This window comes from Vanellus vanellus, assembly GCF_965231255.1.
Source record: "Vanellus vanellus genome assembly, chromosome: 9".
Taxonomy (NCBI): Eukaryota; Metazoa; Chordata; class Aves; order Charadriiformes; family Charadriidae; genus Vanellus; species Vanellus vanellus.
Genome location: NC_138914.1, coordinates 15,098,839 through 15,387,196, shown reverse-complemented (window position 1 = coordinate 15,387,196; position 288,358 = coordinate 15,098,839). Strand labels below are relative to the sequence as shown.

Sequence of the window (288,358 nt, the reverse complement as noted above, 5' to 3'; positions counted from 1 at the left end):
AAAATATTCTTTCAAGTACATGATTTCACAGTGACTTTGCATAGGTACTGGATCAGCAGTGTTGTTTAGGACTAACTTTTTATGTTGCTAATTGCAGCCTCATAGTTACTGCCACATTTTTTCCCTTACGTAAGGGGATATTAAGTTTGCTACACTATATAGATTTACACACTGCAGACCAAGCAAGTTTTGCTGTCAGTTGTTTCACTCTACATGCATTCTTTATGTAGGCAATGTCATTAATATCAAAATACATAAAGTGTGCTTATGGGTATGCATTTGATTGCATTGTAAGTAATACCTATATAGAGTAACTCCTCTATGGCCACTAATAGATTTCTCCAAGTTTAAATCAGAGGACAAGTTAAGTCATAAACAACTTATCCATATATAACTGGTTACAAGTGGATAGTGTAAACTAATTTGAATTTGATAGCCTATTACTTGAAATTGTATCAAGACAATTGACTATCTAACAGTAAAGTAATGTTTAAGAGTTAAGGAACATTTCCCCTCTAGAGTGCTGTCAGATTTCATCTTTATGTGGATGTAAACCCAGATCTGAAAATCAGCTGAAGGTATTTATGAAGATAGAATTTATGTACATTGATATAAAGATGCAAATTTGACTGTGCACATGTCTAAGGTAAATTCTGATTAATTAGTTGCACAGAATTTAGGAGGAGTCAATGGAGAAAACTATGTTACGATATAGTCTTGTTATTTCAGAAATAATTCACATAGAGAAAGAAAATCTGCCTCTGCTTAGTAAATTTAGTAGAGATATAGTCTAGCCTAACAGCAAGAGCTGATATTTTATATTCTTTCTGTTGCTCTATTTTACAAAATTTCTTGCAAGTCAATTAGTTTCCAAGGCTTTTCTTTTTAACTAAAGCAGTAAGTTGATTTATTTTTTCCTGCCACAGTGGTATCTAAATTGTCATGACAAGAATAAGTCAGTGTGTCATTGTGAATGCACTTGTATTCCTAATGAAGCTTATATTGCAAGCCAAGGATTTTGTACAATCTTTCAGGTTATTTATATAATGGAGTGGAGTGGTCAAATTCTTATGATGATGTTCTGGATTGGTCCTGTTCTAGTGAAGTGTAAGTGATTTTTGCAACGTTTGAGACTGACTTGCACATTTTTCCTCAGTAGCTGTATTAAAAACCTCCAATGGCATACTTCAACTTTGATTGTTGTGTCTTAATCTTGGAAACATGAATAGTAAACATACTATGCCAGGGCTTCAGTCAGCATTTTGTAGATTAAATAAAAGCTTAACTATAGTAACTTTCTGGGTGGGATTTGTACTGATGCAAAAATCTCCGTTTTTCATAATACTGACTTCCAGGAAGTAACATTATTGGTGACAAGATGCATTGCTTTCCATTAAACGAAGATTTAACATGCAGTTATATCCCTCTGTTGTCAAAGTGTATTGCAATTCCCTTAATTTTAATCATATTAGCCAGATAACCTCAGAGGAAGTTACTGTACTTGGGAATGGTGACAACTTATTTTTGCAACAATCAAAGACTGACCATTAGAAGAAGAAAATGCGTACCATGGTAGCTGGCTGTTTAGTGCCCCGCGTTGTAGCCACATGACAATGTGTAGCACTTTGCAGAGCTGTGGTTATGGTAATGATCAGAATTCACATACCAGCACAACCATTATCATGGGTACTGATATGTACCTTCACGGGCCTCATTAGTTTATTTTATGATAAACACCATGTAAAAAAATGCGTCATAACTACATTATGGTTAAATTTGTATTTTATAAGGTTTGTAGATTTTTCTGGGGTAAAGCAGACTTTTGAATTATGTAACTCCTGTGATAAAGATGCATGTATAACTAGAAAAAAAATCTATGCTTAATTGATAATGAAGGAATAAATACTACTAATGCCAAGTGTGTTAAAGAGCTGCTTTTTTTTTTTTTCTAAAATGTGGACTTACATCTGCAGTATTTTTAGAAAGAACAGGCACGCTGGGGGGCTCTGGGTACTGTGTAAGACTTCCTAAGACAACTGTGACTACTGACAGACAGTGCTGCAAAAGCTTAAGCTCCAACTATATGAAGAGAATCTCCAAAAATTGCAAGTGTGCTTTCGGACAGCACTGTAAAAGGAAAACCTAGTTCTAGAGAGGGCAATCAAAGTACATGATGGATAAGACATACAAATACCTAAGAATGAGACGCAAAACTAACAGGTCTTTCAGGACCAGTGCCTCCTTGTTGAAACATCGGTATTTCACACTAAGTGCTCTGAAAAACAGGGGTTTCTATAGCTGTTAATCCCTTTTCACTGCTTAGAATGTTGGATTGCTTAATTGCGTGAGAAAAATAAATCTATTTAGGCTGCTCTTCAGAACTTCAATGCAGGACTTCACAAACAAAAACTCTACTTCCTGGCAAGAGAAGGGAGGTATAAGAGGAAAAAAACCTTATGTCCCTTCCTGGTGTTAGTTAAATCCCTGACCTTTAACTAAACCCCGAGTTTAACCCTCCGATAGGGTTATGTGGTACGACAGGCTTTAACACAGCAATAACACAAGCTTTGCAGCCCTACGTTTTACAGTTCCTGATCTGTTCACACTAAGCATTTAAAATACTATTGCCATAACTTTCAGATAGTTTATATTCCAGTAGATATGTAGAATGGGATCACCAATACTTACATTTTGGGGTTCTCCCCATTTTCTTCAGGGGGTGAGGGGGGGGAATGCTGGTGTTCCTTAATATACAGAGGAGAGAAAATCCCAAAAGAAAAAAGCTGCTGCGTAAGACAATCTTATCCATGTCAATGTTCCCTTTAAAACATAGAACTAATGGTTATGTACAGTTGAGGTTGTATGTTCCTGTGAAGTTTTCCTGTCCATAAAGATCATATTCCTTGTATAGTATATAGTCTTTCAAGCAATTTGGCAGTGGGAGGAAGGTCATGAAGACAGGACAGCGGAGACGCAACCGGCCCATGCATTCCCGTATTTTCAGGCGACAAAGGTGCTTCAGGGAGCGAGGATTTGCTAGAAATGAGAAGGTGAGATTGATGTTAATAAGCTATTTATTAAATTTTGTTCAATTTATTTATTCAATACTCTGCTACCTTTCAAAAGCTTTGTTCCCAATTTTGCTGCATATTGATTCTGTGAATAGACAGAAAAAAATGAATGTGGCTGTCCCTGGACAACCAGACCTGTCAGGATGTAGCCTTTTTATCTCAGCCTGTGCATCTCTGTTACATTTGTGATCATTTGCAGCTAAATTGACAGATTTTGTTTCTGTCAAATTGGCTAAATATAAGTTAATGGTAGTTTTAGTAGTAAAGTTTGGGGAATGTACCTAATAACTGCTGCCAGTTTTTTGTCAACCCGAAGAAGCTACAAAAAGTAGAATTTGAGTCACTACTTCTTAATCTATGTACAAGCAAAAAGGACATAGAATTAATCTAGACTAGAATTAAATCACTCACTCAGTGAACAATAATGATTTATTAGATTTGTTCTATCAACTTGAGGCGGGGGAAAAGCTTTTCTTCCCTTGAAGAGGATTGTGTTGTCTACATTGTAACTGACATTCCCAAGTGCTCTACATAAATTGTGCAGTTACTGTCTAGCAGAGTTCTGAGAGAAACTTAGTTTAAATCCTACTTAGACTGATTTTTAAGATGTCTCTTACTGTCAACACATAACTTTTGGCCTAACAAGGGTCAAGAAAAGCACCAGTCTGAGGTAAAGGAAATGAAAACTAAAATACCACTATGAAAAAAGGCCCCAGTGCCCAAACAGCTTGCTTGTCATTTCAAATGTAAATATCAGATGCTTACTTAAAATCGAGTTGATGTCTGGCCAGAGTTCCTGTTCTTTGAGAACTGCTTCTAGCTTCCAGCAGATATTAATGTGATCGACATAATCCAACATTACTCGCACCACTTTCCCAGAGAGATGCTTCAACCATGACAAGGTTATCACTTCACAGAACTGACGGAAACAAAATGTTTAATAGGATAACATTCAATACTCCTATAAATGACTTCCACCTCTGCAGGACAAGAGCAATTAAGTAACTTCAGCAGAATTCCAGGAAGAATGAGTGTTCTGTTAATCAGGGGAACTTCAAGGGTTGTCACAGCTTGTATTAAACCTCACTAGTAGAATCTGAAAATCTGTGAGATAGTTATTTTGTACTAGATCCAAAAATGAACTTAAGTAGCTGTATACTTGGTAACTAAGTACTTAAAAAGAAGTGCTGCCACTCCCTACGTGGAATTTAGCTTTGTGTCCCAGCATGCTGAACAGAGGGACCAGTCCAGTGCATGCCACACCCCCTTATCTTCAGGTTAAAGAAGGGTCTGTTACGTTCCCATGGACTTTGCAAACTGCAAAACAATGGCGCTGATGGGTATCTCTAGGAACCTCTTTAGGTCAGTCCAGGTTTATTAATGTTTGCTCAGTGCTCATCACACCAGCTCCAGGGGTCCTTACAACAGCCTTCCAGTATTGGTGTTATGATACAAGACAACCTAGCCAGCCGGCCTGCAAGTCCCTGCTTTCACGGCATGGATAAGACTGCCCTGGAGAGCCAATTCTGTAGTGATCATTAGCACATCATTAGCTATATTTTCACAATTGAAAAATATTTTTTATAATTTGCTGTCATGAACCAGCCCTCATGGCAACATCAATTTAATTTTAAAGCCTTCCCTATTCCTATCTTTATGTGTAAACTGTCTTACAGTTTCAAAACCTGCCTTTTTTGACACTGCACTAAGTACATTTTCATTTAGTTTTAGAAAGGATACTGGCAGTAAAACATCCCACGAAGCCATCTGATATACTTACCATTGTATCTTTAATAACAGTAGAAGTCCATCCATCGGTCACATACTGGGAATGTGAACTCTTTCCCCGAGGGCAATCAAAGCAGCGGTGCACATCATACCCATAGTTCATCAGCATTCTTAACATGACTTCATCTTTCAGAGCATACTGTAGAGCTGATGGAAAATGTGTTGTATTCACTCTGCAGAAGTAATTGACATTAGCCCCATGTCGGAGCAGTAGATTCATTAACTCATAGTTGCCCAATCTCAAGGCTATTTGGAGACAGTTAATGGGATCTTGGTTTGGCAGGGCTCCAGCATTCAACAGCAACTGTGTTGAACAGATATCCCCATTGGAAACAGCAAAGTACAGTGCTGATTTCCGGTGGTCATCATAACCTTTGCGAACTCTTTGATCCAGCATGAAATTGGCATCAAACCCAGATTTGAGGAGGAACTCAAGGCACTGAGGATGTGCTCCTGCTGCTGCTGAGTGAACTGGACTTATCCCACTTTCTTTAATGGCATCAAAATTAGTAACTGGAACTAAACTTTTTAGGGCTCTGAAACATTAAAAAAAGAAGAATCTCAGAATCTTAAACATACCAGTTCACCTAGCTCAAACTTTGAATTTCTCTGTGTTGCTGGGCTTCAGAATTCATCATGACTGTATACCAAATTAGTACCATGGCATGCTCTACCTCTGCATCAACTTTAATTGCTAACAATTGTTTGCCAGCAACAGATACTGACTTTACACCTAACACACATAAAAAATTATTCTGTTATACTGTTATTCATTAACAACCCCATTCCTTACTAGAGGAATAGTCATTCCTTCTCAACAGAATTTTTTCCTGAATGTCAAGAGCACAGTGTTATTGCTTAACCTGTAGGAATTAGGGAATTAAGATAATACAATATATTATAACATGAATAGATCTAATATATAATTTAATACATAAATACATTTAAGTTTAAATATAATTAGTTAATATGTTAATATTTTATATATAAGAACTAAGAATTCTCAGATTCTTAACCACAATGCAACATTCCTAGTATTGAAGAATTGTTTCTCACTTATTGATTGTGATTTCACGGAATCACGGAATTTTCAGAGTTGGAAGGGACCTCTAGAGATCATCTAGTCCAACTCCCCTGCTAAAGCAGGGTTGCCCAGAGCACATTACTCAGGACTGCATCCGGGTGGGTCTTGAAAATCTCCAGAGAAGGGGACTCCACAACCTCCCTGGGCAGCCTGTTCCAGTGCTCTGTCACCCTCACCCTAAAGAAGTTTTTCCGTGTATTTGAACGGAACTTCCTGTGTTCTAACTTGTGCCCGTTGCCCCTCGTCCTGTCACTGGGAATCAGGAAAAGAGCCTGGCTCCATCCTCCTTCAACCCACCCTTGAGATACTTGTACACCGTAATAAGGTCTCCCCTCAGCCTTCTCTTCTCCAGGCTAAAGAGTCCCAGCTCTCTCAGCCTTTCCTCATAAGGCAGATGCTCCAAGCCCTTAATCATCTTAGTTGCCCTTTGCTGGACTCGCTCCAGCAGTTCCCTGTCCCTCTTGAACTGGGGAGCCCAAAACTGGACACAGTATTCCAGTTGTGGCCTCACCAGTGCAGAGTAGAGGAGGAGAATGCCCTCCCTTGACCTACTGGCCACACTCTTCTCTATGCAGCCCAGGATTCCATCGGCCTTTTTGGCAACAAGGGCACATTATTGGGTCATGGATAATTTACTGTCTACCACGACCCCCAGATCCTTCTCCTCCGAGCTACTTCCCAGCAGGTCCACCCCTAACCTATACTGGTGCCTAGCATTCTTCCTCCCCAGGTGCAGGACCCTGCACTTGCTCCTGTTGAACCTCATTAGGTTCTTCTCTGCCCACCTCTCCAGCCTGTCCAGGTCATGCTGGATGGCAGTGCGGTGCTCTGTAGTGTCAGCCACCCCTCCCAGTTTGGTATCATCGGCGAACTTGCTGAGGATACACTCTGTCCCCTCATCCAGGTCATTAATAAATATATTGAACAAGACTGGACCAAATATTGACCCCTGGGGGACACCGCTGGTTACAGGCCTCCAACTAGACTCTGTGCCACTGATTACAACCCTCTGAGTTCTGTCACACAGCCAGCTCTCAATCCACCTCACTGTCACCTCATCTAGCCCACACTTCCTCAGCTTCCTAATGAGGATGTTATGGGAGACAGTGTCAAAAGCCTTGCTAAAGTCAAGGTAGATGACATCCACAACTTTCCCCTCATCCAGTCAACCAGTTATAACATCATAGAAAGCTATCAGATTGGTCAAGCATGATTTACCCTTGGTAAATCCATGTTGACCACTTCCAATAACTTCCTGTTCCTCAACGTGTTTGGAGATGACATCCAGAAAGAGTTGCTCCATTACCTTCCCAGGGACAGAGGTGAGACTAACTGGCCTGTAGTTCCCTGGGTCCTCCTTCTTGCCTTTTTTGAAGATTGGAGTGATGTCAGCCTTCCTCCAGTCCTCTGGCATCTCTCCTGCTCCCCATGACCTTTCAAAGACGATGGAGAGTGGTCTAGCAATAACATCCGCCAGCTCTCTCAGCACTCGCGGGTGCATCCTGTCAGGGCCCATGGACTTCTAGATGTCCAGCTTGGCCAAGTGGTCTCTGACCTGGTCCTCCTCAACTGAGGGAAAATCTTCATCTCTCCAGACCTTCTCCCTTGCCTCCAGGGCATGGGATTCATGAGGGACAGCTTTAGCAGTGAAGACCAAAGAAAAGAAGGCATTCAGTAACTCTGCCTTCTCTGTCTTCCACCACAAGGGCACCCGTCTCATTCATCAGTGGGCCTACACTTTCCCTAGTCTTCCTTTTTCTATTGATATACTGAAAGAATCTCTTCTTACTGTCTTTACCTGCAGTGGACAAGCTGAGTTCTGATTGAGCTTTGGCCCTTCTCATTTTCCCCCTGCATAGCTTCGTTATATCTTGGTAATCCTCATAAGTTGCCAACCCCCTTTTCCAGAGAATGTAAGCTTTCCTTTTGTTCCTGAGGTCTAGCCAAAGCTCTCTTTTTAGCCAGGCTGGTCTTCTTCCTTGTCAGCTTGTTTTTCAGGACATGGGGATGGCCTTCTCCTGTGCTTCTAAGAGTACCTGCTTGAAGTATGCCCAACCTTCCTGGGCACCTTTGCCCTTCAAAACTGCCTCCCAAGGGACACTCTCGACCATGCTCCTAAACAGGCTAAAGTCTGCCCTTCAGAAGTCCAAGGCAGCAGTTCTGCTGGCTCCCCGCCTTGCTTCACCAAGAATTGAAAATTCTACCATTTTGTGATCACTAGCATAAATTTAGCATAAATATCTTCCAGTGACCTTCCTATCTTTAAAATAGGGATAACTCTTATCTCCTAAGTCTATTTAATTATTTAGTAAGTTTACCTTCCCGTGATGGGGTGGAGATGAGCCATATACAAAGAGAGTGAGGACGTCCCAAGAACCTCAGCATCAGACTGGACAGTTACTACTTGTGACAAGTGGGGAAATGCTATAGGAATTAGTATGTTCATCCTAAAATGATGAAGATTTTAACCTGACTGGTCTTTTACATTCAGACACAGAAAACTCACATTTACACAGTCAAAAAGAATTCCATCTATAAAACTACAGATCAGTCGCCTGCTTTGAATAAGGTAGAATTAGCAAAATTAATATTTCTGGTGTCATCGTTACTTGTTTTTTAAGCATATTAACTCACAGAAAGTGTCCTCTATATGCAGCTCTGTGGATTGGCAAATGACCCGAGTGCTTTGGTACATTGGCATCAGCCCCATATTCTAGTAAAAGACTCAGAGAATCTGGATTTCCTCCTCCTGCTGCTTCAAATAATACAGAAGCACAATCCAGTGCCTGTGAAAGAACATCTGCACCTGGAAAGAAGCATCAAGGATTTTCACAGTAGTCACTGTAAATATCCAGCAGTAATTATATCTCCAGCCCTCCAGTGACGTGGTATTGTTGATAATATTCTGCACCAAATAAAACCACTATAGGCATAAACCTTCCTGTTGGATCCTTGATCCTGGGAACAAGAACATCTGAATTGCTTTGAACACTATTACACAGCAAGACTTGATGCTAGAACTGGGCAAGCAAGGGGTTTGGTTCTTGTTCATACAAACAATTGTTTTTTGGCTTACGTACAATGCATTTCAGTTCTTCTACTTTACAAAGCCCAGTCAGATATAACTGCAAATATGCGAGAACCCAGTATCAAAGCAGTTCATACAATCCAGTTCTAGTGCTGCTGAGCCATCATATAAAATCCCCCACCATAAATGTCTTGTCAGGCCTTCCCTAAGGTGACCTGTCTACATGGGAAAACAATATTGCATTGAAAAACAATTACATCTACTCACTAAAATATCGATACATTATTTTAATATTATTAAAATGTAGTCTTTATCAGGCCTTTACTTAACTACATCACAACAATCCTCTTGGGGCAGATAGCATTTAATTTTCTTTAGTAAGGAAAATTACTTCTGCTGCTATTTCTGAAGGTGTATCTTAAAATAACTAGTTTTAATCCAATCACAGAACTTTCAAAAGACTAATAAAAATGTGTATGAATAGGCTAACTACTTTAGAGAGAATATATATTTGTGCATGCATGTGTGTCTACACATACACTCACACTCTCTCACTCTTACAACATGAAATTTAGATACTAGGAATTCTTTAGATGAACCTCAACTCATGAGATTTGGGAGTCAAATTCTTCAAATAAATTAAGACAACATCTAAAAATAAAAACAAAATACCTCCTGCAACGTGTCAGCTTTGCTTGCAGTTTTGCAAAGCATTCACTGATGCTGCTATACAGTTTGCTACAAGTAATCTCTAAAAATATACTTTGTATATGTTTGGATGCATTAACCCTCCAGGCTGTATACTCAGTAACATGGTAACAGTTCATTTCCTTTCACTTCAGTAATGCAAATTCTTACCTACTACCAAGCTAAGACGAATTTTTTACCTCTGCATTTAGGAATAATTTTCTCCACTGGAAAGAGGATTCACTTTATCCCATTTGGGCTTTACACATTTCAGTACTAACACATGGCTTACAATTTCTACTCCCTTGAAGAACACCACCACTGAACCTACACATTACTAAATCAATCGACTGAGTTGTAAACCAGAACCACAGAATAGCCGAGGTTGGAAAGGACCTCTGGAGGTCATCCAGTCCAACCCTGAGCTCAAGCAGGGTCAGCTACAGCAGGTTTCCCAGGACACCATCCAGTCAGGTTTTTAGTATCTCCCAGGATGAAGACTCCACAACTTCTCCGAGTGACCTGTTTCAATGTTCAACCACCGTACAGAAAAAAAGTTTTCTTACGTTCAGAATCACAGAATCACAGAATTATCAGAGTTGGAAGGGACCTCTAGAGATCATCTAGTCCAACTCCCCTGCTAAAGCAGGATTGCCCAGAGCACATTACTCAGGACTGCATCCAGGCGGGTCTTGAAAATCTCCAGAGAAGGGGACTCCACAACCTCCCTGGGCAGCCTGTTCCAGTGCTCTGTCACCCTCACCGTAAAGAAGTGTTTCTGTGTATTTGAACGGAACTTCCTGTGTTCTAACTTGTGCCCATATTCAGGCAGAATTTTCTAGGTTTCAGCTGGTGCCCATTGCTTCTTGTCCTGTTATTGGGCACCACTGAGAAGAATCTGGCTGTATCTCCTTTACACCATCCCATCAGATATTTATAACACTGGCGAGACAGACACCACCTCCCCCACCCCCACCCCCACCAAGCCTTCACTTTCTATAACATCCTATATAATAAAGTCTCACCTTTTTGCAATAAGAGCTCCATAATTTCTGTATGTCCAACCTGTGCAGCCAGTGCTAGAGGTGTGAGCCCATAACCACTGCGAGGGTCAGGATCTGCTCCAGAACGAAGGAGAAGCTTCACCAGATCCTTCCTGCCTAGTCTGGCTGCCTCATGTAAAGCAGTCCTCTTGTGGACACACTGCAAATTCACTTTTGCACCAGAAGTTAACAACAAGGAGGCAATCTCATACGAATCCTGTTTAACTGCTGTAAGACAATAAGTGAAGTATCAGCCAGAATATTATTCAACACTATTCCAGGCCCTCTAGCTTGTTATGTGGCTGCCCAGGAAAGCTCAAGCTGTTCCTGGCAGTGCTATTTATACACTATGTCACACTACACTGAAAGGTTTAACTTATCAACAAGTCTGTTCTTTGTTTCCAGGATAACATTAACTATACAAATGCATAATTTTATGGTAATCTCTTTTTTCTCTGTCTAATTGTATTTGGTAATGCAACAGAATGCAACTTTCCCTGCCACTAGATGGAGATCATGTACAGGGAGTTGGTGTGGTCAGGAGTTGGCCTGCTCAGAGACCTCTATTTAATCTTCATAAGCAGTTACCATAATATGAAACAAAGTTTAAAATGACTGTGTCATATGCCTTCTTAGCTTAATAAGCCTGATCTGTTAAGTCAGGAAGGATCTTAAAAAGGTAATTTGCATTGGCTCCAGTGAATGGAATGAACAGGCAACACCTTTCCCTCCTTCTCTCTTTGATCTTCCAGGCTGTGCAGGGTGTCCCTTCACCGAGACAGATTAGGCAGAGAAGCTTCATGTGCCACAGCTGCTCGAAACACCATTGACAGTGTGCTATAACTTGTGATGTCCAATTATCTGTAACCTATATGTCTGCTTTAGATAAATCCCATACATCCCTTTCATGGGGGATGGTACATTTTAATATAGTACACTTCAAAAGTACCTGGGAATTATCTGCATCTTTTCTAAGCAGGTGGCCCTGACTAGAAGCTTTAGTCATTTCAAAAGGATGGTCCTACAGTTAGGTAGACTTTTTCTTCTTCCTTTAATGATAGTTTTGAAAAAATATTTCCAATATGGAAAAACTTACAGGTCGGTCCAAGAAAGTTACAGTGCTCCTTTAAAACTCAGAGATAAGGAGAACACGCTTTGCTTTTTTTGTCTAGGACTCAGTAAGAATAACAGCATCATAGCCCAAATTGGGGGAAGCAAATGAAATCAACATAGTACATTTTTGAAAAACATCTTGGCAAAATATTAGGACTAGTTCTTTATAAATCAAGTAAAGTTCTTGTGCATGATCAAATGAAAACGGCATTCACACTAAGAGTGATACTAGGTATGGGACCTTCTTCTTCAATCAAAAAAAATCAAAGAGAAGTGAACCAAGAATTTAGGCCTGGCTAGCTTCTTCACTTGTCATACTTGGATTAATTCTAACAACCTCTGAAGGGGGACTAACACTGTTTTATGCTCTACATAATGCAGATAAATCAGGCTGCTTTGCTATAATTTTTGAAAATCAAAACCAATTACCATGGTTTTTGGAGAAAGAGGAGCTGATGCAATGAAAGAGAATATGAATGTTTTATGCCTACAGACATGAAGAACACTAATAAGCATGAAGAAGCAGGAGGACCTGGTTATCTGGCACCACTGCATAAATGATGCCAAGCAAAGCAGAGGAAGACGCTCTGGTACTTCATGGCGAAATCTTTTTGATTCTTTAAGGAAAAAGATGTGTGTTCAACCTGAACCTCAAACTCTTTGCAAGTGAGGGATGGAAAATGGGAGGCATCAGTAGACCAACAAGGATAATACTTTAATTAATAAATAATGCTAAGAACTTTGTTGTGACAGTCCCTAACTTGGGACTGTCAGCTCATTTAAAGCTTTGATATTGTCTCAGGAAACAAACAGGGACAAACACATTCAATACTGAGATTAATATTTTTTGCTCCTTATAGCAAAATATTTTAGATATTGATTTGAAGTCACATCTGTCAAATTGAAGCTTTAAATGTGTAATTAACCTCACTTCATTCCCTTGCCTCTCCACCCCTAAATAAAGTATTCACCTATAACTAAAGGAGAATCTCCTTCTTCATTCTTAACATTGGGATTGCAGCCATTGAGCAGGAGAAAGCGGACATTGTCTACAAAGCAACTTCTTACTGCCACCAAGAGAGGTGTTTCCCCTTTTAGAGTGGTCTGTTCCCATGTAATGGCACGGGAGGCTGAAATACAGAAAAGCAGAATACATTTGAAGCTGGATCATTCATCAAACCTGACTTCGTAAAACTTTTTGGTGGAAAACCACAAGGACTCCATACCTTTCAAAGTTATTTCAAGGATGTTCTTATTTAGCTGTGCTGCAGCTTCATGCACAGGAAGCCAGCCTTGCTGATCTGCTTCTTCAAAAGCAGAACTGTGCCTCACCAACTTCATCAAAGGCTCTTCTTGGCCTGTGATATTTTAAGACACACTCATATCCCATTACTCATCATAAAACAAAATTCAGACAACTAATATACTGAGTGCCATTTATCCCATCAGTGTATCTAGAATAAACAACTTGCTTTGTCAAAGTAATTTTTTCTCAGAGGGTGGTTTACATGACTGGAACAATCAATGATTGACATTGATTCACAAAGCATTTTGAATTATACATTGAAAAAACTTACTTATAATGAATATGACTAAAATATTTCAAATATAATCCTCTCTTATGAGCAATAGTGCATGGAAATCTAAGGTATAAATGAACAGGTGTTCTAGCGAAACTGTAGGAAAAATATTTAGGTTGGCAAAAGTAAAATGAAGCGGATTTAACAGGATGAGACCTATCTCATTATTCCCGCTTTTACTAACAATCTTACTGGAACTTTAATCAACACAGATGTTTATGTTTTCAGTTTTATATCTCATCAAGAAACAGCAAAACTTTCTTGGCTGGAAAGCCTGTGTTAAGTAGAAGTCTGGTTTCTGCTCATGTTTTTTATCCTGTCATTCCTGGGAGAAGGCATTCTGTCCTTCTGTTACCTACAACTACAGGGTGAGGGAACAAACCACTCTCAATCCCTGCTGCTGAAGTTCTCCTACATATGGAAAAATCATTAATTCATAAGGCCAGAAAGCAAGTGTAACAAGTTTAGGCACATTCTTCATAGTATATGGAACATACATAGCATTTGCTTTTCCAGAAAAGGCTTGGTTTCTTGATTCCTACTCCAATAAATATCTCTATAACTACTTACTATGACACGTATAAAGACTGGACTGAAAGTTTCCCACTGCCAGACAACTGTCCCAACAATGATACTACTTACGCTTGTTGTTTATTTATCTCCGTAACCCAGTATATAAATTGATTATACCACAAGCAGTAGAAGTTTCAGAAGAGCAGACTAAGAGCATCTCATATAGAAATACACTCAATTTTGGCAGTTAAGGAACAATTCTGGAACACTCTTCAGGTAGAGAAGGGATTTTCATCTGGGTATCTTACAAAGTGAAATGCTTTTAGGAAGTATTAATTGACTGAGGGCCTTGCCATCCTGTTTATTTTACAAGAAAAGCCTGGCATTGTCCCCTAATTCCCGGAGATGAAGCAATGGAATATGAGAGGAGTGACATTTGAACTCACCCTACTACCATGTTCCTATCCAATAAGTTAGCTTTTGGGTGTCCCATTTTTAGTTGCCTTACTCCTCCCAAGACTACATAAAGAAAAACTGCATTTAAATCAGGTAATCAAACACCTAAAATGTAGGCACTGCTTAACAATGCAATATCCAAGTGATTCCTAGGGGTATAGGCTTTGAGCAGTGAATTTGTACTTAACTGTCCGAATTGCTGCAATTATCTTTTCATGTTCTTCACTTGCAATATATGGGAAACTGCATAAACAGAACAAAAATAAAATGAGAAGTAAAAGTTAATATGAAGTTCGGGATATAATTATACCTTAATTTAAATTCTCAAGCCTAGCCTACATGTCAGATTTCTGTAAGTTACATAGCTTTTGTGAGAATTTAACACAATAAAACACTTCTTTTTGTTGGTCTTCCCCTGCCACTATAAATATTGGATTTTTCACATAAAGCCCAACAATTAAATACTAAAATGAGGGAAAGCCCCCATACATTTTTACATCAGATACTTATCTTGTTCATAAAGCCTTGTACTCATTTAGATACTGATGTAAAACATCACCTGAAAGTTTCATACATTTCATATTTTCGAGAAAATAGGTATACTTTTTCAGGGAGAACTCAGAACAAGGAGCTACAGGTGGTTTCCAATAACCATGAGACAAGGTCAGAACAATACAACATACAGAGTGACAAAGGAAAATAAGGTTACAACATGCTTATAAGAATGCCAGGAAAACCCCCAATATAGAAGTAATAACTAACTACCTTTCATCCTCTGTTGCACGGCCACTTGTTTCAATTTTATGGCTATCTTGTAAGCTTTCCTGAATAGCTTGTTGTGTAGGGATTTCGTCATCAGAATCATCATCAAACATATATGTAGAATTATACATGCCAAATCACCACAACTTGGATCACTTTTTTTGTAGGGAAACACTGCTTTTTAATTGGAAGTAGATATTAAATCTTCAGGTTAAATCTGGAGTAATAGAAATAGCAATCACTGTTTAAGTTTCAAGAGAAATGAAACAGTTTAAAATAAATGAATCGGAACCTCTCCATCTCAAGCTCCAGCCTTCTTCCAAGTATTTAAGTTTGCACTGCAAAGAGTATTTAGAACAGAGTAAAGGTTTTCTATTCCACTAGCACGTGCTAGCTTTTATCTCTGTTCCGCAGACTGAACATACAGAATAGCTACTTGTTCTGACATTGCTTATTAGAAAGCAACAAAAATTAGCAAAACTTAGCTTTCAAGTAAATAGTTGTTCCCTGTTAAGTCTTTTAGACACTCAAATATCATCACAATTGTGCTCCAATGTTCCCTTAGCAGGAAAACAGATATTCAGTAAGACTTGGGATGTTTTTTCAGTTTGTTCACAGAGGGCCTGGAAGTGAAGGGCAAGTGAAGGACATGAATTTTTTATAATAGCTTTTGTTCAAATTGTTTCAACAAAGATACTGTTAGGGCCATATCTTGTAGTCAGGAAAGTATTGTAGATTTGTGCTATTATGTGCATCAGCCTTACAACCACAAGAACAACAAACTCCATGCTTGAAAAAAGACCAACTTTACCACGTTATGTACGTAATCTGCAGCCATTTAGAACAGATAAACTTACCATTCTGCATTCTTCACCTATGCATGCCTGTTTTTTTCTAATACTTGTAAGGGATATATATAAAATACCGCAACAGTATATATCCAAATACAGGCAGAAATAAAAACCACTGATGTAACCACAATGGAGTAAAAAAAAAACAAACCAAAACAAAACAAACCAAAAAGCAACCAAAAATGCAAACAAACAAAACCACAACCCAAAACTTAAGAATAGCATTAATTAAAAAAAAAAAAAATTGCCAAATTGAATGGCTTCAATTAAAAATATTTTTACCCTTTTAAGATTGTATTACAAACAATGCAGCATATAAATAAATCCTTTTGATGCTATTTGTTAAAGTCCAGATGTTAAAATTTAAGAAGAAATCATAAATAATTATAAGTGATCAAGGCAATCATTAAATAGTATAAGGTGTGTAGAGGTACACTGTTATATGTGTAAGCAGTCACACTGTTCTTTTGCATATTCAGCTACATGCTAATATAGATTAAAATCACAGGAGTTCTGTTAGGCTCAAACCTCTCATCTGTTTTACCTTATCAAAACTTCCACTTCTGTCTTTCAAGACAGTTGGCCTGAAAAAAACCAACCAAAAATACAGGGCAAAGTAAAAAAAATGAATAAGTAAAACTGAAAGCAAATACATAAATTAGCAAAATGAATGAGCACAGCAAAACAAAAGCAGCTGTCAACATGCCACTTACAAAGTTTGGAATAATTCTAGAAACATTTTGAAGTTGAGGAGCAGTAATTCATAGCAAACCTGCATCATTTAATTTATTACCCAATCCACCTAATGTGTGATTGTGAGGCTCTGCTCTGTAATCGCACATGTAGCAAAAAAGAGAAATACATTAACAAAATATACAGACAAGTAACTGTTAGTATTCAATTATACTTATAGTACAATGAGCATATAAACATTTTAAATCTAGATTATTTCTCTTTTTTTGTAAGAAGATTACTGCTTTTCCTATGAACTGAGAAAAATATACTGGTTTTCCTCACCTTCTGAAAGAGGGAAGACCTCACACTTTGAAGAGGTGATTATTAAGTTGAAAGTGATATTTTCAGGATTGAAAATGATCTCTGTAGAGGCTATGTCCATTAATAGCTCTCTATAAATACCCGATCATAAGATACTCTGGGACTTTCTCCATGTTTCTTTCATATAGGTTAGTTATGTTTAATAATCTGACCTGACAAATGGTGTCAGCAAAAGGAGGAATTAAAAGTCCAGTTTCTTTGTAAAAATACTCTTGCTAAAAGTTTTTGGAATGAGAATTTGAGAACTAAAAGTAGTAACTATTACATTATGGAAAGAAAATTCTTTAGTGCTTTCCTAAGAGAGTAAACAGAAGATACTGTTAGGAGCTTACTTAAGAGAGTACAACAGTGTAAAAAGAAAAACTAAAAACAATACAAGTAAACATAAACAAGCAAATAAAATAAAAAACTCTATAAAAAATTACTGTGTTTCTGATTGCTTAATCACAATTCACATATTAATATAAATATAAAAGAAAACAAAAGATAAACATATAGAGCCTTAAAAGGGAAAAGAAGTTTCAGAAAGATAAACCTATGCTGAAAACTTACGCCAGTGTAACACACAATAAACAGGGAAATGAAGGACATAGATGCCTAGTTATAATAGTAACAACAGAGTGGAGTGAGACTTTCATGTGCTTAATTTACTACTACTGTATTTTATGGAAGGATGCTTACAAAGAAATGATGATGGCTATGTCTGAACGCAAGGCAGAAATAGTCCTTTGCTAGTGGAGATCTAGGAAGAATGCTTGCTCAATTTTTTTTTTTTTTTTTAGTGCAGAATCAGCAGAGTTGAAACTGGACTGCTTCTCTGGAGCAATAACGAAACATAACATTTTATGGCAGGTCATCATAAGGGAGACTATCATTTATTCATCACAGAAACTAATTGGAAAAAACTCCTTACAAAATCAGAATATCTGAATTAAATCCTGAAAAGATGAATTTGTTGAAGAAGGAAAGCATCAGAATTACCTACTATAGGTAGTTAAATGATTTCTCATACTGCAGTCTTCAGTGTTGCTATGACAGAACATAGGCTACGTATAAATCCAGATTGAAATCCCCAAACTTACTACCTACTAGCTTTCCATTCACATGATTCAGCACTCTTAATACTTCAAGTTCATTAACTGTAATGTTTCTCTAAAAGTGCCGACTGTTTTCATTTTCCATTAACATATATTTTATGATATTCCAGTAATGCATAAAATTGATGTTTACAAATTAATAATATCACCAAAATCTAAAATCCTAGGTGTATCTTTTATAGATTGTAAAGACGATAATACTAATACATACTTATTTAAGACACAATATTGAGGATCAGAAAATATTTGAATGCCTCTTTTAATATAAAAAAGTCAGATGTTTCTTTTACACAGTATGTTCCACTTCCTCTGTAAGCCAACAAAAAGAACAGGATCTTGTGAAGTCTGTTTCTGATCTGTCCAAAGCTAGTCATCCAGCTGGCAGAGCAACGCAACACCTCGTTTGATCCAGTGTTGAACTGGTTTATCCGTGTTAAGTGTCAAAGCAATGACGAAGTTAGTAGAATGTCCAGTAGTAGATAGGATTCCTTTACGCTCGCTTGTCTTGTAGAGTGGGCAAACATATGCATCAGATTTCTTTATGTCCGATTTTGCAGCTTCAAAAAAAAACCCCAAATAATGTATTACATTCTAAGTAAAGGCTAAGTAAAAATGCAAAATTGTTGTGTGAGTAAGATAATAAAACTATCTGGTATTTTTTTTTCTCTTTTCTTGTGTAGCTTGTTTTGTTTTCAAACCCAACTAATTTAACTGCAATTTGTTTTCAGGACCCAGTGCCTCTACCAGCTTTGTAACCATTCAAAGACACATTAAAATCTGAATAGTTACATAGTTAAAGCATAGTTTATACACGAACTTTTACCAGCTCCACAAAATTCTGGTCCAGCAGCCACAGAACATAACTGCAATTCAAGTCACCTGTGATCCAAGGACAACTCTGCAGGAACTCTTTGTATGCCTAGACTGCTCACATGCAACTTGTGCCAATTCTAAAATCATGCATGCCTGAACAGATTTGCCCAACCTCAAGTAAAAGGCACAGGCAGAAAAAGTGGAAACTTTGTAAGACTGCCTATTAGGTAATACCATCTTGGCTGCAAGAGTTGCAGGAGAAAGTCCTGCTTAAGTGAATAAATAAAAACAGGGATTTATTTCTCCTGATCAAAGAAAGCAGGAGTTATGGAAAATATCGTACTAGTATGACAGACAACTAGCATAGTAGCTAAAAATAACCTGGGCAAACCTTGCTAAATCATGTGAGGTAAAATACTGAGTCTCTGTAAGTCAAGTGAAAGATCTCCTCAACTTAAGTAAAGCCAGGAATTCAAGCACCATGTGCTTTCCTACCCAAATTAACTTTTGGTTGAAAAATAGATTGGACAGCACCTAAAGATGTTTATAAAAACATAATTTAACTAGTCCTTTCATCTAATCCATAATTATAAACATCTGTGGGGAGAGGGACAGTCCTATTGCTCAGGTGAGATGAGACTGAGTCAAGCTAGCAGGCCCAATTTTATTGTAAAAGTCATAGGTCAGATGCACATGAATTCTGTGCACATTTGGGTACTCTGGTGAGGGTAGGAGCATTTAACTTCTTTAAAAAAGGAATTCATTGTACCAATTTCTTGTTGAATAGCTCACACTTCAAAGAAATTATACTCACTTGGCTTTATCCAAATGATTGGCATCATATCAAAGAGCAATTTGGGATACTGCTCAGCTAACATTCCCCTGGTGAGAGAAAGCAACAAAGTAATTATTGGTGACTTTCCGTTAAACCGAAGAGGGTTTGGTATGTGTGTTTTGGTTGTTACTTGCTTGAGGTGTTTTTTTTGTTTTCTTCCCCATTTTCCATGCATGAAAGAGCATTTCATTTGGTGTGTTATTTCAATAATATGAAAAGTATCAATTAAAATATTTAAACAAATCCTGTTTGAGCACCTAAGAAAGCTTTCCAGAACCACAGCAAAACATTTTGTTACTGACTTGGTCCTGTCCCAGCGAGCTCCATCTAAAAATAATCCGTGGATATAAACACCATCTTCTGGTGCAGAATCAGCAGTATCCTGAGGAATAACCTACAAGAAATAAATGTTCCACTTTATTAAACTTTCATAGCTGTTTGCTTTTTAAGGTACTATACCAACAGCCAATTTTCAGAAAATACATCCAAAAGGAGAATAATGTAGTAATACCTTCCTTTCAGTATTACTTTTATACAAAACTATAACGATGGCAGATTTCTGTGGTTTTGTTAATTACCTTTATTGTAGGTTATAAGATAAGGCTTTGATCACACAGATAAATATGTACTCTCTAGGCTGTTTTCTTGAGTGGAGGTCCAGGTACAATGACAGAACTACTTTTCATGTACTCTTTTATGTATGTTATTTAAAATGCCTATCTTACCAAAGAATTAAACCCGTGACTTCAAATTGCAGAGAGTTAGTTGCAAAATGAACCTTCCAGTCAGGATTTACTTACTACATCTCACTGCAACATCAGGACTCAGATTAATAAAATACATATTTATAATTTTTCTCTACCTGAAATTCATATCCCAGAAGGTCAATAGGGATCCTGTGCTTCCGAGCATAGTTTTGCATAGCTCCAGTTAAGAAAGCTTGAGTAAAATAGAATCCTGACAGCCAAAAAACTGTGGGCTTCCCTAATTCATACCAATTCTGGAAAGAGGAAAATGACACAGTCAATAATCAGAAAGAGACAAATCCCATATTGTTTGACCATTTTCTACGTAACTATACTCAGAAAATCTAGGTGAAGTCTATCACTCCTTTCCCAATATTCCTTTAACATAAAGGACAAATTAAATGAAAAAGTAGATTAAATAATTGGTCACAGTGCCTCTTGTACGTTACCTGTAAAAATTTCAGCCTTTCCAGAAAATCTATAATATAGCTCCCTAATGGTTTTAGGCTTGGGTATGAACGTTTTGCCCAATTCTCAGGAACTTTTCCAATAAGTAGACTCCCAGATAGAGCCTCCAGTTGAGCATCCATAACAACCAGTCCTTTAATGGCTTTCTTCAGGTTAATTAGCGTAATACGAATAGTTCGGGTTAAACTAGAATTAAAAAATAAAAGTAAATTTTCACACATGTGGAATGATTTGTAAGACACAACATCCTCACTGGAAAAAAAAGAAAAAACTTGATTATGGAACCATCCATAGAACTTGTATAGCTGTTATACAGCTGAGTAATTAGCCATGTCTGTAAAGTCATGGACTTGAGCACTAGTGCTAACTTATTTAAGACTAGAAACAGTTTAATAAATTATTCTGTTATCTCTGATATATTCTGTATTGTTAGGTAAGAGGATGAATTTGGAATTACAAACTTATACACCTTATACTAGATGAAGGGAAAAAGTATAGATTACAAAAGAAGAGGTGGGTAGGTTCTGCAACAAAGGAAAACTTGGAGGCTGAAGGCCAGAGGGCATTACTGAAAGTCTGGGAGAAAATGAAGTGGAAGACATGAAGAGACAAATAGAAAAGAAGGAGGACAGAGAAAAACAGGAAAAAAAGAATGGAGGAGCAGGCGAAGATAAGAAAGAAAATTAGGAAACAGAGTCAGAAGAGAGACTACAGATCCAAAGAAAAAAATTAAAGTGATTATACGTTTGTAGTCCTAGGACAATAATTGTGAAAATAAGATACAGGAAGAAAGGCATCAGAAAAGGGAGGAAAAAAAGGGAAAATTTAAAACAGAAGTGTATGAGATAATAAAGAAATAAACAGAAATACTTCCGACTATCAAGGAAAAGGTTTCATAAACTATGTTCGTGTATTACAGTTTCTAACGCCTTTGCCCTACAGGTCAGAAATATGAAGAAAATAAAACATAAACAAAGATAAATATGGTGAAAGAGAAAGTGAAGTTAAAAAAAAAGGAACATAAATATATTGTTCACATTTTCCAAGCGCATCCTCAGACTCCCTTCTTCTATCACATATTTTTCTCTTTCAGTTCATTTTGCCACTAGATCATTTTTTCCTGTCATCTATCTTACATTCTGTCTTCCCACAAGGAGTAACTGTGCTTGGACTGCAGATATCACTGCAGACAATTAGAAGGGAAATAAATAAATAAATAAAATATTTCACACAACACAGGGTTAAGTGTTTGGTTCGCAGGAAAGCTTTTTCTGTAAATGGAATTACTTCGGTTCCATTTAATAAAATATGACACTCTTACTTGTTAAATCTTTCCATTTCTTGCACCAGCACAGTGTTCATACTTTCTTCATATCTCATAGGATATTTACTCAAGCAGCCTTCAATGTCAAAATCATTTGGAAGCTGTAAATGACAACATATTTGGAAATCATTGCACATATCTTAATACATCAGTATTATATTAAAAATATGCAGATGTGAAAAACTGCAGAGTAATAAATACCATTAAACCTTCTGCTGAGTATTTTACCAATAGTCTTTAGCAGTTTAATCCAATCTTTTTTTTTTCCAAAAACCACCTAGAATTTTTCATACCATGAAAAGTTATGAATACGTTTCATTATTAATTTTAAGCTTGTTCACGTGAATGAATCAACTGTTCTTCCAAGTTGTGTTTGCTCTTTTCTCTCTCTGTTTCCTACCTCCTACCTATTTGTTACTTTCATATTGCACTAAATTCCTCCCAGGAGGTTTTTCTTCCCACACATAATCAATTTGACATTGAAGATTCTAGTTAAAGAATTTCTGCTTTGTTAAAAGATAAATTGGAGTCACTGGTCTAACACAATACCTTGCTGAGAATATCATCTGCAATTTCATAAAGAGCGCTGTCACCACCTCCAGAAGTTCCCTGAGTGCCTCCTCCTTGTGTTAAAAGCAGAGATTCAAAGAGCATCTTAGTTTGCTGAAGATCTTTTGAAATATCCACATTTTCATGCAAACCAAATACTTCCGGGTGCTGACTAAAGGGAAGACCCTAAGACAAAATAAACAATAAACATCTACATGAGATAAAGCAGCATGCTAGGAATTAGATCCAAGTCTTCTTTAAGAAGCTGAGTGAAAAACTACCAGTGATTTCAACTGAAGGTGGGTCAGGACCTTAATAGTAGGTATTTGCAGACAGTATTACTGGTGCAAGAGCCACCATCTCACTTTCCTTGGAAATGGCTTTCTGTATTATTGATTAACTATGTTAGGTCCTCCTGCCTACTTACGAATTCCCTCTCCCTCTCAGAAACATTCTAGATTATGGCAGGGTTCATACAAAGATGTTAGGCAAGAAGCCAAGCACGCAGTTGAATATGCTGCAAAACTGTTTTTAATGCAGAGAAGCCTTTAAGGATTGCTTTTTAGTGCATTATCATTATAATAGTGCAAAACCTCGTTGCTACTTTTTACCTTAATAAACTCAATGTAGTCCTCATATGTGCCTTTTGGCGGAGCATAATATTTGCCGCTGGGAGAAAAAGTGTAACGAGGATTTTCAATTATATCTGGATTATAGAAGTCATCCAGCATTGTCAGCAGTAAACGTCTGTCCCAGTCATCTGTCACTCGACCTCCGTAGTTGCACTCACCAGTTAGGTAAGATACAGCTTCAAAAGGGACATGGCTGTATTCATTTATGAATAACTGAAACAGCAGACATGAGTAATTCTAGAGACGTGAAATATCTGCAGAACAACAGTGCAACCTACAGACTAAAGTGTTGGAAGCTACAGTGCATGCAAAACTACAGTTTATGGAGTTTTCTCCCTAAGAGTTGGAAATTCAAAATCTGAAATATTTTTTTCAGGTAAAATTACTGTTTAAAATAAAGAGGAGTTAATAGTAAAAGCTTCTTAGGAATATCCAAATTAGTAAGTAATCCAAGTCATTCTTGAACTATTTACAAAAGGATAGTTTTTTCCAGTCTAAACTTTCTAGACAGACACTTTTCTGTGTCATAAAATGTACATTTCACATAATTTTTCTTCCAATCTTCAGAACCTTCTGGTCTCTTTCATTAACTTCTTGATAACTTTTCCTACTGTTCAGCCTCAACTTCTGTAATTCACAATTTTAGCTCTCTTGACTTTTCTATGCAGGGCCTGCAGAAGACTTAAGGTCAAGCAGTGTTCAACATTTCATTTTAGGGAAGGAGAATAGCCTGAGGCTCTGTTTAACTAACAGTAAATATCCAAAAAAAATTTCCTCGTCCTAACCACAAAACCCACCACAACAGGTGACTGTCATTGACATGGTGTTACTTAAAGCACAGCGAGCTCTTATGTATGACAATTTTAACTCCTATGATACTCATATACACTCATTCTGTATGCCTGTATGAATCTAAATTTAATGAAGAATATTTTTTTATTTTATTTCATTTGTAATTTTGAAAATATTTATAATATGCTTGACATTCCTTGCCTTTGTAGCTGAACTGAAGTAATGATAATCTATGATGTAACTTTTGATGTAACTTCAGTGTATCGCTCCTTTTTGACTATCAGCTCAATCCTATGCTTGGCAAGATCAGAGTTAAAGGTAGCAATAGATGATTTTACCTGCAGCTGTCTGATACTAATTCGCAAGTCTGATTCATTAAACCCATAGGGTATATTCCAACCAAGAGGCCCAAATTTTCTTCTCTCCTGAACAAGAGCATGGAAAAAACAAACTCCAAAGAGCAGTTTCTCCCATACCTTTGAGAAAAACAAAACAAAAACGTATTATTAACTAGCCTATACACTTGTGCTAGACTGTAACTTACAGAGACAACATATAATTTGATTACCTCTCTACATCTAGGGTACAAATACAGGCAACTATTAAGTATGCTGCAGTTATTTGACTTGGGAACAAATATGCACATAGTTGCCACACACGCAAGCATATTGAGCTAGTTCTTCAAGTACCATTACACAAGATTTTTCTCTTCTTCCATGTAAAGGGAAGTTGACTCCACAGGAATTTAAACAGCACCAGATATTTATTTTTAAGGCTCATTAGACAAACATAAAATACAGATGTATTGTTTAATATAAGTCCTTATATGCACCCATTTACACCTATGAATACTGATTATCATACTCTGAGTAATCATAATTATCATATCTCTGAGTAATCCCACTGTTTCTTCCCTTCCTTCACAGGTAATGATTAGCTAAGTGGTTCATTATTTGTCAGTAAGACATATGGGCATTGCAGTACTGGTCCCTGGGAGCAAGAAAAGATCTTCTCAACGCTTACAATCTCGATAATGATAGGTATGCCCTCCTAATCAATGTTCAGAGTTTGAGTACTTTGTGTAATATGTATGTGTAATACATATGTAATTTAATAAAGCCTAAGAAACCATTTCAAATATTGCCACATGAAATTACCTGGCAGAGTAATCCTCAACTAATCATCTTTATAATTTCAAAACCTAAACTCACAACCACAGTGAAAAATTTTAGCTTATAATATTAAATGGACAGAATCAGTATATCTGTTGATAAAAAAAAAAAAAAAAAAAAGGAATAACACTCTCAACAGATGGGCACATTACCAGCTCCTTTTCAGGGCATCCAGAAAAGAATGCAGGATCAGAAATAGGATCAGAAAGAAATGACTGAAGTAGGTTTAACCGGAGACCAGTAGGAGGTTCATTAGTCATCTTCACTCCATTCTGCAGAATGGTTACCGGAAACTAGAAATAAAAACCATCAATACTGCATTCAGAAAGTGTGGAATAGATGCTATATTGTCATAACAATGTATTATTACTCTGTGTTTGTTATATAAACAATTATCTGTAAGAAATAAAGTTTTAAACATCAACAGCTTTAAAAAAAATCTGAAATGCATCAAGAAAGTAAGACCTTGCTGTAAACTAAAAACCTATATTTTAAAATGTTTTCTTGGCATTCAACACCTTATAAATAAAATGCAAAATCAAATTTTTGATTTTTTGTAAAACAAAACCTCAGTGGCAGCATAAAAACTTCTTAATTACATATGCTGGCAATATCCAGTTCCATTCACTAGTACACAAAATATCACACATCACAACATCAAAATATTACAAAGGAAGCTTGGTATTACTATGTTTATGATTATTTTTTTAAATGTCCTTTCTTGATTAAATTTTAAACATTTCCTAAAAAATGTCATCTACTTTTCCTTTCCCCAATACAGAATATTTGGCAATGCATGTACCTTTGGTGAAGGGTAACTAGTAAGCCAAAGTCTGAAGACTGGATGACATCTTTCACTGTTAAATTCTTCACATATTTTCTCCAGCATTGGCATCCATGAGACAGCTAAATGACAATTTTGTAAACAAACCCAGGTTCCTTCTTCCATTCCTTTCTGAATAATTTCTGTAGCTATAGGTCCTTGTCCTTGTCCTAATGAGATGGACTGAAACTTATTCCCAACCATCTCTTTGTCATTTGCAAATTTCAGGAGGCCTTGAATAGAAAGCATTAAGATTTTAGCATTTCATCATTAAAAAGAATAATTATGTCAGGAAAAAAATATTTTAAAATGTTTCTTACTATTTTGTTAAAATATACGTACAACAAGATGGTATAGCTTTTACATAAAGTGTAATATTTACTCAGTTTAAAATATCATTCCCATTTTTAGGGACCACAGAATTTTACTAGTGTGACATGGTGTACTCCACTCTACTTGCACAAAGTGCAAAATAATCCTCATTGTGTATCGAAGGGGAAATTCAGGTCCCTAACATGAAAAGCTGTACCACGCTTTTGTTTTCTCTTTCTATGTGTACTTACTAGACATGGGATCTGCTCCTGGAGACAGCACAAATATTAAAGGGATTGTAGAATTTGAATCTAAGTAACTTTTTGTTAGATCAAAAGGTGGTGGCTCTACAAATTTCTTCCCCAGTTTATCAGTTACAAATGTTGTTATAGCTGGACCAATCTGGTAAACAGAGTAAATATAAACCATTAACACAAATTAAATGTAACTGCATATTTGACAGCATATTTTATGTATCATAAATTAGTTAAATTCCTGATCCTACAGAAACCTCTCTGCTTTACACAGATTTGAGACTGGTCTTGATGAATGCTTCAGAAGCAATGGTTTCACTTCTGGATGACATCCTCCTGCTTTTTTCTTTTTTTTTTTTTTCTTACAAGAGGAATAATAATGCCTTTAGAAAATAAGAAAACCCATACTTCACATAAAGCATATTAAATTATGCTAAGACTTTAATTCAGGCTTTACCTGATGTGGAAGACCAGCACATTCCCCCTTAGTAAATATTAATGTAATTATTTTCTAATTAATTCTAAGAAGCAATTGCAATATGTAATTTAAATTCTAACATTGAAAGTACATATAATACAACTTGCTAAGTGTACCAAAGGCACTATGTGTTAAAAGTTCGCCGTAGCTGCTCAAATCAACACATTTGATCTCTCTTTGCCTTGGAACCCTTTGTATGAAAGCCCATGGTATTACATACTCTGTGTATTTCTTCAAGTGAATACATCTCACACTCGAGTACATTAGGTCCATCAGCAAACAGACTAAACATGAATAAGCACTTGAAGAAAACTAAAACAATGAGTATACTCTGAAAGATGCATTAAACCACGTCAGACAAAAGATCTTAGCTGATACTTGTGGCGTTTGTATTGCTCAATTGAAAAATAAGTATAGCATTTCTTTTCTTAATAAAATATGATGAAGAAAAGATTAGTTATTGTAGCAACCAGTGTAAACTATGCTATAAGACACGGAACAGTGTACAAACACTTGATAAGAGGTCATTTTACCTTGTCTGGTCTTAAGCACCGAAGAATTATGATCTTTTGTAATTCATTTAGTGTAGTATTAAATTGTTCTGGTAACGGAAATCTTTGTGGCTCTTTGCTGTCATAAATTTTTTGCCATTCACCTATATTTTCAGAGATGTGACTCCTAGAGAAAAAAAGCAGTTACAATTACTGTAAATACCTGGAGTCTGTTCTTTGATGTTTATCAAAAGCCAATTACATTGTATTGTCATACAAGCCACTCCACATCTACATCAGCAAATAATCCTACAGTTTAGCTTCTCCATGCTGAAGAGTGAAAAATCTTTTCCCACCACACTATTGCAGACATACAAGACTCCACCTGAAAGGTTCCAAGTTGATGGCAAATTCTGCCTATTCCTCTAGTCAGCACTGCCTGGACCTTCATAGGCCTGAGTGAACTTTCTGCATCTCATATTTCAGGAAATTCCTACTCTTTAACTGAAGAAAGTCACCCAGAAATTCAACCAGGGAAAAAAAATATTATTTTCCTTCACAACATGCAGAGTACATCCTCTGCAATGGGACAATACTCAGACTATTTAAATGCTGGATCATCATCCACATTGCTACTAAAACTCCAAGGGGCAGAAACACAAAACCAGCCCCAAATAATTTCCTCTAACACAACAGCGTTTCTGCAGTCAGATCCAAATCCTCCAAGCATTCAGGTTCTGTCAGCTCTTTATATGCAAGACTTGTACGGCCTTGCTGGCTCCAGAATTTATTGTTAAATTCTATTTAAATCCAGGGTGAAATACTCCTGATTTCAGGAGGTTAATTTTGCTAGAAAAATTCCTCCCCAGCACTGCAGTGGAATTTTGCTACATATACTTCCTTTGGCCTCCATTGACCCCCTTGAAACACTGTTTCTCTACCATGGAGACATTCCAAAAGAAAAATTTCTTTATGGAATACCTTAAATAATTTAGGGAAATAGTTTAATTAAATAATATTATAATTATAGCGATCTGACTGTTTTACTTATTTAAGGGAAGCAAACCTCAAAGAGGGCTTGTTTTACCATGTTGGCATTCTGGCACTCGTTAGGAAAACGTATAGGAAACATTTCTTTCAGCATGTTCCAGATATTTTGGTCAAAACCAATTAAGGCTAATTCACATCAACATTTTACTATACCTCAGTCCTTTCAAAGCCGGGATTTCACTTGCACGACATAATTCATCCCAGCTCTTATCTGGTAGCCAAGATGGATCTGGATTCTTGTACTTATTCTTGAGACCCACACCCCCAGTTAGTAAGAACATAAACTCTTGCTGTTCTATTTCATTTTTAGCCCTATATTTAAAAAATGGATAATATTCAGTTATTGAGGTACAACTTTACATCATATAAAGAGCTGTTCAAAATTAATTACACTTCACTGCCATTTAGTAATACTTCTACTGCAGTAACAGCTGAGATCAGATCTCAGTATTCTACACGGTTAAAAAACTGTATGGTAAAAATGACTGATTAAGACTACAGTAAGGGTTTCAAGAGGTAAATGGTATATATCTGCTTATTTGTTTTTATAAAGTGCAATTATTCCTGATTTTTAAAGGCTTTATGGAATATAATGGGTTCTGGGAATACAGCAGCCCTACAAATTGGCCCAGGAATGGTCCATATACAGATGTGTACACATTGTAATTATGCAATTGTGTACATTATGGTCACAATAGTGTTATTTTGAACTTATGTTTCCTTTCACAATATATTCACACAAAATTAAAAAAAACTTGGAAGACAAAACTAAAAAGCCAGTGGAAGAGAAAAGACTGCAACAGAGATCTCATGATGTATGCAAAAGGACAAAAGAAAAAGAAGAGAGAAAATGAAAAATAGACAAAAGCCTAGAAGTTGTTGGGATAGCACATTACTGTCTCAGATTTCTTTCTAAAACGTTTTCTTAAATAATAGCAATTGTTTTTGACATAAGGATGCTATGTACCACTACCCAGGTCTTTTAAAGGGAGTCAAAGATGTACTATTGACAAAACCATTGATTTAAATGAGCACAGGAACATTTTTTTATAATGTGTCCAGTAGTAGTGATACATACACTCACATACTCCTTCACTTGTAAATATTATCAGTATTAGAAAACCCCAAACATTCATGCCCTTACTCCAAAGGCATTATTACAAATATGCACAAGAACATGCTATCTCATCAATACCTTTTTCCATAAGAAAAATCATTAGTTTCTGTTATTATGAGACTTTACAATAATGAGCTTACATGAGAAGACTACAACATAGCAGAAACGAGAAGAGCAGCTTGTCCTTTTCAAACAGTGAACGACACACATTGCAATACAAATTGTATGTGAAGTGGTCATTTAGATATCGAAGTCGCTTCTCCAAAATTTTGGATTTGTTACTAAAAAGAAAAGAAGTGAGAAACAGACTTCAAATTGAGTAACTTAAAGTCTTAAATCAGTTAAGAAATTTAAATCTATTTAGGGTTGCGGAAGATTTATATTACACCCGCATGCTCCACAAGGGACTTAGATGCCCATTTTCCCAAAATTTCAATTACACTCAGTGTTTTACAGCTCTTTCAAAAGTCCCAAGTGAAATAATGAACTGAAATCAATTTGCCACAGTTAAGTGGTAGCACTCAGTGTTCATAATGAAGTCCAGTTCAGAACCAGACCTCACCCTTCCTATAAGTCACGTTCTTAAAAATACTTAAATAAAGCACATGCTTACAGTTCGTGATTTGCTCAAACAGTAACTAAAAAGAGCATTTTCTTCATTAACAAATCATATTTTGTTTCAAAAGTCTGCTTTTAAGGAGGGATAAGAGGTAAATGGTTTCAAATTGGGGAGAACTGTTCATAAGAAGAGAATGAAAACACTTTATTTTACACCAGAAAGACTGTATTTACCTGTCATGAATAGAGTTGATGAAGAGGTTAACAAACCAACTAAGGGAGTACTGGTACATGGGATCAATGTTTGCTAAGTCTGCAATACTAAAGAACAGCACTGATGAATGCTTTGCAATAGCTCGATAGCCTTCTCGAGATTCAGCTATTTTAAGTTCCGTTTTCTCTGCAATCTAAATATCAATAGCAGTGGATAAAGGAAAGCTTTCAATGTTCTTTGTAAAAAAAATATTATTACTTAATAACACTATTAAAATAGTTCTCTAGAGCACTTTATAACACCATAGTAAGACAACTTTTATGTTCCAAAAGGCACAATCACAGTAGGTAATGACTACACTAGGTAAAGTGAGTACTTGCCCCTAACATAGTACTGCCTGATCTACTTACCTATACTACAGGATGCAATAGTCAAAATAAAGGACAAAGGAGGCGCAACAGTTTTGTTGCAACATTTAGCATCAAAAGTATCAGTCTTTGCAGTATTCAAAAATATTACTAATTTCAGATTGGTTATGTATTTAAGCTCTACTTTTTCTACTGTAAATCAGCTTTATACAAAACAATACTCTGAATATAAAAAGATTTTTCACAATATGACCATCAGACAAATTCTGAGATTACATTTGATGGGCATCAACAAGTAGCAGTAAGGCCAATATCAGTTTAAAGAAAACACTAATATTTGATTAATGTTAAGTCTATAGTAATCAAAAAAAAATTTAAATCTTTATTATCTTACCAATGTTATTTAGCTCTCATTGACTTGAGCTGATATTTTATGCATTAAGTACAACAAAAGAATCTGGACTTGCATACCTATACTAGTGACTCAGATTATTAATGTCTACCTGAATATTTTTGTTGTTTTAAAAAATCAGTTCTTACCTTTATCTTAATATATTACCTTAACTTCAGAATTTATTACTTTTCACTCGGTCCTTATAGATAGATACACATTTTTTAATGCATTTTAAATTAAAGACTGAATAAACAGTGAAGATTCCAGAATGGATCCAATTATTTCTCTTCACATTTCACAAGCATAGAATTTCCTCCTTATGCTTTGCATCTAATTCGCAGTCCTTCTGCTAGCTGCGAATTTTGACATTTAATTTCTATGTATTGTTAAGGAAAGCACACACGCACATTCCTTACCTGTTGTTTTTTAGTGATCTCATTAGCTGTTATTTTAGCAGAATCCAAGACCTTGATAGCAGTCTCGTCTTCCAGAATATTCCCTTCAGACGAATGTAAGGTTTCTAAAATTTTCTTCTCAATTTCTTTTAGATGCTTTTTATTGGCTGCAGACTGAAGGATGAGAGCATTTCTTTCCTCTTCTAGTTCTGGTCTAATGAAGAAAAATACATACAACAAAAACAGTCAATGTTCATCTTCCACTGACTGTAAAGGAAGGCCATGAAGATGACTCCCTCTTCCTACATTAAATATATGTGAATATTCTCTTCCATTTAAATAGGTTGTTACTGTTCAGCTATATTTATAATTCTGAGTATAGATTTCTTTGCATAACTTCAGTTCAGTATTTGGAAATGATGGTCTAAACTTTAACATCTCAGCATTTTGCAACTGTCAGTGCATCCTAGCTTTCCTTTATGACATCCCTGCTGCCCGAAAAATCACCATGTGATATGCAGAATAAGTTTACTGCTGGAAGCAATTTTTTATCCCAATTGCATAGACATTTCCATACAACCCAGATACTACTTCTCTGTCTCTGTGAGGGTTCAGATAAGACCCATAATCAGTTTCAGAGGTACTGTGCAGTTATTTCATACAAAATTAAAACTAAATCTTCATAATTCTGCATCCTTGGCTGGCAGCTCAGTCACACTGCAAAAATCACAATAATGATTTAAACTTCAAATAATATTTACATAGTTTTCTAACATTCAAGGAATATTTCAGGAGAGAAGTGCCATGAAAAACCAACGATTTTACATCTGCTATTTAAATTAACTTGTGGACACTTACCTCACAGTAAACATGACAATCTGTTTCTCTAACAAACTTTTTAGAGATGAAAACTAAAAAAACATCTTCTTCCCCCTCTTCCCCCCAGCTGTTACTGAGCAACATTTACATCATGTAACTTTAATTTTACTGTACAATAAACTAATCTCTTATTTCCTTGGAATTACACCATAAAAAAAATTAAATAGCTATTTACCATAAAGAGAGACTTACCTCTCTTTTGCTACGACAATACCTAGCAATTGGTCTTCAAGTCCCTCTGGTGTTATCATAAAATTGAGTAAAGAAACTTTTGCAGCAAGTTCAGGCATATAATGTGGATTTCTCAGTTTTGTGGTAATAAAAAATTTGAAATCACTGGAATACTCAATAATGGTCTCACCAAGCCTGATACACTCCACGCCTCCTTAAGTTAAGATGAGAAATGTTAAGAAAACCGTTATCTACTTCAATTACTTAGAGAAAAAAAAATACTTTTGTGATTAAATAAAAGCAAATTTCTTGTCAATGACAAATTTCCTGAAAAGTATAAATAAATAAATCTGATCCTCTGAAAAATTCTCACAGACTTCAGTGAGGCCACGTTTTACTCTTAGCAGATGAAACAGAGTCAGTCCAATTACTACCATACTTTCAATGTGCATATACAGTACTGGAGATGGTAACAGAGAGCCGTGGAATTACTCTCAAATATGATATTCTTACAGACTATTCTTTCCTTGAATTACCTGTCTGAAATAGGAAACTAAAAAAAAAAAAAAAGTGTTTGAGCTTTTCTTTTCTTTTCTTTTCTTTTCTTTTCTTTTCTTTTCTTTTCTTTTCTTTTTTAAAAAAAAACAACTATGAATGTGAAAACCAGTAAAGATAAGCTATGCAAGAAGGAAGGAAAATATATTTGTGTTTATCTGCATTTTCCTGTGTTTTTCCAGGAGGAAAAGAAAGAAAAGTTGAAAAACCAAATTCATAGATACTTAGCAAGTTTCAAAGAAACACAGGAAAACTGTGCCTTAAGCAAAATGCCTAGACAGCTTTTCTTGATTTGTGCAAAATTTAGTAAATATTAGTACTAGACTAAAACATATGAAAATGAACAAGCAAAACATAATTTCATTGAGACTCTTCCCTTTGCAGAGTCAAGTGTCTTCAATTAGTCTCCTATAGTGACATGGTGAAGGTTTTCACATAGAACCACTATCTTAAAGTACTTAGAACTTACTAAGTACTTACCACTACTAAGTACTTACCACTATTTTGAAGTACTTCAGTATTTACTAAAATATAAAATAAAACTTCAGGCTGTTGTAAAGCTAGCTTCCTCTTACCACAGGCAGCAGTAAACCACGGGCAGAATAATAAAGACTATGATACTACCTGAGAGTTTTCTTAAGACAAACATTAATGTAATCTACTTCAGGGTTCAAAATTAATTTAGCTGTACCTTGTTTAAAAGTCTGTTTAAGTAGCAGAGGTTCAAGTGATGGGTCTAGTTCTTCTCCAACATTTTCTAGCAGAAGTGGAGTGCCAAACTGAATGCAGTTCTCCAGGGTTCTCATATAATCTGTGTCACTGATCTTGATAACATTCAGGCGGTTTTCCTTCTCAAAATTCTTGATCCATTTATTTGCTTGACCTTGAGGATCAATCATTAATGGCCTAGAACATACCAGACAGTTTTCTCAGTGCTTGCAGGAGTTTTTTAAAATTTTAAACTATTATTAAAAAATATTTCTGTGTCAGGCTGTCAAGGAAAAAGTGATACAATTTTGATTCTGTTATTCTAAGAGATCAGTGAAAAATTAAGGTATAGGCATTTTATCATAATTTGAAAAGTAATACCAAAAATAGCTTTAAGAGTTGCAAAAAAATACACCACACTGCAGAATTCTTGTAGAATCTTGTTCTGCCTCTCCCCTGCAATTCTAATTATTTCATAGAAACATAGAATCATAGAATGGTTTAGGTTGGAAAGGACCTTGAAGATCATCGAGTTCCAACCCCCCTGCCATAGGCAGGGACACCTCCCACTAAACCAGGTTGCCCAAGGCCACGTCCAGCCTGGCCTTGAACACCTCCAGGGATGGGGCCTCAACAACCTCTCTGGGCAACCTGTTCCAGTGCCTTACCACCCTCAAAGGGAAAAACTTCTTCCTAATGTTCAATCTGAACCTGCCCTCTTCCAGTTTAAAGCCATTCCCCCTTGTCCTATTGCTACATGCCCTAGTAAAAAGTCCTTCTCCAGCTCTCCTGTAGGCCCCCTTTAGGTACTGGAAGGCCACAATAAGATCTCCCCGGAGCCTTCTCTTCTCCAGGCTGAACAGCCCCAACTCTTTCAGCCTCTCCTCATAGGAGAGGTGCTCCAGCGCTCGGATCATCCTTGTAGCTCTCCTCTGGACAGGCTCCAGCAGGTCTACGTCCTTCTTATGTTGGAGCTGGAGCTGGATGCAGTACTCCAGGTGGGGTCTCTCCAGAGTGGAGTAGAGGGGCAGAATCACCTCCTTCGACCTGCTGGCCACACTTCTTTTGATGCAGCCTAAGATAACGGTTGGCTTCTGGGCTGCGATCGCACACTGCTGGCTCATGTTGAGCTTCTTGTCAATCAGCACCCCCAGGTCCTTCTCCTCAGGGCTGCTCTCCAGCCATTCCCTGCCGAGCCTGTATTTGTGCTTGGGATTGTCCTGATCCAGATGTAGGACCTTGCACTTGGCCTTGTTGAACTGCATGAGGTTTGCACGGGCCCACTTCTCCAGTCTGTCCAGGTCCCTCTGGATGGCATCCCCCCCTCCAGTGTGTCTACCTCACCAAACAGCTTGGTATCATTGGCAAACTTGCTGAGGGTGCACTCAATCCCACTGTTGTCCATGTCACCGACAAAGATGTTGAAGAGCGCTGGTCCCAGTACCGACCCCTGAGGAACGCCACTCATCACTGCTCTCCCTTTGAACATTGTGCTGTTGATAGCAACTCTTTGAGTGCAACCGTCCAGCCAGTTCTTTATCCACCGAGTGGTCCATTTATCGAATCCATGTCTCTTCTATTAAGAGACCAGGATATCGTGTGGGACAGTGTCAATCACTTTGCACAAATCCAAGTAGATGACATCAGTTGGTCTTCCCTTGTCCACTGCCACTGTAACCCCTTCGTAGAAGGCCACCAAATTTGTCAGCCATGCTGGCTGTCACCAATCACCTCCTTGTTTTCAATGTGCCTCAGCAGAGTTTCCAGGAGGATCTGCTCCATGATCTTGCCAGGCACAGAGGTGAGACTGACTGGCCTGTAGTTCCCTGGGTCTTCCTTATTTCCCTTTTTGAAAATAGGGGTTATGTTTCCCCTTTTCCAGTCAGCAAGAACTTTGCCAGACCGCCACGATTTCTCAAATATGATGGCTAGTGGCTTAGTGACCTCATCTGCTAGCTCCCTCAGGACCCACAGGTGTATGTCATCAGGTCCCATGGACTTGTGCATCTTCAGATTCCTCAGGTGGTCTCGTACTTGATCTTCACCTACAGTGGGCATTTCTCCATTTTCCCAGTCCTTGTTTTTGCATTCTGTGTCATGGGCAGTGTGGCTGCAGTCCTTGCCAGTGAAGACTGAGGCAAAAAAGTCATTGAGTACCTCAGCTCTGTCTCTATCCCAGGTAACCAGTTCTTGCATTTCCTTCCAGAGAGGGCCCACAGTTTCCCTAGTCTTTCTTTTCTCGCTGACATACTTAAAGAAGGATTTTTTGTTTGTTTTAATGTCCCTGGCCAGATTTAGTTCTATCTGGGCTTTAGCTTGTCTAACCCGATCCCTGGCTGCTTGAACTATTCCTCTGTATACCTCCCAGGCTACCCACCCCTGTTTCCACTCTCTATAGGCCTCCTTTTTCCTTTTAATCATGTCCAGATGTCCAGGAGCCCCTTGATCATCCATGCAGGCCTCCTGGCTTTTCTGCCTGCCTTCCCCTTTGTAGGGATGCATTGCTCCTAAGCTTGGAGGAGGTGATCCTTGAATATTAACCAACTTTCTTGGATCCCCCTTTCTTCCAGCGCTTCATCCCATGGCACCATACCAAGCAGATTCTTCAAGAGGCCAAAGTCAGCTCTTCCAAGGTCAAGGGTGGTCAGCCTGCTGCGCACCTTTCTTGCTGCCTCGAGGATCTCAAACTCGACCATTTCATGGTCACTACAGCCCAGGCTACCCTTGAGTTTGACACTGTCTACCAGCCCCTCCTTGTTGGTAAGAACAAGATCCAGCATAGCTCCTCTCCTCGTTGGCTCCTCAACCACTCGGAGAAGGAAGTTGTCCTCAATGCCATCCAAGAACCTCCTGGATTGCCTATGCCTGGCTGTGTTACCCTTCCAACAGATGTTGGGGTGGTTGAAGTCACCCATGAGAACCAGGGTCTGTGGGCTTCATCCACTCGGTCTTCTTGGTTGGGTGGGCTGTAGCAGACTCCCACTGTAATGTCCCCTGCTCCCGATTTCCCTTTAATCCTGACCCATAGGCTCTCAGTTGGCTCTTTATCCATCCCTACGCTGAGCTCCATGCATTCTAGCTGTTCCTTCACCTATCAGGCAACACTGCCTCCTTGTTTCCCTTGCCTGCCTCTCCTGAAGAGCCTGTAGCCTTCCATGGCAACACTCCAGTCATAGGAGTCATCCCACCAAGTTTCTACAATGCCAATGAGATTTAGAATTTATATATTTTCACAAATTTTGAGTTCTTTCTCATATATTTTTTCACTTAAAAAATAAAAGTCAAGAATTAGTTGCAATTTAAATCTGACATGTTGGTATATCAGCTAGTATAAGACTGGCAATGTAAGTGGGGCAGGGAAATGTGACACTATTTTCATTTTGTTCAACAGATTTGCAACCCTGTGTACTTCCTGATTCCATCTATATGTATGTATTTTAATAAGTCAGGCATGAATAATATCAAACACCTCCTGTAACTGCACCCTCAGAGAACAACACAACATTCTAAAAATGGAATTACACACTGTAATCTGAATATAATCTGACTATACTATGAAGACTAATTCTTAAGAGAACATAGATCACAAGAACATCACTAGAAGGTTTTATAATGTTGTATTTCTACTGAGTGCAGATTATTTGCAGACACCTATCACAAGTTTTCATATAATGTAATAGATACCATCCTTGAAATAAAATTCCAGTTGGTATATAAAAAAAAAGTTGTTAAAGGTCCTAGTAGAATCCTTTATATAGACGTGAGTTACACACACAATAAACACCTATAAACCAAAAATGTCATTGGATAGCCTTATAACTGTAAGAACCTGAAGTGGACTGTGGTATATCTGGACCCTGCAATTTACATATCCTGAATCTTGTCATTAAACATGTAAAGAATGAGGATTTCTGCAGTTCTAAAATTGAATCTTACAAATATTTCATTAGCTAGTAATAGGATAAGGTACAATATTAAAAAAAAAAAAAAAAACAAACAACAAAACAAAACCAAAACCAAACCACTTTATCCAAGAGCATTGCATCTCCTGAAAGGAAAGCTTTCAAGTAACTACATACACAAATCTCTAAAGTGTTATTCCTCTTAAATTTCACAGGAGCTGGGTATAAAGATTCCACTCCTGCTCTCAATTACATTATCTCTAGACGTTTAGTTTGCTTTTTTTTAAAAATGAAAACTTGTTTGGATTTTAAAAGTAAACATTTTTGTCACCTACCAACGCCTTGAATTGTCAACAATGACCCCATTGTCTACAGAAAATACATCAGTTGGCAAACCAGCAATATTCCAGGCTCTTATTTTTATTGGGTCACCAAGAATCTTACTCAAAGAGAAATTCTCAGAACAAGGGATATTTTTCTCCTGGAAAAATAAGAAAAGAAAAGAAAACCCCATTTATCTTTATTCCATGTTTCTTTACATCTTTTATTAAATGCCACTTCAAAGCAACTATGTGCATTTCCTTTTAAGAGTTTGAAATAGGTCAAGTACAACCAATGAGGAGAGGTGCCATGACGGACCTTATTCTCACCAACAAGGAGGGGCTGGTGGGGAACATGAAGCTTAAGGGCAGCTTTGGCTGCAGCGACTGTGAGATGGTGGAGTTCAAGATCCTTAGGGTGGCAAGGAGGGTGCACAGTAAGCTTGCTACCCCAGACTTCAGGAAAGCAGACTGTGGCCTCTTCAGGGGTCTGCTTGAAGAGGACCATGGGATAAATCCCTGGAGGGAAGAAGGACCCAAGAAAGCCAGCTAATATTCAAGGACCACCTCCTTCAAGCTCAGGAGTGATGCATCCCAACAAAGAGGAAGCTGGGCAAAAATGCTAGGTGGCCTGTGTGGATGAACAAGGAGCTCCTGGAGATCCTCAAACAGAAAAAGGAAGCTTAGAGAGGGTGGACCCAAGGACAGGTAGCCTGGGACGAATACAGAGAAACTGTCCGAGCAGCCAGGGATCAGGTTAGGAAAGGTAAAGCCCACATAGAATAAAATCTAGCCTGAAACATCAAGGGCAACTTGAAAAGCTTCTGTAGGTATGCTGGTGACAAAAGGAAGCCTAGGGAAAACATGGGCCATCTCCAGAAGGAAACGAGAGACCTGGTCACCTGGGACATGGGCAAGGCTGAAGTACGCAGCGACTGACTTTCTTGGTCTTCACCAACAACTGCTCCAGCCACACCGCCCCAGTAGCAGAAGACAAAGCAGAAGGAACTGGCGGATGAAGTTGCTAAGCCACTATCCATCATATTTGAGAAGTTGTGGCTGACTGGAAGTTCCTGCTGACCGGAAAAGGGGAAACATAACCCCCATTTTTAAAAAGGGAAAAAAAAGAAGACCCAGGGAACTACAGGCCAGTCAGTCTCACCTCTGTGCCTGGCAAGATCATGGAGCAGATCCTCCTGGAAACTCTGCTAAGTAACATGGAAAAGAAGGAGGTGAACATAGCTTTACTAAGGGCAAATTGTGGTTGATAAAATCAGTGGCCTTCTATAATGGTATTACAGCATTGATGGATAAGGGAAGAGCAACAGATGTCATTTACCTCGACTTGTGCAAAGTGACATTGTCCCATGTGACATTCTTGTCTCTAAATTGGTGAGACACAGATTTGATGGCTGGACCACTCGGTGAATAAGGAACTGGCTGGATGGTTGCACTCAAAGAGTTGCTATCAACAGCACAATGTTCAAGTGGAGAGCAGTGATGAGTGGCGTTCCTCAGGGGTCGGTACTGGGACCAGCGCTCTTCAACATCTTTGTTGGTGACATGGGATTGAGTGCACCCTCAGCAAGTTTGCTGATGACACCAGGCTGTGTGGTGCTCTCAACACACTGGAAGGGAATGAATGCCATCCAGAGGGACCTGGACAGACTGAAGAGGTGGGCCCGTGCAAACCTCATGCAGTTCAACAAGGCCAAGTGCAAGGTCCTACATCTGGATCAGGACAATCCCAAGCACAAATACAGGCTGGGTGGAGCATGGATTGAGAGCAGCCCTGAGGAGAAGGACTTGGGGGTGCTGGTGGATGAGAAGCTCAACATGAACCGGCAATGTGCACTCGCATCCCAGAAAACAAACTGCATTCTGGGTGCATCTAAAGAAGTGTGGCCAGCAGGTCAAAGGAAGTGATTCTGCCCCTCTACTCCACTCTGGAGAGACCCCACCTGGAGTACTGCATCCAGCTCCAGCTCCAACATAAAAAGGACATAGACCTGCTGGAGCCTGTCCAGAGGAGACCACTAAGATGATCAGAGGGTTGGAGCACCTCTCCTATGAGGACAGGCTGTGAGAGTTGGGGTTGTTCAGCCTGGAGAAGACATGGGTCTGGGGAGACCTTATAGCAGCCTTCCAGCACTTAAAGGGGAGCTACAGAAAAGGTGGGGAGGGACTCTTTATCAGCGAGTGAAGTTATAAGACAAGGGGTAGCAGTTTTAAACTGAAAGACGGTACATTTAGATCAGATATTAGGAAGAAATTCTTTACTCTGAGGGTACTGAGACACTGGCACAGGTTCCCCAGAGAAATAATGGATGCCCCATCCCTGGAGGTGTTCAAGGCCAGGTTGGATGGGGCTTTGAGCAACCTGGTCTAGTGGAAGCTGGCCCTGGCCATGGCAGGGGGGGTTGGAAGTAGATGATCTTTTAGGTCCCTTCCAACTCTAACCATTCTATAAGTAAAAATCCTAGGAAAAATAAAATCATAGGTTCAATAGCTAACTATATTTCCCCACTGAATATTTACTCTCTCTCCAAATTTTGTAGGATTTTTCTATTTTTTTGTACATTCTAAATGTGGGGGGTTTTTTGCTACATAAAGTTATAACAATGCATTACCTTAAGAAAAATCAACCAGTTGGAAATCATCTAATGACTATATCTTCCATTAACTCAATACAGTAATCCAATACTGATTTGTTACTGTTTAATGTTACAATCACAATCAGTGACTTCAAATCCCTTGGTTTATGAATTATGGCATTAGTATAAGTACGTTGGAACCCTCCCTTTACAAACAGCATTATCAATCATTTAATTAACATATAAATATGTGCCAGTGTAAGTTATTACAGATTTTTTTTACAACACACAACTGTATTTTAAAGTTAATTCTTTCATTTAAAGGTAAAGAGAAAATTCTGAGACTTTATTTAATCAATAATTAAGCCTTACAAAGTCAATGATGTGCTCTTGTTTGTGCTATGCTACTTTAAGTCTAGAGTAAATTCAGTGATTTAATTAAATTCAAATTTACAGAATATTGGATCAGCAGAATTTATCCCATTGATCTTAATGACTTTATTAGGCTAATATTAAACAAATGATGTGATTTTTGAGGCCTTTTGCAGTAGTCTAAAAAAAAAGCAAACACTTATTTATATCTAATACGACCTAACCTTGCACAGTTTGCTCCAGTCTTTGGTACATTCTTGTCGAAATCCAGCAGTAAAAGCTCCCAGATATGCTATCACACCAGCTGATACCAGAACATCTCCTGTCAAATTATCATATATGTCTTGAAGATCATTTGCAGCATTATTCCATCTATGACAAGCAGAAAATACAGGAAAAAAAATGGTGCTGAAACATCCACATTAATGATATTGACAATAAAAATCAACCTTTTTTGTTGTTGTTTATCTTAACTTCAGGTGGAGAATAAGGACACTGTGTTTATGTATTTTATTCTCACAGGGTGCTGGGCCACCTTGTCTAGACCATGCTTTTGCCAAGAAAGGTTGGACCAGATGATCCTTGAGGTCCCTTCCAACCTGGTATTCTATGATATAATTCTCATTTTGAAGACTTTCTCTACAATTCTCCTTCAATGTCGCTGCCCATATTTTTATACTACAAACAATTAGGAATCTTTTACTCTTCAGTAGTACAGCCCTCAGACAGAGATACAACATTAAAAGCTCAGAGAATTGAAGTTTGAATTCTATTTCTACAATGGCTGTTACATCTGACATTTGAACTTTAACCTGACCTTGATTTCTCTCCACCAAGGCCTCCAATCAACTTCTCTGCTCGTTCTAGTTTTTTAGCACACAGATCAACCTGGAATTCTAAACGAGCCTTTTCTTCAGTTTTCTCAGTGAAGGTTCGTTCTAAAGCAGCCAAACGATTTTCAACTGCTGCAAGTTCTTCTCTCTTCTGATTCAAGAGTGTCAGTGTCTCTGCTAAGGAGTGCTGTGCCTCTCTCAAACGATCTTTCTTGGGTGCAACCACCTATTCAATTACAACCAAGACACAAATAATTAAAGTGCATTTTTGTAACTTTATTATTTAATACAATGCTTAGAGTGAATATGCCAAGCAAAGAAAAGATTTCATAGCACTGAGGGACTAGGATCAAAACCTTACCTTTGCAACCCTGTCATACACCTCCATTGCCATAATCCATTTGCATAAACCCTCTGCTGCCGAGGAAGCTTTAGCCACCTTTTGTGGATCAAACTCAGGATTAGTCAAGTATTCAGCCCGAATCTTCTGCATGATAGCGGCCTGGATAACAAAAGCATTACAGCTTATCAAAGTCACAGCTGACACTTTAAAATTACACAGATTGACTGCCATTTCTCTACACAATGAAACAGTAAAGAACTACTCAGTAATAATTGTGGTAGAAACCACTGCTCATTTGTTTCTTTTGATTTTCCTACCGTGCTTTGTGGTTTTTTCCTGTTTTCATCCTAATCCTATCCTTATCCTTTATAATCATGCGTTTGCTATGTCTTCCATGAGGCAGCTACTTAAGTGCTAAGAGCATTATGGTCCTGAAAAAAACCTTAATTTATGCTGTCCCTTGTGCATAACATGCAAATTTCATTATTTAGTGTCTTTTCTCAAGACACAGCTGTTTGGGATCATTATAAAAATGTATTTCTACTAATGTAAAAAAAAAAATCTAAATTAATTACATTGCTTGTGCCTACTTTTGGGAACCAGTTTTAAAAAGGGCAAAGCATATTCAGTTTCCAGTGAAATGGGCAAACAGCAAGAATCACACTCTTGGATAGCGAGATCACTGGGGAAGATGGTAATATTTTAAATAAATTTATATAACTAGTATATTTCTGTGTTTATTATATATCTTCTAGTATAGTTAACAAAATATTACCCATTTTGTCAGCATTCACTCAATCAAAATAATACAATTAGAAATAGCCACTAAGAAGAACACCGATGTGAGCAGTTGTTTAAAAAGAGAAAAAAGTTTATAATACCAAGTAATTTATTTAGAAAAACTAGCACAAAAAAAGGTACAGAACACTTGGACAGGAATCAAATGTTCACTGGTTCTGAAAAAAAAAAAAAAAACAAACCACCTAACCAAAGTCCAAAACAGAATACATGAAATGAGGCTAAACGGACCCAGGTTCAGAAGAAACAGGAGACCACTTAAAGTAGACTTCCGGAATGCTTTGTAAAAAGATCCTGTAGATACAGAAAGTTTTCATGGGCTTAAAAGGACTAGAGACATTACAGAAGAGAGATCCACTGAAAGCTACTGAACACACAGAAACTACATCTAGCTTTGGAAGTCCTTAATTTAAAGTGCCGGCGGCTGGAAGAATATTTGGATAAATTATTATATATACTGTTCCTGCTCCTTCCAAAGCACCTCCTTATGGCCATTTTTGGACACAGGATAATGGACAGGACAGTCTATTTACTCTGATACAGTTTTGTATGTGTTATTTTTACCTTTTGATGAGATACTACCTATAAATTGTGAAGTTAGCAACATTTGTGCACAGAAGGACATTTCATTCAAATAGAAGACAGGCTGTATAGAAGCCTTAGAAATTCCAAAGTGGAATTCTAAAGCCTTCTGAAATGTCACTTACAAGGGTCCCCCTGAAGAAGTTTGACTCACTTGCCATGACCATACTTATCCTACAAAGATACCCTATCATCTCGTAAAGATCCTTGGTCAGAACAGAAGTTGACTAACTTGAGACAAATGGGGCCTCTGATATAGTATTTTCTAATTTTAGTTTTTTCACCTGCAAGAAAATGTCTACATGGTAAAAACCACTGAAAAATTAGACAGAAGCCTTACTGGAATATTGTCCTTGTCATACTCTTTCAAATCCTTTAAGAAATTCATGTCACCAAGCAGTTTCTTGCTCGGAGCCCAGAAATCCAAAATCTACAAAACACAGTAGGAAATATCTTTTCAAGCTTTAAAATAAACACACAAACAAGAAGTGACAGATCCCTCTTAATTAAAACTAATGCATATCTAATGATGACCCTTTATCTCCTTGAAATGTCAATACAGGAGAAAGACCATCAGATCAAACATTTCCCCCAACCCATAAATAAAGCCAAAAACTGAACCATGTCTCAGGGAAGAGTTACGTATTCTTTTATCAAGTCAAGCAAACTAAATGTGTTCTCTTTGCACATTACAAAACTTAGAAAATTTGGAATTCTGAAAGTTTTCAGTAAAATGATGGATGGAAGCTGAAAGTACTTTTGTGGACATAGGTGATCTGGTTTATTGAATGAGTGCTCTATGGTGAGAAGAACATGAATTATAGTTTTATTTTAAACTATTGTCTGCCATTGTACCTTGCCTCCAGTCCCTGAAGGATCCGCAGTCTTTTCAGGTTTTATGTCTTTCATGACACAGACAGCAGCCATGACAAGTTTGACACCAGATGGAGGATTTTTCATTGATTTGACAATTGAGATATCAGAAGGCTAAAATAAAAATCACATTTAAAAGAATTATGACAAATGTTATGCTTTTCTCACCACTAAGATAAATGAATTAACTGAAAAAAGGGGGAATTATAACACCATTACGAATGAACATAATAATGGAGGACTTTCAGAAGGGATAATACAGTGTTAGCAACACAGTTAACACCATCCATCAGTGTATCCTACGCAGGGGAAATTAGAATGAAATAAATACTAGTAATTGTAAACTAACGTTTAATTAAAATTATGTTTGAAGAAGTCCACATCAAAATATTTTTGATACACTTCCATAAGTGTCATACTTCACAACTGCCTCCTACTGTACTAAACTTCCGCAGGACTTTCTCAACAATACTGATTTCAGATCATGTGTTAAGCCATAACACGGACAAAACCTTTAAACCAAAGATCCAGATAATTCTTAACCATAAACAAATGCCATGTTACACACTGGCAGTCAACAATAACTTAGCTGAAAGAGGATAAATTTCCTGATACCACTGCTGGTAATCTCAGGTTTTGGTTACTTTTCCCACAAGTGGGCTTTCTCGCAAATAAACAATTTTTTAAACGCATCCATACACACACTTTGTATTCTGAGTACACAAAGAGGAAATACACTGAACAATGACTGTACAGGTCCTCTCCTTTGCCAAAACTGAGGAAATATAACACTTTTAAAATCCTTTTCGTCTAAGTGCATTCTTTCCCAAATATATGGAAGAGTTTCATCGTGTTAACTCTTTCAAATGCTGAAATTTAGATCAGCTTGCCTTCAAAGTGTTAAGAGCATCAAGTGCGGCTTCCAGGGCTGGGATTGCCTCTGCTAGATCACTCTCACATTCATTTTTCAATGTCTGAGCTTCTTCAGCTTTTCCTGTAGCAATTTCTTCATCTACTTTTACAGTTTTTCTTTTTTGTTCTACTTCTGCAGATTCTATTTCTATAGTCTAGAGAAAAACACATGGGTGAGCTTTCTACTGAGCAGTGAAACTGAAATTACCTAGTATTGTACTTATGGAATACTGTAAAATAAAAAAGAAAATCAAAGTATTTCAACATTTTCATATATTTTCAATTTACTTCAGGGAAAAACTTGTTTCTTAGCATAATGCAACATCATCATGGAGCTTTAACAGTAGGTAAACTGCATGAAATCAGATTACTGTCAATAAAAGCTATTTAAAATATGTTTGTAGTTGAGGAGAGACAAGAAACTCTTCATGTTTGTGCATCAGGCTGTAACTAAAAAATGACTAGTTTTTATAGTGAGTTTTCATAGCTTCATAGTCTATAACATTGACTACTGAAATTTATTTTCTTTTCAGTAATGAGTCAAGCCTTCATCCAAGTAGTCCCCTTTCTGTTCTACAGAAGCAACATCTAGTTTTCTTAAGGGTTTGTAAGAGTAGGTAGAAGAGTTATCACTGTATCTGTAAAGACACTTACAAAACAGAAGCAAGTGCATAAAACATCAATCAAATCCTGCTTTTTTGTGATGCAACAGTAACATAGTAGATAATTGTATTTTTGCAAGTCAGAATTTTCAAAACCACCTAAGAGATTGGTTCCTAAATACCACTAAATTTCTATGAATTTAATCATTTTTAGGATCCTTTTAAAAAAATCAAGTGTATCTTTCCTGTTCATGCAAAGACAGACTGTGCAAAACTGTTCTTGTTTAATTCATATGCTGAAGAACTATTTGTGGGTTTTGCAATGTTTGTGAATGACCTTGGGAAACCAGGTCTAACCACTATTAGCATGAAAGCTCCTCTAACATCCTCTGTCATGGAGCTTAAGCAATAACAGTATATCCAGAGTCTGTATCTTACATAAAAAATACAATTTTCTTCCAGTTCTAAGAATATAAGCATAAATAGTGGCAAGTTTCACAATACTGCAAACCCCAGTAAACAAGAAGTGAGCTCAAAAACCTGAACTCAACTCTCATTTTCTGAAAGTCACATATCAACAACCTTATACAGGCATATTCTTTAGAACCTGCCTACAATCAGTTGAGATACTGAAGTAGAAGTACATTGTACGATTAAGATTCCTCATTCAAAGCTATTTATTACAAAGGTGAAATTATGGATCCCAAGCATACACATGCCTACATTAAAAACCACCAAGTTGTATTTGTATAACTCTACCTTCATCATGTTTGCATTATCCAATTTAGCCTCTTCCAGTTTGGGCTGCAGTTGAACTAGCTCTTGTTTCATTTCACCAACCTATGCACATGCAAAAGAATCAGGTAGGGCCAAGTACAATTTCCAACAATTTCTATAATACCTGGATTTTACCTAATGACTAATTTATTCATAGAAGGAAATTCAGTTTCATATCAAAACACTTCAGAGACTTATTTTTATCTCATATGTACAATCTCTAGTTTTAAGAACTACGTTCACTTATAGGCACCTGTTAACCATTTTAAAAAGGGAAGCTCTGTTCATATATTGCTTAGTAATACATGCTTAGAGATCCGTGGCCTCTAGCACAACTGCTATGACTGTAGGAAAGAATAGGCAAAATACATTTCTTACAGTTTTACTGTTGAAGGTTGAGCTAAACGAGGTCTGAAGTAATGCTTTTTGACTGACTTCTCCAATAAAAGACCTGCTTTTGCCAAACACTTTGCATTTTCAGTTCCATTTTTGTCCTAACTCACCTGTGATTCAGCAAAAGCTAGTTTATCTAGTCCATTCACATATTTCTTCTTGGCTTTCATTACAGTGTCTCGTTTCTGAGTAAGAAGTTTCCGAAACGCAGCAATAAGTTCAAGATAAGAAGTGGGAGTAACATAATTATGGCGTCCCAGACTTTGCAAGAACCTATAAAAAAAAAAAAAAAAATAGTTTAGCTATTTAGTTTAACTACTGTTAGCAAAGTCATGTAACTGACAAATAATAGGAGTAAACAATTTTGACAATTTCATATAATATTTTTATGCAGGTAGATAATATGCATTAACTTTTAATACAGAAATGAGTAGCACTGAAACTCAATCACCTACTATTTTGTTTTTTACTTCTAAAAATTCAACTTTTGCATTCTCTGTTGCTCAATTTACTACTTTCAACAGCATAATCTTTTCCCTCTTAGTATTTCTATAAATTAATGAATTGTTTTCCAAAGAAACAGACTGACCTTACAGAGAGTGACAAAACTGAAGTATGAAAGTATTTACAGATAGGCACAACTTCCTGACGCTCACTATCTGTGAGCTGAAGTGTTTCTAAGAACTTATTAGCGACACGTTCAAGGGCATCTTCAGGCCACGGCTGCGGGAGAAGTCAGGAGAAAAGGATTTGTAAAATTCAGCTGTTAGCAGTCTTCATACTTTAAAAACAGTTTTTACCATTCAAAACATTAGAATGAGACACACTAGTCTCAAATATTTCTCAAGAACAATGAACTGATATAAGGGTTAGATGAGACAGCAAGGTCACTACTCATGCAGTCTTTTCTGGCAAATCCTGGTTGATCTAGTTAAAAGCTACATATTGCCACTCTATCCAAAAATTTCTGTGTCTATGTCATCCTTCAGCAGAAAAATTAATTGACATCAGTACCAGGTCAAGCTATAGAGCTAACTGCACTTTATGGAGAGTAACACCACTTACATCAAGGATCATTAACTACAGTAATTTTCCAAGTTGCGTTCTGGTATAAAATATCTACAGATAAATAGGACTTGTATTTGCTACTCATTCCCATGACCTGCTTAACAGGCAGCAGAAATTATGATCATTTTGCAATCACATTGAAATGGTTTCTCTAGTCCTATAAAACATATACGTTATGTGATAAAATGACAAATTACCATCACCAAGACTATCCACTACTTCAGAAATGTAAAATTTGTAGCAACAGAATTTAACTTTATTTGTATAAATACTGAGATCACACACCAAAAAGCTCCCAAAATATTACAAGAAATGCCCATGCTGTTTTAAAATTTTGAAAAAAATGGAGTAATTTTGTACAGAAGACATGAAAATACAGATTGTTAGAAAACTGAAATTTTTTTGAGGAAACAATAAATATATTTTCACTTACCTGGAACCAATCAATAGTACAGCAGTTTATGAGTGAGGGAAACTGTCTCAGACGATTGCGGAAAGCATCTCCAATTGGGCTGAATGCCACTACAATATGGAGATTTTCTTTGCAGCAGTTCACAAAGAATGCAAACAAGGCCAAGGGACTGAGTTCTTCATGTTTATTGCCAGCTTGAACTATTGCACGAACACCCTTAGGAATAATACATAGGGTAAAAACTGTTATATAATTTTTCACTAAGCACTTCTGAAGTCCTATAACACACCTGTTAATGATAGCATCACCACGAAATAAATTTTATATTGATAAATGTAACAGGTAGAATAAACTACACAAACAGAACAAGTAGTAAATACTATTTAAGAATAGGATTACAATATTTATCTGTGACCCTGACAAGTCATTCTAGAAATGCTGCTGCCTTGAGCAAATGAGAATACAACTGAACAAAAATTAAAAATCCATTCCAAGATGAGTTCTAGATAGAGAAGATACATTAAGATGAGACAGGGTTAAGACACACTCTGAAAAAAAAAAATAATCAAAATTCATAATTAGCTCCCTCAAGAAATAAAGAACCAAAGCCTTCTAATGATATATACAACTATCAGGCTTAATTACAAGCATTCTTCAGCCACTTAAAAATTTAGGGGATACAAACAGATGAGGCTAATTGCTACTCTCATTACACAAAAGCGAACGTTTTTATCATCTACGCTTTAAGTGCCATATAAGTTCCCTAAACAACATTTCAAGACATGAACTTAAGAACTTTTTCAGCTTTAATATTACACTAAAATATACTGTATTTACCTAATTGGAGAGGAACATTTAAGTTTCAAATATCAAAACATATTTTATTTGTTCATTTGCCAAAACCAATAATCTCTCAAAACAAGAAGAAACCTCTAGATTTGAAACTAAAGACTACTTCATAAAAGTATTATCTTCAATTAATTAGCAATCCATGAAACACTGACTATAAACCCCTAAACCTCAAATTATTCTTCCACAAAAGCATGTATACTTTACATAAACCCACAATTAAACTTAAAATAAAATAAATTAAAATACTTTTTTGAAAAAAATCAGTTTAGTGACAATAGAGTAAAAATGGAAATATTTTCATGGATCAGATTTAAATGAGTAAAAACCAACTTTGCTCCAGTTGGCATATTATGGATAGCTACCAAGTTCTAGCATATACCAAGTGAATATGTTCATACAAACTGTAAAATCATAGAAGAGCCACATTATGTTAATAGAGTTATTATTTTATACCTGGCAAGAATGAAACAGTAATAGAGACAGGTGATTAGAATTATAATTTAACTTCTTTGTAAAATACATGGAATGCAGGTGTCAACATGCTCCATAACAAGCTCAAGAAAAAAAATAAATACAGTAACATTTATCAAGTGATACAGCTATTTCAATAAAGAACACTTGTTTACCCACTAAGAACCACTTTGAATGTCAACTAGAAGCAGACTTCAGTAATTTATTAATAAACATACCACAGAGATATGAAGACAGCACAGCATACAGTTCCAAATATTGTTAGCTAACATTAAGCTTCCAACTTGATGTATACAAAGATTGATGACTCTCCCTCCCAACTGGAGATTGCTATTTTGAAAATCCAAGCCTGATCTTAGAATGTTTTTTTTTTTAAATTGCTCAAGTACATTGCATATTTACTTCTAGGCCTGAATTCATGGAGCACCCTTCCCCAACTTCTCTCTGCGAAGAAATGTCAAGACTATAAAATTCTGTCTAACAATGCTCTAGTGCCCGAGACAACAAGAGTCTATTGACAAAGGCAGGCTGTGTTTTCTCAAAAAATGTCTTTGTCCTTAACTGATCAATGAAAACATTATGATGTACATTGCTCTTCTGCACAATACACTGCAAAAAGTAACTATGGCCATGGGATATTTGTGAATAATCAATCAAAATTCCCTGTGAGCACAACTTAATGTGTTTGTGAATAGAATGCCAGGTCAGAATTGAAGCTAGGAGTAGGCATAAGCTACTCCATAAGTCTACTAATAACTGGCTGATTTATATAAGGTCTCAAAAAAAGTCACAAAATTAAGTGCATATACCCAAAACCACACTTCACACTGAACTCACAAAATAGCTTAAAAGGGAGGTGACATTAAAGAGAATTTCTGAAGATACCTCTAGAATTTCTTGTTTTTCATCTGCTGGAAAAAGATTGGGTATCTCCCCAGTGTTGAGGACACTGTCAACATCTTCTAAAAAGCTTTCTTCTTTAATTTGTGCATCTGTGATTATAAATACAGTTTTCAAGCCTTTTACACCTGCATTCTTCAGAAGACTCTAAAAATGCAAGACAGTTAAAATATTGTATATTCCAAAACATCCTTCCTCAAAATTAAGTCAAAATGCAGACAGGTTATTAATACTCACTTTCAGATCTTCTCTCCACTCATTTGTACCATAGGTCTTAGAAATCTCTGGTTGAAAGACACACATTTTTGCCATGAATGCTGCTAGACGAGTCAAAGACTGACGTCCACTTCCTCCCATTCCAACCAACAAAGCATTACCCCCTGGCTGCTTCAGAATACGGCTTATACGAGACAAATGTTCCAACATATACCTATATTTGAAATGTGCTGATTACCAGAATGGCAGAAATACATATGCATTTGTGCACCTATAAATCTGTGAAACAAGTATAGAAGTAGTGGGGAAGAGGAAGAAGGGTAGTGGGTATGCACCACAGAGCCTGCCAGCTCTTCAAACTCTCAGCATAACTGTATATACAGGTACTCACAAATCCAGGTTGTCAAAATCACCTAGACTAAAATAAGCTGCTATTAGAAGTGTTTAAACTAACCCTAATCACCTTCACAAAGCATCTATGTGCCAAGTTACACTGGCAAACATGAAAAGGCAGTAATCTCTAGCAACAGGAATTGTGACCTCCTAATCTGTCTCAGTTGTAGCTCTGCCTGATCTCAAGTTAAGGTAACAATAGCAGCCTGCAGAGTCTGAAATTTTACAGATTTAGCTGCAGCACCAGGTTGGGTACATGCCCTGAAGTGGGGCATGGCTGTGCTGCATAATAACAGAGGGCTACAGTTGTGCTATATCTTGCTCTGCACCTCACAACCTTAGAATCGTTGTCCTTGGTGAAATGAAAGTCCAGTGGCTACTGGCAAAACTGACACCCACCTTCACCAGTAACAGACGCCCAGCAGAAGTAGAGCACCCACCTGATTCGGAGCACAATGTTTCTATAACAACCAAAGAATATATTCAAAGCCCCTTAGGAGAAAAACCTATCATTTTTTACTTTCGGATAGAAAAAGCAGGGGTATAAGAGAAAAATCAGTTCACTTCGATCCAAAAAGGCGTAACACTATAAACACTTTTGTGGATGCATAAAGAGGAGACAGACAAAACACAGGACATAAAATTTGATATAATGAATTATCAACTACTGCTTAAACCTCTTAATAATACAGATCATATGCACCTGAAAACTACAAGGTTCATTCTTGTTTTGTGTGTTTGATTATATTCATCCAGACACTGCTCCACAACATCACCAAACAGCTGAAGGCTTGGAATTTCAACATAAAGTCTTTCATCTCCCTCAAGTTCTGGGATCATGTAGTCACCAAAAAACAAACTTCTCATGTTTTCTTCCGTTACCTATGGTAAATATTCAACAAATTATGAAGTCAAGTTTAATATTTAATGAACATATTAATTAAAGGAATTTTAGAAAACAAAGGAGAATTTAGACAAATACTTGAGACATGAGAACAATCACTCAAATATTCTGACTCTCAGACAGCACCCAACTCAAAATTTTCCATTTCCCATAGTAAACAATACACTCATTCTTAATTTGTTCTTGGAACACATTTGGCTCAAATAGCTGTTAACAGTCTCATAATCATGACCTTCAGATTACACCAAATTTATACAGATACATGTTTAGCAATTTTCAATGTATTATGAAATGAACAACTAGGACCACAAAATTATTTCTTTCATACATCAATGTAATTACAAAGGAAGAAAAAAAGAAAAACAGAAAAAAGCAAGACAAGGCATACAGTATAACACGGTTATATGTTTTAAATAGTAAAATTTCAAAACAATTACAGAATGCTGTTTACCACGCAGTAACTCAGTCACAAGCTAAATTTAAAAAGGGTATGTCTCCTTATCCTGTAAATCAGGTCTCTGGAAGTCCATTTAAGAGTATTCATAGTTGTATTTCTCCTTGCAGGTACTGTACTATGTGCAGATCTCAGCTACTTTTGTGGTAGTGATTTATAAATTACTCCGTCTATTTTTGTTATGTTATCTCCCATTGCCCAAAGATGCAGTACATGCTGCTACATCTCCAAGAAAACATGTGACAGAATTTTTTTTAAAAGTTGGTCTGCTCACCTACTGATTAATTGGATGCTTAATTTCTATGTGCAGACATCTAGAAGCTTAATAAATACTATGCCTGATAAATTAAATTTCATAAGATATAAATACTCAGGGGGTTTTGGGTAAATCTCAAAAAAATGTTGCACAATTTTTTTAATTGAATAAGAAACAAGTTTTTGTTTCACAAAATTCTTTTATGAAAAAGTAGTAAGTTTACCCACATTTTAACAGAAATATTTTTTGAAAAGGACATTTACGTACAACAGTATAATTCTTCCAAACATTTTTACTCTTTTTTTTTTTCAAAGAAGCCATTTTTTCCAAATTAAACTCAAATTTTCAAGCACATTTAATCCAAAATTTCACCTGTGATTGAGAAAATTTCTAGTCTTAAATTTATAATGAAAGCAATTATTTTGCAGCAGGTTAAACGTGATACTTACAGGTGTGTTTTCGTGCTTCAAGTGTGCAAAAACTGAATCAAATGCTTCTTTGAAATGTTCTTTCACAATATCTTTCATTAAATTGAACAACCAGGCTCTGTCATTGTCTTCCACTAGACGGTCATAAAAGACACGAAATACCTCATGTACAAAGAGACGAATCATTACATTTTTGCTTTCAACTGATTTTCTCTTAATGAGCAAGCAGCCATGGATAACACGTGAAAAGTCACGCAGGTTGAATATATAATGAGATTTTGCTGGTGTGGGCAAAAGATTTTTGATGGCTTTCTTATACACCTTAAGATAATAACAACAAAAAGAACAAAATCAACAAATTAGTAACAACAATTATATTATTATAATAAATCTTAAATGTCTTCTAAAATTGTAATCCTGCAAGAAAGACACTTCACACTTAATAAATCCTAATAATGTCTAAAGATCTCAAAGTCTTCTGAATATATCAGATGCACCTCATGCAGTTCTGTAACATACATGTACTACTAACCTAACTGCAAATCAGAAAAGTAATTGTAGCAAGTCTAAAGAAATCTGTTGTAGGACCAGGAATAGCACTTGGATCTCTTGACTTCCTTTAGCTATATCATATCGTCCCTCAAGTGATTCAAGGATTGAATGATATGTAATGGTAACTTCCTAGATTTTCACTTGTTTAAATCTAATTGTTTGCTTATCTACAAATTACTCAAAAATAGAAAGAATCAATAAAAATGCTGAAGGAATACACAGATCAAGAAAAGTGTCTTTTCACTATGTTTTGCTCTAATCTGGAATGCATCAGCTGTTGTTAGCTCATGCTGTATGACAGAAATAGTGTCCTTTCTCATTGCATTGAACATAAATAACATGCTGAACTGGATGCTGACAGAGTAAGCTTTTAATCTGTCTCTATACTCATAGGTCAAGACAATTATCAAACATCAACCTGCTAAAGAAAATGTACAGTAAAATCAAGTGTTACAGGCTTGACTATAACCATGATACTGAGTACACATTTCACCTGTTGTCCCATGTCCAAAGCCAATTCAAAAGCCCTGTTCCTCTATTATACTTTAATCCTAGAAGTTGGAGGGTATTGCTTACCAGGATGAAAATTCATGTTAGAACAGATTCTCTAGCAGGCAAATATGCAAGAATATAACAGTATAAACAAAAATTTGATGCAGTCTGATGAGAAACACCTGCATGACTGTATTAAAAGACAACACTGAAATTGGTCTAAGATGTATCCCGACAGAACTGAATGTTTCAAATATGTACTCAAATGCATTCAAATCACTAGTAGCTGCTACTATTATTTTCTGTTTAAAGAAGCAAAATTTGCAAATTTCTTGTGAATTACTTTTTTGTTTGGTTTGGAAGGATTAATTTAACCTACAAAAAGATTTCTAGGGGCAGTAGTCAGCCTTGTGATTCATACATTGAATGTATTATCTAACAATATTTCTGAAATACCAGCTCTGCAAGTCCTTGGAATGAGATGGATTCAGTCTTGAATATGTCCCTGGGTATAAAGCAGAACTAGTGGAAAATTCTGCGAAAGGACTCAGTTCTGCAGCAGAAGTCAGACACATCCCCTGAGAAACTTCAGCCATTTGATATTGCCTTTGAAGCTGATCAGATTTTGTCAGAATTTTTCATTAGCTACCTAATGCATTTCCACGATGAACACAGCGTAGGCAATAGATTTGCTCATACCACTAATGATTTCTGCTACATAATAAGCCAGCAGAGCTACACTTAGACATCATGTCTATAACTTAATGCCTCTTCGCAAAAATATCATGAATTGCCATTCCTTTTTTTATATGTATAGTACATTGCAAGTGTGATACTTTCTAAACTCTGTAACATGGAATTTCACAAACCATTAGGAAATTCCATAGAGCTGGGCCTAATGGCTTTCAGACCCACAACATTTCTATGATGTCTTTTGTACTGGAGTCAGAGTCAAAGGTGCATGTCCACGTTGGCTTCACTAGCCTGCTGTGATGTACCCATATTTAACATAAAAACTGGGAGAGGAAGGAGGAAAGTGGAAAGGGTGATTTCTTCATTCTTACTCTCTCTAAGAATGAATTCTGGAAGCATTGCAATTGATATTTTCGTTGTCTTTGAGTGCGACAGCTTCCCATGCTTGTCTGACCCCAAAAAGATTCCAGTCTCATCTACTTGACGTTATGTGGACAGGTACCACAGAGTCCCACGCTAACACAAATTCAAAGACAATTTTCCTAGAATAAGGAGGTTACTGCAACAATAAAACTAAGACAATTTTCTCAAAGCAGATGAGGCTGTATTTTAAAAATAATAAGAAAAAAAATTAAAATCTCTATGTCACCAATTAAATTATTAGAGAGCCAGTGAAACTTTACTGAACAAATTAAAGTAAACTTCCATTGAGGTATTTGCCTCTTACCTCTAAAGTGGCAGTGACAATTTGATTTCCAATTGTGAAGAACTCAGAAGAAAATTCACTAGTCCGTAGGTAGAAAGCTACTATGGTAGAGAAGATGCGGACCATTGTTTCATCACTAAAAGAATTAATAGCACAAATGCTGAAGTGTCGCAAAAATCGAGGAGTAACAGGGTTCCTCCCACCACCTGGAGGCCCCATAGCAGCAAGTAACTGTACATCAACAAGCGTAATTTTAGATGTGTCCTTTAAATCATACCTTCAAAATAAATTGCAATGTGACATTTAGAAAGTTACAGATATAACACATTTGTTACAGCTTAGATGCATCTACATTACAGAGAACTCTCTGCATGCGTAACTTATGTACATAAAAATATTATATATTACTTACTATATTTTTAATATATATTTATATATATTAAAAAAACACACATAAAAACCCCCCATCAAAACCCCAAGAACAACTAGTCTTATAACTATGGCCCAGTTAGTCTCAACATATCACGCTGGCCTGAAAGAAAGTTTATTTGTTTAAACTGGGTTATATAAGACCTGACATGAAATTTTGGGACAGGTATTTAAAGCTGCAACGTGGCAAGATATATAATCTCTATTCAAAAGCAACAGATACTTGAGCCTGGAATCACAAGAGTAACAGTATCTGAGAAGTGCTTGGAACCACAGAATAATTCAGGCTGGAAGGGATCTCAAGAGACCACCTGTTCCAATCTTCCAATCTAAGCAGAGCCAAAAACCTCAAAAGCAGGGAAGAGCTTTAGCTTATTTTTCTTCATGCCTAGTACCAGATCTGATTTCATTGTTATTTTTAAAAATTATTTTGAAATGTTTTTTAAAAAAATAATTGTCATCTTGGATGACAGTAAAAACCCATGCAATGAGTAAAATCAAAAGTTTTATATAATTACATATATATGTATGTATAAACCTGCCAATTGACTCTGAGGAGGAAGAGAAAGGAAAGAAACAAGGAACCGAACCTTCTAAAACACCCCAAATCTGATGAACAACTTCTAAATTGAAAAGTCACTTAAAAAGCAACACAGAAGTTGCTTCAACTTTAAATAATATGTTTTTGTATAAACAAAAGAAATCTTAACATTTACAAAGCACTTTAAAAAAGTTTTGAAAGTAAAATTCAAGTGAACAAATAATTATAACAGGAAATGCAGCAACAAAAAAGTTTCAATTGTATTTCAAATAATTACCAAAATCCATGGTCAAAGAACTGTCTTAAAAGTTCTATAGGAGGCTGTGCACCATACTTCTCCAAAGCAGGCATATTCATATCATCTACAAAAATAACGCACTTTTTTCCCATTGGAGGGCCAAAGACTCCTTTGCGCCTCTTGTCCAGCCGGGTCATAATAATGTTCTATAAAGCAGACATGAATGTTCAAAACATTAAATATTCATTTATGTTATCTTTTTGAAACATAAGCTATCTGTTTTACTAACCTGGGTCTGATTGGCACTGGTTTGAGCTGAAAAATTAATGAAGAAAGGAAAGTAGCGCTCATTTTCCAAGTTGTTCATTAACTTGTCCTTGACGTACACAGATTTCCCAGTACCTGTTGGTCCCACTAAAAGCAGCTGTCTTCACAAAGAAAGAAATAAAGCATACAGACTACAGAAATCTAACAAACTATAAACTAATTGCAATTAGAAGTCAAAAGTTTTACTAACTTGCCCTGTTTGTTCTACCTCTAAAAAAGTTACATGCCTTAAGAAGAAACTAAAATGTTTTAACATATTCATATAACCCTCTCATAATTTTAATTCATTTCCACCAACAAGACAAAGGGGACAAAGAGAAAGAGATATTTCTCATTCCTTCATTCTACCAGCTTTGGAGTATGTATGAACAATACATGGGAGTTAAATTTCTTCTGATAGGTCTTGCAGTAGTTTAAACTTCATAAAACTTTCAGCCTTGGAATTTAACCTCTTATACCATAGCAAATATCACTGATGTTGATATGAGTAATCAGAGAAAAAAAAAATATTAATTACCAAAGAAGAAAGAGGGTACATAATGGGCTATCATAACAGCATCATCAGAACAAGCATACCAAAACTGGATTATAATAAGGCTTCATAAAAAAAAAACAAAACCAGATTTATAGGCAACAAATTGCACTGCTTGTAGTAAATGGCTATTTTTAACAGGCCAAGTAAACTTTGGGGGCTTGATAAAAACAATGAAGTCAATGGAAAGACTAAGAAATATTTCTACACAGGACCAATATTTCAGAAGTTTGCACTGAACTGAAGTAACTTACTTTCCATGGGTAATGAACAGCTCAATCAAATAGGTATATCGGACTGTATCCATAGTTGGGACTATAATATCTTGAATCTTCACGTTTTTATCACTGTAATTAATATTTTTAATAAATCCATTCCAATGAACCCAACATCCTCTACCTTTCAGCTAGAAAGAAATACAGATGTAAAATAGAATGGTGTTACTTCTAGACATATGGAAGGTTTTCTCTACTATTTCACTTTTGAAAAATGAAAATAATGATTCCTAATAAAATAATGAATATTAAATGTTTCAGAATTTCATATATTTAGTTTTCTTTATCTCACTCATAAAGTGTTAATGTACATGCCTAAGCTTAGACTCCTTTCTTTTCTTAAAGATTTTGTTCAGCCAAAACCAAAGAAAAACATACAAAAACCCGACAGAAAAACATATGCAAAAATTAAAAAGTGTAATTATAGTCTAAATTTCTAATGGATACTATAAACAAAATTGTAATATAAGCAATGTGCCTATGGGCTCAATATCCTGCTTTCCTTCTAGACAGTCCACATCTTTCCTTCTACACAAAACCAGGTTTGAGTCCATCAGCTTAGCTTTAGCTACAGAATAACTATAATGTGGCAACACTACTATAACTGGTATGTACATCTTGGTATTTTCTAAAGAAAAAAAAATTGGTCAGCATCTTAGTATTTAAAAAACAAAAAGAAATGAAAAATGTACTATGGTATTTAATCCAACACCAACACTCTACAACATCCAACAAGATTTGCAATGTTAAAATACCCATCTAGCTGTCTTTTCCTTCCATTCAGACTGTGAGAAGCTACTTCAGTCAATGCAGAAGCAATCAATCATACCTCATACATGTAGTCATAGACCAAGCCTTTCTCTTCAAAGGGACACTCCCATTTTCCCACGCTCATTGGTGCAGGATTTATTCCAGATTTCCCTGCTAAAGTTTCCCTCAAGAAATTATCAAAAATTATCCTGCTGTCACTATCACAAGTTCCACCAATGGACCAGATTGTGGCAAAAGCAAAGCAACCCTGCAAGGGCAAAAAGACAAGCAACTGTCTAAAAAGTTAACATCTTATATGAACCTTGTACAGTCTGATTAACAAACATAATTCTGAAAAATACCATTAAGCAGATAGGTGTTACAAGTTACCCTTGAATAACCCCGGTCTAAGGAGATTTAGAAACCTGAATAAAGACAGAGCAAACAAAAAACCTTATTCAAGGATATAAATATATGACAAAAAAAATGAAGGCCACTGACTAAAGCATTATGTCACATGACAAAGTTAAATCACGTGGTCTCAGGGATGGCGAACCAGGATCTAGGAATTTTCAAATTCTATTTTAAATAAACACTTTAAAACTCTGTTTTCTTCAGTTTTTCATAAGAACAGCCATATAAGGTCATACAGAGCATCCAACTAATATAACTCTCAGAAAACACTCTCCCCAAAGAAAATTTGCTCAAACAAGCCTATCAGTATTACATGAACACTTATTTCTTTCAAGGAAATAAGACACTTTGCTTTAGCTAGTTATTTGGTTAGTTAAAAAGCACATGTAACAAAAACACTATTTATCCCCGTTAACTGGAAAAATAGAAAAATATTTAAACATATTTGTTACTTGTAAGACTTGTGTCTCATTTGGGCACCTCCAAAGTTTCTGGGGAGGGAGCAAGGAGGTAGTGAAATTGTTTCGCATGTCCCTTACCCCAAATTAAAGTTGTTTTGATTAGTCCAATAATTTTTGGAGACTGGCATATGCAGAAACAGATATACATTTTTCTACAAGTTAAAAGAACCAACCATAATCCATGCACGGATGTTTCTGTTGGTGGGATCTTCTTGCACAGCTTGACAAATCAACATTTCAAAAAGCCGTGTAAGAGATACTACAACATTGGTATCGCTTGTAGGTACCAGTTCCTAAGAGACATAAAAGGATGAGTATTATACTTTATGTGTTCAGTTAGTTTATCTTTTGGAGTTAAAATACCAAAATAATTAGATAATTAGCTAATTCTGAACAAGTATTTGAAAGCAAGGTTTACACTGATTTTTATTCAAAATATCATTTGCCCTCCTCCATCCTTGAAATGACAAGACATTTAGCTTGTTAAACCATGTTCACAGCTACCGTATGACCACTACAATCATACATCTTAAAACAAAAAAAAACCCACAGAAGTAACTACAGCAATACAGGGCCAATAGCTTAAGCACTATATCACACAGTTTGCAACACATACATTTTCTCTAACACTTAAAAAAAGTACTTCCCCGTTCAACATGACGTCTTTAAAGAAAAAAAAAAAAAAATCTACAAAATTCTCTTGCGAAGACCTTCCACTCAATGCTTTAAATACTTGCTTTACTTCTGAAAAGAACAAGGTGAAAACTATGATCAACTTACAATACAATTCTTACCTAACATTCTCATTTTAACTTTCCAAACTGGACCCCAGAATTGCCCTTCTCAAAACAACAGGAAGCTGCTGCATATTCATTCTAATTGTGCTTGTCATGAGAGAATAGTCCCTCCCTACCAATGGTAATAGAATGGAAATGGCCACCTAGCTACTGCAGGAAAAAAAAAAAGGCAAAAACCACCTTGCACCGTTTCTGACGGAGTCTTAATGCTGGTGGTATTAACCAGTCAAAAAGTCCCTGTAGAAGATCTTGATGTCCCTTTAAGTTAAGAGGTTCAGGCAGTTTACTCAACCAAGAGGTAACAAGTGGTCTCCAGCCCAGTTGAGAAGGTTCCAAATAAATCATGCCACAACGACTGACTGTAGCAGGCTAAGGAAAAAATGTAAACTCATTTTATTATACATTCAATATACTGAACTTTGGTTTATATTTTCATTACATACAAAACTTACTGATGCCTGCGAAAGATCCATTGTCTCAAAAATAAGACTCATCTGAAGGGACATTTGGATGATTTCCCCACTCATCAAACAAAGCTTTAATAATTAAAAAAAAAAAAATCACAAGCAAGATTAGAAAAAAAAAATCATTTGTAAACTACGCTTCCTATCACAGGAGAGTTCTATATGAAAATCAGCAAAACCAAGTATAACCAAAGGTAAGGTCAACCACATAAAATGTTTAATCACTTGGAGCAATAACTATTTTTTTCAAGCTTTAGCAAAATTCTTCACTTAAACCATAGTACTCCACATTATCCTACCAGTATGTTCATTACAGGTAATTATTATCATTATCTTAATTAATATCATTATCTTGTGTCTGACAGGACAAAGAAAAGACAGTAAGCAGAAAGGAAAAAGGATATTAGCTGCTATTGTTGCTAATACTGAAGCATTCCAGCCAGAGACCCAAGATTCCTACTCATTAAAATAAAAGTCCAGTTTGAGTACTTTGACACACTATCATCCAGAATTTGAAATTTCATCTCTAATTTTTATATTCACTTTGAGATCTGTAAGGCCCATTTTCAAAAGTGCTGTGTGGTTACAACTGTCACTTCAGAAGTCATGAATTTTGAAAATACAACCCTTTGTGTCTTGGGATTGTCTTTAAATGTAAGTGCCTAAGTTTGTGCAAGTTTTGAAACGGTGAAATTTGCATTAAATATAATTAAATGTCATTCTTTAAAGTTTAATTATTTATGTTACAAACTGACAATATGATATTAAGGAAATACTATACATTTAATCTCTTACAGCAATAAGTTCATCCTGTGATTATGATTCCAATAAAGTAAAAAAGCCCCAAAACAACAAAAAAAAACCCCAACCCAACCCAAACCAACCAAAACAAAACAGCTTACAACTTGTTACCAAAGCCACCATGCACTTGCTCTTTTCAAATGCCAGGCACTACTGTGGTTTTGTATGTAGAAGACTATTTTCAAAGCATCACTTTTTTTTATTTAGGCATTTATTTCCACACACCTTTTTGTTGTCATCCAGAACGGTGTTCATGCTTTCTATCCACAGAGTATCAATTGGGCCATCAAAGATAACCCATTTGCGTTCAGGAGTCTCAGATAATGCAAATTCTCTGAAAGTATTAGCAATTATACCATCTGTCCACTAGAGGGGGAGAACGTAGGAATGAAAAGTAAGACATAGTAATATACATAGTTCAATTTAAACCACAAGTAACAGAGAAACCTTCAATTTCCTTTTCATTATTCCTCTCTTTTAATTATTTTTCTCTTGCTCTGCAGAGAGCAGAAGATAACTTCGCCGTTTCACTTCTTCATATTGTTTATTCTCCAAACCTAAGCTTCCCACTTGGGGACCCATGAGTTCCTAAGTTTTTCTAGACAGCTTTTGCATTACTTTGATTATGCTGGTTAGCGATAGACAGAGAAATTAATACAGTTAAGTTTGGTATGATTTCCTAGCGTGGATGCAGCTATATTAGTACAGTGACCCTCAGCACGGTATTGCTTTTTTTGCGTGCTTAAACCTACATAACTGCATACACACTTGGTACTGCATTTTTTTTATATAGACACTAATTTAAAACAAGGCATAAAAGTATTAGTTAAGATAAAACTTACAATTTTGTTCTTATCTGTGTTTAAAATCATAACATTATTAATTCAACAGCTTACTATCCAGAATAATGGGATGTCTGATATACACAGGAAAAGAAGAAAAAAAAAAAAAGCACAAGAAATACTACAAAGCAGAAAGACAGACAGGATTATTAGTTCCTAGTCTTGAACCCATACTGGTATGTTTGCTTCTTTTTTTTTTAAAAAAAAAAAACAAGCCGTAATTTAATGTATAGCATAGCCCTATAAACACTGTCTGGAGTCCAGAGAACAGATGAATAAGTGCTATCTGGAATTGGGACTTCAAACACCAGAAACAAGAGCCTTGTAAACTGCCTTTCCTGCCCCTGAAAACAACTGTGAATGATACCATGAGTTAACCTGAAGTTAGAATATACCAGAACATGTTAGAACACAAGTGCACTCATACAAACCCCATGAAAGCCACAGCAGGTAAGAGACAAAGAAACAGATAAAGGTGGGCAATTACTATACACTATTTTTAAAATATACATTACCTCATGGGATACTGTATCAAACTGCCCAAAAAGCTGACCCATAGTGATTGATTTTGGATTCACAGTTCTAAAAATTACTTTTTCTTCTTCACCATAACCATGCTCTTTCATAAGAGACAGTGTATCTGCCAACACATGTAGAATTTTGGTTTTCCCAGAAAAAGATTCCCCTACCAGCATAAAGCTGTTAGATGGAAAAAAAAAAAAATGCTATTAATAAATTTGTCTTGCAATTTAGACTTTTAAAGACCACATGAAGGCCAACAGCATCATTCATATGCTTAAAGCTAATTTTCACTCAATTTTTGAAAAGCAGAGTAAGTAAATCTGGTTTGTATACATGAAACATCATTTAGGCAAAACCAGTTTATTTGCACATGCAAATCGGATTGCACAGCCACTGTATGCAAGTTTGCCTCTAAAATATAGATTTACTACCACACTAGTTCATTTATTTGCTGAATCAAAGATTACTGTCTAATTTCTTTTCAGTCTAGACAGAGTTTATAACAAAGTTCTGGAAGAACACAGACAGTAGGAGCATGTACTATAGAACCCCCCACCCAAAAAAATAAAATCAAACTATCTTTGCCCACATTTCAAAATAACTTTTTTAGTCACCCAGCAGCGGGATGTGACTATAATATCACACTGAAAAGATTAAAGAGCTGAACATTAACAATCATATGAATAATGTTATATTGCATATATTTACTCCACACAGTTGCTACTCATTAATAAAAGCTAGGAATAAAATGGCAGAGATCTGATAACTAATATTTTAATATAAACAAACTTTTAGTCTTAAGTCTTCAACATACTGATATCCGCGCCTAAAATCATTACAATGGTGAGGCTACTTTGGATAGCAAGAGTAGTACAATTCCTCAGACATACATTTACAAGAACTTTGGTACATGTAAAAGTGGTATTGGTGACCAACTGTACAAATAGAACTGTACAAATAGAAACGTTTTGCCATCCTGGGACAAGACCTAGCAGGGCTCATCTATAGGGCTTTAAACTAGGTTTGAAGGGGGATGGGGATGAAACCAGGATTACAAAAGTGGTGCCTAGGAGAAGCGTACCAGTGCTTCTGGGTAACAGTGTTAGCAGGGTCTTGCAGCCTGTCCCAGTGATGGTGGGGGATGGTGAATTGTGTGACAGCAAAGACATGAGGGGTAGTGATAATTTGGTAGCTACAGTAGTGTCTGAGTATGATCAGGTGAGAATTAGGGCTTGTCCCAAGAAAGTGGCAGGGCAATTAGCCCAGCTGAAGTGCATCTATACTAATGCACGCAGCATGGGAAATAAACAGGAGGAGCTGGAGGCCATTGTACAGCAAGGAAACTATGATATAGTCGCCATCACAGAAACGTGGTGGGAGGACATACACAGGTGGAGTGCTGTAATTGATGGCTACCAACTCTTCAAAAAGGATAGGTAAGGAAGGAGAGGTGGTGGGGTGGCCCTCTATGTTAGGGGCAGTTTTGAATGTCTGGAACTTAACAGTGTGGATGACAGTGTTGAGTGTGTATGGTTAAGAATTAAGGGGAAGGCCAATAAGACAGACATCATGATGGGAGTTTGTTATAGACCTCCTAATCAGGATGTAGAAGTTGATGAAGTATTCTATAAGCAGCTGGCAGAGGTCTCACAATCATCTGCCCTTATTCTTGTGGTGGACTTCAGCTTCCCAGACGTCTGCTGGAAATACTATGCAGAAGAGAGGGAACAGTCATGGAGGTTCCTGGAGTGTGTGGAAGACAACTTCCTAACACAGCGGGTGAAGGAACCAACTAGGGGAAGTGCCCTTCTGGACATACTGTTTGTTAACAGAGAAGGTCTTGTGGGGGATGTAAAGGTTGGAGGTCGCCTTGGGCAGAGTGATCACGAAATGATAGAATTTTCAATTCTTGATCAAGTAAGGTGGGGAGCCAGCAGAACTGCCACCTTGGATTTCCGAAGGGCAGACTTTAGCCTGTTTAGGAGCATGGTCGAGAGTGTCCCTTGGGAGGCAGTTTTGAAGACCAAAGGTGCCCAGGAAGGCTGGGCATACTTCAAGCAGGTGCTCTTAAAAGCGCAGGAGAAGGCCATCCCCATGTCTCGAAAAACGAGCAGACGGGGAAGATGACCAGCCTGGCTAAATAGAGAACTCTGGCTGGACCTCAGGAACAAAAGGAAAGTTTACATTCTCTGGAAAAGGGGGTTGGCAACTTATGAGGACTATCAAGATATAACAAAGCTATGTAGGGGGAAAATGAGAAGGGCCAAAGCTCAATCAGAACTCAGCTTGTCCACTGCAGTTAAAGACAATAAGAAGAGATTCTTTCAGTATATCAATAGAAAAAGGAAGACTAGGGAAAATGTAGGCTCACTGGTGAATGAGACAGGTGCCCTAATGGTGGAAGACACAGAGAAGGCAGAGTTACTGAATGCCTTCTTTTCTTTGGTCTTCACTGCTAAAGCTGTCCCTCATGAATCCCATGCCCTGGAGGCAAGGGGGAAGGTCTGGAGAGAGGAAGATTTTCCCTCAGTTGAGGAGGACCGTGTCAGAGACCACTTGGCCAAGCTGGACATTCACAAGTCCATGGGCCCTGATGGCATGCATTCGCGAGTGCTGAGAGAGCTGGCAGATGTTATTGCTAGACCATTCTCCATCGTCTTTTGAATGGTCATGGAGAACAGGAGAGGTGCCTGAGGACTGGAGGAAGGCTGACATCACTCCGATCTTCAAAAAAGGCAAGAAGGAGGACCCAGGGAACTACAGACCAGTTAGTCTCACCTCTGTCCCTGGGAAGGTAATGGAGCGACTCATTCTGGATGTCATCTCCAAACACGTTGAGGAACAGGAAGTTATTGGAAGTGGTCAACATGGATTTACCAAGGGTAGATCGTGCTTGACCAATCTGATAGCTTTCTATGATGCAAGGCTTTTGACACTGTCTCCCACGACATCCTCCTTAGGAAGCTGAGGAAGTATGGGCTAGATGAGGTGACAGTGAGGTGGATTGAGAGCTGGCTGCGGGACAGAATTCAGAGGGCTGTGATCAGTGGCACAGAGTCTAGTTGGAGGCCTGTAACCAGTGGTGTCCCCCAGGGGTCAATACTCGGTCCAATTTTGTTTAATATATTCATTAATGACCTGGATGAGGGGACAGAGTGTATCCTCAGCAAGTTTGCTGATGATACCAAACTGGGTGGGGTGGCTGACATCCCAGAGGGCCGTGCTGCCATCCAGAGTGACCTGGACAGGCTGGAGAGGTGGGCAGAGAAGAACCTAATGAGGTTCAACAAGAGCAAGTGCAGGGTCCTGCACCTGGGGAGGAAGAATGCTAGGCACCAGTATAGGTTAGGGGCGGACCTGCTGGGAAGTAGCTGGGAGGAGAAGGATCTGGGGGTCGTGGTAAACAGTAAATTATCCATGGCCCAGCAATGTGCCCTTGTTGCCAAGAAGGCCAATGGAATCCTGGGCTGCATAGGGAAGAGTGTGGCCAGTAGGTCAAGGGAGGGCATTCTCCTCCTCTACTCTGCACTGGTGAGGCCACAACTGGAATACTGTGTCCAGTTCTGGGCTCCCCAGTTCAAGAGGGACAGGGAACTGCTGGAGCGAGTCCAGCAAAGGGCAACTAAGATGATTAAGGGCTTGGAGCATCTGCCTTATGAGGAAAGGCTGAGAGAGCTGGGACTCTTTAGCCTGGAGAAGAGAAGGCTGAGGGGAGACCTTATTATGGCGTACAAGTATCTCAAGGGTGGGTTGAAGGAGGATGGAGCCAGGCTCTTTTCAATGGTTCCAAGTGACAGGACGAGGGGTAATGGGCACAAGTTAGAACACAAGAAGTTCCGTTCAAATACACGGAAAAACTTCTTTACGGTGAGGGTGACAGAGCACTGGCACAGGCTGCCCAGGGAGGTTGTGGAGTCCCCTTCTCTGGAGATTCTCAAGACCCGCCTGGATGCAGTCCTGAGTAATGTGCTCTAGGCAATCCTGCTTTAGGAGGGGAGTTGGACTAGATGATCTCTAGAGGTCCCTTCCAACTCTGAAAATTCTGTGATTCTGTGATCCTTAAGACCCTTTATATTTGATATAAATAACCACTAAGGTATAAGCGAAAATTACAACAAATACTGGTTCTGAAACAGTAATAAGAATCTTACCCATGTCTAACAATCATCATTTCATATGTCTGTATCATTTTCTCTATAAAAGCTTTTACAGGTTGGACATTGTGTCGAATGCAACATTCGCTGGCACACTCCAGAAAATCCTAAAATCAAAACAGATCATAATCTTATCATTGCTACAATTTAAACTACTTAGGCTACAGTAGAACAGTTTGTGCTCATCAATAAGGGTTTCAAATTACTTAATAACTGAAACACTATTAATCCGAACATACAAAACATCACTGGAAAAAAAATCACTTATGTACTTCACATACTAGAACAGGAGTTAGTTACAATTTTTATCTTGAGGAGAAAGTATATCACCATCAGGAAACCAACAGTGCTTTAGAACAATATACTTTTAACAAGATTCTACTGTTTACTGGAAATTTTTAAAAAGTTAATCCATTTTGTCTTTTCCAACATCCTCATCTTCTTCCCAACCATCCTCCTACAAAGGAGCTACGCTTTAAAGAAAATACAAACACTAAGCTTTATCTCACTTAATTATGTCCAAAAATTAGGAAAGAATTCAGCAAAAGACCCTAACATTTGGTAAATCTAGAGGTAAATTTCCGATCTGTAGGATGCCTTACACAACCTTTCTGGATGTAAGGGAACTCAGATGTGGATTATAGTCAGAACAGATACATGAATTTTCTTTGGTACTAAGTTTCACTTAAAACATTCAGCAGTTTTCTTTATCTTGCAATAACTCACAAATTACTGTATTAATTACACTTGGTTAAAAACAAAGCACTACAAACCACAATGTCTTGCCAAACCACCACAAAGCACAATGATTACAACCAAAAAAAAATTACAAGTGTGCTTACATTGTAGTCTGCATCGGGAAGCTTGATTCCAGGAAATAAATCACTAGTTATACCCATGAACAGAGGTATATCATGTGACAAAAATTTGGGCTCATTCACATCCTTAATTGATCTAAGAAGCTAGAGGAAACAAACACACATCTTATGTTCTTATTAAAAATACTGAATAAAGTGTTCAGCAATTATAATAATCTAATATGTAATAAAAACTAATTAATTAAATGGTGTCTTTGATAAGCAGTTAAGCACAACCGTGCGATCATCAGCCTTCAGAACTCAGAACTGAGTGCATCTGTAAAATTCCTTAAGAATTATTCCCTCAGGAACTCACCAATATATCTTCGTCTTCCATGGGAAATTTCAGTTTTAGATTCCCAGCAGCCACCAACACAGCTTTAACTGCTCGCATACCATAGTCATAGTGATACTGAGAGGAAAGCTGTTCTGAACAAAGCCTGTAGGTCATTACTATCTTCACTGACAGTGACTTAGCATTCAAAAATCCGTATGAATAGAGTGAAATTTCTGCTATCAGAGCATAGTTAGGAACCATCATGGCTACTGTTCGGAAAAGAACCTGAAATACATTCCCAAAGAAACATCTTTAAATAATTAATTGAGGAATGGAAAGTTATTCAGAACTTTTGCAGGTGATGGATCAGTATTCATCCCATCAAAGCATTTCTAACTGAAGACAGTAGCAGCATTTTAAATTAAGTAACGCTTAGTATGATTAAGTAAGCTGTGGATCATTTAAAACAGTTACACTGGAAGGCAGTGGCCTGCAGAACATTTGGGAGCCGATGAAATAGAAGAAACATAAATGTTTGCAGCTTATGACTCAATAGGAAGCTAACGTAAGTAAGCTGCCATCAAGATCTATCTCAATGTACAGCCACTGCAGAAAAGACACTGTCTCTCCCAGCTCTTTTCCCTCATCGCTGTCTCAAGAATGCAGTTAGCCCCTTACACTGGTACATCCAACACAGCAGTAAGCTACTGAAGGTGTTGTACATGGCAAGTGAGAGAATGCACTTCCTTTCTTTAAGTAACCTGCAGTTGGTATACTCATCATGCTGCATTAACTGCTTTAAGTTGACGTTCACAGTATAGTTCCTACTGAGGCAACTTGCTCTGGCCCAATAGCTCTGTGCAACGTTGAGTCTTAAGGAACAGAGGCTGTTCCAAAAGACTCCAGATTACTTAAAGCCAAGCATCCTCAATGAAACAGCTAATCTAGTCAAAACAATCATATCAAAGATTTTATTTAATCAGGTAATCTAAGCAAATTCATTATATGTACTAAGTGTAGTTCGCTGATACCTCTTTTAAATAGGACTACAATAAATGCAATGTAAAAATACTTAAAGCATTTTTTCCAACATAGCCCTCCATCTTAAAAAAGTTAGCATCCAAATCTTTTATCTACCCACAGCCTGACACTTCCAGTTCACTTGCTACAGCATTACAACCTTTGGCCTGGAAAAATAATCATGAAAAACACTAACAGACATAAGAAAATTTAAAAAAAAAAAAATCTAATTCCTTCAAAAAGAACAGAGTACTTAGGAGGGAAAAAGAAAAAAAGAAAAAAGAGGCTTAGTATGTGTAAATTGCATAACAAGTATATGTTTATATTCCACGTGGTACAGTCTGAATTAATACCAGCAATACACATCAATACACATGTCCCTCTTTTTTTTTTTTTTTTTTTTTTTTTTTTTTTTAAATTCTTTCCTAAGCAGAAGCATGTATTTTACTATTTTACCTTTAGATTATCTGGAAGTTCAGAACGTCCTGCGTAACCTGGATTCATAGTAATAGCTACAAAACAGTTGGGGTTAAGCTTCAGCTCAGTTCCTTCAAAAATAAATGTTTCTAGCTTTATCTGTATGGCTCTCTGGATGCAAAGGATCTGCTGTGCCACAACAGACAGTACTTCCAGCTCAATGCGATTGAATTCATCAAAACACGCCCATGCACCTGATGAAGCCAAACCCTTGAAAAACTGCAGATGAAGAAAGACAGCAATAACATCGCTAACAGAATCTTAGAAGATTCAAAAGAAACTAAGAGCATTATGTTGGAAGTTTAATTACATGAAAGATACAATTACGATAATAATATCTAAGCCTGTTTAGAGCAAAGATCAGTGATGTACTGAAGAAGAAAGTCTTTTCTTGGTTTTAGAGAAAGCTAAATCAGAAGATCCTGATCCTATGAACTCTTGTTTCTTTAATGTTTTAATTAGCAACTTAATAGGATTTTGTAAAGCAGAGAAAATTAAACATATGTAGAGACCAGTACATAGTGTCCAAGGGTAGCAGACCACAGGTGCCACATTTACTTAAGTGTGTCTGCAAAGTGAACCTACAATTTTCATCCTAAAAAAAATAAAATACAAAATAAATTTATTTTCTATTTACCTTTCCCATTGCCAGGTAATCGAGTCCATCAGAGCAGTTGAAGACAACACACTGAACAGCAAGAGCTTTAGCCAAATCTTTGGTGGTCTCTGTTTTACCTGTCCCTGCTGGACCCTCTGGGGCACCACCAAGGTTTAAATAAAAGGCTCCAATCTGAGAAACAAAAATAGTTTATGGAAATTATTAGTATTTCATTCATATGAAATTATTCCAAATGGAAATGTTAAATGAATTGCACTGGATAGTTTCATTCAGTCATTGTATCTAACATAAAAATTGTGGTTATACTAATTAAAAAATAATCTGAAATTTACTTACAGCTTGGAAATATATACAAGAGAATGGAATTTTGACCCTAACAGAAACCTTAGTTTTATTATCATCATGACCATGATTAGTTACTCAAAATTTCTTGGCCCCGATCTTTCAGTTCTTTCTTAGATACATCTTTCAAATTCAATTTGATGCAATTAGTTGGTTACTACTCTTTTCTATCTGTTTCTCCTTTAATATACTTTTTTCCTCTTTTCTTTTTCTTTCCCACACTGTCCCCCTTTGTTGCATGTGTATTTCACTGACCATTCCATATTGTCTCTCTTATATTCCATCGAAGTAGGAGGAAAATCTGACAAAAAAAAAAAGTTGCAGACTCTAAACAAATCTCAGATGTATTTGGTTTCCAATCCACAGTTACAGGGCCACATTTATATCGACAAGCACTGGGAACACTGTATTAAGACTTTGGTGGGCTAAGGACGAGACTCCCATTTGCTAGAGTGCCCGGCTTCCAACTGCTTTGCTCAAAGATTCAGGGTCTGTGAGCCTAAAAAAATAAACAGACTACCAGCTGCAACACTCTCTCACACCAATGTACCTTGATGTTTTGACAAATAGGTATCAAGCATCAGCTACAAGCATACCATAAAAATTTAAGCTAGGAAGAGGGCAAAAAAGTATCTTCAGATGCACCAGCCAGGTATTTTCAGACCTTTTTTTTACTTAAACCGTACAGAGTTTGTGATTAAGTCTCCACAGCATGAAAATTACCATCTTAGAACAAGAGGAGGATGGGTGCCTAGTAAAACTTGAAACCATACTCCAGCCAAATAAACTGCAGTAAATGATAGTCAGAAAAGTGATACCTGAAATTATTTTGGTAACTTTCAGTTGTCAGGTTAGTTGAGGATAGACCAATACAATAATAAAGACCTCTAACAAGAGCAGGGATACTAAAAAGTTGCCAAACTTTTTTACTAGTCTTAGGAACAACACGATCACAACTGGATCCTTCTCCACTTTATTTGGAAACCACAGAACATCAGAAAAGGATTTTGTGTTCTTGTAATCTAGACAGCAATAAAAATATTGGGTGTTTTTTCTGTTTGTATTTTAAAAATCACATCCACAACAGAACAATCCACTAATGTTTCAGTCGAGTTGATGAGCTGTCCAGATTTGTTGTTATAAGTCAGTTTTGTGTTCAATATTCCATAGAAATTACAGTCTTTGAAAACTGCGTTTTAACAGAAATATCAGAGTCTGACAGCAACTGCAAGCCCTAAAGGTACGTTTGTAATGAACAGTGTAAGAAATACTATACTACAGTAAATACAGTATTTAGTAGCACTGGTGGAAGATCATACCAAGGTGCGGTAACACCTGTCTGTAAGAGGAGTAATGACAAGGCGTGGTGAGTTTCCAAGGTATTCATAGGCATATTTCACATTGCAATTAATGATGCAGACACGAACATCCTCAAGTTCCCAATAATATCGTAGTTGTGCAAGCCACTGAAAGTCTGTTTCACTCTGCACGCCTGAAAGACAGAATTGAAAGCAATCATAAAAGACATTTTGGATAACTGGATTTTCTATTAGGTTTAAATTTAAACATCTTTGAAATCTTTAATGTTGATGCTCACATCCAAACACTTACATATATATCTTAATACTGTTGTGTTTTAGGCAGCAGAATCAGATTGGCTAACTATTTTTAATTAACTATGTATTAAGACACATCTGAAGAAAAATGTTTTAAAAGATAATTACCACTTTCAATCATTTCCATGAGGACATCTCTAGCATGAACATCAATAGTAACCAAGGCACCCAGCGTAGTCCTTGTTTGCTTTGACAGTTTTCCTCTTACCAGCTCTACAATATCATTAAGTTGAAGCTGAAGTGTATCATAATAATCCTTTAACCCCTAGGAGAAAAAAGGTAATTATGAAACTGATTATAAGACAGTTTCAAGTGTTCCAGACTTCATGTTGACTAAATGTCTTAATGGAGATGGCTTATTAAGCCATTCTTTTATACTGTCATGTTTTTGCATCAAGTTCTGTCTCATTCACAGTTATATATTTATGTTGCAAAGCTAAGTTTTAATCTATGCTTGCTCTAAACAAGAATATTCAAGCACCTGAATCAAAGGTATAAATCACTGTACATAAATTCATGTATATCAAACTCATACGCTGATCCTTTTTCAAATTCTATTTTGACTGTAGAATAATATTTGATTAAGCAAAATACATTAGCTGAAATGAAAAATTAATAAAGATTTTTAAAAAAGATTATGTATTACAAAGTACCTCTGGTCCGTTACAAAGAACCTCATGTACCTCACTTGTCCAGAACATTTGAGACACACACAATACTACTTGTCCAGGCCACTCCAGAACCCATCTTTTTCTCTCTGTCTCTAGATATGCCTGAAAGAGTTAAATACATTATACAAATACAGTGTCAGTGCATCTACATCACAATGTAATACAGATGCATTTATTATTTCCTATTTTTAAAGTCCAAACTAACTTTTAAATGCTCTTTTCCCCTTAGATTTGCAATTGTTATCAAATAATTTTAAAGATTCTTGCAATTATCTTTCCATATTACATAAATATGCACAACTTGCTAACTTCATACACAGAAACATTTTCTGGCTAATGATTTTCTTTTAGGAGGGAGCAAGCATATTACAAGTGTTGTATTTCTAACTTGTAATTAAATAAAAGAACCTGAATAACTTATTTACATCAGGTGACATATCCTATAAACACAGTATTTCTGCCAAGCTTTTAAAAGAATTTATATCCAGTGTTACAGGAAAGTGACCTGACTCTTATTCAAGTTAAACTCTTACTTGTCTCACTGGCCTATAAATACAAGTCATGTTAACTTGGTCCTTGCTCCATAACTTCATCAACTCTTGTGTTCAAGAAGAATTTTAGGAAGTCAAGAGATAGCCTAAAATAAAGAAAGGTCTACTCGTGTCACAGTTATTAAATTATTACAAAACCCATACCATTCTTGATCTAGCAATAACATCACGTACACTCTTCAGCATACTATCTTCTACTTGAATTAACCACTTCTCCACTGCACCTCGAGCTTCAGAAGTAGAAATGGTTGAAGTCAGTTCTACTCGCTCGCCTTCAGAACTATACATTGCTGTAATATCCAAATTGGGAAGGAAATGTAGCTTAGCAATGCCTTCAAAACACTTCTTCAAGTGAGGCTGAACTCTTAGAGGATCCTTAGTCTCTGACAGGATCTCCAACATTTCATCATTAGACAAGAAAAAGAAGCTAAAATTTTTAGAAAAAAGAAAAAGCCAACTGTATTATCAAGCTACATTATAAGCCGACCTTGTTCATAACAAAATAAGCATTCAGAATCTTTGCTTTTTTAAATAGCAACAACTTATCATACCGGGGAAAGAAGAGACGTTTTTTCTCAAGATAAGCATTAAGCCCTTTCATGATTTTGTCAAGAAGCTCATTACAGTTCTGAAGCTTCTCCAATAACCCTATTAAGGAAGTAGCAACAAGAACCTGTAACAAGACACGCATGCAAACTTTGAGTTATAAATAAGATACTTCAAACAGTAGAAGTTATTCAAATAATGTACATGTCTTTGTTCCAAGAAAGCCTAGACAACTGATGCAGTAGTTCATTGTATATATTCTGAAAACAAAATAACTGACCAAAAAAAAAAGCAGCTACTTTTTCTTTTTACTACTGTATATTTTCCTTACCTTTGGGTCTTTGGCACAATACTTCATAATATCTCTCCAGTATCTATCCACAGTCTGAAAGAGACACCCCTCTTCTGGCATCTGTTGCATAATATCCTCAGAAGAAAAAATGGGTTCCAAATAAAGCCACTGTGCTTGCACTTTCAGCCATTCATCAATAATCTCCTGAGTTTGAATTAAGCGATTTTCCCATTCCTTAATAAATATTTAAAGAATGTTACCTTAATATTTCCAAACAAATTATGTTAGAGAGAATAAATACAGGAAAGGTAGACACTGCGGTACTGTAGTTTCCAAGGAGAAAATAAAAATGGCTAGCAGTAAACAAAATAAAAGAAAAATATTTAGGTGTATTTAGGTTCTCCACTTATACAGCTGGCCAAAGGAGTTCAGAAAGTTCAACTTACCTGGAAATTAATTTTCCAAAATGCAGTTACCACTTTAGTGCTATGAGCTTTTAACAACTTACCCATTTAGTAACACCCGGGAGGCTACCAGTGACAAATTCTGTTTCATATGCCCACAGCAAGGAGCTCTTGGTTTGCAGCTGAATTACAGAAGAGACAAGAATACCAGAAAGGCCACACTAGATCACAGGAGAGATCCAGCCAGCCCAGTATCCTGTCCCTAAAGTGGGCAATAGCAGATACCTCTGGAAGAGGCTGGCGAGGCTGCCTTTAAAGCGTAAATGGTACCTATATTCACTGAGCCTGCTTGAACCTGACGATTTCCTACATAAAGCAACAAAGCAATTTCACCAGCTTCTCTCCTGTCAATAGTCCTGGTGTTAGCACCACAAAGACTACCCTAGCCCTGAAAATACAAAAGGTGTAAAGTGATCCCATCGTTGCTCTAAGGTCTGATTAAAAAACCTTTTCCCAGCCCTCAAGAAGTTTCCTTGCCCAGATGAAAACACTATAGTTCAAAATTTGAGTCCAAAACTCAAGGATTGAATCACTAGATGTTCTTATTAATAATAATAAAAACATAATTTCCAGTTATTAAGGAGCAAGGTTAAAGACACTAGCGGAAATAGTGATTTTGCAAAATATGTGAAAAAATAATCACATTCTTTTGGTTGCACTTGAATCTGAACAGAAGAGGGAATTCCAACACAGAAATTATGTAAGTAGGACTTCTATAAACTCAAAAGAACCTTGCTGAAAAATCCATGAAAGCATTTCATTAACAAGTCAAACAATAAAGCTGGTCTACAATTGGCAGACTCTTGCATTATAGTTATCCTGCAAATAAAAATATTTTTTTTAAAAAATGTACTCATCATACCCTGATTTCTTTGTCAAATGGTTTAATGAAAGGTGATCCTCTCATTGTCTGAGTTTTCGTAATCTGATCATCGAGAACAGCCTGAATCTCATCCACTGCAGACAGAATATGAATACCAGTCTCACGATACACACTTGTATTGAAGGAAATTGAACCCCAGGTCTCCATCATGGCATGCATTGCTTTCTCTAAGGAAAATTCCTAGTTTAAAAAGAAAATAGTTTTATTTTAGTCACTGCATTATTTTTTTCCAGCTCACTAATTCAATATATAAGTTTATCTAGCTAAATAAGCTTTTTCGCTCTAACAGCTTAAATTAACTTATTATTTTTCTTAGTGTATCGTTTTTCAGTGCACAAAACAGTACACTTGGGGAATACTAATGATGTAACATGAGATACAAATGTTTACACACTCACTGTTATCGTCTAATGGGCCAAAGTCTCACCAAATCTCTTTCTTGCATAAGGGCAAAGACAAAAAAAATATCTAGTAAGCCATAAAAGCCATCACTAAGAGACCTGATGCTGTATTTGTCACCATCAAATCTCTATGCTTACCTTGCTTGCACCTACACTTATAGCTTCAAACTCTTCCAAATAAGGGGCTAGATTCTGCTTTAAAACTTTTCTCAGGGTAGTTCCAGAGTTTGGTGTTAAATCATATCCTACTATATTTGACATCTGCTCCCAATGACGAGTTCTCATGCCAGGGTTACAAAAGATAGTCACAGTGGGAATATTCTCCTAATTGAGGAAAAACATTTTAAGGTAAAAATTGTGATGTGCATTATTTCTTAACTTTTTAATCACCTTTGATGTGCATTTAAAATTCTGCTGCAGTAGCGGATGACATGAAAATCTTCTCTGAAAAGCATAGATGGATCCATTCAGTTATCCATCCCATTTCTAAACAATTATAGTAGATTACTTGTATTGGGTTTGTGTGGCAAGGTTTTGGTAGTGGGGGGGCTGCAGGGGTGGCTTCTGTGAGAAGCTGCTAGAAGCTTCCCCTGTGTCTGATAGGGCAAATAGCCCGCTCCAAAACGGACCCTCTGCTGGCCAAGATTGTAGCACCTCTGGGATAACATATTCAAGAATGGGAAAAAGTTACCGTGCAACAGCAATTGCAGCCAGAGAAAGGAGCGAGAATATGTAAGAGAAATAATTCTTCAGACACCAAAGTCAGTGAAGAAGGAAGGGGAAGAGGAGCAAAGATTCCCCTGCAGCCCATGGTGAACACCATGGTGAGGCAGGCTGTCCCCCTGCAGCCCATGGAGGCTAACAGTGGAGCAGATACCCACCTGCAGCCCACAGAGGGCCCCACACTGGAGCAGGTGGATGCGCCTGAAGAAGGCTGTGACCCTGTGGGAAGCCTGCACTGGAGCTGGCTCCTGGCAGGACCTGTGGCCCCATGGAGGGACAAACCCATGCTGGAGCAGGTTTGCTGGCAGGACTTGTGACCCTGTGGGGGACCCACATTGGAGCAGTCCATGAAGAACTGCAGCCTGTGGGAAGGACTCTTGTTGGAGAAGTTTGTGGAGGACTGTCTCCTGTGGGAGGGACCCCACACTGGAGCAGGGGAAGTGTGAGGAGTCCTCCCTAAGGAGGAAGGAGTGGCAGAGACAATGTGTGATGAACTGACTGCAGCCTCATTCCCTGTCCCCCCTGCACCACTAGTGGGGGAGGATGTAGAGAAATCAGGAGTAAAGTTCAGCCCAGTAAGAAGGGAGGGGTGGGGGAAAGGTGTTTTAAGATTCATTTTTATCTTCTCATTACCCTACTCTGATCTGATTGGTAATAAATTAAACTAATTTCCCCAAGTTGAGTCTGTTTTGCCCACGATGGTAATTGGTGAATGATCTCTCCCTGTCCTTATCTCGACTCACGAGCCTTTTGTTATATTTTCTCTCCCCTGTCCAGCTGAGGAGGGGAGTGATTGACTGGCTTTGGTGGGCATCTGGCATCCAGCCAAGGTCAACTCACCACATTACTGAAGAAGAAATAGAAAACTATTACACACAGTCTTAGCAGAAAAGAGAAAAGGAACAATTTTTCAGCTATATTATGTTAAATTTTGGCTTCCGTTAACATAACACGTAGTGCCATTTCAAAATTCCCAACTACGTCCTTAAATGTTTCTCTGCATCCAAAAATTACTTTCCTTCTGTATGTTTCCATTCTCTAACATTCACATTCCTAAAACTACAAAGACATGCAAAATCAAATTTTATTAAAACAAATGGGAAAATACAATTTGGTGATTGGTGATTCAGAGCACACTCTCTGTAATAATAGGAGTCTCTGACACTGCATCATCTACCTGTACTAAGTGCTGAATTTAGGATTTGTTCCTGAGCATCAAATATTAATATCCTTAGCCTTTACTTACCTTGAAGTCTTTAATCTGCTCCAGAACTGAAGAACACATTGTAAGAGTTGGATTTGCCTTTGTTTCTTCTTCTGTCTTTTCTTCTACAGTTCTGTGTTGCGATGTATTTTTCAACTCCTGTTGAATTTTCTTCTGCTTTTGTTGGAACAGTCTTGACGCTTTGTATATATCTCTAAAAAACTCATCAACCTCAGCCTCCACGCTTTCCCTATTTAGTTCCAAAAAGGTACCATCCATCCATCTGAGAAAACCCACAAAGTTAGAAAACAGAATAACAAACAAAAAGTTATTTAAATTAGAGCAAAACTCTTGTTACCAATTATTGTCATTCTATGCAAAATTCTAAGGCACAGCTAAAGGTAGCTTGATCACACTCTTCTGTGTATTTGTGTAATTCTCAGTCACATACTGAAAGTAACTGCATGGATTGAGAAATATTTAAGTTAAGCTCTGGACAGAGATCAACATATGACATCAAGATATACTAGGCGTTTGTATTTTCAAAAAACCCCATACTTTCTAGCCATATCATGTTATAACTTCCAAAAAGTGCAGGAACTGGTAAACAATCTCACTTAATTTAGGCTCAGACATACTACAGTTTTTGTGATAGGATCTAGCCACCAGATAGCAATGTAATCATTTGAGCACACCTACATGGTATTTTGGACAGCCATTAGGTTAAAAATCATTTTCATTATATACAGATTGTGAGTTTTCTAAATTGAACTTCTTCCTTTTCTGGTTTACACAATGGCTCAAAACTAACCAAATTTTTTCTTCCTAATACCTTTCTTTCACAGAGTTTGTCTTATAAACTTCACCAGCATGACCGATACAGTTAGAACCTCGTATGCAATATACTCCTTTGCATTATATTAAAAAAGTAAATAAACTGACTTATTTTCTAGCTGAATTAAAAATAAGCCTGATATGTAAGTTATATTACTATTATACTTGAATTGCTAATAATAAATAAATAAGTGTTTATAAGAAAACAAATCCATATTCTACACTATAAATACTTAAAGGGAGGGTGCCAGGGGATGGGAACAGTCTTTTTTCAGTGGTGCACAGTAATAGGACAAGAGGTAACGGGCACAAACTTGAACATAGGAAGTTCTATTTAAACATGAGGAGGAACTTCTTTACTTTGAGGGTGGCAGTGGACTGGCACAGGCTGCCCAGAGAGGTGGGGGAGTCTCCCACTCTGGAAACATTCAAAATTGGCCTAGATGCCATCCTGTGTGACCTGCTCTAGGTGAACCTTCTCTGGCAGAGCGGTTGGATTAGACGATGTCCAGAGGTCCCTTCCAACCCTGACCATACCATGATTCTGTGATCTGACATGAATAAAAAAGCATAAGCATTTTTCCCTGCTCTCTCTCGTATAGCTTCAAGAGCTGAATTACCTTTTTTCTGCCCGTTGCCATTTCAGTATAAGATGAAAGAGTTTCTGATATGGTTCAATCTCAACTTTTAAGTTGTTCAGGAGTGGGAAGTCGCTCGGTTTCCATTCGAGCAGAGTCTCTTCTTTATTAATAAGAGCTACTGTTTCATCAGCCTCCTGTATGCGTTTCTGTAACACTCTCAGGTCAGCCACATACTGAAATGAAATAATTGTATGTCTTGAGAGATAACAAAGTTATGCTCTGAATAGCTATCAAAATAAGATATCAAAATATAATAGGCCTTCACATTTATTAAAATTTTAGAAAGCATGAGTTAAAAGCTCTTCTTCTTATCCTTGAGTACCAGATTAACACTAAGAAAAAGAAAGTTGGTTTTATCATTACTGAAATTAAGAGCATAAAACCATTTTCAAAATGTTTCAGCTTTAAAATCCACTGTTCCAAGAGGCAGGCATACACGTTTTTATGTACCTGACATATCATAAGGGCAACTGGGATTTATTAGTTTGGTATTTCTGTTTTGTGCTTAGAAATGTTTTGTTTTAAAAAACAAAATTACCAAGCATAATTGTGATATCCTCCAATTAAAGCGCAAGACATGCTCTGGTGATTATAAAATACTTCTAGAAAACTGCAACGTTTTGGAGCCAGTGGTCTGCTCTTCATTAGCAGAAAAATGAAGTTTTGAGGTTCATAGAAAAATAAAAACCAAAAACAAATAAATTAAATTGCTACCAATCATTCTTTCTAACCTGCCATTTTTTCCTACAGTTCCTTAATATATTAGAAACGGGGAAGGAAATTCTGATCTCACTGAAGTTATATGCAAATAATATCACTGGGGCCAGAATTCCATGCTTTATATAGACCAGAGTAAAAAAATCATTCACTTTATATATCTCTTTTATCTCAGCCCTTGCCGAGATTACCATTCAGCTAATTTAAGTACAACTTTATAGCAAACTTTCCTTTAAGTGAAGTGTTATTGCCAATGTAATAGAAATAAAGGGGCAGGGGGTATGCAGGGGTCATTTTATGAGTTTGTTCCTTGTGGCAAGAGGGATAATAAACATTTTAGTTCACATTTGCTAAAATAACTGATTACTTTCAATTCTAAGTTTCTTCCATGACCCGTGTGTATTAAACACACAAAACATTTCTACCCATTTTATACTAAATGTTAATCATACCTGTTGCATGCAATCCAGTTCTGAGTATTCTTCAAACTCCGTCACAGAACGCGTCAGCTTGTCTAATTCCACCATCAGTTTCTCACATTTATGTATTAGTTCTTGCTCTCCTTTACTTTTAGACTGTTCAATCAGCTACAAAACAATCGATTTATTTTTTTAATGGTAAAAAAGCAATGCAAAAGTGGTTGTAAGTCTTTCAATTATTAACATACATAGTACCATCTAAATTAAATACTTAGCACAAACAGAAAAGAAACAATACAGATAAGTATCTGTTGGATAGACTGCTTGGGAGACTGCTATGTTTTAAGTAAGAAAATACTTTGGACATACCCCTTAGTATCTAAATAAGTCTTATGGAAAGAGAAACCCTCAACTGTGATATTTAGAAGAGATTGATATTTTTATTTTAAAAAATGTTAATTCTTAAACATTTTTAGAATAAATTATTAAATCTATGCTAAATTACTATACAGAGGCAAGAGAACACCAAAAGGCTTGACTTACTGTATCATAGCCACAGAGAAAGAATGCTAGCAAGATGAATACAAACAAGTGGAAGAAAAGAAAGTAATCTACAGTAACACAGAGAAAATGAATATTGCATATTTTCTATTTATGATTGCTTCCTAAAACCCACAATTTCCATTGTTCTTTTATTGACAGAACAAAACATAATTTTAATTAAAGGACTTCCTGTCCAGACCACTAATTCACATTTTCAGTCCCAGTCAACTGCAGTGTAGTGAATTTTCACCTTCCTATGAATTACCTAGTACTAACCACAAACAAATTAAGACAATAAGACTTGCTGAAGGTTTTAAGTTACAGTGACAATTTTCAAATTACTCCACAAAAAGCCCTCTTGATCTAAAAATCTGGAAATACATGATTCATGCATGTCTAAATATGGTTCATGTTCTATGTGTATATACATTTAGCCTGCCAAGGAAATAAACAGCTCAGGTAAAGTGAAAAGTCTAACAAGGCAAAATATACCATGAACAACAAAAATGCTCTTACATCATCGTGCTCATCAAAAATAGGGTTAATCTTCTTTGGCCATAACAGAACTGCTGCATTCAGTGCAATGTCTTCAGGAGCAAATAAAAAAGCATCTAAGAAGTAATTCATTTGCCGATAACACTCCTATAAAAAGAGATTTCACAAAACTTTGGGTATCATAGATATGTTTAAATATAGGGTAGGACAATATTATCTATAAAGATAAAATAGAAGTCTACATTTCCCAGACATTTCAGAATTCAGAGCTACTTCAGCCAACTGAATATTCAAAATACATATGAAAAGTTATTCAAATCCCTGCCCCACTCATGAGTTTATTTCTTTAAATATGACTCTTGCAGCCTGTAAGTCTACATGCAAAATTCCTAATATTATTAAAAATATAAGAAATATAAATTTTGCAAAATAAACGTGTTATATTTACAGACCTATTACCAAAACAGATAATCTGATATGTATAATCATAACATATAGCAAAGAGCTTCTTATCCAGTAATATTTTTGGCTGGCCCACACCTTACTTAATTTTTCAATTTTATCCTCTGAGCACACACAAAGTACTACTGCTAATGTAACATCATCTATATTCTGTTCAAATAGTAAATTGGTTTTTGTGTGTTGAAAGTCATGACTTTTTACACATAAAATTCTCTTTACACTTGCGTGTTACATTTTAACAAATACCTTTTTAAGCAGCTCTGAAGTAAGTCTAGGTATAAACAATAAACTGAGTGTTTTACATTCTGCTATGATTTATTAAAAGCTGCATTTCCTCACTGACATGGAGAACACATGGGAATGGGTATTAAGAAGGAAAGGCATATGGCAAAAAAAGAGCTGGACTTCCCACTTCTGTCTGAAGTAACACTGAGGGTACAGTTTATTCATACATGCAGCATGATCAGACAAAAGTCTCTGCACTCCACAATGAATTCTGTGTCTGTATACGCCACCATGTTCAGTAAAAGATTAAGAATTAAAGAATAGTCATTTACCTTGATCCTTAACAACAGGTCCTGAATACCTTTGGTTTTGACATTCTTTATGTAAGCTCTTGTTTCCACCATTTCCTCTGTTGTCTCAGGAACTTTTAATGCACGTTCCTTAATTGCTTCAAATTCCCTGCATATCCTATCAATTTATGTAACATAAAATATCAAAATTTTAAGATTTTAGTGTGATTGGCTTCAAGCTCAGCTTTAATGGAGTTAGAACTTCAAATTACCTCTTTAAGTATTACCCTTGCACAAACTCCATTACTTTATGAAACTAAATAGGGAATATGATCAAGTCAGTCTAAAAAGACACTATTTATTAACTTGCAATAATTGATTTGTTTGAATTTTGGGGTATTCTTTTACAATAAATGCTTCAATTACTTTTGGTAAGTACATAAACTTAAGCACAGTATCATTAGCATACACACAAGCACTTTCCTAGTAAATATTCTGTCATTTTGGCAATGTAGAACTTTGGCACTATAGAACTTAACTATAATTGTTCATTTTAACCAAACAATTTAATATGACTTCACTTATGCTTTAATCCATAGCTGCAAATCAACCATTAAAATCTATCAGTATAATTATCTGTCATTATGAAAACCTAGAGATATCTGTCATATAGTAAGAGAGTCTTGCTAATCTTTCCTTTGACGGTGCAATAGTACTGTCTTTCACACTTAAAAAGCCAGAACAGTAATGAAGACCTTTGATCTTTTCTCTCCTCCATTATCCAAGTCTATTAGTAAGTTCCCCTACTATTTTTTTAATTTAAAACAGAGGAAAAAAATACATCAGCTGGTGCAACTGGCATGAGATCATTAGTGAGCCAAGAGTCTCCATTAAACAGGAGTATGGTATACCTGCATTTTTTCTACACCTTTCTACTATGCATTTAACATATATAGCATTCGCAAGCAGAAAATTCTACTTACTTTTCATTTTCCTCTCTGTGATTTGCAACTATTCTGTCCATTAGCATTTTTGCAAAGGTGTTTGCATTACTAGCCAAACCCTGGTTTAAATCCTCACAACTCAAACAGATCATAGGGAAATGAGCCACCTCTGGTAAACTCAAGATTTCCTTCTTGAGGGTGAAGAATTCATCTATGAACTTCAGAAAAACATCAGATTTTACACTTCTGAGCTGTTACTGTTACTTGGCTACATGAATAAGTTTTACACATATTAATAAATAAAAATAAATAATACATAAAAAATAAAATAAATAAAATAAATATAAATAAAATAAATATTTTTTTCTATTTGCCACAGACTTTTAGGGAAAAAAACTAGTTATGTTGTAGATTTGTAGGCAGTCAAAATAATTTCTAGCTAAAAGCTAAGCACACATTATCCTCTGTTCCCTTTTTATTATTGCTGTGTGTATAGTAAAAATTCTATATAAAATATAGAATTAAAACTTACAGCAGTATATTCATCAAAACTGTGCTCTTCTGCTTCAAATCTTTCTATCCGTGCCTGTGCAGTTCCATCTACAAGCCAGCCGTACCTTTCAACTACAATTCAATAATATTATATTAATATTATTATAACGCATACACTGTACAGTAAGTTCCTTGTTTCAAAGAAGTAACACAGTTATTTAAACTCTATTCTATCACTCACCGTAGTTTTCAAAATATTCCTTTGGACCTTCTAAGTTGTCTCTGATAGATTTTTTCAGTGTAGATGTGGCCCATACGATGACATGATTAGGAAGCTCAGCGTCCAGAGTTGTAGTGCCTCCCATTAGCCATGAACGGACTGTCTGGATGTTCTAACAGAAGTGCCAGTTCTGGTTATTTAAATTTAAGAAAGCAGTGCAGGGATACATATATTTTAAAAGTAAGTTGCAATCTGCAGAAGACACTGTATCAGAAAAGTACGAGACCCTAATTGTGACCACAGCCAGGTGCCTCATGCACACCTAGAACAACTCTTCTGATTCAAAAAGTTTAACAGGAAATGTGTAAAATGGACAAAACATTAATTACCTAATTTACATAAAATTAAATTCTATCCTATGTGCAAGCACACAAAACTAAATCCAAAACACTTCTCTGAAAGTACCATCATGTACGATTAAAGGCCAATACTCAATCCACAGGGATACATCTAGAGCCCCCAGAACGGCTCTTTTCTGGAGTCACAGATTGCTTCCTAAAACATAAACCTTTAGAAGTTGTACATATTAGTTGTTAGGGACTTGAGGCTTTTATTTTTCTTAAAAAGAAAAGGAATATCAACTCTGATTTTCCTTGTCTTTCTCTGGGGATCTTAATTATTAATGCAAGTTTATAGTAAATCATCACACATACAGCTAAGGTGTTAATTATATTTCTATTATATTCTAGCTAGTTTTCTTTCTGGGCAAATTTTCAGCTTAACTTCTATTTAATGAACAAGCAGACAATTAATGTGTAGAAATACACACAGATTTGCAGATTAAACCAGCAGAATATAACAATCAGTAGCATGTGTACCAATTTTTTTTTACAAACACAGAGTAACAAAATGAGTTTCAGAGCCTGGTGTTCTGCTGAGCATCAAGATTCATGTTGTGACCTGCAGAATGCTCATGGAAAACAAATACCTCAAGTTGCATTGACTACCATGGTAATGGGAAGCAGAGTGTCCTAAATTACTAATATTTTCATGTACTGAGCAATTTAGCATTTAAATATTCAGATAAAGATAAAAGCACACCTGCAGAGTCTGTCCTATACGATTTACTATAAACAGAATTGCTTCTTCTAGGTCTTGGAAACTTGGATAAAACTCCATTTTCTTTTCATCAAGAGTCAATTCCATCTTAAATAAAGGTAGACAATTTCTGTCTTCAGGATCAAAAAGTTTCACAAAAGCTTCAACCGTTCTTCTCAATAATTCTTTCAGCTAGGTAATAACATATAACACCTATTAGTTGAAAGAACAGAAAGCCTCATCCCACTTTCCCTTCATTCAGTAAGCCAGGACTTCCATTCATTTTAGTACTTTTTGGGCTGATTCATGGATAACTGAAGTAGTGTGAATTTTTCTAATAACTTCAGTGGGTATTAGTCCCAATCCTTAAAGGATGCAAACTAATGAACAAGTAAACAAACATTTCAGAAAAGCCCAGGCATTTATTTCTGCTACAAATGTAGGTCTGTTACTAATACATGCTTTAAGTATAAATGAAATATCTGGAATGCATTTTCCTCTGACTTTTTTTTTTAATATAACAATGATTTGAGTAGACTATTATTCCATTATTTTTCTATAAAGTAAATAAAGGTTTAATCCTAAAAATTACTGCCTTCTCGAACTGCTGAACACATATATTCCCACTGATTATTATATTCTTAAATAGAACAATGTAAACAAGAGATGCTTTAAGTTAAATGGAAGTTTAAGGATTTTTAATTTTCAGTAAACTAAAAAATTTGAAAAACAATTGTCTCAGATGGCTAACAGATTAATTAACAGATTAAACAGGCCCCATATCATATAATGTGCTGACTCATTAAAATTACCTAAATTTCACATTAAGTTATCACAGAGAGGAAAGATTTTTACCTGATTAGACATAAGCATAGCCACACAGTTATAAAAAGAGTCAACCTGATCCAACTTTACACCTTTCAATGCCTCCTTCTGAGTAAAGAGACCAATAACTTTCTGATACCATGTATTTAATATCTTCTCTTGTGCTTTAGAACATCTTAGAGAGACATCAGTCTTTAAAGATTCACAGTCAACTGGCCCTTTCAATCTAGAAAAGAAAGTTACAGGCAACTTCATTAACAAAATTAAAACCCTCATGGAGTAAAGTGACAGTAATCTATACCGTATTACAAACCCATTCTTTTTTAGCAGAAAGCACAATGGGAACCTAAGCATCACTTCTGTAGACTTAAATGAGGAAAAAAATACCCCAAACCCCCAGGAAATAAAGAACAGTTACCAGGAAAAAAAAGAGGAAAAAGATAGCGAAAATTATCTTTTTGAAAATTATGAAAATGAAAAATTCCAAGATTAAAAATCAGCAAGAAATCTCATTTTTAGGGTTACTGTAGAATTCCCTACAGATAATAATACTACTATAAGTCAGTTTTTCAAATGCTACTTCAACCAGACTCCCATGGGGATCACGGCATTAAAATTAAATAAATAATGAGGAGACCCTTACGGAATTAAAGGCAAAACATAAATCAAAAGGGCTGATACTACCATTAATTTAAGCACCAGTAAAATATTTATATGTAACAGAGAAGTTATAATGTGTCATAACACAAAGTGACCTACTCAAAGAACATTAAATGACACATTGAATAAATTTGTTGTATAAAAACCCTACAATAAATAATAGAATTGAACAAAATCTTCTTTATCAGCTTCAAAAACCTATACGGGTTAATCACTCACCAAAACAGTCTTTACCTGGAACTTGAGAAATCCACTATAAGAAAGTTAGAGAATGCTGCATAACCAAAATCCAGTAGAGCTTTCATTGTGGGGTGGAGAACATGCAAGCTGGAAAGGATTTGATTTTTTGCTTGGATAAAACTGTTATGCCATGGTCTAGAAAAATCCAGGCCTCTGAAAAAAAAAAAAACCACAACAAAACAAACGAGCAAAGAAAGTGAAGAGATCAAGCAATACTTGAATAAAATATCCTTACATATAAAAAGTAGTATTAAAAAGCTTATTCCCTAACATGAACAGTTATTTAAGTGCCACACACATATCCTCAATATGATGCAGTGGAAGCCATAAAGATACTCTGCCTGATCTACCATGTTTTATACTCCAGTGTATTTTCAGATCACCTGCTTTTCCTGAAGCTCTTTCATTGTAAACTTCTAAATTCATCAAGTGCTAACACAAAGTATTTATCATCAATATTTAGATGACACACATTCTGATGCTTCAGGAATTTGTACATTTCAGATAATTATATTCTGTCTGCTTGAATTCCTCTTCTATTCTGGCAGAGCATAATACAAGGTTTCACCTCGTAACACCAATGTCATATGAAACCTTGGCATTACGTGCAGTTTTAGCATGTTAAAGTACTGTACAATGCTGCTGTCTGCCAGTAAACTGCCCTGTTCACGCACACTTCATTCCAGAAGTCACTGCAATATGACTTTAGTGTCTGGGCACTCAGAGCCAGAAGCCTTATTTACTCTATGTAACTGTAATAATAATAAAACACTGTCAGTGCTAAAACTTTGTAAAGCATTCAGATATAAGATACTCAAATGTAAGACCCTCTGCAGAGAGAAAAAAATGTCTCATTAAGGGACTCCAGAATTAATATTGTGCCATAACTCCATTCATGCAGCTCAAGGAGAATTTCACTCATGCAACTGTGTTTTGCCAGTGGGTTATTTGCTAACTTAATCCACTCACAGAGGTGATAAAGGCAAAGGTGCCTCCTCTTCATCTTCAAGTCCTTTCACGTCTGGTTTAATAAGAATATTTCGCACTAGAAAAAAAAATATTATTAGAAGAAAATTAAGCCATATTCAACAGGCACTGTACTTCCTCATTCTTTCTTCAGGTTGAACCAAGCACATAAAGGTAAATGTATCATCCGAGTCTTCATAACACATTCTCCCCAAAGTAACTCAAAATCATAGCTTTTGCTAAATATCTATACAGATTCAGGTGGCTTAATTCCAATTCTGTCCCCTATTCACAAAGGTTTTCAGGTAGACTAGTGTTTAAATATTTAAGTACTTTCTTAAGTAATTTCTTCACTGAGAGGATGGTCAGTCACTGGAACAGGCTCCCCAGGGAAGTGGTCAGGGCATCAAACCTGTCAGAGTTCAAGGAGCATCTGGACAATATTCTTAGTCATATGGTTTAGTTTTAGGTAGCCCTGCAAGGAGCAGGTAGTTGGACTTGATGGTCCTTATATATCCCTTCCAACTTCAGATATTCTATGATTCTAGTATTTATGGCAATTTTGTTTAATATAATTATAGTGGGATACTATAATTATCCCACTGATAACATTACAAAGATGTTAGTCCCATGTTAAATTGTGTGGGTTTTTTTAATCTGCGTTTTTAAAAAGATCAGCCATCCACCAAAATATTGACAAAATTTGGCTTGATTTCAGATCCTATAAATGTAAATTAAAAAGACACTAATACATGATTGCAAGGGAATACACAAAAAGAGAAATCAGTGGTTAATTACAAAGATCATGCCTGGCTGAAAGAACAATCTAGAAAAATTATTTTCAGAGGGAGAACATGAAACAACTTACAATATATACAGACGCATATTAATATATTAATATTTGTACTGCATAGTTTCTAGTACTTACCCACACATCTTCTCATGCTCATTTCATAATCCCTTATTATCTCCCCTAAAAGCTCTTCAGCTAGCAGCTGTCTATCTTTGCCTTCCATGAGCGACTGTGGCACCAACGTGAGCATGGACATTAGCCACTGCTGCTGAATGGGAACCACTGGATTACTTTGCACACACTTCTTCATAAAGAGATAGTTTGTCTGAAAGGACAATTTTGTCAGAGGTCTAATAATTGGCTATGTAAATACTTTTGCGTTAGGCTTGACAATCAAGTCTCTTTTTATTCACCATTTCTTATACTTAAGGACATGTGACATAATCTAACCTTTTCAGTATTCATTAACTAGTACACTAAAAGCTACTATGTGGTTGGTAAAATGGTCTCCCTGACTCAATGCTTAAATATAAAATATTGAACTTTTTAGTATGGCATTGTCCTTGGTTCTCCGCTGAAGTTTATGACTGACAATAAAACAGTCAAGGTTCCTGTTAATTGTCCTTTGGACAAACGTTTATCTGGCAAAAAGTATGCACAAATGGAGGGGGTACAGGGGGCAAACAAATAGGTATTTATGCTTTTGAGTGATAGCTTTGTTATAAAACAAAAAGGGATCTGAATGTCTATAGTCTTCAGAGTGAGTTTACCTAATATCAGCTAGGAAAAGTAGATGTTCCCTTAAGGTACTTAATATAAATATTTCAATACTAATTTGAGTTTAAAGTGGCTCTCAGACATAAAGTCTTATTTTAAAAGCCATACACAAATTCCAGGACTTGTAAATGTTCTTCAAATCAGGTGAACAGTGTCAAAGACTACTTTTTGTACAGGCTAAAGTATAAACTATAACCTCAACTGAAAAAATCCTGAAGCCTATTGAATTTTTTCTAAGTAATAATCTTTAACTAAGGTTTAGCACAAAACTTAAACTACTGATGGACATACTTTCTGTAACAGAAAAATACTTTCCTTCTATTGGACTACAAGAAAAGATTCCTATTTTGCTTCCTATTCCATTTTTCCTGCAACAAGACTACTGAAAAAGCTTTTCATGTTTAACCACCATTAATTCTACATAACATACTCAACCCTTGTGAATAGAGATCATTCACTCTTCCACTCTAAAAAAGCAGAAGGAAGAATTTAACTCACTCTTTGTTGGTTTTGCTCACTGTTCATCTGTATAAAAAGGAACAGAAAATTGTAATGTATAAAAACAAACAAACAAAAAATCAGGAATATAAAATTTAACAAGTATTATTCCTAAATAAAGGCTTTATTATGTAAATATACAAGTATCAATTTCAGTGGGACTGCTTGAGCACATAAATACATTTATGAATAAATAAGAATTGAGATAAGTATCTTTAAGTAAATACTAAGAACTAAGAGGCATAAATGCTCCAATAACAAACAACAAAACAGGAAACTTAAAATATTAAAGAAATGTTTTCTCACAGTGGAAGGCAGTTCTGGGATAGGAGGTACAGGATCTCTGTGATATTTTTCTTCCATGGATACATGATAGACTTTTAAAGCTCGATCAATTCTGAAGTAAAACACACAGTCAGAAACACAGAAAAACTACAAATAATATATTAAAAATAATGCTATCATTTTAATTGAAGAAACCTGTTTTTTCATGTTTACCAACTCTTTGATCACTAAAAGCTAAGGCTGCCTTTGCATACTCTGTCTTCTTTTACATATAAGAGCCACATTTGTCTTGACCACAATCACAATATATACATGCCTTAATTCACCTCATCCAATTGCCCAGTGCTCCTGTTAGGATTATATCTTACTTCTCCTCAACCAACTACAACAGGTTTTGTCGAACTGTATTATGAAAAAAAAAAAAAAAAAGAAAAAAGTGCAGAACAAAACTCCTAAAGCTGTTTAAGATCAGCTCTTTTTTATTGCCTGTGGTTATAAATTGCTATATAACTATCAGAAAACTTTTAATGGTTAATGTTGGCATGTCCTGCTGACCTTACACATTAAAACATTCCAGTCCATCCTTCTGGGATACACTCTGTACGTATCTTGCAAAGAGTATTTCAGCCTTATCTCAATATAACTCAGCTGAAAAATCCCAAGTGGAAGTTAGACTGCCAATTTCAAGTATACACTCAAATCATTACTTCATGGGACCTCTTTTAAAAGACAGTTCCCTTTGTACAAAAATGTGAGTGAACCAACGTTCCAGCAGAATATTCAGTTTGTCAGATGGTTGGTCGGCAGCCATGTAAGTTATGGTTGGTTAGCAGCACAGTAAGTTATCACTACAGCATAGTTGACATTTTCAACATACCTAACATCTACATTCTAAAAATTATACTCAACTGCTGCAGGTATCATTGAAAAGTCGGGATTTACTGTCCAAGAGCTAAAATTAAAAAGACTTCTTGTTTGTTAGATTTGTATTAATACTTTAAAGGCTATTATAAAAGAAGGGAAACATCTTTCTCTGCTTTTAACTTCTATATAGGTTAAATTCTTTTTATAACTGATTGTTGCTACCATTATTAAAAAAAAAAAAAAAAAAAAAAGAGAAGAAGAAAGAGAAAACACAACTTCCTTCCCCCATTTATCTTTGGTACAAATCAGATTCCCTTCTGTGCAGACGTCGATCCTGCAACTTAGTTTTATACCACTGCCTAGCTCAAATGAAGCCAACAATTTCGGACATATACAAGTATCTTTCGAGAAAAAATAACCTGTAATACTTGGCCACTTAAAAATTCAGCCACTGAAGTGGAACATCAATTGCATAGGCATTACTTGAGTAACTGGTTACCATCACCAAATCTAGCCACAGCAAATGGAATCACTAAAAACCCACACCAACAAATATAAAACTATTGATCTCAGTGACAATACTTAAAATGAGTTAAATTGGGACTGTACGTAGGTCTTTAATTTCCATCTCTTCTTCTGAAGGCCAAAACGATTTTTTCCTGTGCTTTTTAATCCTATCACTAGATTTTCTTACATTTTAATCTTTTACATGAGAATACAAGTAGACATAAATTTCATAATACTACTACAAACAATACAACCTTAGCCGCAACAATCCTCATGTTTATGCCAAGATAATTAAAATGTCTAGGGTTTCTTCAGTAAGTTCCTAAAAATAATGCAGGTATTTCAGCAACACATTTGTATCAAAATAATAAGACCTTTTCCTATTGTCTTTCCTCCTTTGCAAATTAAAATCTTGAAAGACAATTTAATGTGAATTTACCAACCATATTAGCAGCTGTGCTTCTCTAGCAGTGACAGGGATCACTAAGCTTAGCAGCAAGTGCATTAAGATAGTGACAAAGAAGCCTGTTAGAAGTAGACCCACATTTGGATCATTCCTACAAAAGTCAGCAAGTAGCCCAGACTTTGATTCTCTTTGAAAAAGGTTTTCATAAAGAGAAAGGATTTTTTTTCAGTCTGTCATAAACAGCATTAAAAATGTGAAGGTCACTTTCTTCTCACAACCCACCCCAATAAGCATACCTCAAGCAGATTTTGGGTGCAGTAAAAGAAAAAACATTAAAGATTCCATCAAATGTTCTTCTATTATTAATGATTTTAGGAGGAGAATGTTCAGCACTGCAACAGCGACATCAAAACCCGCTAAACCTCTAAACAGTGACATCAAAACCCTGACCCTGCTCAGGCAGGGAGGTTGGACTAGATGATGTCCAGAGGTCCCTTCCAACCCTGACCATTCTGTGATTCTGTAAGGTTAACAAACACCATTATTATTTCTTAGATGTCAAATGTGCAATGTTGTCATTGAAATGATAGAAACATTTATTGAATTACATGAAACTCACAGTAACTGATTAAGCATCTTTTGCTGTTCGTTGCATCTTCGGTATGTCAATAGTTTATTCTGTAATGGTGACATATCAGACATGACTGATGAAGGTAAAACAACGGGAAGAAACAAAGTTCTCAGTGTCTTTTTGTTGGAAGGTGCTCCATCTGAATGCTCCATCTAAAACCATAACAAAAACAAGATTCTAGAATACAATTAATTCTGTCCAGAAAGCAGTTTAACAGATGCATGTGTTAAGTTGAATTTACATAAGTTGTAAAATGAGGTAGTCTCAGGGATTTCCACAATCTAAGTAAATGTTTAACTTTCAGAAAACAGAAAAATAGTGTGCATGCTAAAATTGCAAAGTCCAACAGAAAGTGCATACATATAAAGTCTACGATAATAAAAAAAAAAGGTACGGTTCTACTAACTCAAGATTAGCACATTGCATAAAAGTAAAGTTCTAATACAAATCTCTTTTAAGTGCTAATCTACCAGCTGTACACAGCACAGAAGACACCAGAAAATCAGCCTATTAAATCCCCCAGCAGACTGCACCCAGCTGGCCCTGGTGGAGGCACATTTCCTGTTCTGATGGGGCCTGAGACAGCATTGCTGTTCCTGGGGTGTCAGTAGGTGACCACCTTTTTGTCTGGTCACTAAAAAAAAGTTACTGCCTCATTAAGACCACCCATAATAGATAACATGGAACAAATTCAGACAAGGGTGGCCTCTGAAGTTCTGAGGGAAAAAAAAAAATGCCCAAAAGTATCCTTTATATTGGTATTAATGCAAAGATAAAGCTGCAGCAAATTTTCAAATACAAGATCCTAGAATTCTACTGAAGTGAAAGGCAGTCTTTAAATGAATAGAAACAAAATCATAATTACATCAACTTGACTTATAGCTTCCCCACAATGTCAAACAAATGAGAGCAAAATCTATGAGAAAGTTATTATTTAGATACTATATCACTGTCTCTCTTTAGAGACAAAAAATGCAGGATATTATAAAAAAATGCATTTCTATAAAACCAGCACCCTATTCTTGTTTTCATGTGTCTCAAGGAAAAAAAGAATTAAGCTTATTTTCTACCTGCAAAGTAGTCATTAAAAGCTCTGCTCCATTCGTGGAAAGGTTAAGAAACTACATGATCATCTTGTAAAAAGCACTGTAAAACTGCAGAATATTCAGAAATAATTTTGTGACGCCGAAAGTCTTGTGGTGAGCTTAGCAGGCTGTTTGAGAACTCTATCTTGCATATAAACATATATTCCATCAATAGACCCTAGTGATAGTGTTTTATGTATTTACCTAAGGCAGAGCAGAGCACAATTTTATTTCAACTGCCTGCCTCAAAATGTTTATCTGAGCTATCAGAACACGTGCCTCTGTAAATACAAAGCAGCTGCTTGACAGTACTTTATTTAAGCTGCAGCATCTCTGGGCTCTCTAGATAATATTCACTTATAGTATACCAAGGTGTACATCTTCAGAAGCAAGGCCAAACTGGGCAAAGACTAAACTCAGATTACTAAAACGAAAGAGGCAGGCAAGGTGTTAATGTCGCTGAGGGGATGTGGCTAAACCCTGCCGTTTGGATGCAGATTCCCAACAAAAATTTGGTGGGGTGGATATGTGATTCAAGATAAGCAAGTGGGAGTTTTGATTGTGACGACAGTTGTGGGTAGTTGGGCTGTGCAACAGTTAAGTGGAGACAGGTATGGGTTTGAAATAGGAATTCTAGTTTGGGGGCGGGGTGAAAATGTGAAGCAGATAATTGGGTAACCACGGTTAAAGACACCTAGCAACCAAAGTCTGAAAATTGCCTCATATAAAGACAGAAAACTAGAAAAAAAAAAAAAAAGAAAGAAAAAAAAAAGAAGGAAAAAAAGAAAGAAAATAAAACCCAAACAAAACCCCTGCTGCGTTACTGGGCTCAGATTCACTAAAAGATTATCTTTCTGTAGCAGCTTAAGTCTTGCCTGGGGCTGAGCATGGCTATCCCAAAAGACTGACAGAATCACAGAATCACAGAATTTTCAGAGTTGGAAGGGACCTCTAGAGATCATCTAGTCCAACTCCCCTGCTAAAGCAGGATTGCCTAGAGCACATTACTCAGGACTGCATCCAGGCGGGTCTTGAAAATCTCCAGAGAAGGGGACTCCACAACCTCCCTGGGCAGCCTGTGCCAGTGCTCTGTCACCCTCACCGTAAAGAAGTTTTTCCGTATATTTGAACGGAACTTCTTGTGTTCTAACTGGTGCCCATTACCCCTCGTCCTGTCACTTGGAACCATTGAAAAGAGCCTGGCTCCATCCTCCTTCATCCCACCCTTGAGATACTCGTACACCATAATAAGGTCTCCCCTCAGCCTTCTCTTCTCCAGGCTAGAGAGTCCCAGCTCTCTCAGCCTTTCCTCATAAGGCAGATGCTCCAAGCCCTTTATCATCTTAGTTGCCCTTTGCTGGACTCGCTCCAGCAGTTCCCTGTCCCTCTTGAACTGGGGAGCCCAAAACTGGACACAGTATTCCAGTTGTGGCCTCACCAGTGCAGAGTAGAGGAGGAGAATGCCCTCCCTCGACCTAATGGCTACACTCTTCCCTATGCAGCCCAGGATTCCATTGGCCTTTTTGGCGACAAGGGCACATTGCTGGCTCATGGATAATTTACTGTCTACCACGACCCCCGGATCCTTCTCCTCCGAGCTACTTCCCAGCAGGTCCGCCCCAACCTATACTGGTGCCTAGCATTCTTCCTCCCCAGGTGCAGGACCCTGCACTTGCTCTTGTTGAACCTCATTAGGTTCTTCTCTGCCCAGCTCTCCAGCCTGTCCAGGTCACACTGGATGGCAGCACGGCCCTCTGGGGTGTCAGCCACCCCACCCAGTTTGGTATCATCGGCAAACTTGCTGAGGATACACTCTGTCCCCTCATCCAGGTCATTAATGAATATATTAAACAAAATTGGACCGAGTATTGACCCCTGGGGGACACCACTGGTTACAGGCCTTCAACTAGACTCTGTGCCACTGTTCACAACCCTCTGAGTTCTGTCACACAGCCAACTCTCAATCCACCTCACTGTCACCTCACGGTGACGGTAGGGTTCCCCTGGAAACACGATGCACAAACTCACAACGGCATTTCAACAGGTTTTCACAGGGAAGCAGAAAGCCAAAGCTACCTCCTAAATTAGTGAAATGTCCTAGAAATTAATTAAAACGGGGTGTGGTGGAAGCATCAAAAGAAATAAAGCTCAGCTAAGGTGAGCCGTGACAATATTACGTTTCCCTGGCGCTCCCTCAGCCCAGGAGGGCCCTGCCGGTGTGGAGGGGGGTGGCTGCCACCGCCCCAGCCCCGCGGAGGACCACCCCGCCGCCCACGTTGCCCTCACCTCTCCCGCTGCCGCAGTCCTGGATGGGGGCCCGCCGGGCAGGACGGCGGCGCGGAGGCGACTCAGGACAACAGCGCGGTTGCCACGGCGCCGAGGGCTGGCGGCGGCGGAAGGGGCGAGGCACGGGTCCCTTCCCTCGGGAGAGCGGGTCCCCGCGGTGGCTGTCCCGGGACAGCCCTGCCCACCCGCAGCACAAGTGCCCTCCGCCTTCCCTGGCGCCATTTCCAACGCCGGGGACACTCCGCGGCTCAAGGCCACCTCAGCACCCCAAACTCGGGCCCGCAACACCGGGGCATCAGCCAGCGCCCTTGTTCAGCTCCCTGCGGACCCGGTAGTTTCACGGCCGGAGCTGGAACCGCGTCTCCCCAGCCCTCAGAGCCGGCTTCTCCCTTGAAAACGAAGGAGCGTGGTGCCCCGGTAAGGGAGCCGCCTCCGCCCAGAGCCCTGCCGGTAACGAGGGCCACCTGCCCGAAGCGCAACGCTCCTTCAACGCCTGTCTATTCACAGAAAGCATGTTTGTTCCACTGTGTATTATACAGGCTACTAATATACTCTTGTGAATAAAAAAAAAAAAAAAAAGGAAAAAAAAAAAGCATCAGAGACTTGGGGGAAAAAAAATCATCTTACCTTGAATTTGCTAGTCTGCCACAGGGCTTATTAACAGCCCGAGCAGGTCAGCCAGTCTCTGCGCCAGAGTTCTGCCTGCACAAAGCAGATAGAAACCTTCTTGTTCCAGGTCGTAGGAAGAATGCTTAAGAAATTTTAATACCCTCACGCACCAGAGAGCTGTTGCTAAGCTTCCACATTGTGTAAAACGGTAAATAGAAACTTTAAAGACATTCCAGAGATTTACTACCCACTCGGCCACATTTGACAAAAGAGGCGTTTAAAATTCTAATTTCGTATCTGTGTGGGCAGAACCCCGTGCGCACAGACTGCAAAGAACAATAGCTAGAAGGAATTTTAGGTCTGTTTTCCAAAGCCCAGGCACCTCCCTAAGACATTTTAGCAGCCCGGGACTACTCAGTTCGAAGCCTCAATCCAACCCCCTCGTCAGCCAGCCGGGCAGACGCGAAAGCTTTCCTGAGGGGACGGGATTTCGCCGCTGAGGGAAAAGTCCCCGCTGTTTTTCTGGCCAGTCTCACTCACACCGGGCGGGCGGGTTAACCCCCGACCGAGGGGCCGGGAACACCGGCGGCACAGGACCGCGGCCGCGGGGACGGCGTCCTGCCGCGGTGAGGCGCTGGCGGTCCCGCCCGCCTCCTCCGCGCGACGCCTCAGCACAACCCCCGCCCCCACGGGCGCGAGGAGCGGTGGTTCGGCACGCGGCTCCGCCCAGCCGCGCTGAGGAGGCGGCACGCGGCTCGTCGTTTCCGGTAGCGCCCGGGGGAAGCGGCGGCGCTGGCTCCATGTGGCGCCGGCTGCGCTCCGCCCTCCGCAGGCTCCGCCGCTCGCCCGCCGCCCTCCTCGCCGGTGGCGGCCGCCCGCCCGCCGCCATGGAGCGGGCCGTGGTGCGGTGCGTGCCCTCCGAGCCCAAGCTGAGCCTGCGGTTCGTGCTCCCCGACGGCAGCGCCAGGCACATGCAGCGGGACCAGGCGGAGCCGCTGGGCCGGGCGCTGGCCCGCATCGCCACCAACGCCGCCAAGGGCCACGCCAAGGCGGCGAAGAAGAGCAAGAAGGAGCGGGCGGAGGGCGGCCCGCCGGGGGAAGCGGTGGCGGCGCCGGCCGTGCGGCTGTTCTCCCGCGACGGGGAGGCGGTGGCCGAGGAGGTGCCCAACGCGGCGGCCTGGCAGGACGGCGCCGTGCTGCAGATCGGGGAGGCGCAGTACCGCGTGGAGCGCAACCCGCCGGCCCTCACCGAGCTCCGGCTGCCGCGCTCGCTCCTGGCCGGCTTCCCCGTCTGCCCCAAGGTGAGCGCCGAGTTCGCCGCCCCGCAGCACTGCCTCTTCCGCTGGTACCGCGAGCAGCGGCCCGCCGCCGGCGGGGAGGCGGCGGGCGGCGACGGGCCGGCCTGGGTGGAGGCGGCGGGGGCCGAGCGCGTCTTCACGCCCTCCAACGCGCTGGTGGGGCTGCGGCTGAAGCTGCGGTGTACGCCCGGGGACGGGGCGCAGCGCTACGGGCCGCCCCGCGAGGTGGAAAGCAGCGGCCCGGTGGAGGCCGGCCCCGGCGCCTGCACCTTCGACTCCCGGCACCTCTATACCAAGAAGGTCTGCGGCGAGGGCTCCATCCGCGCCGTCTCCTACAACATCCTGGCCGACACCTACGCCCAGACGGAGTTCTCCCGCACCGTGCTCTACCCCTACTGTGCCCCGTACGCCCTGGAGCTCGACTACCGGCAGAACCTGCTGAAGAAGGAGCTGGCAGGCTACAGCGCCGACCTCATCTGCCTGCAAGAGGTGGATAAATCCGTCTTCGTGGACAGCTTGGCTCCAGCCCTAGATGCTTTTGGACTCGAAGGGCTCTTCAAGATTAAGGAGAAGCAGCACGAAGGCCTGGCCACTTTCTACCGCAGGGACAAGTTCAGCCTCCTTAGCCAGCACGACATAGCTTTCAGCGAAGTCCTGCTCTCAGACCCGCTGCACAAGGAGTTGTGTGATAAGCTGGCCAAGTACCCCTTGGTGCAGGAGAAGGTGCTGCAGAGGTCATCTGTGCTGCAGGTACCAGCTTTTACGTGCATTCTTTCGCTTTCCCGTCTCCTCCTTTCCCCCCGACAACACCCCCCCCCCCCGGTCTCCTGGCAGTGGCAGGTGCAGCCAGCATCAAACCACAGGAAGAGGGAGGCAAGGGATTAACAGTCTGAAACACAGACAACACATGTTCTCTGTTAGCTAAGGCAATGAATAGGGCAGAAGAGTGACGTAGGAACAAGAACAAAACATTGAGACTTTACTGAACTGCATATATGGAATTGCCAAAATTTGGTAAAAAAGGCAAAATGATTCTTTGTTTTAAAATGAAGACAGCTGTTGAGATTCTGTGCCAGGTTGTGGCTGATAAGTTTTCCACTACTTACTCTTATATGTTAGAATATGTATTTCAGAAAACTTAAATCTTGTCAATCAGTTCTAAACAAGACTAAGTTAATGTAGCTTGTTTTAATAACGCTACTTTAGAAAGTGACAGTAGGGAGAAAAATAAGGTTGGACAGGTTTGTGAGCTTGTTGATGCCAGTGGGTCTGCCAGCAGAGCTATTTTATAGGTATAAATGTCTAAGATACAGATCTGTGTCAGAATTTCAGAAGCACTCATTAGTAAAAGTTTCCTACTTGTGCGTCGAGTAGGACTAACAAGCTTTCCTTGATAACTGAAGTTACCTCTAAATTTACATTCAATTTAACAGCTATGCTACAGTTTGCTTGCTAAAACCAGAGATGTAGCTCTAGTTCTGTTGCAAAGGTGGGAGGATAGAAAATAATAGTAGTTAAGAATGGTACAGTATTAACAACATCTTATGAAAAAATATGGAATGGATTGAAGGAAAAAATGTGGCCAAACCAGACATTTAGGGACAAAAGAACATTTGTCAAATACCTGGATGTAGTGGTAATATCTTGGCTGATACTCAAACCTTGTATATGAGATAAATAGACTCAACTTAGGAGCTGTAATGTTTGTTAGTTATAATCATCAGATTCTTTGAACTGGATTGATATAAAGGCATAAGGTAACTATTGCATTTTTTTAATATATGATCTTTCTATTTAAGACTTATCAAAGATTGCTTTTTCTCTTGAAGGTTTCAGTTCTTCAGTCTGCAACTGATCCTTCCAGGAAGATTTGTGTAGCTAATACCCACCTATACTGGCACCCAAAAGGTAATTTTGTCATGTTCCTGTGTGTAGGATAACTGGGTTTGTGAAGGTTTTTGTTCTTCCTAGGGTGAATAGATTTCCCCCCGTTCTTTTGCAGCTATGGCCTTTTCTTCTGAACTCAGGGTTTCCTGCCTTGCTTCTTATCTAGATGAATCAAGCCAGGCTGCTAGGTCTGTTTGTGTATTTATTTTCCATAGAGTAAGATTGTTCTAGTCTGCCTGGGAGTCAGCAGAATACAGCTGAAAGCAAGGCAAGTTGTGTTACACACAATTCACCCACAGAGTAGACCATAAAACACAGATAGCTTTGTGTGTCCTTGTGGCTTCCCAATCCTGTTGTACTTGAAGGAGCTATATTGACGTACTGCTAGTTGGGCGACCAGATTGGGCTATAGAAGCTTTTAGAAGAGATTCTCCTCTTTTAGTTTTCTTTTAGTTCTGTGGCTTTCGGGAGCATTATTAGGATGGTTGCCATGAAATGGAAGACTGCTGTCATATGGTTGTTTAAAGTTCAGAGTTCTTGCATGTGCAAGTTTAAAACATTGCCTCTCTAAAACTTGAATAGTCACAAACTTCAAAGGCTTCTTTATTTATGAAAACTATTCTAAAATGTAGTGCACAGAAAATGTGAAATGAGATTGCTGTTTCAGGGATATACATGATATATGTTTAAATGACCAACTTGAAAAATTCTGCCAATGCTACTGTGAAGTATTTAAGGTAACACATTTTTATATTCTTAGGTGGGAACATCCGTCTCATCCAAATCGCTGTAGCCTTGTCTCACATCAAGCACGTAGCATGTGACTTGTATCCTAGTATACCAATCATATTCTGTGGAGACTTCAATAGTATACCATCATCTGGAACTTACAGTTTTATTAGCAGTGGTGGCATTGCTGAAGATCATGAAGACTGGGTCTCCAATGGTGAAGAAGAAAGGTGCAATATGCCTCTAAGCCATCCTTTCAAACTGCTAAGTGCTTGTGGAGAACCTGCTTATACAAACTATGTTGGTGGGTTTCACGGATGTCTGGACTACATTTTCATTGACAAAAATGCTTTAGAGGTTGAACAGGTTATTCCGTTGCCAAGTCATGAAGAAGTAACAACCCATCAGGCTTTGCCAAGTGTTTCGCATCCTTCTGATCATATAGCACTAGTATGTGACTTGAAGTGGAAATAGATCACCTCTTATATGAGGCTTTTGGGGGCATTCAAACAAGAAGCTTAAGTTACCGCTGGGGAACTGAGGTTATACCCTGGTTTGTATGCTACTAAAAGGAAAGTCAGAATGATTACCGAAAAGTTCATGGGTTTAATGGTTCTACTGAATATTATCACACTGTTCAGAATATTTGCATGACAACTTTTCCCTTCCCTTTTTATATCCTAATAGGAAAAATATATTTAAGACAGGGGGTTTTGAAAATTGGATTATCATATACCTTTTTATCAGTGGTTTTAAAGGATTAAGAATTATTTTGTTAAAAAAAGATATATGAATTTAATCTGATTTATAAGACAGTGTACAAACTGAACCCTGCTTAATTCAGAACCAAATGCAGAACCTGAAAACAAGTGGATGTAGTTGATTCAGCCTCACTGTAATTACTGTCGTGACAAGACAATTTTTTAAAAAATAAGTTCAGAAATTGTTTTATTCATTTACCATTACTGTGTCCCAGTTTTTTAGTAAGTGGCATGAACAATATACTTGTACCCACTACCTTCAGAAAAGATGTTCTTTAACTATCAGTGAATAGACTTTCTGTCAATGATATTAAATTCAAAGTTATAATTGATTTGGAAGCATTTTGCTTGCCCAGTTAATATGGGTAATGAGGGTAACTTTAGCACCTGGTAAAATTGGACTACATATGTAGGTAGCATCTACTTCGAACATCTATTCCTTCTGTTGGTCGTAGTCATTGGCAACAAAAGAAATACTAAAGTTTAGGACAGCCAACTCTGGATGGAAGGGAGCTTTTTAACAATATAATGCATTTTCAAATAGGGGGAGATACAGAATAGTTAATGTGGTGCATTAGCTATCTGTGCCTAAATCTTTAAAAAGTCACAAGTGACTTGCAAACCTTTATCACAATTGTTCTATTTTGTTCCTCTATTGCATACAAAGATGACCTGAATTTTTTAGTGTTTGACCTGTGTTTTTTCCTTCTAGAAATAGTCTAGTTTCCCCTATTTTGTAGGAGATAATTTGGATGTGGGGAAATATATTTTATCTGTATCTTCATTGAATGTGTTGGAGGGGTTTGAATCACTTAACAAGCTTCTTTCCTTGCATCATTAGTCCATATGAAGCAAACAGCATTTGAAAACCATTTCACTAGATGTCCTTCTTTCACCTAATAAAGCTCCCCTTTCAATTGTCTATCACTGATGTCAATAGATTTTTTTTTTTTTTTCTATTTACTGGTGTCTTTCATGGCAAAACAAGTCCACCCAGGTTGATAAAGCTGTATACTCTATACTTGCACAACTACTCACCTCCACCACATTCTTGTGGACTGTAGGTTATACTTGGGATTCACTGAACTGTTCATATACTACTAAAAATAGGCACTCGCTTTCAAGTAGCATGTTGTTGAGGGTCGCTGTTCCTGTCTCTTGCCGGACTACCTGCTATACTGTGAAGGGCGGTGCTTTGCAGAAGCTTACAAACATCTGCTCTTTAGCCTTTTCTATGTTATTTAATTTCTAATAAAACTAATATGTTTTTTGTTATTGTAGTATCTGAGCCTCTAATAAGTTGATGCTGATAAACAACTGCACTAGTAAAGCCAACAGGCAGGTTTAGCCTCAGAGGTCATACAAGGCTAAAGAGATGCAAGCCCACAAATCTCAAAACATGTCTCAAACAACATGACATGAGAAGACAAATCTCATGGACCATCCAGAAATTTGTGACCAGCTCTGCACATAACACAGGTAAATGGAAATTAACAAAAGGACTGTTCCACCACTACGTAAGTTTGTAGAAGCCTGTATTACTCAAGATGTCATGTAGATGTCCTTTGCAAGTAGCTTTTATCAGCACCATAAGCAGTTAACCTTCCATTCTGGCTACTTCCTGCTCGTGCCACACCAAGCTAAAATAGGGAAGTTGCCCAGCTAAAAATACAGGGCCTTTAATTTTCTTGACTATATTATTGTTTTAGTGGGTTATTGTATCCTGCGCTGATTCACCATAAAGCCTCTCGTGCCTGGAGAGCAAGATACAGACTTAGAGGTGGGAATAAGTGATCAAGGCCTGGAGCAAGGCATTCACCTACTTAAGCAGATGTCCCACAAACCATAAACACACCACCCCACTGACAGAGCGCTCATTTATTGTAATGTGCTTTCGCAGGTGTATATGTAAACCTTCAGCTTTCAATTTTTGCTAAGACAGCATTTTAGCTAAGCGAAATGGTAGCTAAGGGCCTTTGGATGAAAAATGGAAGCAAAACAAGGAATGTGGCAATATAAGTGGCAATGATTGATGTAAGGTCATTGCAGAGTGAAGGACGGTACTCACCCTGTAGAACTGGACTCAAAATACTTTGGGTGGGTCCTCAATCAGTTACTGTTCTTATATAAGTCTAATCAAAAAGTGTAATTCAGTCTTGCATATGAGTTGAAGGTGATGCCTGTACTCTGCTAGACTACGAAGTTGATAAAAGTATCAAAGTATCAATGATTCATAACTGAACTCCAAGATGCAGGAGTGAGGAGAAAATCTTGCAAACAGAATGGAGGCTGTAAACCTCGCACCTGGGCAAAGAATATTTATTAATTTGGTAAATGAGATAAAGCTTACATCTGAAGATGTAATGTTTGCAAGTGTATGGCGTCTTAAAGGGCAGAAAAAATAATTGGAAGATCTGTTCAAGAAGAAAATCTATTAACACTTTGGAAAAACACCTGGAAAAACACTGACACATTACAGCTGAGTCAAAGACCTTCCACAATTTGCCAGCTCTGAAAAATTTGAGGGAAACACCCCTTAAAAACCAAACTCCACTGAGTAATGCTGGCTTGTAGACTGGCAAGAGAAATGCCTCAGTCACTCAGAATTGTAACATTGCAATTGTGAAGTTTGGAAGTGAAATTATATTACTTACATAGGCTAATGAGCTCCCCTTACAATTTTAAAAAACATTCATTTTCTCCTTTTTAAGTACCTATCCATTACAACCAGGTTATTTTGTCTTATTTTCCAAACCTAAAACATTGACAATCTTTAACTCCTCCATAGTACCAGAAGATGGAGGTGCTCAGAGGAGAGACTTGCCTGGTATTCTGCCTGCATTCCAAGAAACAGCAAGTCCTGCTCCTTCCCTGTACTGCTACTTGGGTCGCTGCTTCCACCTCCTCGCGGACCCAGGCCAGGGAGAGCACAGGAGAGCTGGCACCTGCGAGAATCAAGCAATAAGGGAAAAAACACGGTGCTGGAACAGGCCCAGTGAAATTAGATAACCCTTGCACATGGCGGATAATCCTTTAATATCTTCAGGAGGAAATTCAGCCCCACGAGCTAGTGCTGGAGATTCTCTAGTCCCAAGTATCCCCCATTTAATTAGGAAAATGCAGCATCACAGGCTGACTGCCAACAGCAGCAACGTGCCAGGAACCCGTTTGACATTTCTGGAATGAGAATGCAGCACTAGGGTCTAGGTTAGGAAAAAGTCACAATTCAAAAGAATTGCGATTTTTTGGGGGGGTGAAAAGCAACCCTTATGTACACCTTCGGCCCATATCCCCCATACTCCCAAGCTACATTTACATCTACGTGAGGTAGTATATGGTGCTTCCTACCCCACGTAAGGCAGTATTTAGCTCCCCCTACATATCTGGACCTTGCCCAGCAATTAATTTTCCCTCTCCAAATCACCTCTAGAACCCAGATTTGTAGAAGCCCCATTAGGCTTGTCTCCATTTTATTTCATACACCTAAACTCACATGTGTTCCAGCAATTGGAATGCTCCATGTCCTTCACATCAAAAAACTGGGCAAGGTGCTCTTCGCATCTTTTCAAATGTGTTTGCGTTTGGTTTTTTTGTTGGTGTTTTTTTTTTGTTTGTTTGTTTAATGCTACTTTCCCAGACCAGCCATTAAGGAAAAGGGAAAAAGGAACATCTCACTTCACTTTCTAATCAACTTCCCCATCTCTGACGCAGTAAACGCCAGAGAGACAGCACTGCAGCAGCATCTGCTCTGCCTAGCTCTTGTCTCAGGAGGGAGGGAGGAGTTTCTTCTTTCACACTGGCTCCTGCTGTGGACAAACTTGTCATTCACAAGAACATTACAAGAGCTAAGAGCGCTGAATGACGGGGCCTTCTGGAGATAATAGATACTTGGCTAGTTTTTGGGTTGTTCTGGTTATTGTGAAATGTCGTTTACCTGTGTATTTGATATGTACAAAACCAACCAAGTTCTGCCAGATCCTTCAGACTGGTCTGGCAACTTGGAACTTGTATTCCCGGACCTTGTCCATTGCAGACAAAGGGGTATTAGCCACCCGTGACAGTTAGTACTTGAATTCTTACATATCAGTATTTCTTGTATTACTGCTATTTTTGAAGGGACAAATTCAAGCCTTCAGTAGAATTCATTTATGTAGCACAATAAAGCAAACAATAATGCAAAGTACAATTGAGAGAAGGGGGAAGAAGAAGGAGAAAAATGTTACAAGAGAAGGGGAAAAACAGTCAGCATGCTAAGGAGTTCTTTTAACACCCCAAATTAATAGGTTAGTTGCCTCATTTCTCACATTCCTAGCATCAAAAAAAAAATAATATTCCAAGATTTTCAACTCTCACCCAGTAAGATAAAGAGCCCACAACACTTCAGAGTTTTACTAAAATTTGCATCAGATTCTGTAATAGAGCCTGATATTTTAAATTTTTTTTTTGAACAATGCACAACACATGCAGTACCTAAGCTTTATTCATCGGTCCAACAGCAGCATATTGAATGTCATTTCTTATTCAAGTCCTCTGTCAATACCACTCCTGACAAGGGCAGGAAAGGTGTACTGGGACAAAGTAATGTGCAAAGTTTCATCATATTGCACTCAAATTGCCTTCGCCAAACCTTAATATAAAGATTACTCAGACAAGCAAAGGGCAGCAACCGGGCTCTGAATTCTGATTACTGGCAAAACCCTACACCACTTTTTACGCAAGCCAGGCCATGGTTGTAAGTGCCCTTGTAGCATTCTACTGCCTCCAGTACATTGTTTTACTGGTGTATATTGAGAATAATGAAAACAAACCAAGCAAGTAGAATTGCTTATAACATTTGTTGCTAATTCCTGATGCATTTAGAACCAATTTTTGTTCTGCTTGCAAACAGTTGAAATAAAGTCCATAGAATCTCTACATAACAAGTTCTAGATTATACTGGTCATGAAGCCATCTGAAAAAAAACACACACACAAAAAAAAAACAATCCAGAAAAAAAAAAAAACACCAACAAAAAAACCCAACCCAACAAACCCCAACCCAACAAATATCCATTACTATTTATATTGTAGGATTGAGCGATCAGGTTAGTATCACACAAGAAAAAACAAACCAAGCCTTTTGCACTGGTCTGTATGTAGATCTGAATATTCATGCTAAACTACTCTCTTAATGTTGGAAAAATATGTAAAACCAATCATGCATGTGCTGAAAATGGAAGGAATAAATTGTGTCAGCATGGCCAAATAAAAGAAAAAACACTCATTCTTCAGTGTTTTGCTCTCTGTAGTTCAGCTGGCCGTCTGATACACTGAAATAAACCCTTTTGTATCCTGACTCCCTAGTGCAGTAGAACTTACCTATTGTTTGAATATATGAGTTGATGCTACACAATGAAAAATTTCAGCTACTTGAACTCAGGATTTCCTGCCATTAGAGTAGAAAGAGGAACAAATTTTTAGCAGTCTTTTGCCTGTCTGAGATTTTGAATTTCTGGGACAACAGCTCAGTTCAGGCATTTGACTTCTGATGGGGAAATTAGTATATGTAAACTCTTAACAGACATGACAAACCTGGATCTTTGTGGGAATTTCATCTGCTTCTGGAGAGCAAGACTGTATTAAACATTGTTACTGATATACTACAGGTCACTGTCATAATTGCTTTAGCCAGAAAATAACAATTTTCAAGAACACAAAAAAGCTAAAAAGTATTTTTACATATCTACAATGTCTTAAGTGACAGCCACTGCCTTTATAGTAGAGGAGTTGTACTGTGTTTGGGTAAGAAGAGTAGCATACAGATTATCATCTTGGTCAGTTTAAGAAAGTGTCACTGCCACAGCTAACAAATTTACTGGCAGATAGCCATACTAATACCGCACGTGATCCTGGTACAAGAGAGATAAGGCAGCATAATAAAAAAACCCCTTATCAGGACTATTTGTTCTTGTACTAACAGACAAGCACTAGCTACAAAAGCAGCACTAACTCTAAAGGAAAAAGAAAGCCACCAAGATTTCAGCTCACAGCCACAGCCAGTAATAATATGCATAACAAACTACTTCATGTTTGTCATCTGAAGACAAGGTGGTTTTCTAAGCACATGCACCAACCCCAGGGACTGCTGCATAGAATCGAGAACATGTAATTTAGAGTGTACCTTGAAAATGTTTAGAGAATTGAGAACAGTTGATGAGAATATAATAACCTGAGGGAAAGTTTATTTACTTCTGTCAATTGCAACATTATTCCACAGCCCATCAAGTGTCTTGTCCCTTTCACAGCTTATTACTATGAATAAACTGCACAACAGAGACCTTGCTTCCAAGATTATTACCTTACAGAATATTAAGAGGCAAATATAATTTTAGTAACAGAGGTCAAGTGTGATTTTATGTATTTCCATGAAGACTGAAGTACTTGCCTCAGTTTCTCTCTATGCTCTTATTTAGAATACTGCAACTACTCAATTACACCCAAGAATTTTGACTTTGTCTTACTGCACTTCAGTGTCAGCTGTAGCCTTAAGCCCTCATGCAGATCCCATCACTCTCAAATGAAGCTCAAGATCTTTACTACTTCCTGACTATGATTTTGTGAAATTACTTATTTTATAGCAGAATTACAACCTACTGGTACACAAAGCCAAGCATGGCGACTCTTTGAAATATGAACTTCTATACACATGCTGTAACTCAAAAGTGGAGTGGCTAAAAAAAGCTCACGTAAAACTGAGTATTTACTTACTTAAAAGCATTTGAAAAAAATTAAAATCATGAAATCTTCATCTCTCTTTACCAAACAGCATGTTCCCTTCAAGATAACAGGCCTAATTTGTTTCTAAGTATCTGCTTGTTTAAGTCTACCTCTAAGTTCTTCCTTGGAAGAAGAGATGGCATTTGTAACAAGCATTGTTTCATTTTAACCTACTGGGACTACCAATACAAGCCACACTACAGACAAGCCACCTCTTCTGAACAAGGTGTTCCTTTTAAGGTTTAGTTCAAGGAACTGCATTGCTAGAAATATGCATATTAACAGCTACTGATCCAATAAAAGGATATATCAACTTTGGTTAATACATAATCAGCAATTCATTAAAGGTGCAAGCAAAACACTACTCACCTTACATTGTCTCCCGGGTTTCTATTACATATTGAAGACAGTTAATGACTGTATTCAAAAGCTCTGGAATGTTTCCTGGTTCGTTGTGTTCACAGTAACAGTACTTCCTAGAAACCTGAACCTCAGTTACAGCAGAGGCTGCCTTGGAAGGTGCTCCGAGTCTAAACTATCTTGAGTTTACCAGACCTTGTCACTGGAATTTCTTGTAGCAAGGATAACAAAACCTAGCCTAAAAATAAGAAAGGAGCTTAGCCTAAAACTGCAATGAAATCGTGCCTTGGATTCCTAAAGACATGCAATTAATAGAATAGAATATTTCAGTTGGAAGATTGAGCCATAACTGCATCCATACAGCAGCAGGCAATAGAAAATGAGATTTTAAAATACGCATTAGTAGCAGCCTCAATAAACATGTTAATTTACGTCTTTTGAACTACAGAGGTATAAGAGGGCAGAAATATGGAAGCAGACAGTAGCTGCTGCATAGAGCTGACTTTTGGGGTGGCTATCACCATTAATATAATATTGACTAAATCCCTGTAGTGTTCAAGTTAGCCTCCCAGCTAGCCACCAATAGAACTTGTGATTTCTCCTGCTAGACACATGTTGGTTTTTAAATATAGATATAACTATGAAACAGACATGCATGCTTTTCAGGCAGTTCTTATTTGTTTTATTACGATTTTTGTAACTGTTAGTATTTTCGTATCTGGACATCTTAAAAGGAATTTTAGACTTACAATTTCAAAAGACACTTACAAAACTATACAAGTCTTGATGACAGCTACTCTACTGCACTGTATACAACTTTGTTGCCCACCTTCCGCGTCCCACTCTACATAGCTCCAAACAAGTGAAAATCTGAGACTGATGTTCACATTCAAGCTGCAGGGAAGCTCAGTATATGTAAAAAGAGTAAGTGATAACTTTCAGTTCAACTATTTCAGGAATCAAGAAGAGCATACACAGAACTATACATTTTATAATTTTATTAGGAATAATTCCAAGTGGGTTATGAAGAAACTAATCCATTGAGTCTGATGAATTTCCCAAAATTTCTTTATGAAGATATGTTCACCAACAAACAGTAAAACTTCAGCAGAACTATTATACACTGGGCAAAAATAGTCAGGCTGATACCAAAAAGCAACATGCAACATAAAAAAAAGATACAATATAAAGGAAGACAATCTGCTGAATATTAAAAACAACCTCAACATGAGCTCTTCGCAACCAGCACAGAACTATTCTACCCATCAAATCCAATTCACACAAAGGCAAGTTGGGCTGACAAAACCCAAGGATTAATAAAATGTTCCTCAGTGCAGTAGATTTGTATAGTGTTTTAGATCATTTCCTTGGCTGGAACAAGCAGTATTAGGAATTCTTTTTGGCAAGGGAGAGAAATAAATACATACGGAATGCTACATTTTTAAATCAGCAGACTGTCTGAGGAATGAAACAGGGCATCAGTAAACTAAAAGTAGCAGGGAGAAAAAAAAATTTAAAACATTAATTTATTGGGGCTCAAAAGAGTATTCAAAACAGATCTTAAAGATGTCACAATAACTATATTCAGGCATTTAGGCTAACAAGGGGAATAAAATCAGAAGATACACTTTTTCCAAGTTAAGGAGATTTTTACCCAAGCATATTGCTACCTTTGCAACATGTAGCTTGGTAAACAATAATTGGCAACAAAATAAGTTGAAACGCTGTAATATCCTGCCCAAATATCAGTTCCAGATACTGTAATAACCAAGATGCAAACTAATTTTGTTGTAACAAGCCTAGACCACTTATATCAAACATGTCCCTGGTGAAAGAGTCATCCAGTTTGAGTTAGCGTTTTGAGAGTTCATTTGACAGCCAGTCAAGTCCCTCGTACAGACCAGTTCCTTGCGTAGCACAGGTAGCCTGGACATACCACTGTTAATGTAGAACACAAGCAAAAATTAAATTTAAATACTGACAAAATGCAAGTTAAGTTATCACAGTATGTGACATTCACATACATACTCAAATAGTGTTATTTAAACACCGTTTTGTGCCATAAGTAGAGTTAATATTGAACAAATAGTATTTTGATAAGTTTTGAAAAGCATATAAGAAGTAGATGGGGTTCAGACATTATCCAAAACCTCAGTGTTGACCTACCAAATGCTAGAACACCATTTAGCGCATCAAAAAACAAATACGGAACTTGCGTTTGGTTTATAAGCTGAAAACTAGCTTCTAGTTTTTGAAAGACTGCTCCTCAGAAAACAGACATGGAATAATCTAAATTAATAGACCTCTAAAACATCTTCTATGGATATGATCTTAGCTTGTCAAAATAAAGACATTAAGCAAGTATTACAAAAGGATAGAAGGTTTATGTGAAGCAACCCTATGTCTCAAAGGCTTGTGCAGGTGGAATTTAACAAATCAGGAGCTACTTAATTTCTTCCCATATTTGTAGTGGTGAGAATGCAGAATGCATTTTCTCCCCCAAAATAACAAGTAATGGGAAAACAGGAAAGCCCACCACATGCTTTGTCAAACATGTTTGGCAGCTGTTTTTCAGTGATGGCCTAGAATATTTGTATTTTTCCAGGAGAAGGTGACGGACAAAACACTGCAACAGCTGTACAAATTGGTTTACACTTCTAAATCAGTTATTTTGAACCAGGACCTTAAACTATGCACTACAGAGTTTAACAGCAGGTATGTGCACCTCTCTACAGAAAGAGGTGAAAACTTCCCTCTCTTTTAAAGGGAGATTACATTTATGATATATAATAAAGGAAGAGTTCAGCAACCAGGAAGCTTAGCACTTACAGTTCTGTTACGCAGAGACTGAAGACCTAGTTTATCTGTCATTTCACTGATTGCCATGGCATTGGGCAGATCTTGTTTGTTTGCAAACAGAAGCAGCACTGCATCTCGCAGCTCATCCTCCTGAAGCTAACAGAAAAAAAGGACATGTTATTAAATTAGCTCAGTTAAGTGCTTCAATTACTTCAACAAGCACTAAAGAAACCTAAATACTGATTAAAGAGTTATAAACTTTTTCGTTCTTGCTCCTGAAGTCACTAGTACGTACTAAGTGAAATTTAACTAGTACCCAACAGAGCTCCTACAAGCAAGGAAATATTCTCTCAATAGGCAGTTTAAATTTACCAGCACCTTGCTGCTGAAATCCATAGCACCAATTTGTTTTTCCATAATTCTTTCTTCATCTGCTGCATTTCTATTAAGCTTTAATGAAGGAAAGAAAGGTTCTGACACATTAGCAGATCTTGAGCTAAAGCTCTCTACAGAGTTGTAGTTACAGCTCAGTGCACTATGTGATCCAGAATTATCAGTTGAATACAATATGCACTGTACAAACTCCCTAAAATTTTAAAATCCTAAATGTCTTAGGGAAGCTAATACACATCTAAAAATACGACGAAGTACAACAATTATATTTCAGAAGGTATTGATATTTACCATTTTCTGCAGCTCTTCTGCTGCTTCCTGGATTCTTTCTCTGTCATTGCTGTCTACCACAAAAATGAGGCCCTGTAAAAAGTTAAACAGTTTTGAAAAAACAATGTAAACATGCAGCGTTATTTTAAAAAGCAAAAAACTCTTATTGAATATCGTGACTGTCCCCTCTCTTAGGTAAGCAAATTTGACAGAAATTTCTGTTTAAGCAATGCAAGATGTCTGCCTGAACAAGTACGTAAGTTTCAACTGCAAAATAAAGCTAGGCCTTCTGAATCAAACAAGTTAAGTAACACAAATGTCAATTTACAGATTAGTCTGGGATTCATTAGTTTGGGGGGGAGGACACCAGGAGAATTTCAGAAGCTAACTGTCCCCTCTCCCTTTTCACTCATTGTAGCAGCTTAAATGCAGCAAGAGAATCACAAATGCTTCACCATCTCACATTTCACATCAAAAAAATTGCTCTTAAAGGCAGGCCTGAATTTTTTTTTTTTTCAAAAGGTTTGTATCAAACAGTATTTCTAATGGCATCTCTGTTATTCAAGTGTCCTCCTAACCAACACACTACTCTTAAAATTTCAGTCTGAAAACCTTAAATTTTATCATTCTCTTTAAGAAAACAGAAACATCTTTTTAAAATATTTAGTAACAGGGTTGAATAAGGAACTGAAATTAAGTATTACTACTTTGCTAGCTCCTTTATGTCAAACCAGACTTCTCCATTTTTCTGCACCAATCACATCCATTATGCTGCACAGAAGTTTCATGGAAACAATTCTATATTCCACACAAAAAAAACCCACTAACAACAAAACCACTCCCAAAGTTTCCTGATACTAATAAGCAACTTACCTAACTATTTGTGAACTAAGGAATCATATTTATCACCAAAAATTACCGCAGTCATATCAAGATGAAGTGGAAACTTTCTAATCAGTCAGTAACAAGTAATGTTGTTTTTAGATACTCAGTGTACTAAATACACCGTATCAGTGTAAAAGTATAGCACAGCGAAAGCTGTATATTTTGAGGCTGATTAGAAAAAAAAGAATATGTAGAAGGGTGCTCAGACAATAACATTTCTTATACATAAGCTAATGTTAGTTCATCGGATCAAAACATGGATAAACCAAAGTTGAAGAGTTCCTTGCAAACAAACCAGCTGCTCTGGCACATTACAGAACTCTGGTAGATCCCGAAGGACTTTATCCTTGCCAGGCTACACTCACAAATTGACTTGAAGCCTTCAGGGTAACAAACCAGCCTCACCTAGATTAAAATCTGGGCATCCCTCAGAACTTGCAGGAGGTAGTGAAGAACCTTTCTGAAAGCAAGGGACAGAAGACAGCTTTCCACATATAATGAGACTTTACAAAACAGGTCCTTAACGACCGCCATGTCAGAACTCTTACCTGTGTGTTTTGGAAATAATGCCTCCAAAGAGGTCTAATTTTATCTTGACCACCAACATCCCAAACTGTGAAACAAATGTTTTTGTATTCTACCGTTTCCACATTAAAACCTAAAAGAGAGTCATATATTTAGAAATAGTTAACGTTAGTGCTAAAACATAGTTCTAATCATGTTAATGATAGTTACTTCTTAAGCTATATTTCTCCCAAATATATGTGTGAAATGACTTATCAGAACTGAATTGCTAGATCAAGAAGAAAATTGACTGAAGGGGGACTCCCCCCACCCCCAAAATAATCAATAAAATCCAAGTACACCGCCTTTGGTTCAGCAAGTCTTTCAGGTGTTTGGGGGAAGTATTGCTGCTTAATTGGTTCCTATACTCCTGAGCATCTGCTGCTGGCCACTGTCAGACACAGAATTGTGGTCTAGATGTATCTTTGGTCTGACACAGTTAAGTTACAGCAGTACCAGAAAGCCCATGTTTGTCTTGATTCTTATACTAACAGCAAAGATAGCAAATCCCTACACTCTTCAGAAGCCCCTCTCTACAACACAAATCTAGAGTAAAAAGAATAAAGACATGACAATTGGTTATCTTACCAATAGTGGGAATTGTGGTGACAATTTCTCCTAGTTTCAGTTTATAGAGAATAGTTGTCTTACCAGCAGCATCCAAACCAACTAGAATAAACAGATAATTTGATTTAGTTCACAATATGAACTACAGCCTGCTAATTTAATAACATGCCATTTTACATGCAGAATATTAGGTTTTTCTCCTAAGAAGAAACAACTTTTTAAACACTGTTAAGTCATTGTTGATGTACTGCTGTATGTTTCTCCCCATCTCCTCTATCCAGCACTGAGAGACAACAAGCAATGAGGAAACAAGATCAATAATACATTTTCATCTACAACCTATAGGCTCACAAGTTCCTTGTCATCTTGCTTAGTATTTGTGTTAATTAAGTTTTATCATTTACTTTGAAAGTTTCTTCTATGCAAGTCAATATGATTTTAAATGCCTAGCAACAATCTACAAGCAGCACATAATTTCTAACTGATCACATTTGCTACTTTGCACCCAAGCTGGGGAAGGGTCTGTCTTACTCAACCTTCTGCTAAGGCCAGTTTCACATGCACCTGAACCAAGAGGAGTTGGCACTATAAATGGAAGACACTTCAGTCTCCCTCATTCCAGTCCCTTGTCCCTTTGCTAACACATTTCCTTTGCATTGGCAAACACACATACATTAAGAAACTCCTGCCATTGCTCCACATACACCTTCTTCTTCAGGACACCACTTCCATTCACTGAGATGCTTTCATTAGGAGACTCCAATTTTGATCTTTATAGAAGGCCTTCTGCACTGAAATTTGCTCTTCTGATTCTACAACAAAACTTAGCTTGCTGTTTTTCAATGTAAGATACGTGCTAAGTATGTGATCCTTCAAAAAAAAAAAAAACACCACCAAAAAACTGGAGACTCAAAGACATTTTTTGAGAAGCATCACCAACATTGCAGGCATACGCTGTAGTTTTCTGAAACTGTTTGTGCAACTGCTTATTGCCAGGCATTTCAGAACACATAAAAGCAACTTAAAATACAACTCTTTACACTAGAACCCAATGCCTGGCACACATAAGCACCTAAATAAACAGTAAGTACTAAACACTTAACACACAACAGTTTGAATAAAATGCTTACTTGTGAAACTTAAAACAGTCAATAAAATTTTGCCCAAACAAAACACACCATCACCACCACCCCCCAAATTAAGTAAATAATATTTGCACAAGAAACCAAACGTTATCCTCGTTTGGTAACATTCTTAAATGTCCCGAGTTAATTTCCTACTTGGTGACTGTGATATATTAAGCTTTGATGACCTGACTATTAATAATACAACTGTTTCCTTAGCGTTGCCATAAAATGGAATTCGAGATTACCTACTTATTCAGAATGAAACCAGACTCTTAAAAAGCCACCTCCTTCAAGACAGAAACTGCTGTTACAGCAAACTAATTTAAAAACCTATCTATAACTGTCCTATATTCTGATACTGTGAACAGGATTATACATGCCAATGCAGTTTCTTTGGTATTGGCATTGTGTATTAAAAAAAAAAATAATTCTCTAATTGTTAAATGAAAGAGGGCAAAACCCAAAAATCTACCATCAAAACTAAAGCTCCTTGAAGGGTAATAAACTCCCAAAATGCTCAAATCAAAATTTAACAGTTTTAACTTTGCTATCATCTAAGTGTTGGTCTCTTTTTAGAACCACACACAAGCATGAACAAAAAAAAAAAAAGACTTGGTGCAGCAGAAGTTTCACAAGAGCTTGCAAGTCATGAAACTTGTAAATGTTAGCTGTACACCAATAAAGTGTCAGGTAGCCTTAGAAAAACCCTTTAAATGAACCCTGAAACCCTCAAATACTTCATCTGTGCTGAAAAACTATGTTTTTAATAGCACAATGCTTAAAGCCCAAAACCATTCTCACACTGCTCAGCTTCAAGTGAGCATTTGTAGGATGCCTGGATCTTTAGAAGAAAACATAATGTATGTACATGATATATATGTCAATTTTCCAGTAAATTAACATTAAAATCATTTAGTGTACCACCAATTAAAGCTACACACAGTCACAAACTCTACACCCACCCCCCAAAAAAACTCAAACAGTTCCCAGTAGAACATTGACAAGATTTGTTAAAATTAGCAGTGAAAGAAAAATGGAGTTATCTACACAAATGGTTTTAATGTATTTAGGGGTTATACTAAACACGCAGACAAAGAAAAAAAGCTAATCTAATTTCAAAGAATACACACAGGGTTTTGAGAACCAACTGAAGATATGACTCAGAGTTAAGAAATCAGAAACTAGTCAAGAATTTTAAACTATTTCCTAAATTTAAGAAATTATTGCTCCAGTTACCCACTCTGCTCTTGTGCCAAGACCCACCATCACCTCAATGGTGTTGGCAGAAGGCTACATTAGCTATGTAAGCGCAAAACCCAGAGATTTTGCTTAAATCTACTCTTATCCACAGTTCTAATTAAGCTGTTGGACTTTGCACTGAGGCAGGCTGAGTTACGGATATATGTTTTCTTCTTCTGACTCCACACTTGAGACAGCACCCTTTTAATGGGGGGAAGGCAACTTCTGCAAATCACCATGACCCTATTTGCAAAAACCGCCTCTTTTAGCCAAATTGCAATTGTTATGAAGTCTAAACAAGTAATACTCATCAAAAGCATAGCCTCCATTCACACTTCTTACTCCAATTTGCTATTTACCACCCTTTTCAGAACAAGACATTTCAGAGCACTAAATCACATTTAATCTTTTGAGCCACCAGGAAGTGTAACTACTGCTTCTAGTGGTCCAAGAATAAACATGTTTACATTTGCACTGTAACACTAAATGTAAACTTATGAGCTAATTCCAGGTAATAAAGTTTAAGTTGATTTAACTATCAAGATTAAAAACTATGTCTTAAATCCCCAAATAATGTAAGGTAAATTGCAGATTCTATGTTTTAACTCTGATTCCACTGGCTGACTGACCATCGACAAGGCCAAGGTATAAGAATCTTGATGTAAGGTGTATGATGGTCAGCAGTTGTAACACGAAGCATTAAGATTACAATAAGGTACAAATGGGAAGCACAAACTTGCACTTGCAACCATTTATCTTTAAACTGAGTCAAACATTCTCTTCCTCTAGCTGGAGAAAAAATACCTACAATCCTTTCAGTTGCTGTTAAAGTCATTGTTGTTCTAAGCCCTTTACTCCTCTCAAGAGAGTTATTCACAGTCTGTCAGTTGTATCTCTAAGTCTCAAGCTTGTAGTTCGTTTTTACTGGGGAACACCACCCCTGTGACCGCATCACATTCCTCATTTACTTTCTACTTTGATCATTGGTGGCTGAATATCAAGCTGCCTCAGTTATTATAGCATAGAACTTCATATAAACCACAGATGCAGAAAAATTGAGAATTGACTTTTTAAATGGAATCTCCATCAAGACCAATAGATTTTGACTGTCAGATCGGGATTTCCAAAGTTTAGTATGGAATACAGTGTGTTGATGATTCCCATAATCAGAGACAGAAAAAAAAAAAAAAAGCTTCTACCGTGTTTAACTGATTCATGACATTCATGTTACAAAAAGCCAGCTTAAAAAAAAAAAATTAATGAATCCCGTTTACTACAGGTTTGTATTCCTTCACTTTTCTTATTACCTTCATACCAGTTTTCTCAAAACTTGTCTTATTTATCCTTTACATACTATTCCTCTTTCAGGTTTAGTTTCAATTGGCTAAGTCTTTGGGGGACATGAAGGGGTCACTCTCAACACAGCTTCTCAAGAACACACACACAAAAACCCAACAGCATGCAAACCAACAGTGGTTAAAAAAAAAAAAAAACAACACAACACCACACAAAAAACAGGTAAATGGTTTTGTGCTGTATGGTGACACAATTCCGAAAGAATTTGACAATCTCCTCCCCCCCCCCCCCCAAACATGTTTAATAATTAGCTTTGTATTCAAAGCTCCGGAGTAGATATTACCTCAGTTAACACTTGCACAACTACACCAAGACACAGAACACTAAATTATGATACTGAAAGGTCCCCAATGAATCACCGGCTTTTCTTTTTTAAGCACAAGAAACTATGAGTGAAGAGTTTTACAGACAGGTACATGCAGAGTTAGGACTCAGGTTTTCCACTTTAATGCCCCAGTTGCCTAGTCTAACTTTAAGTCATTCAATCCTATCCTACAGTTATTTCTTTTCTTTTCCCTCATGTTACTTCCATCTATAAAGATGATGTAGGAATTATTTCACATTCCTTTCCTCAGAATCATTTTAACTTAATATTTCTGAAAAATACTGAATTATACAAGTGCAGTGTTTTAAAAACAAAATTTCAGTAACAGTAAACCATTAAATGTCCACCTTTTACCATAAATGTGGCTTCAGAGTATAAAATATAGTGTGTCTTGCTGTTGTTAATGGTATCTGATAAGAAATAATCGAGTTCTGCAGAACTCAATAACACAAAGCCTGTCTTAAGGGCTAAATTAATTCCATCTTCTCTTGAATTCTGCTGAAACAGAAGAAAGCTGTGAAAGGGAAGTCTGAATTATAAATTAATCATCTGTTCATTATCGCTTCACCCATATAATATTTTCCCCTAAATATTTCTCCATAAACACCTTACCCCATAAAGTTACATCACTGGTATACTACTTAAATGCCTAGCCTTGTCCAGCTCATTTTCAAATCACAAATTGAAATTTATCACATTGGGGAAAAGTTTAATTCAGTCCCAGTATTCATTCAGACATCTCTCCTCAAAGAGCTGATACATAACGTAGAATGCTATGAAGAGCTTCTTTTCCTTATTACCAGTATAAACAAGTTACATGATCTCCAATACAACATATTCTGCTTCTAAATATCCAATTTAGGTCCTATGACACACTCTCATCGCAACACAGGAAAAGTTTTTTACGCTCTTATACTACATAACAAATATGGTGCAGTCTCATGCTCTGATCCAGTCCTGTATTTTAATATAATCCGTGCCTTAAAATAAAAATTATTTTAAAAAAGAGAAAAGATGCAGTTGAACCAACTGCTAGAAAGTGCAGCTCTCTAACTCATATCTAACCTAAATTTGAACTAATTACCTACCAATGAAGAAACTAAAGCCTTGCAAGCTGTTTTGATCTGTATGACATTGCTTTCCTGTTTTCGTTATTTTGCAGAATGCAGCAGAACTACTAATACCACAGACACTATCTCATCCTACAGTCAAGCTCATTTGAAGATTTTACTTCATTTCTTTAATCATATGAAGAGTCTGGCTGCTAGGGAGACAGTCAAATCACTTCCTTGAAATTAACAGATATACTAGGTTGTCTTGAAGACAAAAAATTACTCAGGTTATTCTGAAATGAAAAAGAGTCTCCAATTTCAAGCAGCAAAGATACAATAAAAGTTACCATGCATGTAATAAAGAACTCTGTCATCACAAAATGCATGGAAAACATGGAAAATTATAATTAAAAAAAGCTGCATTTTGCATCTGCTGTGCGTACCCAGGCAATGTTAAGGATGAGTAGCGTGCCAATAAGTTTCACAGTTAGGACCCAGTCCCGTTGCTGGCTATATTGAAACAAGCACTCCACGTAGTTTCTTAGGACAAGCTACTTCAGTCAATGGCCATGAATCAAGTTCCAGTCGCTTTAGTAAGAGCATTTGAGCAAATCTGGGGGTTAAGATTTGTTTGTACATAAAGCTTGTGGGGGTGGGTAGGTATGTGGAAGAAGGCAAGGAAGAGCTGAAGCGGAGGAGGAAATATCGAATGTGGTACGTGCTTGCTTTGACCTTTTGAACCGCAGTCTTAAAGCGAGAATCTTCAAGAGCTGCTGGCTTCAACTCTTATGCAGTCCGTTTCAAGAGAAACACAATCCAACGCCAAATAAATAATTACAGGCTGACAATAAAACTAAGTAAGCACTGGAAGAGCAACTTACAGGGTTTTACGGTTTGTACATGAGGTTCATGAGAATTAAAGTGCACAGATGCTATACTGAAACATCCTTTCACAGGAGTCTGAGATACAGACACCATAGTTACCGAAAACCGGCTATTATATGGCAATTGGTTAGGCTCTCGGTGAAAAAAACACCAGGCTTTGTCACATCCTGTTCGAGAAGCCGCCGCTGCCGGGTCAGAGCGGGCAGGAGGGACACCCTCTGCAGCCCGACGCGCTCTCCCCCGCCGGCGGGTACCGGCTTCACCTGCTGCCATTCGATCTTTGTTCTACGTTCCGCTCCGGCCCGCCGCAAGCGGAAGCGCAGGTGGAAGGCGGAGGGGCCGCAGCCCCGCTCGTCCGCCGCCAACCCAGCACACCGCGGGGCTCTGCCTCCCCTTGTGACGCGCAGCCGCCACCCCCCGACAGCGGGATCGTGTGTGCGAGGGGGGGGACACGAGAGAGGAGAAAACGAGACCGCGGCGGAGGAAAAGGAAGGGCAGACATGTCCCCATCCCCACCCGCTTCCCTCACGGCTCCTTCTCCCCCCTCCCCCCCCGCTCGTTCACTTCCCAACGACCCCACAAGCCCTAAGAGAAGGGGACAGAGAGGCGTCCCGTCACCCCCACCCCGCGACGGGGCAAACCCCCCGCCTTGAGCCTGCGGCCCCCTCCCACCAGCCTCCCCTCCCCCACCGCCAGCGGGACGCGTCCGTGAGGGAGCGGGTGGGCCTGGCGGCGGCCGCGAACCGGATAGAGCGGCGGCGAGGCACCGGGGATCCGCGGGCAGGCGGCGGCAACGCTCCGCTGTCGCCCCTTACCCATGAGGATGCGCATCTGCTTCTTGCCGAAGAGGCGGGAGAAGAGCGAGGAGATGGTGAGGCCCATGGCGGCTCCGGCGCGGGGCTGGGCGGCGGCGCAGGGAGCGAGAGGGAGGGGGAGCGCGGCGCGGCTCGGCTCCTGTCTGCGCTCACGGATCCTTCCGCGAGCGAGGCGGCAGGCTGCTGAGGTGCGGGTGCTCGCCTGGCGGCCCCGACTTATAAGGGGCAGGCGGCGGTAACGACAGCGGCGGCTGCTGGTCTGTGACCGGGCAACCTCGCTCGCTCGTTCTCTGCCACGTCACGCTCGCCACGGCCGCCCCGGTTCCAACGCGGACAAAATCACGTCACGCTCGCCACATCCCTCCCGGCGGCGGAACCACCCTTCGCCGCACGGCCCCAGCGCCCAACGGCGGCGGGGACTACCTCTCCCGGCATGCACTGCGCCCGCCCCGCGCCTGGCCCCTTCTAACGGCTGCCGCGAGCGCATGGCGGGGGATGTAGTCGAGGGCCGCCCTTCCCGCCTCACCGCAGCTTCCGGCCGCCCCGGGCACGGCCGCGCGCGGCACGCCGGGAGGTGTAGTCCCGCGGGCGCCGAGCCACCGCGCCGGCGGAGGCCGAGGCCCAGCGGCCGGCCAGGCAGCAGCCCCCGGTGGGGGGTGCCGGGGCAGGTGTGCCCCTGGATCACCTCAAACCCCCGTAATTCGCTTCACCGCGGGTCAGGCGGAGCCGCGGCAGGCAGCAGCCTCCTCTCCCGAAGGGCCGCAAAAGACAGACGTAGGGATTTGGAGGTAAAAGAAAATCCTCAGAGCGCCCCCGAACACACAAAAATCGGCTCTTTCACAGCAGCAGCGATTACTGCAGGATCTCCTTCTTCCCCAGTTCCCGTGACCCGGGCCTGGGCAGCCTGCCGGAGGCCGCAGAGCCGAGGCGGCACCGGGCAGCGGATCAGCACCGGGCTCTGCCGGGCCGGGAAGCAGCTGACAGACACAGGGAAGTAAGACGGGAATAAAACTGAAACAAGCCATGGTTTATTAGAAACGTGCCGTTTTCGAGAGGCATGTTTGATTTCATAACCAGCCGTAACAGCTTCTTGCACAGCTACTGTAAAAAGCCCATAGTATGGTGATAATTAAGCTGCATTCAATTAATACTTGAGTGACTGAGCTCCCAGTCCCAAGGAAGCATTGGTTCGATCAAAAACCCCTAAAAATTTTCAAGGGACTTATAGCCTACCTATGCTAATTGAAAACTATGTCAATACACAAAAGCTAACATTTTTCAAACGGAAGCTGTTTAGTTATCTTCCATTAAAGAAAAAACAACTCTAATGGTCTTGATAGAGTCAGCCCTGAGTCAGATCCGAACAGTAGGTTACTGTGAGTAAGACTCGACTTAGGCTGCTCTTTTCTTACGTGTCACATTGAAAATCTTCCTCAAGTTTTAAATTATGTTCTTCTGAACCAAATTTCTGTTTTAAATTTTATAAAAATTTACCTTTGATTCTTAATTTAATTTCCAAATAAGACATATTTTAACTTAATCTAGTTAGTGCCCAATATGTTAATATGATCCTGGACCAACTATTCAGTTTCAATTTCCTAATGGTTTTAAGGAGTCCTGTTTTAGGCTTCCAATACTTTCTATTCAGAGCACTCTGTATTTACACTTTCTTTTTTTTTTTTTGGCCAGGAAAGTTAAGCTTCCCTGAACTTAGCTGAGGATAAGTGTACTACAAAATATTTGAAGGACTCTCTTTGAAATCAAGTTACTCTCTAGACCTCCAAGCTGGCATATTGTTACTATAGCTAGGTCATTACTAGATACCTTTCATTATTTCAGTTGTTTGAGTACAATCTAACATTTGCTTGCAAAGGGATTGTCAACAATCAGTGTTTCAACATTAACATAAGTGGTTGCTCTGTATAATCATGCACAACTGTTATTCACAACATACTTTTGACTAATTCTCCTCTATTCAGGGCACAGATGGCAGCACTGTTAAAGGACTGGCTGCACCTTTACTGTATTTGATTGCACTTTATCTTGTGTTTTGGTTCTTGGCATCATTTTTATGTTGTTTAAAGGAAATCCGAGAAGTCCCAAATCTTATGCATGTCCAGTTTACGCTCCTGCTACACTAATTGCTACCTCTTTTCTAGGATCCTTTCTAATCACCCAGGTATTCTCTCCTTCACCTAGGGACTTTTTCCCCATCCTGGTCCAAAAGACATATGTGTATACATACATATACAATATTTTATTTTTTTTTTTAAAGTCAGATGACAACTGAGGCAAAGTTACTGAAACTAGTAGGTTTTTTGCACTGTCCTTTAGCCATCAAGCCTCAGATGAATGAGGGTTAGTACAAGCTCTTTACATATATTTTAAGCACATTGAGTTAAAACCAAAACAAAATGAAACCAAAAAACAGGGGTGGGAAAATTCCAGCAACTACTTTCCGCAGCTGAAACAATTCCCCTGCTGCAACACTATGAATGGCTGAAGCATCCCTAGTCACAATATGCATACCGAGTGTGAAAGGACTGCAGAGAGAGAGGACAAGGTCAGAAAGAAACCTGCAATGAGGAAACTGCTCCTGCTTTAGTGACTGTATTTTGCCTAGACGTGTAGTTATAGGTTAAGGTCCTTCTGAACAACTATTACTAAAAGCATTACAAGTCACTGATGAAGACAGCAAACAAACCAGTACGACTTTTCTTTTTGCCTTTCTTTTGAACAAGATTCTAATTCTGTTTAACCATCTAGTTGTTCAGGGATTTAAATTAATAGCAACTCCATTAAAGAAACATGATTTGAGCTTTGCTTGCAGTCAACTTCCCGCTACCGTGTCACTCCAGGGCCTCTCAGATATGTACAGGAAATAGATAGAAGATTGGATAAGTTTTGCTTGAAAGCCAGTCCCTGCCAATTGCTTTCTTCAGGCTTCTGCAGCTCTATCATATTACAACCATGATGCATGATCAAACTACACCACCGCTCCATCACGTCAGGGATTTCTGGTCACCTAAGGGGTACAGCTTCATCAGGTCAGACAAGGAACAGTCACTGCATCCTGCAGAACAGCTTTGCTTACACAGGAGAGGGGAAAAACAATCAAATCACACCCATCATCTAAGTCACATAACTTCCAAAGAAAAAAATAAAAATCAAACCCTTTATTTTCTTTTACAAAAATACATATTTGCAGTCCTGTGATAGTTATCATAGTTGTTACCAATTTACATGGTTCCAAGAAACTACACAGTGCTCCAGGTTAAATATTTAAGATAATTTAGTACAAGAATGGCCACATTCATTTCTGGATTAGAAATGCTATTCATCAGGGTGCGCAAAAAAAATTTGCAAGTTAGAAATTAACGCTGAAGTGGTGTAGTTTAAGTAATATAATAGATAGATTAAACTTTTGGTCATGAGTAATTGTATACAAACCATAACAGTATTAAAATACATTATTTTCATAAAAATACCATTGTGGCACTTTATATCTAAATATGACATTTTTAGAAAGATGGTGTGAAATATTTATCATACAAAAGCACATTATAGCAGGATTATGTCTAAGTTTTTAAAAATTCTATCTAAGCACTTAAAAGCAGAATTTTGTTTGTAACCGAGATCCACTTGTCATAGAAAAGTGTATGCTGTGTGTACACCATAGCATTAAGTTGATTCTACTTGAAACTGGTCGAAGTACAACACTGCATGTGGAGCAGCTGAGTTCTTATATACCACTGAAACTTGTTCAAGAAGATAAATGTCACATTCTTGTTGCTTAATATGCAAGAGCAAATTACTCTTTATGCATGTCTGCTATATGCATATACTGAGAATAACTTCATGCTACAATCTTCTCTTGCCACAGTTTGACCTTTCCATAGGCTTTTTTCAGCTGAAGCCATCTTCTCCCTCCAGCCCCATTACCTCCTCAAACACCCTACTGGTATAAGTAATTAAAACCCCAAAATTATAACAGGAGCTGACCACTATAATCTTCAACTGAAACAGATTTTATATCAGCTAACTCTACTGAATTCACAGATTTTAAAATCCGTATTAGAACACCGTGTTTATTTCCTGTGATGAATACTGCATGCTTACATTTACACTACCAATCCACTTTAAATCCTGAATGTCAGCAGTTTAAAACCACCAATTAGTATACAATTATTTTATATTTAAGGCATGTGAGTAAGAGCACCCTAATTAACTGACATTGAATGGAAGAGACTTCTCTTCAGGAAATTTTTGTCAGCTGCCTTCCCTTCTTTAAAGATGCTAAATTAATATGGTTTTGGAAAGATGGTAAGAAGGAGAAAGGAAGAAAATTAAGAACCGATCTGATTATTTCAGCTGCCTCGAAACAGTTTTGAAAGCAATGGTTTACCAGTAAAATACTTCAACCATAATGTATTCTGACCAAGTCACATAGTATGTCAGTTGGACTTATCACTAGATGACAACTAAAAGAAAAAACAAAACAAAAAAAGCTAAGCAGTCAGGTACTACATCAACAGGACAGTAGAGGATCAATATCGCTTACCCCTGAGTTAAAAGCATTGGGTATAGCAGCACCAATTGGAAAACATTCTGCAATGCCAGCACTGCACCGTGGTCCTATACTGTGGTATAGTTTTGTATGTCCACAGATGTGTTTTTTTTTTTTTTTTTTTTTTAAGAGCACTTATTTCAAACATTATTAGACACAGGAATTCCTTTAGTTGCATTGGTATTTAAGTGGAAAAAACAGTGAAAATAGTATAGTGGGCTAGACTATTGGTACAGTCCATTTGTAGTGTTAATATACTATTTAGAGCTGTGTTCTGAACTTGGTAAGCCACTGTCTTCTGTGATACTACATTTGCCTTTTTTTTTCTGTACACAAAAATCCCAGTAGAAATCATGTTGTGCCAGTTTTGAGCAAGATGTCCTGTAAGTCATCTGGAAGTGCTAAAATAATATCATTGATGTGTGTCTGCAGCTTTTTGAGCGTTTCAGTTTTCACAGGAAGGTGTTCTCTGTCAGCCTGCAACTGCAAAGGTACAATAAAACATGATTTCTACTAAAAATGCAAGTTTACTTTAAGACACAACAAAGTGACATATTAGCAAATTTGGAAAACGAATTCCTCGTTTGCTGACTGAGCAGGAATTTGGACAATAGCAGGTTTCCTCAACAACTACACAACAGCATGAGCTAACACCAATCTGGACTTTCAACAGCCACAAAAAAGTTTGGTTTTCTGCTTCCCTGAGGATTCAGCCTTGCTCCCACTCAGATCAGTCACAAAGTTCAAACTAAAAAAAGACAAGATCAGTGCAATGCTTCCAACATAGCTGAATGATGTTGGGAAGCCAGCTAACTCTTCAGTCATGGCTGACGTTAACTGTTTTTGTTTTAAAAACCTGAAACCGATTCCTTGAGCTACCTAGATCTTGAAGAATATCTTCATTTAAGTACCTGTAAATACAACTACGTAATACTTTTATCTAGTCAAGTCAGCCAAGTTCAACTCAGTTACTTACCAGTTTATTCTTTAGCTTTAAGACAAGATCCACCGTTTCTACTTCAGTATGCTTCTGACTCCAGAAAACCAAGTTCTAAAAGAATAAAAATTAAGCATTTAAATATTTATGGCAACATATATAATTTTCAAAAGTAATATTAATTTACACCTACTGTTCAGAATGGGTCTTCTCCTTTCCCTTATTCTCATGCCACTTACTAAACTCATTTTACTCATGTACTGTCTCTACTATGAACTGCAAAATCTGCTTTATTTGCATGTTTGACCAGGACTGAGCAAAACAGGAAACTAGGACACAAACACAATACAAACAAATACCAAAAAATCATGCCAAATGGGTTTCGTTTCAGAAATAGCATGTACAATGCAAAATGGCAGGGAATGTTTACCAAATCAGATCTGTCAGCACAATGAAATATGAAAACAATGCCAGGCAGCACTTCTTGTTTCTAGGGCATTGAAGGAGATCACATAGCTGATAACTAGTAAAATACATTCATTACGTGAATTTTCTTATGGAAGTTCTGTTCCCCTACCCCTTTACTATTCACCTACTAAAGACGTTTACTTGTGTACAGAAAGATGTTAACACCTTCATCAAAAGAAAAAGCTAATAAGGAGCAGAGCTAGTAATAAATTTGTGACACACTCCCTTTTCTTTGCAACGAGTTAATGTCAAATATAATTGGGTAGATTCTAAGTGATATAATTGACCTAGCTATTGCAAATTATTAGGGCTGCTCTATTTGAACAATCTACTTGGGTTGCTACAATGTACAGTTTGGGAATTGACAAGGCAAGGGATAAAAATCAATGGCTTTTTAAAACTAACCAGCACGTTTTTTTTTTTGTTTTAAAGCTGTGATGCTTTCTTTTTTTTGTTCTTCCTATTCCCTCTTTAGCTGTACAATCTCTTCTCTCCTCTTGCGATACCTTTCTTTATCAGTTGTTCCAACTCAAATTATACTGATACCCACTTCAGTTTCTTAAGTAAAGAATGGATCTTACAATGTGATCATTTATGTGGCATTTTGTTATATATCAAAAAACATATTTCACTTCTCAGCTTTCAGTTACTATGGATCAGTTGTAGGTTTATTTACTATCCATATCTAATTAGTTGTCAATTTTCTATGGTACTCATTGAGTTTATACCTTCAAAGCTACAAACTATCACAACTAAAAATGTGCTGGAACACCAAGAAAGGAAAGCTGAATAAAATTCCTCAAATAAGAGGAAAAAAAGATTTTTTTTTAGGGTGGTGGTATTCAATTTCAAAATACACAACAAAAGAAAAAAGGACTAAAGATATTTTACAAATTATGACAGTAGTTATAAAAAAAAAAAAAAATTGAACTGTATTTCATATTGTTCACTTTTGCTATGTTAGTTCCAGCTTGTACTTGGTTAGCAAATTCTTGTTTTGCTAAATCAAGCTTGACAAAATTGTCAACATTTTAATGTTCAACCACTGAAAATAGCAGAAGTAAAACAGACTTGAGGGAGAATATAATTTTATTACAAGATGATAAATATAATAATAAGCACATGTTTTTCTAACCTCATTACAGAGTGCTTCTAAATGAAGGGCCTCCAACTTCTGTGTCATTTCTTTCTGCCGGCTCCTAAACCAACCATCGAAGTTGGGTGATTTCAAAAAATGCCTGATAAAACACCGAAGTAAAATACATTTTATATTTTAATTACAATTTTGATAATGCTCTGTTTTCTATGTCATCATATGTAAAATAATTACATTTCTGGTTGAAGAAGATATTAGGACCCTTTCTCTGTTTACTTTCAAAAAAACATAATATTCTGAAGTGGAGTATAACAGGTGCTTCTATTAATCAAGACAAAGATTGAGAAAACAATGTAAAGAAAAGGGGTCTGAAATACAAGAAGGATTAGGAATTTTGTCAGGAAAAAAAGCAAGGCTCAGTTTGAAATATCCTCATTTTTATCCCTCTGTTTGATTGGAAGGAGGAATAAAGTTAGAACCAGAAATAAAACCACACATTATACTGGTATACTGAGACCTGCAGTATTAGTAGCATCTTATGAAAACCATCAACAGGTTACAGAGAAACAGACTTCAGCGAGTAAAGCACTACCAATTCCTATTAAAGCATATAGTCTAGAAATAAGTCTTACTAAAATCTACAATGATAATAAGTTTGCTCAGGAAAAGAACATTCATATTACTGATTTCTCTTTTTCGATATAATTTAATTTTTTATGCTGATGAAAGAAATGACCTGTAAAGTCCTATCCAGTCCCCTTTTAAACCTGATGTGAGCTGTGGTCCCGCTTTTTCCAGTGTCTTCATGAAGTCATCTTGGCTAAACTGCCTGAGCTGTGGTGGACTCTGTAGAACAAAGAAAAAAAAAAAATCATTAGCATACCATAATTGTTTCCTCTACTCACCAATTTCCAGCTCATTCAAGTTATATTTCCTTACCTTCCATGGTGATATGCATTTTTGCAAAGGCATTAGGCTTGCCACATAACGTTCCTAGGGAAAGGCAAAAGAAAGGTTGTTTGCATAACCAGTATTAAAGATACACAGTCCACGTGTATGTTTACTTATCACTTGTAACCACAGCATTTTCTCTTCTAAGTATTGGTACAGGGTGGAGTCATGCATGTTTACCACATGAGAACATAAGAAAGCACTTATCTAATAGCATTTGTATTTCCCAACTATGGAACTTTACGTCAGCAAGATTCAAGAAGGACAGGAAGCAAATGTATATGTGTAATACATATATCCTGAACTCCAGCCATGAGTAAATAATCTCTCTTCTTTGGTGACAGTCCACAGGTACCTTCATATCATTGGTGATTCCAAACAGTAATCCCACTTATGGCTAAGCAGAGTAGGACTGAGAAATGGCAGATCATCATGAAAACGTCTTATATTCTAAACCCCAAGGCTTGGGGAAAGAGCAGTACTGTGTGTGATGACTGCAGTCACCAACGATCTAGAAGCTGTATTTACTGCCTCTGAGGAAGACAAAGCATGAGGATAATGATCAAACCCTTCCCGAGAATCAGGGGACATAAGTGTGTCGAATTTGTCCAATTTACTATAGTTGTAAAACAAGATGTGATACTTAGCTATATATTCAAATTGGCCTTGTTCTGAGCAATGAGGTTGGATCAGATGTCCCAGTTAACCTTTGATTTTATGATCTAGTGAAGAGCTCTGGATATGCTATTTTGCCCCCCAAGGTATTTAAGTGTTTGAAACAGCCATCCATACTAAATTTCATTTGCCCATTTTTTCTGAAACAGCAGTAATAATGAAGAAAACTGAGACCAGATTTGAGGAAGTGAATTCCATAGCCCCTGCCACATCATGTTGGCCATTAACATTTCCTGACTGGAAATGAGACAGAGACAAAGCCGAGTTTCGTAATAATCCCTTTGCCAGTTCTAGATGCTCTGAATCTAAGTGGAGACATTGCCTTTTTCTCAAAAGTCTCTTGTAGCTTTTGTTCATGCTTGACGAAGGCGCAAGATTTGAAAATCCTCCAACTACTGCAGTAACCTGAGGAAACAGCTGCCTTGAGGCCATAAAACAACTGCCCAAGAAGGCTTCACTGCTGAAATTTGTCTACTGCAGGTAATCCAATGGCAAAAAACCTCTGAAATCAACAAACAAAAAAAGAAAACCAAAACAAACCCCACACTGTCTGCTTTTGGAGATAAGCATTGTTCTTTGAAAGTCAGATAGCACATCGGTAAAAACAGAGCTGCAAAGATAAGTAAGGCTGTGAAGAAGTAAGAGAAGTAAATTAATTGCCTAGAAGACAAGTAAGAAAATGCTCTGTCTGGACAAGGCAGATGAAAGGAACAGATGTGCTAGATACAGTTGCTCATGCCAAGCATAACAGCAGTGAGCACACAAATATGACTGGAAAAGGGAAAAAATCTCCAAACTTCTATGATTTGCATGGAAAGGCACTACTACTAAAAGACAGAATAAATATTTCAGGCAAAAAAAATTTAAGCCAGTCTAATTTATCAGTTGAATTGGCTGATCTTTCACATATTAATAGAAAGATTACATTGTAGTATCCCCTCAGCTATCATAGCAAATAGTAATTTGCTACAAGAGCACACACTTACAGAGTCGTTCTCATTACAAAGTCCTTTCACAGAATCACAGAATCTTCAGAGTTGGAAGGGACCTCTAGAGATCATCTAGTCCAACTCCCCTCCTAAAGCAGGATTGCCCAGAGCACATTACTCAGGACTGCATCCAGGCGGGTCTTGAAAATCTCCAGGGAAGGGGACTCCACAACCTCCCTGGGCAGCCTGTGCCAGTGCTCTGTCACCCTCACCGTAAAGAAGTTTTTCCGTGTATTTGAACGGAACTTCCTCTGTACTAACCTGTACCTGTTACCCTCGTCCTGTCACTTGGAACCATTGAAAAGAGCCTGGCTCCATCCTCCTTCATCCCACCCTTGAGATACTTGTACACCATAATAAGGTCTCCCCTCAGCCTTCTCTTCTCCAGGCTAGAGAGTCCCAGCTCTCTCAGCCTTTCCTCATAAGGCAGATGCTCCAAGCCCTTAATCATCTTAGTTGCCCTTCACTGGACTCGCTCCAGCAGTTCCCTGTCCCTCTTGAACTGGAGAAGCCAAAACTGGACACAGTATTCCAGTTGTGGCCTCACCAGTGCAGAGTAGAGGGGGAGAATGACCTCCCTCGACCTACTGGCTACACTCTTCCCTATGCAGCCCAGGATTCCATTGGCCTTTTTGGTGACAAGGGCACATTGCTGGCTCATGGATAATTTACTGTCTACCACGACCCCCAGATCCTTCTCCTCCGAGCTACTTCCCAGCAGGTCCACCCCTAACCTATACTGGTGCCTAGCATTCTTCCTCCCCAGGTGCAGGACCCTGCACTTGCTCTTGTTGAACCTCATTAGGTTCTTCTCTGCCCAGCTCTCCAGCCTGTCCAGGTCACGCTGGATGGCAGCACGGCCCTCTGGGGTGTCAGCCACCCCACCCAGTTTGGTATCATCAGCAAACTTGCTGAGGATACACTCTGTCCCCTCATCCAGGTCATTAATGAATATATTAAACAAAATTGGACCGAGTATTGAGCCCTGGGGGACACCACTGGTTACAAGCCTCCAACTGTGCCGCTGATCACAACCCTCTGAGTTCTGTCACACAGCCAACTCTCAATCCACCTCACTGTCACCTCATCTAGCCCATACTTCCTCAGCTTCCTAATGAGGATGTCATGGGAGACACTGTCAAAAGCCTTGCTAAAGTCAAGGTAGATGACATCCATGACTTTCCCCTCATCCAGTCAACCAGTTATAACATCATAGAAAGCTATCAGATTGGTCAAGCATGATTTACCCTTGGTAAATCCATGTTGACCACTTCCAATAACTTCCTGTTCCTCAACGTGTTTGGAGATGACATCCAGAATGAGTCGCTCCATTACCTTCCCAGGGACAGAGGTGAGACTAACTGGTCTGTAGTTCCCTGGGTCCTCCTTCTTGCCTTTTTTGAAGATCGGAGTGATGTCAGCCTTCCTCCAGTCCTCAGGCACCTCTCCTGTTCTCCATGACCGTTCAAAGACTATGGAGAGTGGTCTAGCAATAACATCCGCCAGCTCTCTCAGCACTCGTGGATGCATGCCATCAAGGCCCATGGACTTGTGAATGTCCAGCTTGGCCAAGTGGTCTCTGACACGGTCCTCCTCAACTGAGGGGAAAATCTTCATCTCTCCAGACCTTCCCCTTTGCCTTCAGAGTATGGGATTCATGAGGGACAGCTTTAGCAGTGAAGACCGAAGAAAAGAAGGCATTCAGTAACTCTGCCTTCTCTGTGCCTTCCACCACTAGGGCACCTGTCTCATTCACCAGTGGGCCTACATTTTCCCTAGTCTTCCTTTTTCTACTGATATACTCAAAGAATCTCTTCTTATTGTCTTTAACTGCAGTGGACAAGCTGAGTTCTGATTGAGCTTTGGCCCTTCTCATTTTGCCCCTATATAGCTTTGTTATATCTTGATAGTCCTCATAAGTTGCCAACCCCCTTTTCCAGAGAATGTAAACTTTCCTTTTTTTCCTGAGGTCCAGCCAAAGTTCTCTATTTAGCCAGGCTGGTCGTCTTTCCCGTCTGCTTGTTTTTCGAGACATGGGGATGGCCTTCTCCTGCGCTTTTAAGAGCACCTGCTTGAAGTATGCCCAGCCTTCCTGGGCACCTTTGCTCTTCAAAACTGCCTCCCAAGGGACACTCTCGACCATGCTCCTAAACAGGCTAAAGTCTGCCCTTCGGAAATCCAAGGTGGCAGTTCTGCTGGCTCCCCACCTTACTTGATCAAGAATTGAAAATTGTATCAATTCATGATCACTCTGCCCAAGGCGACCTCCAACCTTTACATCCCCCACAAGACCTTCTCTGTTAACAAACAGTATGTCCAGAAGGGCACTTCCCCTAGTTGGTTCCTTCACCCGCTGTGTTAGGAAGTTGTCTTCCACACACTCCAGGAACCTCCATGACTGTTCCCTCTCTGCTGTGTAGTATTTCCAGCAGACGTCTGGGAAGTTTCCAACTCTACCTTTCCAATATAGACATTTCTCAAGGTCAAGGGAAATACCTTTACACTTAAATGAAAAAAAAAAAATTAATAGCGGACAGGGGTTCCAAATGTTGACGAAGGGTTAAAGACATTTCCTTCTTACTCCCTGTTAAAATACACACACACAGTTTTGCTTTGCATAAATGCTACACAGTACATCCCAAGCAAACATCTGAAAATGCTGTCTAGCAACATACACAAAGCAACATTCCTTTCTGAGATCTGAATCTTTTGTCTAGGTATATAAATGTTTCATTTTTGAAATTAAGCTATGGCCTTCATAATTTTTATGCTAAGTATGATAATTAAAAACTTGTAAGGCTACAGTATTTTAGAAAACTCAAGACATAACTCAATGGTAAATGCCTGTATCTCAAATATTCTTCATAGAAGCACAAAATGGTTGAGTTTGGAAGGGATATCTGGAGGTCATCTGGTCCAACTTCCCTCTTTTTCCCCCCACTCCAGCATACCTGCAGGCTGCCCAGGACAATACCCAGTTTTTTTAACATTTCCAAGGATGGAGACTCCACAACCTGTCTGGGCAACCTATCCTGCTCCAGTGCTGTCACCCTCACAGTGAAAGAGTGTTTCCTGATGGCTGACAGCTTGTGCCCATTGCCTGTCATGGGGCACCACTGAAAGGAGCCTGGATCCATCTTCTTTATATCCTCCCTTCAGACTTATATACATTTATATACATTGATGAGATCCCCCCAACCTTCTCTTCCCTGTACTAAACAGTCCCAGCTCTCTCAGCCTTTCCTCATATGAAAGACGCCCCAGTCCCTCAATCACTTTAGTCGCCCTTCACTGGACTCTCTTCAGTAGCTCCTTCTCTCTCTGGTACTGGGGAGTCCAGAATTGTACATGATACTCCAGATGTGGCCTGACCAGTACTGAAGAGAGGGGAAGGATCACCTCCCTCAACCTGGTACTGGCAACACCCCTCCCAACACAGCCCAGGACACCGTTGGCCTTCTTTGCTTCAAAGGCATATTGCTGGCTGATATTCAACTTCACGTCCATTAGGACCCCCAAATCCTGGTAGCCCCCAGGATATACTGCTGCATAGGTTTATTCCTCCCCAGGTGCAGGAATTCATACTTCTCTTTGCTGAACTGCATGAAGTTCTGTCAGCCTATTTCTCCAGCCTGTGGAGATCCCTCCGAACAGCAGCACAACCCTCTGATGTATCAGCCACTCGTCCCAGTTTTGTACCATCAGAAACTTGCTGAGGGTACGCACCGGCCCATCATGTATTGAAGATGTTGAACGGTACTGGAACCAGTGCTGACTCCAGGTGTGCACTGCTACTTACTGGATAGTTACTGGACTTATTCAGTCAGGCTTACACCACATGTAAAAAAAACCATTAGTCTAAGAACTCACTAATGGAATAATGAAACTTTCCGTCAATTCCAAAAAATACCGTCGAAGAATCACACTCTGTGCTTCTGTAGGACGTTTCTGTTGTACACCCTTAAAAAAATAGAAATAAAATATCACAATAAGTCTGTTACCCGAAAATATGTAAATATTTTAAGAATATTTATTCCAGTGTTTCTGTATTCTTTTGCCATAAACTTACACATAGCACCCCCTACTCTGAACCATGAAAGGAAAGCAATAGCGTCAAGTCCTTTTGCACAGATATTCATCCCTTCAGTTGCTGCTTTTTTATTTTCATGTAAAGAAATTCAAGGAAAGAAAAAGGTCTATTAAAAAAAACAGTGCAAATCCGTTAAAGTTTGAAAGCTCTGACTCTTACACATCTTATGCATGAGATTTCTAGACCAAACAGACTACAGGGGGAGGCAGAGGGTGGAAAACCCAAAACAGATGAACTGATTGTTCACTTCAATTCTCTAAATTATTAAGCTAACTTCTTGAGTTCTACCATTGATATTGTTCTAGAAACTGCTAACGAGGCATCAATCCTTCTTCTACAATGAAGGTGGATACCTATCAATTCAGTTATGAATTAGGGCAAAGGAATCAGAATCCAGTTTCATTTCAGTTACTCAGAGCTCAGCCTTAAGAGAAACCACTGTACGACAGTACATAAATTTCCATTAAGAAGAGACTTGCAATATTACCTTTTGTAATTGTTTAACAATTTCTTCATCTTTATTCAAGTATGGCTTGTAGGAGGTATAAACACCTAAAGAAAAAAAAGCACCATATAGCCGAAGGAAAAAATGCAGTATGCTTTTAAAAATAAAAATATGGGTAATTTAACTATGAAGGAACTTATTACCAGGTTTGGAGTCCAAAGTTTTTAGGTTCTTCAGTTTTTTCACTTTCACCTGCTTTGGAACTTCTCCTGCCAAAACATTTAAAACCACCTTTCTTGAAATCTTGATCCCGATTAGTGAATACTACAGTTAATGCGCACTGATTTTTAGAAACTGATACTCTCATTTAGAAGACTACCTAATATTCTAAGAAGCATTAGAAACACCAACAAGCATTCAACTATATATCCTGAAACATCCAGTAAACATATGAATATGCATACAGGGTTTTCATTCTATATAAGGATTCCTTGTTGAAGAGGGGGAAAAAAACCTCAACCCGAAAACAAACCAAAAAACCAAAAGGACGACGTTCTGAATCAAAGCAACCAAAGAAAAATACTGACTATATAGCAGTGAATGACTGTTTCATTACTTTCAAATGTTATTCTATCTTCCTTTGTTCCCCTTAGGATAAATGCTTTCAGGAACAAGTCTTTAGTACCTTGGTCAAAATAAAAATTGCATATGAGAAATTAAAATGGTAGCCATGGATTAAGTGTTGTAAGAAAATGAATATGTCTCCTTTTCCATAGGCGAAACTAACTTTTATTTTGTTTTTCAAATATATCCTTCTCCAGCCAGAAGACCCTAAACCCTGTTAACAGTCTTGCAGCCTCAGCAGAACATTCCTCTTAGATCTAGTTGGATGCTTGTATTCAGAAAAGATAATAGTATAAATTGGTATTGGAACTGCAGAGTAGGGAGAAAAGGGGAAAAAAATAAAACCCACAAGCCCTCTCTTTGTCCCTAAAGAAATAAAATTTAAATTTTCAGTTGGGTCAGACAGATACATCTCTAGAACTTACTGACTAAGCATTTCACATAGCTGCACCAAAACTTTAAAATTTCATACTTGAAACTGTGTATCAAATTTGAAGGCAACCTGTGCACATGGCTTTGCAGAGATTTAATAGTTTAATAAAGATTCTGTTTTCCAAACCCGAACTACACAGCAGCTAGCTAACTCCACCCCATACAACCCTGAACTCCCACAGGTATTCTGAAGCATGGACAGGAATTATTATTTTAAAGTAATTGCCTAATTACATCAAACGCAGTACGTAATTCTTAATTAATTTGATGTATTCAGAAATTGAATGTAACTTATTCTACAAAAATGAATTTCATGGTGTATTATCATAACTGGATATTTATGCATTCCCACTTTCAGAACAGAATAGTGAGCCTGTCTCAGCAAACAGTTGCATTCAGGAATTTCACATAATAATTAGAGTACTGCAGTATTTTATTACAGGCAAGCAATTGACATGTTATCCAGAGATTACATTAAAATTCTACTCAATCATGCAACTTTAACAAATAATGATTACTGGAATATTGCCAGATTGCAAATATATTATCAAAATACTGTCTAACAACTTTTTATATTATTGCAACATTCAAACTTAGTTTTCACGTGGGTTTTACTTTCTGTGCACCTGCTGTGACTGATTTATTACATTCTACTCATTCTAAAATTGACATCGGTAACTAATGATGTTTCTCATTGTAATACCTTATTGATAGAGATACAAACAACGGATTGTGCAAAAGGTAAAACATTATTATTAATGAGTATTGCCACCTTTTGCATTTAGTATACTAGATTTGGCAATACAAGACATACAGTACTCAAGAGCCTAATTTCATTTGACAGATTTACATCCACGAGGATTTGGTGAATATTAAACTAAATTAATTGAAGTAAATTACATAAGTTTGTAAATAAATAAGCACTCAGATCTTGTCACACAGGATTGTAGAAGATATTTGTACTTTACCTGGAAGTTTAATATCTCCAATTCGGATAATGTGAGGCCAGTGCTGAAGGGTTTTAGCAAAAAAAGGATTCGTCACCCCTAGAATGACAGATGGTCTAGAAAAATAATGACAATGTTTAAAATATGACAGTAAGAGCTTCTGTCTTAACGAATACAAAAGATGAGCTTTCATTCTTAACTTGAAATTATTTTCCTTTTGTTTTTATGAGTTACATTTTAAGTTGCATGTAAGAGCACCGTATGTTTATCAAAGTTTTTAAATTTTAGAAAATAGCAAGACAGATGTATCTTGAAGTCCAAATGGTAGTGCAGAATAAAAGTAACATCTGCTTAGACACCTGGCTAAATTCTGCCCATTTGCAATTATAAGAACAGGGTAACAGGGTATTATCTGGTTGGGTTTTTTTTTGTGTGTGTGTTTTGTTTTTTTTTTTTTTTTTTTTTTTTTTTTTAAAAACGAGCATGAATCTGTCTCCTATTTGAAAGAAAAATTGCTACTTTTCAAGGTTTGATTATAACAAACTCTCAGTAGTTCAATGTGCATGTCAATATGACTGCTGTTTGTATGAGACTTCTCAGTAGAGCTACTGCTCAGATGCCATGATTAAAAAAAAAGGGATACTTAATATCCTATTTCCTTTCCAACACTTTAGCGTCCTTTGTTAAAAAGCAGTTACCAAGTGATGAAGTACAAGCACATTAATAGCCTTGTGCCCAAGCTCCCAACCTGTCAGATTTTTCTGTCTACTTTGTGCTTAGAATCTGGCTTCGAGGATGCATAGGAGGACCCAGAGAACAAGAGGCAGTAAGAGCATAGGGCTGCTGCTACAGCATAGGGCTGCAGAATTTGGGATTTATAGCATTAACATGATGAAGTATCAACATATTTTTTCAGAATAGTGTCTGCCATCCACTTTACAGGCAAACATTAGCTAAGGTGAGAGTGTAACTGCAAGCCTCATTGGAACTGCTGTATTAAAAGCACGTTATAATTTCTTCAGATTGTTTTTTTTAAATCCCAAATTTTAAACACTTTTGTGCACCATCCTTAAGTTTCCTCTCTCTCAAGGCAAGGCGGGGAAAAAAAAAAAAAAAGGATGACTAATCTTTCTTTACATTTTTATTCAATTCTTCCAGCTATATCATGGTGACAATTGGGCATCAATTTCTATGTTAATCTACAAACATTTTTGACTTTTAATTCCTCCCTCCACTTGCCGATTGTAACTATGTATCTATCTATCTATATATAAATAAAACCTCATTAGGTATTTACAGACAGGACAAAAACCTGATCAGAGCACTCTATAGCTAGTATAATGCCTGGTCTATGGAAATCGTAATTTTTATATCTCCATTCCATCTTGCAATTTCCTGCTGCACATTCTATCAGTTCCTCAGAAGTCTTTTCTTGCTTGTCACTAGCTCAACCTTCACCAGAAAAAAATCACTTCTGAGTCCTACTTGTTCAAGTATGTTCAAGTATGTCCAACTGAGTCCTGAGTTCAAGTATGTTCACCTGAAAAGACTTTACTGCAGATATTATGTATTTTTCCTCACTCATTTGAATGCAGTTTCATTATTTTTTGCTTATTCTATAGTCCTGTTAAATTCATTTGCATTATTGCAAATTCATTGGGATTTGCAAATGTTAATGATTTTTTCAGTGTTACCACATGTGAGTTTACCACACATCTCTTCCAAAACAATGATAAAGACCAGTGTCCATAAAAAGGTCTCAACATATTAATTTGTTGTACTCTGAAAAATCAATTTATGATGTTTTATCTTATGTTCTTTTCATGGTCACGACTTAAGAAACAAACCCAGTCTCAAAAGAACCCAAACAATAGGCACTCTCCTTCTCCCTAGGAATGGATCAAGTCTAGCCTAACTTAACACAAAAATCTTCTCATGCCTATTTTGAGTAAACCAAACAGCAAGCTGCACAGAGAATTGTGTGAAATATACGAAAACCAACATTCTTTCGCTAACTAGAGGGCTAAAGACCAATGGTTAAAGTCCGTATAAGAAAGCAAGAGCAATTCTAGCTCTATTTCAAATACTAACACACCTACCGAACAACCTTTCTATTTTGCTACAGAGGAGCACATGCAATTTTTAAACATGGGTTACTAAAGTTTAACCAAATTCTTCATGGAATTATTTTTAGAAATTAAATTACATACTGCATAACCATTCCCATGGAATACAATCTGAAACATAAAGCCTGTGTTTGTATATTTTTCCACTGCTGTGTCTCTGGCAATACTTTTATTGAGAGGAAAAATACAGTAAAAAAACCAACAACAACAACAAAAAATCCCAACACAACCACCACTGCCTGTTCAGACATTAGAAAAAATTTGTTTTTAAAAAGATCAGTGAATCTAAACTCAAGCACTCCATTTCCAAACCAAGCTGCATTTAAATAACATATAATAAGAAATACCGGAGGTGTATACTCTCAAAATAGAGTAGGATTAAAAAAAAAAGTATTAAAAAATGAAGGGGAAAAATGTGTCCTTAAAGCAGTTTCAAACAGAATTGCTTTTGTAAACTCATGCTCTTAAAAAAAAGAAACTTGATTTCTGAATTATTTACAACATCTTTCTAACAGATTTAGTGAAGACCTATTCACTGCTTAAAGTATTGTCTCAACTACTGCACCGTCTGGATTAACTCTACAAAACAACTGTATGGATGTTGAATTCTAGAAGTCACTTTGATTAGTAATTGCTTAAAACCAAAACCAATGACAGAACAATTTCCCAGGAGCTACTACGGAGCTAGTATTGCATGGACAAACCCTTACTATGAAGCTCAAATATGGTTAAATTTTTACATTGTTTCATAACTTCTTTATCCTATCTAACCGGAGCAAAAATTTAAAATAGCTAACTACTGCACTCCTTAAGATAAATCTTATAAATAAGGAGTCTAAATGTATTCTCTAATGATAGAAACTCAGAATAGTTAAGCAGTATCTTAAGACAGATTTATGGTTACAAGTGGCTTTGAGCAACAACTTCACAACAAAGTTTGATTTACTTACGGGGCTTGCGTGCGAGTTGTATATTCTTTGAATTCACTGTCATGTATAGTAAAGTACGGCCTGAAATCACTGCAGTACTTTAATGGTGAAATACAGCTGCAAGGTAGAAAGAGGATAAGCTTGTTCTATGTATATAGTGCAACATTTCATGAAAGAAACAAGCCAATCTAAAATTCATAATGCTTTGTTATATTGTGATCAAATGAAGTTGCATTCAGCTGCAATCTACAACGACTCACTTGGTGATTAGTTAGGAAGCTCCACTACATTTACCTAACAAGCGCCAACACGGTTTCTGAAGATTCTGATGGTGATGGTGCCATCACAACAAGTGGTTCTCCTAGCAGTACTAGTTCCCAGAGCATCTGAATGTGAAAGAACACTGGACAGAAACACCTAAAACCAGATTGAAGTATTTTAGTACACTTAACATAACCAGAAGGAATATGCATTTCAGTAAGAACTGGATAAAAAGGAAGTTTGCAGTAGTATTTAACAGTAATTTGAAAAATATAAAATACTCTTGTAAAATGGAACATTTAATGAACTGGCTTATTTAATGCAGTTTCAGCCTGCATGTTGTCTGAATTGTTTCAGCCAGCTTTACAGAAAAAGAATATTAAGAACAATACTGATAAATGTTAGCTTGCAAGTTACGAGACGTGTGTTATGGAACTGTCATAAATCTTTGACTTGTGGGAATTCACAACTAGCAATAAATCAGTCTGAACTCCTACCTGAAAAGATCTACTTCATGAACAGTCGGTAAAGCCATGGAGATCTGAGCATCTGCCTAAAAGACAGCGCAATGCTTGGGTTTTAGTCATCAGAATACCTAGGTATTAAATGAAATAGTTTCCCTTAAATGCTTACAGACAGGAGATGGTATATACCCTAATTATTTACCACTACTGTACTACTGCAGTATGTACTACATTATCTCCACAAGTAATTATTTTTGTGTGCTAAAAGCAAGATTCTCCCCAACACACAGACCACTTAGAAGTATGCAACTTTCAGTTCAGAAAAGATCTAAAATACTGAAGCTGTTTTAAACAACAGTCGCACAGCATATGAAGGCACAGACAGATTTGTTTTATATTCATCTTCTACTACTAAAGATTTTTCATTTGGCTTTCATTCTCAAAAAAAAAAAAAAAGTTTAGTATAGTTTCACCCATTAAAAGGATATTCAAATTCAGTAATTTTGTCAGCCAACTCAGCCAACTATCCTCTTCTAAGAGCTGGACATCTCTCTTCTAAAGTACTTGGGGTAACTGGGTTAGAATACTTTTTCTATGAAGAATCCAACTCTAGACTTCTCCACTAAAAGTTTCAAAGACTGCGGATTTCATTATTATCAAAGTATATGAAGATTTGCTACCAATCTTTTATGAACAAGTTTAAAGTAAAAGAAGGAAGGCAGATATTTAGCTTTGTGTTGGGGTTATATGCAATACAAGTATCTAATCTCTACCTGGTGCATATTCTGTACTATCGGCGTTGTTCCAGGCTTGTCACGATATGTTGGAATCCGCAACTTTGAAAGAAAAAGAAAGGTTTTTTTTCTCCTTGTATTGAATTCGGCAGAGACTTAAAATGCTGACTTACAGACAATATATATTTAAAGAGGATATACTACAGCATGATGCTTATTTTACGCTACAGAACATCCACATAACAGTGAATACACAGCTGAAGACTACAGATCATTGCTACAGAAATCAATATGCAATACAATGTAGTACTACACTGCAAAATGAATATTAGAATATGAAAATTACTCTTCAGTCAAAAAAGACTACAGATAACATTGCTCACAACTATGACACTAATAATATATTTAAATATTGGAGAGTACAATCTGAAATAAGGTTATGGGGTTTTAAGGTGGTACAGAATTACTTTTAGAAAAAATCCTCTCCTAAAACATCACACATTCTGATGGGTATGAGTCAGAATCCAAATAGACTGAACAACATAAATATATTTTCTGACCTCACAGTCTGCATCTGTAAGTCTTGAGTGCTACAAATTTAATCATACTGGAAGCTGGTGTGCACAAATGGATGTAATTTATACACAACAATTAAAACTGACTGCCCAAAGAGTGTAAAAAAAAAAAAAAAAACAGGAACAATACCACTGAAGATGGTAATTATGGCCTTACTCAGTTTAGGAACGCAATTTCAACTCTCATGGATAAGAATTACCGATGAGATAAATGCAGGCGAGACCCAAACGAGACGTACCTGACACTTATCATTATCATCCAGAACACTGCTTTATTAAATTTGTGCTTTCAGAACAGCTTCAGAAACTTCTCTTTCCTCCCCCTGGTGATGTATATGTGTCTAGCCATAAACTTGAGAGTATCTGCTAAGAATGTACTTCCAACTGTAACCTCTGGATCCCATTTAATTGCATTTCATATGAAGATGTTGTGGCTCCAAGAGGCCCAGTTCTTAGCCACCATTTAACCTCTACAGTTCTTCCCCATGTACTAGATAAAACCTCTTTAATAGCTTTCTTCAGACATAGTTCACTTTCATTGAAAATTATCAACAGACCAAGAAATTAATTTCCGGTGTGTGAGCCAAAAAAGATTTTTACTTGCCAAACTTTAGGAACAAGAATGATTTTCATCAATATATTGAATTTGCTTGACTGGAACTTAACTCTCAGCATTCTGAAGTGTCACTTACTGTTTGATTTGACAAATATAATTAGCATTAAAGTCTTCTAGAATGCATACTCCAGAAGGATAATATAGACATACAGTCTATATACAAATAATAGTTGTATTGAAACATGACTTTTTATTATCTACAGAAATTACACGTTAACCTATAACCATGAAAGATCCTCCTCTCCTCCCACCAATCAAGGAACCTAATCAAGATCTCCCAGACCTTTACTCTGAGCGAAGTATACATCTATTGCTGTTCTGAAGTATGAGACACTGAAAACAAGGCAGAACACAGTGAGTGCCTATACAGTAAACAGAGGGGAAAACATCCTCAGGAAAAAAAAAGCGCAGGAGTATTTACCTTCATTATAATACCCATAATAGGCAAATGCAGTATTTTCCCCGGAGTTGGTGGTGGCCAACGATCAACATCGCTACAAACTTAAAGAAAGAGAGTATAATTTAGAACTAGTTTATACATGCTATAACCCGTGATATTGTTGTCACCTTTGCGCACAATACAATTTTAAATTAGTGCTGACTGCCCACAATAGTTCTACTTATCCCTTGATCACTCTAAAGCTTTACAGCCTTTTTGACATTCTTAATATATTATTTTGTTAGAACTATAGTTTTTCATTTCAAGAAAACAGTATCGTCTTGTCTTCCATTTTTCATAGCAACTAGACTTGTTGCTTCTTAGTTGAAGAAATGTTACCTAAGAAACCATGAAAGTACATATTAACAAACCTTGAAAAGAACACAGACATTTATGTACTTTAGCTACTACAAAACAGATAAACACAAGTAGTTAAGAAAAAAGCCAGCTTTCCAGCTTGGCTAGAAAGTTTTTCCATGTTTTTTTGTAAACAATTGAGAGTACCATTACTAATTCTAGTGGTTTCCGCAGAGCTAATTTTGTTCATAACATGAACATGTCAAAACATGTTCATAACATGAACATGTCAAAAAAATCTGTTTATCTACAGGTGACTAAAAAATGCAATTCCTTCCTCAAGAATGGTTTCCACAAATTGCTGCTCAGTGAAAGCACAAAGACACGAATTTTTGTATAGGGCAGACACAGTATAAAGAACACAGCACTTCTAGGCAAAGAGCAAATAACTTTCCCATTTGGCGCTCTCTGGCTCTTAAAGTTCTAAAGTAAGGCTGAGGCACCTGTTACCAGTGCTGCTTTTTCCCTTTGGTCAAAAAACCCAAACCACATAACCCTCCCCCGTGCAAGATGACATTTGTACAGTTGCTTAATGGAAGTTGTCAGAATGCCCCAAAGGACTCAATTTGTGAAGAATGCAAACTAAGGATTGCCATCAGATACTTGTGCTGAACAGCTGGCTTGAAATACACAACAAAACCCTAAATGTGTGTTTTAGGGGGGAGCTTCAACTGTCCCATGAAGGATCAAAAGTTAGATTAGCTCTGTTCAATGATCTAGAAATCCAGCCAGTTTGCTAAAGTTTCAACCCTCTACCCTGCAAGAAGACAGAAACACAAACTAGAATGTGACAGTGTTGTTTGCTATTTCTCCAAAAGAAGTATGTGATATTATAGGAGCTCTTCCAGAACAGCACAAGTGTACCATTACCTGCTTCCAGGAAAGCTTCACTTTTTTCAAAATATTCTGGCGCTATCTGCTTAAGCATGGTGCGAAAGAGATGGACATAAGGTAGCTTGCTGATGAGGACCAGTGACTGGAATAAAAAGTAACAAAACAAAAATATAATTTTATTTAACCCTTTGCCTTAATTCTGTTGCAGTTCTACTGGTTATCCTCAGAGAATGTCAAGTGTGTTTTTTCTCATACATGCAAGCCAACCACACATTTGACTACAGGCAACTGCAAACAAGCAACTCCCAACTTCTTTTTTTAAACACACACAAAAAAATCTGTGCAGCTGGAACACAGCACAGCTGATGTAAAACTAGACCAAATTATGATAAATTAACAATGAATTTAGTTAACAGAACAAGATACTCTTCCTGATCCTCTGAGGTCACTGAAAATCAATTAATTTCTGAATTAATATTTTCCTAAGAGAACTGATAATTGAGAATTGAAATTACCTTCTGGAAATAGCCTCTTTTTAATGATTTGTCTCGAACTTGTCTGAAATACACATAGCCATAGTAATATGCTGGATCTTTCTGCAAAAGAAAGAATTCAATACAACAACCTGCTAACTGCCCTTCTTTCTGCAGCATTCAATATGCATTTTCAAAGCTTATTTCCCAGCAAGCTCCAAAGTTGATTAGAAACAATAAACTAGAAGAATTACTCTGTTTATTGGCATTATTTCTTTTAATAAGTACTTCAAAGAGAATACACCAGTGTGTGGAAACAGCTGTGCTATCTGGCTTTACTATTTTTATATCTACATTCTCCTGACACACCATGCAAGCAAAAATAGAATTGATTTCCTGAGGAATAAGTCAACACTCACAATTTTGCAAAGTAGCACTAAAATTTTTTAGCAGTTAAAAACCTTAAAGCCCTGACTTGGAAAGATAAAAACTAGTCTTCCAACATATTAGTTTTGTAAAAGATTCTTGGAGTACTAAGGAAGCATGCTCTCACTTTTCAAAGATAAAACATCAGCTTCATCCTTCCTACAAACAGGAATTCAAGTATTTGCCACATAACAGATCTAAGTTGAGTTTGAAAATCAGACTCCCACTAGCATAGTTAAAGGCCTCAATATTCCATAAGGACACAAGAACAACTTTTTGGCCGCTACCTCTTTTAGATAACTGCTCCATCTTCAAAAAATTAAGGGTGAAAACAGAGAGAGACAACTTTTTTTTTTTTAAAGTTATAAAGCACTTCAGATTTCCAGTAAGATAATGGTTTTTACAATTTGATCTACAGGTTTCTAGTCAGTAACAAAATAGGTCCGCTCATCAATTTATTCCTTGCTGACAAAAGCATACTAAGAAAACTTAGAGAACAGTTAACAAAACTAATTAGTTAATTATTACGATAATGACATGCTACGAAAAACATTTGCTGAGCTTTATCTTTTAGGGCACCCAGTTCAGAGATTTTGTTCTTCAAGCATTAAATTTAAGCATGAAGACCTATAAATTAACGTTACCCAGAAGAAATTAACTTCATTTTTTTCTTATTTCCAACCTTTAAGTAAACTGGCAGTTCTCTATCCCATTCGTCCAGAAAACAACAAAATGAGACTTTCCTTCCAGGAGACCGTCGAAATCTAAAACAGAATTGTGTGTCCCCAAGACAACCTACACAGGGGAAGAGATAAACAACAAATAGACAGTATTCTGAGTTTGAGCCTTGTTTAACATGAGGACTCGTCTAGAGCCAAAGAGGTAAAATAGTTTTGGTTTATTTATCTTGCACTGCTATTGTGCCCTGCTATTGCGACCATTTATATATTTGTATATTTAAAAGTGAACAATTTGGCATCTTTGGCAACAATAAATAGCCCACCTTCAACAAGAAAAAAAAGTCATTCTGCCTCACAGTAAGTTTATTAGACTGTCACATCCTTAAGCAGTTCTACTAATGGCTGTCCTCCTACTGTTATTACACATTTTATTCATCTCCCTGTATAGTTCCGATTATCTTAACCACGTCATTTCTCCATTGAATGACTACACTGAACCTTTTTTTGATGCCAAACAGTTCATACATAAGTCACACCATAAGAGTGTATTATGCTGATCTCTTATAACTCTATATGCAGGCCCAGGACTCAGTATTTTTGAAAGTCGCAAAACTAACTGCAGAAAACTGAGTGAAAATGAGTATTACTTCCCAGTAATACTCCCAAGGAGTGACGTTTCCCTTCATTTCTACTAAAATTAACTTCTGAAAGAAAAATGTAACTAAGTATATTGACTATGGGCATCAGTTATCAAAGAAACTTTCTCCAGGTGGAACATGAGAACCAATTTACTATTAAACTTATAGCTACTGTTATAGCAGTAAGTTTCCAGCTTGCAAAGGACACTTGCTTCTCCATATTGAATCTAACTTCTTCATTAGTGTTTTGCTCTTACAGCTTTTGGATGTAATTTGCAAAGACCTCCAGGAAAAAAAAAATCTTGAACTTAGTACTGATCATCTGAACTCTTCACAGCTGTCCTGTCTTACATCAGTCAATGCTAACTGACTAAACAGCAAGGCAGAGCTCCATTCTCCAGATAACGTCTTCACACTTCAAAGCTCAATTTCATCTTCCTCTCTTTCAGCCACACACATACTGCTACAGCAACCCCAGACAGCCCAAACCCTCAGTCAAATTCACTGGCTGTGCAACAGGCAGTGTGGATTAATGCTGGCATGTTCAGAGCACTCAGGTATGAGTCTTAGAACCCCTTGAAGCTGCGGCAGGAAACCCACAATACACCAAGACAAAACTAAAAGTAGCAAAACACTCTGTTATGAGATAACCATCCAATTCAGACAGGTAACTAAAGCAAGTACTTAGCAATATAAATTCAATAACAAGAAAAAACACAGCACATGCCAATAACAAAGCACTAAATATTTGCTCCAAGTTTTCATAGCTAGTTCCCTTCATCAAAAGCAAAAAAAAAAAGCTATTATAAAAAGCTATACACAGAAGACCAAAGAGTAAATTACTCAATCTATTCTCTTGAAATATCATTCAGAATATGACAGCTTCTTATGCAACAAGCTATTCCGGTATGTAGAATTTGAAAAGATTGGTAGAAGCCTACTCTTTATTCAACTATCCATGCAGAAAAGACAAAAGCATTATTTTAAAGATACTAGCACTGGGAAAGTACTAGGAAACTTAGCTTAAAAAACACAAAAAGTGTCATGATCTAGTACCTGATTAAATCAATTTCCCCTCCTAAATTCATAGCCACTACGAGTCCTAGAATGATATCCGTTGGTAGTTGTAGAAGAGAGAGTTGAACTAATCTTTAGTCATGAAAACCTAGGAAAGACTGATTTCAAATTTAGCTGCAAGCTAATAACTTCCTTCACTGCTATATTACACAAGCTTTTCTTTTATACTACAGTCTGTGATGAAAAAATAAACAGACAGCATACATTCCCAACAAATTTCTAGAATGCAGGTTTTACGTAGTAAAAGAGTAATCCCTCTATATCATTTGAGACTTCTGCCTACCAAGAATGATCAAGAACCTACAGGTTTTTATCAGGGACATTATATAAAGCAAAAAGGCAGGTTTCTTTTTTTCCTGCTGAAGGTAAACTTTCCTTACATATACCTATTCTGCCTAAAATAACTGTACTACCACTCTTATTTGCAGGAAAAAAAAAAATCAGCCTTTTTTCCTAACACATTATTTTCTACCTTCAATACACCCTTTGATGGTTGGACAAGTTTATAACCATTAACAATGACAGTAATAGGAAGATACAGTTAACTTATCCTCTCTTTCAGTAACAGAAAGAAGCTCTTCCTCTACAGGATATAGAGAACAGAGAAAATACTTTAATTTTACTGACATTAAGACAAAGAGGAAAAGTTAGCCAAGACGGTTTGTAAAATTATATAGGGGAGCTCACACATGTATTAAAAGCACACGTCTGCATCACCCCATATCAAAGAGAGCAACCAAAAGCACAGAGTAACATCAGTTATAGGACAAGTCTGTTACTGCAGGTTTTGACTTTTGTAGAGAATTAAACGAGAAAGGAAGTGTCTGTAGTTCCGCTGTATCTTTTTGCAGGTGGTCCAAGTCATCCGCCACATGCCTCCAATTTCTCTTTGGCAGCAGAACAGTAGACGTTTAGATTAAAGAATATAGCAAGCAGGACCACACACAGCAACAGAAGCATCAAGAATAGAGAAGATATAAGATAACCTAGGTTTTTCCCTTCACAACTGTTCTTTCTAAATGCTTTTGAATTTAAAGTCAATTTCACTGTTATGAATTTAGAAAATATACATTTACTCCTTTATGAGAAGATGGTACCATACCCTTTGCATTTGCTTTATTAAACCATACATGTCATACACTTCTCTCTACCATGACAGTATTATTATTTTGTTTAAAAGGGAGATTGAGATGTTCATTGTTTACTTGCAAAGTATTATGAAACATCTGCATGATTGCCATCTGGAAGGTCTTATACATTCACATTCCTGATATTTCATTTACATAAAACAAACAAACAAACAAGACTTCTCTGACCTTACTGCAATACAGACAATTACAGTTTTATATTTAACCTTATTTGCAACTTTTCTGTATTGTAATATTAAGATATTCATATAAGTATTTGACCTAAACCCATTAATTTATACTGTCAAATTCTACCTTTTTTACCATAGCTTAGTCCAACAACAGACAACTGCAAAGTAATGGAAGCACTTACCTGAATTAGAATCTGGAAAAGACAAATAGCAAATATTGGTTTTCTAAAGGGTGGGGAAAAGAAGAGAGAGCCATTATATTTCCTGAAATTACTAAACTAAAAACAAATTATATACTTATACAGCAACCATGGCTTACCTCTTTATCTGTGAGTTTTGAATGTGAAGGATATATTACCTACAGGAAAAAAGTATTATTTTATTTGAAAATAAACTGAGTATAAGCAGTAAGCTTCTATTAAATATTTTTATGATACAATCCTCAAATACCTGCCTAGCCTTAGGCTATTTTCAATAGTAAGCTATTAATATTATGTCTCTGATCTTATTTTTTATGCTTTTAATCTAACTTGATCACTCATCTTTACAAGGTATTTTGGATGCTAGTTGGAGACCATACAGATACACTGAAAAATTCAGAGTACTTGAGGCTTTTGGTGCAAGAGGTCTCAACGGAGAGCAAGATTACACCCTATTCTACATATGAAATGTAGTAGGTGATTCCATAGAAAGCCAGCAACACATTATTGTCTGAAGTCTGTTGCAGTGGATAGGTAGGTGGGAGCAATCAAAATTCAATCACAAAACACCCTCTATATTAATACTAACTCTTTGGAGAATGAACATTGGCCCCAATTGAGAGCTGGGAACTGTGAAAGCTCAAGGAATGCACTCAAAGAGCCATGACTTTTTGTACTGACAGAAAAAAAGTAGATTTATTTAACATGTTTTTACAACACAAATCAAAACCTATGCAACACAACGTAAGATATGGAAGCGCCATCATTTAAAAAACCCTGGGTGTACAAAATCAGTGATTACGCAAGTAAGTGAGAAAGGAACACACAGGAAAGACGACAAACCCGAGATACTTAAATTTCAGCTGAAAAGTTCCTAAAAAAACCCACCCTCAAAAGCACTGAAATGGGCAGCTAGCTTGTAAGCAAAGGAAATTCAACATAAATTCAATGATTAAGTTTCAAAGAAGGTTTCAAAGCTTTCATAGATGGGAACTTCTCCAAGAGTAGAAGTTCGATGCAAGAACAGTAACCTCATCTAGGGTCCTTATCTTACTATACTGCTAATATCCAGTTATCTAATTTAATATTGTTTGTCAGAACATAAGTAAATGTATCTCCTGATAACACAACACTACCCTACTCTATAGAACAACAAATACATCCACTGGCTGGTCTCTGACTAAGCAGGCTTTCTGTCCCCTGCTCATAAAGTCTCCAAATCATTTCTTTTTCCCTCAGTCCTCTATCCAATGATGTCCAGGCATACAACACACTATTAGTACAACTAAAGCTAAAAGTAGACATGTGAGTGGAACACCGGCATACCGCATTCACTAAACCTATCACCATCTTTTTTTAATCGCTTAACATTTTCCTATGGTGTCTTATGCTAAACAATACACTCAAACGTAACTTTTTCAGCAGTTGAATGATGCTGAAATGATCTGCATCTAGTTAGATGATTGCAGTACAGACCAGACTTGAATTCATACTCCTTTTCCTCACTAGCCGGTGTATCTTCCCAGAAGTCAAAGGACGAGGAGTAAAACCAGTTGTAACCGTTACTTCTATCCTGTCACGTCTGCCCAGCCTTTCTGACCTGCATGGAGGGCCACGTCAGAACGATGCAGTGATAATGAAAGTAAGCACAGCCCTGGTGAAGTTTTACCAGGTTTCACAATGTTGTGAACAACCTTACTAAAGAAATCCAAATTGAAAGGAGCATCAACACCATTCCTGTGAGCTATTGTTATGCCTGCTGCTCATCACCCCGTGTTGAAGATGAAGCTGCCCATCAAAAGCAAAGGGAAAAAGACAATACTGCAAGGGAGCCACAAAGAAGCAAAATTAGAGGAGACCATCACTTCCTAGTTTCCAAATGTTTGCCTCCATAATCTAAACGTCCTTCACATGTATTTTATTTCCCTCCAGAAAAAAAAAGTATCTAACTTGCTAGACAGAAAACAAAATAATGAGCCCAATTTGTAGGTGAAGAAAACTTAACTTGAAAAGTGTGGTTATTGGAGGAAATATAACTTTGGTAACTACTTGGGAACTCTTCCCCTCAAACACAGTCACAGGAACTTTCTTCTAGAATTGCAGCAAGGAGCTGCTTCTTTCTGTCTAAGGAGTTTCCAAGAAAAAAATAAAGCATCATCTTTTGTGTGGGCGTGCAACAATAGAAATGCTTGCTTTGCATTTCCATGTTTTTTAATATTCTCTACTGTTAAGTAACCTAATTGTTAAGGATACCAGTTGAGACTACAAGCAAATTATTCTTCCTGCAGCAACATAACCGAAAAAACTCAGGCCTTAGGTATATAGGTACTGTAAGTTTCATTTTACGCATCCATTCAACTAAAATTAACGGGACTGTTAACAGACTTGTTTGCAGACAGGACAGAGGCTTCCCTCAACCACCTAACAAATTATCTGTTTAATTCACAGGTTCTAAAGAAATTTGTGTCTTTGTTGCTAACACCACCTTGTAACATCAAGCAAACATAACTTAAATAAATAGTACAGTATGCTGGTTTCTTAGTTGCATTTCTCTTGCAGCCAGCAACGCATATCAGTTATGTATTTTAAGTGTTGTAATGGCTAGCTTAGTTGAATTTTAGGCCTGTCTGCCATACATTTATGCTAACACCACTTTAACAAAAAAAAAAAAAAGGAAAGAAAGAGACAAGATATTTTTCCCTGCACACCAACTGTTTGCTGCAGTCATATGGTGAATACGGTGAAACAGGATGTGAAACTAATCCAAATTGTAATTATTCTCTCTAGCTTATTTTTCAGTCCAATCAGTTCCCTAACGCAGTTCCACCACGCAGTATCACAGACATTTGCCTGTTGCACCAAACGGCAAAGAGCAGCGGGGAGTTATAAAGACCCGCAGTACCAACGTAACGCACCGTCACAGTTTCACATTCATTTCACGGTGCGAGGAAAAGGCTTCAAGCATTTAGATAATTTATTTACATACCTTAGCGATCTGAAAAAGACTGTTAACTACGAAGACTACTTGCATTCGCACTATTATTACACTCTTAAAATCTTTAACATCTAGATGTCACGGCAATTAGCGCTATTGGTATATACAGCGAGCTGACGATGTACTGAATACAAGTCTTGGCACGACATGAAAACCGTTCACAATGGCACACTGACGTGACAACCCGCATAATGAAAGCGGTTGCTTGAAAGCAAACCAGCTCACCTCACGCTCGGTGACAGCTGTTTCCCACAACACCCCCCGTCCGGCCTGGCCGAGGCCCGCTCCCGCCCCTCAGCCGCCCTTCGGGGCTTTGCACAATCACGCTTCTCCCCAGACGCCGCCGAGCTTCCCCCCGCCGCTCTGCAACACCGGCACCAGAGGAAGTGCCCGATTCCGGCGGGGCCCCGCCGCAGAGCCGCCCGCCCCCGCCGGCAAACGGCGCCCGCAAGCCCCCGCCTCGGCCGGGCGGCCCCCGCCGCCTCACGTACCTCCACAGCCTGGCCCAGCTCCAGGTCGAAGCCCACCACACACACGCAGTGCAGCCAGGCCGAGAAACGGTCCCACGGGAGCAGCGACAGGCACCGCTCCGGACCATCTGGCTCCGCCAGCAGCGCCGCCGCCGCGTCCTCCCCGGCCTCGACGACGACGGTGGCGGCGTAGCCGCCGCCGCCGCCGCCGCCGCCCGGGCTCGGCTCCCGCAGCGACATGGCGGTGCCAGCCCCGCGCCGCCCGGCCGCCGCCGCCGCCGCGCCGGCTTCGGCCCCGGCCCCGCCGCCGGGAGTCACGTGACCGCCGCCGCACCGCCTCCCGCCCGCTCCCGCGGGGAGTGGAGCCGCCTGAAGCGGGAGAGTCCAAGCGGGCGCCAGAGGGGAGGGGGCGGGCGAGCTGGAGAGGCCACAACCATTCCCGCGGGGGGGAAGCGGGCGCGGAGCTCCCCCGCGCGGCCCGCGAGGGGAACCCACCCGCGGACAGCCTCGCCCACGCCCCGCGCCAGCACAGCCCCTGCTCGCACCGGTCCCGGGCCCCGAACGAGCAACGGGCGGGCTTCGAGGAGGAGCATCGTTCGCCTCTACCGGGGGGCTTAAGGCAGAGCAGCCGCGGCCTGCGCGCAGGTTGCCCACCTTCACGAGTGGCCGCGGAGGGCGCCAGCGCGGGGAGCTTCTGCCGGCGACACGCCGTGGGCAAACAGGCACGGTTCTGTTTTCCTGCCCGGCGTGTCAGCGAGCAGCCGGCGGGCGAGGGCAGGCACGGCCCGCACCGCCTCCTGCCCGGCGCTGAGCACCGGTGCGGCTCCCACGGAGACACGGCCGCGCCCGGCGCAGGGGGGCGCAGCGACGCGGGGGACTGCGTCCTCGGCTCTTACAGCCTGTTTTGGTGCCTTAGCCAAAAGCCAAGCGCTTTATTTAATAACGTAAGAGCTTTCAAATGTTCTTTTAGCATAGCCCATGCCCCGTTTAAACGCCTATTAGTTATTCACACAAGACTTTCGTTTGACTGTTCCCAGAGCAGCTTCAACCCTGGCAGATGCAGACGCAGACAGGCTGGTTGCCTGAATTACCACATGCCATTCCCCCTCCCCCCCCCCCAAGTTGCAAATATTAAAACCAAAATACCACATCTATACATACTTAATAGAAATGTAATGACTCTTTAGATGCACTGTTTCCTTAAGACCCGTTAATGACATTTGTTTATCTATCAAAACCAAACTGCTAGAAATTAAAGTATGCTTTGATCATGGTAGTAATTTCCTAGACAAAGGAGGAACAAACATGTAACAGACAAAATTATAATACACAAAATTATCATTGTAATAATTTAGGATATAGCAGCCTTCAGTTATCATAAACCATTAGTGGCAAAGTGAATTTTAGATTTAGACTGTGATATGAGTGGAGTTACGTAGCGGAGCGGCTGTACAGGAAGACTCATGCTGTCTCTAGTTGCTTCAGGTATTTTACCACAATGCCACATAAGACGCACAAACTTTCCCAACAGTCAACTCCTGAATTCTGTAAAAGATTACTATCCACAGTAGGACACAACTAAGAGTTTGCTTCATCAGGTTAAACTCCGAGCAATGATTCTGTAGTGGTATTTCATTTGTTGTTTCCATTTAAGAGCTGAAACAGGGCCTGGCCAAAAGCTTTTATCACTTGGTTTAATAAAGTATCTCATCTCACGGCTTCTTGCAAGCCTTCCCTTGTTTACGTTTTTATACTTTCCCTCATTTACATTTTTGCTGTCATGAGCAGGACAAAATTTTAGCTATTATTATCATGCATTCCTTTCTAGATTTGCTGGCCTCGATTTGTCAGTTTTCATGTGAATAAAAAGTATAAATATGTACAAGTAATATAATAAGAATAAAGTACTTACATTGCTATTCTCTGCTCATTTTGTTAAACAAACAATAACAAATAACTTAATTACACTTGATGCTTAACAGAAATAATCTTTTGGCAGGAGAAAGTTTACAGACTAGAGACACGATCTTTGAGAAAGAAGTTATTGAGAAAGAGAGGATTCTCACCTACTGGAGATATTCTTAATTACTAAGAAAACTACTTCAGAAAGATTTTCACCAAGCCATTTCAAATACATTTTAGTTTTGGTAAAATGTGATGATCTTCCTCGGTTGAGGAAGGATGTCAGTTGTTTAAGAAGAATAAAAGTATTTCGGTATGTATTTTAAGTATTTTAATGTTTAGAACAACTGAGAGTGCTTTCTCCTTCAAGAAGCATATCGGTGCAGGACAAAATACAGAGTTCGGAATTGGGAATCTATTAGCTGAGAATGCTTTGCTACGAATTGCAATAGTCTCATGAAATAGTAGAGCTCTACATACGGAATTTGCCCTTACAAAGTTCTATGAACTGTCTTTATGTTGCAGAAAGCCACCGATCTGTTCCTATAAATATTCAGCAGGGTTTGGACAAGAGCATCTTCTGGAAAAAGCACCCCTGTGATGTCATTTGCTGGAACAAAAATGAGCATAAGCCTATGCAGGACAGCTGGACTCTGACGAGCCAAAACCATTCAGCATTTGAGCCTATCTTGCTTTCTTCCAGCCTCTATCTTTCTCCTACAGCTGCCACCTCGACCCTTCTATCCCGCCTGTCTCAGCGGGATGCTTTCTATCAGGTAGCAGCAAATGTTGTGTCGGCCGCTGGCTGGCCAACTTCCATCAGCTTCTGTAGGGAGTGACTGTGCAGACTGTTCATATCTACTGAATAACACCAAAGACTTGACTACACATCTTCTGCTCATCTCGCTCTTCCCCCCCCCCCCCCCCCCCCCCCCAGCCCTTGCTTTGAGATTTCAATTTAAAAGCAATACTTTATTTGTATCTGAAAATTAGATCTGGTCTAATAAATTCATTTATTTAAAATAAACAAACAAACAACAGAAATGTCATACTTATTTTTAAAACACTTTTCCTTATCTTTCAGACAGCCAGAGAAAACATCAAACATTTCAAAAAGTCAACATCATATTAATCGAAAAGCAACTAAGAGCCGGTTACATGACTATGCTCCACTAAAACAATAAAGCAGTGAAAATGCCAGATACACCAACTTACCTAATTTCATTAGAAATTAAGAAACATTGTATGTAAAATTAGTTATACATTAGCATAATACTGTATTAATAGTATGCATGTTACGTTATACTTATTCATATACACCATACACATATATTATCAACACACTATATAATGTATATTGTATATATAGCTTGCATATATACAGTATATTTAGAAATAATATATTTTATATAGAATTGTGTAAATATAACATATGCATATATTTAATACATACTATAAATTAAATAGTATATTCTAATATAATTGTTATGTTAGCAAGATACTAATTTGTATACTGGCACGAGTATCTTTTAATAAGCTTAATGCAAACTAGAAATAGGAGCAGGGAAGGATCTGAGTGAAAATGAGATAAATGGACAATCTACCTGACAAGAGAGGATTAAACCAGCTGAGCTGCTTATTCTTTCAAAATTAATGCTGAAAGATAATGCAATTGCTCTTTATATAATCAGTGAGACAGTTAAAAGATTAAGAACAGAAAATAAGTCTGAAACTAAGTAACAATGATAATGGTACAATAAAAAAAAAGTGTAACCACCCTTCAATAAAACCGGGCTGATAATTAGACTAAATTTGCTAATCACTGGAGAAATAACATTTTGAATGAAGTTTTCCAACAGGACTAGTGGGGAATAAAGTCCTAATAAGTTTTGAGGAACTTGGTGAGCTTATAAAAAGGATTTTGTGTGATCACTGCTACCGGAAGCAGAGGGAGTCAGTGGTCAGACACAGACATGTCTATATCTGTACAGAATCTTTTACAAAGTGGTTTACATACAGTGGTTGAAACACTGTGTAGCAAAGTTCACAGTTAAAACTGAAGTGTAAATCAGCTCTTAGATGTATTACAGGCTTCGTGTTATCTATGATTTTTATTAATGTAGAATATTTTGGCTCTTTTTCAATGTGATCACGAAACCAGCAAATAACCCACTAGCTAATACTTACAGTTGTTTTACGGAAACGATCATCATTCTGAGGACATGATCTTGCTCCATTTACTTCTCATGATATACCAGCATGGACAGAAACACACTGCTAGAGAACACATTTGTAGAATGTATATGTATTCTGCAGCTCCTAAAACAAAAAGGTATCCAAAAATTCAAATTAGATTGTTGCTGTCTTGACATACACTGCAACTACACCTGTTACACCTGTGACTGTCCAGTGATACGCACAGAATACAGTGAATTTTATCAAGAATTGCAACCAGAATATTTCAACAAATTGTAGAATCATCACAGTGTCACAACGATCTTGCCACTCCTTTTTTAACTTACTTTGTGAGACATTTCCTACTTAAGAATAAAGTGATTACATTTTCAGTCACTGCATCTCAAAAGCAACTATAGATGCGCAAACATTGGCCTGAGCTAGTTAGTCTGACCTGCCATGCAGCGAGTCCTCCTCCAAGTCCTCTAGTGGACATGAAGTGATTGCTGTGAACTACATTTTCATAGTGTTAACATTCAAACTGACACATCTATAGGTCCAGGAAAATTAATCTATTGCTCTGAAACAGTTCCTTACTTTTTGACAGTTCAGCTTGATTCTGAATGTTTATTTTGCAAAAGATAGACTACAATGTAAATAACAGTTCAAACTTTGCTATATGTTTCCACATTGCTCCATGTAGCAGTAAATGCTTTTATAGACTGTCATATTTTAAAATCTGGTATGGCTTAAAAGATTGCAATTATACATAGAATTTGTTGTATTACCAAAAATTAATGAGAAATTGATTTAGTAAGTTGCTGATGAATGAGCTTCAGGGATGAGAAGTCAGTAGAAAACTCTGCATCTTGAACTGTCTCCTTACCTGTTTATTCTGTTTTCACTATCAGTTTGCATCTTAATTTTTATACTAGAAACTGAACTTTTGCTATACAGTATGCCTCATTCATTCCAAATGTAACAATCTCTCTTGAGATTGTTACAACAGTGGGGAGGTTCACAACACCTCCCCACTGACAATCTTAATCTGATGTATATTAATATTTTGGTAGATTGTCGTTGCGCAATACTCAGACATCTGGCACTGGGTCGCCTATAATTATGTTCAGTGTTTTTCTTCTCTAGTCAGTTACAGATAACTTAGAATTCACAGCAGGCTTCCTTCAGCAAAATATCTTATTTTTCATAAAGTCATTAAGACCACGGAATCTCTCCTGAACTTTGACACAGTCAAGCCAAAATTCAAACATTTGGCAGGTATGCTCATAAACTGTACTTCTGCTGCATTTCATCATCCTGAAACAGAGACCAGCTCTTTAGGAAGCAAATGTGAGTGTCACCTCCCTTCGATTTCCCTTATCCAAGATGGCTAAAGAGCAGGCTGTTTCTGCCCTCAGCTATGATGGCTATCATAAAATTCTTATGGACTTCCTGCCCGGAAAAATGATGGCCACCGAAGTGGCTTCTTGCTGCCCTTACCTAACATGGCTGCCAAAGCTCACTGCCTCCTTTGGTTGTGGGACAAGCAGCGGTTCGCAGAAGTGGAGCATGAGCTTACACGTCCTCCTCACTCCTGCTGAGCACAGTACAGCGGCTGAGCATTTTATACTGAACACTTTTCATCCACCTGTTGCTTTCTACAGCTATAAGATGGACACTTTCTGGTAAGCATCAAATACCTCATAAAATATCCATAAAATAACTGTATCCTCATTTCAGAATGCAACCACTTTCTATATTTTTAACTTAGTCTATGAGTCTGCCCCTGGTAACTTTTGAACTCACTAGGCAATTTGAAATAGAAGTAAAATAGTCAGAGAGATAACTAAACCCATCCAACTTCTCTGGAAGCTGGCACTCATGCAGAAAAGGCAGGCTCAAATTAATGCCCTCACTGAAAAGTAGGTAGAACTCTGCTGTTACATGAGCCACTTGGCAGTGCCAAAAATTATTAGAAAGGCAGCTGGTATGTACCATTGCTTCCCCCAGGGGACTGTCAAAATGGGATTTCTCCAGGGGATGGAGAAGGGTTCAGGATACCGTAACATAACAGTGGCTTACAGTTTAAAGCACACAACTACTTCAGGTATTAGTGAGTTCTACTGGTCGCAGGAAGACTTGAGAAAGATACTGTATAGACAACACAGTATGAAATGTCTGAATCTCAGTAACAATATCTAAAAATTATAAATACAGAGAACATGAGAAGAGTTATCCACTGCTTATCTTTTTTACTTGATTCTCTTAGGCCCTAGAGATGTTAATGGTTCTTCTTCATCTTTGATTTTACTTTCAGACTCTTTTCTCCATTAAACATGGATACAAAAACATAAAAAATGTTCTCATAAACATTCTTTTAATTCCAACACCTGTAATACCCTTTATTCCCACTTTTTACACCTTTGCAATTCCAAAATGTTCTCAGTTATTTCTACTTTTGCAACTCTTTCCCTCAAATCTAACCCCTGATGGACTTAAACTTATTCCCCATCCTCTTTTTATACCCCTTTCCTTCCCCCTTTTGATTACTTGTAACACCTTCTGTGCTATAAGCATCAACCATCCTGAATTTCCATTTATTCAAAAAATGAGTAAATTATGAATATATTTATCACAATAATATAATCTCATACACAAGCTGATTAAAGCCATGAAGCAGTGTACCAGATTTTTTTTTATTATTTTTCTCCTGTCAGGAGAACAGAAAAAGATGGACACACAGTCGTAAAGCTATTAGTCTTTTTTTTTTGTCTTCAAAAATCAGTCTTGCCACTCATCATCTTTGATTTCATTTCTTTGCTTCAAACACAGATATTACAGCCTGGTTTCGCTCTCCTTTTCTCATTGGAAGAAAACTAGGCTGTAATGAATCACAAATTCCCCCCACCCCCTAAAATCATAGCGCAGTCAAAAAGAAAGGAAAAAAATGAAGACAACTCCGAAATTTTACTGTGCTATAAGCAGTACCACAGCAATCATGCTTCTCTCATACACTGCACGGCCTTACCTCAATTGTTGCTTATTTCCCTCATATATTGCTGGCTAAACTGCCTGGCCCAGCTCCACTTCTCTCCTTCACGGCTGCCTGGCCTTTCTGGCACCAGAGAACCCTCCCATATCCCTAATCCTAACACCTTGTAACAGGGTAATTATAGTGCTGGCACGACTCCAACCTCTCTCTCATATCAAACAATCTCCGCTTGTTTGCTTTATAGGGAATGACGGACTTAAAAATGAATTCGGACCGGAGAGACCTGTTCGGCACTGGCCTGCCGTGTGACCTTGAAAAAAGAACCACCTTTCCTCGGCTTCTAGAAAACGGGGACAAATACGACCTTGAATGATGCTCTAAGTCCTACTGAGGGAAAAAGCGGCACCGGTGCCCCCACCTCTGCCCTGCCCTGTCCCTGTCCCCCCGCCCTGTGCCTGCAGTCCCCGCTTCAAGGGTCCCCTCCTCCAGCTGCCAACCTGTAACTAGAGGCGGGAAAACACGGCCGGCATTTCTGCCCCCCCCCCCCCCCCCGAGACGCCTCAAATGACGCTGTGGCTTCCAAAATTGCCAACCTAGGATCGTAAAACGACAAGAGCAGGGGGAAAGTCGGAGGATGTCGGGGAGATTCCTGCACTCTCTCATCGGAGCTCTGTCACCCCAGTTTCTCCTCAGGGCTCCCTTACTAAACGGCAGACGAGCCCCCCTCGCTCCCTTCCTCCCTCCCCGCCAGGGCAGGGCTGAGGAGAGCAGGGAAAGAGATAGCACCCAGCCCCGGGGGCTCACTCACCTCACAGACCTGCCCCCGCTCCCACCTGCTAAGGTGTCCTAACTGTGCCCTTCCGCAGCGGCCCCTCTCCCCCTTTTCTCCCTATCACAGGGGGCTGCGCAGCCCCCCCAGCGCAGCCCCCCCAGCGCAGCCGCTCGGCCCCTCACGGCTCAGCTCGCCTCCCACCCCCTCTCACAGACACCTACACCCCCCGCATTAACACCCCCCCCCCCCCCTTGCCCCGCGCAACCCGGAAGAGGGCGGCAGCGCCAACGGGGCGGGGACTCGGCCACTGCCGCAGCTTCAGGGGGCGCAGCGCGCCGGCGCGGAGCCCTCCCCCGCGCCTGCGCAGCCGCCCGCCCCGCGGCTGGAGGCGGCCGCCGCGCCTTCCCTTTGGTCAGGCCCCGCTGAGGACGGCTCCGCCCTCCGCCGCCGCCTGCCCTCCCCCCCGACCCCCGCCCCTCCCCGGCAGCGCCGCGGCTGCTACACCGGGTAGGTTTCCAGTCACTATGGCGGCCGCTGCGCTGAAGGTAAGGGAGGGAGCGGAGCCCTGGCGCGCCCCGTGCCTCCCTCGGGGCTGGGCAGCGCTAGGCCGGGAGGGGCGCGGGGCCGCGCCGGGCGAGGGACGCGTCTGACCCGGTTTGTTTTCGGCTCTGCAGGTCGGAGGAAAGTTTTCGTGGTCGGCGGCTGCCTGAGAGGCAGAGCTACCGAGCGGGAGGCGTCCGGGCCCGGCCGCCAGGCCTCTCCCGCCGCCGCAGGGCCGGCCGCCGCCGGGGCCAGCGGAGCCGCGCTCGGCGGGCGGAGAGCGCGGGGGGGGCTGAGGAGCGGGTCCTCCTCATGCGCAGCCACCTGCGGAGGGGCTGAGCGGAGCGGAGCGGAGGGGACGCCGCCGCCGCCGCCTCTCCCGGCCCGCCGCTCCCCGCGCCGGGGGCTTCTGGCGGAGACTTCCTGGAGCAGCCCCCCTGCTCGCCTCCCTCCCGCGCCGGCCCCGCGCCCCCGCCCGCCGCCTGCAGACCCGCCGCCGAGCGACGTTCGCCCGCTGCTGCCGGCCAGAGCCATCGCGGGCACCGCCTGGGAGCAACCTGTCAGCGCACCTCGTAGGCCGCCCCCGAAGGACCCTTCCCTCGCGTTAGCTTGTCCCCGGGAGAAGCGGAGTTTGAAGCCCTCTCCATGCCTTATCGAGTTCCTTATCTGAGCGGCTGCCTGAAGCTGTAGAGCAGTTCAGCCCTATCTGGCGGTAGGGGAGGAAAGCGGTATAGCTCCCATACCCCATCCTCAGTCGCGGACCACCTGTTCTGCTTTGGTGTGATATACGAAGATGGTGAAATGCGGATTGCCGTGTGAAGCGACTAGATCCCTGTTGTGGAGCGAGGGCTTCGTGTTCACCTTCCAACTCCTGATCTGTGTGCCCTGAGAGAGGACGCTAATCCTTCTCCCTCATCCCCCTTCCCTAAACCTTTCCTTGCTTCCATGTTGCATTGGTCAGAATTTTGGTCAGTGTTGTTTACGGAAGGGGGGGGGAAAGAAGGCAGTTGAGGTTACGAACAAAAGTACTTGTATGACTCATCTACTTGGATTTAAGACATTCTATCCTTCTTTCAAGGAGCCTTTGCTTCTCTTTGAAGGAATCAGATGCTTGTTCCTATTCTTCTGGAGGAGGATGGATTGAAAGTTGTACATTTTAGACTTCTTTTGGGCCACTGCTGATATTGTTAAAAGACATAATGGGGCTTTTTCACTGGATTTTTGCCAGAATTAGTTTACACACTGAAACAATGTGTTGTTAGGCCTCTCATACGATAATGTTTGTCCTGCTTTAATATAAAGTTGCTGTGGAGGTTTGGGTTAAAAATTGTGGAGGACAGTCTGTGTCAGAAGAGGCTCTCTTCATCTCTGGTTGGTGGCAACCCCAATCTGTCCTCGATGCCTTCAGCCTTGGCCATCTTCACTTGCCGCCCGAACTCTCATCCATTTCAGGAGCGTCATGTCTACCTGGACGAGCCCGTCAAGATCGGCCGCTCAGTGGCTCGCTGCCGGCCAGCTCAGAATAATGCAACTTTTGACTGTAAGGTGCTCTCCAGGAACCATGCTCTTGTCTGGTTTGATCACAAGACAGGCAAGGTAAGATGTTTCCTTTATTTAAAAATAATGAACTGCACGTTTGTTTCAGCAAGTCCCCATAGATTGCATATCCCTTTGGTTTCACTGTAATAATGCGTAAGGAGTCATATTTGTTATAGTTAAAATGGTTACTTTTCAGGTAAGTTGGTAATTTCTTACTAAGCAGAAACTTTAAATATTATTAAAAGTATATAAAACTAACGGTTGACAAAGGTGACAAGTACTGAAAAATTTACATGCGTATTATTCATTGCTGGAAGTAGGTGATTTTGAGGTGAGTAATAGAAATCTGAAAGCACAGGCTTGTGTGAATATAATGGTGTAATAGTATTTTTTCAAATTCTGAGAAATTACTGTTTTATCTGAGCATGTAAATAAATCTCATTGCGAGGAGCGTCAGAAAATGGATTTAAAACCCCTGGGTTTGTTTCCCAAACTTCCTACTTTCTTCTTTGAAATTTTATAGAGTATTTTGTTGTTTGGTTCTGATAGAAGTTTTGTAACTGGCAGCAGGAGCGTAACAAATGGCATACAAGATATTTTCTCATTGATAGTGAAAATGGTTTTAAAATATGTCCTGTGTTGTCTTAACTGTTCCTCTCAAAAGGCTAGCTGTCTTAAGTGAAATTTAGGCATTCTGTAGTGCATGTTTTGTCCACTAGGGATTGAACTGGGACAAGTAAAGTTATTTTACTTAATGACTATTAAGTTAATTTTAAACATCCAGTCAGAAAGTAACAAAGTGCAGATTTCAGTTGCTCAGCATTGTGTTGCTTTGGTTTTTTTCCCAAACATATTGATGTTATGCCTGAAATATGCTCTAAATCAGCTCTGGTTTTAAGCTTCACAGCATACATTTCTGTGACAGTGTAGATCTTGATTTTAAGAATAATACGGTCTGTAATTAATGCAGCATTTTTTAGTAGTATGACACAGCATGAGGAACAGTACAATGCAGTCAAGGTTCTTAAACCTTCCATTGTTAACTATCCTGTGTTATGCAATACCTGGGCATGATGGGACAAGACAAGCGTTTAATTTCTTAAGGCTGGGTTATGGCATGGCTTTCAAGTTACCTGCATGTAATTGTGCAAACTGCTATCTGTATTAGTGTTTCATTTAGCATGTTGTTTTGGCTCTGTTGTGTACGTGATGTGCATTCTTGGACGCTTTAGAAAACTTAAGTGTTTGAAATATTTTCAGTTTAAGCTTAGTTTTTAACCTTTCTTGCTTGACTAATCAAAGTAATATATTCCAATTTATTGTACTCTTTTTTAAATTAAAAAGTATTATGCATGTAGCTTTTAAATCAATATTTCTCATGGTTTATAAAGATTTTAAGACCTCCATGTGCTCTATTATGGCTACAAATTGGCTAGCTATATTAAAGGTGGTTAGTTTGACACAGCATTGAGTATTGAGCAAGTCTGCTAACTAATAGAGGAGCTTAAAAGACAGTCAACTGTGGGTTTTCTGTTTGTAAATTTCAGTTAGCTTTGCTCTTCTAATACAGGTCAAAAAAATTACATGCTTATTTATTTTATCTGGCTGATCTAAACCACCAAACTGGTAGTAGTAAATAAGAGGATGGTATGTGATAGTTCTTGAGACACCGACGTGAATATTTGATGGGGTCTTGGTGAAAATTGCTCAGGCGGGTATCTGGATCAGTGGCCATAGTGATCAACTAAACAGTGGGTTTAAGATCATGCATAGGAATACATTCCTGCAAATTTTGTGTGTTAGATGTTGTGGTACTGTAAAAAGTTTAAAATATCGATAGTGCAGTATGGAGAATTTTGGGTTCTGTTTTTGTTTTTTGGTAATGTGGTCTGTTTTTTCATCTGGTTAAGTATCTGAATGGTAAGTTCTGAGGTAATTGGAGGAGAAGGAAAAATGCATTGTTAGAGATAATAGATATAAAATGCTGTTGTGAAAAGGCAGGTAAAAGAAGTTGTCAGAAAATACAGTCTTAATCTTAAATCGCAAATCCTACATTAAAGAATTCTTTGGTGTTTTTAAAGTACAAACAAAAATGTAAAACTATGCCAGAACATTTGGATGTAGGAATGTTTATTATCATTGTTTACAGAACTTCTAATAGGTACATCTCATTTAGGGATATGTAATCATCCTATCAATGACCTACATTTAAATCTGCATAAATTCTTTTTGCCACAGTATTTGTAAACATTTCTTAGAAGATTATATATAATACTTCCATCAATTCTGGGTTTTATGAAAGATGAAAGACCTTGAAATGTTAACTTAGTAACAGAGGAAAACCTTCAAAAAATTCAAAATAGTTCATGAATGATCTGGGGCTCCAATTTCGTAAGTTGTGGACTTTGGCAATACCAGTTTCTGGCATTCCCAGTCACTCAGTCCAGTCTCTGTGCTGCCTGTTGAGCTTCCTTTCAGTTATACTCTAATAATTATTTTTTTTCTTGAGGGTTTGGAATTTTGTTTGTTTTGTTTTAGTGAATCATGTGAGTGATCCTGTTTACTACATAGTCTGTAAACAATTGTATCGGCATAATCTGTAAAGAAGGGTAGAAACCGAAGAGCATCAGTAAGCATTGGCAGGGGAACTAATATACTTTTTTTTTTTTTTTTTTTTTTGAGGCAGAGGTAGGCTTAAGCTGAAGTATGTCACACAAATAGACCAAGTCGAAGATGACATGTTACTTACAGTTGAAAGATGTGAATGTTTACTTTGTATAGAGGCACTTTAATTATACATGGAAAAAGTTATGTGCCCAAAGGAGGTAATGTATATGTAACATGAGCATCATTAAGGATGAAAGTAGAATGACTCTTCAAGATCATCAGTAAATAGCAATTAAAAGCAGATATTTAATGTTGGATTTCCTTTTAAAAATATTTTCTAAAATTATATGTGAGCCTAAAAATGTGTAAGATAAAGGTGGAAGTGGGTGATGGGGGAATATCTGTACTCAGACTTCTGCACTTAGCAATACTTTTATAGGCAGTGCAATGCCTCCTTTTGCTTGTGTTTGTAGAAACAGTGTGATACCCCTTACGGATTTTTCATACAGCAGTAACGTTAGAAGCTGATGCTTAGAATTGGGTTTGATTTTTATTTTTTTGAGTAATTACAAGTTAAGGAACCTTTTAAGAGATGCCTGAAAAAGTGAGTCACTAGATATGTAGGACGGGGATGTTGTGCTGAGCATGGAGTGTTCCAAAAAGTGTGAATCAAAGCAAAAGAAAAAGTGGGCTATAGTTCAAAAAATCTAAATATGTTTGTTCAGCTTCTATCAGTCCATATGGGCGGAAACTCTGTAAAAACTGCTTAATTGAACTAGTCTTGTGAGGGTTTTTTTAGTTTTAGTTTTTAAAAATAAGCAAGTTGAAAACCCTTGAGAATTTGTATGTGACTTCTCCCAGACTGAAATGCTTCTGGCAGATGTGGTGGAAGTTTTTTGGAAGAAAACTGAAGTTTCCAACAGATATCCAGGCTTTCAAAAATTAATTTCTTGGAATTATTCAGCGCCTTAGGTTGTTGTGAGTGGCTATTATAAGTACCTTTTACAGAGAATCCATTTCCACAGTTTAGTAAAGGCACTGAGAAACTGTGAGAAATAAAGTATTTTCTTAGACCAAAAAGACTCCAAATAACTGGTCATTTTTAACAACTGAAAAAAAATGTGTAGGCACAAGTTTCTGTGTTAGGGTCGTAGCTAATGCTACTGTTTTTGTTTAATTCAAAGTGGGTATGAATTGAATTGATCACATTCATAGTGTTTCAGTTTACAGAAATGCTAACTAGTAAACTGAAAGCCAAATAGTCCACATGATAGCAAATGAAATTTATTAAGGCTGTGCTTTATGGCTTCTAGGCTTAAAATATGTGAAATAAAAATGTTACAGAACACTTCCTTCAGGGAGCACCCTCTAAAGAAAACAAACACCCCACCCCCCAAAAAAAACCCCAACCCAACCAAACAACCAAAACCAAAAAACCCAAACAAACCCCAAACCAAAAAAATAAGACCCCAAAACAACAACCACAAAGGTACAGACAGGGAATTACAGACTGGCTAGCTTTGTTTGAGTTACTGGGAAAATCATGGAACAAGTTCTAGACCACTTTTCTGGGAATAAGTTTTGGACCACTTTTCAGGGCACGTGAAGAAGCTGGTTTGGTAATGGTCAGTATGGATTTAGCAGGGATAAATCATGTCTGATGAGTCTGATTGCCTTGTATGATAAAATGAGTAGCTTTATGGGCAAGAGAGGGCAGTGCATGCTATTTACCTTGCCGTTAGCAGGGCTTTTGACTGTTTCCCACGATGGTCTTCTGTGTAAGTTAGGGCACTGCAGTCTGCATGTATGAACAGCTAGGTGAGTAAAATAAAACTGGTTTGAGGATCGGGCTCGGGGGTGGTGGTTAATAGGTAGTGCTCTACTTGGACACTGGTAACAAGCAAAATACTGCAGGAATCTGTGTTATGACCTGTCAGGTTTAACATTTTTTATCAACGACTTGAAGGATGTGGTGAAGTACACTCTAGTCAAGTTTGAAGATGTCCCCAAATCTGGGAGTGCTGGTGTGGCGGGGAATGAGTTGATATGTTCAAGGGCAGGGCTGCCATCCAGGGGGACCTGACTTTGCTGAACAAATGGGCAGACAGGAACCTCAGGGGTCTGAAAAAGGACAAATGTGAAGTCCTGCACTTGGAAAGGAAGAACCCCTTGCAGCTTTTTAGACTGTTTCTAGGATACTGCATCTAACTTTGGACCACCAGTACAAGAAATACATTGATAAACAGGAGTTGAAAGATTAGATGCTCTCTTTTCTTGCTCTATTGTACTAGGGGTAAGAGTATATTTGAAAGAAATAAGAAAAAAAGAAGAGAAAGGATTTGTGAAAAGGAAATATGTTGTTCACTTAACATTACACAGGATGTTTTGTGGAGATCAAGAATTTGGCAAGATTCAAGAAGTATAGGACATCTTCTCTGGACATCCTGTTTGTTCAGAAGTGTTTGAGTAAATATCTTACAAAATCTAGTGGGATACGAAAAATAGTATTTGGGATAGCAGGACTTTAATGGGAGATTTTTTTTTTCCTGCTGCTTCCTATAGAGAATCCTGTATGACACTCTGGACTCTTTGGTGCTGACCTATGTGAGGACTGTTTAATTCTGATGCATCAGTATTTTCTGTTATTTATTTTTCGTCTATATATCTCTTCAGCTTTCTGTTATGGTTGTTGTCTTTGAGAGCTGAACAAATGTTTTATTTTTCAGTACTTTTGATATTGCTGTATGCTTACAGTCTGTGGTGTCTGTAGAGGAGACACTTTATCTTCCAAACATTGAATGTTTATTCCAAGTACCCTGGGAGACTGACCTGGGATCTGCTATAATGCACTAAGGTGAAATTTCAGTGCTTAGATGCTTTCGGTAAGAGGGTGATGTCAGCCAGCCCTTACATACACCTGTTAATATTTTTATGTAACTGCTATTCACCCCGAATGAACTCTCCAATTTTATGCTCATATGAGTAGTATGGGGTAGGGAGTTCTCGTTTCAGCAAACTTCACCACCATACTTCTCTTAGAACCCAGTGTAGGAGTGCTGCTGGCCATTTATAGTAGAGGTAAGTTACTGCTGACAAGGATTTCCCTGCAGAGATACCATCTAGAGCCACTGCTGCAGAGCTAATACTGTAATTCTTGGAGCTGATCCATTGCAGTCATGATGCATCTGTCCTGAGCCAGGAACACCAACACATTGATTAGGTTTTAAAAACAAGCAAAAATCCCTTTTGTATTTGCAATGAATTTTTACAAACCTCAAATGAATCAGGTTACTTAGCAGTAATGAAAGCCAGTAAATGTGTTTTCCTTGGGTCTCTAATGGGATGGTTCAAGTTTGCTCCTGGGCCCATGCTTATAAATGTAAAACCTTGCTTCCCTAATACACTTTCATTATATAAAATTCTCTTTGACTTTTTTGTAGATTTTCTTTCACGTTTTAGTTGCAGCGATCCACGGATCATGTGCAGGTGGATTTACATTACACTGGAGAAATATTTTTGATTTGGCTTTGCTTTCTCTTTTTTCTTACTGAATTTGAACAGTTTTGGTTGCTTTGTTATCTATTTAAAGTAATTGAATTTATGTATGTTGTAAAGGGCTGTGTGGGTTAGTAGTGTCTAACTGTCAATGTGCTACTTTGGTTGTGTTGATTTGAATCTAATCTGCAAAATGTGTAGAGAAACGCTCAGCTGATTTGTTGCATTTTGGTTTTTGTAATTTCTTTTAATAGATAATGCAAAGTGAAAATGATTATTGTTTGTGGAACCTGGCAAGTGAAGGGTGAGGAAGAATGCTGTCTCTGTCCCTAAAGCTAGCAATTTTACAGGCTATTGCTACTAAATTATACGATTGTTTGCTGTCTCTGGATTTTCTTTTGAGTCACATCAACAATTGCTTCCTGTTAATGTTGCTCACTTGCTGGGAGTTTGGATTACTTAAGAGCTCCAAGTTTAGTTAAGTATTGCTGTGACCAAGAATTAACATTCCCAACTTGTGTTTCTTTCCATAAATGTTTCTGCTTGTAGCAGAATTGGTGGAAGAAGGCTTGCAGCATTGTCACATTGTCATATTTTTGTCAGGTATAGACAAGTGTTTTTTCAGTCCACTTTAGGAGCAGGAACCTCAGACAGAGAAATGGATTGGACTGTACTGTCTTAAGTGCCTACGAGAAAAACATATCTGTCTGCCAGAGACGCAGAACAGTTTCCTTTTTGAAAAGGAAAATAAATGTGCTGGAGCCAGATGCTTAATCAGATAGAATTTTTGTATTATGTTGCACCAGACACACATGTATGTGATTGAGCAATGTCTTAGAGTTTATTCCAGTCCTGATAAAGTATAAATAAATGATGAACTTCCAGCAGGCTTATAATAGAAAGTCCAAAATCATGTAGTAGCACTGTAGTTGGGGAAACAGAGAATGCTAGCAGCAGTTCAACTTTTCTGTACTTTTGTAAAGATGTAAAAAGTAAATATAAAAAGTACTGGGGTTAGTCGAGGGTAGTTAAGGGCATGAGGAATTTATAATATCTTTGCAAAGCTAAGGAACATTGCCGTATTGGTAGTTGAACTATGGTGCATCCTGGAGGAAAATATTTGCTATTCTTGAACCTTTTATAGGTTATAAAATACGTTACCAACCATTGAAAGGACCGAAGGATTGATAATGAGGTAGGCTCAATCATAAATGTTCTAATAGTGTAAAATAGTGAGAATTTGTAACTAAATACAAATATATTGACAGTATTGTGCTACTGCTAAAGTAAGTTTGTCCCCAGTTGGAACAGCTTATTCAGTTTTGGTTTTCGTAGGATGATTCAAATGCGTTGAAAATATTTATTGACAGAAAGACTTCAATATAGGAAACATGCAACATCTGAGATATATATAGAAGCTATATAAGAACAGACAAGTGACCTTTTGTTCTTGTATTAAGGGACTATTGAAAATTAAGAACAGGTTATTAATGCTGTATAGTCTCATAATTACAGTTGTAATAGTTCTTCAGTTCTCAGGAGCTTAAGATACAAGAATTGTGGATGCTTGTAACTATGTATTGAGTAATAACCTTTTTAAAGGAAGGAAAGGAACTGCTTACGTTACAAATCAAAGAAAAGCTCCGTTAAGGGCCAAATAGAAATTTGTACAGCACGTTCTTTTGGAGACATTTGGTACTGCCTGCTGCTATTTGCATATGCCATTAGTCTTATCAGATATGGCAGTTTTTTGTTCTTAACTGGTACTTTTTCGGAGTTGTTCCTTTTCTGGATGTTAAGCAAGATTAAGTTTAAACATAGATTTTTCTAAAACTTTGTCTTTGATGCAATATTGTTAATGTTCCGTAAGGGGTTTTTTGCTTGTTTATACCCCCTCAACAGATTTTGATGACTCTACCTTGCTTTCTCTTCTTTTAATTGCCTTTCTTGAAGTGTAATACTTAACGGAGTAAGGTAGAAGCCAGAGCTTTTGGTTTTGCAAAGCTGAGATTTTAGCCTCCCTACCTGTTTGCCTTTTAAATTTCTGGTGACATTTCCTATATCTTTTGGTTGTTAGCTATGATAGTTGAATGGACTTGTGGGCAATAGCACTGCAAATAGGTTTTGGTGTTACTACTTGCGATTTTATTCTGGCATTGCTGTTTTCGCACTTACTGTCTCCAGGTGCTTGAAGAATCTGAAAGCTTTTGGGAGGCATAATGAATTATTTGTACTTCACATTTTAAATTTTGTTATTAAAAAAAAAAAAAGCCTTGTTTTTTATATCTGGTTGTAAAAGAATCCATTCTGCAGCCAAACTATTTTTTCAGGTCTTTGATCTTGGTAGGTAACTGCAACTCCTTGTTGTTTTCATGCTATCATCACAGGGATTCCCCTTGCTGAATGCCAGAGGATTTTTAAGGCTATGTGGAGTCAATATAATTCCATATTATACAGGGACAAAGTATAAGCTTGAAGTTTCTTTTGTTTCTATGGATTCCAGTACTGTAAGTCATTATGTATAGTTAGGGTGGTATCTACTTAGAGGAAAGTTACAATACTATGAACGAGGACAGCCAAATTCTATGACATGGATGTACTGTTGGAGGATAAGTTAGGTTGATAGGGACTTCTGGAGGTCACCCAGTCCAATCTTCTGCTTCATAGCAGGTATAATTACTTTAGGTTGCTTGTGGACTTGGAATAACATTTTGAATATGAAATTAATCCCTAACTACAAATAAACTTCTGAGGCTAAGGGTCAGGCATATTTGCTATGTAGGCTACCTTTTGTTGCTGTTGTCTTAAGTTATGTTCTGAGGATCTAGAACTTTCAGCATGTGTGTATATGTATAATTTAGTATTATGAAATAGCTGGAGTACTTATTTTATAGTGTAACTTAAAATTCCCACCAAAATATGTCAGGTGGAAATGATCTTAAAATTTACTAGGAGAAAGAAAAAGCACTAAATGAAAGCTGTGATAAGAATGTTCCTAGTTCCACCCCTAATTCCATAAAGGTGGAAATAATATGACACTTTCACTTACAGCTCTCAACCACTACTTCCTTTTTAAGAACTTAAAGGGGAAATTAATTCTTTTTTTCAGTCTTCCTCTTTGAGAATTTTTCCTAGATTGCATATTCCAGCAGTTGTAAGAGCAAACCAGGAATACAAATCATCATAGAAAAGACATATTTGTTTTTGCAATTTCTGTAGTCTATTTGAATGCTCTTTACCCGTGGTGTCATCTTGATTTTTAGTTAAATTTATGAATCTGACTGTTAATTAGAAAGTTACAAGTATGTATGCTGTGTTTGGATAACTTTTAACTTTCATGGTAAACAGAAGGGAAAATGTTTTTGGTGGTTTTTGTACTTGAACCAATGCATTGCATTGACACATATGGTCAACTTTCTCTCAAAACTCATGTTTTGTTTTGGAACCTGTGTCCACATGCTACCTCACCTACTGAAATCAGTACAGGTTATATATATGTCCTACTGCAGAATATTACCTCCTGATAAATTTAATGCAGGTCTGCATTTTAGCTGCAGGCTGACTTGCTCTGACCCTGTGTTCCAGGAATGGGCTTGGGAAGGGTTAGTTTGGCAAAAATGCTGCACCAACATAGCTGTCCTGCTTTCTTTGAGCCACTCTGGGACATCCAGATTGCATTCCTGTGGGCTCTTTAGGTCACCCTGTTCTGGGGTTTTGCCTTCTTCACAGCCTGGTCTAAATGTGCCCGCAGTTGAACAATTTTGTATGCAGATGTGCAGATAGGTGAGTTTCATTGGTGTCCTGGTTGATTAAATGAAAATGTGCTCTGTTTTCTTCTCATTCCCACATAGCTTTACGTTGAGCCTTCCCAGGATAGATGTTGCTGGATGAATTTTAGATGATGACATAAGTTTTATAAACTAATATTAAAGGATCTTGATGACTAGTCTTTCTTTTGAAATCTCTAACTTGTACTCTCTTTGATGTGTTTTATAGTTTAAACTTGCTGTACACATCTTCCTTTATTTTAATTGCAGTTTTGTTGCCAAAAGATTTACAAAAATAATTGCTTTGTAGTACCCTTTAAAAACCTTTTATGAAGGTGTAGTTTTGAGTCTAATGTAAGGGTACCTGTAATCTTGTAATATTATTTCAGCGACTGGATCTGCTTGCTGGTGTTGTGCCTCAAGTCTAAAACAAAACTACATAACATACTTTATAAATATTGTTTTAGACAGTTTTTATACGGGTAAGCAAAGCTGAGTGGAAACTATTCTCTCCTATTCAGAGCAAAAGTTTTCAGCAATAGAAGGATTTAGGAAGTAGTAAATGCTTGCTTACGCTTGTGAACATTTGGAAGACGTAATCATTCCACATTTGCCATGCTGCGCTCATGCCGAGGTGTCCCAAGTATTCTTTTTCAGCTGGTAGCTGTAGTTGGGGACCAAGTCCTGGTTGTGCTAGATTTAAAAAGTACTGTTTAGTTGTTGGCAGTGCTCAAAGGTGGTAATTTGTGCAATCTCTTAATGATCTCAAAATTGAGAGGTCCATTATCTGGATGCAAAAGGGAACTCTTGCCTGGTGATTGTTTAATGAGGTCGTTTTTAGTAATAAGGATACCTTTTCTGATACCATCACCATTAAAGCTGTTTGTCGACACACGATGCAACTGGATTCTCCATTAGTGCTAAAACTACAAGTTACTTTGCAATTACAAAATAAAAATCTAGTGATCTGAATCTATTTTGCCTTAAGCTGGAATAAACCCCATGAAATTGTACTATGAACATCTGCTTCATGGCATATTGAAGAAAAAAAAAAAGGCAACGGAACAACTGACCTTCCAGAACTGAGGCATTTGCATCTGTTTTTTTTTTTTGACAGGGAAAAAAATTTGATATTTTTTTTTTTTTTTTTTATTTGGAAAGTCTGTTTCTGGACTGTACAGGAACTAAGCATTCTTACAGCTGATAAAAAATTCAGTGGCTTAACGAGTGACTTGGTGGAACAGCAGCTGCTGATGCATGAATGTTCAGGGCCATGGCAAACGCTTTGGTTTAGTCTGTAGCTGAAAGCTGAGGGTGCATGTACAGGTAGCTATTATGTATCTGAGTAGCTGTAGCTGTTGATTAGAATTAGTAATATGACAGCACAACCTGTTTGGGGGCCATACTATTAGCATTTACTAACAAAAGAGTATATGCTGTTTTAGTGGGGAATTGTGTTAGAGTAAGGAACTTTTATGGCAGGGTCCATTTTAAAATGAGAATCTGTGACTATATACAGACAGGAAATGTTTTTCTTTTTTCTTAAAACTTAATTATTGTATTTACAGGCACAGCAAACTTATATTTTTATTTTTAAACTGGTTATATTTAATGGTAATGAGAGTGGAAAAATAGGTAAGAAGAAAAAAAAAAAAAAAAACAAAAAACAAAAACGAAAAAAAAAAAAACAAAAAAACAAACAAAAAAAACCCCAAACAAACCAAAGGGGGCAAACCCACTTTCTTGTAATAGTCTCTTCAACCTGAAGAGAAGTTTCAACTTTTGGGAAGTTCTGGTTGAAGTCTGAACTAACAAATAACATGGTGAAAAGAACACACAAGTGAAACAAATATTTGGGAACACAGGAAGGGGTCAGCTTTTTCCAATTTTAATATTACCAGTGGCTGTGTAATTGCTAGGATGTTAAAAAAGATTTTAGTGAGTGTACTGAGTCAAATATGAAAAATGGGCGAATTCAGTCTTTGCTCTTATGATTTTTGACCCTTATTAGGGTTTCCTTGCCATAAAGCTAGAGATACTACAGTGGATGGAGGGGACCAACCTGCTACTGATCTTCTAGGGTTTTTTTCCCCCCATCATTGTTACTTTCATGGTCTTTTTTTAACTTCATTGCACTCATTCAAATACTAGAACAGTTACTAACAAAGCTTCTGATTGCAGAGGAATTTCTCACTGTTTGTGCTTTCTATAATTCTTGATGAAAAGAACACCAGTAATAAATTACCACAAAATCAGACAGGTATAAGATGCACTGCGTTTGCTCATACAGCTGGCCAGGGGTGCAGATTCCTTTAGTTATGGCCATGAGTAGCTCTGAGGGCCTTTTTAACTACTTAGCAGGGGTTTTTTAGTTTATGCATATGCTATGTGGACTTAGGCTGGTGGAGATTAGCTCCTTATTTTCCTGATGCATTGTGTTTTTGAGCAATTGAAAGAGTATTAGCTGTACTAGAGTGTACTTTTTTAATGTAGCCTTTGAAGTATGAGCTTTGTTTGCTGACATCTTGAGAGAGGAGAGAGTTTATCTGCTTTGATAAACAAGCCTTTAGAAAGAACTGTATGACCTTGCATGAGGAAGAATTGTGATGGGAGGAATGTCTTGTATATTTATTTTATATAATCAGTAGTGGTAAAGTCAGTTGAAGTGCAGCTTGTTTAAAGTGTAAAGCACCGAGATACCTGTCTGCGCTTGAGGCATAGTAAAGGTATTATCATTTAAATGTCTGAATTATAATAATTAGCATATTTGTTTAACATGCTAATAGTATATTAAGCCAAACTTACAAGTTTTGAAAACAGTCTAATTTAAATACTTGAGTTGTTTGTTTTTCCTCAAGTATTGCAGCTTTAAGTTCTGGAAAATAGACATGGATGACTGTTCTTTATAAAATAAAGTATTAACAATTTTTTTTCCAGATGTGTTGATATCACATTTGAGTAAAACTGTTAAAAATGTCCCATGGCAGGAAGCTTGTGTCTCTTGTGTCTTCCCACAATGCTAGTGAGAAATTGCATTATGAAGACTGTGGTAGAATGTGGAGCTTTTGTTACTTTCTACAAAACTCAGTGTTGCGGTTCGGGGAGGAATCATGGTTGTTAGTTTCCAATCCTATTCTCTTACAGGATTTCGTTCCAACTCAGAAAGTACTTTTTTTCAATATCGACTTCTATGTTTCTCTGTGCTTTCTAGTTCCCTTGACAAACCAACTAAAGCTAATAGCACGAAACAAAATCTTGTCAACTTGTTCTGCATTGTCGAGGGAAAGATCTCTTTTGGGCAATCCAAGGTCACTGAACCTACACATTTCTGAAAACGTGGGTGATAATGCTTATTTAGAACAGGATGCTCTTGGCAGCATCAGGGCAGTAATCTAGTAAGTTAACAGGAAGAGTGAAATGGAGTAGGCAGCAAAAACACACAATGAACCACAACATGAGTAGAGTGTTCCTTGTTTCGTTTATCTAATCCTCTTGAGACCGAAAGCTTACATAGCAGCGACTGCCTCTCTGTGTGGTGTTTCTTTGTGAATTTTTGGGTAGTAACTTTCTTTTATTTGTGATGTGTATATATTACCATTAGAAAATACAGTATTTCAGGTTGTGGAATTAAGTTTCTGTCATGGTTTCCCTTTATTATTTCTACTGATAAAGTAAAAACCAAATTGTTCTGCAAAATCCTGATTCTTAGCAATGTATATGACAAAACTGAAGAAATGAGAACAAATCTGTGGCAGAAAAGGCTGTGGGTGTACAGAATTTTCCCAAACTGGTTTTCAAACGTCAGGTGAGCCCTTCTGCGTGACTGGTCCTTCATCTGTCCTATCCTCCGCATGTTAACTCTCGCACTTGGGCCACTCAAAACAGCTAGACCTTAGACTTCAGCTCCATTGTCTATGCTCTATACTGTTGGTCCTGTCTTCTTTCTGCTCACTGGGAGGAAAAGAATGCCAAGCTTTCATAAGGAGCTGCCCTAGCTACCCTGTCTCTTTTTGAGCACCACTCCCCTGTTGGAGTCCATGAGGCTGTCTTCCTGAAAGTCATTGTTACCCTGGCTGCCACCTTCCTCTTACTATTGTCCCTTTCTGCAAAAAGAGACAGACAGATTCCCAGCAATCTATGGTAGCATCCCATCTCAGCTGCACCTTTGATTGTTCTCACCTTTTGTCCAAGTGGCTTTAAGGTGTCATGTGATGATGGGGCAGCCAGACATGAATGACTTTAGGGGCTGGAGAGAGGAAAATTAGGGGAAGGAGTGAGATGAAAGACTGAATGAAACTCTTCTGGTTCTGTGTCTCACTCCTTGTAAATTCAAACAACCAGTTCTTGAGGTCACTTTCTCTGATTTGAGCCTGCTAGCCATATCGAAAGGTGGTCTGCAGGTGCTTAGGTACCACAGGGGGCAGGAAGCACATCTGTATGGTCAGTCTGGAGAACTGTAGAGGTGAGCTTCATATCGGCACTGAGGCACAAATCACTTCTCAGTGTTAGGGGTAAACAGTCAGGTGAGAAGAGCCCTGAGCAGTGAAGATACCCTGGACTTTGACTGCATTGGAAATTCTGCGAGGTTGGGATAGAGACAAGGTGATGGATGTTGCAAGTGGATAAAGTGATGCAAAAGGGAATATTGAAACTTAAGAACAATTGAAGTCACGATTACACACTTTAGATTGCAAGTTGCTCTTAAAAAAAAAAAAACACAACAGGAAACATGTATTACCACTTCTTCTTTTTAAATTTACTTGTGCCATTAAGCACAGATGCTTGAAGAGCAGAGTTCTGTCCTGTTGAAAAAAATCATCGTAAAGGTTTAAATTATCATTTAAGGTAACAAAGCTTTTCCTTGAAAATTTTCTATGTTAAGTCTTCTGTTTGAATGTTTATTTTTTAAAATGCATACTTCTCTCGGCTCAATTTCTTAAGCTCTATCAAAATATTTTTAACATGTTAAAAAGAGCCATTTTTATCAGCAGTGCAGAAATGGCAGTTGTACTGAGTTTCATTCATAGCAAAATAAATATTTCTTGATCAGACAGATTTTTTTCTTTTAACTACTCTTACAGTTGGAAGGTAGGTCATCTTCCATGAAAGATTTCAGGGAAAATAGTTTCATCTCTTTAAGACTGTTCCTAGTGAGGAGTATGCTGTCCCTCTGCCATATTGGAACTATTTGTTCTATCGAGACTTATTGTTTACCACTTCACCTGTTTAGCTAGTTTTAAAATATTTTTTTTTTTTAAGGTTTATAATGTGACTAATGAGAGCATTGGATGTTAGAGTTTACTTCAGTGGTTTTGGTTTACTTTTTGAACAGCAGCATGAAACTACTTATGTTCACTTACATGGTTTTGTCATAGCTAAAATAGTTTATTTCATATGTAATGTGATTTTGAATGTGTTGGTTCATGAAGAAATCTAGTAGTTCGGTTTGCATTGTAGCTGATAATAAATAGAGATGAGTGTATCCTCGAATTGGCACAACTATTACTCTTCATATCTTCAGAACGTAAAAGTTCTAGTAGCTTTCTTTAAAAATCAATGGTAACTGGGTCTTTTGTGAGACTGTCACAGTAAATGATGATTTTCATCTGCTAACAATTAGAACTTCTCTGTAATACAGTGTTTAAAGTGAATGAAAAATAAATTCAAGTGTGAGTAGTAAAAATATGGTCACTTAAGTGAAAAAAGTATTTGCTCTGATAGTTATGCATTTGCAGAGTGATTCAACATAACGTAAGGAGGATTAAGTATTGCTCGAGAAGAAATTTTGCATTTTCAAAAATGAGCAGTCTTAGAAGAATTAATTATTTGGTTGAATCAATTCGGTGGGTTTCTTTTGTGGTTTGTGGTGTTTTGAGGGGGGGGGAGTTGTTTTGGTTTTAAATTTTATTACCCTTTTTTTGGTTTAAGGACTGAATTCTTCTAATAAGCACTGAATTTTCAGTTGAAATTATGGCTTCACGTAAACCTGAGAGAAAATAAGCAGTAATCTATTGCAGTTTAAGTGGTATTGAGGTCCCAGCTGACTGACTCACTGTGGGCACACTTCTTTCTGGGTTGCAGAGTAAAATGTTTGTAAGTCACACACAGTTGGTAAAGCTTTAGAAAGAGGGGAATGAGAGAAACAGTGATAGTTGTTCCTGAGTGAAGTTTTACTGTCTAACTGTCTAACTGGTAAAGAATTAAATGTGTTGCGTTCTATCATGCAGCCCAGAGCAAGAGTACTTCTATTGTAACTTACCATAGACTATTACTGTTGAGTGAGTTGCTTTGCCTAAATGATTATAAGTTTTTGTTGAAGTAATAAGTGAAAACTGGATTAATAATTTGCACATTGGTTATTGTATATATGAATGACTAATAAAATCCAGAAGGACTTTCTGAAATTATAACAAAGTGTGTTTGTAAATTGTTTTATACAAAATAATTCTGGTATTGATAGAATAGTTAGGAATAAAGGGTTCAGTTAATTTGAAATGCCTACTATTTTTCTTTCAGAATAATATCTGTGAGACTTGTCTTGGGATTTTGCTCCTCTGCTTTGTTACTCAGATCTATTGATGTGGTTTACACATTTTTGTTTACTACTTTACTGTTTCTGGTATTTAAACTTTCAAGCTAAGCCTTTCAAAGGGAAGTGAAGAAAACATCGACGTTCCCGATGTGCCTATTAAGAAACATTGAGGTTATAAAACTGTTGAGAAACCAGAGGAGGCGAGTGCTGCTGGGTGGTGGTTGATGATGTGTGTCATGCTTTGAATTAGTGCTTGTTGGTGCTGGTTGAGCGAATGGCACTGGAAATCTAGAGACATTCAGCTGCTGAGTCTGGGAAGTTGTCAGGCCATCCAGTTTGTGCAGTCAGTAGGTAGATAAGCTGCTCGAGTTGTCCAGCTTTGAATCAAGTGTGAAAAGTGCAATTTAACTGGGTGGGTGAGGGACCTTGGTTAACAGAACATGTTTATTTTATTTGACTTGTACCTAATTTTAAGAGATCAGAAAAGCAAGCCATGGAATAAACAAATATAGCAAAAATAGTTTGTTTGTCCCGTGAGAACTTACTAAGAATTAAATGATATATTTGTGTTTGTGTCCAGAAATGCAGGGCCCCTTTGTTCTGAAGGTACCTTCTGTTGAAGGTTGAACCTACAGTACAACGTATTCTGTGGTGCGCTTCTAGTTGCTTGTGTGCTTTGCACATATTGCAGTTGCGTGATGGGAGGGAACCAGTCTGCATTCAATTCCTCCATGTGTCTGGTTTTCTTACCCCCCCCCCCCCCCAAAAGAAACGAGCTTATAAACAGGGAGGAGGCTGGAGATGTGCTGTGGTGCAACTCTTAAAGCAGATGTGTTTGGGAGAGTAGAACAGCTGTGTGCACTGCACAATATGTTCCCTGCAGTTGCGTGCACTGTGAAACATTACTGCTCCACAGCATAGACTTGCTGCATAAGCACAAACTTGTTAGAATGAAAGATAGTTGAACTACATAGAGAAGAAAGCAGAGAGCTGACTCTTGACACTTCCCTGAAAACTTAGATGGGAGATCCTGAGTGCTGTCAAGGAACGTGCTACCCAGTAAAGCCAAGAGGTATGTCAAGACTGGGGTTGTGTGTGCGTTACTTCCCAGGAACTGCTGCGGAGTCTCTCATTTAAGAATATCTAAAATACAGCTGCTGCTTCAACCCCTAGGAGCTACTGTCAGGTAGCAACAGAGGAAGGAGGTAATTTTAAGATCAAGTGGGAGAAGGACTTGCTTCCTTCTTTTGAAGTCGGTGATAGACAGACTAATTCCTAGCTACCTACAGGAGCAGTGTGAAATGATGCTTTCATGTAAGAGGGTCTTACCCTTTACTTGTTACCCACATCTTCTAGATTACGTAGCTTCACTGGATATTCACATGGATCTGTGTATAAGCAATCAGGAGAGCTGTTATTGGTCTATATATACATTTCTTATTCTGTTTTTACTGTAACAATATCTTAATTGCTTTAAGACTGTCTGGGCAGACTTTAGAGCATTTTTCCTGGTTTTGAGTGATAAACACTTCATTAGAATTGTTCTAGCAAAAGTGTCACAAATTTGGTTGGTGGTGGTTGTTGGTTTGTGGTTTTGTTTTTTTGGGGGTTGTTTTTTTTTTTTTTTTTTATGGCAGGGTTGAAATAATGCAAAGCTGTAATAATCCAATGAAACGTTTTGTCAACCTGCATCATCTATAGGGTTTGATATGCCTGGTATTTACATAGGACCTCACTGTACTACTTGGCTGCAGAAGAAAACTATTTTCCAAAAAAAGTTTAGAAGAAAAGCAATGGGGACACACACGTTTCTCCTGAATTTGTATTTAACCATGTTGCTCTTAATGCTGCCATTTCCCAGTGGCCCAACCTATTTTCCTTTGAAACAAGCTATGGATAGCATCTAATCCTAATTAAAGTTTATTAAAACTTCATACTAATACTAGACTAATTATAGGTAGCGTAAAAGTCTCGCTGATTTTTCTTTAATCAAAGTATAGTCTTGTCTACAGCCATATTAAATTCAAGCTTGGATGACAAACCTTTTGGTATGTCAAAGCTTATTACTTAACAGCAAACATCTTTTTTGTGGGAAGGCAGTGTTTGTACTGGGAGTGCAGTTTGAATTTTATGTGAACTTAATTTGAGGGTTCATCTGTTTTGGTGATACACAGTACAGATTTTGTTTTTTCACAGAGTAGATGGGTCAGTGTAGGTGGGACTGATTTGATGCACAGTACCTGTGCAATGCCACTCTTATTAAATGTCATTATCATTTTTAATGACCGGAGAAACCAAACTTGCTTAGCTTTCTTCCATGTTCTGTTGAGACCGTAGATTTTGAAATACTTCTTTTAACATTTTTGCTTTGAGTTACCGGTGCATATCCCTCTGCCAGTTGTTTTTGTTCTTGTTCTTTTAGTAAATGACTCATTCTCCTGGTTTGCTTTAGTTTCTGGACTTTCTCTTTTGTTTTTCTAAGAGCCTAGATAATGAATTTTAACGGAACTTAATATGTTAAACGTCAAGAACACTTTTCAAGAAAGTGCTACCTTTTTAAAGAAAAGCCTAACTGTTCTCAGAGCAGCAATATTTTTGAACTGCTGATTAGACATGGAAAAAAATTGCATGTTAATTTCAGTTCTTTTGCAGCATATGGCCAATTTCTAGCTACCATTGATTAGGAAGTTCAATTTCTATATTTAATGTGAAAAGGCTTTGACAGCATTCTGATTTTTACACATGCTTGCTTATTCCGGGAAGAATGTCAGTAACTTGCATAATTTCAGTGGCAGGAACATTGAAGTTGAGAAACCTAATTTTAAAATCTGAGAAACTGGAGAATTGTTAATGTGGATGTTGTAGCTTAAAAGTAGCTTGTGTTTGAAGCTACAGGCTGTAAAGATAGGATTAATAGTTTAGACAACCCACCGTATACATGCTATAATTGGCAATTTCGGTACTCAAAAAAACCCCACCTTCATAATATAAACAGTCTTCAACTTTAGTTTCTGATATGTACTTTTTTATTGAATTGATTTGCTTTACTAAATCTGGGTGGAAGTGTGTATAATTATGTTGCCCTCTAGTGGTTGCAACTCAGGTTTAAATAGTAAAAAGAAAAGGCATTTTCATGCTCAGGGAAGGGAAACAATGATTCTTGCTTGCAAATGATTAGGTGTGCTGTGTGTTTTACAGTAGCAATGTGTTCGCTGGTCTGTGGAACAGCGTGCTACTTCTGTGAGAATTGAGTAACACCAGGATTGTACAGAGAAAACGTAATATGCTGTGATATAATTTGAGAGCAGGGGATACCACCTGTAATTATTGTGACGGAGAGAAAAAAAAAATCTTGATGCATTTATTATACAATTTAATTTTTTTCTAATCTTATGAGATTATCATTAGTGCCGTATTGGTTTGCTGGTTGCAATGTTTGGGGAAGGGCCTTTGGGCTACCACATGGCAAGAGTGTAGTGGCACTTGTAACCTTTTGATGAAGCTTTGGATTTGACTTTCAGGTGAGTGGATGTTTAAAGAAAACTATTCAAGTCCTACAGGCCACCTGCATTAACTTGCTCTTTTCTGATTCGTGGTAGGCAGAATGATTTTTTTTGGTCTTCATATTTTCTCTACAACTGGCCCTTTTTTGTCTAGTTCAAAGCATCAGAACTGAGTTAAATGAGAAAAATCACTTGATGACCCTTGTTCGTTCACGGGCAAACAATACACCAGCTTTCTACATTGAGTGGGACAAGTTCACTGAATTGGTAGCTGCATGGAAGAGCTTGGTAGTCAGAGGGACCAGGGATCTTTCTCTAATTTTTTGCATATGCTTTTCAGGATTGAAACAATCTGTACTTATGTCATTTCTCCCTCTCACCCCCCCTCTTTTTTTTTTTTTTTTATTTTTTTATTACAAATTATTTCGACTATCAAGCTTATCCTAACTGATTTGTTTAAAAAAGAAAAGGGGTTTGAGAAATGGAAACCACTTTTCTGATGATGATACTGAAATACACAGAGTAACCTAAGTGATTCAATGTACATAGTATTGGCAACTTAATATCACTGCTTTTAGGAGGTGAACTGTGAAAAATGTCAGTGTATGTTTCTAGCCATTAAAAATGCATATCATCTCGGTAAGAAAAATGTTATATTGTGTTTTATCAATTGGACGGTGTGACCTGAAATCTACATATAAATGGCTGGAGCTGTCTCTGGTTTTCATACCTGCAAGGATCTGCCATTTGGAAAATGACTTGGTAGCTGTTTAAAGAACTAAAAAATCAATTTCCCTTTGTAGGATTGATGATGGAGGATATTTCTTCTTACACTGACAGTCTAGAATGACTGGTGCTAGAAAGAGGTTCTTTTTGTACTTTGGAAAATGTTTTTAGAGGGAAATATGGCGTGTTTAGTCCAAAAAATTGCAAGACTTGGTAATGCGTTTCTGAGGTGTGGATGACTACTCTGTCAGGCTTTACAGCTGAACGGTGTGAGATTGCCAGCAGTGCTTTGCAATTCCCTTGCTCCTGCTCCTCCTGCTCCTCATGCCCACTGGCAGATTTGTCATGGGCACTTAAGTGTTCTAAGTACTTTTTTATTGACAAAGGTATTTTAAAAGGCATTCAGGTTTGTTTTTCTAGCTTGTCTGAAGAATAAAATTCATGGGCGCAGTGTTATCAGTGTAGTGTCCCTGATGACTGTGTGGATATGATGGAAAATAGCTAGAAGAAAAACATCAAAATACTTTTGTCTATATGGAAAGCTGTACTGGAATAATTACCTTGGCAAGTTTTGCCACGTTAGCAAACCTGTAAACCCAAGGTACCGTGTATGTGATTTTTTTTTTTTTTTTTTTTTTTTTTTTTTCTCCCTCGACTAAGACCGGTATGAACCATGAGTCACTCTGTTTGAAATTGTAATTACTATATCCTTGAACATCTTATCTGAGCTCTGCCTGTTCCTCTATGTCTGCTGGGGTTTTTCTGATGTTCCGAATCAGCGAGAAGGCTGCAGCACCTTTTTCTGAAGCTGGTAGGACACAGCTGAATAAATGGCTGACTGTATTCTCGAAGATCGCCTATCAATGACCAGCTATATCTCTCTCAATGCTGGCAGACCCATCTCAGCATGTGGATGCATGCTGTAGGTATTTCTTTCCTTAAGCTTAAAAAAAATTATATTTTTTTTATTGTAAAATTGTTCATCTTAAGGGAAGACCAGAATAATCTGCCTTTCTTCATGAATCCCAGCATTCAATTACTGCTGGCTTTGAAAGTCTTGACCCAAGAATGAGTTGCAAGTAAGTACAGCCTCCTCCCAGACTATTTTTGCTCTCGCTTTGTTGGAGGTATGGCTTGGCAGTGCCTTGAGAACAAATATTAAACTCCCAATTGTCAAATTTCTCTGTGCTGGAAAATGAATTTTCTGACTTTAGATGGAGCCGCACCCTTCTCCGATGGTGTTCAGTTTCCAGTTAATTGCACTTGCTCTCTGTATGGAACGCTGAAGTTCAAAACACAGAATGAAAATAAATTAAATTTAGTATTTAAAAAAAAAAAAGTTTTGGTCCTCACTTGATGCAAAGAAGTCTTCAGAAAAACACGGAGGAGCATATTGCTCTGGTGACCGCTTGTTTTCAGTATGAGGAAGTTTGCAGTGAACTCTCACTACACTGTATTCTGGTAGTGTTTGTGGTTTGGACCTGTTACAAAAATATCTAGTTTGACATGACTCAAAGTAGTACAGCGTGATTTCTACTTAGGCAGTTCTTTTGAATTAGGACTTGTACTTCTGCATCTTTATTGGCTGCATTGAATTTATATCACGGTAGCATTAAGCTTAACCTCAGTACGGTCATTTTAACTGTAGTTTAGAAATGCGCTGAACGTTATTTTCTTTGACACCTGTCAACTCTTAATAAATGGTCCAGGGGCAGATGATGTCAGAAAGCAAAAAATCTTTGCTGTGTGCAAAGGAGAGATGAATTTACCAGGCCTGCTGCAGATGTTTTTTTAAACAAAAAATAAAAATATTCTGTAGTCACATTATAAAAGTCCTTTCAGATGGAATATGTCCCCTGCTGAAGGAAGGGAGACAACTACTTAATTTTTTTCAGGGTATTTTTAGAGTTTTTAGGTAGTGTTACTGTGATGATACCTAACAACTATTTGGAGGCGTTTGTGAAATCTGATGTGTTTTTTTTTTTTTTCTTTATCTGAATGTGTGATCATGGGGAGTTTTCTTTGTCATAAGACAGCAATAATACGGAATTAATGATAGGAGGTGAGCACAGTTCCGTGTGTGGAAGGAGTGGAAATGAGGAAAGGTTGAAATAGTTTCAACAATTTCTCCCTTTATTCTCTATACAGTTGAAAAGTGAACACGTGAGAAGAGATCCTTCTTTGCAAGGAGTAGAGGAGCTTTGATGTAATGATTAACTAATTGGAGAAACTGAGCAGTGTGCAGCAAGATCGTTAAGCAGCTTTTGCAGTACTGCCCCTGCCTTGAAATGTCTGGGATTATGGTTGAGAGCCGGAGTTTCCTCATAAACTGACGAGCTGCCTTACACTTTTTGCTTTCATATAACTAGATCTTCTCTTTTGGCTCTTCATCTGGTGGGGTGTCTGGTAATCTTGCCTTTTGTTGTGTTTGTTTTCCAATTTGCTTGCAAATCAAAAATGTAATTGCTTGCTCATAGAAGTTTAATAATGCAAATTTCTTAAGGAAAATTTCAATTTCAGTTAATTTTTTTGGTTATCGCTTAGTTATCTCATTAATTCAATTCCTCAATTTTTGGGGAAGCAGAAACAATGGATAATATTAATGTTGGTTTTTTCGTTCTAAGTATTTACTGTGCCAGATCCTCAATAATATTTCAAGATTTCCTTTATTTTTAAACATTTGGTTTTCATTTGTCTTCTGCTTTTTCTGTCAATTCTGACTATTCTGCAATGTTTTTCCACTAAAACAATTTAATGTTTATTTTAGTAGGTGTTGTAGGTCTTTAGGTTTAGTTTTTAATTATGCAAGGTTTTAATAAGGTCAATCTCTTAAAATTTAAAGACCAGGAAAGATTTGTCGTTTACCTCTGGTCTTAAATTAGGGTAAAGCTATGTCCAAACATGACAAATCTCCCTTTTTATGCCATACTTTTCATTGCTGTAGTCGGAGACAATACCACAGTTTATTTGGATCTTGCACTTTATCAAGTTGGTCAAAGAACCAACTCTCTCTGTCAAATTCTCTGAGTAGTTTTAGCGTTTTCCCCTAGTGCAGAATACAAGTACAGCTGCTTTTGCCACTTGAAGGTAAGAGTAAATTACAATGATAAATTGCAAACCTTTAGGAAAATACATTTGAAAAGAAAGTAGAGTTATACATGGGAACATGCTCTTTGCAGAGCTCATAATTCTTTATTTTTATCTGGATACATGCATCCTACAAACGCAGTCTTTGGGACTTTGTACGCTTCAAGGTAATGTTTACTTTCGTTATTGCCAAGTTTGGAGTATGTCTTGTTGCTAAACGTTCATTAAATTTATTACAGTAAACAATATTCTTTAGCTTTCAGTCTAGTTTTGGAGGAAGGTGTTCATGTAAGGGCATCAGAATTGATGAGTTCAGCAATATTTTAAACTGTATTGTCTTAAGTGATTATCCTGAAGAAGCATGGATTTCTGGGTAATGGCCTATTAAGGCATTTTTTTTCTGTATTTTAAAGCCATATTAAGTTGCAGTATGTTTCCGTAATTGATTAATATAGAGAATATCGTAACATTAAGAGAAACCTCAGAAAGTCACCTTGTCCCTGTGTTGTCCCCAGGGTAAATGTTTGATGTAGTGATAGAAGTTGATGTAAATTATACAAAGCAATCACTGATACCACAGTGACACATGATACAACACTGTATAAATGTCTTGTGGAACAAGAGACTGGGCTTCCTTAATGAAATAGAACAAACAACTAATTTGCAACAAGTACTCTATACTTCTGGTAACTTGTGTTTTTATCTAGTTTTTACTGGTTTTGTGAGTCCATTACACAGGTTTTTAATATGGAGCAGGAAATATTTTTCAAAGTCTGTGTATGTTGTGTAAGGTAGTCATCTGTGACAGCAGTAATACAAAGTAAGTCTCTTCATTGTATTGCTTTTGCATTCTGATGAGTCAGTTTGAGCATCTTGGGACCACGTGTGAGTAATCATTTCTCAGGAATCTTTCCCTTGATTGCACTTTATTGTTAAAATATTTTAGCTTAGCACTTAAAGAAGCAATATGCCTTAAAAATATCTCAACATCTTCAGGATGACAATTTCACATAGAATGAAAACTCTACTTGAGAATTTTTGTATGCTGAAAATTCAAATGATTTTTTTTTTGTTTTCATCAAGAAAATGGTACATAATTAGTAACTAGTTGAGTAATTTTTTTGTAGGAAACTTTTCTGCTTTGTCTATATTCAGAATGGAGTTGCATCTCTATTTCTGAGGCTGTTAATGTCCTCTAATCTATTTTGTAATTTACTTAAAAAAGGAATTTTTAAAGCGTGCCATATGTGAAGGGACAGACTTTGATTCTACTGTGAAGAGAATAAATATAAAATTTTTCTAATCTGAAACCATCCAGAAATTGTAGCGGAAGGCTGATTTTTCAGGAATTCTTGTGAAGTGTGAGGACAAAAGTTAAGTAAAAGAGGTATTCTAAAGAGTAGTAATTAGTAACTATGGTGACAGATGTCTCACTGTAGCAAGTCAGTCAGCTATATATAAACCAAATTACTTGTAAATTGGGACTCTTCTAGATCTCTTCTTTTTAAAAATAGCGTTTTGCATCAAAACTAGTGACATTGATGTGGAGAGAGATCTATTTTTGTATGGTGGTGTCACATTTTGTGGTAAAACATTTTATCTTGAGGTTTTTGGGGGCTATCTTGTCATCCTGCTCCTCTTGACAGTGAATGCATGTCTGGATTATTAATCTATGGGTAGATCAGCACCCATGAGTAATTTTTACTTTTTTGAACCACTTTATTCCACACCTCCTGTTTACCACAGAAAACTTTATTCAGTAAGAGAAATTAATATCATGTACCATGCCTAGGATTGCTTCAGGTCACATCCTTCAGCCTGAATCTTCTAAGTGAATGTACTTATTACAGAATTTTGAGGAATGAGGTGTTACCGTGTAATAGAGGGTGGTCAGGACTTGTTCTTCTGTGACTGGGCATTTTACTGCATTTTGCAATTACAGAATGTGATCATTGGGAGGATTTAACTACACAACTGTCAAGTTGGGTTACAAGTTGTTTTTTCTAGAAAACAGTTTGTGAGGTTACTTGAATGCCACAAGTTCTCCTCGAGGAGGGTGAGGGCAAATAGGTTAGCAAGGGGAACCATCCTTTCTAATCACGTTGGTTCATTCCAGGTTTTATTTCGGGGTGGTTTTTTTGGTTGTGGGGTAGGGTTTGTTTTTTTTGTTGTTGTTGTTGGGTTTTTGTTTTGTTTTGTGCCCAAGTTCTGTCTCTTAAAAAAAAAAAAAAATCTTGTGCAGAGTTTTGGATGAGTGCATAATCATAGATTAAAAGCACTATTTTCGGTAAAAGCTGTTACTTTAATGTTGGTATCCTATGATGATCATCTCATATGAAAGAATTTTTTTTCCATATAAATTATCATCACCATAATGCTACTGTATTTTTTCCAGAAGTTTTGCTCTTCTAGGTGTTTGGAGTGTTGATAGTTCCTTTTAGAGCAAAAGTAAATAATAGAAATCTTAAAGTGAGTTAGTGCTGTTTGTACAGGTCTGTACTGATCATTGGGATGTTGGGGATTCCAGGAATTGTAATGCAGTTTGTTTACTTATATTTTATGAAAGCAAAGATCATGCAGGTCATCATGGCTTTTTTTAATTTACTCCAACTTCAGGCAGCTATCTCCTAATACAGACAACTCCAGTTTCTGGTTGTGAAATGTACTTTAAGGTCTTAAGATTCTGACATAGCAATTGATAGAAATCAGGCAGTTGACATTGTAAATACAGCCTGCTCCCTGCCGTTCTCTTCTTGAATGCTGCTGCTGCAGGAAGTTTGAGTGTATGGCTTAGGAATCAGCTTCTAACGTATGCTAATTTTTAGCCCAGGTCATTGTTTTATACCAACCAAATTATGCAAGCTGGAAAGGTAGGAATTCTGAATCCTTGCTGAGTTGTTCAGCTGTCCCTGTCATCGAGCCAACCTTCCTGCTTTCTGTGATGGGTAAGGAGCAGATAACTAGGATGGTGGTGGGTCCAGCTGCCTCATTTCTTTTGTCCATTACCACGTGTGAGTTGAAGACCTGTGTTGAATGGTATGGGACTATGGCTTGAAGTTGAGGGCAGCAATGCATAATTACAGCAAACTTTTGGAGACAAGCAGCAGAGACCTTCATCCGTGTTTTTTTTTACGTATCCATGAGCTTTAAATTGTGAACGTGGGTTTTTGCCTTTATTTTAAACTAGAGAACTTGGATTGTGATATTGTTTGAGGTCCTAAACTTAAATTTTTAGCCATCTTCTGCCGATCTGTATAATATGAATTACTTTGAAAAATGTAACAATACTTCTCGAGAATTTTGTTTGATAATAAATAGCCCAAACCATTTAAATAGAATGTTTTTAAGCTCCACATAGCTAGTTCTAAAACTAAATAATTAAAAAGTATGGCTTAATGTTTTTAGTAGCCTTTCTGTTGTTAATGACCACTTCCTAATACAAATAATAAAATCCTTTTAAAGTAAATGTCGGACATCCTGTTTCTGAATTTTCCTGATGTGAAGTAGGTTATGTGGATAACCGCAAGTAGTGAAGAACAGTATAGAGGTATTGACTAATAGTAACCTTGAATCCTGAGCTTTTCACCTTCAGACCAGTAAGTTCAGTTACAACTACTAGCAAACATGGGGTTTGAATGGTGATTTAGAAAGTAAATGTTCTTGCCTAATGGGCACAACAGGTTGGAGTTTGTATTAACTCTGCAAATGTGCTGTCATGTTTTTCCTTTTTGTGAATGCTTTTAATATGCCATCATTTGAAATTCTGATGGTGTCAGTGTATCTGTAGAACTCACCAGTAAAGATAAGCGTTGCAATGTAGTACATCAAAAGAAAGGTCTGTGCTGAAGTGTTTGCAGGTACAGCACACCTGGAAATGTTTGCTCTGTTTTGTTGAGGAAGGTGACATTCTGCTACCGAGGGATTCACTGGAGCAACTCAAGGTTGTAGGTAAATGTATGTTTTATGCACAGTTCAAGCTTTTAGAGCCTCTCAATGTTCATCGTTTCCCCTCTACATAAGGTGGTTCCTCCTCCTCCTCCTCCCCACAAATCCAACCCGTCTTCCTTTCCCCATCACAGCCCGTGTCCTTTTCAGGCAAAGTCTGCTTTGCTAGCTCAGACAAAAGTTAAGCTCAATGACAGGGCCTGTAGTGAACTTCAAAGCACTTGAACTATCAGGACATGGCAAACAGCAGAGGGATTAATACTTTACTGCGCTTCAGATACGTCCAGAAAAGGCTGAACTCTGTTTATACTCAGACCCAGTTATGCTGGCACAAAACTGCTCTTACTGCTGCAGTTTATTTTGCTTGACAACAGGTATGAGCAACCAGCAGGGTTGTCCTGGCAGTACAGTCAACAAAACTTCAAGGTGTAAACAGACACGAACAATTTGGTCAGCAGAAGAACCTATTCACTGCTGTCCTCTCGCTCCTGCCCCTTGGAGCTGCCGGTGGGTTTGGAAGGATAGCACTGAGTTCCTGGGACTAGCTGAGGATTTTAACCTTTTTCATCAGAGTAGCTGGATTTTAGATTAGGCTTGCATTTGCAGTTGAAAGCTTAGGGTGAATAGTTTTTGTCCAGTGCTATGTCAACAAAGGTTCGCTTTTTCCTTTTTTCTTATTTAGCGTAGAAAGAGTGGTTAAGTTTATTTTCCAGAGAAGTTACTGAAAACTACTAGCAAGTTGTACTTTTCTCTGGGGACCTTCAATACTTAGGGTCCCTGAGTAGCTGTCTGCCACTCCTTCACTTTGTTCAGTCTGGCTGGAAAATCCCTTTGCGGCTGCTCCCTTCCAGTTTCACAGCATCAGGTAGCTGGAGTCATTTTAAAAAGGAGATTTGCGAAGAACTAGTTAATGCACTAGTTTTGCTTCTAAGTTGAAGGAACTGGTGTGTTTAGCAAGCGAAGAGCTATTCGATCCATGTGTTTAAGAAATATAAGACTAAATAGAAAAGCAATTTTGCTTGATGTACCCCACCCTGCGAATTACGCTTGCTGATGGAGACAAATACTGCTACTTCCTTGATAGGTGGGTGGAGTTAGGCAAGTGAGAGGAAAGGAATTTAGGATGTGTCTAAGCAGACCAGAATGAGGAACTCATTCAGTTGGATCTGGAGATAATTTAGCATTTGAACTTCTCTATCTTAGAGCCGAAAGGGCGACCTGGAATTCAGTGTGGTTTGCACAGCATACTCTGCTAGCAGAAGTGCTCCCCAAATGAGAAAATACTTGGTGGTAACGCTTCAAGCAAGATAAAAGATCTTTTAATTGTATGGGAGGAAAAGCTTTCTGGCTGCAGTCTGATTAAATATTAGCCATATTGGTTTGACCCCATTATGTATTGTTTTAAAATCTTTGTGCACAATTGAGATTGTGCAAAGCCAATGTACTACTACTAGAAGAGTACTCGGTGTGAAACAAGTAAATGCAGCTGTACTGCTCAGGCCAATTTTGGACTGAAGTATTACTCTAGGGCAAATATTCCAGTTTTTAGGTCGCCATTTACTTGCTGCATTTGAGTATTAGCTTTGGTACTCAGGGGGTGCATTTGTAATGCCATCATTAATTGTTTAATGACTGATCATTTAGTTTGTAGCATGATTAGGGGAAGAATCTGTCATCTTAACTGCAGCATTTTATAGCTTAACTGCTCTAACGGACAGCCTTGCTGCCCCTTAGTGGTAGTAAATGTGGCAAAAATGATGTTGTCATCTCCTTAGTGTCTGTAGTTCAGAATTTGACTAATTTAAATCTTTCAGGTTTAAACTAATGCCTCAAAGCCTAAATAACAGGGCTCTGAAGCACATGGGAGTCATGTATACTTCTTTCACGCAGAAAATAATAGATGAGGAAAAAAATGGTAAAGTTGGGAGGTCCTGAAATTGGGTTTCTCTTTCTACATTAGCTGTCCAGGCAGTGAAAATATATTGGATGAATAAAATATATTAATGATTGACTTTCTGTAAAAGAGGCAATGGCCTACATTTTAGTGCTTATTATTTACTTAATTATTAATTCAGCTATGGAATAAGACTGAAATATGTTTATATGTGTTGGTCTTTGTCTGTGTTTTTAGATGTAGGATTTGTTCCTCTTCATGGAGTGAATCTCACATCTCTGCAGAGGAACTGTCACAGTTCTTCAGTAAATCTCCGCACTGTAATTCTCAGCATAGTTGTCCTGAAATGCAGTTTCAAGCTGGGTTAGATGGAGTAGCAGTGATGTGTTCTTAAAACGGAAAAGGATGGCTATACATAGTGATAGCAAACATTATGTGAGTCTGCCTTGATCGCCATTCTTGATTTAGTGCCTTATTTCAGTACTGGTACAGTTCTACCCTGGAAGAGACTTGAGGTTCTTTTGTTCATTGTATTGTAGTTGGAGTAGCTAGGCCATAAGAGTTTTTGAAAAAGTGCTATTTAAACAGTCAAGAACTCATTAATAGAGGACTTACTCTTTAAAGGTTGGTTTGGTTTTTTTTTTTTTTTCCTGTTGTCTTGTGTGTGGAGCACTTATTTTCCATCTTTACCTTGTAATGAATAGTTATACAACAGAAAGATCTCTAATATCTTTGGCTTTTGAGCGTGTGATTATTATGCACTGCTGTTATTTTGAGATTTTAATTTTGTTCTGAGAAAGCTAAAATGTTAAGCTAGCAAGTTCATTGAAAGTTTGGTTTTGATGATGTATTTGTTTACATTTTAGGCTAATTCTGGAAGTTCATGTTAAATTTCTAGTTTGAGTCTCAGTGAAATAATGCTGTGTACTGAGAGATGCTGTATATCATCAAGATGAAGATAAAAAAAGCAGTGCTAAAAGCAAGTCTTGTAGTAAGATATTAAAACAAAAGCTTGTCAGTTGTTCATTCTACCCTTGTGTTGTACTGTAATTAAACCACTGAAAAAGTGTGCTGCTTTCTTTTCAAGATGTTCTGTGCATCTTAGAGCCCATCCTTTATCTTTTCTGAGATCCTTCAGAAGCATCTCATCCTATACCAGAACTGCATATGGCTTAGGAAACAAAACACTTCATGACTTTCTCACTTGTCAGGCTAAGGAAGGCGTTCTCTTCAGCCAACCTCTTGGAAGATGTTAGAGTAGTAATCATTAAGCAGAATGGGTTTTATTGTTCTTGTTATTTATTTTTATTTTTTGAAGAAAACAGTCTACCTACTTTTCATAGATAAAGTTAAAATCTGTCCTTTTGGAGCATCGCAATTTTGTAACTTCCTAATATCAGCTAGGATTCATATATTGTATTTGTGTAAGTTTAATGTATTATATAATTTGGTATCTGTGGAAAAATTTTTATATTGGATTAGTCAGCAGATATTAGCAATTTGTTACAGGGGTAAAAATTATAGTGCTATCTAACTGCATGAAAACAAAATGTAGACTCTGATTAAGCAAGTGGTGGTACTCTTCTGAGTCGTTGACCTAGAAAGCAATGGAACTTAAATGGAATGAGGTTTTTGTACACCACAGGTCAAAGAAGGGGAGGTTCTTTTGTTCAGTTTGCATAACTAAATATTGACTCGAAATTTGATAAATACTACACTTGTAAAGTTAATACATAATTCCTTGTAAAACACGGAAACAAAAAATCTGTAATTTTTTGGAAACTTCCTTAATGCAGTTTCTAAAGAAGATGGACTGTACTGGAGAAGATTGAGTGTACTGACAAACTGCAAGTTTGACTTTATTCTAAAGTCTCCATATATTTTGTGGAAGCAGTATGGTAGGATGTCTGCAATTAACAGAATTTGTTAATGGGATATAAGTGAGAGAGAATGCAAACTGTCATGATAATATAAATTCCTAAGGAGGAAATCTGGGCTGGGATTTCTTTTTCTATCTGAGAAAGTGTTATGATACTGTCGACTAAGTTTCTTAAATATTTGTATGTTACCTTGTATTTTAAGAAAGAGGGAAAACTACCACTGAAACCGTACGTGTATATATAGTAGTGATCTGAATGAGGGATGTGATAATTCTTTAACAGTTCTCAAAAGCTGAGGTGTTTTGAACGTTCCTGAGCTATCCTCTCCTTGCTAAATTGGACCAGTTGTTAATATGAGGCACTAAAGGGCTGGGGCTTTAGGTTGAGCTGAAGGGAAGTGTGAATTATAAAAGCAAGTGTAATTAGGTCAGTATATGCTGCCCTTTTTTCTGGCGGTACCAGCCTAAGCACCTCCTCACATAACTTGCATCAGCGCTCAAAACTGGTTTGCTGTGATTAAACAAATGCTTGAGCCAGTACAACTGAAAACGTGGTGGTGCAACTTGGCCGTGAGCATTGGGGAAGGGAAAGATTTATAGTTACTGTCTAAGCTGGCACTGCCGCGGAGGGCTGTTGGTTTGCGCAGGAAAGCGGGAAAAACAAATGGTGCTGCTTTCAGAGAAGGACAGTACTGTATTGCATAGCTGCTGTGTAAAAGGCGTAGTTTTGGGAATTGGAGGACCCAGCAAGGATACTACATAATTACTAGTATATTACATACCAGTATACTACTATAAATGCTAGTTATCATATACACGTGTTTACTTCAGGGCTTGCGCTTGATTGTATTTTCTAAAGATAAATTTTAGTAACGACACAAAAGCGATGAAGAGATAGACCTTTAAGATAATTTGAACTAGTGAAAACTATTATGGAAATAACATTTGAATTTGCTACGTGAAAGGGACCAGTGCTCTGGGTTGCTGACCAATTGCTACATAAAAACTGACTGAATCCTTTTTGTTAAGTCTTGAAGTCAATGCATTTCTACTTAGACGCAGCTTATTAACATGTTGCTGGTTTTACTTATTTCTTTACTAGATGCAGGGAGAGTATTTTAATCCTGTTTGTGAAGGCTTCAAGAGCATCACTTCTTTAAAATTTACATAATGAAATTCAGTAGCATACAGTTAAATGGATATCAATTTAATAATATTAAATTTAATGTGTGTTTTCTATGGCCAATTGTTTACAGATTGTTTACAGATTTTTATTTTTTTTTTTACAGTTTGAATTTTGAGAGTCTAGTGGTATTTTGTAAGTTTTGTGTTGCTGATGCTCTGTTGCATTTCCTTTCTTGTGGTCACTCTCTTGTATTTCCCTGTGCTCTCTCATCTGTGCACCGTCTGCAGATTCTGAGGAGGTGTGTTCCCAAGGGGCAGTGATTAATCAAGAAATTGGGGGGATAAAAGGCAGATGATATGCACAGGAAAGAAAAGGGTGGGGAAAAACAAAGAAACACAAGCGTGTTTGTTTCTCCATGCTTGTGACTCACTTTTTCATAACAGCAGGATTTTCAGATGGAGCAGAACACTAATTGAAAACAAACAGGAAGTAAAAAGATAATTATCTCTGCACTGAACCATGAGAGGGTTCAGTACTTTCAGATTAGTAAATTAGCAAGCTAATTAATTTGATTGGCTTTTAAACTTATAACTGTTATAAAAGCTGTATTATATACTATTATATTATTATGTAGCAATGTACAGTATTTCATAATATATAGAGTATTATTTAGAGTAGGGTGGGTCTGATTGTTAATGCAGTGAATGCAGCCGTAGTTTCTTGATCTATCCATAATTTGTGTTTGCCCTTCATCTTTATGAACATCTGACTCTTTGATTATTATTTTCTTTCTCTTCAATTTAAGATCAAAGATCTTTCTTCAAATATAAGATCTGTTGGAAAAAAAAAATCTTTCATGTGCTGCATTTCATTCTGTCATTACATACACCTAGCTGAGCTCTCCTGTGCTGGCATTCCCCTTAATTACTGTATCGAGTACCATCTTCCGGACCCAGTGGCACTTAAGCCCTCAGATTAGGGGTGCTGCTTTGTGCTACTCAGGATGAGCATGTAAGATACACACGCTTGATGTTGTTTTCCAGTATGAGATTTGAAGAGCCCTGGTGCTGGTCTCTCCAGTTTAAACCTACCTTTTCCCTCGACACTATTATTTTGAGTTATATATCACTTTTTGAGGAATGTGATAATAGGGGCAAATAAAAGCATGGAAAAGTTTGCATGGAATCCTGAAAAATATCAATTGCTTTTATAGGAAAAACATGGGAGTACATTAATTTCTCTGAAGGCAACATCTCTCCCCCAGCTTTATGCTTGCTTTGGGACTTGGTGAGATTCATTATGAGTGCAGGAAGGCAGGGATTTCTGCCATCCCATCAGGTTCCTGTAATAACTATTGTCATTTTGAACTACTGCAAAGTGACTCATTTCAGTAGTTACACCTGGCTGGTTAGTAAGATGCCAGTCCCCTCTTTCAAGCTGTCTGCTGATCAGGTCTCAGCCAGTGACTCTGGTCTTCTGCCAGGTGACTCACTTGTAACCTCTTCTCAGATGCAGCAGTTTTAACTAGAAGTTTTGTGTCATAAGCAGTTTCAGATTCAATACGTTGCTATTAAAATTTAATTAACTCTACAAATGGATATTTGCAAAGGTACTTGATGATGCAGCAATCTTGAGATTAACTTAATGGTGTGAACTAGTATCCCTGAGAGGTAAAAACATCCTAGTTTTTTCCCCCCCTTAGTTTCACTATGGTCTCATCTTACAATTCCTTAATTCTGTTTTCTGCCAAAGCTTTTCCTTGTGCACTCAGTGCTATTCTTCCCTACTGCGTGTTCCTGTCACGAAATACTGGTACCTTAAATGTATGAGCCATTAGAATTTTTGTGTCTTGACCAACATAAATATAAATTCTTACTTATGTGTGGTTAAAAATGTTGTTGTTAACAATGTCTAATCCTTTCCATGCAGGCAATATGTTAAGTAGAGTTTGTAGCAATTATTTGTGTAGTCTATAGCTGGAATTCAATCATATGTTAAATAACTAAAAATCAAGTACAGATATTTCTTGATAATGTGAAGGTGTTCCATCCTAAGGAGGGTGTTTTGAGTTTGATACATTAGTCCTCTTCTTCATTGGGAGGTCGAGCTGTATTTTGTAGCAAAAATTTTACTGGAGTTTATGTTTCATCATCCTTGTTTTGGTATTTTTCCCAGATACTTAACTTGTATTCTTTTTGTTTGTTTTCACAGTTCTATCTTCAAGACACTAAAAGTAGTAATGGTACCTTTATTAATAGTCAGAGACTGAGTAGAGGATCTGAGGAAAGCCCACCATGTGAAATTATGTCAGGTGACATCATTCAGTTTGGTGTAGATGTGACAGAGAACACGCGGAAAGGTAAGGGTATGGATCATTTTTCTTTTTTTTTTTTTTAAATATATTTATTTAGAACATCTTATTACAGTCTGATCTTGAAGAGTAAATGGTATTCCTGTTTTAAGAAAAGAGGTTGGGGTTTTTTGGTTACCTCTTCCCTCCTTTGTTCTGGTAGCGAGTCCTGTGGCCGCGCAGTAAACTGGATCAAGAAACTGATCTGCTGAAAACACTGACTCTATCCATGCCTCCACCTGCCAATTAGATTTTAACTGGGTTGCTTCCATGGCCCACCTTCTTCTGTGGCGGTAAGGGTGCCAGTGTGTGTAGTGGAAATGCAGATCCAGCAAAGGAGGCTCAGCTATTGCCTCACTTAAATTGACTTACAGCAATTTTAAAAGTGCAGCATGGGCATGCGTGCATAGCGCTGTGGGGGGGGTTCTGCGGTTGGTTGGTTTTTTCGTCTTATTTTTTAACTACCTTTCTGTCAAGCCTATGAACCCTGAAGTTTTAAGTAAAAATGAGGACCTGGACAGGCTTGAGAGGTGGGCCCTTGCCAACCTTGTGAAGTTCAACAAGGCCAAGTGCAAGGTCCTGCATGTGGCTTGGGGCAACCCCAAGCACAGATACGAGCTGGGCAGAGAATGGATTGAGAGCAGCCCTGAGGAGAAGGACTTGGGGGTGTTTATGGATGACAAGCTCAACGTGAGCTGGCAATGTGCGCTCACAGCCCAGAAAGCCAACCGTGTTCTGGGCTGCATCAAAAGAAGTGTGGGCAGCAGGTCGAGGGAGGTATTTCTGCCCCCCTGCTCCACTCTGGTGAGAACCCATCTGGAGTACTGTGTCCAGCTTTGGAGTCCTCAGCATGAGGACATGGCGCTGTTGGAGCAGGTCCAGAGGAGGGCTACAAAGATGATCAAAGAGCTGGAGCACCTCTCCTATGAGGACAGGCTGAGAGAGTTGGGGTTGTTCAGCCTGGAGAAGGGAAGGCTCCAGGAAGACCTTATTGCGGCCCTTCAGTATCTGAAGGGGGCCTACACAAAAGCTGGAGAGGGACTTTTTACAAGGACATGTAGTGATAGGACTGAGGGTTAATGGTTTTAAACTGGAAGAGGGTAGATTTAAATTAGAGATCAGGAAGAAATTTTTTACTCTGAAGGTGGAAAAACACTGGTCTAGGTTGCCCAGAGAAGTTGTGGATGCCCCATCCCTGGAGGTGTCCAAGGCCAGGTTGGATGGGGCTTTGAGAAACCTGGTCTAGTGGGAGGTGTCCCTGGCCATGGCAGGGGGGGTGGAACTGGATGATCTTTAAGGTCCCTTCCAACCCAAACCATTCTATGATAACCTTGAACTATTCATTTGCTGTCCTTGCTAATAGAAGCTGAATTTCTTCATATGTGTTTAGGCCTGAAACAATTTTTATTTTAAGCTGTAGTTGGAACAAAAATTTGAGTTCACTTGTGTTTATCAGCAATTATTTGGAATTTATGTGAAATTTTGTGGATAGTTCATCGTAAGCAAATTCTTGCCAGTAGTAGTTCTTCCCGGTGGTTTTATGCTAGTTGTACAAAACACAATCCCGGAGACCTGGCATTTGTGTAATGAGCTATCAGGTTGTGCAGCCTGCCTTTTCCTCTCCTCTGGCTTGGAACATGGGAACTGTACTTATGTCGCTCACGAATGGGTTGAGCTAGCTAACGAGGAAGAGCGTGCAAGTTTGCTTTCCTCCCTCTTCATGCTCCCCCAAGCAGTGAATGAAGATGGTATCATCACGCTGGGGCATGAAACAGCTGCGTCGCAGTTGAAGTGTTTACCCATGAATGCAATTGGAATGCATATAAACACATTTTTTTCACCGGTTCATTTCAGTAATCTTAGATGTTACTGTTAACCTAATCTAGTAATGAAACAGACATGAAAGTAGTTTTTAAATTAACGATTCCCTTTAAAACCATTTTGCATTCTGCTATTTGCATAACGCCTTACTTGCACAAGGCATTTCAGCATTTTGCTGTGTGTAATTACAAGGTAATGACAGGACAGGCAGAGTTTACTTGCCTATGTAAATTCCAAACTGTGTAAATATTGCTAGAATACATTTGTTTTTATTTTACTGTACAGGCTGTGTTTTAGTAAGTCATTTCCTTGCAAATGTGATCTTGGTTTGGTTCATTACAATAGTGGCACGTTCAGTATGTGCTTTTTCAGGGAAGCTTATATGCGCACTGATTCCTCCGCTTTCTGCTGCGGAGCTGAAGTCGTTCCCAGGCCCCGGAGGAATGTTTCCAGCCCTCCCGCTTCCTTATTTGTCCACTATACATATATATATATATATATATATATTCCTAACAAACACACGGCCCTACTCATTTCCCTCTTCTTAATGCAGTACGTACCTATTAATCATCTTCTCTTTGTGTTAGCGCAGTTTATATTCTTTTAGCACTTCCTAAATTTCCCAGTCAGTGCCAGAGCATTCCAAGAGTTAACTGGTGGTGACTTCCCCGCGTGGAGAGGAGCAGCCGGCTTTCAAGGAGGGTCAAATAATACCAGATGGTTTGGGTCAGATGGGGCTCATGCGCTCTGTTCTGGTCGAGTTTGGACTCTTCTTTGTTTCTCTCTCGGGTGGTGGTTGAAGGAGCCGAGGAGCCCCCGCGCACACCGCCTGTCCGGGGCACGCAGCTCTCCCAGGGGAAGGGCAGAGGTGGTCAGTTATTGCCCCGGCCGCTGTTACTGCCCTTAACGAGTGAAAATAAAAATGAGGGTTTCACTTGCAAATTGTCTCGCGATGGAGCAAAAATTGCGAGACAGACAAAAATGACTTCTTTATTCCCGCGTTTTATGCTCCTTTGCAGCATAAACCCCTCATCAGGGCAGCTCTGGCTGCGTTTTGGAGTCGTGCGCGAAGCGCGCGGCGTGTTTCAGAACGGTGCAGCCAGTTTGTGGCGGGGGGTTTGGCGGGCGGCAGCCGGCTTGGCGGGGGGTTTGGCGGGCGGCAGCCGGCTTGGCGGGGGGTTTGGCGGTATCGGGGCGCGGCGGGCCCGGGGCGCCCCCTGGCGGCGCCGCCTGGGTGCAGGCGCAGCCCCCGTCCGGCCGCGCCGCGGGGCGGGATGGCGGCGGGCCCGGTCCGGCCCCCGGCAGCGCTCCGCGACCCCCGCGCCCGGCAGGTGAGTGCGTGGCGTGTCGCCTGGGCGGTGGGGACGGCAGGAGGGGAACATACCTCAGTCTGAGAAGACTTTTCTCAGTCCCTTTTGACAACCGGAGGTTTTTATTGCGGTGTGGTTTTTTGTTTTTTTTTTTTTTTTTTTTATTCCCCAAAAAGGATAATATAGACTTGAATTTAAACAATTACTGCTATCCTGTCCAGTCATCGCCATAATATTGGTTTATATGTTGCTTTACCTTTCCCTTAGGCTTTATCATTATTCTTTCAATTATAATGAACTGATACCTAAAGGACAGAATGTGGGGTGGGTTGTTGTTTTGTTTTGTTTTTTTTTCTTAGTTTTATTTTGTGAAACTATTAAAAGCCTGGTACCTTTTCACTGTCTATTTGAGACTCTCTATTAAATTGCCTTTACCTCCTCATTTTTTTTTTACACAAATAGAGCTCATGCTGCTTTTAGGAGATTTTTTTTTTTTTTTCCCAGTCTGAATATTGATAGAAAAACTTCAAAATGATATAATGTCACAGCAGAGCCACTTGAGATATGACCGAAAGGTAAAGCTGCCTGTTGGTGTTTAGTTTCAGATACTCTAATACTTTCTTCTTGAAATTGCTAATTTCCTCTTTATGCCTTAAAGGAGAGGTTCTTCATTATGAAAGCTGTGTGAGTATTACATGCTGCACCTAATAGTGCTAAAGGATTTTTTAAATGTTTTTGCAAGAACAGATTTGTGAATTCTGGGGACCTAAGTCTAAAGCCAGAAAAGACCCCAGAACTCATGGATTAATCTGTTCTGAGGGTAAGATCCTGTCTGTTCTTCCTTGGCATGTAAATTTAATCCTTTACCAGGTCATCTTGAAAAAACAAGGTGCTGTAGCCAAGGGGATACTTCTCCAAAGCAGTAGCTTTTAGCACTGAATTAAGGTTAAGAACAACTCTGTTCAGTTGGATCATTTCTCCTGTATTTTTAGATTCTATTGAGGTAGCTTCCTCAAAGACCTGTCTCGTTTCCCTGGAGTACTACCGTTGTCCTAAAACACCCATTGCCCCTTTTTTTTTTTTTTTTTTTTTTTTTCAAAGCCAGAATAACTGTTTTGCTGATATTAATAACCATGAAAGTAGAGCAGCTAGTTGGCTTTGTATGTTGGTGGGTGCCTTAGGTATCGTGGTAAGTGACCATATACTTATTTGTATGTAGCTTGTGGTAGCGTTTTGGGAACAACGTCTATCTTTCCATGTAACTGGGAAGATTTTTTTACTTCCCAAATCATAGAACCATACAAGGAAAAAAAAAAAAAAATCAGACGTAATTTGACTGTTTGCAATGTCATTGAAAATGGTATCAGTAACACTTTTGGTAAACATTGTGAAGAGGGGTTGAAGTTGATGTAAGAATCAGATATTGCATTTCGTCCTCTTATTCCTTAAGATCTTTCTTGAGCTCAAAGAATCTTGAATTTAGTCCTGGAGAAGCGAGCTTTTTCCTTCTGAAATGAGAGGCTGCTTGCCTAGGGCTGTGCGTTAGATGGGTGCAAGCAATACCAAAATAGAGATGGATTGTGATGCTGCTCAGAGCGTTCAAGAGGATGTACTTCTCCGTGGCACCTATGCTCTTACTCTGCATTCCCTTTTTGGTCCTTGTGTTTGTAAATGACAATCACTTGGCAAGTCCCAGATGCTGAAGGGAGTGTCTGGTGACACAAATTGGATGTGTTACCTTTAAGTCCCTGGGTACGCTCATGGGAATCCTGTCAAAACGGTGGTTCCTTATTTTGGTTATACTTCTGCATTTGCGTTACCTAGGACAGGTAAGGTGCATTCCTTTTTCCTCGTTTTATAATCTAAACATAGAGGTACGTTTTTTAACTTGCTGCGGTAAAGACATCTCGCAGGCGTTGCTGCATGGGGAGGAATCGGAGCTGGAGCTGTGTGGCAGCCAGGACTAAGCACGCAGCTTAGGACCACTTCAGGTCCCTAATGAAGAAGTTTCCTGTCTCCAGAGGAGGTCGGAGAAGGCAGACCCAGGCACTGGTGCTTGAAGGCGTTCATGCCTCTTCTTGTTTGCCTGCCTCACAGTTTCTTAAGGCAGTTCGCTTGGTTACTATAACATTAACTGTTGAACTTATAATTATAATAGTAACAAATCATGATGACTTAGTATTTGTTTCTTTTCAGTTACCCATGGATGTATAGTCTCCACAATCAAACTGTTTCTGCCAGATGGAATGGAAGCTCGATTGCGATCAGAGTAAGGATAAGTATCTATTCATGTGTAGCAAAATTAAACTACTGCGTAATGAGGATTTGATGGATATTATGTTTCAAATCAACATAGGAACAGTTTATTTTCCTGTGATCATGCAAAGAAAAAAACTGAAAGTATTGTTCTTTTGCAGGCATTATGGAAAAGAAGTCTTATTTGCTTGTTGCTTTTAGAAATTAAGATAACTATGAAAGAATAAAGAAGTTCTATAAAATAATAAAAAAGTTCTTATCAAGTTGGGCTTTTCTGACTGTGGTTTACCGTACTGGAATGGGTGTTATAAACAGGAATATAGGACAAAAAAAAGGAAACGAGCATTCTCCTTGCCTCTTTTTTTGTTTGGGATTATTATTTTTGCCCCTTTAAATGCACACAGGATCTACCAAAGTGAGATTAATGGTGTGTCTGTGTGTGTACGCGTGTGCACATAACACTGTTTATCACACACACAGAATCATCAGAGTTGGAAGGGACCTCTAGAGATCATCTAGTCCCACTCCCCTGCTAAAGCAGGGTTGCCCAGAGCACATTACTCAGGACTGCATCCAGGCGGGTCTTGAAAATCTCCAGGGAAGGGGACTCCACAACCTCCCTGGGCAGCCTGTGCCAGTGCTCTGTCACCCTCACCGTAAAGAACTGTTTCCGTGTATTTGAACGGAACTTCCTGTGTTCTAACTTGTGCCCATTGCCCCTCGTCCTGTCACTTGGAACCATTGAAAAGAGCCTGGCTCCATCCTCCTTCAACCCACCCTTTAGATACTTGTATGCCAAGTATATATATTCCACATATATATATTCCAAGTATTTATATTCCACAGATAAGTAGTACAGTAACGTGTCCTCGTAGTGCAGTTATTTGGTGTCATGATGAAAGAAAGTGGTGCCTGACATGAAGAGAAAAAAAAGAAGAAAGTCGATGGAATAATGTTTAGAAACTCAGATGAATATTGAGAGGGTTTTCTGTATGTATGTGCACATTTTGGAGAAAAGTTCAGAAAGCAGTAGAAACAAAAAACGTAAAACGTAAAGGTTTTGTTTCCAGTAATTGAGTGCCAGTTACAAATGACATAATTTTAATCGTCTTTCATCCTCAGCAATTGTATGTTTTTGATTTTTTATTTAAATATTCTTTTATTATTAGTATCCAGAAATGTTTGCATGAAGCTTTAGGGTGTCTTTGGTTTTGGGAAGATAAGTCAAAATAAATTATTATGTGAAATTTTCCATGTGATTGCATGTCCTAATAAGAAATAGTAGAAATGCATGGTATTAAGTTTTTAGTTCTGATGAGAATGTACAAGTGTAACATTTGCTGTAGGGAAGGTGTACAAAATTCTGTAAGCTACCGAATATTGTTTCACTTAGTTTGTTGAATTTTTAAACAGTAGTATATCCACTGTCTTTTCATCTCTATTATTTTGCACATGTAAATTGGTTTAAATCTTAATAAATCAGCTTTTTAAAATATTATGTAACTGCTGAAATAAAAGTTGCTGAAGAGAATTTTTAGAATATACTTTGGATTTGTGATTTGAAAATAGTTCTGTAACCTGGAAGAAACCGCTCAGCGTAGTATTAACTGGTTTTGCTTGTTTGTATATTAAATCTTCATTTTTATCTGAAGAATAAACTTAAAAATACAAAGCATCTTGATTAAACATCTTGATTAAATGCAGGTATCTTCTAGATTTTTGAACTGCTTTTCTGCACTTTGTGTTCACTACTAATTTATTTTTTTTTTTTTAGTGTTATCCATGCTCCATTACCAAGTCCTGTTGACAAGGTAATTCAGTAATTTGCTGTTTTCTGCCTTATTCAACCACGTGCTGCTTTCTGACTTGTTATAAAGATGGAGAAACAATGAAGTCCAGTTACACTGAGATATGTTTTCCACTGCCTATTTCTACCGAGTTTAATATTTTGAGTGACATTTAAAGTAGACAAGGTAATGCAGTATCACAGTGTATATTTTAAGGTAGCTTGACTTCTTACAGCGTGGCATCTGAAACATGGCTTAGAAAAAAACCCATTGATGTTAACATGGTTAAATTTCCAGGTACAGGTTGACCGACGAACAGGTCTTGGGTATTGCATAGTTTGATACTTGATCTGTTCCGTGGGACCGAAGACTAGCTCAGATTTGGTGTTCGGATGAGGTCTGTTGTCCTCGTATCTTGTTTTTATGGAGCAGAAGCTGCGCTGCACAGGCTGGGAAGTGCTCTAGCATGTTCCAAAAGCAGATTGAGACCAAACCTCTCTGGTCCTCTTGTTACAGGTACAGCCAGAGTCACTCACTGTAGAGTCATGGAGTCAGTAATGTCTAGTGTAATTTTTAAACTCAATTTTGATGATGTGGGGGACTTGTAGAAAAGCTGTCAGTAGATACACTCTTGAGACAAGTGATCAGGAATTGATTGTCTTTCTAGCCTCTAAAAAAAAGGGTTAACTTGGGTTCAAATCAGAGTTTTAAACATGAACAAAATTTTCAGAAACTAAGGAAACTTATTTGTGAAGTCAGCAGCCTGAGGATTTCATAGACTTTGCATTTAAGTTGAGCTTTCAAAACAGTGTATGTATGTACCTTGGATCCAGGGCAAGGCAGAAATTCTGAGGTGGGACTGTAGGAAAAACAGCTTCAAAATTATGTCAGCGTAGGAAGAGCCTACAAGAATCAGTAAACACATTTCCCACCCTCCCCAAGCCGAGACAGTTTCTGGGACTAGAGAAAGAATAAAGTAAGACTTACCAAAACCCAGGCTTCAAGCCTGGCAGAGGCGGTGGCAGCGCATAGTAGAACTTCTTTAATTACATGTGAATAGAAATCAAGTAAGATAATGGTGCTAATATGCAGCAAGAACAGTTATGATAAGAGATATTATAGATATTCCCCAAATCTGAAACAGATGTTATAAAGGGAAATGATGAAGATGATGGCTAGTAAGTCAACAGAAGATGTGTGATGAAATGGCGGGGGGGGGAGGGATGATGACATTAAGTTGGAATGTAAGAGACTTTATTTGCAATTCTGGAAACCCCTGATTTCTGTTTGTCCCTGGGTTAAATGGCTTCACCTTTGTGCACTTTGTTTTGTTTTGTGTTTTTTTTTTTTTTTTTTTGTCAGTTTAATCTCAACTGAAACAAAAGCCTGAAACTCTTCGGGTGTGTTGGTGGTTCAAGAACTTGTAAAGACATTAACACAGCGGGGCCTCAGTCCAGAGTTGGGAAGTTCTATGATGGAAAAAAAGAAAGAATAAATAGTAGTAGAACAATAAATGATTGAAAATGCCAGTTGTTAGATAATGTTAAGTTTACCTTCGTGACTAGATTTATATGATGAATTTTGCATTGCTTGAGTTTAGTGAAAAATCCAAACCCATTTTGATTCTTAAATTTCTTTATTTTTCAGGTTGCTGCTAACACTCCCAGCATGTATTCTCAGGAATTGTTTCAGCTTTCACAGTATCTACAGGTAACTTTTCTCTTGACAGCATTAGGTTGGCTAAATATTTTATCTTTGTTCAAAACACAGATCTTATGGTCTGTATATCTTTATTTGGCTGGAATTCTGTAAACTGGAATACGATAAGCTTCACTGCCTTTTTCTGTAGTGAAATAATGTAAAACATTAATGCCTAGAGAGGTGGTAGATGCCCCATCCCTGGAAACATTCAAGGCCAGGTTGGATGGGGCTCTGAGCAACCTGATCTAGTTGAAGATGTCCCTGCTCATGGCAGGGGGGTTGGCCTGGATGGTCTTTAAAGGTCCCTTCCAACCCAAACTGTTCTAGGATTCTGTTGTAATTGACCATATTATAGACCTATGTAAACTCCTGGGGTTTTGCATGAGCAGTATGAACCATGACTTTTTTATAAAAGAAACATGAAAGCTCCCTGTTTTATAGAAGGCTCCCTGAACGCTACATACCTGTTTTCCCTGGCCTTTCTCCTATCCTACCTCATTGTCCCCCATTTTCTTTTGCTCCCAATATTTTAAGCATCATCCCCTGCGGTGAACGTGCTGTGTACACGTTTAAAACTTTTGGTAGAAGAAAAGAAGGGCAAAAGAAGAGGTCGTTTCATGTGTCCAGAACTAGTTGTTTCTGTGAATATAACTTTTTAGTATGAATATTTCCGTCCCTGTTATTATTGGAAAGTATAAAGAAGGGGGCAGTGCTGGCCGCTCTTCTTCCTCATTGGCACCACCAGCCTTTATGTGCCTGCTCTTGTGTCATTTTTAAAAGATGTGTTTTTCCCTAAGATGTCACATCACAAAGGGGTTAGACTGCAAAATGGCAGCACGCTGAAGTATGGGCTAATATATATAAATAATCTCTTTAGAAAGGATCATAAAATCAGCCTGCTGGAAAAAACATGAAAATGTTCTTCCTGGTCACTTCTGTGTAGCTTTAATTTATGTACAGTTCTACTGACTTATTTTGCCTGTTTGTTCACATCAATGATGAGGCTTTTGAGATGGATACTAATATTATATGTATTTGCTGACATAGCAGGAAGCGGCTCAGGCAGATGCTCTTTCTTGGGAGGCCAAATACATACTCGCTCAGCAATCTGTTCATTCTCTTTATCCTGGAATGAAGATGCTCTTCTATCTTACTGTCCTAAAACAACAATTGAACAAAAATAGTTCTTGCTTGGCATTTTTTTTGTGACCTGATTTGAGGGCCCCATTGCATGGGAGCTGCCAAGCTGCCTTTTGGTGTTTCCAATTTTGTTACTCAAATTATTGAAAAAAGTCAAATTGTGTTTAAGTCTTGGAAAGAATAACTTGTTACTATGTACATGCATGTGCAACATATGCATGGAAAATGAAGGTTTTTAGGAACCTGAGATTATAGGATAACATTTCCTGATTAAAATATCCAAGTAAATGTGTGGGTGGATAAAATGGGATGGGCTTATTATAGTTTTGAATATGTGACAATGTTTGCTACTCACGCTTCCTTTTTTTCCTTGTATTTTGGTATCTCTTACGTTGCTTTTGTTTTTCTGAGTTGTTTCTGAACTGACTGGTGCTCTGCTCTCTTCACAGGAAGCCTTACATCGGGAACAAATGTTGGAACAGAAGCTGGCAACCCTTCAGCGACTACTTGCTGTCACGCAAGAGGCTTCAGATACTAGTTGGCAGGTACCTGCAGGCATCCTTTTCCTTTATGGACTGAAAAATGCAAAGTATTTCAGCTATTAATTTACAAACAATGGGGGAAAAAGCAGCAAAAAGCTTATGGCAATTCTCTTAAACTGTGCAAAAGATAATGTTTAATAAATTTAGTGGTCATGTACCAGTTTGAAATAACTATTTAGTAGTAAATACTCTAACAAAATTGAAGTCCTAAAGCAGAACACTACTGGAACTACATGAAGCACGTGTTAATACTAAGGTGGTATTTCTTTTCTGCTAGGCTTTAATAGATGAAGACAGGCTGCTATCAAGATTAGAGGTTATGGGAAATCAGTTACAAGCGTGTTCAAAGGTAAGTAGTACACAAAGTTGAATGCTCAGAATTCTGAAAGATAGCTCTTTGGACATGTTTTGAAATTAGGTAGTTGTAGGAAAGCAGTTGGAACATAAACTTGCTGAAATGAACCTGTGCAATTTTGATAATCTGAATAGCATCAAAACTCTAGATCTGGTCCTTATTTCACGGAATCATTTTAAATCTAGATAAACTGCTATTTTCCAGCATTTTTTAGCATGAAGTGATTTCTTTTGTATGTGCGTATAAACATGTATGTACTGAAATGCAGAAAAGGAATTTCTGTCATCGGTGAGAAGCAACCATTCTGTCCCGTTTTCTACGGATGTTTCTTTCCAAACAGGGGTTTGAAAAAAGGCATTATCAATGAGCTGTCTGATATTCAGAGACAGAGTAACAAGTATGGCTTGCCTTTACTGTTCTTTAGGCCACCTATGTCTGCCTTAAATTTTTATTTTTATTTTAGTTTTAATTCCTCTCAACTGCCTATGTTATAAAAACTTTTTTTGCGGGTCCTGGTTGAGGTCTTTCAGATGAGACCTCGTAGGTTTCTGGCTTGTCAAACTGTAGGTCTCTTAGGCTTGTCATGGTCTTAGCAGTGTCCAAAAAAACCCTTATAGTTTTCCTATAATCAAAGCTGATGTGTGCTGCCATACATACACTTCAAAAAATAATTGGTTTACACCCAGTCACGTCAAGAATCTTTGATCAGTGATTTTTCCACAGTGTATTCCCAGCTATCAGAAATTGCTAAACATTTTGGAATAGAACAGGTATTATGACAATCAAATATATTTAATCAGCAAAATACTAATTTATTTTGTATCTTTGTATCTGAATTATCTTATCTTATACGTGCAGAATCAAACAGAAGACAGTATACGAAAAGAGCTTATAGCATTACAAGAAGACAAACACAACTATGAGACAACAGCCAAAGAGTCCCTGAGGCGGGTTCTTCAGGAGAAAATTGAAGTGGTCAGAAAACTGTCTGAAGTGGAGGTACTGAAGTTTCGTGCCTAGTCTTCTGGAAATGCTGAAATAGTTATAACTGCTGCTACTTAGATCCCTGTTTAGTTGCCTGTAATACACCAGTGTTTGTTGTATTGTGGCACTTGCAGTATATTTAGTAGTAGAGTCTATTTCTCCTATTGGACAATACTTAGATTGTTAAACAGTTAATGAGAAACTGTGCTTTATAGTCTTCCTTCTTTTCCTGCCAGATTCCAAAATTCATGAAGCTGCCTTGCAGAAGTTAGTATGCATAGGAAATAAGTGAGGGGAAAATGACATACATACATTAGAAGAAAATGCTGTTAGACCTTGTCTAAACTGTAAAATTTGTGGAAACATAAGCTTAACTACTCATACAAATTCCACTTAAGAATGAGCTTTTAAGATTACAAAGTGTTGGACGCTTTCTTCAAGTAAGATTTCTGCCCCTATAATATCTCTCATTACTGTTTTTTGCTTTATTTTCTCTCTCTGTTATCATTATTTGCTATGTTCCCTTAGGTCAAGAAATATCCTAAGACTTAATTTTAAGTGCTCGAAGTGTCTACCCTCTTCATGCTTTATAGACAATGCAATGCATATAGTGCTGTAATAAATAACCTTATGAGATTTCAGTTAAATACACCTTTTTATATCGTAATAGCTCTTGACAGGTTTGTTCGTGGTTGGAGTTTTATGTTTACTTCTAGCTTTCTTCTCCTTTCCAATCCTATACTAAGAGAAGAATGTTCTGACTTATACTTTTTCTTCTTTACTTTGACTCTTGGGGCAGAAATATTAATTTAACTTTAGTAAGAGATTTGCCTGAGTGCTTCGTGCCACATACTTTTCTCTCCACGCAGAAGAATCGCTGGCTCCTGGTTCAAAGTTGTCCTTTCAATAATTATTATGTAATATAGTTTTGAAGGCACTGTTATTTAAAGGTGTTTTGGTCTGTTACCATGGTGAAGAACTAAGTCAGAGCTTGTTACAAAAAAAAATAAATACTGTATGAATGAAGAAACAAATCTTGCGTTGTGAGGACGAAACTCTATATGCCATTTAGTTGTGCTGCTGTCACCAGCTCATGCAAAGTTCTGGAGCATTCCTTGCCTCCTGAAGACCCAGGTGTCTCTTGAGTAAGGGGACCTTAGCTTAGATGCCTTTCCACATTATGGAGTTCAGAAAAAGATTTAGAACACTTCCTGGGAGCCATTTTGCTTACATAACGTGTTACATCTTCTTTTGCTGGGTGAAAGGTATGATGAAATCTATTGATTATGTTGGATCACAAAATATTATGAAACTTTCACTGTATATCGTAAAACAGAAGAGAATAGGGGAGATGGATCACACGTTTCAGTTCTTTATTCCTGTAAGTCACAATTAATTGTATAACCTACTGTGGGTTTTTTTTACACATGCATGAAACTAATATGTTTTTGCATAATCTGTTCTTTAGGTAGAACATTATGAAGGTTTGCAGAGATAGTGTTTTTGCCAGGACTTGAGCTGTTTGTTTAGCCTTAATTTAGGAACAAAGCAGTTAAATATGATTAGTTACATATACTGTTTGGAAAAAATAGATCAACTTCAGTGTTTGGTAGATTATTAGTCTCTTTTTTTTTTTTTTTATTGCATAATAATTCTATCTTACAGCGGAGTTTAAGTAATACAGAAGATGAATGTACTCACCTGAAAGAAATGAATGAGCGGACTCAGGAAGAATTAAGAGAATTAGCAAATAAGTACAATGGAGCTGTAAATGAAATTAAAGATCTTTCTGACAAACTAAAGGTAATGATAGAACGTCATCTGACTTGTGATGATACTATAATGCATGGAACAAATAAATACAATTTTTAATTTCTAATGCAGCAATCAAAGGTTAAGAAACTTTTTAAACAACAGGTGAATGAAAGAAAGATGCGCATCCATGTCTTACATATTCTTTTGGATTACATTTAATGTAATTGAAAGTGCCATAGTTAAGTAAATTGCTAACAGGTTTCCTTTTCATTCACTTTGAAAGTTACCATAAATGTCAAAGTATATTAATATTTAAAGGTCCTTTATGCTGGAGAACAAAGTAATCACAGTAAGATAAAGCCTGTTCCCAAAGAGTCTGCAATCTAGATAAGTAGATGATGTGGAGGATGAAGGGTACTTGTATTGTCTTTGGAGACCTGAGACAGTTGTTGCATTTGTCTTTGATAAATACTGGAATTGGTACTTAGGTTCTTTGAGTCATAGTTCAGCACCTCAGACAGAAGATTTTTCTTTCCGAATTAAAATGTTAAGTTTCTGGGTTTAAGGCCATTGGTTTCCCAATTATGAGTTAATTACTGATGATGATGAGTATGCACAGAAGCATCAAAATTGAAACTTATTACCTAGCTTTGAGGGAGGAGTCTTTGAAACTTAACTATCATGAAATCCAGCAAGGAAAAAGATGTGGCTTTCAATGAAGTTAGTCTGTGCAATGTACGTTCAGTTCAGAAGGACTCTTGGGTTTTGATTGATTTGAGGTGCAGGGAGACTTTAGGTGTTTCTTAGTTCTTGGGCCCTGGTACTGTTCCTGTAAAACTTAGGCTCCTCAGAAAAAGAGTTAGTTAAGAAATTTTGAGATTCTTTCTGTTACTGTGCTTGAAGTGAAATTTATAGAAAAATAACAGTAGAAAAATTTTGCATTGTTTCAATTTTCTTTATCTGACTAGCAAAGGAAGTTAGCTATGGACATTTAGTTATACAAAAATGAAGGAAATCTGTGCCTTTACGGGTTAATTTTGATTTGTTTGGGGATTTTTTTAATCTTTTTGAGCAGGTAGCAGAAGGAAGACAAGAAGAAATCCAACAGAAAGGACTGGCTGAGAAAAAAGAATTGCAGCATAAAATAGACGAAATGGAAGAGAGAGAGCAAGAGCTTCAAGCAAAAATAGAAGCTTTGCAGGCTGATAATGACTTCACAAATGAGCGGCTGACTGCTTTACAAGGTTAGTCACTAGTGGGGAGGAAACTTTGATTATTTGTTTTTCTTTTAATCTGTGAAATATCTTTTTCTTGGACTTCTGTTTACAGTACGGTTAGAACATCTTCAAGAGAAAACTCTTAAAGAACACAACAGCTTAGGTAGGTGTGATCAGTTTTTTGTTTCAAGCTGGTTTCCAGATTTTATGTTCAATTAGTTATATTATAATGACCTTGTAGTCTAGGGGTCTGACAAAAGAACAACGTTTTACAGTTATCCCAGTAGTTCGTTCTTCTTGGGATCACTTGTTAACGCTGAAAGACATGTGGCCACAGCAGAGTGCCGGTAGAGGGCACTGCTGTTGTGAGTCTTCAGGCTTCTGGGTCAATGCTCAACTTAGAGCTCTGTGCCCTCTCAGCTCCAAGATTTTGAAGGTTTTTGGATACATATATAAAAAAGGATCTTTTACAGCTATATATATGTAATAGGCAGTAATTCTTTGGATGATAGGAACTCTTGTACACTTGAACAAATGGGAACGTGATCTGTAATGCAGGAAAACACGTTAAATTTTGGTTTATTAGATTAGATACTTAGAAGAAGGATGACATGAAAAGCCAGATGCATTTCACAATGCTGTATTTATAAAGAAACAAAACCCAAAATGTTTTGCTTGGTTCCAGAAATAATACCCTTTCTTAATCCTAGGCATACAAGTTGATGACTTCATACCTAAAATTAATGGGAGCACAGAGAAAGGTAGTGTATCTTAAGGCTACCTTTTGTCTTATGGTTGATGTTTGAAGTTGAACAAATTCAATATGTTCTCTAAAATTCTACTTTGAATAACATTCTCTTAAAAAATGAAATCGAATTTGTCCAGTCCTCTGACCATAATTTTTTTATTTTTTTTGCTTAGACTTTCAGTCTAGGTATTTTTAGAATGTTTTGTAAAACATAATGAGCCAACTTGGAAGTTGTCTTTTTTTTTTTTTTTGGCTTGTTTTTGGGCTCTCACTGGAATCAGTAGGAATCTACCAAATGACGTCAGGTTTGTGATACAAGAACGTGGAAAACTCATTTACTTTTTTCCTCTGAATTTTATTTTTCCTTGCAACACAGACACATATCGTTTTTGTAGTAAATTGGGTATGGTAAGTAAAGTTAGCAAAACATATTTTTTTTTTTTTTCTAACTATAGCATGAAAAATGTGAGGACATGAAATTCATAAATAGTGGAAACTAACTTTTTAAAACTCAAGGATGTCTTTCTGTAAAACAGGAATGAATACAGGTTGAACAAATTGATGTTTTTTAAAGACCAATTACTTAAAGCTAAGTGTTTTAACTAACGTGTCTCAACATTCACTTGAAGTGCTTTGAATAAAATTGTCTCATAAGACTGCACAATATCACGTACAGCAAAGATTATTCCAGATAGAATTCTAAGTTCACTAAATTGTTCCATTGGCTAAGACACATTTGTCGTCTTATGTTAATTTTAAATTTTACCTTGGTGTAGCTTTCTTAAGCATTTGCTGTGTCTTGCTAGACAGCGAAAGCTCTGAGGAATGGTGGTAGTATTAGTTGGAAGGTTGGGGTACTTACATAGAGAACTTGTGGTTTTAACTAATATTCACAGTGTTTAAGGATTACTGTATACATTTTTGAAACAACTTTAGAACTCTCTATGCTCTAATTCTTAGCTTTTTACCTTTTTTTTTTTTTTTTGTATTATAAATGAAGAGCTTCTTAACTAGGGAGACTAATAGCAAAATAAAATAATTTAATCATGGCAAAACCTCATGTCTATTTCTTATTTGAGGCAGGAGGAGACCTCTGTTAAACACTGACAGGAACTGTACAAAAACCTCCCCTTAATCTAAGTACTAGTTATCCATTAATATTGTAGCATTTTAGGCACTTAGCTAAGATGCACGCTGAGATTAGCAAGCAGGAGACTTTGTCTATTCCCAGTTCTCTGGATTGCCATACTTTGGTTTCAGGTAGATTGATCCATGTAGTTGATGCGTACTTTTAGGTTGGTAATACTCTTAATGCTTGATAGAATGGTTAAGAAATAAATTGGCTTTTAATTTTTTTAAGTCATCCACCCCAGAATATAGTTAGCTTCTTTACAAAATAAATATGAGGTACTATATAGGGATTGTGATTCTTCATTCTAATCATGTAAACTGTAAAAAGACTTTAAAAGTTAAGTTGTTGGAGGTTATTAGAAAAACATGCAATACTGTGAATAAGAGTAGCCTAGAGCTAAATTGAAGCATCTAGTAAAAGCTTTCAAGGTTTGAGTGCAAATACATAATTGTTTTAGAGAAATAATTTATAACATCACTCTAAATAGAAATATTTTTTTTAACAAACACTTTTTTGTTTGTTTTAAAATTGTTGGCAGGAGTTTCTTGTTAATTTTTTAAATACTGCTACCTTTTATCAGTCTGAGTTTAAAAATTGTCTGAAACATTATTTCAAACTTGAAGTCATTGTTATGTCATCATAACAAATATCATTGTATCACTGATACTCACTTTTTTGTCCAAGTTGAAGCAATCCCTTTTTGACTTATTTTGGATTACATAAGAGTCAAAGTGTCGTCTGGATGGATGCATGAAAATAGATTCCTCCATCCTCTGAGTAACAGTAGAACTTGTGCTTAAACCTGGGAGTTTTAGGAAGCTGTCTGCTAATTTCTTTTTCTTTAGGAATATAGACAGCGTATAACTGCTCAGTCAAGTTGTCTTTCTGTGTGTTTATACAGTCTATCACCTTTTTCTGTTGTGCATCCACCATGCTATTTTATTACTCTATATTTTAGCATAGTTTTCCATTATTCTGCCTATTGTACCACATTCTTCTGAATCTCTGCTGTACCTGGTCCATACGCATTCCTCTGGCATTTTAGAGGTTGCTGGCCAGTGTTCTCTTCATGACAGTCTGTGCCTTTCTGTATCTTCCTGTCCTTTATCTAGCCCTCATATAGCGACAGATGGGCAGTAATTTTCTCTGCCAGATTTTGGATTTTGTACTCTTGAAAGCAGCAGGAGGCAGTAACTGCTTTTTTGCTGAGTAGTCTTGCATTATTTTCGGAAAGCTAAGAATTCAGGGGGTATGGTATAGATTCAGCAACACTGGCAGTGAAAGAGGTTGTAGATATTTTGCATAAGGGAAAGACTTCACAGCTGAAGGCAGAAATCAGAAATACAAAGTTTTGGGGGTTGTGCTAAATAGCCTGTAAAGGAATTTTAAAAAGTCTCCTCTATCTGTATGCGAAGGTATACATACCCCACGTCCCCCGCCTCCAGAGAGGCAAATAGCAGTAAAGCCATGTAAAATCAATGTGTTTTAAGATTCCTTTTGCCTCTCTGTGTCTCAGAACTTCAGGTCAAGCCCTCAAGGTATGGTTGTAGGCATACTACCTAGCTGTTGCAAGAATAAGAATTTTACATTACTTTTTTGTGTGGATGTCCATTCCATTAAAAGAGCTCTACTCTGAGTAGAGGAACTAAGAACTTATGTAATAGTCTCTCTAGACTCTTTTTCTAGTAAAGCGTATTAAGGTGATGATGGTTAGGCATTCATTTGCTCTCATTCACTTACGGAAATTCTAGTGCAGAAGAGAGTAACTTGCTTGTACATCAAGCCACAGGTAAAGGTTGTGTACAACTGAGTTATTTCATTAAGTGGTATGCTTCTCAGTGACTTGCACCACACCTGGCTTTCATATTTAAGTTTTGTGAGCCCTATACATTATATCAAGAAAGATATGAGAAATTTGTATACAGTCACTTAGAAGATGATGTAAAAAGGCAAAAAAATGTTTAAATATGGAAAACAAATGTTATAGCCATGGTGTCATCTTTTAAAAGCCCTGTCCTTGTCGGTTAGAAAAAAGTTTACCTTTTAGAGTAACTTTGAAATGTAGTAAAGCTTAGTATGATGTATTGGATCTTAACATCTAGGCTTCTGACATCAGAAGCTATTGATTGAACAATTTTGTTTGAACGTCACACATTTTGCTGGTCTGTGTACTAAAAAGCAGCCTTTTCAGATTGCTAGATTCTTGAGCTCAGGAGTTTTGAAGTTCTTTAGCAAGGAAGTGTTAGCACCTTTTTATGTGAAGAGATGCAAGGTTCTGATGGAGTTGGGAGTTGAACAAGGTCACATTGAAGGACTGGGGTAAACCTGGGTATTGAGCCCAGTTTTAGGATCTCTGCTGTAGAACTGTCCTTTTAAAAACTGTTGTTTCTGTGCAGTGAAACTTTTGTTTAAAATGTAGAGAGATACTCAGCAACACTTTTAAAGTAAATGTTTTTCATTTCAAGAGGGTATGAAAAATAGACATAAAGACTAAAGAAAAACTTATTAAATGGCTTTTTAAAGCTAATTAAAAAATGCTGAAGAATGTAGGTTAAATACGTGAGTTTTCTATTTCTTCAGAGCTTGGATTTGGTATTTGTAATTATCCGTGTCTGATTATGAATTAACAAATGGGAGGAACTAGAGGCATCAGTGCTATGGAGTTGCATGTTTCAGCAGTGTATCATCTTATGTATTCTAAATTTACTGTGATTTAAATATCACTTATGAGCATTAATCTTTTTGCCAAAAATATGAAGTTGTCAATGGAAATTTAGTGGAAGTCATTTGTCACCACCTAACCTGAAAGAGCAATGCTGCAAATGCCAAATGCAGAATGTTTGGACTTTTAATAATTGGTTCTTACTAAATTTTGTTGTTATTTAACAATAATTGGTTATAAGTGGTTGTTTGTTCTTTTTTAAATAGCTGCTATTGAGGTAAGGGTCTCTTTGTTATGCTTAAGAACTGCTGTTCGACTTTAGTATTTCAAAGTACCCTTTGAAAATGCAGTTAAAGTACTTCTCATCAGTTCAAAAGTCATCTGTTTTCTGATATCACTCAGACATCGTTTCAATTACATGTCTTGTCTGCTTGCATATTAACTCAGATTTCAGAACTTCACTGTAAATACACAGTTACAAATATTGTTAATATACCTTTCAAATTTTTTGTTGCATCAATTTGAAAATGATAAGAAGATGTAAACTTAAGTGTTTCTTTCTTTACTAGAGCACTTTCTTTCAAAGAGTGGAGGGGACTGCACTTTTATTCATCAGTTCATAGAATGTCAGAGTGAGTACAAGAGTGTTCATCACATTTACTTTAAAAACAACAGAAAACCCAGAAAAGGTGGATAAAAACCAGAATTTGTCACTACTATTTAATATTTCTGTAGCAGCAGAAATTTTCTAAGCATAGAATTGTGGCATTGTGATATTAAGCAGATGCCTGTCGTAAAGAGGATATCTTTGCTCTTGCAAAGCGATGATGATCACATTGTCTTTTCTTAGCAGTTAATCCGTTATTGTCCTCTGACCAATACAAGGGTGGTAATGTTGCCACACGATGTTTAAAACTGAGTGTAATTTTTCACCTGTTACAAAGTAAGAAGTTGCCAGCCTAGCACTGTCAGTTTAAGCAAACATCGCAGGCAGCAGTAGGACAGAGACAAGGTAATGATGCCTTTCCTTCATTTCACATATCTATGTTTTATCTGATAATTAAGGGTCTTGCACATTCTTCAAATTAGGTGTTACAAAGAACGTAAAGGAAAACAATACCCTATTTTTTATGTGGAAATCTAAGAGATTCTTTTAAGAAAAATAGAACATAAATATGTCGTCCCAGTCTTTAGAAAGATGTGTTATTCTGGAATGAAAAACGTGTTTTCAAAGCAAATGGCTTTTGAAAACGAGTAATAAATGAGCGCAGTCTGCATATCTATAATTAAAGAAAAACTTTAGCTTTTAATACCTTTTGTCCACTGAGAGGAAAATATCATTAGGATGGAGAGAAAAGTGCTATCGTACTTCAAAGAAAACTCCTTTATAGCATAAAGAATTATTTTTTTTACTTCAGGTACATAATTTCTTTAAACTCTTAAGTTAAGCAGAGAGAAGTATTTATAAGCAGAAATAATACAATATCTTTTCTTGCCATTATGCCCACTGGACTCTTTCTTACTGAAATTTAAAAGGGAAAAGAACAGACTTGTTTGACTTTACTCCTTGTGATATGGATTGCAGTGCTGTAAACTGAATAACAGGATACTGCTAATACTTGTCAAAGAAAATTTAAACTATTCATTTGAAAAATGGTTGTTTTTAAAAGTGAATGACTGGTACCTGCCTTATGTCAGGCTGAAGTGTAAAATAATTTTGTGAAGATCTTATATGAATCATCTTTATTCAGTGCATAAAAATGAACTGAAGTTAAATGTTGGAGTAAAAGTATTTTTTTGTCTAGAGTGAAAATGAAGAGCGCACCGAGTGATGTTCAAATAGAAATTGGTTGCCTGTTTTCATTGTTTGGATGTTAGCTTAACCTCTTTTAGCAAAACTTGTATTAGTATCACCTCTGCAAACTACGTGTGACTGGTTGTCGCTATTGAGAAGCAAAAGCGACCGTCAGGATCTAGTAGAAGAGTCTAACATGCAATTGAAGTAGTAATAAGAGAGTAAAATAAAGATGAATTTACTTATGCCTCCCCTTTCTCGAGAGATTGAAAGCGAGATTAAAGACACTGTAAGGCCTCGATTGCATCATTTTTAAAAGAATGAATATGACTTCAAAGGGTTCAGTATTCTCCATCTTTTTTTGTGATAGTATAAGCTTTTACTATCTAAGCAAGAATGAAAAAGGTTCAGGTCAGCAGCCCGTGTATTTATTTCTGGACTGAAAGTTTGCCTTTCCCAAACTCAAATATGTTTAATCAGGCCCCACAAAATCATGAGGTCAAAAAACCTGTGAACTGTGGGATCTGTTATTTGAATTTTGTATGTAATTGCTGCCCTTCAGTCCTGCTCTTTGCTCTCGGCAGCAGCGAGGGTTGGGAGCCAAGGAGAACTGGACAACCATGCAGTTTGTCTAGAAGAGAAAGTTCTGACTTGTGCTGGGACAGCGGGGAAAGTGCGCGTCTCCATAGTTCTGGGGAAGAAGCACTTAAATTGGGAAAGCACAAGCAGAGAAATGAGGAAAAACAGCTTGAGTCGAGGAAGTGGAGTATGTAAGACAGCCCAAGAAGGAAAATTAGATGATTAAAGAATCTATACAAACAGTTGCTACAGAGGTAAAAGGCAACTGAAAGTACTTATCAGTTAAGAGCAATCGACACCTCTCAAGGTTCTAAAGCTGCAAATTTTTTGGTGGGGGAGAAAAAACAGGATGCTAAAATATTATTCAAGCTGCGTTGCAACTGCTTAACTTGGTTAGCATTGTTTCTAAAATCTGGCTTCTGTAGGTTTTTAAAGACATTTTTTGTTTATTTTTATTTTTTTAAGCAGAATATGGCTCACGATATCATCCAGTAACCTGTCCTGATCTATAATGTGAATGTTATGAAATCTTGCTCTGAATGATTGGGGAAGTCTGTTATTTTCTGATCATCGCATCCCGTTCACTTGCTGCTCATTTCATAACTTTTTTTTTTTTTTTAGTAAACACTGGTGAAAACCGGTGACATCAACAGCAAAAATCATGGTGCTTCTTTTTAATTGGTACACAATATGAGTTGTTACCAAAAATGGTGATGATGTATAGACAAAAGAGAGATTTGGTGCCCTGCTAGCTTCCTATCTTTTGCTCCAGTCTAACACTTGTGTCCTTATTTTTTTCCTCAGTTTGTGATTTTTGCGTTTATTGTTTTAAATGCAAGTCAATTTTTGCTTTTTCACTAAGATGTTGGGTTTTTTTTGTGTGAGGTGTATTTTTTCTGTTTGTTTTTGTAATTTATCTGTCTAAAATGGGATAGTTTTTGGATGGATTGAATGGCTGTTTTCAACTTTTCCATGAATTCATGACCTGCAGATGGCAAGTAAAGTTAAAGCTGCTTAGTATCACTTTTTTCAGTTGGTTTGAAATTTGTGTGTTGAGGGCCAGGTTTCCTTTCATCGGTCTTCAAAACTGGCCTCCTTTAAAGACTTATTTGATACTAAGCTGTAAATGTATTGGGAACGTGTTACTTCAGTAATCACTGTAACGTTAACAGATCTTGACTATTATATTACCCATAGTGATAGGCAACCTAAATCTAAAAGGGAGTTCTTAAATTGAAAAGATAGGAAATGCCTAAAAACCTAAAGGAAAGCTGCCTTTGAACTGCATTCATCAGCAAAAAGAAACATAGACTATCTTAAAGATGAACTGAAAGCTTAACTTCATAGCAGATTTTATCAGTTAAAATTACTATTATTTATGATACGTATCAGTAACTCTTGTAAGTAGTGACTGGATAGCATGAAAGATAAAAATTATTTGTGCCGGAAATGAGAGCTGGGATCCTGACCCTAATTTATGTATAGCCAAAAGTGCACATCTTGATTCAGGGAATATGTGGCTTGATTTAAAAAAAAACAAAACAAAACAAACAAACAAACAAAAAAAAAAAAAAAACAAAAAAAAACCAAACCAAAAAACCCCCAAAAAACCACACACACACAAAAAAACCAAAACAAAACCAAACAAACAAAAAACCAAAACACCAAACCAAAACCAAACAATTAAAAAAAATCAAGTTTATGAGGTTTTCTGCTTTCACTTTGATTGTTGTCTGGCTTCTGCCATTTTTAGTGACTAGGGTGGTAACAGTGCAGACTAAGATTCTATGTAGTTCAATGGCAACAAAATCCACTTTTCTGTTTATTATCTAAGTATATACAGGCATGCCAAAATAAACTATTGTTTGTTGGCTTTGAAATATACAAATGGCAGCTTAAACACAGCGAATGCTTACTTGTTTTGTAAGTTAGGAGGGATGTCAGGCACCGTGTGAAGAGTACGCCAGCTCTGGGTCACACTGGGCAAGGGGACCTACGTGTTACTGCTGAAGAAATAGCGTCAAGAAGAATACTGTTGTATAAATGTTGAAATTCATAATGAAGGTTAGAAAATAGTAAACCACCATGGAAAAGAAATAAAAAAAATTGTCTGCAGTGTTGTTTACTCATAGGAATTGAGAATTCTTAAAAGTGTAAAGAGCTGCTGCAAAAGTTTCAGTTTGGAAAAACATCTGGGTCAAGAAGATTAGATTCTTTGTTTTGTACTATAATTATTCTGGTTTTAACAGTTACTGAATTGTGAAAACTCCAAGACCCTTTAATTCCTAATCCTAAATCGTCTTCTGTAAACTGATTATAGAAGCCTGTTTTAAGCTAACAGTCCAGCACAGATGAGGTGTTACCCCATCAGCTCAAGCAGTTGATAGCTACTTTGAGCGGGTGGTTTTTGTGTTCAGCTATTTTTTTTCAGAGATACGGGCAGAATTCCTCACCTGCTTTCTTGCTGCCTTCCTTCCCATCCCCCTTCCAGCCTCAGCTCAGTCCTGGAATAATCATATATGAAGGCTTTTGTTTAGATTTTTTTTTAATTTAAAAAAAAAATTAATAAAAAAAAAAAAATGGAAGGAGGGCTCATGATATCACTCCGTAACTCTTCACTTGTGGCTGCAGTAACCTGATTCCCTCCGCGATGCCTTCCTCAATCTAGGCACAGTGACTCTCTCCAGCTTGGACGGACTTGAGATTGTTCTGAACTTGGATGATGAGTAATCTCCTGCAGTTGCTTGACACCTGAAGCCAGTCCCTGAAAATCCAGTGTGCCGTTCAGTGTATTTCTGAAGCAGTATTTGTAAAACGTTATAGGAATCCAGGACAACCTTTGTAGATAAAAGTAGATGGAGGGAATCTCTCTTTTAGACTGGTTTGTCTGGCTGTGGAGGCGGGAAGGGGACAGGACAAGCTTTTGGCCATTGAAACCCTTCAGACCACAGGGTGTGGTTTCGTCTGAAAGCTTGTCTACTCTTTAGGATTGAAAAAAGAGACCTATGCAAATGTTGTGTGCCTCTGTTCCTTAAATTGCCATGGTTGCAGCAACATGCCATCAGAGGAGTACAGACACTTCTTGATCTTCAGAGCTACTTGAAGCTGGAAATGTTGGCTAAAGCTCACTTTTTTTTTTTTTTTTAATTAAAAATTTGAAAAGGATTTACTGTCATCCAGCTTCCTTAATGAGAACTCTCCTGTATGTGCTGTTTGCTCAGTCTTCGCTGTGTCTCAGCTCCCTGTGTGGAGCGCATGGGGTGACCAGCAAGCTGGGCTCCCTGCCTGATGGCCGGCGACCTGGCAGGGCGAGCGCGCAGGGCAGGCAGAGGCAGCTTCAAGCCGGGGGTTTCAGTGGGGCTAAGAGCTTTCAACGTTGGCTAAATTGCAAGACCTACTGCATAGAAACTGATGGTGTGATCTGTAAGATATGTGACCCTCGATAGTTTTGCATGTTGGCATCGCTAGCTGGTTGTTAAGGAATTTGAAATAATGAAATCTCTGAAAAATAAGTTAACAGGTGGTTCAATAGTTCTTTTAGTGCCTTTAATTAACGTAAACCTTTTCTTCCCTCGGTCTTACTGTTTGCCCTCGTGTCCTAGCTGGAGTAGGGATGGTTAGCGATCTAGTCTCAAATTCCATGTTTTAGATTTTTATGCACCTGACATACATGAATAGACTTCCCTGTCAATGCTGTATGTAAACTCAATTTCTGTGAACCTGAATGTCATACAGGCACAACTTTTTGGAAGAAAGTCTTATTTCTGTGTACCTTTCATAGGCACTGCTAAAGCAGTTGTGACGTGGAGGTGGTTTCTTGTTTGCTGTTTTACAGTGGCGTATTTCTAGATTTCTGCTGTATTGGGTGGTTATCTATTTCAGGCAACCAGCTTTTAGAATTTCTTTTTTGATAACTGTGACTTGAGAAATGTATTAATTATTTAATGTTCCCGGTTAGATTTTAAAAAAGAAAAGTTCATAAATATTAATTTTCCTAACTTCTCATTAGTGAACTGAACCATTAATAATGTAAGCTAATAAATTGCAGAAGAAATAATTATGCACTTTATCACAAAGTTCCAGTAGGCTTGTGTGCTCTGTTTTTTCATTCCATGCCAGAATAAAGTTTTTGTTCAAGCTTCAGTAGGAAGTAATATTATCAGCTTTTAATTTGGTCATGGAATGTAGTCTACGTAGATGTGTGCAGGGAAAAGCTTGCTTAATTTGAGCTTGGAAAGTAACGCTTATTTTGTTTGGCAGACAAGATCATAGATGAAGGACATCTAACCAAAGTGGAAGACACAAAGCTTTTGAAAGGTTAGAATTCTGGATTATTTAACTGTTTTTGAAGCATGTTTTTTGTCACTTCAGTGCATGTTCTGTCTTAAACTAGCAGTTGGAGTTTTGTTGAATACTCACTTAAGAAATAAACCAATAAAGAGGAGGTATATTGTTCACTGAACTCTGCTCCAAAAACTGTTGTAGGCTAAAAAGATTTAAAGGAAATGATTTTTGAAGATTGAGTGCATGAAATCCTAGTCTCAGTTTTGACTGAGTTCTTACCTGAATGTGCATTTAAAAAAAAAAAAAAAATTGTAAATAGATTTAAATCTTTATTGCCTTTCTAAATTTCAAACAGCTTTTTGGTTTTATTGCAGGACTAAATAGAAATAATATTTGGTCTAAAGTTTTAAATAAAAGTGTATTTTAATTTGAATTTTTTCTAACTTACACCCTCATAACTTTAAAATAGCTATTAACCTCCTAAATGTACCTTTTCCAATTAAAATATAAATGTCTATCTGCAACTTTTTTCTCTTCTGTATAAAACAAGTAAAATACAAGGAGCTAATTAGAAAAGATTTATCTTGTCGAGGAACAGTTGGCCTTCTCTTGCAATGCCAAAATCAGGAATTCTACAAAGTGGGCAGATCAATATTTCCTACCTGTCTAATAACGTAAGATCATTTGGACTTGTAGGCTGACTCCACTTCTGTAGCTTTTCATTAACGTCTAGGCATACTAACTCATTGCTTTACCCTCTGTCCTTCTGCAAAGTGTTCCTGTATTGAATAAATGTTAGCTTATTAAAAGTTCTGGTATTTTAAAGACTTCTTAAGTTATCTTCTCTTACCTTAATGTATGAAATTGCACCTTTAATTTGTTTCTGTACGTGAGTAAGCTATAGACAGCATGCCATATTTGGGAAAAGAATGCATACAATAAATGTAACGTAACACTTGCATGCCAGTTATCTTGCAAAGCGGAGAGCTATTTTTAGTGTTTGTTAATGTATTCTAACTCCTCAAGTAAGTATGATGTCAACACATTTTAATATACTTCATCATTTTGGCTATATTTATTCAGCTCAGTTTTATTATAAGAAATAGGGACAACTGCTGTGAAATAATATAGTGCAGGAAAGAGTTTTGTGCTTACGAGCCTGGTTGCAGAATAGGAAGCAGGTTTCTAAACCATTTCTCTTTTTTAATTTTGCTGTTCCGGATGTAGAAACTGCTGCATCTTTCCTCTGGTGCCTAATCTTGTTCCTTGTTTCAGGGGTAGGAGGATAGGCAGGAGGAAGAAGCTGATGTACCCGAGGGTGGGTGGGAGGGGAGTACGGGAGGGAGGTGGGGGGAGAGAGAATTAGTTCAGCGGCTGGAACTTGCGCTGTTCCTCCCATTCCACACAGAGTAAGAAAGCTGTGTTTCCATGTGTGACCAGATATGGTAAAGTTAGTTGGACAGAGGTATTGCTCATCTTAGCACTTCTGGATTGGGCACTAACACAAACGACATGGGTGAGGCTTTCAGGATATACTTTTCTTAATACTTAAAAGAACGTATTACTTGGTTTAGTAATTATTACAGTTTTAATGGCAATCTTGTGAGCTTGATTCTATATGATACATGTAAAATGCTTTGTATTGTCTAATCTTTCATATCTTTAGATATTAGTTAAAAACCTTATTCCTAAAAATAGGAAAGTACCCTCTTTGTTATAGCAAAGAACTATCCCCAAATATCAAGTTTTTAACTACTCCAGTCATTATGAGCTTTGAAGTCTACTGAAGTCGTATGAGATATGTTTGGAGTAGTTGCCAGGTCCGAACCCCTAATGTGCTTTAAGTGTGTGGGTGCTTTCCTCTTCTTCCTCTCCAGTGATTTCAGTTTCATTAAGATAGGAAGACTCTGGCTCTTGATCAGCTGCTTTGTTTGTACTTCCCTTCTTCTGTTTCATGTACAAGTGGATGTTATTCTGGCACAGAGGAGTAGAAAACTTTTCATGTTAGCTGAAGAAAACTTTTTTTTTTTTCTATTAACCTGTCTGTGTTTTGTCATCTTGATAATTTCCCTGTGTAAGTGCACAGTGATGTTTTGGGGGTATTTAGTTCTGTTTGTTCTTGTGTTACTTGAAAAAACAACGTGCACAAGCTTTCTAATTACTCCTTGGTTTTTTACATATTTTCATATACTAATGCTATTGGTGTAACATGTATTAATTTATTTATTGCTGTGCATCTTTCTTCCCGTGCCCTCGTACTTCTCTGTTGCATCTGCAGTATCTATATGTGAAGAAATTATTTGTGTTCACTGTGCTTTTCTGCATCTACGGTAGAAGTAAAGTCTGTGCACTGGGAATGTTGTAATGATGCCTTTATATATATATATCTTTCTACCTGGAACTTGAGACTTGGAGGAAAGCTCTATTCATCTGTGGGTGGGTAGTGATGCTGTCAAACCAAGGCTCTGCATAGTCAGTCAGGAAAGATTTCAGTATGTATAACCTCACTTGCATGTCGGTGACATGGTTCCTCGCTGATAAAACTTACTGGATTTGCCACACCAGAGATCGTGTGCCTTTGTTTAATGGACCCATCAGAACTACACTGGAATGGTTGTTTAAAAAAAAAAAAAAAGACAGCCTAATAAAGTATATAAACTGAGTCAAGGATACTTCTGTGTGGGAGTGTGGGAAAAGTATACTCTGATATAATTAAGTCCCCTCACCTTTTGAAAACGTCTGGTTGTCTGGTCTCCGTTAAAAATCTAGAACTGGTAAGGAGGAAAAAAAAAAAAAAAAAAAAAAGAAAAACAAACAAAACCAACTGTGTGGCTTCAGTAAGCTGCATGTAATAATGTGAGTTGTGTGTGAACAGGTATTTTTTGGTGGAAAGGACACAGACTGCCTTCTTTTAATACAATTTGAACTGAAAATTCTTTGTAGAAATCAGTGTATTAATTTATATTGCTGTGATTCTTTACTGGTTCATACCACACTTCTGTTTAACAGTGCAGTGTATACAAGACTTGCTGCTATTTTTTTATTTGTCCAAAATACTGAAGCCCAGTTTTATTCTTAACAGCAGTTTCTTTCTGACTTGTTACAGTATCAGCATTGTTCTAGTTTTCTTTTCTTATTTGTTCCCTGATTGAATCAGCTTTTGCACCAAGTTCCAGCTGGCAAGAATACAGCTTTAACAAAAGTTCAAGCTGTGCATGAGGCAGTTGCATCCCCTAATAGACGCTGGGCTAGATTAATGACTTTAGTGATGCTGAATCCATTTTAGCCCAGACTAAAGCAACCACCAGGTTTTTAAGTGTTTCTTCAACTATGTTGTTTTCTATTGACAATTAGCAGTAGTTAAATAAATAGAAATATAGAAGAAATTATGATAAAGAGATTGAACAAAGCGTTTACTGATTGTAGTTGATTTTTTCCTTGTCTCTTACAGAGAATCAAGCAAAAGTCAAAGAATCTGATTTGTCAGACACTCTTAGTCCAAGCAAGGAAAAAAGCAGTGACGACACTACAGGTGAGTGTTTAACTGAGGTTTCTGTAACATCTAATTAGTTTGAATTAAATCACTTAATCATGAGCGTTTTCTAAAATAGCTGAGAAGGTGTGTATTATGCGGAGCCAGATACAAGCTTAGAGCAGTATTATCTATTTTGCAAGTTCATAATTAACTGTAGTAAAGTGAGAAGAACGTAAAAGCTTCTCTTCACTTAAAGGATGCATATACGAAAAGTGTTTGCAGTCTACCTGCTCTCTGAACGGTGTGGGGTTTGTTTTGTTTAGATGCCCAAATGGATGACCAAGATCTAAATGAACCTATTGCTAAAGTAGCTCTTCTAAAAGGTAAACAAATTTATTTTTTTATTGTTAGATGCATAATCTGTATATATGTCTTCTTGTCTGCCTGTTTTTTCTCACATGTGCATTGGAGGTAGAGTGCTGAAATTCAAATGTTTTGATCATGGTAGAGTTGCATTTAAATATCTATAATGATTCCTTTGGGTGATGTGATAGAAAAGCATACTTCTAAGTGTTAATATAGAAATAATTTGTGTTTAAAGGTAGTTTCTGCACTTATAACTTTAAGCAGAGTTGAGAAGCAGTTTCAGCATACGCTTAAGTTTGGGCTAATAGCGGTGGGGAGGGGAGATTCTTCCATCACTGACATGTTTTAAGCATTGCCAAATTTTACTTGTATTATTTCCATTGCTGTCAGAAATGCTTCTTGAACCTGATGGGTTAAAAAGAAAATCTGAAATCTTTTTTTTGGTTAGCATATTCAGCTTCCTGTTATAACCTATTTAGAATGATTGCTGAGCCTTAGCTGTGAGCTTCAAACCTATAATTTTTTTTTTTTTTTACTGCCCTTTGCACTGAAGGCCTGTACTTAAAACTTGATTAGCAAGCTAATATTTGCATATTCATGAGCTGAAAAATTTTGTGGGATATTAATTAGTTGTTAAATTAATTTAGCATACTGAAAGTTAATTTTATGCTTTATGTACAATTAGACATTTGATAAGATCTGTAAAATGATGGTTACATTGGGATCACAAGTAAAAAGAATGTCAGGGTTCTTCGTGGTTCAGAAAGATAAGAAACCATAACAGAGCTTAGGAGACCTGTAAAAGAGCTTTTTTTTTCTGTAATTGTTTACACTTCTCTAATTTTATGACAGGAGGACTTCCAAAAATTGCATGTATTACATGTGTTTCCGAACAGCAGAACTAAAATTGATTTTGATTTTTCCAGTGGATATCAGTTCAGCAAAGCAGTTTAAAAAGCAGTGTTTAAGATACTGAGTGTGCTCTGTTTGGGTTTTCCTCTGATGTCTGCAATTAATAACAAGTATACTCAGGGACTTCCTATGTTAGGAAGTAGAATCTGGTAACGTTGTTCGTAGTGATTATGCTAGTCTTATTTTCGATAGTAAATTTGGGTTTGGCAGTGAGTTTTATTTAAAAAAAATATATTTGGTTGAATAACGTGATATTCATTAAGTACCGGAACTTTCAGTCCCGAATGAGATACACATTAAGGAGTTTGTTTCTTGTAAGCGTTGTCACTTGCACAGAATTCACAGCCGGAACAACCCTTTGTGTATAGACAGTGCAGTAGAGAAACAGAATTCAGGCAGCTCATGTCAGAATTTTTTGGTTCTAATTCTTACATTTTTAAGATAGCCAACTGAAGAATACTCCTAATTGGCTGGATTTCTTAGTTATGTTCTGCAGACACATTAAAGATAGTCCATGGATCCCTCGGGCTGAAACCCACCGATTCCTGCATTGTACTTATATGCAAGTGAAGTCTTCCTAAGTTCTGTCAGAAAGGTTTGTTTAACAGCCAGGGCCAAGCGAAGGCTGCTGGGAGCATGCTGTGTCCGGGGTTAGAACAGTCTCATCTCTCGGAGGGGGTCAGGTGGAGTTACACCTTCTCTGTCCCCCCAGGGTATGTTAAACTGGCAGGGAGGGTTAATTCGACTCTTAAAGAACTAAAGTCAAGGTTTTGTTGTAGTTACGTGGAAGCGGTCTTTTGCCGCTGTGGATGTTCTCGTTGCTTCATCTGTCTTTACCCAGTTGAAGATTTAGACCATAACCATTGCTGAACTTCTAAGTTAATAAGAAATAAAATACCTATTTGCATAGACCACTTTGCTACTGAATTCTGTACTGTAATTAACTAAAATAATTGGAATAACTCTTTTCTCTTGAGGCTATTTACGGGCATTCTTATTTTGCTCTCATGAAACCATTAAAAAATATCTGCGCAATGAATCATTTGCCTTCATAATTCTTATGAAGAGCCTGTAAACCCACAGTTTCGTTTGAGGTTTTGTCAGAGAGCTACTTCATATGCCTGACTTTGCCCTAAAAAGGATCTTTCAAGTGGATTTGTCATGCAGTCATATAATTACAGAAGAGTGAGAACATTTCTGATCTGGCAGCTGTTTGGAATGCGGAAATGGCTGCTGGAAAAGGCAGCGTTCCTTTTTGTTTAACTGTTGGAGTTTAGAAAACAAATTAAGGGAACAAGAAAATGATGAGATGTTTAATGGCCGTAGTTTCCTACAAGTGTATTTTCCATCAATAAACTTTGAGTCTATTCAGGATTTGTTTCAAGTTTCTTCAGTTGGAATCTGGCAAAGAGAGGAAGGGGAAAAGCTGTCACAGATTAGAAGAACAGCTTTTCTTTTCTTTCCTTTTTTTTTCTTTTTCCCCCACGAGGTAAACGGCTTTATTAGCCATTAATAACAGTTCCCTGGGCGCTTCTGTTTAGACAGGCTGTTTGACTGCTTATTGCAATGTTAAAAACAGGTAAATGTTAAACAGATGGAAAGAAGCAATAAATGTCGCGGGAAGGTTAGTTACCTTGTTCTTATCAACTTCCTTCTATTTTCATAGTAACTACAAGAATGATCTTTGGAATTTTAATGAAAAGTGTTTTCAGTTGAGAGTTTGCTGACTAGTGGTAGTTTACATAAGAAATTTTGAAAATCAGCAATGGTCTGTTGATTGAGGAAGTTTGGGAACCGTTGTTTTATGTTGCAATAGCCAAATACTTTATTTTAAATATATGATACAGTTTATGTGGATTTTATGAAGCTGAAGAAAACTCAGGGGTTTTATTGTTTATCTGACTTCACCCGAGTACTCTGAAAAGAGTTATCTGAATAACCTGAGCAATCCTGCAAAATTCTGAGGCTTGGAGAAGTACCAGCCTGCTCATAAAGCTGCTTCCACGGGCCAGGCACGTGCAGATAAGGCATCAGTTAAGACCACAGCTTATGTGCGGTTCTGTATCATCTCCGTTGTCAAAGCAAAAGTGTAAAGGCACACATATAAGCAGAGCTCTGTTAACATCTTCATGTTTGTAAATATTAATTTAATCTGAGCTTTGCTTTTCTTTTGGTTTTATTGAAATTTTATTTTTTAGAGCCTAAAACTGCAAAATATTCTTTCACACACTGTCATGTTCTTAAATGATTTGAAAATTTTTCCCCAAAACTTAACTTACCCATGGGTTAGACTCCTTTTCTTGGGCCAGATTGAAGGAGAAGAAATTTTCATGTGCTTTAGGAATGATTTGTACAGATCATGCTTTTTTTTTTTTTTCCCCACAATTTCAAACCTACCAGTAGAGTTGATGTTACAGAAAACCTCAGAGTATGCATGTAAAACAAAGTTGTGTCAATTAAGAACCTTTGTTTTAACATGGCAAACAATCTGATCACAGATGAGCTAGAATAAATGATGAGGGTTTTCAAACTGTTATATTTAACTCTTTTTTGGCACTTTGTTGTGATTAATGACAGAATTCTCTACACTTCTCTAGGAACAGAGTCCAATGCTAAATACTTTTGGAAATTGCTCAAATACTTTTTTAATTTCAACCTTTTACATTGGTTCTCAAACCAGGTTTTTGTGAATTTGCTCCTTGAGGGAACTAACTCTAAGCCTGGTGATATTTAGTAGTTTTATTGTTTATAAATAGAGCAATCCTACTCGTTAAGGAATCTTTTTCAAAACTAGAGTTAGCACAAAAATGATGTTTGCTTTGAACTGAAAGACGTTAGAGACATTTTCAGTTTGGGTAAGACTGAAAAGCTGTTATTTTCTTGTGCTGATATTTCTTGGCTTTTGATTTAGAAGCAGGTCAGGCATATGGAAATTCCCCTGTTGCGTTTGAGGAGGAAAGAGATCTTACCTTGACGCTGCCTTTGCTAAACGGATTATCTTGTCCTATAAGTTGAGTTCCTCATCTCCTTTGAAGCAGGGTTATCTTTTATGATGTGTGCTTTCATTGATTGGAAAATACTGTCCCCCAGGAAGTTCATTTAGGGTGTCTATTGTTGGATTTGGGACACTGCTTGTTTATCAGGCGTGATTTGAGCATAATTTGTCAACTTCCTCATCCATTTCTTCTGAACAGCCTCATTAAGGAGGCTTGAAAGTCTAATTGCCCCAAGTCTTTATCCATGAGAAGCTAAGAACAAAACGTGTTCAGTAAAGAGAAAGTTGGATTTGGAACTCTAATACACTATAAAAGAAAGTATTTGGATGAAATATGTTGTCCTCTTTGTTCTTTCTGCTCTCATAATTTTGTTCTGAAAAAGTCTAAAAGCACGTGTGTGCCCTCAGCTCTACTCGATCCCACCAATTCATTACTGTGTGAACAGGAAAAACATAGGCTCTATTCTTAGAGAGATACGGTATGAATACTTCAGCGGGATTTGATAAACAATTATTTTAATGAAGAAAACAGAAAAAAAACTCTTATAGCTACTTTATTGGTGATATATACAGTCAAATATGAATGTCATAAGTATAATGGCAAACTAAACTATAGCTTATATTTACTTTTTTTTCTTTTTAGTGAAAGGTCCAGACGACCAAACCAATTTATCTTTTGGGCTTTTTATTCTAAGTAGTGTGGCATTATCTTAAATCCGTATGGTCTGTAGTGGTAGAGGTTTATTAGCCAGTTAGCAGTGTAACACGTCTACGTTTTTGTTCTCCCTGTCCCGTGATGTACAGCTGGACTTTTTTTCACTGATTTCCATCCTTTAGTCCTCTACCTATATAGTTTATTAGTGCTGTTTGTGCCTATTGTCAGATCTGTTTCCGCACAGACACTACTTAAGGAAAATTTAATGAATGGGAGTTTCCTGGTTCCAGTTCCTGGCGTTGCAGATACCTGCAGGCTGGAGTGTTGTCTTCCTCGCTGCCACTGCATCTAGCTTCTAGTGTGTGCCCGTTAGAGGACACTGCTATTAGTTACAAATATTTATTTTCCTCTTTTAAGTTCCCCCAAAACTTGAGCTTTAAAAGTACTTAATTTGTATGTAACTGCAAGTCATGTCTTATAAGCCCAAGAGGTATTTAATATGCATTTTAGTTAATACAAAACTTGTGGGGAAGAGCAAATATTTTTATTTAGAGTTTAAAGAACATGCATAGATAGCTGGTCACGTTAAAGATATACCTAATATTTTAAGACATAGTGAAAACCAAAAAAATTAAGGGCGAAATTTAGCTTAGTATTCACTAGGCCACTGAGTGAAATGAGGAGGGTGGACTTTTCTTCATTTTCTTCGTTTTGTTTTAGAAAATTTCCCTAGATTTTTTTCTTTCCTTGTAGTTACAGTCCACAGAGGGCGAGGAGGAAGCCAAGCCTTGCACGGTAGCAAGCGGATTGGCAGTAGCAAACCACTTAATAGCAACTCTTAGCATAATCTCTTGCAGCTGACCGGCATTACCCAGCCGCATCGCGCGCGCGGCCGGGTCTGTCGGGGTGCCGGAATGCTGCCTGCCAGGGCTGGTACGTGCGCTCGGGAGGGTGGGCTGGGAGGCAGGGGACGAAGGATCGCTGCCCATGGGTGCGTGCTAGGAGAGAGGGTCACAGTAGATTCCTTTTCAAAATGCACAAGTCGTAAACACTATCCAGGATTGTCTTATGCTTGTTGTTCCTCCATTTTTGTGAATCCAGGGATCCTTGCCAATCTATACGGTGTTCTTAAAAACTCTCTAAATGTTGTTTGGTTTTGTTTCATACTGCATGTTATATGTAATGAATGTTTTTAAGTTTGCATATGTTTTCCTCCTTTTAAAGGTATATTAATATTTTTGCTAATATTTACCTAATCCAATTTTGAGTTTACTTTGACTAACTTCAGGTGATTTGAAGAAAAAGTCGCCAGCCATCACATGGCAGTGCAAATTAAGCTGTTGTACAAATTTATGATGTAAAGAAAATGTTCTTTTATCAGATGAATTGCAGGGTGCACAATCAGAGACTGAGGCTAAGCAAGAAATTCAGCAGCTGCACAAGGAGCTGATTGAAGCCCAGGAGCTAGCTAGGACAAGTAATCAAAAATGCTTTGAACTTCAAGGTGAGACCCCGATCAACTTGGTTGTGTAGGGCATCCATTAAGATTGTATTTATCTGGTGATCCTAAAAGGGGGTCCAGTTTTGCTGACTGTCTGTCAAATAAATTTGTTTCATAGCATTCACATCTCCTGCACAGAATGTCAGAAGCTTCTGCTTTTTTTCTAAACTTTATATACAGTCTGATGGACCTCTGACTTTTTGGCTCAAGATAAACCAAAATCTTTTCATAGTATTGAATACATACATGAACTCCATATATTTCATCCTTATAAAATAGAGTAATCTACAGATATTGATTAACCTGTATTTCAGTTAGATAATGCACATAATTTAATGTATTCAGTGGTCGTTCTTTGTTTAGATCACCTTATCAGATATGTAGCTGTATCATTATCCTCAGCAAAACTGTAGGTGTTTTTTGACAGGAGGTAGTATAGTCCAGTTTAATTGCATATTGTTCAGCGTTCTTTATGGGGTATATTTACAGCTCTTTTTTTTTTTTTTCTCTTCCCACACCAGTTTGCATTTAGCACACAAGGAGTTTTTGATTCAGGCAACAGATTATATTAATTTCAAATTAATTGTAATACTACCACAATAATGGAATGATGTTTTAATATTAACTTCTTATTAAACTACTTACACAGTTACTAGTTTGATAACTTACTGAAATAATATGGTTGTTCTAATTTTTCAGTTAAGGGGAATTTGTAACTAAATTACACGGCTGAAATACTAACAAAAACTTTTGGGCACATTTTCACTTCCATTTATAGCGCTATTGGAAGAAGAGAGGAAAGCATATCGAGTGCAAGTTGAAGAATCTAACAAGCAAATAAATGTTCTGCAAGGTAGGAAATTATTTTTTTCACCCCGCTCTTTTAGGGAAAATATATGGCTTTGGCTGTTTCTGTGGCATTGTAAGAGCCAATAAAGGAAAATGTTAATTGAGTTTGTGTTTTAAATCTGCTTTCTTTCACCGTGTCTTTGAATTTTATTGTGAAATGTTTCCTGTCAATTCCTATGCTTCTAATCGTAACTAGAAAATGCAAAAGACATAAGCTGTAACAGATGCCTCTTCGCCTTCCTTCAGTCTTTCTCAGCTTTGAATTATCTATGGATTCTTACTGTGACTTTTTTATTGTGAGAGCACTCAGAAGGTTTAGTCTTTTTTTTGTGCTACTCAGTCTCTTCACGTCATTGGTAGAATCCTCTTAAATAAATTTTTTATCACTCCAGATCTGCATCCAACCTCAGAGCATGCAGTATAATTTCTGGAATAGAGACAGTGACTATGCTTTCTGAAAAAAACAGTATGACCAATCATGCTTTTTTCAGTCCAAAATCATTACAGCAGAATGTAACTTGTGTCACGTATTCTGTATCACATTAACTGTGCATGTGAGTGAGCTCATTGGTCAAGAAGCTGTCTAGCCTTAAAATCAATAAGGGTTACGTTATGACTCATCCTTAGAGCAAGTGTTAGGTTGAACATATACTCAGCTATTGATTGTTATGAAACTTGTAGGAGCTTCATCACACCTTGGTACCTTTGTCAGCATATCATTTGGTTTGAACCTAAAAATGTTCGGAAGGCAGATGAGCAGAGAGGCAGATTGACTGACAATCCTCACTTTCTTAGGAAATCAAAATAGCTTTGCCAAATTACTTTGGTAAATGAGCATTAGTTTGTTGTGGAATGTGGCACTTGTCATATACCAGTCACATGGAGAATCTTATATAATAGCATAGTTTTATATGAATGTCAGCAAAGAACGTTTACATTTTCTGCCATTACATCTGTAAGAAAGAGGAGCTTACATAATAATAATCTTCAGAACAAGAAGAGCAATTCCATTTTGAATCTTGTCCTGCTAATAACGAAGATTCTCCAAGTAAAAATGCTGTAGAAAAAGTTAGAAATTAGGATTTGATAGTTATTTCTGTGCAGAAAAAAAGAAATCTCACAAAAAGGGACTCAAAGTATAAGCTTGACAGAGCCAAACTTAACTGCAAGATGCCTCTTGTCAGTTCAGTACCTTCTCTCCTGAACCCTTCATGAGTGAGGTCTTGCTTATGTTTCCTCCTCTTCTCTCTCCATGGTAGTTCAAAACGTTCTGATGTTTGTTGTATGTTTGCTGCTTCCCAAACTTTTAGGGTGTGACACATCTTGCAACTTGGGAAATGTTGTCAAGATGTCAGGATTTTCTCTTGGCAGCCTCTATGAACTGTAGTGGAGAAAAAAGCCTGGCGGCTTCATGCAGTAACATTTCTTAAAGTATTTTCATGGAATCAATGTTTTAGGCCAACCAGTGCTACATGGCTTTATATCACAGAATCACAGAATTTTCAGAGTTGGAAGGGACCTCTAGAGATCTTCTAGTCCAACTCCCCTGCTAAAGCAGGATTGCCCAGAGCACATTACTCAGGACTGCATCCAGGCGGGTCTTGAAAATCTCCAGGGAAGGGGACTCCACAACCTCCCTGGGCAGCCTGTTCCAGTGCTCTGTCACCCTCACCCTAAAGAAGTTTTTCCGTGTATTTGAATGGAACTTCCTGTGTTCTAACTTGTGCCCATTGCCCCTCGTCCTGTCACTTGGAACCATTGAAAAGAGCCTGGCTCCATCCTCCTTCAACCCACCCTTTAGATACTTGTACACCATAATAAGGTCTCCCCTGAGCCTTCTCTTCTCCAGGCTAAAGAGTCCCAGCTCTCTCAGCCTTTCCTCATAAGGCAGATGCTCCAAGCCCTTAATCATCTTAGTTGCCCTTTGCTGCACTTGCTCCAGCAGTTCCCTGTCCCTCTTGAACTGGGGAGCCCCAAACTGGACACAGTATTCCAGTTGTGGCCTCACCAGTGCAGAGTAGAGGGGGAGAATGACCTCCCTCGACCTACTGGCCACCCTCTTCCCTATGCAGCCCAGGATTCCATTGGCCTTTTTGGCAACAAGGGCACATTGCTGGGCCATGGATAATTTACTGTCTACTAGGACCCCCAGATCCTTCTCCTCCGAGCTACTTCCCAGCAGGCCTGCCCCTAACCTTTACTGGTGCCTAGCATTCTTCCTCCCCAGGTGCAGGACCTTGCACTTGCTTTTGTTGAACCTCATTAGGTTCTTGTCTGCCCAGCTCTCCAGCCTGTCCAGGTCACGCTGGATGGCAGCACGGCCCTCTGGGGTGTCAGCCACCCCACCCAGTTTGGTATCATCAGCAAACTTGCTGAGGATACACTCTGTCCCCTCATCCATATGTTTGTCATAGAGAAGTGAAGGTGCCACAGAAACAACTGAGATCCTGTCTATATGTGTGAAGTTCTTTAGATGAACAGACAGGTAAAGCGAGGAAATTCAAGTAACCTGTCATTACTTAAAAAAAAAAAAAGTGAAGCTTTCAGTTTAGATGGGATAATGGCTTACATAAATAAGAGATGTAATGGAAGTTTTCTTTCTAATTGCCCTGAATTCTGCAGCACTAGAATGCTTCAGAAACCATTCCAATACTCTTGGTAATAATTTTTCTGTGTGTAAGTTGTTTCTACAACTCCACCAAACTTTAGAAATGCTTCTTTGTGTTTTGGAATTTCAGTTATGCCATGCTTGTTTTCACACCTGAACGTTTAAAGTGAGAGTTGTGCACCAACAATGCAGACAGAAGGAAAAAGAAACAAATTTCTTTGAAATACTGCCATTACTGAGAAAACAAGCATTTAGCTTGGCTTGAAAAAGAAAATAATATCAGGAAGATATGATTTGGAAAAAATCACTCCTTTGCTCATTAATGGTCACCTGCTGTGTTAGCAAGTCATAATTCTTGGTGTTTGAGAAATGTGGTTTCCTAGCGTATTGGTTTGGTAGGGTCAAGGCTCCTAAGGTAAGGATACATGGAAGGGCAATTGTTAATATATACTGTGTTGTGTTACTGTCAGGTTGTTCTCATCTGCTACTTTGTTTGCTATTCTGTTAGTGTAAGCCTGTAGAAATTATTTCCAAACAAATGAGGTGGTAAGCCTCATGTTGCTCACATATCTTTAAAAATCCATCATGCTGCAAATTGTTACGGAACAGAAGCTGTTTCATCTTATACAGAATTGCTGTGAAATATAACTTATTGTTGTCTATAATAGCTCTTATATGTTATAGTATATAATAGCTGTCATGTTTTTTTCCCATACTGTCTTTCCTCCAGAGTGTGGAATTGGATAATTCACAAATTCTTTAGTTTATCTAATGACCTAAATGTCTTACTGGAACCTATTTAGAGAAGGGGGGGGGGGGGGGGGGGAATTGTGTTTTTCTTTTCACCGTATGTCAACTAAAAGCAAAGTTTCTGGGTGGTACCTGTGTATGAATTCTACCTATATTACTATGCAGCTACTGAAAAACATGAAGTATAGTTGCCATGAAAGTGCAAGTCTCTCTTGAGTAGTTTTTATGCTATATCTGCTTATGGCATGACTCGCTCACATTCTCTGTGTCATCTTCTACAATAGATTGAGAAAACAAAAATAAATACAAGACATCTGTGAAGGTTACTCAGCCTTGGTTATCTTGCCCGTGCTTTCCACTGTCCTTTTTTGCCCTTTGCTTCTGAAACATATAACTTTAAATGCATAATGCTGACCATCTACAGTATCTTATATTAGGTTTTCAAGTGATGTTAACAACTTCACACTTTTCTTCTCAGAGCAGTTCTTCGTTAATGTAGTAATTGCTTTTTCCCATGTTAAAAATCAATGAAATATGTGTGAACTCTGATATGTGTTCTTTAAAAAGCCAAACAAAAACACTGAGCAAATTAAGCACTTTCATTAGTCAGGGTTTTAACTATAATTTTATTCTTTCTTTCATCTTTCCCTTTCCTCTGTACTGTACTTTTTTCTTTTTTCAGCTGCTTGCACTGTATTCCATTCACATGTGTGTTTATGAAAAATAGTTGTGCTCAGAGAAGAGATGGGTTTAGTAATGAAACAGTTTTGAATGGGAATAATTTGTAAGGTTTGCTTCATACAGAAATGTAAAATAACCTAGCATGTATGTGACTGCTGCACGTTTACAGTCAACTGTAAATGCTAAAGGATGACTTGTAGTTCAGTATATTTGGTGCAGCTGTCCCTTTCAATTTAAAATTAATCTTGCACTTCGAAAAATGCTTTTTGCAAATAAGTAAAGTAATTTTTATTTCCTTTCCTACGTGTTGAGACTGGAGTAGAAATTAGACTCTGTGCCTCAAATATTTATAGACATCACAAGTTAACTGCTGAACGGGCAAACATTTCCAATGTAAGTTTGCCAGCTGTTTGGCTTGTCAGAAGCTTTTTTGCTTTTCCTCTTGTCTCTGAACCCTGCAGTGTCCTTGTTCTATAACACTTGTTTTGCTTACAGTGAAGTTGGATCTAAATGTTGGTTTCAGATACTGTAGAGCTGCTTTAGTATCAAACATGTAACACAACCCTAAGAAAGCTTTGTCCAACTGTAATTCTTGTTTCCTCTGCCTCTCTGTAACACACTACCCTGCATACATGTCTCTTTAAGGGTACAGCACTTGACAACATTAACGTCTTTTTCAATTGCGTTAGGATTCTTTAGTCCTGTTAAACATCAACAAGTTGAGAAAGGGAGTTATGTTTTGTTAGATTTTCTGTAAGTACAGTTTTTAAAAATACTAACATTAACGTATGCTTTCCAGCTCAGTTGCGAAGATTACAAGAAGATATTGAGAATCTTCGTGAGGAAAAGGAGAATGAAATTTCAAGCACTCGCAATGAACTAGTCAGTGCTCAAAATGAGATTCTGTCACTTCAGCAAGTAGCAGAAAAGGCAGCATCAGAACGTGATACAGATATTTCTGCATTGCAAGATGAGCTGCAAACAGTGCGAGCGGAACTTGAACGGTGGCGGAAAGATGCCTCAGATTATGAAAAAGAAATCATCAGTCTGCAAGCCAGTTTTCAGCTCAGATGTCAGCAGTGTGAGGATCAGCAGAAGGAAGAGGCTACTCGCTTAAAAGGTGCTTGATTAAAAGGATGTCACAGACCAGTGCTAACAGTAGCATCCTTCTCAATCTGATGAAGATCAGTTATTCAAATCACAATTTGTCTATCTGTCTCTCTGTGGACACTTACTATGTCTCTATATATACGCATGTGTGTGTTTATATATGTGTATCAAGGCTTGTAGTGTTAGAAAAGCTGTTTTGTATACTTCCTTAAATAGTAATTGTCAATTATGCCTAAATTAGCTTAGGTACCCTTTGATATTAAAAGTAGTCCAAGTATAATTCCACTTAAAAAAGACAGAAGACTTGTATTGATATTACCACAGATTTCCAAAAGTATTTAACTTCTGTATAATTTAAGCCTGTAAATGGGTAGCTTCACTCAGGACAAATAACTGTATTTTGTGGCTTAGTAAAACAGCTGATACTATCTCATTTTTAACATAAAAATGTTAAAATAAATCTTGAATTAAAGCTTTATTCTGGACGCATGATGTAGAGATATACAAATATGTTGTGCTGAGCCAGCATAGGGCTGCTTCTGGGCTCATTTATTTGCATTTCTCTTTACCTGTGATGCACCTACACCTCAGGAGGGCTGCTGGAGAGCCACTACTCCACGCCTGTAGCTTCAGGTCTCAGAGAATGCTAGTAGAGTTCAAAAGCTCATGCTGAAACTTTGTACATGCCACAGAGATACTGGCATACGTAAAATGCTTTAAATTCCCAATCAGTTAGTCTTTGTGAAGTTGCCAGAGAAGCCTTTTTCCAGTTCAGACTCCAGTCTCTTGTCTTTGTATTACTAAGACCTGTGTAACATTGATTTTTATCTGTTTTACCAGGGACAGATTAATTACAAAGGTCTCATTTTCACCCTTTAGTTATTGCTTTAGACATTCTGTTCCTCGTAGCAGAGGTGTGGTATCTAGTGATTCTGATAGTTTGCTATTTTCAAGCCCCAGAAATTATTTTCTTCAAATACACTTTTCTGTCACTGTTTCTAAAATACTAGAGTAGACCCACAAACAGACTGTTTTCTACTCCTTTGTGCCTTAGAAAAAGCTCACGTAAAAAAAACCCAAAAACCAAAAAACCAAGCACCAGCTTGTTTAACAGCTCACAAACCTCCTAATAGTAGAAGATACGGTAATGTTTTACAGGTACTTGTGAGAGGATTCATGTGACATGATTATAACCAAATGTATTTGAGATGTATGACTGTTACCAGCTTTTCCTCCATTTATTAGCTAGTGATACTTGAAGCAGTCATGAAATAATTTTAGTCAATTCAATTAAATTTTATTAATTGCAGGTGAACTTGAAAAGTTGAAGGCAGAGTGGAGTGCTCTGGAAGCTGAATGTGTTACACTAAGGAAGGAAAATACTTCGCTTACATCTGAACTTCAACGGCAAGAGAAGGAGCTTTCTAGGTAAGGGCACAGTGGATTTGTCTAGGGAGGTATCATAGTAGCTGAAGAGCGGTTTTTTGGTTGTCTTTTCTTCCCGAAAGTGGTACTAAATGTCTGATGGTGTTTTAATAAATGTATTGAAATTTTATTTATATCATAATATTGGGCAGAACACACTTTCATGCCCAATTGTTATACGAAGCTATTTTTTTCTATTTTGCAAATGCTTCTGTATTACTTATCAGTCATGTTACCATCATGAGGTAACCTGACTTATTTTGCTGCTTTTAATAAGGACTTGGAAGTGTGCACTGTGGAAGTATTCAGACTTAACAGTTATCCTTCTATTCAAAAAGATAATAAACCACTAGTATAAACCAATAGAATTCCTAACCTAAAATTTTCTCAGTGTTCAGAATTAGAAAATGATAGTATGGTGTCTCACGGAAGCCTGTCACATTGTAAAAAGTAATGATGGGCAGTATTCTATGTCATGTTTTGCTTAACAGAAAAATACAAATAGTTTTATCACAAGCACCATAGTATCTTTTGTGAGGGATTTTAGAGTGCAGGAATATTTGTATTTTACTTTATTTCTTTTGCTATTTGAACACATGACATTACTTCCAGGCAGTAGATAGCCTTTAGCAACTTCCCCTGTTATTCCTTCACCTGCTATTATTATGTTGTTTTTCAGTTTCAGATATTGGAACTTAATTCACAAAGGAAATATGGGATAGCAACTTTGTTTTATTCTACATCTGAATTTTGCCATCATGCTTAGATATCTGTTGTTTTGTTTTTTTTTTCTTCTGGCTTCCTCACTCTTGTAAGATCTAATTGGAAAAAATGGAAATTTCCCCCAGTAAAACATTTCTAGAAGTAATGTGTTATTTTACAGGAGTCAAACCTTTCTTTTTTTTTCCATCATGCCCTGATTTCCACTTGTATTTTTTTATACACAAGGTCACACGAGCAAATACGGGATTTGCATAATGGAGACATGCAAGATCTCTCCCTTATTTTTCTTTGTCTTGCACAAGCACGAATTAACTCTACTTGGTTATTACACTGAAGTTTGTAATGGCTTAGTTTAGGGCTTTCTATGACAGTTACACAATTGTAGTAAACACTTGAGGAAAACACTATCTATTAGCTTATACAACTGGAGTAACCAAAGTGTGTGTGTAAATAAGTGAAACACAACCTTGGACAGACTTCTCATTGCAAATTTGTTTCAAAATACTTTGGATTATGTAATGTATACTTAGTGAATAATAAAAAATAAAACAAGAAACTAAAAAGTAGGAATTATACATTATTTAAATTACGTATTAGAACTAATTGTACACACTAAGCTGTGCATATGTATTTAAAAGGAAGACTGTGGCCAGCCTTTTGTGTCGGTACTTTGTATAGGGAGTCAATGGTGATCCGTACTTCCACGATTGCTCTAAGATGGTATTTCCATATTAAATGAAAATATCTTGTAAAGCTTTGGAGAATGAAAAGTGCTTTAAAAAAATCTCCTTTCTTTAAATTTAAAACATGTGAGTAATCAATTGTTGGGGTTTTTTTTCAGCTCTCAGAAACAGAGTTTAGCGCTAACCAGCGATATAAGTGTTCTTGAAATGTCTCGAAAGGAACTTGAAAATCAAATGGGATCTTTGAGAGAAAAACATCAACGGGATGCAGCTAGTCTAAAAAGCCAACTCAGTGAAGCTGAGAGTCAAGCGAAGGATGTTCAGAAAGAGGTAACATGAAACATTATTTCTGTTTTGAGAGAATATAAAGCCCAATGACTGACTTTTAAGTAAAAGAATAGGAAAAGTCTAAGACGTCTAGAAATGAAAATTTTTCATACTTGTATTGCAAGTACTTTTATGGTAGCTAATAATAGATAAACTGGGGGTTAAATCAAAAAAGGAAGATTTCAGATAAAATGATTTGCGTGTGTTTTGGGAACTTCCTAAAGTTTACTTTTGTGCATTACATTAGTGAATTTAATTTTAAGCTGTTCAGACAGGTAAACCCATATTTAGAGTCTTCCTGAACATCCTGGTATAGAGTTTCATTAGCTTTTATGAGTCAGAATGAATTCTTTTTAGTCAGTGTGATCTTCCTAGTTAGCTTTAAACTCTTTTATTTAACAATGGGACTACACGTTCTCTACAAAAGTCTCCTTTCATCTTACTGGATCACTAGGCTGCTGAAGGTGATCAGCAAGTACATAAGGAAAAGCTCACATTTTGAGCGACTATTTCATCTGCCTGCCCTCTAAAGATTATGTCTGAAAGAAGGCCATAACCTCCAGCAATTACTTGCTTTCTTCTATGAGCATTTTGAGTGAAGTTTTCCCCAGTCTCTGCTTTTAGTTTGTTTTGTAGTCCTTTGCTTTGTCATTAATTCATCCATGTCACCTTCCTTACAATTTTCAGAATTTGAATACTTTGTTAGTCTGTGTTTTTGTAATCAGATGAATTTGTAAAGAGGCCCAATCGTTTAAATTTGTGGTAAATGCCAGTACTGAAAGTCTTTGGTTCTGTCCTTGTTTATCCCTGTCATGAGGACTACTAGAAAGCTTGTGATCTACAGGAAAAATTGATAGTGAGTTTGAAAAAGGAGAAGCTGCCCATACTGTAAGATTATGGGACACGTTCACCCAGTATTGTTTGTACTTGACACACACTGAGGATTATGGTGTGATAGTAATAAGGCATAATATTTTTTTACTGCCTTTCTTACTCTTATGTTTGAATTTGCTGTGTGGGAAAGAGGGTTTGATTTAATTCATACAGAATATTGATTTTTGCACCTACTTGATTGGCGTAGGTATTTAAGCTACAGCCTAGATGTAAGACCACTATCTAAACGTAAGGGACTCCTTATTCCCCTGTTTCTTGTTCTGTCTTCGTAGTTTTTACAGTCCTTTCCAATATGATAATGGGTAATTGTTTGGTAAGAGAGATGAATTAAGGCCTTGCATTTACTTCACATTTCCTTCTTTTTAGTAATCCTAACCCTTCAAAGCCAGGGGCAAAATCTTAATTTAGAAAAAAAGAAAATCTAAGCTAAGATTGTTCTACCCTGCTTTTATGAAAAGAGAGTGTACTGATGCGAGGCGAGTTACTCTAGGCAGATGACAGGAAAGGAGGCTGTGCGCTAAGCAAACATAAGCGTGTGTTGGGTGTCCAGGGGTCCGCAGAATGTTCTCTCTTTGTCTTTAGTATGAAAGAACACAGACTGTGCTCTCAGAGCTGAAGGCGAAATATGAGATGGCTGAGCAAGAAAATCAGTCGCTCACAGAAGAACTTAAACAATGTAAAGAAAACCTGAAGCTGCTACAAGAAAAAGGAAACAACGTAAGTCTACAAAATATGTGGGGAAGTTGAGTTATGACACTGGCAATTCTGTTGATTGGGGAAATATGTAAGTGTCAAATAGAAAAGGACGGACTTTAAAAAAAAAAAAAAAAGGGCTGTTTACCATATTATCTACAGAATTCCACTCTGGTACTAGCTGTGCAAATTTGTAAGTCATTACACTTACAATTATGCGTGCAAGTTGAATTTACAGTTGTGGACAGTTTTAAATATAGCCTTAGATATCTGCTCTCTTGAAAACATCTGGCTTAAATACTAGTGAACCAGAACTAAGCAGAACTTTTTAATTTCAGAGAATGATACATGGGTAAAAGGCTGAGAAACCTGGATCCAAATGAATTAAGCAGTCTTTTTCAAGATGCTTTTATTTTATTAGTGCTTAGTGCTATGGATGTTCCCTCCTTACTTTTGCTCAGGCTTCATAACAGTGGTTATCCCTGACCGGCTCATGCTTTAAACAGTGCAGTTGAACTGTCCTTTCTGTTCACTAATGAAAATATTCTTTTCTGTTGCAATTAATATGAAAGGTGGTATCACTAGACTTGAGTTTATGGCTAGGGGCAACTATTTTTTTTATTTTTTTTATACTGAGACTTCTGAAATTCTCCAAATGTTAGGGGGGTGGCAGACACCTTATAAAGTGGTCATAGCCTTGCTTCAGATACCTTGCTACACTGGGATGGCTGGTTTATTGTCTTCCTGTGCTGCCTCTATGATCAGTACAGGGTGAACAACTCCTGTAGTGGACAGTACAAACCAGGAGGATAATGGATGCTCTGTAATAGCCTTTTAGAAGACTGTTTCTCTGACTATGGAGAAAGTTTTACAGGTATCATCCTCTAAAATCAGCTGACTGCTAGATGCCCAAAGCTTGTATGAATACTCTTGCCACAGGCAATTGCTGAATGTAAACCTCTAACATAGTAGAGCTGTCAAAGATGTAAAGAATTCCAAGCCCTTCTCAGTTTTTTCAGCCATATTTTCAGGAATATGATGCTATAATTCTCATGGAACCTACTTCCTGCTTAAAATTCTTCTGCAATGCCCAGATAACATTGAGTTCCTAAAGTAGGCAGAAGTCAAAAACAAACCAACCAAAAAGCTCCCATTCTAGTAGAAGAGATAACACTGAATAAATAATTGTGAATGTGAGATTTTCTACTTTGTTGAAAAAATTAACCTCACGATTAAATGATCAGTGAAAAAAGGGGGATACTAGAGGGAAGAAATACTGTGAAGGGAATTGGAGCACCTGATGAAAGTGGAAAAGCTTGCAAGGTAAGGGAAGTTTTAGGAAGAATTTGAGGTAAGTATTGAAAAGTATGAAATCAGGAACCACAGCAGTTGCCAAAATCTGCTTCCAGAGTAGTTAGTTACGACAGCTGAGACCTGGAGGTCAGGGTATGAAGAGCATCCAACTGTATAAGGACCTGCAGGACGAGCTTGCTGTTCAAGCAAGTGTTGCTCACAATCAGTAATTTAAAGCATATCTATCTTGTGGATTATTTTGAAGCGTCATGGATACTGGGCTGAGTTCCAAGGTCAAATTTTTCAAGTACTGTTGTCCCCATATGCTTGAATCATCATCTGCTGCTTCATTTCCGAGGACAGTGTCCCACAGAAAGTGACTTCCCACTCTGGGATTTGTTCCTTTTTGCAGCCCTTCAGGATCTGAGTTTGCATATCTTCATATCCTAATACAAGATGCATATTTTTGATGAAGCACCTAGTTAAATGCTCCTTGACAATAAGGACATAAGTTTGTGAGGGGGAAAATGTAATTGTTTGGAGGCAATTTCATTTAATGGGGTGGATATTTATCATCTGTTTCATTTGCCAAGATGCCACAGCCATGAATGCATATAACTTTAAAAATAATAATAAAAAAGAAATAATAATAATAAAAAATTCCATAGTATTGTTCAGTGAACTAACAAATGTTAGAAAAGACAAGGCTTCTGTATTCCATTTGAGATATCATTTAAATATTAAGTTTTTATACTTAAGTTTTACTTTAAAAAAAAAAAGTGTTGTGTTCTGAAATGCTTAGCAGTGTGGTGTACTATTTGTGCTTGCATGCTTGTAGTCACTGATTATTTCCTGATGCGCTTTATATGACAGATTTGTTTATGTGAATGGTTTGAGAACGTTAGCTGCTCTGGTCGACTTAAACTTCTGGCACTTTTTTGAACACTGCTGTGATTTATTTTTTTTCCTACCAACATGCTTTTTGTGGGAAGGTGGCACTCTGATTTGTGGCACCAATAACACAAAAATAATCCTGCATGAAAATTACTTAAATAGTTACACATAATTTGTCTATTAAATTTTCGCCTTGATTAAAACAAATTTGAATTGAATGGCAGAGACTAGAATACTTTCCAAGATTCCTGTTTTGAACCATATTGGAGGTTCTATGATGAAGTGACTTGTACAAATTTTTAACAGGATGAGATTTTATTTATGAGTCACAATGTTTTACAAAGTCTTCAATCATGAATTTATTATTTATTTGACTGAACAAAATCAAGGTGGCTTCAGCACAAAAAAGTTGTTAAGAAAATATTTAGCATGGTTTGAACTTAACCTCTGTGTGTCTGTGTGCGTGCACGAATATATAGGCTAGGATACAGCGAAAGCAGATGTCTTCCAAGGATGGCTTAAAAAGAAATTAGGTCCTTTTTTGCCTTTAATTTATCATATTAAGGATAGAGTCTGTCCATCCAGAATGTGAAGTAAAGTAGTTTATAGTTAATTGAATGTAACTGAGAAAATGTGTAGATGGTTCTAACGAGGCCATAAGCTAAACGAACCCTGCAATGGTGCCAGCTGGTGGTTTGGCCCAGCTGCAACGTTTGATCGATTTTTCAGAATTGCATTCGGTCACAAAGCTGATGCCCTGCCAGAGATGCTGATCTTTGTGGTGTCTCTGATAGGACTGTACTTCCTTGCTTTCAAGTAACTTAGTGTTGATTGTACAGTCATGTTACGATCCCACGGGAATGTCTGAACTGCGGGGTTTGCCTGTGGACGTAGTTGTAATTGATTCACTAATGGAGGAAACAGATTGTTTTTCGTGGAGGCTGGTGATGGAAAATGGGAAAGGCTAACTTCGATGTTGTATAATAACCAAAAATTCAGTATCTGGTGTGAGTCTCTCTGCCTTAAGAAATCCAGTTGGGATTTCCTATCACTTAGAAAAACTAAAACCAACTATAAATAAGATACAGGCAAATCAGGTTAAGATTTGCATTGTTTTGAAGTGCAAAATGCCAAGTTGTGACAAGAGGTTTCTTAGAACATTTTCTGCTTACTTCCCTTTTATTTTTAAACGTCCCTGCTCATTTGAGTAGAGTGGTGTACTAACTTTGTATACCAGATTAGATAATGCTGTATTGTGTTAGATGTCTTTAATACATTTCAATTAAAACAAAACTCACTGACTTATTTCCCCCTCTCTAAATCATCTTTACCTGATTGATTTATAGCACAAAGTGATTTTTAATATCCCTTCCCTTCTTTAGCCTTCCATATTACAACCCGTCCCAGCCGTATTCATCGGCCTAATCCTGGCTTTCCTGTATTGGTGTTACGGCCCATTGTGGTAGCGAAAGGTACAAGCACTACTGTTCAGTCAATGTATGTTTGTCCCTCTCACCTGTTTGTGCCATTTCTGTATAAAATAGTGCATGGTGAAACGCTCACAGGTATTTTTTATTATTTTTTTTTTTTTTACCTGAAGCAAACCCTTCATTTAATATGCCATTCTGTTGATACTGGTGAGCTGAGCAATCAACTAATCATTTAACATCTGTGTGATTTCTTTAATTCTAACAATGAATTTTGTTCTAACTGGTTCTGAATGTGCCTCTTCTAACTCGGTCTCTGTCTTTAGCGAATGGGCTGCCTTTTGCATAATGCTGCGATGCTAGGGCCTGTAAGAAAACTTACTTGCTTAATTAACTGTGAAAATGAAGAGTTTGCCTCTAATAATAAAAATCAACAAGCTTTGATTCCTATTTATGGGCTAAGAAATTCCTCTCTGGCTCTAAACACTTTATTTTTCCCACTATTGCTATGAAGAAGATGGAAAAAGAGACACGATGAGAAATAGGTGGTTGGTTTGTATTCTGAACTCTCAGCTTGCATTTTCTCTAACGTCTCTCAGTGTGTCCTCCTCTTAAAATGCTATTGTTGTCATGAATTGTTGTGACAATCCATTTGAAACGATGTTGTTAGGATCTGCTACAAACTAACTGTATAAATCCAGGTTTAAACATTCAAAAGCTGAGTTAACGATGTCAGTACTGCGTAAACCTGTGTCTAGCGATTACTTGGCACAAGCGATGTTTTATACATCTTAAGCCTTCACGTGTTAAGTAGCAGATTTCCTTGAGGTGCGCACAGTAACGAAGCTGGGAATACGGAACTGCCACAAGTTCTCCTGATGATCCTCAGTCGTGAAGAGTTGCGGAGTTTCCTTTGCCAGAGAAACACGGTTTACTGTGATGCCCTGAGTCAGGACTAGCCCGCAGCAGGGCTCCTGGGTAACGTTTTAGCGATGCCTATTAACAGGTGCTCAGGACTTTCAGGAACCACGGGGTAAACTGATTAGTATGAATTAGAACAAATATGATATTGATTTTTTTTTTCTCTCCACACAGAGACAATGGCCTTGGATGCCTGTGATGGCAGCTTTGGTTGCTGTAACAGCCGTGGTGCTGTACCCAGGCCTAACCAGAGCTTCTCCATGAGAACTGTTGTTGAATCCATACACCGTCCTCCCTTTAGAAGCTGGCAACATTCATATACTGAGGGAAAACAGATTAATTCTCTTCCTTTTTACCTCTTAATACAGCACAGCTCTGCGTGAGAACAGCAGTAGGGTCATTTGCTTTAAACTGTATAAAATGTATCTGTCTATAAAGAGGGAATAAAATTGTGATTCATCATACTGTGAGCAATATTTTTGCTTACAATTTCATGCAAGTTTTAAATTAGTATGTTGGGATTCTGAATACTATAATGGTGGCCTAAAGTAGGCTTCTTGGTACCAAATTATTTATAATGGCTAGGGTTGTGGACACTTACTTTGGAATCTGATTGCCAGATTTAAAAAGAAAAAAACATTTCTGATTTGGACACCCAAGCCAAGTAACCTTGCAGATACTTGGAAAACAGATGCAGTGTGCTCAGTGCCTTTCAGTGTGATTCTTTTTTTTCTTTTTTTTTTTTTTTTTTTAAAAAAAAAAAGAGCTAGTATACCATTTTACTTGCTGTTAGTCACTGAGCTGTTGGGAACAAGACTTAAGAAAACTTCTCTTACCACGCCTTTTGAAGGAAGCATATTTTTCTTTGATAAGGATGGCTTTATTAATGATTTTTGGAAATAAACACAATTCATGTCCAGCCTTAAAGAGACAGAGATATTGATGGTGAAGACCAGCCTAGAGTATTTAGTGTGCGCGTGTGCGAGTGTAAGCATGTGTGTGTTCTTGAGTGAACTAAGGTATTTCTGGGAGCAAGTACTTGGTCATTTGATGGACATAGTGCGGTGATTCAACTTACATTAACTTTAGTTTGAATGTAATTTATTAAATTTCATATATTTAAAGAGATGCGTTCTTTAAAAGTATGAATACTTTCTCACATACCACATGTATCGATTTATTTTTTCAGTCATTTGATACTTTCTGACGTGAGCTGGAGAAGCTCTTTAGATAAGCTTTTGTTGACGTAACTTTAAGAGAACTGCTACAGTACGTCTGTGATTAGCTGAAAAATCTAAGATACATAAAATACTACAAAATTGGAATCATATAACTGATGCTGTATTGTCAGGTCAAGATGATTTCGATTTGGTGGTAAAATTTTGTGCATCCTCATCACATGGCTGTAAGTATGATGCAGTGGTCCCCATTACAAAGTTTATTTTTCTTATCTAAGTACTATAACTATTGCTATTTGCAGACTTTTGGTGGGAATCACTGTAGTTAGTGCTAAATTAAATGTAGACTGTAGTTGTCTTGTTCAGCTCAACAGTTCTGTCAAAAAAGTTTATTAAAGACTTGAATAATATGCTAAAGAATGGTAAAGTAAAATGGCTCTGCTAAAGGAAACTTCAAAATAGGGAGGTAATCTCAGCAATTGAATTGGCTTTAAAAAATGTTATGGCAATCGACAGATAGTTTAAATATTTAAATAGAAATTTAGCATATAATTTACTTTGTGAGGTTTTAAGGGTCGTTGTCTAATTAAAGGTTCTATCTTAAGTTACGTGGGATTTGCTAATGGGAGGATTATTAGTTGGAAAAAATAGTCCGCAAGTGACTTGTAGAAAATAAATATTGTCATTTAGTTCATTCATTTCGTCTTTTTCAGTTGCAGGAAGCCACCCAACCACAGAACACTCGTATGCCAGTGGTACTTAGTACCTCTTGTATATAGGTTATTGCAAATATTGTTCTGAAATGCTTAACTTCAGAATTACATTTTTTAAAGTAAATAATTGTTTTAAATCTATTTTGTAAAGATATAAAAATACAATAGAATTTCTGGAGTACAGATTAAACTATTTGCACTAACACACGTGATGTGCATGATTTAATAAAATAACTTTACTCTCCCTATGCATGTTTGAGTTGAATGTCATTTGAAAACAAAACATTCATGCTAAGTTTCTTTTGCGCTAGGTATTGCCACAGTTACTAGGCACAGTGTCTGCAGCATGTCCAGTAATAGCGAAAGACTTTTTTTCTTTTTTCTTTTTTTTTTTTTTTACCTTGTTATTTCACATTTGCACTGGTTTAAGTTTTTGTCTAGCTGATCTCTCTCCTGGCTGTGGTTTTCGCAGGGGGGGAGGAGAGCGTGATGAAAGGCTTTGGGGCTTTGGGAGCAATGTTGCCATGGGATGGGGGGGGGAGAAGAAATGTTGGCAGCTGAGGGTGGATTGTGCCGGTGGCAGGGGTTGCGAGGCTGGAGGAGCAGCGGCTGCAGATAGTGGGGTGGCAGTGGAAAGCCCTTCTAGGGGAAGGCAGCATCAGGCTGCCTTTCTCTCATCTTTCGCATCTTGAACTCCCTATTTCTCCCTCTTCCAGCGACTGTTTCTTTTCCAGTTGATTCTGTTCCCTCCTGCCTGCTGGTAGCACGTAGACATGGTGTGAGGAGGTGGAGCGGGACCTGGTGGAGCAGTGGTCCCTCCTGGCTGGCAGCGGGGAAGGTGCTGAGCTCCCTGGGACCAGCCTGGGGGCGGGCTGCACTGCCAGTGGGTGCCCCATACTAAGCGATGCTGCCCGAGACATCAGTTTGTTCTTGTATTAAAGACAAATGTCATGTTTTCAGAAGTCTTTAGAGCATCAGAGAGCTGAAATTTGAGACCCAATATGGCTGCATTAAAGGAGAAAGATTTCTAATTTAATTATGTGCATGTGTGCATATTGATAATTGTATACACAGGTGCGTAGTACACATTGCATGGGGGTTTGTGCTTACAAGTATACCTGTAGTTCCCTAATACAGTGCCTTTCCCGGGAGTTCTTGACATTTGCATGTTCAAAATGATCAAGAATGAGCTAAAATGCACAGTTCACTCTTCTGTTGTGAGAATCCCCGGAGAAGGATTGGATACCGGGGAAGTTGCTGTTCTTCAGTGCTTTGATAGTAAAGCAGCAAGTTGAGTTATTTTGCAAGCACTCCTGTGCACAAACCTCTCTTGTTTTTTGTTGCATTTGTTTATAGTAAATGTTTGTGCTCTTTTACACTCATATTTAGGTTCTTTATTTTTAGCTGTGAGGCTTGATTAGCTAAGCCTTGGAGTTACTGTAACAAGAGCAGCTTTTCACAAACACATCAGATGCTCTAAGTCTACTTGTAAAATAAGTGCTCTGAGCTTGCACTGAAGTTTGGGGTTTTAAAAAGGTTCCTCAAACTACAAAAATTAGTCTGAGAGTTGTTTTATCACTTGCTAGTTGAATTTGGAAGATTTAATATAATGATATATCTGAACACTTCAGTTTTGTCCTGGTGTCCTGACTGAGGCACCTTTTTTTAAATTCTAAACTACTTCTACCTACATGGGGACAGGGGCCTTTTATTTAAAAATATAAATATACAATATATAAAAAAATGTAGTGTAATTTTCCCGTTCCTTGTAGCTGAATTAAATGCGCTCTTCCAGAGTCTTAGATTGATCCTTCTTGCGGAATCTCTGGATGTTTTTGGTGCTAAATGGAGAATTGTGAGCCTGCACAAGATATTGTGAAGTTTTCTCATAAAACAGTCTAAATGAGACTTAGTGTCAAATGACTGACGGCTGAAGCAAAGGTAATCATCTGTGCGTGTATTTTGAGGGCATATTCCGAAGTTATTTTTCTTTTTCTAATCAAGTCTTCTGAAGTATGTTACTCGTTCAAATTTTCAGTGTGCTTTACATAAGATTTTGAATGTCTGCTGCCTTAAACCATAGGGTTCCACCACTTGCAATAATCATTTCTTCAGCTTGAATTTTCTCCATGACAAATCTACTGCTGAGATTCATTCCACCAGCAGCATCTGAGTGCTTTAAAACACCAGGTCACCCCAGCAGCTTTTGGGAAGCCACTGTTTGCAGGAGCTCTGCCACTGGGGCTGGCTGCTTTCCACCAGGGGCCTTTTTTCCACCTCTGGCTTTTCATCCACCATTAGTATTTCATTAGCAACTGTCTCAAGATTTTGAGTCTCCATTAATAAAGCAATTGATCATATGAAAGAATTAGAAGCCATATTCTCCCTCTCTCTCTCGTATATACCTCTAGATCTGTTTGAAGGGTGATCGCTTCCAGGAAACAGCTGCATTGAACTCCCCAGTTCCAGCTGCTTTACTTATCCCAGTCCCTCTTTGCCTATGCTTCTGGACACAGAATTCCGTTCTTTCTCCTCTGGTGGGGAATCAGGCTGCACTATGGGTCTCCTAGTTCTTCCTGTCTTCCTGGGTTTTTAGTTTGGGCCAACTTGTTCAAATTAATGAGCAAAGGTTTGCCCACAGAGCCGGGTTGTTCTCCCTGGAGAGAGGGTTTCACCCACTACTGCTTTAAAAACAGTGGGTGCTACCAGTGTTGGACTAAAGGCTCCCAGAAGTAGAGGGCAAATTAACAATTCAAACAAAAGGTTTCAGTGATAAGGGCCATCAGAGGCTCACTTTTCCAGTTGCTGGTAAAAGTAGAGGAAACTCATATCTGATCGCTTCTCTAGATATCACAAGTCAAAACTTCACCGTCTGATTTCAACATCAGAAGCATAACATCAAGCAGTTAAACATGTATTTTGGAAAAAAAGCAGTCTTGCTTTAAGAACTTCAGAAAAAGAATCGATCACCTCTGTAGGTAAGTTACTTGAGCAACTACTGTCCTCTCAAAAAAAAAATAAAACAAAACCAAAACCACAACAAAAAAAAACCAAAACCAAACCCCAACCCAATGTTTGAGTTCATCTCGCTTTGCCTCCCAACCACTGGGTTTCAATATATCTCTCTTGTTCTACTACTGCAGATGTTGCCCTGATCCAGGGATTTGACATACTATGATCAATATGCCTTCCAATCTTACTTTATATGAATGGGTTGAATTTCTTAATTTTTTTCTTCATCCCTCACTTTTTTGTTGTCAGCTTTTTAAACGGTTTCTAATTTTCTGAAAGATCTTTTTTGAAGAGTAGATGCCAGAACAGAACGTGTCCTTACAGTAATGACTTTACTAACGTCCTATAAATAGATATAAGCTTTATATCCTGCTCTGCTATTCTTATTTGCCTGGCTACCAGAACCCGTTTGGGGGTTCACGGACTTCTAGCATTTGGATTTTAATCTTGTGAATCAAATCTGTGCATTCCTTGCATTACCCCAGCCCCGTGGCATCTGCCTTTGCAATATTGTTCGGTAAAAAACACTGTAAGTGAGCAGTCCAAGGCAGCAACCTGTTCCCATCACTGTCCAGCACTTCATCAATAGTTTGGGTTTTTTCCCTTCAGGTTTTCCCTTCAGGTCAGGGATGACTACCAAAGCTTTTCTAGATTATTGATCATACGCTGTTGAATGGTAGTGAGCCAAAGAGAGATCCCTGCAGGACAGTAGGGAAAACATTCATAGAATAATTCCTTCACTTAGTTTTTGCAATCTGTCACCTGTTTTTTAGTCTGGATTATTAGTTACAGTGATAGTAGTCTAGTCATCACTTTTACGGGAATGTCAAGTTTTACAGAAGTCTTGGTTTAATAGCACCAATACTTATTCACATTTTTTTAAATGTTATAAAAGTGAAATTTTATTTTAAAGTGCTTTCACAGGCATGAGTTGTTCTACGTTCTTGAATTCTTTACTGATTGCTTCCCATAGATTACCCTGTGATTTACTTAGCTCTTACAGTGAAGCAGAACCAGTCCTTTTTCCAAGGTCACATATTTTACACTCTTCCCTCAGCCCCATCATGTTGTTCCCTGTTACTTCTGCTTCCCTCTAGAAGGCATTTCTAATTCTAAATTATTCATGTGACTATGTTCAAATTTTTCCAGTTTGCTCAGTTTGGGTCAGCATTGTTCCCAGTGCTGGAAATGTGACTCTTCTAATGCACCGAGGAGGTGTGTGCATGCGTATACATTGCTGTTCTGAGATTGCGCTTGCATGTGGTGAGAGAGATCATGATTACTTGCATTTGGCAGCCGTGAGAATGGAGATGTAATTGAGATTCTCAAAGAATTCTCAGCTATGAGAATGGAGGTGTTAGTATGGAGATGTAATTCTTTTATTGTGTTAGGTGATATACTGAAAATGCGGATGTGCTTCCAAGCGTGTCATCTCTTCATCGTTGTCTGATGAAGATGAACAAATCCAAACTTGGGTTAAACTAAAAGTAACTTTTTATTACCTGATCATATTAATCAGTAACTTGAGAGAAAAGGGTTAAGCGATCAATTAATTCTGTTCTATTGGGATAAAATTTGTCCAAAAGCTAGCCGGTATTTGTTTCAGTTCTCTCTGTTAGGAAACGGATTTTTTTAGAAATATCACACACATGCTATGAGTGGTAAAGTACTGCCTTCAGTATGGGATGGATTTACTATTTTAATCTTTCTGTGCTAGATCATTTATGAAGTTTATATTCTATTTATATTTCTTGTAAGGCTTTCTTGCTCTGGAAAATACTTTTATCGGGTATGTCATCAGTTTTGATGTGACAAAACTACTTGTCTTGGATAATATAGTGGCTCTTATTTAAAAATGTTCCAAATATGCAATATGTCTTTTGGGATGAATAAATGGTAAAAATTACGAGAATAAATTTACAACACAACCGAAAGCTGATTTGTATTGTACATAGTCTTTCATTCAGCCTAACTCCAAATTTCAGTACTCCACAGTATCCGAATAACCTGCTGCACTGTTTTCTCGCAGTAGAAGACAAGTTACTCATTAATGAAATCAATTAAAGCATATTTTAAAATTGGACTGTACTTACCCGTTTACATTGTACAAATGGGGTTCACAGCCATACCACCTTTGCTGCTTTCTGTGTGGTGGTAAAGCAGTGCTGCGACAGGTCTGCGTGCCAACCCAGGGCGAGAAGGGTCGGAGCACAGGGTACGAGCGTAACCTCGGTTTGTGCAAGGGTTACATGTTTTCTAGTAACCAGACACCATCAGGGCATCATTTGCAGATTGTCCTTTAAGAAAACCGACAATCCGACAGTCTTTAACCCGCACTGTAAATCAGATGCGATTCTGGAGCTCTGCTTCAGTGCTGACTCAAGAGAAGGACATTCACTGAGTCACTTACGTTGTTTTCAGCAAGTCTGAGCAGTTTGAGGAAAGGAGGTCTCCTCCCTGTTTGCTCTGTGGTTTGGATCCACCCCAGGGTGTAGTTTAAGCGAGCGTGGTTCCACTCGAGGTTGTGCTAAGTCCTGGTGTCAGAGGCTAGCTAACTTGCCTCTCTTCTGTTTCTTTTCAAAAAGTTAAAATCGGAGCTAACATTAAACATTCTACCAGATGCATTAGATGTTTGGGTTTTATGGAGAGGTGGGGGGGGGGAAAAAGCCTAAAAAAAAAAGTGTTAAATATGTCTGTCTGCTCTTCATGGGATGCTGTTGGTAGCAGAGATCACACCTAACCTCTACCGGTAACTTTGTCTCAAATTCCTGTCTCCTAAATTGTGGCACGGAGTGCTTTTTCTTAGACCAAGGAGGCAAAGACTGAATTAGTTTATTTCTGAGTAATGCTGTAGGTTAAAAGTGGTGAGCAAAAAGGCTTGCTCATTCTTAAAGATTCAGTATCGATATTACAGGCTAGTTAGGTGTGATATTAAGGCGTTTGGTTTTTCTTTTGTTGATTGGCAGTTTTTCTGTTGCAGAACTTGACCGTAATCCAACTGTAACTGGGCATTGTCATACACATTTATTGCTCAGGTTTTTTTCCACTTTGTAATTACTGTAAAGGCATGAAAATGTAGCCTGCAGCAACTTCACAGTAATTTTTTTAATTGCACTTGGAGGCTTGGGTTGGCCAGGTGTTGGTGTCCCTGCGCTACATGTTGCAGCCACTGTAGGTCCTTCCTCTGCAGACTTCCCTGAATTGTGATTCTTCCTGAGTTCCCAATACTTTCAGATTTAAAGGGCTCTCATCCATCTGTTTAAATGGTAAATTTGAAGTTGCTGCTGTGGTGCACCTGCAGGGTAGTATTGTGTTTATACATTCCTTAATTATGTCCCAGCCAATAGCAAATTATTAACAATGTCCCTTATTACTTGACGTGAAAGACTGCGTATGCAGTGAGCGAGGGTGGTCCTTAGCACATCCATGCCCCTCTTCTGCAGGACACTTAGTAGACAAATAGCAAAAATAATCTCTGTTGATTTACATGGTGTTTCTCATTTCAAATCCGGAGAGAGTGGTAAAAAATTACTTGCCCCAAACTGGTGCTTCCCCCAGTAATTAAGAACAAATTAAGTAATTAAGAAACAAATCGTGGCATAATTCCAGCAGAACGAGTGCTACTGGGATATTTCTTTGGTGAGAACTGAATTGCTTTGTCAGATGTGTAGGATGTTGCATCTGCTTGGAATGCGGGCCTGCTGGGCATCTTTGCTACTCACCGCCCTTAGGCGGGCAAGGAAATTCATCGGTGAAGCCTTTGATGTAATGCGTATCAAGATGGAAGATGAGACTACTGTACTTTCTCAACTGAGGCACCTCAGTTCTGCTCATATGCACATGGACTCATGTAACAGTGGTGTTCGTTTAATGTAAATGTTTTCCAGTTCCCATGAAATACATTTCACTGGAGAATATTAAAACATGGTAAGTTTTTTATTCTAAAATAAAGAATAATAATTGGGTATTTAGTCATATTCTGCAGCTGTATGTGTTAACTTTTTAATTTCTTCGACTGTAAGCAGGGCTTCAGCTAGATTCTGCTGGCTCAGATATGTCATCCGAAAACTGCTATATTATTCTTTAGATTTCGAGCACATATTGGAGGTCTTCAGTCCTTTTGGTTGTGAAGATACTGTGAAAATACAAAATTATAACTGTTTAGTGTGAAGGTTGCTTCCTGCAGCCTCTGAAGAGCAAGCTTGGGAAGCAGGCTGTTTGTCTTGATGAGTATTACTGTAGGTGCCTGGTGATCCAGGTGCAAGCAACCATCTCCGATTGAGGAGAAAGGGGATGATGACTCAGGGTAGAGTCACATCCTGTTGGCGCTGGTTAGGGACACCACTGCTTCACCCTTCCTGGTTCTGACTAATGAAGCTGAGAAGTAAAAAAAGGATCCTTGAGATGTGAAAAAGGGAAAGCCAGCCCTTCAGAGATCTTTGGCTATCCAAATCTTGTACGCGGGTAGTGAACCTGTTCAAAGGCAGCTCAAGCTCCATGCTGCATTTACGGAGCTCTTAGAGTCAAGTGGACCCCTTTCCGCTGCATGTAGCTGTTGCTACCCCATTGTTGAGTGGCAACTCCCGACAGACTCGGGCAGACACAATGGCCTTGCTTGCATCCAGCTTATAACTCTGGTTTTCTCTGCAATCACGCAGGCTGAGAAGAAGGGGGAAGGACTTTTTACAAGAGCATGTAGTGATAGGACGAGGGGGGATGGCTTTAAACTGGAAGAAGGTAGATTTAAATTAGAGATCAGGAAGAAATTTTTCACTTTGAGGGTAGTGAGGCACTGGAACAGGTTGCCCAGAGAAGCTGTGGATGCCTCATCCCCAGAGGTGTTCAAGGCCAGGCTGGATGGGGCTTTGAGCAACCTGGTCTAGTGGGAGGTGTCCCTGGCCATGGCAGGGGGGTTGGAACTCGATCTTCAAGGTCCCTTCCAACCTAAACCATTCTATGATTCTATGATTTGTTGTGACGTGGGGTTGGAGAAGTGGCATCTCAGGTTGATGTCATGAAATGTGATTACACCTGCTCCAGTGTGTACAAGTCTCCTGAATGGGAGAACTGAACCTCAGTAGTTAGCGATACCCACATCACCACGCTTTGAACGCTTGCCCGTGAGTGAAAAGCACTGTCTTGCTCTTGCATCTCGACATACTACGGTCTGCCTTGTGGGGTCGGCTTTCAGCTGGAGTCCAGCATTTACGTTAAGTGTATTTATGCAACTTCTATTTTACAATGCACGTTCAGTGAGCCAGCAAAGCTGTGTGTTTTGCGTGGCTGCTTGAATCAAGTGAACACCGTCGCAGAAACCACTTGGTGTAGCAGAGCACTGCATAAAACTCAACCTCCCTATGCAGTCTCGTAGCAGAATGAAGCTTTGTGCTTCTCGGTACAGTTCTGATGGGATAGGGTCAGGTAAAGCTAAAACCATTTCAAGCTTTTAAAATTCAGCGTGCTGAAAGGGTGAAGCTGGGGTTGAGGTGTGTGGTGTTTGCTGTGCACACAGGTCTCTGCTGAGGCACCTCTTAGTTTGCAAGATGGAGTTTAAAAAGCTTCCCTAAATATATTGGCACTCTCCCAATAGCTTTTAAACTGGCATTGAAGCTGGAAAGGCGTGGGGTTTTTTTTTGTTTCTGTGCCGCATTGCTTATTGCATGCAAAACTGACTTTTAAGCAGGGAGCTTCTACTAACAGCTGTCAAAAAAACCAAATTTTAAATACATCTCATTACATGTTTCAGGATGGAAAATACTTCCCCTACAGCCTTCTGGAGGGAGTCCTTGCTGGTAGTTGCTGCTTCTGTTTTTCCTCAAATATGTCAGGCTATTTTTGCTGAAATAAGTTACTTGTCATCTTCAGTGTGTAAAAAGCCCTTGTATCCGTAGTTGTGCTGTCTCCGAATGTGTCACCCCAGCAGCCCTGTGCTGTGTGTGAGATTGTTCTGCTGTGGCCTGGCCTGTGTCACCGCGAGGGGTGGCAGGAGCCCATGGGAGGAAGTTCCAGGTGTCTTGAGAGGAAGGAAACGAGGGGAAAACCATGTGTTTTGGGGAAAGTTCCCACACGATGCAAAGGAGAGGCATGGGGGGGGCATTGGGAAAGGCAAGGCAAAGTGAGTGGATCTGGGAAGGATGAGGGTGTTCCTGGGTTTTACCTCAGAGGAGAAAAGTACTCTTCAGGTCTTGAGATAGCATCCACAGATTCTCTGTTCCTCTCTGCTGCCTCCCACCCTCAGCCAGCGTGGTGGTGGGTAGCCTTCGGCCCCCTGGGCAGGGAGGCGCTGGCCCTGCGTGGCTTCGGATGCAGCGAGGTGGAAGGTGCTGTTTAGTGCATGGCCTTAGAGACAGTATCTGCCTTCCTGCCCTAGGCCGGAACCGCGCGGGAAGCCTGCTCCATTCTTTTTCCCTTCCTGGCATTGACCCCCGGGTCCACTGTGACCCGAGGCTTCCTCTCGCCCATGTGAGGCCAGCACCTTCCACCGCTGTGGCGGAGCTGGGCCCGCGGGCTGCCCTATCCCCGAGTGCAGAAGACTTCTCCTGCTTTTTGCAACAGTGTGGAGATGGTGCGGAGCTTTGCTTGCAGCATTAAGCAGGTGAACAATAAAGAAAGGAGCTGCCAGTTACGTCCAGGGGGGTTTAATTAGAGACACCCTTCTAGTCCCTGAGGTCTCCAGGAAGCAAAGACCTTTGTCTCGGCAATCACTGCTGCAGGAAACCTGGTGGGGTGAGATTTGGTGGAGACCATATTGCAGAGCGCAGATGTGTACAGTGCTGCGGTGGCACAGTGCCATCGCAAGTGCGAGCACAGCCCTTGGTAACAGCCACTCTACTGGTCAGAGCACCAGAACCACTTGTAGGGCATGAGGAAGGGTGGACCTGTGCCTGACTACGTCAGGAGAAGGTAAGATCTGTGGACCTCTTCTGCTGTAGGAAGAGTGATGTTGGTGTCAGCACGTCCTTTGTGCGTGGTCTTAGTATTGCTTTGGCTAAATTGTGTATTATGAGTGAGATGCCTTTGACGCATCTGTCACCTCATTCATTGCCTCATCCGTGGAGCTTTGCTTAAGCCATCCCTATGGCTAAGATAGACAAAGATTCTTCTGAAACTTCAAAGAATCTTTGTTCTAGTCTTGTTTTGTCTAATTTTCTCTTGTATATAATGATGTACGTAATATATATGGAAAAAATTATCTTCACTTAAATGTTTTGTTCTCTGTACACATGCAAGTGGAAAATACTTCATAGATACTTCCTACGATCCCACAGATTCAGACAATGCAGTTCACAGTACTGTTTTAATCTACACTTCATGTTAAATAAAATGAGCGAGTTTGTTAATTTTACTGAAAGCAGATGTCAAGTATAGCAGACTTGAAGCAAGAAAAAAAAAACAACCCACAAACCAACAAAGCCCCCCAAAACAAAAGAAAAAAAACCTTGAGGCAACCCTCAGCGTGTGGCCCAAATGCAGCCGTCCTTTCTACTCTGCGGCCCCCAGCTACACTGCTAATTGGGCCCTGCTTTTCACCCTCGTTAGCCCTTGGGATTGTGTCCGCTGCTCAGAAGGGACCCCCCCCATTACAAGGCACTATAATACTTAGTTGTTACGAGGATGTATCTCTGTGGGGAAGAAAAATTCAGTTCACACCCTCTAAGTCCAAACTATAAGGTAAAAATAATCCCTTTCTATTCTCTCCTAAACAGAACTGCTCCTGGAAAGCAGAAACAAACCCTAGTAATTGCTCTATGTCCCTGGAGTCCTTAACAGAGCATCTGCAGACATGACAGGAACAAGACCTGCTACGGGATCCCTGCAGTTTTCAGCAATGGCAGAGATCAGTTCATGCGTTACTGTTTAAGTGCTGTGGGTGTGCTCAGTGCTGTGGCATTACAAAGAAGATGACTTTATTTTCCTGCTGCAAGGAGGTTGAAATCTTAACATCCTGAACATATGGAAGGAGAGTTTTCTCTGACTGTCTAAAATCTCATAAAATGTAAGCTGGGGGGGAGAGGGGAGGCCACGTGCATGCTCGTTGTTCGAGAAAAAGCTATTTGTGCTTAGTATAACGGCAATATTTTTCAGTTGCAGTCCTGTGCGGAATTTTAATCTCCCTAATATGGGCAGAGTGAGAGCAATGAGAACTACATCACTTTTAACTTAGCCAGCTTTCTAAGAACAAAAGAAGTATGTGTCAAGTATGTGTTTTGGGTCACTTTTGCACCTTTTTCGTATTTCTGTGTTTCTATTTATACCCTGGCCAGTTCTTCCACTCTCTGACCTGGTAAGAAAGTTAACATGGTTACTAAATTTTAAGAGGGAAGAGACTGGTTTCCTAGACTTGATCTGAGCAGCATTGCCTTTATTAATATAAATAATGACATCATCTTTTATTGCAGAACAGGAACCTTAAACGGTTACGGGAGAGTAAATTTTAGGAACAGTGTCCTTATGAGACATATGTGATTCATCTTCCAGTGTGCGTATTTAAGAAAGACGCTGTATCCTGAGCCAAATCAACTCTGTGAATCTGACTTTATCCATTTCAAACTGTAATTTATTAGTAAAAGTTACTCACTTTCCCCCCTCCCCCCCCCTTAAAATATGTGAAAATTGGTGCTTGCAGCCTGCTGGGCAGTGCTAGGCAAAGCAGAGGCAGCTCTTTTGTCCTCTTCCAGCTTCCTCCAGAAATCTGCTTTTACACTCCTCCAAAAGCCTTTTGTCAATGATGCCTGAACCATAAAGTACCGGTAACCGCTGTCTCATTTCTGGGATTCCATGTGTTAGTCATTCAGAGGGGTGGTGTTCAGGGCACTGATGAACTGCCAGTAAAGCATTTGGTTTCCTACCAGAGAAGTTTGCTGATGTCTAATAGAAAGTATCACCACATTCAGATTCAGTCTCTTCTACACGACACAGCATGGAGGAAATGTGCATCCTTTTTGGCCAGAGCTGAAAAAGCAAAACGATACACCACAGCGTGGCTGTGGCTGCTGCCAAGGGTGAACATCTGCTCTACAGCTTGTCATTCAGCTTTTTAAAGACATCCTGTGAGTAGCCAAGAGCGCTGGCCGGGCTGGGTTCTTGCATCTGTTTTGTACCTGAATGGGAGATAACTGGAAGGGGAAAGCCGCAGCCTGGCACGCCGCACCTCTCTGCGAGCCGCGCACTGGCAGCAACACACTGATCTGTCTGCTGCCTGCCAGAGAGAGAAAACACGCTTTTCTCCTCACCTGGGTTTTCTGTGCCGTATTTACTGAAAAGAATTGGTCCTGTAGTGAATCGCCACGAGGGAAATAGACATACGCTCCCCATTTCCTAGCACCTGCATTTGTGCAGGGACACGGTCTTGGTGTGCCTCTCTTCTCGCTGTCAGTACACAACTTCACCTGTGCTAGTCATGCAAGGACAGAAGGCTGAAAGTTGTTTGGGTTGGTTGGTTTGTTTTTTGGTTTTGTTTTTTTTTAAAAAAAAGGAATAGTGTTTAGCAAGCATTAGTGATTGTTTTCAGTGAGTTTGTTTTCAAACCTGACCTCATGCCATGTGAAGGGCCAGTGTTACAGGGGAGGACGGAGCCAGCAGAGCCTGGAGTCAGGCTCAGTCATCCCTAAGCCCCTGCCTTTACCTCTCTACTTTCCTGAAGCTTAGGAGAAAGCTCTTCTGCCATCCTCTCTGCCCAAGCCTGGGGGCCCTTCCCTCCTCGACACAGGACTTTGCTCGATGCTGTCAGTGAGGAGCCGGAGCCCTGTCCGCGAGAGAAGCAGTGGTGTGTAACGGTGCTGACGCACAACTGGGGGGTGCCATGGTCCTCATCCTCCACCTGTGTCCTAAGCCCGCGTACCTGCTGTCCTCTCTGAATTCTTTCCTTGGTAAAAGATGACAAATGTTGCATTATTCTAGTGCCAAAACAGCGTGTCCCAAACTTTTCTTGTTTAGTGGCTGTTGCCTCTTCTCCCTGCTTTAACCCAGGGCTGGCTCAGCAAACGTTTGGGTCAGATTCCTGATTTCTCTCATCTGGCTGTTGCCTCTTCCCGCTGCCGCTCGCAGTGCTGCCAACCTGTCAGCCAGAGCAGGGGAGGCGCTTGGGGACTGACCCATCAGCCTGGTGCCTGGCCCCGTGAAGGGCCCCAGTGCTGCTGAGGTGGTTTGGAGGAGGCCACCAACTTGCTTGTCATGACTCCCACCATGTTTCGTGTGCTCTAATGCCCAAGTCTCATGCTAAAACCTGAGGAAGACCACATCTGAAGATGTTCTGTCTTTTCAGCTCCCTGTGGGAGGGGTAACTCCCTGATGGCACTTAATGCCTTATTTTGAGCTTGTCAAGTGTCTTCACCCTCATCCCAAAACAGCAGCATTTATAAAAGCAGATGAGCCCAGCTGGGTTGGGGGCAGAAGTGAGATGTTTTGGGGCATCTCAGAAACACGTCTGCTCCTAGCTGGGTCCAGGTTTGTCTGTCTTACAGCAGTGCCCCAAGCAGATCCTCCCCAAAGGGCTCGGTGTGCCCCTCCATTGGCGTGGGTCTGCCCAGCGCCACAGGCTGGTGTCCTGGCTGGCAGGTAGGGCAAGAAGCAGTTTTCACTCCTGCTTCCAGGAAGGTGAGGAGATTTTGACCAGTTTTGGAGAGGCTGGCCCTTGTGTTGGGAAGATTTTGGGTGCCACCTGCATGTAATGATTCTCAGGAGTACACTTGAGATACCATTTATCTAGAAGATTTGCTATGCCCTGGTAACTTCAGGGATGTGTGTCTCTTCCCTGGTCTCACTGAGATCCTGGTTAGCCATCTGGAAATCTCATCCTGTGATTACTCCAGAATCTGGAAGACCTTTTGTAACTACTAATCCCAGAAACAGATTTTCCCTTCATCCTGTCTGTCAGCACAGCCTTTAACTTATTTTTATGGGCTTCAGCACATGTTTGAAGCATCACTGCCTTAGGCTACAGTCTGGGTTTTCCGGACTATTTCAGTGGTCCTTATATCTACATATAGCACTTTCTGAAGGAGGGCTATTTAGTAGGATCGTCTGTGTCCTTCAAAGCTCGACACATCTCCATTTGCACATCTAGAACAGGAATCGGGGTGCAGAATTGAGTAATGTCTTCATGATAAAAACTGTATTAAAAAGTACTGATCCAATTGAATCAAGGGGGGGTAAAGCAAAAAGAATATTCTAAGCTAACTGGTGCTGTACTAAACTCTTAATTTTTTGCCTTTTTTGTGTGTGTCTTGTCCACTAGTTGTTGTTTACCCACCAAAATAACTTGTGTATGAAGTTTGCCATATGTGTCTTAACTGCTTTATGGAGGCAGCAGGATGTGGCAGGTGGGAATTGATCCTGTGTGCTAGAGTACCATCTGCATCGGGGTAGTTTAGGAAGGTTTGTGTTGTGATCTTGCCTTGAATCGTGGCCTCATATTCCTGCAAGAACGTAAGGCCCCAGGCAGAGGTTCAGCAAAGCTCACTGGACGAGGTCTGCAGGGCATCTTCCCCATGGCTGGAGCACACCTTCGTGGTGGAGAGGGCAGGAGGATGTCTTTGCATCTACACAGACCACAGCAATGGGCTCACTTCAAGTCCGCAGTGCTTGCAGGTTTGTCGGCACGTGCTTCTTTGTAGTAGTGTGCCCTGGGCTACATGTGCTCCTTGAGCCTGTCCTTATGCATTTGCAGAGCATCACGTAAAGCCACCATCGAAATAGGGGGAGCTGCCTCCTTTTTCTCTCTTGTTAAGGAATAATTCCCAAGAAACACAGCAACACTTCTTGAGAACAACAGAAAAAATTGACCTAATTGCTGCTCTAAATATACGCCTATGGCCCCTGAAAGACCCAGCAGGATATAAAGCCACGAGTTCCAGTTCTCGTTTTTGCCAGAGCTTCAAAGCATTTCCTTTTATGCGGTAATCTTAAAACTAGTCCAAGAGAGCACTCATGCCATTACTTAGATATTCCAGTTGTGCCACCGATATAGAAACTTAAATGATGATATTTTCCACAGGCAGTTTCCATCATTAGTTGAACGTGATGGTCGTCTGCTTGCTTGTAGGGAATATACAACCTGCTTTCCATGGTCTGAGAAATGGCTGCTGCTCATAAGCTGCGCCAAGTGTGGTGACTGATGGACTAAGAAAATGAGACCATAATGCAGTCACCAAAGTCCTATTTAAGGCTTTAAATGTTTTTTAATCATAGTCCTAACCTTCTCTGGAAGACAAGCTTTGTATGGACTAGCCAGTACTTATTTAACAAACACTTTGCTAGTTTAGTATTTGAGATTACAGTTACCACCTTTGTCAGTTGTGCGTCACGTCCACATTTAAATAGAGATAACAGCTCATGTACCTCTATTGATTAAAAGCAAAATTAGTTGGGCAGGACCCACTCCTGTCCCTCAAGTCTGCTCTTGAAAGCATTGTAAGCCCTAGTTCACCTACCTCTGCCAGGGTGGCCACGTGTAATGTGCCAATGCATTTATTTTGTTCATGAGGCCATTGTGTGGGCTTAATTTGTGTGCACTCAATGAGCCACGGCTGGTCTGCTCCAGAGATTATAACTATATAATATGAATATATTATAATATTGAGAGGAACATAGGTTTTTTTGGTTGAGTTGTTTTGGAGGTTTCTTGGTAAGTGCAGTTATGCAGGCAGGGGCTGAGATTTTTTTTATTAATTTTTTTTTTTTTTTTTCTACTGGAATGACCTCTCGGTAGCATTTGACCTTGCAGTCAAGCTGAGGTAGGTTTGTCCCTTGGCTGCTGGGCCCAGGAGAGCCGCAGCAGATGCTCCGGGTCCTGGTCAGGAGGAATTCCAGCCGCCAGGGTCAGCAGAGACCCGTCGTACTTGAAGTGGTTTCAAGGGCTACAGGAAACGTGGTCAAAAATAAAGAGATCATTCAAGGATTGTTTAGATGTAGAGAATTCCTCCTGGTTAAGCAAATATCCTGCTGAGTTTCTCCTGGAAAAGAATTCGATGTGTAAGGCTGTATCTTTTCCAGATTATGAGGGATGGGGTACAAGAGAGAGAGACTTCTATTTCTACAACCTTAGAAAGCGTGTGGGCCTCAAACGCTTTTCCCAGTTGGAAAGTTTGCTGTTACGAAAAGGAAATAAGCTCTTATAAGCAATATTTAATTCAAGCATTTGGCTAATTCTCCTGCTGCAAAGTTTTAGGTCAAAGTCTGATTCATTGATGTGGAACTGGAATGAAAGGGATTAGGAGGGGAAGTAGACTCTGAAGTTAGGAAAACTCTCTGGTTTCTTGTCCACTAACCGTTTTTTTTCCCTACCCATCCAATGTATATTTGGCCTATGTTTCTAATTTAAGTGTTGTAGAGAAACTTATTCCTCCACGCCTGCCTTTGCTCTTTTTCTGCCCATTGTCATCAGTTCTGCCATGGGCGTGTTCGATTTTGCTCTTTCAGGAAGGGATCCTGATCTTTCCATATTTGGAGAAGTTTCTGGACATGACGTTGTTGTACAGATGCTCTGAACTTATACATTTATTCCATTAGATTAGAGAATGGAAAATGGGTGGTTTATTATTCTTATTACTCATTAAAAATATTTGTTAAAATAGCGCCCCGTTCACAACGGGATGTTCTGCAGTAAGGCAGGCGTTGGGGGAAGCCATAGCTGGTACCTTCCTTTGGTTGCTACATGTGTGTGTATTTACATAGGTGCGTGTGTTTCGTTCAGGGTTCCTACAGGGATCGCTTTGGGGATCCATCTGAAAACTTTTCTTCTGGCAGTCAGGCCAGTCTCCCTCTGTCTGTCCTCGTAATCTCCCCGTTGTGTGTGTGCGACCCCTGGCAGCTTCTGCTGTCCACCGCCCTGCTCTCTCCCAGCCTCCAAAACCTTCTCTTTTCCCCTTGTCGGTACTCTCATTGCTGGGTCTTGGAGACCGGGCAGTCGTCGGGCTAACGTCACTTACAACGTCCCATTTGTAGCTGTGTTCACAAAGCAGCTACAAAAAGAGACTATCAGAGGAGACAGGTCCGCATCCTGCCCCGGCTCTGTCGTTGTGGAGCTGTGATGGATTTACTGCTTTCATAAACGCAGCGAACGGCATTGCCAAACCCTGTGGTTTATCTGGGGCCACCCATGTGCTATGCAACAAATAGCTCATCCTCGGAGAAAAGAATGAGATGGGGCTTTTTTTTCCCTGAGTTCGCAGTAATTGTTTTGGGGAATAATTATGTTGCTTAAAAGAAAGAGGGCTGCTTTTTATGGTTTGTGGAAAAAAATAGAGATAAGAACAAGGGGAGGTTAAATGCTACGAGCTCTCAGGCTGGCGGTGGGGCGGGCAGCGAGGACAGAGCGTGTTGGTGACAGGACGAGTTCACCTTGGGGCCAGTAATTAGTCAGTTGGGAGTTTTCCAGAAGATTGAGGGTGTCCTGGGAGGTCACCGAATAGGGAGAAAACGGGGGGCTTGGCAGTGCAGAGGACCTCATCGTTGTTCTCCCAGTTTTTACCATGTAATTCATGCTTTCCTCTGTAAAGCATTGTGATATAGTTTGTATACATTATGTAAAATAAGTTGTATTCTATTATATTGAAGAAATACGAATATAAAATAAAGTCAAAGGATGGAGTAAAGTAGCTGTGTGGTAACTGGACCCCCAGTCCCTGGTTGCACTGGTTGTCCCATTCCCCAAGGCTGCAAAGCCTCTGGGGCAAAGGCTGTGGCTGCAGGTCTCTGCCATCCCTAGAATGATTTAGGAGCTTTCCATGTGACAATACGATGTTAAATACAGTCTCTCCTGGATGAAAAGGGAAGCACAGATCAAATTCAGTCGCATGTTCTTCACCAGTGGAGCCTGTGTCCAAGATCTTAGGTTTTCCTGCGATTCCGGCTCTTGTATCTCAGAGTTTAAAGAACCGATTTTTAACTGTGCGCTTTTTTTTTTTTTTTTTTTTTTTTTTTTTTTTCTTTGAGGCTGGAAAAGCTCTATTATTGCTCCAGACACAACAGGTACATGGGCCCCTTAGGGGCAGTACATGTTGGTGATGGGACAGCATGCAGCAACTTCTAATCTAGGGAAAGCAAAACCCCAAATCTCCAGGTTTTGTATGGGGGAGGCCAGGAGGGTGGCGAGGGAGGCTACGAGCACGTCAGATAGGCAACTTGCTATTGCAGAACGTGGAATCTGCCTAGAAGTGCTAAGATGAATCTTTCATGGGAGCAAAGATGCCATCGTGAGCTGCCGGACACCAGGGCAAGACCCTGCTTCTGCATTTCATCCCCGAGACACGAATTGCAGCCGAACCCCCATCACCCGGCGTGCGTTGTGGGAGACCCAGCCTCCGAGGGCAGTCGGGAGGAAGAGCCATAAATCCCAGTGGCTCCCGAGTGTGGCTGCCGGGTCACAGCAGTCGGACGTTTGGCTCCGCGAGGGCTGCCGAGGAGATCGGCGCAGGGGGGCGGCCGGCACAGATCCTCCTGCTCTGTGGGAATTTTTCCCCCTCGAGTGACTGCTGCGCTTTTTAACCAGAAGATTAATGGAAGGGGGGCCGTGGAAAGGGCCAGAGTGCTGGGTATTAGTTCATTAGTCTCCAAGCAAGCATGCAGGCGGTGAGTCACCAGCGCCGCTTCCTGCGCGCTGACGCTGTGCTTGGAGCTCTCCCAGCGCCGGGCGATCCGGCCCAGCCCTGCGCAGGATGGGAACCCGCAGGACCAGATCGCTGCACGCTGTGACTGCGGGCTGTTAATGCTATAAAATAAAAACTAAATCTAGATTAATTACACTGCACATGTTTTTGATCTGTAATCCTGCTCCTCAGCCTCTTTCCTTCCCGGCACAGCTCCCCGTTGGTTTCTCTTCCTCCCTGAAGGTGTCTGTGGCTCCCCTTGGGTTTCTCCATTTCTTCCAAGGGGTGGGAAGGAGGTGCCTGCCGCTGGTCGTGTGCCCCCTCTGCCTCTTCCCCTGGGGCAGACCCATCTGTGTGTACATGGAGGCATAAACAGCTGGTCAGGGTGGCCAGTTGGCTTTGATGGGTCACTAGCCACGGCAACGGTGCATGGTGCCGGTGCGGTGCCGCAGCACAGCAGGGTGGGTGGCTGGAAGTGCTCCTGGTGGCTGACACCAGAAGCGATGGTCCTGCGAGGGGATGCTTCTATGGTTTTACAAAAATTCACTGCTACATCCTACAGAAACAGGATGAAAATTAAATTCAACCATGCAGGGAACTAGCCTGGAGCTGCCACCGCTTCTTACTCAGAGCATTGGGTCTTCCTCGCATAGAAGCGATGGTGCTTATGTGCAAACTCGTGCGCTGGCACGGGGCGGGTTGGTCCCGGCCACAGCACTTTGGGGTGAGCCAGCCCTTAGCCACGCTGGGAGGGCCAGGAGGGAGAGCGGGAGCAAAATGACAGAATTTCTCATTCCGAAAACATGATTCATGCCTGTGGTGCTGCCCCACGGCCAGGGAGGAGAAACCCCAGCCACAGGTCCAGGGCTGGGGGTATCCCAGGTGCCCCCCGGCTCAGCCCCCACCGCAGGGGTCCCAGCAGCGGGTGCGGGGTTTGAGCTGGGGGGGACCCACAGCAGTCGGGCCTGAGCGTCGTCGCCTGCCTGTGCTGCAGCAGAAACCTGCCGTCTGTCCCTCCCTGCTCGTAGCAATGCAAAATGTCCTGTTACGATAGGTGCTAGGAAATTAAAAGGTGTCAGCTCGACAGATAAGCACGTAGGACAGGGCCCGGTTGCCGTCTGGAGCCTGTGGCAGCGTTCCTGGTGACTCGAGTGGGAGAAGCACCAGGACCCCGATCTCCCGAGATGACAAAGAGCCAAGACTTGCTAAATCTGGACAAAATAAGCTGTACTTTTGTTTAGCTGCGAATTGTTTCAGGCAAGAAGAGATTTTGAAAGGAACTTTGTACCTCACAGAGGATTGTTGCACTTTCATGTGATGCCAGCGGGATCAGCGGATGCTCCGGTGGGGTCCCGAGGTGAAGCGCCTGGAGACCCCTATCTCCCTTAGGATCAGTGGTGGGTTATGGGCATCATCTGTGTATTTCCCAAAATGTTCTGAACTATTTTCTGCTGCGGTCACTTCCAGCAGGTGTTTTTAAATGTGGCGACCATTCGTTCTTTTTCCAGCCCTTGTTTTCCTCTCCCCTTCACCTGTTTGAACATTGCTGCCACAGGGGAGCGGGGCCAGGAGGATTGCACCACTGGGATGGAATTGTTTCTCCTTTTATTTTTCTGATTTTTTTTTTTAAACAACTACATTTTTAAATGACATGGTTTATAAGCATGGATCTTCTTTTCAAAACAAAGCGCACCATTAACCTCGCGAACAGCTGTTACAGAAGAGAGCCCAGACTGGAGACCTTTCGCCTCCGTAACTCTGACCGTGTCCCCCAAAAGCTGCGGTGGGTGCAGAGGGCTCTGTTCTCCAGGTACGTACAGGAGAGGCTCGTGACCACTGCAGGGCTGTAAACGGCTGTGTTTCGACCTGCTTGTTTTAGCGTGGTGTCCCTGAGCAAGCTGGGCCCTAGCTCGAGCTGTCACTTGGCTTGAAATTGGTGAAAATGTTGAACCCTCAGGGAGGGAAGGACCCCTCGGGAGAAGCCCTCAGGGACCCTGTTAGCAGGGAAGAGGATCCGCGGGAGATGAGCTGGCGGTGCCGGCGGTGGTCGGGGTGGCAAGGGGCAGTGTGGGGCGGCCACGTGGTGCTGGGTGCCTTGGCATCACCGGGTGCCGGGGATGCTCCCTGGCACTAGTTGCAGAGGAGGTCCCCGCTCCCGGTCCTCGCACAGGGTCGAGCTCTTCCACCGACTCAGCCATCCCCAACACCACTCTTCCTGGAGAAAATATGCAATTTCTTAAATGGTTTAAATACTGTAATTTGGGGAATCTGCACGTCGTCTTGGCGAAACACACACTGTCCGCACCCGAACCCCTTCACCTGCTCCCCAGCAAGCACTGGCCTCGGCCGCACGGATGCGCCGGGCGTTTACCGGCAAAAATAGCAACACAGGCACGGGTATGTTTTCAGTGGCACTTTGTGCGTCTGCTTTAAATTACAGCAAGGGGTCAGCTACCTTTAAACGGACTCAGAGGTGAGACTGAAGAAATGAGGCTTAAAATTCAAAGCAGTCCAACCTGCCCCGCCGTGGCGTCACTCTCCGAGTAACTCGCTGGCGTCGAGCCATGGCCTGGCTCCTGGGAGAGGTGCTTTAAAAGCTCCTCGCATGGGCAGTGCGAATGATGTGCACGTCAGGGAAAAGAAAATAACGTTTAATTGAAGCGCTGCACATGTATGTATGTTTTTAGGATAAACAAAACAGATTGGGCAAATATTTATTTCTGCCCCTACTGCTACAAAGCAAACTTTCCCACAGCTTTTGACAGAGATAATCTGGTTTTTAGCCACGATGGTGAATTTGTAATGACAAGTTTTCATTTTGAGTGTTTCAGGATTTCCTGATTGGTTCTCATGCAATTATTTTGATTAACAATGAGGTTTTCAGACCAACTTGAAAGGGTCTCAGAGGCTTAGGAAGAACCTGGCTCTCTTGTACTCCTCTCTCACTGGGATTATTTTTCACAGTTTTCTAGCACTTGAAGCAAATTCTTTGGAAATCAAAGAAAACTGCATCTTAGAAATATTTCATATCTCCACCCCTTCTGAGAAGGGCTTCTTTGAGTTTAGAAAAATGCTTGTTCCCATATAAAAAACAAAACAAAACAAAACAAAAAAACTTAGAGCTACAATAAGAATGAAAAACCAACATATCTTTTTTTTAATGAAAAGGTGTATTTTTAACAAAAAGGTGATGCTTTAGATGATAATTTCTGTGAGAAGGCAACATCTGAAAACAGGGAACGAGAAGTGTTCAGGGTGTCCCTGATCAACAAGGAAATGAGATCTCAAACTAGGAACTTCTGGATGTTTCTTTTTGATTTATAAACATAGGAGATGGCTTAAGAAATGAGGGGGAAAAAATCCATTAGTGTTGTTTGCTCAGATTGCATTGTTCTGTTCTTACAATTAATTTTTTTTCACCCCCCTTTTTTTTAAGATGGTGTGGAAATCTCAGACTAGCTTTAGGGTGTGCATGCCAGCAGATGCCCACCGCACCGCCGGGCTCTGTACCCCCGACGATGGCATCTTTCTGCAGATGGGAACAGCCCTCTAGAGCTCCTGTTTCCCCCCAGAAAATGCCATCAAGGGCAGGAAACCATAAGCAAAAGCAATATATGATGTGCTTGGACCTACTGTACCCTGGGCAGGGTCCAAATCGGCTGTGATCACACCTCCTTAAACCGCCTCAGCCAAGTGCCCACAGCCCACTGGGCTCCTCCTCGTGGGGAGGTGAAAAATAGGAGCCCTCGCTTCCGCTCACGAGAAATGCATGTGGAGGTAACCCATTCTCTCTGTTTTCAGCTGAGGAGCCACTAGCACTTAATGCAACTGCTTAATTAACATCAGCAAGGGCTCAGGCTGGGGTGGCCCAGACGCTGGAGCTGCCTTGTGCCAGTGCTGGGTGGAGAGCAGGGTCCCGCAGGGTGGCCGGCGCAGGTCCTCCCTGGCCACTGGCACCTCCATCCCTCACCTAACCGCAGGGGAAGAGGGATGGTTGATGTCAACCAGGTGAGCTTAAAGGTTTGCGATGTAATGCTGTGAGATGGCTGCTGGGCCAGGTCCCGCCTTCCCTATTAATTTCCTAGATTAATTTGTCACCTTATAATAATTTAAATGTACCAGTGGGTTTAAGCATCGTAGCAACAGAACCCAGTAAGCACTGAGGAGGGTGGCTTTGATACAAGCCGAGAAGCCTGTATTTATTAATAAACTTCCCCCAATTTGAGCTTTCTGTGAAAGTAAAGCTTTCTGAGTTCTAGCAAGTACACAACCCAATTATCCAAGTATAGCAAACATATTAGCTAAAGGTAAGTACGTTTAGCAACGTATTTTCTTTTGCACCACGGAAAGGCGAAACGTGCGTCTGATGTGATCTCCATACAGATGGGTTTGAAACGCTGGCTCCGTTCTGAAACATCATTACTTTTACAGTGGACTTTTAAAAAGTATATTATGGCTGCTAATATTATATGTATGTATTTTAAAAGTAATTTCCCTGGACTCCAATAAAACGTTCTAACAGAGTTTTATTCTCCAAACAATTTTAACCCGTGTTTTGCATTTGGGGGAGTACTTCTGGCCCCCGGGCAATGCAGAAGAAAAATTGCTGGCTAAGTAACACCAGATGCAGGAGAGACTGCTGGCCGCTAGAGAGCTCCCAGAAGAGGCGGCCTCTCGGGCTGAAATACAAATAGGTTTCGTAATGAAAGCAGAAACCCTCTTTTACTCTAGGACACAGGGACCAGCCGTGAAACACAGAAAGGCTTCTTGCTTGTGCTGCAGCAAGAGGCATCATTATCCGTAATTACATTTTCATACTTGAAATCAAAAGCCCCAAAGCTGCGCTCCCTCCAGAGCAAGGTTTGAAAAATTGTCTTAAATGTTGGCCTTTAAGTCAAGTCAAATAGTGGGGCCAATCTCAGGGATGAGATGAAAAGCCGCTGCAGCCCTTCGATAAGGGTGTCTGTTCAGGGATTACATGTCGAGCGCCGTCTCATGTGCTGTCGACGGTGAAGCCCCCGGGGATGCCGCGTGTCACCTGGAATTACAGCGCTGCAGTCGCAGCCTCCTGCTCCGGGGAAGAAGGGCAGGAGGGCGTCTCTCCCCTCCCTTGCTTGGGCCCCTCTTTCATCGAGGGTCCTATTACTGGGGAGAAAAGTCACCTTTCTTGTAACTCGCTGTGCCTGGGTGCTCGAGGGGCCTGGCTGCGGCACGCACTGACGGTCCTTTGGGAACCACCTGGGCAGGAGGAGGCGCTGATGGGTGAGTGCTGATGTGAGTGCATCCACCCCAGAGGGGCCGGTGGAGGTTCGTGGTGTTTATACAGGGCCAAAACGTACGGAATTCATTCAAGGGTCTAGGGAAAACTCCTGTCCCGGGGTGCTCAGAAATGAAGCCCAGATGCGGGATGCGGGGTGGGATGTGCTGCTGTCCGAGCCGGGAGTTGCAGGACCCTCGAGTTTGACGTTTGCTCTGAGCACTTTGTTGCCCGTGACGAGGACCCGTACGGACCCCTGTGGATGCGGGGGCTCATGCACTGGAAGGGATGTGGAGGAGGTTCAGGGCAGGCGAGCAGCAACTGGGCTCGGCACAGCGAGTGCCGGTGTGCCCGTGCCAGCGTGCACCAAGTCCTGCAGCACCCCGAGGCACGTTGGGTCCCTGAGCAAACCTCTGCCGCAGCTTGGCTCTGCTGCCTTCGCACCAGCCCCCGAAACGCTGCTGTCCCCGCCACGCGTGGCCGTCCCTGCGATGACCTGCAGCCTGCCCGCCCGGCACATCCTCCTGCCGAGGAGGCTGGTAAGTGTTTGCGTCTGTCCCTTTCCTCCCACCGCTGGAGCGAGAGGGCAGCCCACGCGTGACAGCACCTCCGAGAGCAGTATTTATACCGAGTCACGATTTCACACCTAACAAGCGGTATTTGAAGAAGCCTTCACTGGGGCCAGACTTCGCTTGTTTTCCTGGGGGGCAGGAGCCTAAAAATTCCCATCTGCCACCTCTGACCAGCCTGCACCGGGCACGGGTGGTGGCGAAAGGTGAGTGTGAGCCTGCAGTGCGGGGTGGCTGAGCAGAAGCTGTGCCCCGAAATGCAGACAGCGTTTCCATCGCTCAACAGTCGTACAGCAGAGAAGCGCAAGAGGAACCTGGAGGTTAGGGCTGACATCATCACACAACCGTTTTATTCATCTTGCTGGAAACAGCAGTGGTTTGGGTTCCTGGGGGCTGGTCCTACCCCATCCTGTGCACAGTGGCAGCACCACTGCAGGGGCTGGTGCCAGCACATGGGGAGCTGGAATCCCAGTGGGCTGCGAGGGCCAAGCAGGGGCATCTTCTTCCCTCTGCTTTTGCATGAGCAAACGCCTTTCATCAAACCCCGTCCTCAGGAACCCCCCTCTGATCAAAGCAAGGAGGGCAGTGGGTGCCAGGAAGGAGGACGGCCGGGCTGGGTCCGGCTGGGGGCTCCCGGCAGCGAGGCTGGGAGGTTTTTGGGCCACCTCCCAGTGTGCCCTCGCAGATCAGGGTTTCTCCTCTGCCAGAAGCGATTTCCACCCCCTGGAATTTCCCAAGGGCTTGGTGAGAAAGGGAAAAAAGTGCTGTCAAAGGTTTTCCCCTTCCCTTCCCAAGTATAAGCCCCCGGGGTCTCTGGAGAGGATTTGGCAGCCACAGGAATGCGTGGGAATACGGGAGGCTTCGGTATTGCGTTTGGGGCGGCGTAAATTAAGAGGAAGACCTCACCGCGGGCTTCTCTGCAGCAAACTCACCCCCAAGTCTCAGAGCCCTCACTGCCTCCTCTGCTCCCCTCCCCTCCCCATCCTCGTTTCGCTCAGGTGCGTATCCTCATCTTCGGCAGCCTGGCACAAGGGCGTGCTCAGCATCCCCGGTGAGGCACGAGCGCGGCGGCGCAGCCGGCCCTGCCGCCGATATTTCGCCTCCCGGGGCGTGAAGGAGTTAAACTTTTCAGATGGAGAACGAACTGAAGATCAAACCAGCAGCCTGGTGACCTCCCCGCTGCCGGGCCAGCAGCAGCTCCCCAGCCCAAGCCCGGCAGTTTCATCCATCGCTCGGCGGCCGGTGGGGAGCGGTGACCGGTAGGTGCGAGGGGTGGTGGCACCGGGCATGGAGCGGGACCTGCCCGCGGCGGCGGCGGGACCCCCGGGGCTGGGGCGGGAGGGCGATGGCGGGGTGTGATGGTCCGTGGGATGGAGGGAGTGCTGGGAGGGCTGTCCCCGATCCGCTTTCAGAAAAGGAATTGCTCAAAGTGAGTTTGTCCTAAGGACGCCTGGGGAATGGCAGAGCCACCGGAGCCCTGCGGTCGCTCGCCTTTTGGGATGCACGGCTGGCGGATCCTGGGGCTTCCGAACAACACGGCTTTGTAACGGAGCTCCTTGCGTGCGGCAAGGGAGGATGTTCTGGGTTTATTTCTGATGGGCATGTTCTTTAATCCTGTCTTCTGATGACAGGCAGCTATTTACCATTAAATGCGAAAAGCATGGGATGTCGGTTTATAGTTACTAAACAATGAAAGATCTTCTTGGTATAGACGGAAATTGGCTTTTTTCCCTTGAGTTGAAAACGCTGTCATCCGATTCTAAGTAATATCAGGCATAGCCTGTTCTGCTAAGTCTGCGTTGTCTCCCTGGCTCTTTGGTTTATTGTTTATTGAATGAAAGCAAATACTCACTGGTTCAAAGACACTGTGTCAGTAATTCGGATGTTTATTTTGCAGTAATAAAGTGGTGTAGTCTTACCTGAGGATTTGCATAAACATTTATATCTTTTCCATTGTAAAATGTAATAATTTTACATTATAGTAACAATTCCTCTTGTTCAGAAATCAAGGCTGAATAAAAAGTCGCAATGATTTCTGTCAAAGAAACAAGGATTAAACTTAGTTTAAAGGAAAACAAGTACAAACGCATCCCAATAAAATTAAAACTGAAATAGCGTATCGATCCCCTCTCCCCAAAGAATACCCTCAACCCTTATGGCGTTACATCTTTTTCCTTAGAAAGAAACCGGTAAAATATCTCCCTAAAATCTGAGACTCTCTTTATTATTATTAAACTGATCTTGGGATGGTGTCTGAAGGAGGTTGCCAGGCGGGTGGCTGCTAAGGGGTAGTTTCTGAGCAGGCGAACGGAATCGCAATCACCGTGTTTCAGAGTTGGAAAAGCTCAAATTCTCTTTGCTGGCCTCCCCGTTGCTACAACCCAATTCCCAGGAGGAACTTTCTGGCCAGAGATGAGGTTCTTGATTACAGAAATGCAGATCTCCTGGTAATTGCGCTTGATTTATTCTTCCGTATCATGGAGAACAAGTCAGTGTTACTCTTTGGAAGCGGGAACTCCTCCGAATGCTAACGTGCGGGGAGAAAGAAAACAGCAACTTTTATTATCTTCTTAACAACAGCCCTCAGGAATGCGCTTTGCAGCGAGCGCAGCCCGCGAGTCCTCCTGCCTCGGCCCCGGCGCCTTTCCCAGGGGCTGCTGGCACAGCCGGGGACCCCTCCGCCGACCGGACGGAAAACAAGCAGGGGAAGCAATAATCCGAGCGGGGGGAAAGAAGGCTGCGCAATACGTTAAGGAGTTTTAAGGACTTTTCAGAGGAGCTCTGAAAAGTCATCAGTAGAACTGCAGCGGGGAGCCCCGCTCTGAGGGCACCCCGGAGACAGGCTGTGGCTGCTCAGCGAGGCTGATGGGGGATTTGGGGGCATCTCCTGGGGCCAGGCAGCGTCTGATGTCGGTGACGTCGGATGGGTCCCTGGTGTTCCATCTCTTAGGACAGCCAGGAAGGGGTGCTGGATGCTGCGGCTTTTGCCACGCAGCTCGTTGCCTCGATGCCTCCCTCCATCAGCAGTGGGGTTTGCCCTGCGGACATCCCCGTCTGCCCCTTGTTGTCCATAACCAAAGTTGCAGGGAAAAATGCCTGTGGGCAGAGTGTGATGCATCCAAGGGGAGCAGAACCTGCCCTGGCTGGTGGGGTCTATTCAGTAGGGACTTGATGCTGCTCCCATTCGAGCGGATAATAAAATTCCCATTGAGGTTTTTCATGTATTTATGACTTTCTATGGACTCTCGATTACCACTACATCCATGCCTGGAGTGTGCGAGTGTGCGGGGGGCGCACGGAGCAGCAGTGCAGAGGAGTCTGCTGTATCCTGTTTTTGTAAAGGGCTTTTCCTCTTAGTAGTTGTAGTGAAAACAAACATGTGGGAGAACAATGGGATCTTTTTTTCTGTTTTCCTCTACGTTTTTAAATACAATTTTAAAAGCCTATTAAAATTAAATAAAGCACGTTAACAAAAAAGAGTTACCTACACGTTAATGAGGAAAATAAGTCTGACTATGTGAAGACGGAATCACAAGCACAAAGGTCATTTGCCTTCCTGATCTCAGCCTGTATTTTTGTTGCTGAAAGCCTATTCATTAAATACCTCGTGAAAACAGGGCGCTGGTAAAGCAGAACAATGCCCGTGCCATAAAGCTGTTGTCTGTGCTAAAGGAGGGTCAGCTTCACACCCCGGAGGAACGCCCGGCACGCTGCTGCCGGACTTTGCAGTCTTCTGAGTCATCATCTCAACAGGGAGCGAAGGGGAAGCCGCAGGAAGGATTTCCTTTCTTCAGATAAACCTGGAGGGTTTTGTTGTTTTTTTTTTTTATTTGTTGTGTCTAAAATATTTTGCAATAAGCCAATAAGAATAATTCTAATAGCTGTAAAAATGTGAGATAGTGAGATATTAATTCTTTCTAGGAGTAAAACTTGGAATCCCTGTTCGTAGGACAAATTACCCCCAAGGAAACAGGGACCGTGACCTCAGTGCTGAGGTACTATATAACAGGTGGGACAACCACTTTCGGTAGTTCCTGTTTAAAGTACGTGTGTTTTAGAGCAACGTTTTTCCAGATGCAGCGGTGGAGGATCTGCCATAGTAGGTAGATAAGGGTACAGTTAGTTGTTCGCACGGTCAAGTTGCTCCAGCTCTGTTCAGCTGCAGCTTTCTGCCAGAGAGTACTTTTCCCTCCGGGGAGGGGGGACATGGCCTCTGACGCTGCTCTTCCCTGTGCAGGTGCTGCAGACCCTGACCACGTCTGGCCTCGACCTTCTCAGCAGCAGATCGGGCTCCCGAAGCCCTTCGCTACAAGGTGGGTTTCCCGTGCCGTAGCCATCCTCCTCGCTCCTCTCCCGTCTCTCATTGTCTTTTCTGGGTGGTGGCCACCACACCTGGGTGCAGTTCTCCAGTACGTTTATAGGGGATGAGGTTATCCACGCCACTAACAAAGTCCAATATTCTGCTGACAGAGAAACTTGCACTAGACCCAGAAAAATATGAGATAAATTTTACTTTTAAAAGAGACCGCATCCAGGGCTCTCCAGATATTACAGACTTCGGTTTGCTTTGTGTCTGGGTGTGTCAAGTTTATTAAATAATCCCCTGTTGTTGCTGCTGCCCCGAGTGTGGCCATGTGTGGACACGGAGGTGGGGACACCTTCCTGGCCCCGTCCATCCAGGGGCAGGTGAGAAAGCCTGAGGACATACCGGTGGGACCAGATTTCATTGCAGTGTGCTTCGTTTCTGTTGAGATCAAAGTGCTTTGTGAAATCAACGTGAATTTCAAGGGATTATTTTAAGGGTGGAAGAACGAAATAAGCTGCAAGAATGCCAAAATACTGCATCCAACGTTGTTTGGGGTGTAAGACTTTGGGTTGATTTTGAAACAATGAATTTTCAAGAATTGAAAATTCTTTTATTCTGTTCTAACATTAATACAAAGCTGAAAAGAACAGTTCTGAAATGCCTGAAACTGAAGGGAGCAGCTTTTAACCATCTTTCTCCTGAGAAACGTACGCATTGGTTTTCTGGCTCCGACTCATAGCGATGCTAAATTTAAAAATCCTGTCAAAATAGGGCTCAACCTTTCTCACAGCTCTCTTCATAAAGAGCTGAATGTTGAAGCGGTAATGTTGGGAACAAAGAACACTTAGGATAAACGTTTAGTTTGTAGTAAATAAATTACACTTGGCCTTACAGTCACAGTATTGGTGACAGCTCGTACAGCCTGCACCCTGCCCCTGTAACACACCAGAACGAAGCAAATATACATCGCTGGGAAAAAAAATACTTGTCTTTTGTCAAAGAGCCCAACTGCTGTCAGCAAACATATTGTGGGAATATGAATCTGGAAACAAACAGATCATTAGAGGGTGAGTTAAGGTTTTGTGTTTTAATTCTAAACATGTTGAGTGAGGGAACCAGAGATGTGCAATGCCAGGAAAACTCTGCACCAGAAGGGTTTATTTCTCTAACGAAAGCTGGTATTTTTATTGAATGCAAAGTGCTTTGGGTGACAAAGATGGTTACATATGGAAAATATGAAGTTCCGTTTGTTCTGGAGAAGTATGAAGATCACTTGATTAGAAGTAACGTTGCGCCGATGCAAGTTTTACATTCTTTCCTTTGTGGAAATTTTTCATCCGTTTACAGAACCTCATTAACAAGGTACAATAATTTTCCGATGTTAAAAAGAGAATGTATATGGAGGACGTCTGCTTGCACAGAAAGCAGAGACTTGGGCTTGTGTGGTCGTGTCGCTGGTTGGATTACGTCTGTGCTTTGCTCTACTGCAACTACAACGGGGTTGAGAAAATAAACCACCATCCCCAGTCGGAGTGTGCTGGGGGGGACAGCAGAGTCTACGCTGGGGTGGTGGTGCTGCTCAGCCCACTCTGACGGCCGGAGCCGCTTGGGCTGGGGACTGTCGGGAAGCCAGGGAGCACAGAGGACCTCTTTGGAGGTCTCCTGAGAGGACTTGGAAATCATCTGTGGAGTCCTGAGAGGACCCCGCTGTCCCCAGCATTTTAGAGCAATGCGTTCCGAGGTGGTGGGGCGGTGGGAATGCCACGGGGTGGTAGGAATGCCGCAGAGGGGGAGGGAGATGGGCCCCGTCCCCTGGGGTTGATCGAGCAATGGTGACCAGGCTTGAGCCTCTTCTGGGCTTTCATTCTTCTGAGACATCTTCAAGGTCCCCCCCGCCGTGTCTAGACACATCACTGTCGAAAGGATTTCCCCATCTGCCCCAGCCCCTGCTCTGCAGGGACAGTCGCAAGGCAGGCTGTGGCCTTGGGTATTTTGGCAGGTGCTGGAGCTTTGCTCTCTCAAGAAAAAGGTGCTTTGGTCTCTCCCCTTCCTATAGCCAGACAGCTACTGCCTTGGCCCTACAGCTATCCCAATGGCAGCCTGAGCTGCTCCGTTGTACTGAAGAGGAGAAGGTTAGGGTGTAGGAGCAGCAGGACATCTCCACCTCAGAGTGCACCACCAAGCCCACATGGACCTGGAAGTCTTCAAAGGCTGCTCCTCTCTCCGGCACCTATCCCCGGAGCACTTTCTTCAGGCAATGGCAGCTCTGGATGCCTCTCCCATTAATGGTTTCCTGTGCGGTGTCATGCTAATGAAAACTGAAAATCCCCTGAGGTGGTCAGCCTTGTCCACCTGCCGCTTCCCCTCCAGCACTGCCCAAGTACATCCTGGTTTTCCCCAAAGTCCAAGGATCTGCTTCCTGTGATGCTCCGAGGATAAGTATCCTGCCTGCACCATTAGCCTCGACGTAAATAGGATATGAGAAGAGGCGGGAGAAAACATTCATTTCCCAAAGTCTTCAACAAGATAGCAAAATGCTTCTCTTCCTCAGGAGCAGAAGATGCGCTATTTTTGGCATAAATGCCCCTGCTAAGCTGGCGCACAGCCCCAGGAGCTGCTTGTGGCCGGCGAGACCCTCCCCGGGGGATGATAGAGCTTGAACTTGGAGGTGGCTTCAGCTGCCCCCGCTGCTTGTGGTCCCTTCACTGGAGGCTTTCCCCGTGCCTAGAACGCGTCTTCTCTCCCCTGGCCCTTGGCTGTGCCATCTGCAGCGCGGTCAGGCTTCCAGTTATTTCAGTGCTGAGTTTTATTTGCTGTTAATTTTATAGCGAGGCGGAGGTTGATCAATACTTTCTGCTATTTCCTGCCATCTCTCATAACGCTGGTTCATATTGTAATTAATAAACCACCACCCTCCTACCCACCCCCCCCAAAAAAAAACCACCCCAAAACCCCAACCAGATCTGTGAATGCAGCCCAGTGCTCGGGGTAGCAGTTATGGGGGATGTGTGGGATGAACTGGTGCTCGTCGCAGGGTGACGGAGCGGCTTTTTGCTGCCCCTTCTTTTCCGCCTAGGAGAGCGCGCCGATGCAGGAGCGGGCTGCGAGAGCGCGGGAGCACCGCCTGGAGATGTCGGGCTGTAGTGAGAGGATACCAGACGATAGTTTCAGCAAGTCTGCCCGTCGGGATGTGCGGCTGCGTTCAGAAGTGGTAATGGCCGGGATAATGTGTTGTTTATTGCAAACAGGCATCTGCAGTGGCCTCAGGTCTGGATGTCCGACCGCCCTGCCGCACGCATCAAAACCCCTGTTAAGAGTTTCAGCCCCAAATTCAGTCTACAAAGCCAAGCGGTGATGGTATCGCATTCGCTTTTCATTTCTGTGTGGGCACTGTGCCCGTGCAGTTATAACACAGCTGATTCTGATTTTCATATAGTTCATTGTTTACTTATGACTTACTATAAAGTTGAGCTTGTCTTATTTATGAGCAGCCATGAAGATATGGGATTTCATCCACTGGGTGATGACTCATTCATTGGGTTGGACTCTTTAGCTCCTAATACGTGACATACTTTGGACTATTGGATGAACAGCATTTCTGCATGAGCCCAAACTAAATGCGGTGAATGGAAATAATTAGTTATTTGTTTTTAAAACCATGTTTGTAGCTGGGTTTACACTGGTTCAGCTCCCGGCTCGTCCCACCGATGTGCACAAGGGCAGGATGAGCGGCCGTACGGCTCTGGTGGAGAGGTGAGGAGCAGTGTTTCAGGGTCAGACGGCTGAACACGTCAGTGGAGACTTTGCTTGGTCTCTGCTGCACAAGGGAAAGCTTTGCAGCGCTGGAGCATTCGCTACTTTCTATGAACTTTAATGACTGCAACATTTCTTGTGCTGCTGCAAGCAATTTGAGAAACTAATTTGTAAAATCACTCATAAAAATCTCATGTTCTTTCCGTAATAATAAAGCTCCTCGGCTGGAAAAAGAACCACAGATCTTCAGAAAGAGCAGCTCGGCAGGAGAGCACTGTAGCTGCTCTTGTCTCGGGCACGCTTTCCCCTCCCGGGGGTGCGCCGTGGCCTGTGGGTTCAGCCGGAAGGATTCACGCACAGTCCGAACTATCGCCCCACGGTAACGCTCAAATACGTAAGGCAAATGAAAAGTTTTTTAAGAACCTTTTCCCTCCCTCCTCCTGCCCGCGGCTCTCGCGGGTGGGACAGGTACATGGGAAACGTCGGAGTAGCTTTGTCGCGGCCAGCGGTTGTCAGGGCTTACAAGTTTTCGCAGCCAGGAGCCCCGCCGGCAGAACTCTATGCCTCCATTTCAGCGGTGACGACGCTTCCCAGAGCTTGGGGCTGGCGGGCGGCTGGGAGGCAGTGGCAGGGCGTGTGGGGGACTCGCCATGACATAACCGCATTCCTGCGGCATGAGCAGATATTCCCAGGCCGCGGCAGGGGCAGCACATCTCCTTCCCTGCCTCCCACCTCTCCGCGCTCGGGGACACCGAGGGAGCCCTTCGCCGGGCGCCGTAAATTTTTTTTGGTTTTTTTTTTTTTTGGCGGGGATTTTAACGGAGTTAAACTCCTAACTGGTTTCGATGGGGTTTGTCCCGCGTGGGAGTGGGAGAGCTGGGCCGGAGCCCTGCGCGCAGCGGGGCCGGGACCAGCCGTAAGGGCGGCTTTGGTGCCCACCCGGTGTCCCGCGGGGAGCGCCCCCCCCCACGCCGCGGGCGGGGCCGTGGGCGCTGCGGGGCCGAGCGGCCGTGGGCGGTAGGTGGCAGCATTGTAAAGTGTTTGCGGGGGGGGGGGGGGACGGGGGATGGCCCTCCCCGGGCGTGGGGTGGGCTGCCCGCGGGGACCCCCGCTCCCCTCCGAGCGCCGGGACACGGCTACGCCGCGGCTCAGCCCTGCCGCCACTGGCTCCGTCCTGCGTGGGGCACCCACTCGTGGTGGCCGTGGACTCGCCGTGTCCCACCCGGCCGGTGAGCGGCTTCGGTTCTAAGCCTGAAATGACTTACAGGCTTTTACCCGGCCCCGGGTTGAAGTGCCCTTGGCAGAGCCCACTGGGGCAGCGATTGCCTTTACCGGATCCCTTCGTCCTCCAAGGCCGGCAACTAAACGGACTTTGTGCTAATTAGTGTTTCCCTCAGAGGGGTTGGGATTTGCCGGGATGGGGAACTGCGAACCGTGCCAGCCGCTGCTCTCCCGCCATGAGCCTTCAAGCCAGGAGCACACACGACAGAGCTGGTTTCCAGTTGCGCCGCACCAGTTTGCAACCACTTCATCAGGACCCCCTTTGCCTCACTGCTGGAAACGTGCTGCTGTCAAGGAACCAGCGAGAGGATTTTTGCTTTGCAGAAGGAAAACTCGCTGCTGGTGTGAGGACTACAGAAACCCCAGTGAGCCGGCGCCTCCCTGGGTTTGCGTGGGGCCGGGCACGCCACCGCCGAGGCTGGTGAAGGAGCCGGAGGAAGGCTCCTGTGGGGCCAAACCAGCCTGTCCCAGGGCAGGGCAAGGCTCGTCCCTCCGTACAGAGCTCCCAGTGGCTGCGCCGCAGTTCTCATGCCAGCCGGACACTGGCGGCACCAGTGTGTTAATGGTCAGGTTTGTGCTTTTTGCGAAGTCTCTCAGTGCTGAGTCTTTCCAGCTGTTGCTCCCAGAGAGACGGAGGTGACACAGGTGTGCGGACGCTCGCCCCGCTCAGCCCGATGCTCTAAGGCACAGTCATTCCAGGAGCTTGCCAGCCGGCGACGGCTAGTGCCAAAAGGACCAAAGTCCGTGCATCGTGGAGGAAAAGTTTACATACGAAGTCCAACAAGAAAAAGACGTATCAGGAAGACCATTGCCATGCGGAAAGCAAGAAAAGGGGGCTTCTTGTGGCTACGCCTGGCCCTGCTGATGTGTGTCGCAAGCCAGGGGGTTTCTGGTCCCCAGAGGAGCTGCTGCCACCTCCCTCCCAGGGCTTGAGCCTTAGAGAGGCCAAAAGCAAACAAGGGCCATCAGAGATGCCTGGGCGGCCACCGTGCTGCGCCCGTGCAAGCAGCCAGTGCCTCTGAGAGGGCAGTGGTGATAACCCAGAGCTTTGCAAGGCTCCTGCAGCCCTGCCCGAGCACCCGTGAGGTCCCCGCTGCCAGGCCCCTGCGGGGCTCCCACGTAGCAAGACTGGCCCCAGTTGGATTGCTTCCATCCTGCTGCAATCCATGTTATCACCACGGCTGTAAAGATAAAACCACTTACCTGAGGTTGCTGTACCTATATCTTACTCTTCCCTCTCCCTTCTCTAACACCACCATCGCAGCAATGGGGCAGGTGGCACTAAGGCACGAGGACCACTCTCAAAAAAGGGGCTCAAGCCATGCCCCAACCCTGCTCCCCTGCTACATTTTGTTCTTTCTCGTGCCGATTGGCAGGACTGGGCTTGGTAGGGCTCCTTGATTCCCCCCTGTGTCTCATCAGCCTCTCTGCTGCTGTTTTAACCCGTAGGGAAGCCACAGTGCATGCGAATTACAAAGACGAGGTTCCTCGCTGGGAGCACTGTACCAGATGGCTGATGTGACGTGCAGTGCCAACTACTGCAGTGTGGCTGAATTGCCCTTTGAAATACACCGTTCTTCGATTGAAAAGGATCTATTTTTACTTTTTGGTCCTTTTCAATCAGACAGCGTGTGACCAGGCTCATTCTTGATATTATCTCCCGTTTCAGGTCTCTCTCAGGCACACAAGGAGCGAGTGGCGTCAGCTGCCCAGCCAGCCCCACCAGCAACACCTTTCTGATGCCATCTTCTCCCAGTAGCATACTTTTTATTGCCTTTTTTTTTATTATTATTTTTAGCTGGTGATTTTGGAGCTGCTTTGCAAAAGCCAGGCATCACCATTATCCCCGTTTTACAGCGAGACAGGCAGGAACACGGGAATTGCAGGGATTGCCCTGGAAAACATGGGCAGAGCCAGAGCACAGCGGGGGTCCCCGTGGGGGAATCTCAGAGTTTTTAGGAAAAGCTTATTCACTGAAAAGCTCCTGAGAATAGGTAAGGCACAGATCATGCCGTAGAGATAGGTGATCTGCTCAGCTTTCTTCCTGCCCTGTTTTCTCCCATCTGGGGGCTCCATTTTCTCTGGACAAACCCCAAGGAGCCGTCCCTGGACACCCAGCCCCCCAGTTCCTGCTGGGGACTGTGCCAGCATGCACAGCCCAGGGTTTCCCAACCTGCTGCCATCCTCCCGCCCACCCTCGGGGTGACATCTCCCATTATTTTCTGGGACAGCAGCAACATCCTGCCCTTTTCCCCCGGCTGGTGCTTCTTGCACCCGCGCACCCCCCTCCGCCTTTCCTCCTCGCAGGGTGTTGCTGGGCAGAGCTCAGGCGTGGGACATTGCTCTGCTGCAATATATTAACAGCAGAACTGACTGACAACTACGCAGGGGAACGGTGGACGGAGGGTGGTGACTGCTGGCCAGGTCCAAGTGCTTTTCTTCCACCTTTTGTTATTCCTAATTCTCCCCCAAATCAATGTGATGCTGCCCGCAGAGGTCTCTGCCATTCCTTCTGGTTCTGCAACACGGTTAAAAGGCTCTCTCCCTTTCGAGCAGAGGAATGCCCCCGAATATATGGCCTCACACATACAACCATTTATGGAGGAAGTTAAATACCCTAATGGCTCGGCTGGATCGAGACCAGGCTGCCAGCACCACACCGGGCTGAGCAGCAGAACAATGCGTGGCCCTTGTGTCCTTACGTGCCAGCCAAGGCTTATCAGCCCCTGGAGGGGCTCATAAAGTAGCTTTCAAAATGAGTCAGTAGACTTAAGGCTTCTTATGCAAGATTTCTGTCTGGGAATATTTTTGTGAGAAATGTTTAAAAAAAAAAAAAGAAAAGGAGAATGACTTCAGCCTTTTGCAGAAAGCAAATCCACTTAAAGTGGGGTTTTTTGTTGTTTATTCACCATCATGAGAACACTGCAATGGGGATGGTAGGCATGAGCGCTGCGCGGCATCATGCCTTTCTTCTGAAATAGCCGGGATGTGCGTGTTTTCGCTCAATCCGTGCACTGGCATTCTCAACCCTGCGGCTGCCGCATCCCGGGGCGCGCGCCAGGAGAGCCGAGCGACCTCCCTCTTTGGCTGCACG

The 288,358-nt window shown here is 39.2% G+C and overlaps 6 protein-coding genes across 18 annotated transcripts; 2 read left to right on the top strand and 4 right to left on the bottom strand.

Moving 5' to 3' along the window:
* Positions 1-7: 7 nt before the first annotated feature.
* ASB14 (ankyrin repeat and SOCS box containing 14) lies at positions 8-16,561 on the bottom strand. The gene is made up of 10 exons (XM_082487506.1): positions 16,521-16,561; positions 15,129-15,342; positions 14,551-14,606; positions 13,041-13,172; positions 12,786-12,944; positions 10,684-10,929; positions 8,578-8,749; positions 4,852-5,395; positions 3,837-3,990; positions 8-3,036 (listed from the first exon to the last, which is right to left on the bottom strand). Exons 2-10 carry the CDS (start codon positions 15,254-15,256, stop codon positions 2,843-2,845), a joined length of 1,785 nt encoding a protein of 594 aa, XP_082343632.1. The 5' UTR covers positions 15,257-15,342; positions 16,521-16,561; the 3' UTR covers positions 8-2,842.
* Positions 16,562-18,495: 1,934 nt separating this feature from the next.
* On the bottom strand, positions 18,496-93,889 carry DNAH12 (dynein axonemal heavy chain 12; the record flags this gene model as incomplete). The annotated part of the gene is made up of 73 exons (XM_082487947.1): positions 93,636-93,889; positions 91,261-91,351; positions 90,955-90,981; positions 89,815-90,004; positions 88,890-88,965; positions 87,915-88,073; positions 87,051-87,246; positions 86,199-86,387; positions 85,119-85,269; positions 84,918-85,009; positions 84,425-84,603; positions 83,484-83,619; positions 82,486-82,611; positions 81,460-81,594; positions 80,270-80,463; positions 78,858-79,098; positions 77,027-77,212; positions 76,467-76,667; positions 75,180-75,374; positions 74,854-74,975; positions 74,447-74,729; positions 73,734-73,853; positions 73,189-73,345; positions 72,784-72,956; positions 71,141-71,293; positions 70,483-70,722; positions 69,046-69,291; positions 68,715-68,834; positions 67,870-67,979; positions 63,712-63,895; positions 62,580-62,720; positions 61,542-61,625; positions 61,270-61,458; positions 60,466-60,585; positions 59,497-59,685; positions 58,647-58,798; positions 57,823-57,961; positions 57,573-57,739; positions 56,347-56,602; positions 53,904-54,203; positions 52,544-52,722; positions 51,469-51,661; positions 51,217-51,378; positions 49,030-49,224; positions 48,118-48,251; positions 47,639-47,801; positions 47,118-47,198; positions 45,735-45,911; positions 44,827-44,958; positions 44,312-44,401; positions 42,610-42,750; positions 42,233-42,474; positions 41,640-41,787; positions 38,465-38,610; positions 34,211-34,425; positions 32,986-33,178; positions 31,936-32,128; positions 30,778-30,950; positions 30,126-30,266; positions 29,022-29,180; positions 27,861-28,005; positions 26,847-26,997; positions 26,263-26,516; positions 25,613-25,753; positions 24,627-24,764; positions 23,476-23,709; positions 22,865-23,050; positions 22,313-22,416; positions 20,973-21,177; positions 20,640-20,777; positions 20,080-20,171; positions 19,757-19,824; positions 18,496-18,686 (listed from the first exon to the last, which is right to left on the bottom strand). Exons 1-73 carry the CDS (start codon positions 93,797-93,799, stop codon positions 18,496-18,498), a joined length of 11,877 nt encoding a protein of 3,958 aa, XP_082344073.1. The 5' UTR covers positions 93,800-93,889.
* Positions 93,890-98,427: 4,538 nt separating this feature from the next.
* On the top strand, positions 98,428-103,382 carry PDE12 (phosphodiesterase 12; the record flags this gene model as incomplete). The annotated part of the gene is made up of 3 exons (XM_082487853.1): positions 98,428-99,675; positions 100,755-100,833; positions 101,573-103,382. The coding sequence occupies 3 exons, from the start codon at positions 98,428-98,430 to the stop codon at positions 102,013-102,015; spliced, it is 1,770 nt and encodes a 589-aa protein (XP_082343979.1). The 3' UTR covers positions 102,016-103,382.
* A 7,018-nt stretch (positions 103,383-110,400) lies between these two features.
* On the bottom strand, positions 110,401-122,054 carry ARF4 (ARF GTPase 4). Its single transcript, XM_082487948.1, has 6 exons — positions 121,695-122,054; positions 114,917-114,997; positions 114,313-114,422; positions 112,901-112,972; positions 112,247-112,372; positions 110,401-111,355 (listed from the first exon to the last, which is right to left on the bottom strand). The coding sequence occupies exons 1-6, from the start codon at positions 121,759-121,761 to the stop codon at positions 111,269-111,271; spliced, it is 543 nt and encodes a 180-aa protein (XP_082344074.1). The 5' UTR covers positions 121,762-122,054; the 3' UTR covers positions 110,401-111,268.
* Positions 122,055-124,176: 2,122 nt separating this feature from the next.
* On the bottom strand, positions 124,177-153,767 carry DENND6A (DENN domain containing 6A; the record flags this gene model as incomplete). The annotated part of the gene is made up of 19 exons (XM_082487919.1): positions 124,177-126,744; positions 127,238-127,312; positions 128,802-128,904; positions 129,499-129,608; positions 129,702-129,755; positions 135,248-135,337; positions 135,955-136,019; positions 136,116-136,181; positions 137,937-138,031; positions 140,992-141,087; positions 141,265-141,387; positions 141,729-141,784; positions 142,469-142,531; positions 144,042-144,121; positions 145,287-145,392; positions 145,766-145,846; positions 146,832-146,944; positions 151,663-151,760; positions 153,283-153,767. The coding sequence occupies 19 exons, from the start codon at positions 153,765-153,767 to the stop codon at positions 126,613-126,615; spliced, it is 2,091 nt and encodes a 696-aa protein (XP_082344045.1). The 3' UTR covers positions 124,177-126,612.
* A 9,456-nt stretch (positions 153,768-163,223) lies between these two features.
* SLMAP (sarcolemma associated protein) lies at positions 163,224-254,483 on the top strand. 13 transcript variants are annotated; one of them, XM_082487966.1, is made up of 24 exons: positions 163,224-163,504; positions 198,220-198,367; positions 203,686-203,758; positions 205,520-205,556; positions 207,180-207,242; positions 208,823-208,918; positions 209,193-209,264; positions 210,129-210,269; positions 211,920-212,057; positions 213,085-213,253; positions 213,339-213,389; positions 213,937-213,987; positions 218,338-218,400; positions 224,403-224,459; positions 227,878-227,958; positions 228,225-228,284; positions 234,211-234,333; positions 235,109-235,183; positions 240,018-240,338; positions 241,639-241,756; positions 243,318-243,489; positions 244,963-245,097; positions 248,643-248,732; positions 249,783-250,072. In XM_082487966.1, exons 1-23 carry the CDS (start codon positions 163,307-163,309, stop codon positions 248,724-248,726), a joined length of 2,526 nt encoding a protein of 841 aa, XP_082344092.1. In that variant the 5' UTR covers positions 163,224-163,306; the 3' UTR covers positions 248,727-248,732; positions 249,783-250,072. The 13 variants fall into 13 exon arrangements, with proteins under 13 accessions (XP_082344092.1, XP_082344091.1, XP_082344093.1 ...); XM_082487965.1 differs by having other exon boundaries at positions 198,220-198,373; XM_082487967.1 differs by lacking the exons at positions 248,643-248,732; positions 249,783-250,072 and adding an exon at positions 254,347-254,483 and having other exon boundaries at positions 198,220-198,373.
* Positions 254,484-288,358: the final 33,875 nt, after the last annotated feature.

Excerpts from the sequence above, each read along its gene's own strand:
- ARF4 (XM_082487948.1), bottom strand. The coding sequence starts at position 121,761 with ATGGGCCTCACCATCTCCTCGCTCTTCTCCCGCCTCTTCGGCAAGAAG. Across the intron at positions 114,998-121,694 it reads GCAGATGCGCATCCTCATGG|TTGGTTTGGATGCTGCTGGT; the intron begins GTAAGGGGCGAC and ends TGTTTATTCTAG. Across the intron at positions 111,356-112,246 it reads AGTCTCTGCGTAACAGAACT|TGGTATGTCCAGGCTACCTG; the intron begins GTAAGTGCTAAG and ends CTACATTAACAG.
- ASB14 (XM_082487506.1), bottom strand. The coding sequence starts at position 15,256 with ATGTATAATTCTACATATATGTTTGATGATGATTCTGATGACGAAATC. Across the intron at positions 12,945-13,040 it reads CCTTGAAATAACTTTGAAAG|CCTCCCGTGCCATTACATGG; the intron begins GTATGGAGTCCT and ends TCTGTATTTCAG. Across the intron at positions 10,930-12,785 it reads AGATTCTCCTTTAGTTATAG|CAGTTAAACAGGATTCGTAT; the intron begins GTGAATACTTTA and ends ATTGTCTTACAG.
- SLMAP (XM_082487959.1), top strand. The coding sequence starts at position 163,307 with ATGCCTTCAGCCTTGGCCATCTTCACTTGCCGCCCGAACTCTCATCCA. Across the intron at positions 209,265-210,128 it reads AGTTACAAGCGTGTTCAAAG|AATCAAACAGAAGACAGTAT; the intron begins GTAAGTAGTACA and ends TTATACGTGCAG. Across the intron at positions 240,339-241,638 it reads AGAGGCTACTCGCTTAAAAG|GTGAACTTGAAAAGTTGAAG; the intron begins GTGCTTGATTAA and ends TATTAATTGCAG.